This window comes from Lontra canadensis, unplaced genomic scaffold, assembly GCF_010015895.1.
Source record: "Lontra canadensis isolate GAN:19392208 unplaced genomic scaffold, GSC_riverotter_1.0 scaffold163, whole genome shotgun sequence".
In the NCBI taxonomy this organism is placed as follows: domain Eukaryota; kingdom Metazoa; phylum Chordata; class Mammalia; order Carnivora; family Mustelidae; genus Lontra; species Lontra canadensis.
The window spans coordinates 903,620-1,147,412 of NW_022631157.1; the positions used below are offsets into that span (position 1 = coordinate 903,620).

At 51.7% G+C, this 243,793-nt stretch overlaps 3 protein-coding genes across 10 annotated transcripts; 1 reads left to right on the forward strand and 2 right to left on the reverse strand.

Annotated features, from left to right (window-relative positions):
* The first annotated feature begins 36,583 nt into the window (after positions 1-36,583).
* NOS2 (nitric oxide synthase 2) lies at positions 36,584-70,132 on the forward strand. 2 transcript variants are annotated; one of them, XM_032845440.1, is made up of 26 exons: positions 36,584-36,704; positions 40,191-40,275; positions 41,051-41,173; positions 42,641-42,789; positions 46,175-46,337; positions 47,276-47,367; positions 48,298-48,439; positions 48,519-48,658; positions 49,985-50,159; positions 50,252-50,353; positions 53,511-53,705; positions 55,091-55,173; positions 55,541-55,685; positions 56,562-56,666; positions 57,601-57,650; positions 58,026-58,200; positions 59,435-59,567; positions 60,527-60,605; positions 61,398-61,579; positions 63,930-64,093; positions 65,016-65,223; positions 66,778-66,865; positions 67,297-67,418; positions 67,693-67,841; positions 68,774-68,968; positions 69,530-70,132. In XM_032845440.1, exons 1-26 carry the CDS (start codon positions 36,598-36,600, stop codon positions 69,647-69,649), a joined length of 3,471 nt encoding a protein of 1,156 aa, XP_032701331.1. In that variant the 5' UTR covers positions 36,584-36,597; the 3' UTR covers positions 69,650-70,132. The 2 variants fall into 2 exon arrangements, with proteins under 2 accessions (XP_032701331.1, XP_032701332.1); XM_032845441.1 differs by having other exon boundaries at positions 68,774-68,967; positions 69,867-70,132.
* A 4,254-nt stretch (positions 70,133-74,386) lies between these two features.
* Positions 74,387-89,067, reverse strand: LGALS9 (galectin 9). 3 transcript variants are annotated; one of them, XM_032845442.1, is made up of 11 exons: positions 88,936-89,067; positions 84,925-85,016; positions 82,651-82,852; positions 81,128-81,238; positions 79,829-79,924; positions 78,140-78,175; positions 77,512-77,562; positions 76,880-76,921; positions 76,171-76,259; positions 75,868-76,030; positions 74,387-74,760 (listed from the first exon to the last, which is right to left on the reverse strand). In XM_032845442.1, exons 1-11 carry the CDS (start codon positions 88,972-88,974, stop codon positions 74,614-74,616), a joined length of 1,068 nt encoding a protein of 355 aa, XP_032701333.1. In that variant the 5' UTR covers positions 88,975-89,067; the 3' UTR covers positions 74,387-74,613. The 3 variants fall into 3 exon arrangements, with proteins under 3 accessions (XP_032701333.1, XP_032701334.1, XP_032701335.1); XM_032845443.1 differs by lacking the exon at positions 79,829-79,924; XM_032845444.1 differs by lacking the exons at positions 75,868-76,030; positions 79,829-79,924 and having other exon boundaries at positions 74,682-74,760.
* Positions 89,068-102,069: 13,002 nt separating this feature from the next.
* On the reverse strand, positions 102,070-243,174 carry KSR1 (kinase suppressor of ras 1). Of its 5 annotated transcripts, XM_032845360.1 has the most exons (22): positions 242,666-243,174; positions 165,761-165,901; positions 141,849-141,996; positions 137,572-138,031; positions 134,908-134,912; positions 132,147-132,207; positions 128,750-128,833; positions 127,113-127,174; positions 126,908-127,014; positions 125,433-125,601; positions 123,459-123,500; positions 122,583-122,637; positions 121,706-121,754; positions 120,558-120,937; positions 118,649-118,745; positions 115,689-115,822; positions 114,899-115,030; positions 113,717-113,852; positions 108,494-108,627; positions 105,711-105,791; positions 103,500-103,881; positions 102,070-102,535 (listed from the first exon to the last, which is right to left on the reverse strand). In XM_032845360.1, exons 1-21 carry the CDS (start codon positions 242,894-242,896, stop codon positions 103,803-103,805), a joined length of 2,787 nt encoding a protein of 928 aa, XP_032701251.1. In that variant the 5' UTR covers positions 242,897-243,174; the 3' UTR covers positions 102,070-102,535; positions 103,500-103,802. The 5 variants fall into 5 exon arrangements, with proteins under 5 accessions (XP_032701251.1, XP_032701252.1, XP_032701253.1 ...); XM_032845361.1 differs by lacking the exon at positions 105,711-105,791 and having other exon boundaries at positions 242,666-243,171; XM_032845362.1 differs by lacking the exons at positions 105,711-105,791; positions 123,459-123,500 and having other exon boundaries at positions 242,666-243,169.
* Positions 243,175-243,793: the final 619 nt, after the last annotated feature.

Consider the following 243,793-nt stretch of genomic DNA (forward strand, 5'->3'; position numbering starts at 1 on the left):
TATAACAAAAGACACAATATTTGTGTCATTGGAGTCCTAGGAGAGGAGAAAGAGAATGAAGCTTAAAATGAATTTAAAGAAATGGTGGACAAAAATGTCCTAAATTTGGCAAAAGACATAGATTCAAGAAGCTGAAAAAAATATCAGATAAGATAATCCTAAAGAAATCCATGCCAAGATACATTATACTCACACTTGTAAAAAGTTAAGCCAGAGGAAAAAAAATCTTGAAAGTAGCAAGAGAGAATGACACCTTACCTATAGGAAGAAAGCGGTCCGAATGACAGTATATTTCTCAGAAGAAGCCACAGAAGCCAAAAGAAAAGAACTGTCAACCCAGAATTCTATACAAGTGATATAGAAAATATCCCTCAGGATTGAACGGTAAATCAAGACATTTGCAGAGGATGGAAAACTCAGAGGATTTGCCTCAAGAATCTGTCTACCCTAAAAACTGGTTAAAGGAAGTTCTAGAAAAAGAAGGGAAATGGTAAAACAAGGAATCTCAGAACATCAGAAAGGAAGAAAGGGCAACGGAAGGAGTAAAATTATGGATCCATACAATAGTTTCCTTCTCCTTTTGATTTTCCAAATTATGTTTGATGGTTGAATAAAAAATGGCTACCCTGTATGATGTGGTTCTTAACTAATGTAAAGGACATATTTAAGATGATTATACATGGGAGAGAGTAAGAGACTCTGAGAACACAACAGCATGTCTGTATTATTCTTGTCCAAAATGCATAACCTCAATCTAATCCTGAGGAAACATCAGACAGACCTAAATGGAAGAACTGACCTGTACCCTTCCAAAGTATCAAGGTCATGAAAGACAGAAAAACTGTCTTGGATTGAAAGAGTCTCAGAGAGATATCACAACCAAAAGCATCATGGGATCCTAAATTTCTAAAATTCCTCTTCCTTTAAAAAAACGGTTTTAAAAATATTAATAATAACAGAGGGCATAAAGTACACTGATTTGAAGTGTACAGTGTGATGATTCTTTCATACATAGACACAGCTATGTAGCCAACACCCAGATGAAGACATAGGATATTTCTGTAAGGAATGGGAAGACAAACCCATAGATTCCTTTGTGTCCTTTCCCTTTCTGTTCCCCTCTCCAGAGGTAACCGCTATTCTGAGTTCAAATGTCACCAGAGGGTTTGCATGTTCTTGAACTTCTTATAAATGGAATCATTTAGTATGTACTCTCTTGTGTCTGATTGCTTCCATTCAACATATCTGTGAGATTTTTTTTATTTGAGAGAGAGCTAGAACCTGAGGAGGGGAGGAGAGAGAGGGAGCAGCAGGCTCCCCGCTGAGCAGGGAGCCCGATGTGGGACTCGATCCCAGGACGCTGGGATCGTGACCTGAGCTGAAGGCAGACACTTAACCGACTGAGCTACCCAGGTGCCCCTACGAGATTCATTTATGTTGTTTTGCAAACCTGCAGTTAGTTCATTCTTTTTATGCTGTGTCGTATTCCATTATATGAATTTATTTATTTTCCTACTGATGGGCATTTGGCTTGTTTCCAGGGCTTGACTATGAATAAAATCTCCTATAAACATTTTTGTAAGTGTATTTTTATTCCTGCATGAACTCATTTCTTTAGGTAAATATATAGAAATTGCTAGGTCATATTTTTAGCTTTAGAGATGCTGCCAGGCAGTTTCCCAAAGTTGTCCCAATTTATATTCCCACCCGCGACATAATAGAACCTGTTGTTCCATGTCCTTGCTCACACTTGGTATTCCCAGTCCTTTTTTGTTTTAGCTATTCTGGTGGGTGCAACACTCCTTTATTTTCATGCCACTTATTTGTTGAAGAATCTGGGTCAGTTCTCCTGTAAACCTTCTCACAGTCTGGATTTAGCTAATTGTTCTTTGTGGTAGCGTTTAATATGTTTCCTTTATCCCCAATATTTCCTCTCAACTAATAATTATCTCCAGAGACTTGATTATATTAAAGTTTCTTTTTTTCAAGAATACTTCATAGGCATTTCTTCCTATTATCTCTTGCATCAAATTAGAAAGGACATAATGTCTGCGGCCCCTCTTTATGTTAAGAGAGATCATTGGATTCAGGTGATACCAGCATGTTTCATCTGCTGTCAAGTTTCTCATCAACCTTCCACTTGATGATTTTATTTATTTTTTATTTTTTAAAGATTTTATTTATTTATTTGACAGACAGAGATCACAGGTAGGCAGAGAGGCAGGCAGAGAGAGGAAGGGAAGCAGGCTCCCTGCTGAGCAGAGAGCCTGATGCGGGGCTCGATTCCAGGACCCTGGGATCATGACCTGAGCCGAAGGCAGAGGCTTTAGCCCACTGATCCACCTAGGCGCCCCACCACTTGATGATTTTAATGGAGCATTATTGCCTAGACCCATTATTTCCCTGGAGTTACAAAATGATGATTTTCTAATTCTAACATTCTTTTTGCATTCATTACCTCTGATTATTTGTTTTCTTCCTTATCAGTTGTTGGGTTGTCCTTTATACATTTTCCACCAGAAAAGCAAGATAACTGCTTGAAAATCTTTATCAATTAGCAGCATAGTGAGTTGTTGCTCATTATTGTCGTGCTTTCAACCTCCAACATAATGAATGAATTTTTTTGAAATATCATTATCCACTTAAGGATTTATAAAAAATATTGAAAAAGTTTCAATTCATTGTAATAGTTGTTTTTGATGCTCAAATTGTCCCATCTTTGGCCAATGAGAATACCTTCAAGTTCGCTCTGAGTATATGGACATTTTTTGTTTGTTTTTTAGAGAGAGAGAGCGTGTGCACATGAGCTGGATGGTGGGGGGAGGAGCAGAGAGAGAGGGAGAGAAAGACTCTTAAGCAGACTCCTTGCTAAGTGCAGAGCCTGATACAGGGCTCAATCCCACAACCCTGAGATCATGACCTGAGCTGAAATCAAGAGGCAGATGCTTAGCTGACCGAGCCACCCAGGCACCCAGTGTATGGACATTTTTAAGGGATTTGATACATACTACCGAATTGCTCTCCCGGAAAGTTGTATGGTTTTACATACTGACAAGTGGCGTGTGAGAATGTCGTTTTTCTGCTGTCACTTACAATGGGTTCTGTAATATATTTTAAATAAATATCTGCCAGTGTGATAGGTTAAAAATAGTATCACGTTAAAAATTTTTACTGTGAGGGGTGCCTGGGTGGCTCAGTCAGTTAAGTGTCCGACTCTTGGTTTTGGCTCAGGTCATGATCTCAGGGTTGTGAGATCAAGCCCAGTGTGGGGCTCTATGCTGGATACGGAGCCTGTTTAGGATTCTCTCTCTCCCTCTCCCTCTGCCCCTCCTACCTCCACTCATGCACATTGCCCCTTCTCTGAAAAAAAGTTTTTTTATTTTTTATTTAAATTCAATTTACTTAACATATACTGTATTATTAGTTCCAGAGGTAGAATTTAGTGATTCATCAGTTGCATAGAAAAGAATTTTATTGGGATAAAATATACACAACATAGAATTTACATTTTAGCCATTTTATTTTATTTTATTTTTAAGATTTTATTTATTTCTTTGACAGAGGGATCACAAGTAGGCAGAAAATCAGGCAGAGAGAGAGAGAGAGGAGGAAGCAGGCTCCCTGCCGAGCAGAAAGCCTGATGTGGAACTCGCTCCCAGGACCCTGAGATCATGACCTGAGCCGAAGGCAGAGGTTTAACCCACTGAGCCACCCAGGCACCTCATTAGCCATTTTAAAGTATACAATTCAGTTGCATGAAGTACATTTTACTGTTGTATAAACATCACCACTAACCATCTCTAGAAATTTTTCATTCCACACTGAAGCTTTGTACCCACTAAATAATAACTCCCCATTCCTCTCTTCTCCTTACTTCTGGTAATCACTATTCTACTTTCTGTCTCTATGAATTTTTTAAATTTAAATTTTGTTTTTGAAATTATCGTAACATATGCAAGACAAGATTTACCATTTTAATCATGGATAGTTGTACATTTCAATGGCATTAAGTATAAACACATTGCTGTGCAGTCATCACCAACATACATCTTCAGAGGTTTTCATTTTCCCATACTGAAACTCTGTGCCCATTAAACAGTGACACCACCCCATTCCTCCTCCCTCTTGCCCAGCAACTACATTTGACTATTCTAAGTACCCCATATAAGTGAAATCATAAATATTTGTCCTTTTGCAACTGGCTTATTTCACTTGGTCTAATGTCTTCAAGGTTCATCCATGTTGTAAGCATGAGTCAGAATTTCCTTCCTTTTAAAGATTGAATAATAGTCCGGTATAAGTCTATGCCACATTTTATCTATTCATTTGTCCATATGGGCTTGTGAATAAGTTCAACTGTGTTTTCAGTGCTTTGGTGTATATACCCGGAAATAGAATTGCTGGATCATCTGGTAGGTAATTCTCTGTTTAACTTTTTGGGACATTGCCATACTCTCTTCCACAGTGGCTGCTCTGTTCTACATTCCCACCAGTAATATGCAAGGGTCCTCATTTCTCCACATCCTCACCAATACCTAATATTTTCTCTTTGTTTGTAATACTCATCATCTTAAGGGGTGTGTAATGGTATTTCTTTGTGGCTTTGATTTGCGTTTCTCATGATTAGTGATGTTGAGCACCTTTTCAAGTGCTTATTGGCCTTTGTATATCTTCTTTGGATAAATGTAAATTTAGTCCTTTGCCCTTTTTAAAAGTAGGTTGTGTGAGGGTGTCTGGGTGGCTCCGTTGGGTGAGCTTCTGACTCTCGGTTTTGGCTCAGGTCATGATCTCAGGGTCATGATCTCAGGATCACGAGATCAAGCCCCACTGGGGCCCCGTGTTGGGCTTCGTGCTCAGCAGGGAGTCTACTTGAGGATTGTCTCCCTCTCTCCCTGCTTCTGTTCTCTTTTTCTTTCTCTCTCTCCAAAATAAAATAAATAAATAAAATCTTTAAAATTGGGTTGTGTGGGGGCACTTGGGTGGCTCAGTTGGTTAAACATCTGCCTTCATTTCAAGTCATGATCCCAGGGTCCTGGGATGGAGCCCCAGAGCCTGTTTCTCCCTCTCCCTCTGTTCCTCTGCCCACTTGTGCTCACACACTCCCTCCCAAATAAATAAATAAAATCTTTAAAATAATAAAATAAAACAAAGCAAAATAAAATTGGGTTGTGTGTTTTTTGTTGTTGAGTTATTAGAATTATATATATTCTGGATATTAATCTTTTAAAATTGTTCAGGAAAGATTAGGAGGTGCAGGTACCTCTATAATGATCAGACATAGGATTTGCAAATATTTTCTCCCATTCCATAGATTGCCTTTCATTCTGGTTGATAGATTCTTTTGGTGTACAAAATTTTTTAATTTTGATGAATTCCAATTTTTCTCTTTGTTCTTCTGTTGCTTGTGCTTTTGCTGTCACTTCTAAAAAATTATTGTCAAAGGCAATGTCACAGATCTTCCCCCTATCTTTTCTTCTAAGAATTTTAGAGTTTTAGTTCTTTGGTCCATTTTTAGTTGATGTTTAATTATGGCGTAAAGTAGAGCCCAGCTTCAATTTTTTGCATGGGAATATTCAGTTTTACCAACGCCATGTGTTGAAGAGATTGCCCTTTCCCCATTGAATGGTCTTGGCATCCTTATAGAAAATCATCTGACTATTTATGCCTTCCTGGGGTGTCTTGAACCTTTATATCTCCAGGTCCCTTTTCTACACAACAGGTCTTTAAACACTGCACACAGCCAGCATGACCCCCATAAGGATCCTTAGATTCATCAACCATCTTTTGATACAACTCTTCCATTTCACCCACAGTGCCTACGAGGTTGAACTGATGAACTCATAAGTGAATAAATATGCATGGTATAAATCTTCCTGATGATCTTGGTCATTTTTCTCTGGACATACCCCAGTGTCCCAATGTTCTTAAAAAAGGTGGTTTCCTGACCTGGACCCAAGGCTCCATATGAGGTTGAGCCATCTGCAGACCAAAAGTTGTCACCTTCTATTTACAGGACACTCTGCTCTCTTCACATAGCTGAGAGTTGTGTTGGTTTTTTTTGGCAGACATGTCTGTTTCACTGTTGACTCATCCTGGACTTATGAGCAGCAAAAACACCCAAGGATATGTTAAAAGAGTGTTTATTGCCATTTCCCCAACTTGATTATAAAAGAGAGTGAGATTTTGGGAAATCTCAAAGGTAAAAAGAAAGCAACCATTTACATGTTTAGTGTTGAGTCTACCTTCTTGTCTATTTGTATGTTTTAACTTTTTAAAAACAAAATTCAGTTTGGGGAGCCTGGGTGACTCAGTCAGTTAAGCGGATGCCTTCAGCTCAGGTCATGATCCCAGCATCCTGGGATTGAGCCCCATGTTGGGCTCCCTGTGGGAGCCTTCTTCTCTCTCTCCCTCTGCTGCTCTCCCTGCTTGTGCTCTCTCTCTCTCTGTGTCAAATAAAGAAAAAAAATCTTAAACAAAATTTTTTTAAGATTTTTATTTGTTTGACATGGACAGAGAGAGATCACAAGTAGGCAGAGAGGAAGGCAGAGAGAGGGGGAAGCAGGCTCCCCACTGAGCAGAGAGCCCAATGCGGAGCTTGATCCCAGGACCCTGAGACCATGACCTGAGCCGAAGGCAGAGGCTTAGCCCACTGAGCCACTCAGGTGCCCCTAAAACAATTTTTTTAATTTAGATTTTTTAAAATATATGTGTATATATTTTTTTAAAGTAAGCTCCATGCTCAGCGTAGAGCCCAATGTGGGGCTTAAATTCATGACTCTAAGATCAAAATCTGAGCTGAGATCAAGAGTCAGACACTTGGGGCACCTGGGTGGCTCAGTGGTTAAGCGTCTGCCTTCGGTTCATGTCATGATTCCAGGGTTCTGAGATCGAGCCCCGAATCTGGCTCCCTGCTCTGCGGGAAGCCTGCTTCTCCTTCTCCCACTCCCTGTGCTTGTGTTCCCTCTTTCTCTCTCTCTCTCTGTCAAATAAATAAATAAATCTTAAAAAAAAAAAAAGAGAGGGAGAGACACTTAACTGACTGAGCCACCCAGATACCCCTACATCATATATTTTATGACATTATATATTCTTCAAACCCTCACTTCATAATGAGACTATATAGGATCATAATGGCCATATAAAATTCCTTCATTTAGAGTGTATTGTACCCTAATATTCCATTTTATAATTTATTGAACCACTTTGCTATTGTTGAACATTCCAGTTGTTTTCAGTATCTGTTATAAAAAATAGCGTCATGAACACTTTGGTATATAACTCTTCTTTAATTTCTCTGAATTTAAGTTGGACTTCACAATTTATCCACCAGATTGTACCTTTTCCAACATTCAATTTGTTTTTGGTTGGTTTTATTTTATTTTAATTCATCCTTATCAAAGTCTCCATGAACTTCAGTTTTCTTTCCTAACATGTTAGACATTCTTCTCAGGTTTGGGTGAATATAAGCAGGTGTTATGTCTTTACTGGAGTCTTTACTAAAACTGTTGAAGAGGACAAGGTCAAACACAGAGCTGTGTAGTTTCCCATTAGAAAAAAATTTCTCTCTATTGATGATGACCACTTGGGGGAAGAGAGGTTACATTTTATTACTATTGTATTCTTGACACTTTAGAAACTGACATTAAGAGAGATTCTATCACACAAACTGAGTCTGAGTGGAACCAAAGCCCACTTTAGTCATATGCCATATTTAGCTTTATAGTTAGTAAGTTTTGATATCCGGTAAAGTCAGTTTCCAACTTTCTTTTTTATTTTATTCTTCACGATTGTCTTGGCCAGAGGTCAGCAAACTATGACTCACAGGGCAGATTTGGCCCACTGCCTGTGTTTGTTAATAAATCTTTATTGGAACACAGCCATACCTATTTGTCTGTGTATTGTCTATGGTTGCTTTTGTGTTACAATTATAAAAATGAGTAGTTGTGACAAAGATTGAATGGTCTATAAATCTGAAATATCGACTATCTGGCCCTTTATAAAGTTTCCCAATCCCTAGTCTTAGCTATTCTAGATTCTTTGAATATCTTTGTATATTTAGGTCTTCTGAATCAGAATTGCCAGCAGGGCTTGTTGACAGTGCCTTCCAGGACTCAGAAGAACTGGAAAAGTATCTGGGATTTTGATTGAGATTGCATTGAATTTTTAGGTCAATGCTGTCTTGCGGTAGTGAGTTTTCCAATGCATGAACATGGTATTTCTCCCCAGTTGTTAATGTCTTCTTTAATTTCTTTCAGCAGTGTTTTATGATTAGTGTAGCTCTTGTGCATCTTTTAATAGATTTATTCCTAGTATCTGGTGTTTTTTGATACTGTCGTAAATGCTAATGTAAATAAGACCTTTTATTTTTTTTAAGATTTTTAAAAAATGTTTTAAATTTATTTTCAGCATAATAGTATTCATTGTTTTTGCACCACACCCAGTGCTCCATGCAATCCGTGCCCTCCTTAATACCCACCACCTGGCTCCCCCAACCTCCCACCCCCCACCCCTTCAAAACCCTCAGATTGTTTTTCTGAGTCCATAGTCTCTCATGGTTCACCTCCCCTTCCAATTTCCCTCAACTCCCTTCTCTCTAACTCCCCTTGTCCTCCATGCTATTTGTTATGCTCCACAAATAACTGAAACCATATGATAATTGACTCTCTCTGCTTGACTTATTTCACTCAGCATAATCTCTTCCAGTCCCGTCCATGTTGCTACAAAAGTTGGGTATTCATCCTTTCTGAGGGAGGCATAATACTCCATAGTGTATATGGACCACATCTTCCTTATCCATTCGTCCGTTGAAGGGCATCTTGGTTCTTTCCACAGTTTGGTGACCGTGGCCATTGCTGCTATAAACATTGGGGTACAGATGGCCCTTCTTTTCACTACATCTGTATCTTTGGGGTAAATACCCAGTAGTGCAATTGCAGGGCCATAGGGAAGCACTATTTTTAATTTCTTGAGGAATCTCCACACTGTTCTCCAAAGACCTTTTATTTTAAAACCATTTCAGGGGGCACCTGGGTGGCTCAGTGGATTAAAGCCTCTGCCTTCGGCTCAGGTTGTGATCCTGATCCCAGGGTCCTGGGATCAAGCCCTGCATCGGGCTTTCTGCTCAGCAGGGAGCCTGCTTCCTTTCCTCTCTCTGCCTGCCTCTCTACCTACTTGTGATCTCTAGCTGTCAAATAAGTAAATAAAATCTAAAAAAAAAATTTAAAAAAATTAAAAAAATAAAATCATTTCAGACCTAAAGAAATTTTGCAACGTTAGTATAAAAAATTTTATGTACTCTTCTTCCAGACTCCCTAAATGGTAACATTTTTTATTATATTTGCCTTATCGTTCCCCCTCCTCTCTTATATACACACACAGATATATGTATAGATAACACACACATGCACATTGTTGGTAAGCAGTATTTTTAAAATCTTATTTTTCAATGCTGCTAATATATAGAAATAAAATTGATGTTTTATATTAACCTTGTAGCTAGAGGCTTTGCTAAATTCACTTGTTAATTCCAGTAATAATTTTTTGGCTTGTCTACATCCATAATCATGCAATCTGCAAAAAATGACAGCTTTACAGCTTCTTTTCCAATCTTCTTCTTTTTTTTTTTTCTCTTTCTTGACTTATTGCATTGGCTAACACTTCTGGTAAAGTGTTGAATATAAGTGGTGATAGTGGATATTTTTGTCTTGTTCTCAAACCCAAGAAAAGTGTTCAATATTTTACCATTAAATTGGATATTAACCAAAGTATTTTGTTTATATTTTAATAAAGAGTATCAACAAAATACCAACAAAACCCCAAATTCCATCAAATAAATTCATACAGCAATGAAAAAGAATGAATTACTGCTATATTCAACAATACAGTGAATCTCATAGATATAACAATGAACTAAGAAAGCCTGAAATCGGGGGCACCTGGGTGGCTCAGTGGGTTAAGCCTCCGCCTTTGGCTTAGGTAATGTTCTCAGGGTCCTGGGATTGAGCCCTGCATTGGGCTCTCTGCTCAGCAGGGAGCCTGCTTCCCCTTCTTTCTCTGCCTGCTGTTCTGCCTATTTGTGATCTCTCTCTTTCTGTTAAATAAATAAATAAAATCTTTAAAAAAAAAAAAAAAGAAAGCCTGAAATAAAAGAATTCATTCCATATCATTCCACTTACATGAAGTTCAAGAATAGACAAAACTAATCAGAATAGTGGTTTCTGAAGCAGGAAACTGACAAGAAAGGGGCATGGCTTCTTGTGGGGAGCTGGAAGTATTATATCTTGATCTGAGTGATGGGCACATAGGCTTGGTATCAGTGACTCCACTATCCAACCCTTACGAAGTCTATCTAAACTTTGGTTTTTCAAAGTAAAATAGGCCAATAATTTCTTCTACCTTACAGAGTGCTGTTAGAATTCAAATAAGATACATGAGCCATAATAGCTAACATCTGCTGGGTGTTTGTTCTGTGCCAAGCATCACTTAAACACTATATACATTAATTCATATTATTCTCACTATAGGGGCACCTGTGTGGCTCATTGGGTTAAGACTCTGCCTTCTGCTCAGGTTAGTGATCTCAGGGTCCTGGGGTTGAGCCCCGCATCGGGCTCTCTGCTCAATGGGGAGCCTGCTTCCCCCCTCTCTCTGCCTGCCTTTCTGCCTACTTGTGATTTCTCTCTCTCTCTGTCAAATAAATGAATAAAATCTTTTGAAAAATTAAAAAATAATTCTCACTATACTCTAGATGGTAGATTCTGTCGTTGTACATGTGAGAAATGATGCCTTAGAAGGTCCCACAGTCTCTAAGTGGAAAAGCCAGGATTTGATCCCAAGTAGCCTGGGCCCCCAGCTATAACCACTGCCCCAACCCGCCTCTGAGCTCTTCCTCTTTGACAGTGACCAAGAGACCCTTTTCCAACCCTTAGTGTGTTTGCCAAGCTTCTGCTCTTTCTGCTCTCCGGCCTTCCTGCTTCTGCCTTTGAGTCCTCTGAGCTGCTAACCATGCTGGAGATGCTGCTAGAAATTCCATGCTGGCGCAGCACAGTGTTTCCACCAAGGGTGCGGCCACGATCCCAAGACAACACCTTCTTACCACAGCCTGTGAGTGAAGCAGTGGAGAAGGCAGCCCCAGGGATGGTTAACAGACTTGGCTTGTTGCCTGCAGGCATGATGCTACATGATGGTGTAGCCAGCAGGAACCCTCTAGGGCCTGTGTTTGCTTCTTGCTCTGGGATAGCTCTGAACTCAACTGGCTTTTCGAGAACCAATGTCTACCTAGTAAAACTCTGTTCCATCCTCCCTTCCCTCTCTCTGCCTTTCTTTCTTCTTTCCGTTCTTAATTTAAAAATTTTTAATGAATAAACTTTATGCTGGGTTAAAAAAATATATCAAACTGGGCACCTGGGTGGCTCAGTGGGTTAAGCCTCTGCCTTCTTCGGCTCAGGTCATGATCTCAGGGTTCTGGGATCACGTCCTGCATCGGGGGGAAACCCTTCCTTCTCTCTGCCCGCCTCTCTGCCTACTTGTGATCTCTGTCTGTCAAATAAATAAATAAATAAAATCTTTAAAACAAAAAAATCAAACTGTACCAAAGAGTCTAGAATACAAATGGTCTCCCTCTCAACCTTGATTGTCTTCCACACCCACATGCCCCTCCCAGGGGCAACTCTTGTGCCAGTTTCCTATAGTTCTTCCTGAGATACTTCATGCATAAAAGCATATCTGGATGTATCACTGTCCCATTGGCTTTTTACAAGTCATGGGATACTACTACATCTTGCTTTTTACACTTAAAAATCTACCGTGGGGTACAGAGCAGCAATGGCCACAGTCGCCAAACTATGGAAAGAACCAAGATGCCCTTCAACGGACGAATGGATAAGGAAGATGTGGTCCATATACACTATGGAGTATTATGCCTCCCTCAGAAAGGATGAATACCCAACTTTTGTAGCAACATGGACGGGACTGGAAGAGATTATGCTGAGTGAAATAAGTCAAGCAGAGAGAGTCAATTATCATATGGTTTCAGTTATTTGTGGAGCATAACAAATAACATGGAGGACATGGGGAGATGGAGAGGAGAAGGGAGTTGAGGGAAATTGGAAGGGGAGGTGAACCATGAGAGACTATGGACTCAGAAAAACAATCTGAGGGTTTTGAAGGGGTGGGGGGTGGGAGGTTGGGGGAGCCAGGTGGTGGGTATTAAGGAGGGCACGGATTGCATGGAGCACTGGGTGTGGTGCAAAAACAGTGAATACCGGGGCACCTGGGTGGCTCAGTGGGTTAAAGCCTCTGCCTTCGGCTCAGGTCATGGTCTCAGGGTCCTGGGATCGAGCCCCGAATCGGGTTCTCTCTGCTCAGCAGGGAGCCTGCTTCCCCCTCTCTCTCTGCCTGCCTCTCTACTTGTGATCTCTCACTGTCAAATAAATAAATAAAATCTTAAAAAAAAAAAAACAATGAATACCGTTACGCTGAAAAGAAATAAAAAAAAAAAAAAACTACCGTGGGGGTTATTACATGTCAGTATGTGAGGACCTGTTTTGTTCTCTGTAACAGCTGTTACAGGGCTTACGTCATTTCACGTCCTCTATTTAATGCTGACTCTTCTGGCCATATTGTCTGTCTGGTCTTGCCCGTGACAGTCAGGTAGGGGCCAACACAAGGGTCTACGTACACTCTTATGCAGACGTCTACCTGAATATGGGGAGAAGCAGCCTTAAGCCTGGACCCTATGAAAGAAACCAGAGAGTCTAAAGGAAATGTCTGACCCTAGTGCTGGGGAAGGATGGCGATAAACATTTTCCTGTATGGTTATCAAACCTGGGTGTGACCGAGTCTCTCTGGACAGTCTCTTTTCTCATCCTGGAAAACTGGGTTCAACGCTTTAACACACATCACAGCATATTACCAAGAAAGGGGCACTTTACAACACATCAGTGGAGAGATGGGGAAGAGGCTTTCCATTACACACCGCCATAGACAAACTTCATGAAAACCCCCAGACCCTCTTTCCCATGCTGACTGCCTTGTGTCCCTGCTCCCTCAACCTCATTCACCGCCTCTTTGGCTACATCCTCCCCTTGGGCTCTCCTTCCCTGTTCAGCCGGAGGTGCCATTTAGCTCTCTTGTCTTCCTGTTCATATCCTCTCATCCATCCCTTAGATCGTGGTCTCTGGGTCTTATGCACCAGATTCACCAGAAGGGCTTGTTGACAATGCCTTCCAGGACTCAGAAGAACTGGAAACTGGGGGAGGAGGGGTCAGGAATTTGCAGCACTAGCAAGCTCCCAGGTGACTGGTCGGTGTACTGAAGTTTGAGGCCAGGTGTGGAGGCTCCTTTTGGGACCCTCAGTTGGATCCAGGTATTTGGAGTCAGGTTGATGGGAGCAAGTTGTACTAAGCGGTCTGTGGGTAAAAATTCCCTCTTCTTGGCATGCCCCATTCAGAAAGGGGCCATGCTGTGGCCGATCTATGGCCAACTGCAATCTCTGGGATGAAGGTAGAAATACCCCCCACTGGGCTTTGCCAGTGGCAGATCCTATTTGGAGGCCAGCATTTTTTCCCTTTTAAAAATTGAGGTAGAGGGGCGCCTGGGTGGCTCAAGTGTTTGAGCCTCTGACTCTTGATTTCAGCTCAGGGCATGATCCTGGGGTCCTGGAATCCAGCCAGCAGGAAGTCGGCTTCTCTCTCACCTCCTGCCCCTCCCCACTGCTTGTGTACTCTCTCTCTCAAATAAATAAATAAAATCTTTAAAAAATTTTCTCTCCCTCTACCCATCCCCCACCCCTGCTCACACCCACGTACATGCTCTCTCTCTCAAAAAATAAAATAAAAATTGAGGTAGAAGGTATTCGCAGGAAAGTGCACAGAAATCTAATTGAGCAGCTCGATGGGTTTTTGCATGATTACACACCCGTGGAGCACCAACCCCACCAAGAAATAGAGCATGGGCTCCCTCATGCCTCCTTCCTCTTACCTCCCCGCCCAGAAGTAACCGCTATTTTGACCTCCATCGCCATGAACGAATTTTGCCTGTTTTTGCCTAAAACTGAATCGTAAAGGATGCATTCTGTGTTTGGCTTCTTTTGCTCAACATCTTGTCAGTCATATTCATGTTTTTGTGTATAGTAGAGATTCAGTCTTTTTCATTGCCGTGTGCAAGGAGTCAGTAAACTGTTTCTGTAAGGGGCTAAAGATTCTCAGCTCTGCAGACAGCGTAAGCTCTGCTGTAACTACTCAGCTCCACCACTGCCGCTCAAACGCAGCCGTGAGGGACACGCGTGCGCAAAATAGGGCGCAACGTGCGTTGACCCCAGCTGTACAAAATTTCGTTATGTGAATGTGTCACAATGTATTTAGTTTTCCAGCCTCCTGTTATGGGCACTTGAGTGATCCACTTTTGGATACAGTGATTAGTGCTGCCATGTGTTTTGGCCAACATAGGGACTCATTCTGTGGCTCGGAAGGGGTGGAGTTGTTAGATCATAAGATCGGCCTACGTGTGCCCCTAGTGGATACCGCCAACAGAATTCCAGTTTGCACTCACCAGTAAAGTTTCTTCCCACACTTGATAACACTTGGCATCACCGATTTTTTCATTCTAGCCGCTCGCATAGGTGTGCTGTGGATTTTAACTTGTGTTTCCTTGATGACGCCTGACGTTGAGCACCTTCTCAAATAAATGCTTGCTGGCCACTTGGATATTTTCTTTTGTGAGGGAAAAATTGTCTACTGTTTCTAAAAATCGGATTGCTTGTCTTTTTCTTGTTGCTTTGTGGAAGTTCATAATATATTTTGAAGATAAATCCTTTGTTAGATATAAGTATGTCCGGGACCTTCTTTCAGTGTATGGCTTGCCCTTTTACGTTCTTAACAATGTCTTTTGATGAGCAGAAGGCTTTAATTTTTTTTAGAAGGTTTTAATTTCAATGAGGTCCAGTTGTCCCAACTTTTTCTTTTCTGGTTAGTGCTCTTTGTGTCGTGTTTAAGCAATCTCTGTCTGAACCAAGGTCATGTAAGCCTTCTCTTACCTTCCTTCTAGAAGCTTTGTTGTTTTACCTTTCCCAGTGAGGTCTGTGATCCATTTTGAATTAATTTTTGTGTTTGATGTGAGGTAGGGGTCAAAGTTCATAATATTCCATAAAGCTGTCCATTTTTCCAGTACCAGTTAGTAAAAAGACCATCCTTTCCATCCATGATAGGAGGCCTGCTTTAAGATTGGACTCCAGTCTTTAAAAGGGTTCTGGACACCTGTAGTGTGTTCAGAGCTGAGAGGGTCCCTAGACTGTGCTCCAGGAGGAAGAGGTGAAAGATTGAGGGGTTTAGAGACTCTGGGCAACTGTAAGGTGCATAAGGCATGAAGGGAAAGGAGGCTGCTTCTATCTGTGAAATTCCTTGTCTCCGTAGTGCTTAGAAGGATGCCACACCAGGCCAAGACTTTTCAGCTATTGCTGGAAAAAGGAGATTTCCAAGAAACTACCCTTGGAAAAAAAGAACCCAGTTTTGCATGTTTTTAAATGTTTTCACTACTGTTCATATTGCCCAGGGCCAAATTATTGTTCCGGAAGAAAACGGGCTTCACACTATGAACGACTAAGTAAGTTAGTACTGGCAGCGGCAGTAGCCTGGGAAACTCCTGAATATTTTGAGACCAAAAACTATTTACTTCTGTAGTGAAAGAGAAAGTGTCCCAGGCTCAGTTTCTGCAGACGTCAGGCTGTGGACTAACATGTTCCAGGCAGATGACTGCTGTCCAGATCTTTCCTGACCACTCCCCAGGCCCTGCTCTCTGGCTATGTGAACCTGGGCAGCCACTCGGCCATCAGCAAGGGACAAGAAAGTCACTTTTATTTATTTATTTAATAAAAAAAAAGATTTTATTTATTTGAGAGAGAGAGCATTAAGTGGGGTGTGAGGAGGGGCAGAGAGTGAGGAAGGAGCAGACTCCCCACTGAGGAGGGATCCCGACGCGGGGCTCGATCCCAGGACCCCAAGATCATGACCTGAGCCGGAGGCAGACTCTTAACTGACTGAGCCACCCAGGCGCCCCAGGAAAGCCACTTTTATATACATTGCTTTGATACCCTGAGGATGGGGCCGAAGAGTGTTTATTATTTGTCACCATGCTGGAGTATGTGGGGTTCGGCCTTGGCTGGTAGGCACAGAGCTGGGGAGTGGACATGGGGGTGAGGTCCTGGCTCTTGAATTGATGCTAGAAGAGTATTTCATTCCCTGACTTGTGGTTTATTTCTGAGTGCCTGGGGATAAAGCACCCCTCCAGACCAGTGGGCTCCACTCACCCAGGACCATCCTTGAGGCCCAGGCTCCTTGGAAAGTGATAACAGTTGCAATTAACAATTTATTCTCTACCGTATTAATCAGTGCATTCACTCAACAAATTTTTATTGGGGCCAGCACTATGCTAGGCACTGGGTATACATCAATGAGCAAAACAGACAACAATTCCTGCTCTCGTGGGGCCTTCTTTCCAGTGCAGAAAAACAATGAACAGACACTAAATAAATATAGGATGTGAAGTTAAGGTCTAGGGCAGAACAAGGGGGATCAGGAGGGTCAGGGGAAGGAAGGGCTGTCATTTTAAGGAAGGGGAATAGGGTTGGCGTCAATGAGGAGGTGATGTATGAACAAAGTCTTCAAGGGGAAGAAATGAGTCATGGGGTTATCTGGAGGAAAAGTTGTCCATTCAGGCTTTAGCTTGCTCCTATGTTAGGTAAATTGCAATCCAAAGCTTCCTCCCTCCCTCCCTCTTTTCCTCCATCTTCCTCCCTTCCTTCCTTCTTCCCTTCCTACCACACACTAGACACTCTCTCACCTCCTATAGTTCTCCTGTCCCTGAGAAACAAGGGACAGATGTTTTCAGCTGCTGAGAGTCCTCTAGTCCTCTCAAAACAGGACTTGCACATCTTCAGAAATGTCCCAATACCACAGGACAGATGGGAATTTAGTGATGGATTGTGTCTCTAATATTAGAACCTCATAGATGTCCCCAGAATGAAATTAAATTTTAATATGATAACTCCAACTATTTTTATTTCATCCCAACTCATCCCTATCTCCTGAGGCCTTCGATGGGCATTTTAATTAAATTGTGAAGAGCCCTTTGTCCCCTGAGAAGGAGGGTCAAAACCTCCCCCTTTCCTCCCCATCCCTCCATCTCCCACTACCTGCCCCCTGCCCTGACTGCTGAGGAATGTGGCCCATTCCCAGCAGGGTGCTGGGATGGCAGGACCCTGGTGATCTGATTCCTTGTAAGATCCAGTCACTCCTCCCCCACCCCCTGCCCACCAAGCTCCTCTTCAGCAATACGGAACTCCTTAGAATTCCAGCCCCAGCCTGACTTTTCAGGCCTCTATGGCTTTGCACATGCTGTAACCCTTTGCCTTGAACTCCCTTTCTCTCCGTCAGCTCAATGCGTATGTTTTTCCAAACCCAGTCAATGATCCGTAAAAAAAAAAACCCCAAAATTTGATTACGTTAAAATCTAACGCTCAACAGTGTTAGTTAACACTAACATTAAAATCTAACACTTGGCTTTGCAAGAGGCACTTTTTAAAAAAATTTTTTAATTTTTTTTATAAACATATAATGTATTATTAGCCGCAGGGGTACAGGTCTGTGAATCATCAGGCTTATACATTTCACAGCACTCACCATAGCACACACGCTCCGCAATGTCCATAACCCCACCCCCCTCTCCCTCACCCCCCCCTCCCGGCAACCCACAAGAGGCGCTTTTAAGAGCTTTTTGGAAAAGACTGGGAGAACATACTTGCAAATCACATATCTGACCAAGGATTCATACCCAGGGCATATAAAGAATCCACGAACTCAACAGCAAGAAAACAAGTGGCAAATCTAAAAAACGAGACAAAGTCTTGAATAGAAGCTTCGCCAAAGATGTGCGGACGGCAAGTCAATGTACGGAAAGTTACTCAGCCTCGCGGATCGGTAGGCGATATGCAAAACCATGATGAGACGCCCCCACGCCGCTATCAGAATGGCTAAAAAAACCCAAAAACCTGACCATCCCAAGTGCTGGCCAGTATGTGGTGTGAGCCCAGTGCTCATGCGTCCTTGGTGAGACTGTGATGTACTACACCCATTCTGAGAAACAGTTCAGAGGTTCCTCAGACACTTTCCACGTGACAAAGCCATTTCAGTCCTAGGTATTCGATGCAGAGAAATGAAACTTACGTTCACCCAAAACCTGCACGCCAATGTTTAAAGCAGCCCTTCTGGTGATTGTGAAAAAACTGGCACCGCTCAAATGAGTTTTCGGTGGGTGAAGAGACAGATTCATCCACGTGGAATATTCTTTAGCAACAAAACAACAAACTACCCATACTTAACTACGTGCATGGTTCTCAGAGGCGTCATGCTGGGGGAAAGGAATCTGTCCCAAAATGTTACACAGGGCACGATTTCCTTTATATGACAGTTTCGAAAAAGCAGAACTACAGGGACAGAGGATATACCATTGGTTACCAGGGCTTATGCTAGTGATGTTTATAGGAATCTACACAAACGTTAAAACTCATAGACCTGTGGGGCGCCTGGGGGCTCCATCAGTTAAGCGCCTGCCTTCGGCTCTCGGGTCATGATCTCAGGGTCCTGGGATAGAATCCCACATCAGGCTGCCTCCTCTTCCTCTGCTCCTCCCCAATGCTCATGCTCTCTCTCCTGCATTCTCTCTCTCTCGAGTGAATAAGTTAAAAAAAAATTTTTTTTTAAAGATTTTATTTATTTGACAGAGAGATCACAAGCAGGCAGAGAGGCAGGCAGAGAGAGGGGGAAGCAGGCTCCCCGCTGAGCAGAGAGCCCGATGCGGGGCTCGATCCCAGGACCCTGAGATCATGACCTGAGCCGAAGGCAGAGGCTTAGCCCACTGTGCCACCCAGGTGCCCCAAGTTAAAAAAATTTTTTTTTTAAATTTAAAAAGTAAAAAAACCCAACTCATAGACCTGTGCCCCCAAAGGAAAAAAAAAATGTCCGCACTAATCTAAAAAGTAAAAAAAATCCAACCATGTTGGGAAATTACCTGCCCTGGGAATCCTATCCCACCCTCCTGACCCCTGGACTCATCACCCTGAGCGACCACAGGAAGGGTGTTTTCACACAGCCTACAGTGCAGAAAATGGAGTGGAAGCGGAGAAATTTGCTGACCCTTCCAACAGGTCAAGTGGTAAATGCCAGGTAACTTCAAGCACTGGGTGACCTTTCCAGCTTCGAGGTGAGAAAGCCCAGGTCTCCGAATTCCCCATGGGACAGACGGGTGCACCAGAAAACAGGCCATTTGCTCCAGTCCCTTCGAGGCTGCAAAAGGTGGACTGCCTTTTCTTTTTCTTCTTCTTCTTCTCCTCCTCCTCCTCCTCCTCCTTCTTCTTCTTCTTCAAGATTTTATTTATTTGTTTGACAGAGGGACAGAGATCACAACTAGACAGAGCAACAGGCAGAGAAAGGAGGGGAAGCAGGCTCCCTGCCCAGCAGAGAGCCCGATGTGGGACTCAATCCCAGGACCCCAAGATCATGACCTGGGCTGAAGGCAGAGGCTTAACCCACTGAGCCACCCAGGCGCCCCTTCTTTTTTTTTTTTTTTTAAATAAGCAAATGCTCACATTAATCCTAATGCTAAATTACTTGTGTTCGCATTAACATAAATATTTCTGTAAACCAAGAAAAACTGAACTAATATTACCCATTTTATTTATTTATTTATCTTTTCACATTTTTATTTAAATTCTAGGTAGTTAACGGTCAGTGCAATGTTTTTTTAAAAAGAATTTTATTTATTCATTTGAGAGCGGAGAGAAGTTGGGGTGGGGGATGGAGCAGAGGGAGAAGCAGACTCCCCACTGAGCAGGGAGCCCAGACATGGGGTTGGATCCCAGGACCTGGGGATCATGACCTGAGCCGAAGGCAGACGGTAAACCAACTGAGCCCCCACAGATGCCCCCCGTTCAGAGCAATACTGGTTTCAGGAATGGGGTTCAGTGATTCATCCCTTAGATACAAGGTGCTCACAGCGACAAGTGCCCTCCTTTATCACCATCCTTCCACAGGAATTTTGGCCAAGTTCTGCTTCCCCAGCACTCGGGAAAATGCAGTATAGGGATACTTTCTGCTGTGATGCCTTAGCATAGTCTAGCTCCCCTTCTTCCTCAATTGCAGGTGAAAGGGTTGCTTTCTCTTTCTCTCTCTCTCTCTCTCTCTCTCTTTTTTTTTTACCATGGACCAGGAGACTCCCTCAGTAAAGCAGCAGCAGCATCCCCGCTGGGCTCTACTGGGGAGCCAGAGGAGGGCGAGCCCCTCCCACAGGTTTCAGGGAAATAAGAGTTTATTGTAGAATTCTCTGGGCAATAAGGAAGAGGGGAGATGGAATGCAGGTCCAGGTGTCAAGCAGCCTGGGGGGTAGTTCCACACCCCAAGCTCATCTGCCCCAGGGCCTGGGCTCTCCCTGCATTGTCTGGCTGGAGCCATGAGTCTCCCACTCCCTCACCTCTGAGCACAGCTCACTGTGGCTTTGGCCCTTGCCCTGTCCACCCCCAATCTCTCTTCTCTCTGGGGGTCTTTTAGACATCTACCCTGCTATCAACCACTGCTCCTCTGTCTCCAGTTCAAACTCTCTGAGGCAAAAGGCTGTCCCAGGGAGAGGGGCCCACCCTCATCCAGTAACTGGGATGGGTCACCTGATACCTAGCAAGGAGACCCAGGCCCAGAAAACCTTCCAGAAGTGGCCAAGCCAGGGCAGATATCCTGATGCTTCCAGAAGTCTCTCTAGCTCGGGGTTAAGTTCTCACGACACAATAATTATTATGGAATTGTAAATGACACAAGGGCTGGAAGCATAGTGGCCATCACAAAGTTGCCCGTGTTTCTCTGCATTTTCTCTGCCTCTTTCAATACACCGCCCACTCCGGTTTCCCTTCTGATAAAACAGAAAGCATGTATTCTCCTTTCACCCAACACACACACCTTTCCCTTTGCAAGGAGGGTCCCTGAGGTCATCTGGCAGCTTACACAGCAGCATCTTCGGGGCCCTCCATAATTCTCATGCTTCCAGGGGGCAGGCAGCTGTGGCTGCCACCCTCTAGTAGTTTCAGCAATTTATTTTATCCTTCTCCTCTTTTTCTCCTGAACTTTTAATTGCCCCAACTAACAAGTTACTTGGGAGACCCAGAAACCGTCCACGGAGGGCTGGCCTTACAGTGGGATACAACAGTAAATACAGGTCATTGCTCTTATAATGCCCCACTCCTGAGCCCTGGGGTGGATGCAGCTACTTTTTCCTTCTGAGCCTTAAAATCCTCCACACTACAGGGCTCTGAGTAGCCATTACTTGTTGGTCCTGGAATCTGGAAAACTCTTCTGTGAGGTTTGCCCATGGAGCCCTGGCTGAGTTCGATCCAGCGTTTCTCACCGCCACCCACCCGGGTCTCCCCACTCCCTCCCAGGGAGGCCTTAAGCAGGAGGCTCAGGGATCTGGAAAATAGGAGTGCTTGAGGTTACAAGTGGCTGGGAAGAAATCCCCTCCTGAGGCCAGTGCTTAATCCTCCCGGGAATGTCTGCGACTCCCACCCCCTCAGTGACCCACTGGCCCCTGCTGCAGTTTCCAGCCATAGATGAACCTTTCTGCAGGCTTTCTCCCTCCCCCACTTCCACTGCCCCCTCTTCTCCAGCTCTTTTCCAGTAGTTACTGAATGAAGCAATATCGACACACATATTGGACAGACCTCTGAGAAAACAGCCTGGAAACAGGAAACACCCACCGTGGGCTGCTCCCTGTTTGGGCCATTTTATGAGCATTCCCACCAGCTGGGCTCATTATTTCCACTTCACAGAAGAGGAAACTGAGGCCTAGAGGGGTGCCAGAGATTGCCCCATCCGGAGCCTCTCCATGGGCCTTGGGGAGTCCAAGCCCCCTGCATGCTTGGAACCACCCAGAACTGAGGCAGAATGGGTGTCTGGAGCCACAGTGTAGGGCGGGCTGTGGTTTGCTGTGTCTCCACTTGGTGCAGGCCTCAGTGACTGGAGAAGCAGAGCTCATAGCTCAGAAACTGGCATTCACTTCTACATGTCCGTCCATCCATCCTTCGGTCTATCCATCCATCCATCTGTCCACCCATCCATCCAAAAGCCATTGGCAACTGCACACCCACTTGGAAGCTGTGATAAAGAAGACAGACAATGACAAATGTTGGCGAAGATGTGGAGAAATCAGAACCCTCACACACTGCTGGTGGGGTTATACAATGAAGCAGCTGCTTTGGAAAACAGTCTGGCAGTTTTGAGTTAACTCAAAAAGTTAAACATAAAAAAAAAAAAATGCTAAGACCCAGAAGTCCCACTCCTGAGTATATGCCCAAGAGAACTGAAAACATCTATTCCCACAAAAACTTGTACACAAATGTTCATAGCAACATTATTCATAATGTCCACACAGTAGAAGTAATCCAAATGGCCAGCAAATGATGAATGGATTAAAAAAAAGTAGTATGTCCATACGACAGAATATATATCCTACATAATGATGAGTAAACCTTGACAATGTTATGCTAAGTGAAATAAGCCGGACACAAAAGGCTGTATACTGCATGATTCCACTTGTATGCAATGTCCAGAATAAATCCATCGAGACAAAAGGCAGATGAGTGGTTGCCTAGGGCCGGGGAGCAGGAGAAAATGAGCAGTGACTGCTAATGGGTTATGGGGTTTCTTTATGGGGTGATGGAAATGTTCTGGAATTGGATAGTGGTGACAATTGCACATCCTTGTGAATGGACTAAAAACCACTGAATGGCACAGATTTAAAAGGTGACTTTTATGGCATGCGAATTATATCTTAATAAAAGAATTTTATTGAGTACCTACTATATGCCAGGCACAGGACTCCTGCCACAGAGATGTGTGAGTGGCCTTGGCTTTGGAGAGCTTGTGTGGAGTAAAGGAGACAGATGATTGAACCACAATTAAAAGAGTGGGATCCATGTTGGCCTAGATAGGAATCCCAGGAAGCTTGGGGATGGAGGGTCGAGGGAACCTTCTAGAGATGACAGTGCAATGAAGTAAAACAGATTCTGAATGGGATAGAGTTAACCAGGGGCCAGCAGGGGGTGGGAAGGGGGGAGAAAAGTGGGGATGGGGAGCCATTTGGAAGGACAGTCCCGGCAGAGAAAACAGCCACTAATGGGGAGCTCCTGAAGAGGCTGGAAAGGCCCTGAGGTACCAGAATGAGGTAGCAGAGACTCAGGTATTAGATGCTGAAGGCCCTGTTTCCCTCTGACAGTAAAGCAGGTGTCTCCCTTGTAAACTCAAGCAGGAGGAAACAAAGCATTCTTCTATCAGCCTCTTCTAATAGTCTCCTCCATCCCGATCTGTATACACAGCGAACACACTGCCTGCTCCCCCTGCCCCACTCCCCTGCCCCGCTCCCCTGCCCTGCTCCCCTGCCCACATGGAAAGTACAGAGAAGTATGAAGGAGAAAATAACTATTGCTCATATTTCCACCATTGTTAATATTTTAGTATTTTTTTTCTCAAAGTTTTTTTCCCGGTGCCTTTATTTGACGTGGTAGGGATCATTGGGCCTTATCATCTGATGTTTTTCTATTGATACCATAAGTGTTATACCTTGTCATAAAAAATTCTTGGGGGCACCTGGGTGGCTCAGTTGGTTGAGCATCTGCCTTCGGCTCAGGTCATGATCTCAGGGTTCTGGAATCGAGCCCAGCATCAGGCTCTCTGCTCAGTGAGGAGCCTGCTTCCTCCTCTCTCTCTGCTTGCCTCTCTGCCTACTTGTGATCTCTCTCTGGCAAATAAATAAATAAAATCTTTTAAAAAATTCTTAATATGCTTCATGTCTTTGACTATATTTATGGTCCACCCTAAAGCTGGACCCTAAAGCTGGACCAGCATGCTTTTCTTCAGTGATGACCATCTTATATGCAGTGATGCTCTGAACATCTTTGTGGCCAGAGTCCAGAGTGAGAGGTGCTGGTTATTGTCCAGCTTTTTGGTGGGTGGCCTGCTCAGGAAGGGGACTCTCCCAAGAGCACCAGAGACAAGATGTTCATGAAGTGGGCGAGCGTCCAAAAACCCGGCTATCAGAACTGTAAAGGCTCCCGAGAATCACCATTGAAAAAAACAGAGGCCAAGCGGGCTCACACGGCCCAACCGAAAATGGACAACTTTTCAGGGAATGATCTAAGAAGGCATGGGTTGGAAGGCATTTGGAACTTCTTCTTGGATCAGCATCTGACATCCTTAGAGGCTGAAGCTGGGGAGAAAGTGACCAGACATTTCTCTTCCTCCCCCATTTGACCTAGCCCTCCCCCACCTGCAGCACGCCATCTCTCATTCCTGGGCACCCTGTGAATTCTAGCTGCCAGCATCTGCCTCTCTGGGCCCAAGGGCTTTTCCAGAACTGAGGAAGGCCACTTCGCCCACAGCACGGCTTGGGGAGTTAAATCCCCCCTGGGCACAGGTGCAAGCTGTGATGCTCCGGGATTGCTGGGCAAACAGCTAGCAGCCTTGCCCCCTATTCACCCCCCCCCCACCCCATGGCACCATTCTAGGGCTGGGGCTCTACCTTGCATCCTCTGTTTCCCTGGGGGGTTAAACTCCAGTTGCCCATTGTGGGAAGTGGCTTAATAGTGCACCCTTGATGGCCACCAGCCCTTCCCCATTTGCCTATTGATGTCCCTTGCATGTTCCAAATATACTACTAGCAACCAAATCCTTGCCTCTCAAAGTACCATACCTCAAGGGCTTCCTGGATGTCACTGTATGTATTAATCCTCAACTCAGGAAGCAGCATGGAAGGGCAGAGAAAAAAGAATGTTCTGGGGAGCATCAGCAAGGAATCTGACCCTTAGAGAAAATTCCTGGCTGGAACACCTCCGCAAGCTGGTCAGGTCCTGACCCACTGTGCCGGTCGGGCCAGCCGGTATGAGTCACATTCCAGGGACTCAGCGAGCAAAGTCGTCCACCGTCTGGGCCACCTTAGGTCTGTCCATCCCAGGCGACCACCTGGGCATTTCCAACAAAATTCCCTCTGGTTCTGTCATCTCCAAGTCATTCAAGGTGGTACACAGCCACGGCGCCCTCGTCAAAGGCTGGAATTGGTGTGACTCACGCCCTCCAGTGGTCAGTTGACAAATAGCATGGGGCTCTGGGCTGGGGGCCTGTTTGAGACTTGATGCCTTAGGGTATCAAGGCTAGGGGCAGGGAGCTATGCTAGGACACATGACTTGCCGTGAGTCGCGTACGTCGTGTACACACACACACACACACACACACACACAATTGCTGAGAAGTCGAACTTGCATGCCTTCTTGTATATTTTCCTTGTAGTTGTGTTCTACCTTCATCATTCTTGTCACACCTGCATAGCATCTATACTATTCTTTGCTTAAATATTTTTTCTTAAAATGACTCATTTTTTAACTCAAAAAAATGTATTTCTAAAATAACTTTTTATCATATTCCACAAGTAGAAAACCAGTAAATGGTCACAGACAGTAATCACGTCAATAAAAACTGTTAACAGAATAAAGCGTTATTCCAGGTACTACCCCGAACACCCTCTGGATTGCCTTAGGTACCTTGACCACAGTTGGGGAGACCTGTCATTGGACTCAAGTTTACCCAGATGTGGACCTTGCCTTTAACATAATCAGCAAGGACATCTGCTGAGCACCTACTGTGTACAGAGTGCTGAGGTTATAAGACACTCAAGGGAGCTACGTCACCATCTGAAAGGGGGCTGGTACTAGCAAACCTGGTGAGGAGGAGGACAAGGAGAAGGGCCTAGAGGAGAGCAAGGGAGGTCGGGAGGCTTCTGGACTGGAAGAAGGTGTGAGTCAGGACGAACTGCTGTGAGACTCGGGAATGAGATATTCTTGGCCTCAGCTTCCCCATCTGCTAGGAAGGGAACTACATGTCTCTTGGGTGCCTGGCACTTTGAAGACAGGATCTCATTTTATCCTCAGGAAAAACCGTACAAAGAAGCTCTCACTGCAGCCAAAGAACCTGAGGCTGGGGGCTTGGCCGAGTTCACCTTGCTGAGCCAGGAGCGGAACAGAGTCCAGTCTGGCCTCACAGCCACATGTGCACAGCACAGGGACAGGAAGGCCGACTGTCGCAGGGCTGCAGAAACACCATCCCCAGCGCTTGCCCGAGGCAGCCTGGTCCCTCTGAAGCTGGCGGGGGGCTGCTTCCAAATCGTCCTGGCCACCTGGACAGCAGGTGACCTGACCTCCCTTTCAAGCACTCTTCCTCACCATGACAATCACATGCTGACACCCACTACTTGCTTTATTCCTACTGGTGTCCCAGGGAGCTGGAGCTTCCTGGACATGGTAGGCATTGCCTGCGTCTGGAGAGGTCCAGCATCTCCACTGGGGGAACGGCCATCATCACTCCTGCTTAGAAGCAATGGAGGTTGAGGCTTTTCCTCTGGCCTGGGACGCCCTCCTCTGTCCCCTCACCCCATCTCAGGCCCTCGTCCTTCCAGCACCCTCCCATCTGAAGGATGACAGCCCTGTTGAACCCCCACCGCCCCTGGAGGCCCCGTACCCTCAGCATCTGAGCAGCACAGCCCAGCACTCTGTGCAGTACTGGGGTTAGCAGAGCGTCCCCCAAGGGATGGCTCCCTGGCTTCAGCGCACGGAGGACGCAGGACTACATTTCTGGCTGTCCAGTTTGGCGGGAGTGGGGGGTCTGGAGGGGAGGGGCAATAGGAGAGGGAGGGAGAGAGAATCTTAAGCAGGCTCTATGCCCAGTGCGGAGTCTGGCTACCAATTTTGATCCATGGTCCCTGAGACAGTGGGCCACCTCTTTGAGCCTCAATGCCCCACCTGTAAAATGGGAACAATGACATTTTCATTGCCGGGTTGCCACAAGGTTGAGTCGGACACTGTGCACACAGACCACAAATACTCCATGCAAGTCAATGTTGGACCACCTACTATACACCACAGATACTCAGAGATAAGCGTGAGAGTCCTCCTGTCCCAGTAGTGCTTAGGGCACAGAGAAGGAGGGGGAGCCCTCTATCCCTTATTATTACACATATTCTGGGGGAGAGGAGGACAAGGGCCATGTCTTTGGGATCACAGCTTTGCTCACCATCATGCTGAGTCCTACCCAAAGGCACCCCGTAAACGTATGGCATAGGAAGAACCTGACTTCTGACAGTTCCGGGTTCAAATCCCAGCTCTGCCCCTTCCTCCCGGGGTAACTCAGGGCAGTCACTTTCCCTCGTTAAACTGCAAATTCTTCCTTTGTAAATCGGGGATAAAAGTAGCTCCCTCAAAGATCTGTTGGGAGGATTCCCTGGGGCTTCTGTGAAGCAGGGACATGCGGCAGGGACTCCTCCACCCCTTCCTGGGGGCCCCGGCACCTGCCTTGTATTGCACAGAGCTGGAAGCAGACACCGCTATGCGGGGAGAGCACTCAAAGCCAGGTAATCCTCAGTTCTTACCTTGGCCTCAGTTTCCCACTCCCTTCTTGCTACTTGCTCTCCTTGCCCCTGGGGTGGGCCCACAGGCAGCCACGAGAGCAGGTAGAGAGGGGCACACACAAGGTGGGGAGTCATCTGGACTCAGCAAGACCTTGGTCTCAGGCCTAGGCCCAGCCTGAGCTCTGCCTTTTACAAGCTGAGTGACATTGGGCTGGTGGCTCAACCTTTCTGTGCTTCTGTTTCCTTCCTTGTCAGGGAGGCTTGGGGAAAGTATCTTCTTCGCAGAGGGCTGTTAGAGCTGTTGACTGAGATGAGGATGAGTGGAACGCTTGGGGCCTGGCTATAGTTGTATAGTCTGTGGTAGCCAGATGCTTATCCTGGGAGCTCTTATGGGTGTGTGTGTCAGGGGGAGAAGATGCCAAAAGAGGCAGTGGGGTGTGGTGCGGGAGCCTTGCTCCCTTGGAGCTCTGTTTTTCCTGGTTCTGCCCTTTGCAGGGACTCACATCTAGAGAAGATGCAGAGGGGGATCCCGGCCTGCAAGCTGGAACTCCAGGGTTTTAGCCTCACCACTCGCCTACCTGTGCGATCACTCAACTTTGCTGAGCCTCAATTTCCCCATCTACAAAATGGGGCTAGTCTTAAGAGTCACATCTATGGGCTGTGGTCTGGATTAAATGGTTGATGCATGGAAGCACTTTGCTTAGGAAGTGTGCTCTCTGAATATTATTTTTGTAGAAAGAGCTTCAAGGTGGCTGCCTCCCAAGGCCCAGCTGAAGCTAACCCAGCTCCACAACCTGGCCCGGGACCAGACTTCCATGGATGGGAACTCAGTCCCGGGATGATGAGGCCAAGAAATTCCAGGGCTGGTTGCTGTACGCCTGGTGCCTGAGACAATGTGCTGGTAATGAGGGGAGGGGGGTGTTTCTCCACAGGGGCCTCAGGACCTCCACCCCCGCCCTCCTTGGGGCCCACCTGGCCCCACCTGCCCTTCAGGTGCTCTTTGATTTCCCCTCAGCAGCCTTCACCTGCATCGTCCATCATCAGAAGAGGCCCAGGAATGTGGCCTGATGGGTGAACAGGGCCAAGGGCAGGCCCTGAAAGCCATCGGATATGCAGAGAGGGAAATCCATGACACCTTCAGGCTGGGGCCAGCCCTGGATCCCACGTGCAGACGGGAGCTCTGGGGTGGGCATCAGGGCCCACCGTGTGGTCCACCTCAGAGGGCTCTCGCTGTGTGACCCTGCTGAATCTCTTAACCTCTCTGTGTGTCACCAACCTGACTGCTATTTTGACTCCCCTCCTTGCTGTTGGACTAAGAGAGTATTGGGATAGTGGTGATGGTGCATATACGAAGCTTTATGAATATACTACAAACCGCTGACATGTATACGTGAAAATAGTGGAAAGGGTGATTCCCCCAACCCCCAGGGTGAGTTTTATCCCGATAAAAATTAAATGAATTCAACGTTACAGAGAGCAAGAGAACCGGGAATTTATGTTGGGGGCGGGTGCTGACCCTCCGAGGAAGGGCACTCTGGAGGAGAGGCCAGGTCACCTGCTTGCTCTCTGTCAAAAGGCAAATTGTTACTCTCTGACCCACAGATTTTTGCTTGGCTGCCTTTTTGTTCCCTAGCACAGAGCATTTTCTTGGTTCTCATCCCCTCACGTTACTCTTGGCCGCCGTTGGTGGTGTGAGAAGTCAGGCCTGGATAGGCGAGGTGGCTTTTCTGAGGTCACATAGCTGCTCAGTCATGGGGCTGTCACTGGAGCCCAGGACCTTTCAGACCCATCACAGCCACCTCCTCAAAGCCCCTGCTTGGGTCGAACAGTGAGTGACTGCTGGCCCAAGCCCTGCCATGGGCCAAGGACTTCATGGGCTGGCACCTGCTGGATGAGAGCAGGCCCCAAGGTGACATGGTAGCCCCCACGCTCAGGCTGGTAACAGGAGCAGGATGTAAAGGAACGGGGGACAAATGGCTCCTGCTCTCCCCTGCACCAGGATCTCCAGAGGCCACTCAGAGCCTCAGTTTGAGGGAATAGGGCTTAGAGTGAGGCAAACTCCTAGTCATCCCTCAAAACCCTGTCCTGGTGTCCTCTCCCCTGCAAACCTTCTCTCAGCAATGTAGACTCAACTACTTCAACCATGCCATCCCTCTATCACTGCAGGCATCACACTGTACCAGAATTCTCCATCATTCTCTCTAAGCTTTGCATTCCTTGAGCCCAAAGACTTAGGGTCTTTCCTCAAGCAGATTGGTTTCCCTGAACAGAACCAGCTAAAGCGTGAAAGAAAGATGGCTTTGATATGCTAAAACTCACTGCAGTCTAGTCCTATTTTCCATTCACTCACTCACTCATTCATTCATTCATTCAACAAAGATCTTTGAGCTTCTCTTCATGTCTTTTTTGTGACTCAGTTTATCTTACACAAATTCGATCCATTAAAATGCTGCATTTAAGTTGGGATGGGCGGGAAGGAGATGGCTGGCTGGCCACAGTGACATGTTAGGATGGTGAGATCATGGTGAACGATTCATGCCATGCAGGAATACTGTATTTGAAGTACTTTAACAAGTGGAAGTATGAGAAAGGATAATTTTCCCTAGAATGAATTATAAAAGAATTCATTCTACCTGCCGTCCTCCTGTAGCTGAAGGGTGAGACATCAGCGACACCCACATCTGAGCGGTGTCCCTTTGCCAGCAGCTTTCCCTCCCCTCCTCAAACCACAAGCTGAATATTTCAGTGACCTGACTGGAACACTGGCATCACCCAGCCCCACCGGACTTCTGTAACCTGGGCATTTTCCAGCATGTTCCATGCTGTCAGTACTCCCCAGCTTCCTGGACTCCTGCCACCAACTGGAAAACTCAGAGGCCGGACAGGAATTAACCAGAGAATTCCCTGCTGAGGGATAAGAGGACCCAGATGCTGAAAGCCAGGCGAATGTGGCTTGGCTAAATGAAACCTGGCTCCATGACGACTCACTCCTGTATCAGACCCCCACCCTCCACCGCCCCCCCACCCCAAGCTGCTGCCATGAACCTGAGACCAGGAAGCAGTGGGTTTACCGAGGATGCCCTGCACGGAGTGATGTAACCGTGGGGTCAGGTCACCCACAGGCCAGGAGCCCCAGTCATAAATTAGCTAACTGTACACCCAGCCGGGGACACTCCCTTTGGAAACAACAAAAAGGGACCTTTATGCAAAAACGGCTCCCTGGATGACACAGGGTGGGTATAAATACATCTGAGCTGCCGGTGTGCTCATAACTTTGAGTCTGGGACTCTCTGGCCTCAGAGGACTCAGCATCGCTGGTCTGAGACCTCTCAGCCACCGTTGGTAAGAGGACCGGTTTGGAGGTGGTTCCAAAGGCGTCAAGGTCCAAGTCTCCCCCGTGGGCTTGTCCACCGTCTGGTAGAGACAGAGCAGTCAGCTGCGGGGTAAGTTGTCTTCATTTCTGGGGAATCTTCTGCTTCAAGAGGGTTTTGCTTCTTCCTGTTTGGGAAGGCCCTGAAAACCATGGGAATTTTCTGCCTGCAGAGATAAACAGGCGGAAAGTCTAAGAAATGCCCATGGGAGGTTGGGCCGTTTGAAAAGAGCATCTGGGTCAGATATCTTTCCTGCAAACTTCGCTACATTGCAAGGAAAACCTTTTTGGAAAATTCAGATTGGAGAGCGGGGAGGAATCCACTAAGAATTTTTATCTGGATTATCCTTATAAGGGACACCTCTCCTCTGGCAAACAAATTGTGTGAAGGTGAATATTATTAAGTCCATTTTACAGATAAAGGAATGCGTCTCAGATAAATAAGTTGATCCAGGTCATGTAACTAGTAGAGCCAGGACTTGAACCCAGGTTTGGGGGGCCTCTAAGATTCTTCTATGGGCCACATCACACACTGCCTCCCAGGGCAGAGGGTTTTGCCATGGGGAAGGCATGCTGGAGGCAAGCCCAGACCAGCCTGGGCCTTTACTTTGATGTCCCTTTTTCGCCTTGTTTAAAGAAGATGGTCTCAAATGTTGAGAGTTGAGTGCATTTTTTCACAAACAATTCCACAAACAATCTCACAAACAAATACCCTTCTCCCCACCCACCCACCAGATTAAAAAGGCAGCAGACCGTATGGTGGACAACAGTTGTAAAATCTTAAAAGAAAGGCAGCTACAACTTGAGTGTGCTCTCCAATGACAGGTGTAACATGACAGTTGCTAATTAGACTGCTGGGAATGACCTTGCAGGACCAGGCAAAGACATCCACATTTCAACACAAGTGGGCTCCTCTCCAGTTGCCCGGGGTTGAGGAGGGGGGCAACAGGTCTCATTAAGGAGGCTCAAAGTGTACGTGCTTTGTCCTCATTCAGCTATGGGGTTCAGTGTCTTTCCTTTAGATTGTTATGTGGCTTTGTGGAATTAAAAACTATGTCCATGGGCCCCCAAATCCAACCTCCAGATAGGAGCAGAGGTTGTAAGCAGGGATGAAGTGGGTGTGTAAGACTGGTGTATGTCAGCTTTTGTACTGATTCTGTAGTAAACTCCGCATATGGAGGAGGCTGGCTTCTGCAAACTCTTCCCAACCTTCTGATCCATCTTCTTCCCCTTGGTCAGCCCCACCGTGAAGAACCTCAGAGTTTAAATCCAGACAAGTGGCCAGCTTTGCAAAGCCATAGAGATGGCCTGTCCCTGGCAGTTTCTGTTCAAGGCCAAATCCTACCAGTTCAACTGGGCCGAGGAAACAGACATCAACAACAATGTGGGGAAAGCCAGCCGGGCCCCCTCCAGGTAAGCTTTGGCCTCCTGCCACCTGCTGCTTGTCCACCCGCCCCCCCCCTCCGGGCTCCCATTCCCTGCTCTGCGCCGCCCACTCAGAATTCCTCTCCCTGCCTCTGGCTTCTCGCTGGAGATCCGTTCTCACGAGTGACTTCTTGGATGTCCCTCGGAATTTAGTGCAGCCACTGTTTCGTGGACACCTCACTGCACCTGACACTATGTGGAGAAGGAAGGGACATGGCAGAGTCTTGCCCCTCAAGGATTCTGGAGTCTCATTGTGGGGGGAAAGGGGGAGATAGGAAGGGAATACGGACTATCTGACTTGAGAATGGGAGGCAGTGGTGCTCAGTGGTTAGAACCAGGGTGGCCTGGCTGACGTTCGTTCTGATTCACTGGTGTGTATGCCTCACAAATGGTTCGATAATTTGAATATCAATCTGGTATAGAGTACCAGGATGTTAGGCAAGGCTTGTGCCGGGCTGCAGGAGCTGGCCCTGGGCTGTCTTTCACTAGCTGTGTGACCTAAGGCCAGTTAACCCCTCTGATGCTCAGACACATGAGGAGAGCCATGGGACCCTCCTCATAGCATGTTGAGGATGAACCGATAGTGTGTGTAGAGTGTCCTTAGCAGAGTTGCCCACACATAGCATAACTCAGTTAATATGGTCTCTTGTCGTTGACCAGCTGCCCTGAGTTACTGAGTAACTTCGTGCCAAGGTTGTACGGGGCACTTGACCTACATTGCTTCTAACCTGATGCCCACAGCGGCTCTGTGAAGTGCGAGTTATTGTCTCATTTTACACATGTGGAAATAGAAGCTCTAAGAGAGGAGTGACGTCCCTCGGGTCACATGATTGATCATTGATTTCCCACCCACGACCCCACCCCACCCCCAATCAACCGGCAATAACATGATCTTATGAATCAGAACAAAGCCCCAGTCCGCACAGGGCTGCCCCCCAGCCCCACAGCCCCAGAGAAGCTTTCCCGTGGACTCCCGTGGGTAGTAGGGCCACCCTGAGCACACCTGCCAGAAAAGCAGCAAGGTTAAGAGCTCAGGCTTGGAGATAAGTAGGTAGCTTTGCCTCTTATTAGCCCTGTGACCTTTGGCAAGTCCCCTAGCCACCGAGCCTCGGTTTCCTCATCTGCAAGAAACGGGTAGGAATGCCTCTTTCCTAGGGTCATAGCAAGAGTTAAATGAGTTTTCACATGTAAACAACTTTGCCGGTGCCTGGCAGAGAGGAAATGCTTGATGAATGGCATTGGTCGCAGCTGTCGCTGATCTCACTGAGCACAGCTAGGGCGAGGCTGAGCAATGTGAAAGAGGGTCCCCTCTAAGGGCTTCTCAGAAGTGAGATGGGCTCCATGGACTTGAAGAGAGGGTAGAATGTTGGGGGTGGGGGGCGTGAAGACAAGTAGCAAAGACATTCCAGGAAGAGGGCTGGGCAAAGACTCAGACACAGAAGCAAGCGTGACTGTGCTTGGGGGCCCTCCATAGGAGAGACGAGGCAGGGAGCCACTGCAGATTCTTGAGCAAGGCAGTCCCCGTTTCGGGTGTGGCTGGAACTGAAGGAGAGCGTGTTGGAAACCAGGCATTCTGCGCTCTGGTGGCCAAGAGACCAAGAAGCGAGAGGGCAGGGTTGGAGAGCCTCTAGGTGTCCTTCTGGCACTTCAGACAAATGCTGCAGACTCAAAGCAGTTTCATCACTCCTCCCAGGGTCTCAGGAGGTCACCAAATCATGCGTCCTTTCCTTTTCTTCACCTCCTGGCTGCAGCCCTTCACACTGGCTCTGACCTCTCTTACTTCAACTTGACTTCTAGCAAGCAATGCTCCTGCTCTAGAGTCCACAGTGGCTCCCCATGGCCTGTCACCACACTAAGGCTTGACCGTGGCATTCTGTAGGATCACCCCTCCCGGACGGGGAGCCCATCCCACCTGCCCAATTCCCCAGTGCTCATATACATAGCACATTCTTACCTCCACTCATCCAGACCCACTCAACCCACCTCCCCAACTTTTGAGATCACCCTGAATCCCCCCACACCCTTTTCTAGCCCCTGCAGTGTGGTTTACAGCCTTTGGCCCTGAATTCCACACTCCTGATAGCGCTGACATTGATTCCTGACTTGTGGTTTTGGACCCTTCAGGAAATCTGAGCTGTAGGTTGACTTGAGGCAAACAGCTGACTTACCTTCTTAAGCTGGGGGGAGCTGGTGGGAGGACTCACACAGGTATTAGAGGCGATGGAGAGAAAATAGTGCACGTTAATTCATTTATCCCTCCAAATGGATCATGAGGAATGAGTTTTTGTTATCCTCTTACGATAGCCAGGAGGACACTGGAGTCTAGAAGATTTAAGTAATTTTCAGGATCTCACAGTTGGCAAATGACAGAGCCAGGAGCCAAACCCAGCATTCTGGCTCATAACCACTATACCAAGCTGCCACTTCGTGGTCCTGGGCATGTCCCAATCCATGAACAATCACTCGCTGAGGGCTACTTACCTGGCAGGGTGCGGGGGGCTTTTGGAGATGGCTGTGAGCCCTTCTGTTTAGCAATTAAACAAACAATAAGTTGAGTCATTTACTAACAGCATACACAGCAGCTAAAAATAACCAGGCTTCTAAAGTCCTTATTATGGTGTTGGTGTTGAGGCAGGAACTATTATTATCCTTACTTTACAAGTTTGAGTGACTTACTTACTCAAGGTGGGCATCTGGGGAGTGGTAGAGCTGAGGTTTGAACCAAGCCCAAAATTGTAACCTCTACGCTCAGCGGGCTCTCCCTGAGGGCCTACTAAGGGCTGACGAGGGGAACCAAGAAAAGAGACAGAGTTCCTGCAGTCAGGGAGGGGGATGGATGTGGGAAAGGCTGCCTTCCTCTGCTTCCGGCAGGAGTACAGGCAGAATGGGATGTTAAAAGAACTTTCTATATTGGCGCAGAGGAGGGGCAGGCAGAGAGATAGACATGAGGTTAGAGGACAACGTGGGCGCCCCCGAATCTCTTCTGCAGAGACTGTGGGGGGTCTGGCCTGGCGGTAGTGTGGGGAGGAGTCAGGTGGGAGAAGGCCTTGGGGACCAGAGAGGCCCAGCTGGACTGCGATCACACAGTGAGGGGGTGGGGTGGGCTGGGAAGGATGTTCCTGGAAGAGGAAGTAGCAGTACAAAGGGGATTTTATCCTGAAGGCAATGAAGCCAATTAATATATTTTTTTAAGAAGGAATTTTCAAAACTGTTCAGATGTAATAAGACCAAGAACCTATTATATGGGACTCATGATTCTCTATTTTATGTGAACAAATGATTAGGAAGTGAGCATGGGGTGGGTGTGTGTTTTAGAGACAAAGGCAACTGTGAGAACATCAACTTTGCATTCGCAGCAAAGTTGAGCTAAGTGTTGCTAGCTGGGATGCAACTGCCTCTCTCATTCCATTTTAATTTGGGTTTGGGATTAAATATTTTGGAGTCCTTGCAGGAGACCCCCCTGTACTTTGAGGTTGAGGGCTGCTGCTCTGTCCCTGCCTGGACCCTAGAAGTTATCCTAGACCTAACTAGGTCTAGTTATCCTAGACCTAGAAGTTATCCTGGACCCTAGAAGTGTTGGGAACACCTCACAGGTGGAGTAAGGTCAGGAGGAACCGCTCCTTTTAGGTAGCAAAGACCAGGACCCCGGAGGGGTCCACCACCACCAGCAGCACACAATGCCTCCCACTAAACGTCAGCCCCAGCCGCGCTTCCTTTGGCTGCCTTCCTGGAATCACATAGAACACTCAGAAGAGAAATAGCACGCTCTTGGGGCAGCCCTGTGAGATAAGAGAGCTTGAGCTGTGGCCTGGGGGGCTGCTGTGTGGTCTCAGGCAAGATCCTTAACCTCTCTGGGCCCCCAGCTGCCTTCTCAATCAGGAGGAAACAATACAGAACTGCCTTTTGGACTGGAATTCGTAAAGGATGGATGAGATAACAGGAAAGTTTGCTTTCTAAACTCGAAGCGTCGTAGAGTGGGAATCATTATGATAAACCCTGCTGTTGTTTCACGAGGAATTAAGAAAGCCGAGGCTGGCCGCGCAGGCCAGTGATCTTGGCCGAGAGAGGCCAGGGGCGTCCTGAACGCCGACCTCCTTGAGGACGCCGAGGGGTGTAGTGGGCAGGGGACACGGCCAGGAAAGCGGAGGCGCGGGCGGACTATCCGGCCCTGGGCCAAGCGCAAGGTAAAGCCGGGAGTGGCCGCCCCCCGCCCCCGGTTCGCTCCGCCCCAGGGCGGAGGCTGCGGGGTTCCCGCCGTGATAAAGGAGCCGGGGCGGCGTTGGGCGAGGCGCTCTGGGAGCTGCGCTCGTGCGGGGGTCATGCGCGAGGGGCTGGGCGCTGCGTGCGAGGCCGCCCGGCCCCGGCTCTGCCGGCTTCTCCGCCGGATCCTGCGGCCGCAGCCCGCCTGCGGACCCCGCCGAGCCAGGTACTCCCGCCCGGCCGGGTCCGCCCAGGGAGGGTGGCGGGCTGCTCCGCGCCGGGACCTGTCTCGAACCCGGGCGCGCGGCCCAGACCCGCTGCGTGCCTCGGGTTTCCGTCCAAGTATGAGGGTTGGAATGTTCGCCCCCGTAAGATTTCGATGAGGATTTACTTAAATCAAGTGTTTTCCTCGTTTAGAACCGTTTGGAGGTTGCAGTTCAGTAGCCACAAACGACCCAGGGAAGCTCCGCGTGCTCCCCGGAGAGGCGTCTAGTAGGAATTGGGGATGTTTCAGCGTTTGGGAACTTTCTAGATGTTTCAGCACTGGGACTGCTGCACGCTTTAGGACAGATAGGATGAAGAGAGCAAAGAGGTTCTTGTTTTACGAATTAGACCCATTTCCCAGAGTGCCCCACCCCCCACCCCGTGAATGCAGTGGCGGTGGTCAGGAGTGGAAACTCTAAGGGAAGTCAGGACCCCCGTTACCCCAAACGACCCACAGAAGGCAGCGTCGACCTTAACCATCCTCAGTCACTCAGAGGCTTGCGGATAGTTGCTGGGTCTAAGCACCACGCTCCAGCATTCCTGCTGATGGCAGATTCTTAACGGTCCATGGCTCCCTCGAAGGATCTAAGGGGGCTGAGCATGGCTCCCTCGAAGGATCTAAGGGGGCTGAGCATAGCTGCGGGTTTAACCAAATTGCAGGAGCACGTGGATAGACTGCTCAGTAATTGGGCTGCAAGTACTCAGATCCTTAGTACGCTCACCTGGCTTCTAGCTACCCGGTCTCCCAACAGCAAACCCAAAGAAATTAGCTACCTTGGGGGGGGGGGGGGGGTCGGTGACTCCGCATAGCTTTATTAGTTTTGCAAATTAAAAAAAAAAAATTCCTAGTTATGAAGGAATGCATGGTCATAGTTAAAGTTGGAAAATGCAGAAAACTATAAAGGAAAATTCAGATCGATGCTATCATCATTTAATGCTAGTCACTGTTAATTAATATTTACTGGCATCTCCCCCAGGTGTTTTTCTATGCTTGGGCGGGCACAGACACACACACACACACACCCTGAGCATCAGACCATATACACAGTTTGAGGCATTATTTATAATAATGGAGAAGCTGGGTGCAACCTAAATTATGCAGCCATAGGCAATGTGATCAGGTGGACTATGGACCCCTCTGTAGAGTGGATTTTCAGGTAACTTTTCAATATTTGGGAGCAGTAGTTAGGTGAAGTATAGAAAGAGAGCATTTCCCCATCTAAACGTTACTGTGGACCAGTACGCTTCTCAAATTCTCCAGTCCTGTGGCCACAAGTAAGTAGAAGGTAGCAAGAACGAGCACGGGGGAGATGGGGGTGAGGGGTGATGTCAAAAGATCAAGAAGAGCAGGGAGGCATTGCCTCATTGAGGACCCCAGGCTCAAAGCATCTTCTGATTTAAGGAGCCTGGTGACGATCGCTCAGCCGTGGCTTACCTGTTCTGACTGTATAGATTTTTTTTCTGGTGGGGCCCCCAGTTCGGACCAGCGGCTTGATGGTAGTGGGTCGCATGGAAGGCCCTTTATAAGGCTGTTGAATCAATCACTCCATTCAGGTAGAAGTTGCTTTCTGTTACATACTTACATTCTCTTAAAGAGACTCTCTCCTTATAGCTATAAATCACGTGGTGCTACTACTATCTAATGTATGTAGTTAATTATATAATGTTAATTGAAATATACAGTCATTACTTTTCCCAATAATTAAAGTAATACTCATTCTTCATATTCCAACACATTACAAATAGGTATAAAGTGGAAAAATGAGAGGGCGCCTGGGCGGCTCAGTGGGTTAAGCTGTCTTTAGCTCAGGTCATGATCCCGGGGTCCTGGGATCAAGCCCCGCATCCAGCTCCTTGCTCGACAGGGAGCCTGCTTCTCCCTCTGCCTGCTTCTCCCCCATGCTTGTGCTATCTCTCTCTCTCTCACTCACTTTCTGACATAATTTTTAAAAGTGGAAAATGAGAGATCCTTATAATACTTTCTGACTTCCTTTCCCCTTGGACGTGTGCACACACACATGCCCACCCCGGAAAATAGCCAAAAGGACACAGAACACAATAAGATTTCATCCTGTGCCCCCAGAGTGTGATTCACCCCAGGAGGAGGCGTGTGTGGGGTGCGACTCTTGGGTGCTCACGTGTAAGGGGCCCAGAGAGGTCACATGCCTTCTATTCCCTGCAGCATTTGCCAGGAGAACAAACCTGGAATTCCAAACCAGAGACAGTGGTTTCTGAGTGATTTCAGACTCCTAGGGCCTTTTCGTCTTCCAAGAACAGCCAAAGTTCTTTGTATTCGTCATTTTAAGGGGCGCCTGGGTGGCTCAGTTGGTTAAGTGTCTGCCTTTGGCTCAGGTCATGATCCCAGGGATCAAACCCCACGTTGGGCTCCTCAGTGGGAAGCCTGCTTCTCCCTCTGCTGCCCCCCCTGCTTGTGTTCTCTCTTCTTTGTCAAATAAATAAAATCTTTAAAAAAGAAAAGAAAAGAAAAGAAACATTTTTTAAAAGAGTCCTTGACTTCCAGATACCCTTACTGAGACATCTTTGGATGACATGACGTCTCAGATTTGCTTTGAAATGATAGCAGACACGGGGAGAGTAGAGTTCAAACAAGACTGACAGTTGGGTGGGGTTGAATCTGGGTGAAGGGCCCCTGGGGATTTATTACAGCATTTTTTTGTCTACTTGTGTATGCTTAACATTTACCATAAATGCTTAACATTTACCATAAAATAAAATTATGTTACCATAATAACAACTTAGAATAAATAAATAAACCCAGATAAATCAGGGGCTTTATTTTTTTTTAATTTTTTAATTTAAAAAAAAATTTTTTTAAAGATTTTATTTATTTGACAGAGAGAAATCACAAGTAGGCAGAGAGGCAGGCAAAGAGAGAGAGGAAGGGAAGCAGGCTCCCTGCTGAGCAGAGAGCCCGATGCGGGGCTCGATCCCAGGATCCTGAGATCATGACCTGAGCCGAAGGTAGAGGCTTAACCCACTGAGCCACCCAGACACCCCAATCAGGGGTTTTACATAAAAAAAGCCCAAGTCCCCCCAGACAACTAGGTAGTGGCAGTGCTGCTGGCCTGGGAGGACAGGGTGGAAAGGAGCCATTCCCTGGACACTCAGTGTCATCCCACATTTTTACTCAGAGCTTCTGTGGGTCACCATTCGGACAGGCAGCTTTGGCTTAGCTCCCTGCTTTGTATCGGGAAGGCAAGAGAAGAGGAGGGGGAGGGAGGTTGATGATGACAGGGAGATTGGGTCTGACCAGCTGCCTCCCCCACCACATGCTCTCCTCTTCCTGACCAGCAGCTGAGAAATTCACTCCCACCCTCTGAGCCTCGGGTCCCCCATCCATCAAATGAGGGCTTAGCAGTGGGGGGGCTCCAAGATCCCTCTCTGCCCTTAGATATCCCTATCTCATGCTGGCTGTTTCCTTTTACAGTCTAGTGACACAGGATGACCCCAAGTGTCACAGCCTCGGCAAGCACCGGAATGAGTCCCCCCAGTCCCTCACAGGGACAGTAAAGGTCAGTGAGTCACACGGGTGTGGGAAGCCTCTTCCTCCCTCACCCAGACGGATGCAGGTTGAGCAGCCTGGTGGAGGCTGGGGTCTGGACAGTGAGTGGGGACCCACAGGGGCACGGGTAGGGGTGAGGAAGGGCCTTGGGAGAGTGGGATGATCCCTGGTGGGCAGGAATAGTGACCCCCATGGTGCTCTGGCCCCTGGATCACTTGCCAATGTGGGCCGACAGGCATGGATGAAAGGCAACCATTCATGGAGCCAGCAGTGGGACACCCCAGTGTGATTCCAGACTCAGTGGCGGAGCCCCAGTCCCAGCCTCTGGCCACAGGGTCCATCTTTCCAAAGCGCTTTGGACCTTAACGTAACAGACAGGTGGGCAGAGAAATGGGTGAAGATATTTTCCATATTCTTAAATAACTCCGGGGAAGGCAGTGGTATATTCTTCCTTGCCCCAGTTTCTGTTCTCTGCAGTACTGGCTGTGACAGTCGTCTCCCTTGTATCTAACCTCAGTCCCTCCTGTTGCAATTCCACCGAGGGAGCATTTGGCAGGGTCTTGGGTGAGGAGAGAAGCCTGGCCCGCAGCCCAGACACCTGGAACTCTTAGCAGGCACTGGCCCAGATGGCCAGGCTGCCGGGAAGGAGGAGGGACACAGACCCACATCCTGACCCGGGTCCTCACCCATAGGCCCCCTCCCCAAGCCAAAGTAGGGCCCAGGGGAGACCTGTGGGGCCCCGGGGTGAAGGCACTTGTAAATTGTTGGTGTTTTCTCCCTCTTAGACGTCTCCAGAAACCCTGGTCAAGCTGGATGGGCCCCCGTCGGCCTGCCCTCGGCATGTGAGGATCAAAAACTGGGGCAGCGGGATGACTTTCCAAGACACACTCCACCACAAGGCTAAAGGGGTGAGAAGTCCGGGGCTCAGGGAGAACCACCCTTGTCCCAAGGTGGGGAAGCCATTTGGGCCTTTAGTAGATCAAATGGATGTTCCCCTGGGCAAACCAGACAATTATCTGGTTGATCATAGGTGTTGGGAACAGAGGCCAGTGGTCTGTACAAATAACAGGACATAGATGATGCCAGCCCCTTGGTAGTTCCCTGATGGATGCTGGATTGTCCAGGAGATGGGATAAAGGATCACAGGAAGAAATTCAGTCTTTTGTAGAGATACCGCATAGTAACAGGGAGGATTTGTCCTTCCTTCCTCTCTCTTCTTTCTTTCTTTCTTAAGATTTTATATATTCATTTGACAGAGAGAGCAAGCGCACAAACAGGGGGTGCAACAGAGGGAGAGGGAGAAGCAGACCCCCACTGAGCAGGGAGCCCCACGCTGGGCTCCATCCCAGGACCCTGGGATCATGACCTGCGCTGAAGGCAGATGCCTAACCGACTGAGTCACCTGGGCACCCGCCGGGGAGAATTTTCTAACAGAACTGCCCAGGGGTTCCTGGGTGTCTCAATGGGTTAAAGCCTCTGCCTTCAGCTCAGGTCATGATCTCGGTGTCCTGGGATTGAACCCCGCATCGGGCTCTCTGCTCGGCAGGGAGCCTGCTTCCCCCTCTTTCTGCCTGCCTCTCTACCTATTTGTGATCTCTTTCTGTCAAATAAATAAATAAAATCTTTAAAAAAAAAAAAAAAAGAGAACTGCCCAAAGCTGGACTGAGCTACATCAAGAGACAGTGAGTTCCCTGTCATTAGAAGGATTCAAGTGCTTTTTGATAGGGAGACTGGAGAAGAATTCAAGCAGTTAGTGAGTACTTGGAGTAAGTGTTCAAGGCTCCTTCTCCTAAGTTTCTTATTCTAACTATAGAATGCATTCTGATTGTAAAATAGAAAGTCATTGAAAATTTCAACACCTTGTAAGTGGAAAGATTTCCCATACCTTCCAGAAATTACCAGAGTTAACATTAGGGTGTACTTCCTTCCAGCATTTTTTCTGTGCCCTCCTCTGACTTCAGGATTTGTATCCTCTCCTTTTGGTTCATGTTGGCTGAATACCAAGTGTGTTTCCAGGAGCCACATCAGCCTCTCTAAATGAGAAGATAGTTGAGATATTCCCAGGGATCAAGCTGTTGACTTGGCCCTGGGTCTGAGTCTGGCCGGGGAGCGGGCCCAGAGACTGAGCCCAAGGTGGTAGGAATCACCCCGGCTTACACCTACTTGGGTCAGCCAGTAGAGGAAAGGAGATGTGTGTGGCGAGAAAGCTTGGTGGACCCCAAGGAGGAGGTGCCACCGGGGTGGAGAAGGGCAGCAGGAAACTGGAGAGGCTGGAGTGGGAGGTGGCCAGGAGAGTTGGCCTGGAAGGAGGACCCCTGTCAACACCTTCCTGAGGGGCCAAGCAGCCCCCTCACCACCTACCTCTCTCTTTCCAGGAGCTTGCATGCAAGTCCAAGTCTTGTCTGGGAGCCATCATGAACCCCAAAAGTTTAACGAGAGGATCCAGGGACAAGCCTACCCCCCCAGATGAGCTTCTACCTCAAGCTATTGAATTTGTCAACCAGTATTACGACTCCTTCAAAGAGTAAGTCTCACTTGGGCTGGATCGTTACAGACCTCTTTCCCCAAGCTCTCCTGTGTTCAGTCATTTCCCTCTGACCCCAGGCCCTTTCCCTTTCCAGAGTCACAGGGGAGCCAGGGCTCAAGCACAGTTTTCCAAGGGGAAAGACCCCAGAGTCAGTTCTTGTAATCATAAGCAAGAGAGGCATAGCAATGATGGTTAAAAGTGGGGGCCAGGAGTGTAGCTATTTGACCTTGAATCCTGGCTGTGCCGGTAACCAGCGCTGGATTCTTGAGGAAATCAGTTCACCCTCTCTGCACATCAACTTCCTCATCTGTAAAAATGGGGTAAGAATAGAACCCAGCTTTGAACAGGGTAACTTTGATGATGAGCTGATACGTGCTCTTTTAATAGGAAATGTTGGAGAGAGAAAGGACTTTTAGGACCACCTGGTCAGACCTCCACCAGGGGTGAACAGGGAAGCCCAGTCCCAGCTAGAAGCCATGCCATCTGACCTGGAGAGGGCAAGTCATACTCTTTGCACTGAACTCTGTGGGGTTCCATATTCCTAGGTTTCATAGAATACATGATTATTAATGTAAAGCCCACTTAAAACTTTAGTATAAAAATACACAAAGGGATTGTAAGACAGAATGGCTGAGGGAATGCATTTGCTGTTTTATGGGCCAGGAGGGGAGTATGGTTTTTACGGTGTAGGCCACATAGCTCTTTACTGCATGAAATGAATCACAGAAATGCACCTGGGACCACCCCCACCCCATGGTGGAAAGAGTGGCTCCTCGTAATACCATGTCTCCTCTTCTATGATCCTGCAATGTCTGAGTGGGTAAGGGGCCTTGAGCTTCTGAAAAGTGCCCTAATCTGCCAGGGTCGCTGATTTCAACCCTGGCTGTGCCTGGAGTCACCTGAGGACTTTGCCAAATGCTCATGCAGGGTACCCTGGGCCAAGGACATCAGGATCTCAAGAATCGTGGACAAAGCAGAGCTCTGTGTTTTCTAAAAGCTCGTTTGGCGACTCACCTACAGAGCTGGGTTGAGTAACCCATTGGGGGTTGGCTGCCATGTGTGCTGAGAAGCCACAAACTCTATAGGAGTGCTTTGTGGCTTGGAGGTTCAAGATCCTCGGGCTGTCAGCTCTGCCAATGACCAATGAGCCTCTCAGGGTCTAGGAGGTCTCCTGATGGGCCTCACTGGGCCACCCTATCAGCACTGACATTCACTGGTCACTGTTCCCTGCGGAAGTGTTTTACAAGCAATGCTCACCACAACTCTGAAAGGAGTACCCCCCCCCATTTTATAGACACCAGTAGGAATTCCCATTTTACAGAAACGAAAGCCCACAGAAGAAATAATTTGCTTGAAGTCAGATGTTTCAGAGTCCCACAGCTGGGATGTGAACCCAGGCAATTTGGCACCAGAGCCCCTGCTTTTAACCTGGGTTCTGGCATCCAGCTCTTTGACCTTCAAGGTTCCAACTTCATGCTGGACCTGGGAGGTCCTGCTGGTGTTTAGAAGGCACTGGGTAGGTGTTAGCCCTGGGAAGCCACCGGGTTGCTCCTGGAGGTTTCAAAGAAACCCACTTGTTTCTCACAGACGGAAGGTCTGTTTCTCAGTCTCAAGTCCATACCTCGAACCTGTCAAGAGGTCCTGGGGGTGTGACTGACAAATGGCGGTCCATCCCCACGATCACACAAGCAGCCAGAGTCTGCTGGCAGGTTCGGTCTTTAGTGAATGAAGGATTGTATAGTTAGAAACTGTAATTTGCTCAATGTTCTGTTCAGATCCATTCACTGATGTCAAAAGCTACACTCTTTTTTTTTTTTTTTCAGAACTCCTAGGCATAGCATCTGAAGTGCAACTCTGTTGAAAACAGTAGTAAAATGCAAAATTCTAAAGGAATAGCAGGGAAAATGTAAAAAAGAACCCTTTCTTACATAGTCACATACTAACACCAGGGAGTGGGCTCAAGGTATCCGTGATTTGGTGATTGCTACGCTCTCCGTGCTCAGACACCGAGCGGGGAGTCTTGCTAGAAGCTTTGTGTGGGGAGGGGGGCTCCCAGTGTGACCACCTCAACCTCACCCAGCAGGTCCTGATGCCAGGGGTGTCCTTGCCGATAAGGAACCCCGAATGTTTTGTCTCTGAGCTTTTTTCTTTGATCAAGGAAGAGCTGTCAAGACACTCTTCATCCACAGAAAAGGCCATTCTGTTCTGAGTTGTCCTCTCTCCTTAATCATGAGTTCATTCCTTAAATCATTCTGTTTGTTGCCATTTCAAATTGTCTTTGGTGTTGATTGGAAATTTCAAAGTTGCTCTGTGTGTGTGTGTGTGTGTGTGTGTGTGTGTGTGTGTGTGTGTGTTTTAAAGCCTTTCTGACTGAATCCCTCCCTGAGGGATATTTTGGCCACCTGGGAGGGGTGAGCAGGAACAGTTTAGAACAGTTTAGAAATCGCCCCCAGGAGTGCTGGCTGAGCAGACCGGAGGTTGAGAAACAGTACATTCAAGGGGTGCCTCGAGGTTGGACCATGCGGTGGAGGGCTCCTGCCTGAGTCGGCCCTGGGGCCCTGCAGGCTGGGTCCTGAGCGCCCGTCCCTGTTCAGAGAAGCGTGGGCAGGCCCTCAACTTCTCCACGCTTGCAATCCCCCCAGGGGCAGAAGGTGGAAGGTTAAGAGCCGGGGCTTGGCATCAGGGCAATGGGAACCTGAGCCCTACCTGCTCTTTATCATACTTACGTTCCTGGGCTGGTCCTTCACCTGCCCTACAGGGCCTACCTACCCCCGACTATAAAGTGGACAGAAAAACCACCTCCCTCACAGACTCAGTGAGACCCTGACTGTGAGCCACTTCGCTCAGTACCTGGCTCGGAATGAGTTCTCGGTACACGGGAGCCAACATGGGAGGGAGGGACAGCTCATCTCTGGACCATGGGAGGTGGCCAGGAGGCAGGACGTGGCTGTGACTTGACTTGATGGGTCCTTCTCCAGTCTTTCAAGTGTCTGAGGATTGTACTCCTTGCTGATGCTTGCCAAGCTGAGATGAATGGGATTGGAGGAAAAGCGCCCGACAACAAGGGTGTCAGTGGGATCAAGAGCATTGGGTAACCAGCAGGAGCCAGTGGAGAAATGAAAATGACGCTCCCTGTTCCAAAATGAGAGAGAATCTCAAGACAGGGACAGCAGAGCATTAAGCCAAGCCTGGGGCCCTTCTGAGCCCAGGTTCCGGGGTCCCATACCTGTGAAGCTGGCCCCAGAGGGGGATGGTCTCCCTGAGGGACATCTTGCCCTCCTGGTCCCCAAGCTCAGTTCCTGCTTCTGTGGAGTGAATGAACCCCCCACCCCCATCTAAGGCATCTCATTGTTGATCTTCCTGCTGTCTTCCTGTCCCCCAGGGCAAAAATAGAGGAACATCTGGCCAGAGTGGAAGCAGTAACAAAGGAGATAGAAACAACAGGAACCTATCAGCTGACGGGGGATGAGCTCATCTTCGCGGCCAAGCAGGCCTGGCGCAACGCTCCCCGCTGCATTGGGAGAATCCAGTGGTCCAACCTGCAGGTGGGCTTGCCCAGGCCCAGGCAGGGGCGGAAACTGGGAGGCGGGCAGGCCTTGTGCACAGGGCCCTGAGCAGCCGGGCGGGGCTCCCCGGTTCTCTCTTCACGTTGGTGAACATGAAATGGGGACTCACTCATAGGGCTCCCCCTGGAAGTCTAGGATCTGATTGCAGGACAGGATTTCTAGCGGGTCTTTGGTCTCCCGTTAAACCCAGACATAAAACTGAATGAGCTGTTGAGACCCTGGTGCTGCGAGAGAGGGCCATTTGAGTCCTCGGCTCCCAGGAGACTGTCTTTATCCTGGCCTCCTTCATTGCTGGATAATATGGAAATTGCTTGCACAGGGAAATGGATGAGAAATGCCAGTGAGGGGCGCCTGGGCGGCTCAGTGGGTTAAGCCTCTGCCTTCGGCTCAGGTCATGATCCCGGGGTCCTGGGATCGAGCCCCGCATCGGGCTCTCTCTCTGCAGGGAGCCTGCCTCCACCTCTCTCTCTGCCTGCCTCTCTGCCTACTTGTGATCTCTGTCAAATAAATAAATAAAATCTTTAAAAAAAAAAAAATGCCAGTGAAACCAGCACAGGTTGAAAGAAAATGCTGAGAGCCCAGTGTGCTGATGTTCTAAAGGGAGTAGGCTTGGGCTGTGGGAGTCCCCATTCACATGCCCAAAAGTCAGGTTTTCTTGGGATTTGGGTTTTGATGGGGTCTTCCAAGAGGGGTTGCCTGGGCTCCCCCAGGAGAGCAGGAGAAAGGAGGGACGGGCAGCCCTGAGATGGAAGGTGTTGATGCAGAGAAAGAAGAGAACGTTCTTCTTTGCTTGGTGCTTGGGTGGTGGTGGGGCGTGCGGGCCACTTCCCCTGTTCCCTCATAACTTCGCTTCTGATCAACCCCGGACCTCTGTCCTCATGGTCCTTGATGGTGTGGGCTGGGTGGGCCGTGTGCAGGTCTTCGACGCCCGGAGCTGTTCCACTGCCAAGGAAATGTTCGAGCACATCTGCAGACACCTGCGTTATGCAACCAACAATGGCAACATCAGGTGAGTTCCCCTTTCCTGGGGCTGCAGCTGGGGCCCACCCTGCCCCGGAGTCTGAGCCAAAGGATGCAGACAGGTTTAGGGAAGGCTTCTCCAGGAGAAGCCAGGGAGAAAGAGAAAGGAGCAAGACGCAGGCTTCTTGGGCAAGCCTCCGTGAGCTTAACCACTCTTCCTAGCCCATGCGCTTGACTTCCTTCTGACTTGGAACCATTTGGAGGGGGCGGGGGATCTTTGACAAGCAACATCGTCACTGCTCAAGGTCAGGCTCCCCGCTTTTTAGAAGGGATGAGAGGTTGGTGTTGCAGCTCAAGGCTCCAATGTGTCATTTTTTGTAGGACTGGGAGTCACTCTTCATCAGTGCGTGTCCCCCTCTCCTAAGCTTACCTTCTCCTACCCTCAGCCAAAGAGGTCCAGGCTGATGGACTGAACAGCCTGTTCGGCCATTCATTCATTTTTCTGTTCAGCAAACGGTGCCCCTATAATGGGGACCTAACCCGTGACTAGGCATGGCAGTGGGGTGAGGACAATGCAGAGGTGACTAAGGCCGAGGACCCTGCCCCAGCCCACTGTGCACCTGTTCCCGGCGCTAGACAAGCGTCCCACTCACCGGACTGCGCCAGAGAAAGATGCAGTGAGGGCAAAGTCTGGGATGGCTGACCCCACCTGAGGGATGGCGAATATCCTGGAGGGGGTGGCCCCTGTATTGGTCTTAAAGGAAGGGGAGGTGCTGGAAGCAGAAGAAGGAGAGGGAAGGCATGTCAGGAAGGGGGCTGTCAGACCAGTGAGTGGAATGTTGTGTTGCTGCAAGAGTTTAGCGTAGGTGCAGAGGGATGGGGAGCCGGAAGACAGGAGGCAGAGGGAGACCTGGGGAGGCTGGCTGGGAGCCCCCACCAAAGCCGAGGAGTCAATGGCACTGTCCTTGTCTTGGGGAAGGTCGGCCATCACCGTGTTCCCGCAGCGGAGCGATGGGAAGCATGACTTCCGGGTCTGGAACGCTCAACTTATCCGGTATGCGGGCTACCAGATGCCTGACGGCACCATCCTGGGGGACCCCGCCAGCGTGGAGTTCACCCAGGTATGGGGTCCAGCCTTGGTGGCTGACAGAGGGAACCAGAGGGGTCAAGGGGCCTCATTTGGGCCCGTCTTGCCCCCAGCTGTGCATCGACCTTGGCTGGGAGCCCAAGTACGGCCGCTTCGATGTGGTGCCTCTGGTGCTGCAGGCGGATGGCTGTGACCCTGAGTTCTTTGAAATCCCGCCCGACCTTGTGCTCGAGGTGCCCATGGAACATCCCAGGTAAGCAGGTGGGGCTGCTGGGGTGTGCCTGCTCCATCCCTTCCTTGGGGAGATCTCTGGCCTCGGGCCCCTCCTTGCCCCCAAAGCCCAGCCAGCAGCAGGCAGTGGCACAAGGGCTGGCTCTCGATCTTGCCTTGTCAGCACTTGTGCAGCAACCCCAGACTTGGGACGTAGGCCTTAGACTTGGAAGGATATGTTGATGATGAGGGAGAGGCAGGGGCTTTGACAGGTGGGGCCCTAGGAACTTGGAAAACAGTGACTTTGGGGGAGAAACCCTCAAATGGCTTTATCATTCTCACACTGAGCATCCTAGCCCTCTTGTCTTCCTGCCAACTCTCTCAGCTGCCCCCTTCTGACTGTGGTGAAAGTATAAGGCCATAGTGACTTCTGGAGCTCACCTGGTTCAGACCCTGGGCAGCAATCATCCTCACAAAAATACTTCCATATATAGAGACTCACTGTGTAGCAGGTATTGAGCTGGACTCTTCTTTTTGTCCCTTGCATACACTGAACTCACTCACAACACAGGGCCTTTGCACTTGCTGTTCCCTCTGCCTGACATGCTTTTTCCTCAGAAATTTAAAGGATTCATTTCTTCTCTACAATGAGGTATTTCCTGAATGTCACCCCCTCTGAGAAGCCTATCCTGATCACTCAGTCTAGAGCAGATACTCTTATCTACTACTACATCACCTTATTTTTCTATTCATCTGTTTACTTGTTTAGAGTCTAGACTCTAGTCCATAAGCTCCTTCAGTATAGGGATCTTGGCTTTCTTGTTCAGCTATATATAGCTACCACCTGAAGAGTACCTGGCACATAGTAGGTGCTCAATTATAAGCATATAAATTATATGAATTTACAAACAAGTGACACCGTCAACTTTATTAGTAACCCTATGAGTTTGATGCTAGTATCTGTATTTTACTGGTGGGGTTACTAAGGCTCAGAGAGGCTGACTCACATGCCAAGGTCACACAGCTGGTAAGTGGTAAGGCAGAACTTGAACCTGGGCTTTCTGACACTAGAGTCCTTAACTGCTATGTTGTGTTGGGTTCTCTGCATTTGGTACGGCGCCTGTCACATGCTTGTTGCTTAACGTATGTTTGCATGAACAAGCAGGTAAATGAATACATAATTAATGATACCTACTGTGCCCAGTTCACTTCTCCAGGCTGGATGAATTTAGAGAATAACACTTGGAAAGAAGTCTTCTTGGTTGATTCTTTTTCTGAAGACTTTTTTGTCTTTTTGTCGGTGGGGATGGGGGATGAGGGTGGGCAATAGTACAGGTCCCGTTGAGCACTGGCTCTGCTTCCCTGCCAGGTATGAGTGGTTCCGTGAGCTGCAGCTGAAGTGGTATGCCCTGCCCGCAGTGGCCAACATGCTCCTTGAAGTGGGTGGCCTTGAGTTCCCAGGGTGCCCCTTCAATGGCTGGTACATGGGAACGGAGATCGGGGTCCGGGACTTCTGTGACGTTCAGCGCTACAACATTCTAGAGGTAATAGGGCCCATCTGACGGGGCTGGCTGCAAGTGTGGGTCTGTCTGGGGGGGCTCTCAGGGACCAACTCACCCCATCACCGCCTCTGCAGGAAGTGGGCAGAAGGATGGGCCTGGAAACACACAAGCTGGCCTCACTCTGGAAAGACCGGGCTGTCATTGAGATCAATGTCGCTGTGCTCCACAGTTTCCAGGTACGTTGTGTTCTGTGGATCCGGAGACTTTCTGGTCAGAAGGTTCTCTGGTCTAGTCACTCATATCATGCTTGGTTCTCCCCTGACAATGTTGTCCATTTTTTCATGTATCACACCAGTACTGAGCATCTTGTTTGTGCTAGGTGCTGGGGATGCGGACAGATAAGCCCTCCTACCCACACTGGGTCTTCTAGTGTAAACTTGAATGCTTCTAGCAACAGGCAACTCCTTACCTTTCAAGACTTGTCCGTCCCCGAGCTTGAGCACAGAATCCTCTTCCCTCTCCATTTCTCAAGGACTTTATTCCTAAAAATGCCTCCCTACTTCTTCTGTCTCATCAGTGTCTTCCTCTCTGCTGGATCAATTTCAGCAGTGACTAATAGGCTGTAACGTTTCCTATTTCCAAGAAATAAACAACCAGCTAACCAAATAAGAACCACAGCTACTACCTTGTTTTCCTGTTTCCCTTTGCAGCTAACCCACTGCAAGATCTCATACACCTCCTCCTCCTCCAGCCACTCCAGTCAGACTTCTGTCCTCTACCACTCTTCCGGTCACTTCTGGAATTCTTGCTGTTTTCTAGGCTCACCTAGATGGTCCCACCTCAGGGCCTTTGCACTTGCTTTCCCCCTCTGCCTAGAACACCCTTCCCACAAATCATCCCATGACCCCCTCATTCCCTTCATTCAGTCTCTACTGTCACCTCCTTACAGTCGTCTTCCTGACCACACCATGGAAGATGGCACCCTTACCCTGACTCCATCCCAGCCCTCTCTCTTCTTCCTTTAACTCTGTCTTTATTTTTCCTTTTAGTTCTCACTAGCTCCCACATCACATAGTACATCTACTTCTTGCCTTTCCTTTAGGGCTGGACCTTGTCTCTCTTGTTCATTACTCCAGGGAGTAGGAGAATGTCTGGCCATACCGAATGAATGAATGAGAGCCCATGTTGCCACGAGCAGGGGCTGCTCATTCCTTCCCTCTGCTGAGCGAATGTACCCACCCCATGGGTCCACACACGGTTTAGTGCTTGTGTGGGACTGAGCCTTCTCCTCTGTGTGCCTGTCTTACTCGTAGGAACGCCCCCTTTCCTTTTAGGAAGGAGGGAGCGGATGTGTGAAGATACTACTTTAGAGGCTGAAACCATTTCCCTAAAGCCATCAGAGGCCCTGGAGGCCAGACTGCTAGGAAGACAGTCCTTTATACATTCAGCAAAATACACTGAGTGTTTTGCATGTACCGAGCACTAGGCTTGGCCAAGGATGTGAGTGGTGAACAAAGTAGACAAAAACCCTTTCCTTGCGGAGTGGAATGGGGAGTTGACATGAAACAAACATCCAATAAATATTTACAATCACACAGTTTCCCAAGGCTGCTCACCCAAAGATAGCTAAAGCCTGTCCTTGATTGTTGGGGCAGGGGGGTGATCTGAGGCGGAACAGGAAGAGCCCCCTGGGGCTGGCCCGGCTCAGAAGGACCTTACTACCAGTGGACCACACATCCTGACTTCCGTGGGTTCAGTGCACCAGCCCTGTCACTACAGGATGCAGATATGTCCCAGAAAATCTGATCTTCAACTGTCTCCTGATCGCTAAGGACTGTATCCCCTCATGGCTAGAGTGTCTCCAGGACTTCCTCGTCACCCTCCTTCAGGATAAACTTCCTCATCTCTAAAACGGGAATAAATCGTAGGACCTCCCTCGCTTGGTTATTGTAGGAATTAAAATGTATGCAAAACACTCAACTGTGCTATCTGGCCCCTAGCAAACCCTCAGTAGGCCTTAGTTTTATGGTTCTTACTATCACCATAATCAGCTTTTGAGCTTACAGCTGGCCCAGCACCTGGGACCTGCTCGTACAAGTGTAAGATGGCAGAAGACCCCTGAGCCCGCCCTCAGTGGGCTGCTCTGGTACTTCTGCCCTTGACTCGGGCAGTGTCCTCCTCTAGGAAGGCCCCTTCCCTAACTGTGCCCATCCCTTAGGACTTGCCTCTGCTTAGGGGACCCCTGGGTGGCTCATTCAGCTAAGCATCTGCCTTTAGCTCAGGTCATGATCTCGGGGGTCCTGAGATTGAGCCCCATGTTGGGCTCTCAGCTCAGGGAGGAGCCCATTTCTCTCTCTCCCTCTGCATGCCCCCGACCCAGCCCCCACCTGCTTGTGCTTTCTCTCTGTCAAATAAATAAATAAAATTAAAAATATATATACTTGCTTCCTCTTAGAAGCAGCTTCTGGAATTCCTTCCTCCTCCAGGTCTGTGTCTGCGCTCAGCATGCCACGTCTCCCAGCAGCCCCTGCACTCTCCTCTGTTCTGTCTCATAGCAGACCACATGGGCAGCCAACTTCCTCTGTGTCCCCACCTTAGAATATAATCTAATGCAGAAAAAGGGCCTCGCATTCACCTCTGTAATATCCGTGCCTGATGTGCTGCCCAGCAGACGCGAGTAAGGATGGCAGCAAATGCTTACCGCGCATGTTCTGTTCTTCAAAGGCTTAGTGAGTTTCAGCAGCTAATAGCTCAAGGTCACATGGCCAGTAAGAGGCCACGGTTTGAATCATGACATTAAACAGATGTCTTGACTCAATGAGGCGCCCCAGATAGATAAGGGTGTGGCTGCCTCTGTTGGATCATTCCAGGAAGGCTCAGACCCCTTGGCTTCCAATTTTAGGATGTGGGACATTGTGGTGACTTGTCTTCCATAGGCTACGGTTCCCCCCAACACTCAGTCCTCTCCGGACAGGTCCAGTTCCTTCTTGGCTGAAGGAACTCCCGGAACTCTCTACTAACCAGTGGCAAGAAGGCTCCGTGGTTGGATTTATCAGCATCCAGAGGGAGCCATTTGTTGGGAGTTGGGGGAGACTTGTAGGTGTGGCCTGAGAATGGGATATTGCCCCTAGAGGGCCAAGGTGGGGGGCCACCACATGACCTGTAGGCCCACCATGACTATGGTGATTTCTGGGGCTCCTTGATGCTCCAAAAGTGTCTTCGACTTGAGTATTTATTTTTAGCTGCAACGAAGTAGCCACGGGCAATGGCTGTCCCATTTTGCTGATTACCCGGCCTTTCCACAGTCCATCTTGGGAGCTCCGCAGCCGACTGACCACACTCGTGACTCCATCCCTCTCCTCAATGCCCCCTCTTTGCCTCCTTCTCATTCAGAAGCAGAATGTGACCATCATGGACCACCACTCAGCTGCAGAGTCCTTCATGAAGTACATGCAGAGCGAGTACCGCTCCCGAGGGGGCTGCCCGGCTGACTGGATTTGGCTGGTTCCCCCGATTTCTGGGAGTATCACTCCTGTGTTCCACCAGGAGATGTTAAACTATGTCCTGTCCCCTTTCTACTACTACCAGGTAAAGGAGGGCTTTCCTCTCCTCTGTGTCTTGGGAGCTCAGGGGTGGAGTGTGTGTGTGTGTGTGTGCATGTGCGTGTGTGCACGCACTCACCTGTGGGGGACCCATGGGGGAGGGTCGGGGACCCAGAGACCTGTGCTTTTCAGGCTGCACTCACAGGAGGCTGAGCAGCGTTTGTCCATTTCCACAGAGAGTGAGACTTCAGGAAATAACTTTTTTTTTTAAAGATTTTATTTATTTATTTGACAGATCACAAGTAGGCAGAGAGGCAGGCAGAGAGAGAGGGGGAAGCAGGCTCCCCACTGAGCAGAGAGCCCAATGCGGGGCTCGATCCCAGGACCCTGAGATCATGACCTGAGCCGAAGGCAGAGGTTTAACCCACTGAGCCACCCAGGTGCCCCACAGGAAATAACTTTTATTCTACCTTCAGGGGCCCATTGCTCCACCGGGGCTTACGCTTCTGAGGCTGACCGCCATTACCCTTCTACCCCCACCCCCCATAGACAGTTGTAGCCCATGATGCTGAAGAGCTTGGCTCCTGGGTCAGACGTGGCTGTGGGCAACTCTGCTGCCTCCTGGCTGTAGGATCTTGGGTGGGTCTTTGCACCCACGTAAGCCCTGCTGTTCTCCTCTCTAAAAGTGATGGGCGTTAGCTCCGCAAACGAACTGGTGGATGCCCAGCCCAGAACGCATTCTATCACTGCTACCTGTTGAAACCAGTTCGTATTTTAAAAAGTCCAAAAGCGGGGCGCCTGGGTGGCTCAGTGGGTTAAAGCCTCTGCCTTCGGCTCAGGTCATGATTCCAGGGTCTTGGGATCGAGCCCTGCATTGGACTCTTTGCTTGGCAGGGAGCCTGCTTCCCTTCCTCTCTCTCTGCCTGCCTCTCTGCCTACTTGTGATCTCTGTCTGTCAAATAAATAAAATCTTAAAAAATATATATATATATATTTAAAAAAAATAATAAAAAGTCCAAAAGCACTTTGGTTAGAAGAGCTTCCTTACATTCAGATGCTAACTAGCAAATCAGGGTGACTGATGGCTACGGTAGTTTGTACCTGCTGTCCTAACACCTTCCTTTACTCTCAGAAGAGGTACCTGGTTTGAACTCTACACTGTAGGACCTGCCTAGTGATTAGACATTAAAGATGAAAGCGAAGTGGGGCCTCTTCCTTCTGGGGAGAAACTAATGGAGAATAAGCCAGAGGACCCCACAGTGTGGGCAGGAGCTGCAGCTCTGAGGGAGACAGAACCCCCGTCCTCCCCAGTGTGGGCTTCAGGGACCCCCACCTCACAAAGGGCATGACAAGTCCTCTGTCTCCCTCGTGCCCCGACACCAAAGAGGAGTCAGGCCCCACCTGCCCTCATATGTGCTTTCTTTTCTGAAGGTGGAGGCCTGGAAAACCCACGCCTGGCAAGATGAGAAGAAGAGACCCCGGAGGAGAAAGATTCCATTCAAAGTCTTGGTTCAGTAAGTGCAAGCAGCCAGTGCTGAGATCTGAGCCGTAGCCGTTCCTCCCAGGTGGCTGCCCTTCTTGGCCTCAACAGGCAGGGAACAGAGAGACATGATGATCTTTATGGAGGGGTCCAGACGCCAAGGGGGAATCACCTACCACCATTGGCCTAACCCTCCCCGTCCTCCATTTCCCCCAGGGGCTGAGTAGTGGGTTGAGCGGGTAAAGGGAAGAGAAGGGCCATGGATCAGGGTCAGTAGCTGGTAAGAAATGTGCATTCCTTTCCCTCGTCCTGCCACACTTTAAACACCAGCCCTCCCCTGTTCTCCTGGGCCCCCCGTGTTCCTCTGGAGGGCTGAGTCAGCACAGTGTCTGTCCACACAGGGCTGTGCTCTTCACCTCCATGCTGATGCGCAAGACCATGGCGTCCCGAGTCAGAGCTACCATCCTCTTTGCGACAGAGACGGGAAAGTCGGAAACACTGGCCCAGGACCTGGGGACCTTGTTCAGCTATGCCTTCAACCCCAAGGTAACCAGCTCAGCAGGACACAGGCCTTTTTCTCTGCCTGTGTACAGACAAATTGGCAAAAGTTCAAATGGTTGCCCTGTTCCTGAATGTCCCAGGGCCTTGGATATGCTGACTCTATGTTGTAAATCTGTGACAGAAGGATAGGTGTGTGTCCAGGGATTCCCAAAGTTACACAGAACGTAAGTTTGTAAGTTTGTGCCAGGGAACACAGTTTGAGAAATGCTTTCCTAATCCAAGTCTCAATATCTGTGAGTTCCTGTAGATACATTTTATTCCTATTTACTCAACATCTTCACTATAGGGTACCATGATAAAAGTGAAGGGGGCAAAGGACTGAATAGGAGAATGAAACCCCAGAGGGGGACCCATTCATGCCATCAGTGTTGAATTTCCTCCTGTGTTGGGAGACGTCCCATTTCACGTGGGTGTGGGTTGAACAGGGAGGCGGTGACAGGTGTCACCTGAGATTGCTTCAGGCAAAGCATTCGGGTTCCTGAGGGGTGAAAGAATGGTGGTTTTTGTAACCTCACCTCATTTTTGTGGAAAATACATCTGCACACTAAGAATTCAAAATGGCTGCAGGAGTGTTTTGATTTGGGGCCTGCAGTGTTTGGGAGGTGATCCCTCCCCGGCTTGTGGAAGGATTGGCAGTGGGGCTTGCTTGGGGCAGAAGGATGGGGAGCAATGTGTTCATGTGGGTCTGTTCAACAGGGATTCAGGAAGCACCTGCCTCTGTGCCCGTTTGGGCTTGGTGTGGGCGGGGCCTGGTGGAAAGAGATGATTGGGAGGGAGGTTCCTGGCCTGGGTGGGGAAAGGGAAGCACAGGGTGTCTGGGGACGGTGTGGAGGGCTGATGTCCACCCTCGGGGCTCTGCAGGTTCTGTGCATGGACGAGTACAGGCTGAGCCATCTGGAGGAGGAGAAGCTGCTGGTGGTGGTGACCAGCACGTTTGGGAACGGAGACTCCCCCAGCAACGGAGAGGTGTGTGGCCTGGGTCGCAGTGTTCTGGGGTGGGTGGTGCCAGGGCCCGAGGGGGCCAAGGAAAGGATCTGGGCGATTCAGCATGTCCTATGGAAGACATTTGGAAGTGAGTGCTCAGATTGCTCTGGGCTGCCTTAGCTTTAGCATTTGGCTACCTTCTTTGTAATTATCACCATATGTAGGCGACCCCTTTCCTAGGACATACTTATATTTTCAAGTAAGTTGACTTACCTTTTTTAACTAAAAAATTCATGTGTAAAGGAAACTTTGTATCATTCCCACAGATGGAAGGCCAACAAAAAATTAATCCAATGAGAGCCTAAGTTCTTGAATTTTCGCTAGATACCGTTGCCTGACCACGGCTTGCTTTGTTTTTTAAAATGAGCAATGGTCTGGTATTAGAGGTCTTTGGGCTCCAGTAGCTTCAGCTGAGACTCTCCCTAGTTTCCATAAAGATGATAATAATAATAGAAACAGGAATAACAAAAAAAATTACAGAAAAGAGAATACTCTTACCAGGTGATTTGACAGTATTTTACATTGCACCTAAAATTATCTTGAGATCCTTGGAAATGAGGGTTTTCTTAGAGAGTATAGGACCAGTTGTCATTCTTACCAGGTTCCAAACAGGAAAAAAGGCTCATGCCCCATGAGGAGACCATCTGGAGATGCCAGGCCCTCTCTCTACCAGAAGTGGATGGGGCTGGGCTATTCAGGGCTACACCAGGGGTCAGGCCCACATGAGTTACTAAAGCTAACCTTGTCATCAAGCCCTGGCCAGTTAGCCCCACACATAAACTGACTTCCATTTATGAATCTTGAACCTTCTTCTGCCAGATATGGCCAGTTTTGAAGTGGGCCACCAGAAGAAAAGTAAAAAGCAGTGCTTTTATGAATCTTGTCCTGAGAACTCAGTGGTTCTCTCTCTTTCTAGAAACTGAAAAAATCTCTCTTCATGCTGAAAAAGCTTACCAACAAGTTCAGGTAAGGCTTTTCCCTACTCCCACTCGTCTAAGCCCTGCCTTGTGGACCTAAGTGTCAGGGACCCGGGTTCCGGGGAGGGTACTGGTTGTGTATAAGGGGGTCTCATCCAAGATGTCCAGGCAGAGAGAATGTGTCAAGGGTCAAGCCAGGAAAACCAAGTCCTTCCCACAGGTCTGCAGGCTGAGCATGCATTGGTCACGGGAGTTGGTGACAAGGCTTGGGAGCTGGAGAGGACCCAAAGATGGCATGCACTGGCTGGCTCTGTGCCCAGCTGGAGTAGGAGTGTCTGAGGCTGGTTTACGGGCAGGTTGTGCTATGTGTTGCTTGCATGGGTGGGGTCACTCCAGTCTCCGTGTGTGTGTCCTCCTCTGGCAGGTATGCTGTGTTCGGCCTTGGCTCCAGCATGTACCCGCAGTTCTGTGCCTTTGCTCATGACATCGACCAGAAGTTGTCCCATCTGGGGGCCTCCCAGCTCGTCCTTACAGGGGAAGGGGATGAGCTCAGTGGACAGGAGGAAGCCTTCCGCAGCTGGGCTGTGCAAACCTTCAAGGTCAGTTCTTAGCCAGAGTTACCCCCATAGCAGTGACAGGGAGGCCACAGCCCCCTCCTGCCCAGGACATCTGTGTCGGGTTGCCTGGGTGGCATGACCCCTGCCTGGTCCTACAGGTGTGGCCCGAGGGCTCAGGTCCCTGCTGCCTTCCCTCAGCCCCCCAAGAACTCCACTTGAAGCATGTGTCTCTGGGTGGGAAAAGAAGGCTGAGACACTTCCCGTCCTCTGGGAGCTTCGGTTTAAGATCTTTCCCCCTCTAATTATCCAGACCACCTCTTGATGAATTAGCCTTATTTTAGTCTCCCAGCCACAGAGAGCCTGGGGACAGAGACCATGCAGTGGAGTCTTTCAGACCTGTGTCAGAATCTTAGCAAGGCTTTGCTGCCCGTGGCCTGACATCCCTGACACCCCTGACATCACTGGGGTGCCTGGGTGACTCTGTTGGTTAGATGTCCGACTCTTGGTGTCAGCTAAGGTCATGATCTCAGGGTCATGAGATCAAGCCCCGTGTTGTACTCTGTGCTCAGTAGGGAATCTTTTTTTTTTTTAAGATTTTATTTATTTATTTGACAGATAGAGATCACAAGTAGGCAGAGAGGCAGGGAGAGAGAGAGAGAGGAGGAAGCAGGCTCCCCGCTGAGCAGAGAGCCCGATTCGGGGCTTGATCCCAGCACCTGGGATCATGACCTGAGCCAAAGGCAGAGGCTTTAACCCACTGAGCTACCCAGGTGCCCTATGTGCTCATTAGGGAATCTTCTTGGGATTCTCTCCGTCCCTCCCTTACTCCCTCCCTGCACTTGCTCTCTCTCAAATAAGTAAATAAATCTTAAAAACACAGCTCCTCGTGTAAGCAGAGCATTTTAGCCAGCCATGGTACTTAGAGCACCAGCTTGAGTCGGGGCTGACCTTGTTCCCAGGCCCTCACTGCCTCCACGTGACTCCACACCAGGAGCATGGGAGTCACCCACTCTCAGGGGGTGGGCACGTGGGTAAAGTGAGATATTAACTAGTGCAGTATTAGCATCCACTTGGAGAGCGGTAGCGACTGTGTGCCAAGCCTGGTCACCTCTCTGAGTCCTCGCAGTGGTCCGATCTAATCCATGTGCTGAGTAATGATCGGAAGCACTTAACCGATCTGTAAGCACCTACAAAGTGATGGCCCCGTTGTTGGCGATGATGTCATTGAAGATGACGGCGACCATGGTTAACACCGGTCCACTCCACCTTCTTGCAGGCAGCCTGCGAGGCATTCGATGTGCGAGGCAAACATGGGATTCAGATCCCTAAGCACTACACCTGCAGTATGACCTGGGACCCACAGCACTACCGGCTTGTGCAGGACTTGCGGCCTCTGGACCTCAACAAAGGTACCTGCTGCGTCGCCCAGCATGGGGCTCATTGCCCTGCCTGCCAGGGTGGGGGGATCTGCACCCGGAGTTGGTGATCAAGGAGATCACAGGACTCTCTGAACAGCAGCTGGCTTCAGGCTGCCAAGCCTTGGTCTCTTGTTGGACCTGAGAGACTGCTGGGGGGTGAGGCTGGAGAGCTTGCTTCGTTTCCGAAGGCTGTTTCAGGAGGAAGCCCCAGGCAGGTGGTGGAAAGGAAAGGGGAGCCAGCATGGAGCGAGGGCCTCCTGTGTGCCAGGCACTGTGCTGGGCTCCTTGCCTGCCCACGCTGAGTGAGTCCTGACATTCATCTTGCAAGAAGGGCCCAAGGACCAGGGTGCCTGGCTGGCTTAGTTGATAAGGGCATCCAACTCTTGATCTCTGGGTCGTGAGTTCGAGCCCCATGTTGGGTGCAGAGATTACATTAAAAAAAAGCAGGGGTGGGGGTGGCATAAAGAAGCTAAAGTTCAGGGAGGTGAAGCAGGTTGCTAGCATGTGGCCTGGTTGGGATTTGAGCAGGCTGACGGCCGTGAACTCTCGATGGTAGCTTCTAGATGCTGGGCCCCCTTGATTCCTCTTTTCTTATACCTCGAATGCAGTAGTCTGTCAGTTTCTGCATGTTGAGGATAGCCCCAATGTCAACTATGCTCTCCCGCAGGTGCCAGGCCATGGGGATGGCCTAGAAATGCACCTATTTGGGCACCTCATGCATCCCCTCCCCCACACCTAGCAACAGCACAAACACCCTTGTCTGAACAAGCATCTTTATTTGTGATTCAGAAACATGGCAGGGAAAGAGAAGAAGAAAACCCCACCCCCGTCACAGTGGGATGCCCCAGGGGTAGTGTCTAGGCGTAACTGACTTAGACCTGGGAGCCTCCCCGCCCCCCAGCCAATGCTAAAGAGCCACTGTGCCACATCATCCTCTCTGTTCCCCACAGCCCTCAGCAGTATGCACGCCAAGAACGTGTTCACCCTGCGGCTCAAATCACAGCGGAATCTACAGAGTCCCCAGTCCAGGTAGGGGAGACTACAGGGCTGCTCGGGTGACATTACATAGGTTTAATATAATGGAAGAAAGACCAGAGTGAGTCCATCTTTGAAAGGAGAGAAGTGTGCCCTGGCATTAGCCACAATGCCATGGGTAGGACCAGTAGGACAAGCTTGGCCAGTAACCCCTGTGACCTCCGGTGCCTTTAGCTCTGGCCTCCATTAACCGTGGGCCGGTTTTCCAGCTTGAGAACTAGGCACCTGTTTTACCACGGGTCCTTTGTCACTAAACCCTTTCACCAAAGGTGGAGGGCAAGAGGAACTCAAGCCATTTGACTCTGTCTTAAGAACTTTCAGGAAAATTTTTGGCAGAGAAGGACGTTTCCCTGTCAGGAAAAACAGGTGTTATGGATTCCCTGAAGCTTTTGTTCATCTGCGCTATCTTCCACCATTTGTTAGGAAAACTGGGCTTTGTTCTAATAAGAGCCAGATTTGGGCTGGGGACAAGGAAGGGTTTGTCCTAATGCCCACAGATCTCCTGGGTGAGGGGATGCTTTCTTTAGGCAGAGGGTGTATAGTCAAGCCCGGTCAAGAAGGGGCTGCCCACCCTCTCCCCACAGAGAAGCCCCAGACCTGGTAGACCCCAGGCCCTCTTGAGCACCCAGCTCCAGGGGATGCCGGCAACCCAACCCCGCCTGTGCTCACCGAGCTGAGCAGGAAAATGAAAGAGGGCCCATTTCCTGGGGAAACTGGCCCACCCGTCAGGGAGCACTGGAGGAAATCCTGGTGGCGTCACCAGAGGCTTCTTTTTCCCTTCTCCAGCCGCACCACCCTCCTGGTGGAGCTCTCCTGTGAGGACAGCCACGGGCTGAGCTACCTGCCTGGAGAGCACCTCGGGATTTGCCCGAGCAACCAGCCGGCCCTGGTGCAAGGCATTTTGGAGCAAGTCGTAGACAGCCCTGCGCCCCACCAGCCTGTGCACCTGGAGACCCTCAGCGAGAGCGGTGAGACTTTTATACAGTGGCCCCAGCATCCCCCCCCAGCAGCCCCCCAACTCTGCTGATGGGTTGGTCCTGCACCTGGGCTGTGGGCACCTAACCCTGCCCTTCCTGCTGAGTGGGTGGGCCAGCCAAGCCCACACTAATGCAGCTTTGGAACAGAAGGGATACTTCTTTGGAGCTCTCTGCCCAATCCCAGAGGCTGAGTCTCTCTCCATTCTTTTGCTCACGCAGCCACTTCTTTGTTAATGGATGGATTCACTTGTTTTTGCATCAAAATTTTTTTTTAAAGATTTTATTTATTTATCTGAGAGCAAGACAGTGAGAGAGAGCATGAGCGAGGAGAAGGTCAGAGGGAGAAGCAGACTCCCCATGGAGCTGGGAGCCCGATGTGGGACTCGATCCCGGGACTCCAGGATCATGACCTGAGCTGAAGGCAGTCGTCCAACCAACTGAGCCACCCAGGCGACCCTTTGCATCAAAATTTTAACCAGTTGATTGCATCTATATGCTAGGCAGGTCCTGGGCTACTAAAATGAATGAGACTCAGTGTCCACACTCAGAAAGCTCACTACCTCCTACAAGAGGCAGATAGGCGAGAATAATCTTCTTCTTCATCATCATCATCATCTCAGTAGCAACTGGCATTATTTGAGTAATTACCAGCATTTTCTATGCCTTGACTCTTCAGGCCCCACAATAAACATGTGTGTGCAGTTTGCCTGATGACATGATGGAAAAATGTGGGAACATTGCAAAAAGGCTGAGCCTTGGAAGTTCAAGTCCCTGAGCCATCGCTTACTAGCTACATGACCTTGGGCCTGCGTGTCAACCTCTCTAGGCTTTCTTTGTCTCTATGGAGACAAAGAGATAAATGGAGATAAGAAATCTCTATTTCTGTGTCTCTATGGAGATAATAAATGGAGATAAGAGATCCTTCCTCATGAGATTGTAGTAAAGACCAAAAGAGCAGTCTTGACCACAGTTCCTGGCACCAGATAAACACAGGAATGGAGTGTGGAAACACTCCTTTTTTCCTACAGGCTTGGAAACATTTGTCCAGAAGCTCAGAGAGGGGGTTTAATATGCCCCGAGAGTCTCCTTGGATCCCAAAGTGTGTAACCCACTTGCATGCTGACGGTATTCTAATCTTCTACTGCTTACCCACCGAGGTCTCATTTGTCCCCTCACTTGGCCTGTGGGCAGGGGCAGACTGTGGGTGACCAGGAGAGTGAGACTCCTCTCTCCATTTTCACCTGGGAGAAGACACTGTCCTAGGGAGGACCTGGAGCGCCCGCTTCCCATGCTATGGTGAGGCCTCGTCTATGTGGGGAGCACAGCACAGGGGCAACAGGTACTAGGAGAGATAAGCTAAAGAAATCAACCATCACGAGCCTCCCAGCCCATAGGAATAGCTCTCTGGCCTTAATGGTAGTCTTGCCTCTAAAGAATGTGTACCCCTAAAGAGAGTGGCCACAATAGGAAAGTGGGGGTCAGAGAAGCAAAGGGTGGTATTGTCTCCCACTGTCCAGGAGAAATATGAGCAAGAAGACAGAGATGTCCTTGTGATTGTAGGAAAACTGATGTGGCACATTCAGGCCTTGGGTCTGAATGAAATAACGTAATACTGATATTTTTACCTAATATTTGTTGAGCAGGTATATGCCAGATGCTGTACTATTATACATACACCATTCTGTTCAGTGCTCATACAAACCTAGTGAGACAAGTTTTGTTATCACATCCATATTACAGAGCTAGAACCCAAGGCTCAGAGGGTTTAATCACTTAGCTAATGGTGAGGAGCCAGAGTTCAAACCCATCTGCTGGCTCCAGGGTCAGCACTGTGACTACCCTGCCTACAGCCTCTTGGGACTCCTTGGGACTTGACACTTTGGGCTGACTTGCTGCTCACTCAGTACTTCTTGGTATAGCCCCAGGGGATGGTAGTCCAGGGCTTTTCTCTAAATGAACATAACTGGCCTCTGGGGTATACATCAGTCTTTAGAGAATTTAGTCATTGTGAGTCTATAGTTCACCTATGTATATTTTGCTGAAGTTCAGGTCTGAACCAGAGAGACACTGAACTCTGGTGCAGACTTGACTTTTCAGGATCATGTCATCTTGGGTGCCCTTTGCAGGGCTGTTGGTCAGCCTTCCCTGGCAGCCGTGACTCTGGGCTCCACTTTCCTGCATGTGAATTGGGCACGTGAACACTTTTGCAGTTCCTGGGACCAGAAATTCAGTGTCTCCCCTGCAGCTGTAGGATGGAGTGTGTCTCCAGAGGTCTCATCACCCTTCAGGAAACCTAACTGGGGCCCTTTTGCCATTCTGACTCCTCCTTTTCCCTGTCCAGGAAGCTACTGGGTCAGAGACAAGCGGCTGCCCCCATGCTCACTCAGCCAGGCCCTCACCTACTTCCTGGACATCACCACCCCCCCAACCCAGCTGCTGCTCCGAAAGCTGGCCCAGCTGGCCACAGAAGAAGCTGAGAGGCAGAGGCTGGAGATCCTGTGCCAGGTAAAGGTTGGGCCAGTGGGTGAGGGAAGGGCAGGGTCCCAGAATCACGGGGAGCCAGAACCCAGAGCTGGCCTTTAACTGCCAAGGGGGAATCTGACCCAGCTTCCCAAAGTGAGACTTGTCAAAAGCTGGTGGGAAGTCAGCATCTTCTCCCATCCTATCTCTAGGACACAGTTGTGTTGAGTGAACTGAACTTCTCTGAGCATCTTCAGGAAGTTACCAAAGGATACTTTGTTAGAAATTAGCTAGAAAAGGAGAGCCACTGCGTCTTGTCTTTGTATGTTCCTCAAACCTGGCATCAGCCTGGAACTCGGGAAGTGTTGGAGGATGGATGGTGAGGATGAATGGAGAAGTGGACATGAGAGGTTGCATTAACTCACTTGCAACTTTCTGGGCCCATACCTTTGTAAAAGGCACAAGATGGCACTATTGCCATTGTTTTTCTCACTAATTATCTTGATTCCAGCCATTATCCTGTGTCTGTAGTGTACTAACTCAGCACACATGTTCTTATTTCATTCTCACAATGTTCCCATGAGAGAGGTGATGCTATCCTCATGTCACAAAGGTTAAGTGGTTGGGACAAGATCCCACAACAAGCAGGGGCACCCAGTCAAGATGGAACCCAGGTCTTTATGATTCCAAAGCCCTGTCCAAAATTAGATTATAATAAAGATTTGACTCCTGATCCCCAGTGGCTGATGGTGGAGTTCTAAGCACACGAATCAGAGAAATGCTTTCACTGACCTGAGTGCCTCCAGGAAAGGCACTATCTTCTCTCCAGCACCCTGGACAGCGCCTGGTGCTTGGAAGTATCCACTGAGGAAACGAAGGAGTGAATAAACAAATGTGGGATTGTGACAGCCTCCTGCCTCCGTGTGAGCAGAGGCCCCGAGTCACTCACATTGCCCTTGGCTTTCAGTCCTCAGAATACAACAAGTGGAAGTTCACCAACAGCCCCACATTCCTGGAGGTGCTGCAGGAGTTCCCGTCCCTGCGGGTGTCTGCTGGCTTCCTGCTCTCCCAGCTCCCGATTCTGAAACCCCGGTACTACTCCATCAGCTCCTCCAGGGACTGCACACCCATGGAGGTCCACCTCACCGTGGCTGTGCTCACGTACCGCACCCGAGGTAAGGCTGGGCAGAGGCTTTGGACCAGAGTCCAGCTCTGCTCCTGACAGTGCGGTGGTTCAGCAGCTCTGGGCTGTGTGGTCTGCTCGTCAGTTAAATACCCACTTCCCAGAGAGTTAATAGCCGTAGCAGGTACGGTATGCGGCAGAGATTGCTAGAAACCAGGCACCAAGCAAACCCTCTTTATGTATGTATTAGTGGTAAGTACATGAGATGGGTACTGTTTGCATTTTATAGGTGAGGAAACTGAGGCACAAAGAGGTTGCACTGTGAGCAAGCAGAGAACCGGGATTCAAACCCACACATTCTGACTGCTGGGTCCACCCTGCTTCACTCTGCGGTCTCGCTACTGCTGGGACAATGTAATGAGACCCCATGGAAAAAGCACCCAGTACTTAGTGGGAACCCAGCGATTCTTAGTATTCCTGATCGTCTGTCCTGGGTGCGGGGCTGATGAGGTCTTGATTGCTCACTCACTCGATAATGGTTTGTTTCATATCTCTCTGTTGCCACAGTGGTGGGCGTGGAAACACGGGGCATGTAGCTTCTGCCCTCATGGAGCTTCCTGTCTAGAGGCGGCAGCGAAGAGAGACTCATCAAAATAGATGGTTGTCATGATATGGGTGCGAAGAAGCATAGGATGCTCTGAGGGCAGAGGATAGGGCATGGGCTAACAGAGACTGGGAGATCCAAAACCTTGTCTCCTTGGACTTGGCTCCTGCAGCGGTTGAACCGTGCCCTTGCCCTGCCCTGCCCTCTGTAACTGAGCATTGCGTGGGTTGGCAAAGCTGGGTGAACAGCACACTCTTGCAGTTTCGAAACACTGGGCAGAGACTCTGCCTGCTGGAGAACATCCGCCAGGTCGAGTCTCAGTGCTCAGACAGAGGGGCGGTGGGCACATCTTGTGAGAGCCAGATCCCATTCAGAGAGACAAAGGGACTTCTTCTCAGGTTGGTTGGGATAGATTTAAATGCTGGGCCCTTGGGAAAGGGAGGTAACCCGGAGAAAGCGGGGATTCCCCCAGGCCCGGGAGGGGCCTTTAGGGAGGCAGAGGTGTCAGAGCAGACCAGAACGCTTAGGAGGCTGTCCGTCACTCAAGAGTTCCTGCCAGCAAGGGCTTTATCTCGTGAAGATGATGGCACGGTGACCGTGGCCACCCTACAGGCCGCTTTGGGTTGCTGCCGTCGGAGCTGAGTGGTGGGCTGGAAAGGTCCCTGGGGGAACTCTTGGAAGGAGCATGGGAGTAGGAGTCGGGGAAATTGAGCTGTCATCTGATTTTACTGCTACTTGAGTGATCTTGTACATGTTCCTTCTCTGAGACTGTTCCTGGAGGGGCAGAAGGAGAGGCTGGCATGCTCTCGACATGCAGCTTGGGCTGCACAGAGGGTGGACTGCAGAACCGGGAGAATTGCCCCCTCCCTAAAGCCCATAGAGTGCCTGAGCGGACACTCCCAGGAGGCTCATTGGTCCGGGGGGAGCCTCTGGGACAATTCACCCCTGGGGGTGTGGGGGGGGTAGAGGGCGATGTTGGTCAAGTCTGTGTTGTCCTTGCAGATGGCCAAGGTCCCTTGCACCATGGTGTCTGTAGCACGTGGCTCAGCAGCCTGAAGCCCCAAGACCGAGTACCCTGCTTCGTGAGAAGGCAAGCACCCCTTCCACTCTGTCCATTGTGGCACCACTGGCTCCTGGGAGCTCTGGTTTGAAAGGGAGGGATCTGGGCCCTTGATGAAGGCATTGGAGTCACACTGGGCCTCTCCATTCTATCCTGTGGCAATAGAGCATGGCCAGGTCTCCAATAGGGACAGAGAGGACACAGTGTAGGGGGGCCCAGAGTACAGTGAGGTTCAGCCTTTTTTCAGAAGGCCAGGACGAGGTGAGGGTGTGCCTGGACAGGGGAAATGAAGCGGCCTCCAGGACTTGGAAAATCAAATTTGAGCTGGTTGTCTTCTCCACTCCTACCACACTACCACCCCCCACCAGCTCTGCTGTACCCTCAGCTCCCCAGCCCCTGTCCAGCATGTGCATCCATCCCTGGGTGTCTGAGGACTGAGCCTCTCCATCTGTTCCCTTTAGTGCTGGCAACTTCCAGCTCCCCGAGGACCCCTCCCATCCTTGCATCCTCATCGGACCTGGCACAGGCATCGCCCCCTTCCGTGGTTTCTGGCAGCAGCGGCTATATGACACCAAGCACAAAGGTACAGCCAGGGGGTTCCCAACAGGCAGGGAGTGGACACCAGGTGTCCTGGCGTCTCCCGGGACCTCCCTGGCCCACTCTCCCATTTGCCTCAGCCTGTGTGGACAAGTGATCTGAATGCCCTGGGCCTCGGTTTCCTCATCTGTGAAGAGGGGACAGGAGACTTGTGGGCATGAAATGATAATTCAAGTTGACTTTCCGGCTGAATGGGCCTTGAGCCATGGCCCGCCCCCTGGTGGCCACCCTGGTAACTGCATCCAGCTGGGTCTTAACAGGGCTCCAGGCCGGCCGCATGACCCTGGTGTTTGGGTGCCGCCGCCCAGATGAGGACCACCTGTATCGAGAGGAAATGTTGGAGATGGCCCAGAATGGGGTGCTGCACGAGGTGCACACAGCCTATTCTCGTCTGCCTGGCCAGCCCAAGGTAAATGCGGCGGCTGCCCAGGCCGTGGGTGGGGCACTACAGCGCAGACTCGGGGGCGGCCTTGTTCCCCACAAGCCGCTTGCTCTCTGAGCCTTCATCTGAGCTCTGAACCGGAGGCAGTTACACACTCGTCAGAGCAGTGCACTCACTGCTGGGAGGAGAGACGGGCCCGACACACTGAGGACTAACCAGGATCACATGGTGGGTTAGTCCCCGTGCCCAACTGGCTAAAAGCCCTCCCCTGGGATACACACCTGCCCGGGATGATGGGATGATGGGATGACGTGGGCCAGGCTGGCTTTATGCTTAAACACCACGCCCCCCGCTGATGGTCCCTGCTGCCCTGGGGAGCTGGGACAGACCCTCGCCTCAGGCCTTGTGAATTTGTTCCATCTGGGCTCCTCCCAGGCCCAGTGTTTTGTGTCAGTGCTGGGATTGTGGGGCATCTCATGCGGAACGAGAGCAGAGGCTCCTAGACTTTTGTGTAACCGGGGACCCCGGTGTTCTGTGTCCTGCTCTGAATTACACTGGAGGTTCTGTGGATGGTCTACACAGAGGGGCTCCGGTTCTGGGGTGTCTACAGGCGGGGCCTCAGAGCCCCGGGCAGGGGAAGCGGCTTGACTGATGCCTCTTTGAAGCATGGTGAATCCATTGTCGATGCAGGAGCCTCACTGAACGGTCAGCTCCTTGAGGGCAGTGCATGGCCAACGTTCCTCTTTGGAGCACCAACCCTAGGCCTGAGCTGGGCGGGATGCCAGTGCCCCTCCTTATCCTGAGCCTGATCCCGGGGCAAGGTCCTGGCTGGGAGGGTCCTCACCCTCCAGCCGGTCGTGCCCCTCACTGCCTCCTCCTAGCCAGCAGGCCTGACTTTGGGCTTCACCCCTGGCAGCAGGGATCTGGACCCACCATCTCCCCATCTCCTCTGGTTTCAGGTCTATGTTCAAGACCTCCTGCGGCAGCAGCTGGCCAGCGAGGTGCTCCGTGTGCTCCACAAGGAGCATGGCCACCTTTACGTCTGTGGGGACGTGCGTATGGCCCGGGATGTGGCCCGTACGCTGAAGGGCTTGGTGGCTGCTGAGCTGAGCCTGAGTGAGGAGCAGGTGGAGGACTATTTCTTCCAGCTGAAGGTAGGGCAGCCGGTGGGTGGGCTAGGGATACAGCTCAAGGGCACAGGCAGGGGGGCACAAGGACCAGGAGAGTCCTGAAACCCAAAGGAACCCTGGCAGTGGCTGGAGGTCTGAGCTCGGTGGGCTCTTAGAAGGCCTGCCTGTCCCTTCTGGTCTGATTGCTTGGTTACACAAAGGCAACACGTTGCTTGATAACAAGACTCCTCAGAGCCTCTAACACACTACCATCCAACGTGACTCCTCAAGACAAGGAGAAAGTATGTGGCATTTGCCAAACGTATTTCTCTCAGAGCCCCCTGTCTTAGAGCGTTTTGGGGGACAGATACGAAGCAGGCTTGGGGAGCTGTTCGGGCGGTTCACGGCAGGCTGGGTGCTGATGGGAGTTAGTCTGTTGGCACTCAGGTACACTCTCAGCGTGACAGTTGTGAAGGCAGTTGGCTCATGAGTGTACATGGGACAGGGAAGCTGGGGGAGGCCCAGGGGCTCGTCCTGCCTGGACCTGATGAATGAGAGGTGGCTGGACCAGCAGAGCTGACACCCTGGTTCTGCTTTCCCTTAAAGAGCCAGAAGCGCTATCATGAAGATATCTTTGGTGCTGTGTTCACTTACGAGGTGAAAAAAGATGGGGCAGCAAGGCAACCCAGCGATCCCAGAGTTCCAGCAGCCCACGGGAGAAGTTGAAGTTGCTGCCACAGAACTTACTGGTGGAGCCAACTCTCGATTATCTGCGGTCACAGGGCCTGGGGAGATGGAAGGAAATTATATCGCCGAGCCTCACAGCTCGTTCTCCACCAAGCCTCATACTTGACCTGCTACTGAGTAGCAGCCTGGACTGAGTAGAACCTCTTATCTCCCTTGAGCCCACCCTTCCTGGATAATGGAGAGTTGGGCTTTCCCCGGTCCCTTGAAGACTAAATCCGCAGTGCCAGGCCCCTCAGCTGGTGGGCGAGAAGGGTGAGAACCTTCCTCTGACTACACCACTTGGAGTGACCAGCAGGGAGCGCTGTCGTGCTACACTGTATTTAGGGGCCCCGTGTACAGTTATTTATAACTCTGTATTTAAAAAAAACGAACCCCAAGTCTTCTCTCAAGGGCCACTTGGGACTTCCCCGTATGACTCCTTGATGGAGATATTTATATGAAATGCATTTTATTTTAACCACATTGTATGTGTGTGGGAGTGTTTTGTAGGGAAAGCAACTCCGTTCTACAGAGTTGGGGACTGGTGGGTGGCACAACCTGGACCCAAATCCTCCACAGAGGGACATACTAGCTTGGCCACACTGCTTCTCTAAAATAGCCACCAGGAGTGGGGCAGCCTGCGGAGTTTTGTGCAGACCTGCAGACCTGTAGTGGAGGTTAAGGAAACCAGGCTTGCCTATGGGGCCTGGGCTGTGCCTCACACAGGTTTGCCTCAAACGAGTTTACCTCACATGAGACTCACCACACACTGGGCTCACCACACATGGACTCTGGACACAAGGGGTGCACCTACAAGGTCTAAACTCACAGGGAAGACCTCATACAGGGCTCACCACACACGGGCCTCATCTCACATGGGGCGCACCTCACATGTGGCTCACCTCACAAAGGGCTAACCTCACAAGCGCTCATCTCACACAGGCTCACCACACATGGGGCACACCTACAAGGTCTCACCTCTCATGGGAGACCTCACTTGGGGCTCACCTCACATGGGGCTCACCTCACACGGGCTCACCACACATGGGGCGAAACTCACACGGGCTCTCAACACATGGGGCGCACCTATTAGGTCTGACCTCACATGGGAGACCTCACATGGGAGACCTCACATGGGGCGCACCTCCCATGGGGCTCACCTCACAGGGGGCTCACCTCATGGGGTGCCCCTCATACAGGGCTCACCTCACTTGGGGCGCACATCACGGGGGCACACCTCATTTGGGGCTCACCTGACACGGGGCTCACCTCATAGGGGGTGCTTCTCACACGGGACTCACCTCACATGGGGCTCACCACATGGGGCGCCCCTCACATGGGGATCACCTCACAGGACACTAACCTCACAGGGGATGCCCCTCACACGGGGCTTACCACACACGGGGCTCACCACACACGGGGCTCACCACACATGGGGCTTACCTCACAACATGGGGCTCACCACATGGGGTGCCCCTCACATGGGGCTAAACTCACATGGGGCTCACTCATGGGGGCACCCCTCACACGGGGCTCACCTCACACGGGTGCACAACACATGGGGCACACCTACAGAGTCTCACCGCTCACAGGGGACCTCAGGGCTCACCTCACACGGGGCTCACCTCACAAGGAACTAACCTCACAAGGGACTAAACTCACATGGTAGCACCTCACAGGTGCACCCTTCACACGGGCTTACCACGCACAGGGGTCACCACACAAGGGGCTCATCTCACACAGGTGAACCACATATGGGGCACACCTACAAGGTCTCACTTCTCATGGGAGACCTCACTCGGGGCTCACCTGACATGGGGCTCATCTCACACGGGTGCCCCCACACGGGGCTCACCTCACACGGGGTGCACCTCACACAGGGGCTTACCCCTCACACCAGGCGCCCCTGAGGGGTGCCCCTCACACGGGTCTCACCCCACACGGGCTCACCACACACGGGGCGCCCCCACATGGGGCTCACCTCACACGGGCCTCACCCCACACGGGACTCACCATACATGGGGCACTCCTCACAAGGGGCTCATCTCACAGGGGGTGCACCTCATAGGGGGTACACTTCACATGGAGCTCACCCCACATGGGCTCACCACACATGGGGCTCACCTCATACAGGAGCACCTCACAGGGGGTTCACCTCACGGGGGGGTCACCTCACATGGGGTACACCTCACACGGGGCTCACCACACATGGGGCTCACCTCTCACAGAGCTCACCTCACACAGGACTCAAATCACAGGGGACTCACCTCAAATGTGGCTCACCTCATGTGGGATCACCTCACATGGACTCACTACACATGAGGCACACCTCACACAGGCTCTAGACACGTGGCGTGCACCTACAAGGTGTCACCTCACACAGGAGACCTCACACGGGTTCACCTCACATGGGGCTAACGTCACAGGGAGTGCCCCTCACACACGGGGCACACCTCACAGGGGGCTCACTACAAACAGGGCACCCCTCACACGGGGCTCACCTCACAGGGGGCTCACCTCACACGGGGCTCACCCCACACGGGGCTCACCCACCCAGCGCTAATCTCACACGGGGCTCACCTCTCAGGGCACTAACCTCGCAGGGGGCACCCCTCACACAGGGCTCACCACACACGGGGCTCACCTCACATGGGGCACCCCTCACTGTGGGCTCACCTCACATGGGTTTACCTCACACAGGGCTCAAATCACAGGGGGCTCACATTCCACAGGGCTCACCTCACAGGGCGGTAACCTCACAGGGGCCTCATCTCACAGGGGGCACCCCTCACATGTGCTCACTACACATGGGGCGCAACTACAAGGTCTCACCTCACACAGGGCTCACCTCACTCAGGGCGCTAACCTCACAGGGGGCTCACCTCACAGGGGCTCCAGTCACATGGGCTCACCTCACATGGGGCTCACCACATACGGGGCACACCTCCCACGTGGCGCACCAACCACGCGGTGCACCTCATACTGCCTGTGATGCCAGCTCCTCAGGAAAGCCTTGACCAACAATCCCCTCGTAGTAAGTTGCCATGTTTGGCTCTGGGGCTTCCTGTTTCCTGAGAGTTGGGCCAATAATAATTTGGCACCTGGGTTTCAAAGCAGGTGAGGTTGGACCTTGTGTCAAAGACTTGGCAGTGAGTGAAGGACATATATCTTCCATGGGGAAGACTTCTTAAGGGGCTGAGCCATGTTTCCTTCTCTTAGAATAAGGAAGGAACTCAGCCAGAAGCTAAGTGAGGGGTTTGGGAAAATTGGGCTCCCAGCTTGGGTTTGGCCTATAATTCACTGGCTCCCTGGCCCACTTCTTCCCTATGTAGATGGGGTGACAGGGGAGAAAGAAGTATCCCGGCCACCAGTGCTCCAGCTCTGCATCCGAACAATGTGGTCAAGATCATGGTCACCTAGGCCAGCGCCTCTCGCCTCTGAGATGCACATAAGCCCCCTGGGATCTTGCCAGAAGGCAAATTGATTCAGGAGGCCTGCAGCAAGGCCTGGGATTCTGCCTTCCTGACAAGCTCCCAGGGGCTGCTGGTCCGAGGACGAGGCTCAGAGCCACAGCCTGGTTCCCGAGGCGCTGGATTCTTGGTGGAGGTAGCAGGATGGGTTGGCATCATGTGGACACAGGACCGGCCCCCCTGCGCTGGCCCAGGGGCTGGTAGAAGCCCACATGCTGAGTCACTCTCCCCACCACACCCGGACCCCAAACGCCAAGACCCCCAGTGAAACAACACAAATGGGTCAGCTTGAGTCACTTCTCCTGACACCACACCTGCCACCTCCTCCCACTGGGACACAGGGTTCTGATAAGCCAGCCTTGTCATTTGGCCTTGTGGCCCGGACCCTGGCCCGTCTCAGAAGCGTGAGGCTATTTGCTGGGCTCACCTGTTACCACTCTTCGTGCATCACAGAGGCCCGCCCCGGAGGCCCGAGCCCGGCGTGCTTTCTCCCACCCATGTGGGGTTTGTGGGGAACATCAAAGCGAGCCCATGCTCCCTGCCCCTCTGTCCTCACCCAGAACCTCCCCAATTCCAGAGACTCCAAAATGTTCCAAACACATTCAGTGACCACAATGACCCTGAACTTACGTGCCAACAAATACCTGTTTTCTTTCTCTGAAAGACCCTAGGAAAGAGCAGAGCCCCCTGTCGAGACACATCCGGTTAGTTGGTGGAGACCCGTGGAGTATCAGGCTGACTTCCGTGGAGCAGGGAGGGTGGGACCCGGTGTAAGGAAAGGTGGAAAGTAGGACAGAGGGGGAGGGCCCCGGAGATCGCCTCCCATGTGGAATGAACAGCTGGTGGCGTGGGGCTGAGATGGAGTTGATTGGCGGGGTGGACGTGTGGCTGGGAGGCAGATGGGGTGTAGGCCTGGTCTGGGAGCTTGGGAAGGCCCAGGACCCTCCCTTTCTGCCAAGGGGACTGAACATAGGGCTTAGCCTGCAGGGACCACCCGCCGCTCCTCAGATGAGAGGATGTAGGCAGCTTGAGCCCTGGACGCCGCCCTGACCGAGGAAGGCAGCCCCTGGCCAGCTGCTTCTTCCACGCCAGGCTGGCCACAGCCGGAAGCAGAGCCAGACCAACATGCCTTCTTTTTTTTTTTCTTTTTTCCTTTTTTAAAAGATTTTGTTTATTTATTTGATAGAGACATCGAGAGAGGGAATACAAGCAGGGGGAGTGGGACAGGGAGGAGAAGAAGGCCTCCTGCTGAGCAGAGAGCCCAATGTGGGGCTCCATCCCAGGACCCTGGGATCAGGGCCTGAGCCAAAGGCAGATACCTAATGACTGAGCCACCCAGGCATGACACACCTTCTTTCCAGAAAAGCCCCAGCTGCACATCAGGCTGGGAGAGCCTGAGGGTAGGGACAGGGAGAGGGAAGGGAAGATGGAGGTGAAGAGCCCATGCGGTCAGCAGCACGGCCCCGCCCTCGGCCCCAGGGCCAGGGAGCCCAGCTATGCCTGCACATGGGTCAGCTGGATGTCGCCCCCCACTTCCAGGTTGTTGATGGCGGGCAGGTTCTTCAGGCGGTGGCTGTATTCCAGCAGGTGCTGACCGTCCACAGCCACCTTGAGGCCGTAGCCTTCGCATGTGATCCACACCTGGACAGAGGCCGCACCGTTTGCACTCCCCTCAGGAAGTCCTCCAACCCAAACGCAGGCTCGAGTCTCCCTCCGTGTACCTGCCTTCCTCAAGCATGATTCAAACAAGCCTCACGCCTCAGGCACTCTGGGAGAGTCACTCTCCCCTCCACATGACACCTGTGCCCTTATTGACTCTGTTCCCCCTTCCTCTGTGCCCCCATTCTGCACCCCTTGCCCACATGGGTAACTCTGATCGGCCTTCAGCCTCTCCCCAACCAGCAAGCCTCCCCTGCCTCCCCCTACCCTCCCGAGCCCTCCTTGTCAGGGACCCCCCCACACCCGGTCCTCACTCTCCCACCGACCCTGAGCCTCTAGGAGCAGGAACACAGGCCTGCGCCAGCCATGTCCCCAGTGGCCAGCACACGCCTGCATTCCTGCCGTGCAGCCTCTTAACTTGTTCTTCCCGCCCACCACACTCTCTGGGAGGTGGGGGGCCCATGTCTGTTAAAAACATCACCACGACTGTGGACACTTGCAGCACACTTACTGTGCCCCGGGCCCTGTCCTCAGCCTGTCACAGACATTATTTCATTTCATCCTTATACCTCGATGAGATGGAGATTCTTACTAGCCCCATTTTTTAGATGAGAAAACTGAGACACAGAGCAGTTAAGTCACTTGCTTAAAGTCACACAGCTCTCTCTGAATCAAAGTCTACTCCTCTCCAGCTTGAAACACAGCAACACAGCACACTGAAACCCAAACTTTGTTCCATGGCTCTCAGGGCCCCCCATCAGGAGCTGTCAGTGCTGGCTGAGGAGTATTAAGGTATATGGAAAAATATGGACATTTGGGGTGGGGCCAGATATCACTTTTGCTTTTAGCGGCTCCTCAGGTGATTTGCATGTGGAGTCGGAGTTGAGAACACCTGTTCTGTTATGTCAGACAGCATGAGGACAAGGACAGCCGCAATCTGGGGGGCACTTTCTCTTCTGAACCCAGCCCTCGCCCCAGAGGCATCAGCTCCTCTATGGCTCAAGGGACCCCCTGACACCCTCCACCACCCCCACCCACCTGCTCTGTTTGCCCCTTGATTCCCTCTGAGGTCCAGGCCTCGCCTCTTACCGAGAAGCTCCGGCCTCGGGCAAAAGGCATTTGTCGGGACAGACTTCGCTCCTCAGATCCCCAAGAGCTGTTGATCTGTGTGTTGCGGACCACGACATTCTCATCAAAACGGGGGTTCAGGTGGAAGGCGATGTCACACCCAGAACGCAGGTTGATGTGGAACCTGGGGGGTGGTGGGCAGCTCACGTGGACCCTCCCAGCCCCCTGAGCTCTGAGTCCCTACCCCTCCCAGTCTGCCCAGAGCCAGAGGGAATGACCAGAAGGAACTTGGGTTGTCTCTCCTTCTTGAGCGTCCTGGCTTACCTCTGGGCAGTGGGCAGGACGGTGCCTGACACGAAGATGCTCTTGGAGGGGTACAGCCCACCCGGGATGGAGGTGAAGAAAGGCACTGGCTGTCGGGGGTGGGAGGAAGAGGGGCAGGTCAGTTGTGGAGGGGAGCTTTGTGCCAATTGCCATGAATTTGGACTAATATATTTTCAAGAAAGCCCTCTTTCGTCCGGGTGACCCAGTGGGTTGAGTGCTCAGGTCAACCTCAGGTCCTGGGATCAAGCCCCATGTCAGGCTCTCTGCTCAGCGGGGAGCCTGCTTCTCCCTCTCCCTCTCCCTGCCTCTCTGCCTACTTGTGTGCTCATTTGTTCTCTATCAAATAAATAAATAAAATCTTTTTAAAAAGAGAAAAGAAAAGAAAGAACTCCATGATATCATTACTTGGTCCAGTAAACACCAAAGGGAAACTTTCCAGCATTCCTCGAAGTAACGGGCTTCCACTGTCATGAAAAGAGCTTGGGCCGGACACAAAAGGATACCTGGGCTGAGAGGGGAGGGCCCTCCAATAGGCTCATGGTGAAGGGACAGTTTTAAAGGTGACAGCTTCTTTCAACAGCCTTTTGATTCACTTGGATGTTTCTAGAACTTCAGCTTACTAAAGGATTGCCCTGATGTCAGAACCCCACCACCTCCCACCCTGCCCAAAACAGACCAGGCCTCTGCCCCTCCCAGAGAAACGACTTACGTAGGTCGTGGTGGGGTACACCACAGGTGGGATGACAGGATTCTGTTGAAAGAGACCAGGAAGTTCAGTCTGGGAGAGTGCACACGCACTCAGGCCCCCCACATCCTTGAGGGGATGCCCCATCACAAGGCCTTTGGCCTCTCCCCTTCGCCTTCCTTCCCAAGCTAGCCTCAGTGGAACTTCTGTCCATGCCCCCTGAGCTCATCATGCCTGCCCCTCAACCCTTCCACAGGCAGTCCCACTAGATCTTGGCCTCCGACTGATTCACAGCGGAAGCCTGCAACCAGCAGTGACATCCCAGGGCCTGTCCTCAGGATGCATGGCCTCAGACCTAGACACTCGAACCAATGCACTCCCCTTTCAGGGACAGAAGGACCCATTTTCTTGCTGGTCCCTAGGTGCACCTGCTTCTTAGGCCATTGGGAAAATCCACTCTGATCCAAAATCTCTGTTGGCCCAAGGGGAATTTTACTCACATGTATCTTGAGCAGAGGGCCTAACCCCATACACCCCCATCCTCCTTGCCACACTGCTTTCTGCCTGCCTCTGGGACTACTGAGTTCAGTCCTTGGTGAAGGGGGACGTTGGGGGAGCAGGGCGGGCTGTGATCTGACCAGAGCTTTCAGACTTACAGGGAACGGCTGTCCAGGGGTGCTGTGCACGGTGTGGATGACAGTTTGAGTCTGGAAGAAACAAACCCTGGTTTGAACCGGCGCTCACCAGCGTGAAGACCACCTCCCGCCACCAGATGGCACCCTTGTGAGGTGCGGCCATCCTGAGCGTGTAACCAGCCCAACCACCTCCCACCCCACCAGCACCCCCTCACCCCCCCACCCCCGCCCAAAGCTTGTGGGCAGAGGTGTTTCTTCTCTGGAGGGGATGAGGTAGGGGCAAAAGTTTCTTCTGCTTGGAGAAGAAACAGGCTGCCTTTGTGGCCTGTGGCCCATCTTTCTTCTCAGGGGACTTTTTCTAGCACAGCCTTGCTTTCCAGGAGGGAGTGAGAGAGTGTGGGGCCTCCGTCTCCCGTGGCTGCTCCCAGAAGGGCAGAAAGCGGCAATTCAAGCTGTTTCCCAATCCATGAGGGCCAGGCAGTCCCCCCCGACCCCAGCCCCACTTCCTCCCACCACCATGCAGATGTCCAGGGTTGGCCTTGGCAGCAGCCCCCTCTGGGAGAGGCCCGGTGCGCAACCCTGCCTCCTCCTCCCAGCCCACAGGAAGAAGCAAAATGAAGACAATCCCGGGAGGACTCAAGAGACTTACAATGGGAGCCGAGTTGACTGGCCAAACGCCTGTAGACTGACGGGGATAAAAAGATCAAAACAGTAGTTAACATTAGTGTTACATGCAGGGGAGACACTGGAAGAAACTGTCATAAGAAAGGCCTCCCCAGACTCATGCTCCCCTCCTTCCTGCTCCCAGGCAAGCCTTCCAGAACCTCGGTCCCCCAAACCCATCCCAGGTATACACTGCGCTGGGGCGGGTGTGGGGGTGGGAACAGAGGCAGGGACATCTTCTATTGGCTCCTCCACAGGGAGAGGCCATAGAGCTCCCCTCAGCTCCCAGGGACAAAACCATTACTTCAGGTACCATATTTCGTTCCTAAGGTGGAGCATTTATTGAAGGCCTACTGTGTGCCAGGCTCTAGCTTCAGGACATTCACAAGGGATGCAGCTTCAGCTCTTGTTTTGCTAGCGAGGCAACGAGGCTCAGAAAGGCTCATCAGCTTGCCCAAGCCCCTCTGGGTACCAAGGGATAAAATCCAAAACACTACCCAGTTCTGGCTGATTCTATCTACGACACAACACCCTGTCCTCCCCCAGCACAGAGTCAAAGTCGGGCTGCCCTACAAAGACTCCCCAGAGCTTGCCCTGTCCTGAAGTCAGCACAGCAGGAGGCATAGGCCCTGTCAGGACCTCGAGAGGCCACAGAAAGGCTGGGCAGAGAGGCACCGGTCCTTTAGCCAACCCCCTGCTCCAGTAGCCAAAGGAAGGGCGAGGCCCTGCCTTCCTTGTCCTAGACCCTGTTCTCAAGCAGCAAATTCTTCTTGCCCTGACCGTTCTCCCATTCCGTGGTCTGTGCAAGCCACACTCCACATTCCTGGAGCCCCTAGGGCTCAATTAGGTGCCATGTGAAGTGCTGGAGGTCCGCAAATTAACAAGCCACAAGCCCCGCCCACAAGGGGCTTGCGAGTCAGAGGGTGGACACAGTGTCAGGGACAGACATGGAAGTACAGTTATAACAGGACATGGTGACTGGGATAGCACAGATATATACGAAGCCCACGGGGACACAGGGGGCATCCTGTGATGTTCCAAGCAGTGAAGATGTCCCCTCAAAGTGACATTTAAGCCGAGCATTGAAGGACTGGTAAAAGGTCAGCTTCAAGGGGTGGGGGGTGGCACAGGGTGCTGTCAGCAAGGGGCTGGCAGATGCCAAAAGCCTGGTGGCCCAAGAAAGCCTCAAGTGAGCAGTGGAGGCCACCTGAGCATCCTGGGTGAGGGGGTATGGCCAGGAGGTGGGCTGGGGCAAGACTGCGGGGGTGAAGCCGGCTTCTGCACTCCCTGCTGGGGAATCCAGGCTTTATTTAGAAGGACTTGGAACCTTTGGGATATTGAAGTAGGGAGAGGATGCGGATGCGATCAGATTTGGGTAGAGGAGGGCTCAAGGCCAAGGTGGGCGGGGTGAGCTGGGAACTAGACCTCGGTCCTTGTCGTCAGGTATCAGATGGCCTGGCCCAAGGAAGGCTGTGGCTTTGGGAGGGAGAGGTGTGGGAGCACTGCAGGGAGACTAAGGAGGTAAAGGAAGAGCTAAGGCCAACTCCCAGGTCCCCAGCTTGGGCCAGGGAAGCTTTGGGTGGGCGTGATGGGGCCTGGCTGCTGGAACCAGCCTCTAGGACCCTCTGTCCTTCCTGCTAGTGCTCAGCTTCCAAGGCCTCCACATTGAACTCACTTTTGGGTTTCGGCCCTTGGGCTTGGGTGGGACACGGGCAGTCTGGGAGAATTGCACCGTGGAGAAGGCAGGCTGGGTAAGGCTTACTCGGGTATTCTGTTAAAACAAAAGGAACCGGGATGTGAAGAGAAGCATTAATGGAGTTAAGGAAGCACAGAAAGGTGCAGGGGGAGGGGATGGGCCAGAGGGAGGAAGCCAGGCAGGGAGGGAAGGGGAGGGGTGTTCAGGATCTTGTGCAGGGACAGAGGGGAGGACCAGGCTCCAGTGAGAGACAGCAGCCAGAGAGCTCTCTCCCCACCCACCCCCGACTCCCCTCAATATCTCTCCCCTTCCCCACCCTCTCTTCCCCCCTGCCCTGCTCTCTCCCCCAGGTCCGCATGGGAGAAAGTTGGGTCCGAAGAAAATATGAGAGATTAGAACAAAAAAGATAAGAGCTTGTATCTGTTGTGGGCCTACTGTGTGCTTGTCTCCTCTCTGGGAGCACGAAGACTGGAAGTGGTAACAGCAGCTCCAACCCAGCATCCTGGGGCTCTGGGGGACCGTGGGCCCAGCATACCCCATCCTCCCAATTCTCAAAAAAGCCAGAAATCCAGATTCCCATATGATACCGCCTGATCTTTTTTTTTTTAATTGCAGTCATAATAACATTAATATCATTTATTTACAATAATATTTACTATCTCAACCAATTTTCAGCAGATGGCTCAGTGGCCTGAAATACATTCACACTGTCACACAGCCAGCACCACCGCCCATCTCCAGGCTGCAAAACTTCTTTTATTTTCGATGTGGGCAACGCATTCGAAAATGTTAAAACACAGAGAGGGTCCAACAGAGCCCAGCATGGGCCCATGCAGGCCATGTCGTGACCTCTGACATGTGTTACCTCCTTGAATTCACATCATAACTCACGGGGCAGCAGTGACTATGCCCCTTCCACAGATGGGGATACTGAGGACGGGGGAGGCCAAGTGGCTTGTCTAAGATCCCACAGCTGATGACAATGTGCAGAGCTGAGCTAGATTCCGTTTGATTCCCAAGTTCTTTCTGGAGCCACATGGTCTCCTAAGCATGATAGAAGTAGAGAATGACAGAGAGGAGTGGCCCGGGAGACTGAAGGAAGCGTTTTGGACAAAGACAGGAACACAGAAGGACAGGATGGGGGAGCTCGAGGGGTGTCCCCAGGATCACCTGGGGAGGAGATTGGCTACTACCACTGGGGCCACTCAACAGGGCCCAGTGCAGCTAGGCGGGGCCCCGCACTCAGCCCCCGAGACAGATACCGGGGGCCAGTCTGACCTGGAAGCCGATGAAGGACAGCTGCACAGCCCCGGTGATGGACAGGGTGTCCACACGGTGGAAAGGCACGCGGTGTGAGTACTGCACAAAATGGCTCCCGTTCACCGTCACCTGCCAAGATGAGGGGAAAGGGCTCTCAGGCCAAGGCGGGGGACCTGAGCCCCTGCTCCCAGGAATCAAGTCCCAAGTCTGGTTTTCACGTCTGTCCCCTGGGGAGCAGGCACACCACACTTCAGAGCTGTGCCAGCTGTAAGATCCAAACTACATCCGAACCCTGGCTCCACTTGGCTCTTTGGTTTTCACTGTTCTTTATTATAGTCAGTTGGTCTGGCTAACCTTAGCTCCCCTGAGGTGTTCTTTAAATATGCACAGACACGTTTTGTTGGGGGGAGAGGAGAGGCGACCCTGGGTTGTACACGGAAGGGCTGGGCACATTCAGGCTGACACAAAGAAGGACAGACATGGGGATACTCACCGCTACCCCATCTCCCAGGCCCACAGACACTACTTTGCTTACTAATGCAATTTGCAACACCATGTAACATTAAGCCATTAGTAGAACCTGGATAAAGGCTGCGACAGAATTAGCAGAAAATCAATGTTATCAGGGACCTAGGCTGGAGGAACGGCTACAGCAAAGGAATGGAATTAACTAGAACTTTAAAGACCCACAGGGCCAAAAAGCACCATGGTGATGTATCTAGTTCTTATTTTCCAAGTAAAAGATGTACCAGGTGAGCCTGCAGACACAGGGAAAGGAGTGTGAGGACACTGTAGCCACCAGAGTGCGCCTACTGTAAGGTTTTGTAGGCGAGATAAACACAACACCAGGCGAGGTAGGCGCAAGGCAAGATTTATTAAAGGCACTCTCCGGAGAAGTTTCAGGGCTCAGGAGAAGGTGGGCACCCTCGGCTCTGGAAAGCAGAGTGGGGGAAGTCGCACTGGGAGGGAGTTGGGGGGGGGAGGTGTGTGTCTTTTATCTGTTTCCTGCATAGGTATCCGGTTACCTATGGAGAGGTGACCTGGGCATACATCCGTTTGGCAGGATAGTCAAGGGTGAAGGAAAAGAGGGGGAGGAGGCTGGAAGACCCCGGGGACCGGCTGTCATTTCTATTGTTCCTCCTGCACTCCCGGAGCCCACCAACCTAACACCTACGAGGGAAAGGTCCCGCTCTCTGCCTAATGGTGTTGCACATGTGATAATTTAAACATTCATATGCTTTACAGGAGTACCTGGGTGGCTCAGTCGGTTAAGCATCCAACTCTTGATTTCGGCTCAGGTCATGGTCTCAAGGGCCTGGGATTGAGCCCTGAGTCAGGTCCCGTGCTTAGCGCAGAATGGGCTTGGGGTTCTTCTCTCCCTCTGCCCCTCCTCCTGCTTACTCTCTCAATACAGACACATACACATACATACAATCTTAAAAAACAAATGGCTCATGTGATTTATAAAGGCCATTTATGCCTCACCTGGTGGGGCTGGGAGGTAGGCCATGGGAAGGGGGCCGCAGAGAGTTGCTGCTCACCTTGAAATCGCCGCTGTCCACCAGGAAGCAGAGTTCAAAGGGATGTCCCATCTGGAAGGGCATATGCATCTTCCTCTCCTCCGGCCCCCAGGTTCCATTCTGCTTCGTGTTGCAGACCACATAGCCACCCTCCTCGAACCGAGGGTTGAAGTGGAGGGCAATGTCTTTGTCACTGTAGCCACTGTGAAAGTTCACAGCAAACCTAGGCAGAGGGAAATCAGATGGCGATCTGTAGCCTGGCTGACTGCCGGTGGAGGGGGAGGGGGAGAGGGAGGCTGGTGTCTTTGACTGGCGGCCGTGAACTTGCTCACAGCTTGCATGGCGGGTCTGGACCCATCCTTAGCTGGTGGCTATCCTTTCTGTTCATGGCGTCTGTACTTCGTGTGTTTTTGCGCAAGGATGGCATTTTGCCCTTACCGTGTGGTTTTCTAAAAACATGTACAAAACGGATAAAGAAAAATTTTGACTTGAGCAACGAGAAGCACAGGGCTTGAAAACGGATTTGGATCTGTGTCCGAGAGGGAAGCCAAGAAATGTGCCTGGAAGCTAAAGCCAGTCCCCATCAGCTCGATTGGGAAAGAAGGAAACAAATTTAAAGAATGTCTGACATAGATAGACCAAACTTACCTAACTAGCACTGGCCAAGAGCTAGTTACTATTAGAAAAGCATTGAATAAATAAAGGTAGCTCCCCAGGCATGAGAGCTTTCTATATGTACATCTGTCTCTCACAGGAGGTTGGCGTGTGTCCCCCGCGTGACGTGCGGAGTGGTGACCCTGAAGTCAGCAGGCCTGGACCCGGACTCCAGCTCTGTCCTACTGGTCATTTGTGATGATCCTGGACAACACGCTGTCCTCGGGTCACCATACCCCTAAGAGCTGAGTGACTTCCTTCCTCTGCGGATGCTTAGTGAGGAGGTGCTCAGGAAACCCCCACCTGAGTAAATGTCCGTTCCTGTCTCTGTCCTCGGAGGAAACCCCTCACCCCCTAAACTGCCTTTGGGTACAGCTATGGCTCTAAGGTGAGGAATTAAAACCAAGAACCTTCCAAAGGGCCTGGCTCACAAAAGGGCACAATAAATATTTGTTCTGCCTTTTTCCAGACAGAGCAACCTCAGGTCCTAAAACCAAGTTCTGGTCTGAGGTTCTCCTCCAAGGTTCCTCTGTCTATCCCAGCCTTCCCTGAACTCAGCACGAGCCTGGTTCACCGCCTGCTTCTTGGGGTCGTTCTGGTCTCCCCAGCTACACACAGTGCTCTCGGGTCATCCACAGACCCCAGAGGGTCAGGCCCTGCTCCCAGCCCAGAGGCGACCCTTGAGAGATATTCTAGTCAATTCCTGCAGAGCCTGCTTGACTTCTTACTGATGGAGCATGAGTTCTGGATGTTGTCCTCAACCCCAGGTCATTTCCAGAACCCTCAGTCAGCAAGGCCCATTGGAAACTGTCACGGCCCTGAGCCCAGCCAGCCCTCCCCCTGGGAAAGGAGGCTCCCAGGAACTCTGGAAGCAGCAAATCTAAGTCTGTATTCCTCTTAAAACGTAGAATATTTTTCTGAAATGTCTCTGGGTGTATTTTTCCCTTTGTGCCTTTGTGGTTGTCCAGCTTCATTCCTAGAGTCTTAGAAAATCCTGCCCCGGGGAAGGATGAGTGCACAAGCTTTGCAGGAAGGCGGGGTGGGGGTGGGGTGGGGAGGACAGGATGGGAGTAGAAAGCCATTGACGCCAGAGGAGGGGCAGGCAGAGGGAGAAGGAGAAAGGAGAAAAGTTCTGAGGGGAGATCCCAGAGCCCCCTGCTGGCAGGGTTGAGGGGGGATCCTGGTGCCTGGCTTCTCTCAGAGTCTCCTGGGGGCACTTGGGGCTCTCAGTGTTTCCCAGAAAAGACCTCAAAACTGAAAATGACCAAAATGTGTTCGATGATAAGTTTAGAATATTTCTAGATCAGTGAAATGAGGGCTCTGGGCAGTGATGAGAAATGAAGCAATTGAGACTTTTGTAGCTGTGGGTTAGAGAGTGGAAAGCTTAATCCCAAAACATTATCTGCCTTAGGGCTGGCCCACTTCCCCCCTTAGACAGTGAGCTCCTGTGATCCCTAATTTGGGGGGTGGGGCATCTATGTTCATGGCACCCGGATGCTCCTGGCAGACGGTAGTAGGGTTGCACGGACCACCCAGGATCCCCCAGGCCAGGAGTGGGTGTCTCAGGGGGCGTTGGGTGAGTGGACAGGTGCCATTGTTGGCTGGGGGCTGAGTCTGGAGAGAAGAAACAGTTCCAGATACCTGGTTCCATTGCAGTAAAGAACGGTCCCATTGATTGTGATCTTCAGTCCGTCCTGGAGACCCCCCTGGATTTTCCCCGAGAAGGGGATGCCCTGCAGGGAGAAAATGCTGGTCGGTCAGTGGGCCCACCTCCTTCTGCATGGGCCCCTCAGCACTGGCCAGCGGCGGCCTGGGGGTGGGGGCGCCGTGCTGCGGTGTCTCAGCCTCACGGATCTTCCAGACCCAAGTCCAGCTAGTTCCACAGACATTCTGTGACTGCGCTAGGGACACTTGTGGGCTGAGAGGATGCAGTGAGGCACTGGTCACCCTCGAGTGTCTAAGAGGAAGGGCCAGCTTCTAAGAGGAGGAAGTCATGTATGCATGGCCACTTGGAACCCAAGGAAGCCCATCCTCGCCCAGGGGAGCGACGGGCACCGGGACAGCGCCCGTGCTGCCTGCCGGCACCTCATTCAGACTGACCATGACAGGGCCTCTGGGAGAAGGGTCTTCTGTCGCTGCTCAGGTAAGTCCTGTGCTCGGCCATTAAATACCTTGGTGAACTTGAGCAAACCACAGTGTCTCTGCCTCTCTGAGTTCCCTCTGTTGTCTCCGCCACACCAGTGGTTTGGAGAAGTAGCTTAAGGCCCCGCGTGGCCTACTTCTCTGAAAACATAACTCCCCTCATTTATCTGCTGAGGCCTAAAAATCTCTTAAGGGCCTTTCCTCCTGTCGCAAGACAGAATGCTTCAAAGGCTGGTACTCCCGGCAAGCATGCCACCCTCCCCGAAGCCTATTCGCCCTGAGGTGTGTGTTGCGATCTACAGTCAGAGTGTGGATGGGGGTGGGGTCCGTAAGCTCCTGGTGGGAAGGCAAGGATGGTGGGGGGAAGTATGCGGATCATGGGCACGGGCCGCACAGGTTACTTTCAAGCAACGATTTCCCCAGAAAGGTTTTGAGATTTCAGTATGTCTTAAACAGTGGGTGTCCTCAAACTGTGAAAAACAACATTATTTTAAATGGATTTTTAAATTATTTTAAATGGATTATTATAATCTGGACAGCCTGGGTGGCTCAGTTGTTAAGCTTCTGCCTTCAGCTCAGGTCATGATCCCAGGGTCCTGGGATCAAGCCCCACATCTGGCTCCCTGCTTAGTGGGAGGCCCGCTTCTCCCTCTTCCACTTCCCCTGCTTGGGTTCCCTCTCTTGCTGTCTCTCTCTCTCTCTCTCTCTCTCTCTCTGTCAAATAAATAAAATCTTTAAAAAGAAAGGAAGAAAGAAAGAAAGATGGAGGGTGGGACTTCTGGCTGAGGGAGGCCAGTGTCCTCTGGAAGCTGGAACAGGCAAGGAAAGATTCCCCCCTGAAACCTTATTGATACTTTTAGATTTCCGACCTCTGGAACTGTAAGAAAACAAATTTGTGTTGTTTTAAGCCTGGCAGGCAAGGCTGCTGCGGAATTGGACCTCTGTGCACTCGCTCTTGCGTGTGTGTGTGTGTGTGTGTGTGTGTGTGTGTGTGCGTGCACATGTGCAGGCGCGTGTCTGAGAGAGAGAGAACTTTTGCATTTATGGTCCCCCGGAGTGGGGTCGCCTCCCAGCTCCTTGTGCTAACAGCTCTCCCACTGGGCAAGTCACTTGACCTGTCAGCACCCCAGATCCCTTCTCACAGCAGTGGCCTGACAGTGTTCCTGAGAGGGTTCAATGAGAGGCCCCATAGCTACCCAGAAAGCCCTGTGTTCCCAGGTCTTTGACAATGGCAATGCTTTGCATCAGGATGAATTAATGAGAACTTGCTCTCAACTCCCGCCTGTTTCGGGAGGCTGAGGACCTTTTCCTCCTCTTCCTGTCCGGAAAAGCCAGGCTTTACAGGCGGGAGGCTGGGCAGCCTCCTCCTGGAGGCCCAGTGTGGGGTGGGGGTGGGGGAGCGCTGGGCAGCTGGCTGGAGGGGGCTCACCAGCAGGAGGCAGCAGCAGACTTTCAGCCGAAGGGTACGGCTGCCCCAGAGGTTCCGAGGCCCTTCTGGTGGCTAACCTGCCCTGTCTGTGACCTCATCACCCAACATTAGCACCATTTTTACAGAGGAAACTGAGGCACAGAAGATATGGTAGTTTGCCCAAAGCCAATTAGCTGGTCCGTGATAGAACGGGGCTTGAACCCCAGCACCCATGCTTTTAACTAACACATAGGTGGCTTCTCACATCGAAGTACAGAAATCCTCGTTCTTGGCTCTTCCCCAGACCCAACATGGAGTCTTGTTCAGACTGTGGTTCCAGATTCCGTCCTGGACCTCTGAAAGGGCTGCCTGGGTGAGACGGGAGGCGCGTGGGCAAGGAAGAGGGGCCAGACTCCCAAGGCAGCCCGGCTGTGTGACCTTCTCATCGCACTTGGAGGAAGCAAGGTTCCCATGGCTGGATGTCAGTGGGCTGCCAGGGAAAGGGCACCCACGGTGTTCCCGAAGCCTGGGGCGGGGGCTGCACCCTTCCGCTCTCTTGTCTGGACTCCAAGGCCCTGTTTTAACTCACTGTAGCCCATAGGAGGATTTTTCTTGTGATTTGAACATTCTGAAGGCAAGGACTGGAAAGTAAAAACTAGGGAGCAGAATAATGAAGTGTCAGAGCCTAGAAGAATCTCGGATCCCCCATCTGATGGAGAATGAGCGTAAGGTGACATATTTTGACCCCGAGAGTCCCATGGAGGTCCAACAAACAGGGTCTGGTCCAGCTTCCTCCAGTGACCTGTCCCCACCCCCATCCCCAACCTCGCTGGCACTGGGGAGGAAACAGGCCAAGCCAGGCCCTCTGCTGAGTATGCAATGTCCCCACACCCCACCCACCGAAGGGCTCTGTCAGCCCTTCGGCCTAGGCCCCTTGGGAAGCTCTTTGCCAAGGCCCAGAGGGGCTCCTGCTAGAGGGCAGGGCCCAGGACACAAGCCTTCTGGGCCTGGGGCTGCTGCTTGCCTAGCTGCTGTTATCATAGCTCTCTCTGTGGGCACCTCACTCTCCTAGGGGTAAGGCAAGGCACCTCTCTTATCTGCCACCTACCATCTGGGCACATCAGGTAAGTAACTTCAGCCTCACTGAGACTCATGAAACATGAAACATGAAATCATGAAACATGAGTTTCCCATGGATGAAGTGGGGATAGTAAGGGTTTAGACAGGGTTTAGTCAAGGCCATCAGTGGACGGAGCCTACACGGATGTGGCCAAAGGTACAACAGGCAGTCTTTGAGCTCCACGCTGCAGGGATAACCCAATTCCTTCTCCCTCTGGAGATGGCCCCTCTGGAGACACCCTTGGCCTGCCTCTGCCTGTCTACTCACCCCTCAGGGAGCAGACACCACCTCAGGAGAGCTTCCTTGTTGCCTCCAGACTCCTAATAATCCAAAACACTTCAAAAGCACCCCCTACCCCGCAGCCTGCCAGACACTGTTCGGACACTCAAGATATGCCGCCTCACACATCCTTACCACCCCTGGGAGGTGCGCTCGAGGATGATCCCCATGTTACAGATGTGGAAACTGAGGCCCAGAGAGATAAAAGTAACTTGCCTGAGGCCACCCGGCTCGAAAATGGCTGGACCCAGGAAGGCCGTCTCCAAAGTAAGTCCCCTCAAGTGCCATGCTAGCCTCCCTGGGAAACCCCGTTTACTTCTCCATGCATACAAACAAGCCATCACTCACCTAGTTATTCCTAATGCCCGTCTCCCCTTCCCCCTCCACTGCCCTCCCCCCTCTCCACTTCCCACACCGAGAACAGGCTCCCGGGGTGGGGGGGGAGCTCAGTGAACAGCAGGCAAAGGCACAATGATAGTGAGATCACCCCGCCAGCCCTGAGAGGCAGGGGAGAGAGTTGAGTCAGGAGTCCCCCACTTGGCTTTCTGTCCTCCCTCCTGTGTCCTCTTTGGGACACTTGCCCTCTTCCCCTGCTGCTACCTAGGGGTCATCTCCCCAGAGACCCAGAGCTGCCTCCTCCTGGCAGAGGCTGCCAGCACAGCCCTGGACCAGCACCACCACTGCCCGCCACCCCGGAACTCACTGGGTTCAGGTAGGGAGGCTGGGAGCTGCAGAAGGCCATCTCTCCACCGCCTCTGGGGCCACCGTGGCTTGTCACCGCAGCCAGGCAGTCCTCTGAACAGGGAGGAGCTAGCCAGGAAATAGAAACCAAAGTGAACTGGCAATTACTCGATGGAGATGGGGCTGGGGAGGAGCCAGCAGCAAGAGGAAGTAGTTCTAGAGAAAAAGAGAGAGTAGGGTATTGAGGGAGGGCTTGGGGGTATGACCCAGGGATAAGGAAGTAGACACTTCCCAACCCAGTGACCTTTTCCCCTCTTTTCTCCTTCTGGGCTCCACCCCTGAGACAGAATTATGTTTGGTTCATATAGATTCAAAGAGCCTGACCCCACAGGCTCAACATCAGGTTTCTGGATGATAGCGTCTGTAAGCGTGTAGCTGTGTCCCTGGAGTGGGCTTGCTCCCAGGGCCCAGAAAACAGTGGGGCAGTGTGATGGGCATCGCCTGTGTGCGGGTTGGTGGTGGGAAGGCCCGCTCTTACCTGTTTACACACAGAGAAACTGAGGCTTAGCGTCTAAAGGACATGCCCACGGTCACCCAGGTCACTGGTTCTCAACAAAAGCATTTCTCCCTTTCAAAATTCTGTTCCTCGTATGAAGACCCAATCGTGTGGAAACAAACGTTTTCCAACTAGAAAACACGGTAATGGGAATTGTTCTCCAAGAGGAGAGTGCTGCCCTGAGACTTTCAGATCCCCTCTCTAAGGATGGATCTCCTTCTTCTCTTCTCCCCTGTCCCTTTTTTCCCGGGCTTTAGAATGAGGAGAGGGGAAGTCTCAGATATGATAGAACATGTCAAGTGACCTGGGGTCAGGGGGGACATATGAAACAAACAGCATCGAAGTGGCTTCAGCGTCTAGTTAAGGGAGGTGACAGGATGGGCTGTGTCAAGGGAGCGGCGACAAGCAACCTACCTGAAGTCAAGGTGGGGGGGGGTCCCTGCAGTGTGCTGGGGAGAGAGCCTATGGCCAGGCCAAGTGAGAGGAGAAGGGAAAGGTCTTCCAGGCACTGAGTGGGGAGAAGTTGCCCCGGAGCCATTCACGGCTCTGCACCTGCCTTCCACCTTGTGCCTTGCCTAGATGCCCCTGAATTTGCAAAGACTGATGTCTCTGAGAGGCCCCCGTAGACTGAGACCACGGGTCCCCTCTGCCCACCCTCCACCCCCACTATATCTGGATCAATCAGAATTCGACTGAATTTAAGGGGCAGACAGTAGTTGGAGCAGAAAGGAGGGAAAAGAAAGGAAAGGAAGGTCTTTGGAGTCCTCGCAGGGACTCCATGGACCCTGGGACAATTTCACTGGGGATCATTGCACAGGGAACAACTGTAACTCTCGTCCGTGCAGACTGGAATGTAAACTAAGATAACTTTGGACAAGTGTTTGCTGGATGATCCTAAAGTCAAATATCTACCTCTCCTCTGTCCTGGTTAGTCTTCTCCTGATATTTATGGCAAAGAAGTGAAAACACACGACGGCTTTCCTCACCCTCGCCCCAAACCGGAAACAACACAAATGTACACTGACTCGGAAGAGAAAAAACACATTGTGGACCAGCTCTCAGCAACAAAAGGGAGCCACGGATCCAGGAAACAATCTCACTGAACCCCGGGGCTGAGTGGAAGAAACCAGGTGCACGGGGACTGTTCCATTTACATCAAGTTCAGAGACAGGTCAGAAAAGCAATGACCCTGGGGATAGCACTGACTGGGAGGAACATGGAGGAATCTTCTGGGTGCTGGAAGCCTTCTGGAACTTGGGATGGTTTACAGATGTAAAAAGCTCCGATGCAGGGCTTGATCCCAGGACGCCGGGATCACGACCGGAGCCGAAGGCAGACACTTAACTGACTGACCCAGGTGCTCCCTGCCCAGGCATTTCAAGGGGGAAGCATAGACATGGTGTGTGGAGAACAGCCTCGCCAGCAGGCCTCCTACGGCCACAGGGAAGTGCCTCCTCCAGCTTGGGCTTTTCCCCTTAGGCTCTTCTCAGTGAAGTCTCAATGACTCAAATGGGCTCTCCTGGCAGGGTTCCACAGGGGGCAAATGAAAGGCCACCAGGCTTCCTTGGAGTGACTCTGGGACATCCTGGTGGTGATCTCCACCTGGACCCTGGGCCTGACCTTTCTCCACAGGGGGTGCTGAGTCACTCCTCCCCAGAGCAGGAACCAAAACTGAACACTGATTTAGAAGAAATGGGGGAGAAGGGGGAAGGCTTATCTTGGAAGCGGAAGGGGAAGAGGAAGGGGACAGGGGCCCGTTCGTGAGGCAGGGTCACGATGGTGGCAGGACAGGGTTGCAAGCTTCCCCTGGCTTGGCTCCCTTCCCACCTCTGCCCCCAGCTTAACGCTCAGGGACAGATCCCAGGTCTCAGGCTGATAAAATGGAATCGAAACTTCTCAGAACTCAGGAAACTCCTCCTACTGGAATCCACCGCTTTCCAGGAAAAGGAGGGGAGAACTACACCACAACAGGGACTCTCCTGGGAGCTCCGAATCCAATCCCCCAGCACCGGGGTAGGGTGGGAACCTGGAGCATAGCCATACTCAAATTTTGGTGAGCTGGGAATGTCTCCCAGGGCCTGGGATTGGGTAGTTTGGAGGTGAGTCTGTATATCTGCATTTCCAATAGGCACCTCATGCAGATCTGGGTTTTGCGGGACCCACATTACAAACCTGGGGGGCATGTTAAAGGAAAAGAATACGGGGGCGCCTGGGTGGCTCAGTCAGTTAAGCATCTGCCTTTGGCTCCAGTCTTGATCCCAGAGTTCCAGGATTGAGTCCTGTGTCTGGCTTCCCTGTGTCTGGGTGGAAAGCCTGCTTCTTCTCCCTCTCCCTCTGCCCCACTCGTTGCTCTCTCTCTCTCCCTCTCTCAAATAAATAAATTAAAAAATCTAAAAAAAAAAAAAAAAAAGAATACTTAGTTAACTAAAACAGATGACCAAATAAACACACTGTAGGGCCCAGCCCACAAGCCTGCACGAGCAATGGGTCCTGTGGTCAGAGCCTCTTATGCTAATAATGGTGGGTCCACCGCTGAGCCCAGAGGATGTCAGGGGAAGGTAGAACTCCGTTGAAGAAGCACAGACGAGCACTTCCTTTACAAGCATTTACTGAGCTCCTGTGGCACGCCCAGCAGCGCGCTTGGCTCTGGGGGCCATAGACCAAGAGGACATCGTGCCTTCCCTCCAGTGGCTCGCAAGTCATCAGGGTTGGTGGGGATGCAAGTTATGAAATACACTAATGGGCTATAAAGGAAGTGAGATCAGCGTTCAGTGGGGGCGCAGCAGCTGAGCGAGGCTGGGCAGGTTACTGGAACTCCATGAGCCTCGGTTTCCTCGTCTGTAAGATGGAGCCCATCACGGGCCTTATTCAGTAGGTTGTTGTGAGGGCTAAGGGAGATAGTGCTTGGAAGGCACTGAGGTCCACCCTGGCACAGAGCAGCCACGCCCCGGATTAGATCTGTTTGTTTGCAATTCCTACCTGTGGGTGGGGAGGCCACGTGGCCCCTGGGCTGAGTCTTGAAGGAGTGGTGATGTCCCTTCCCTGGACGGCGGGGATAAGGAGTGAAAAAAAGCCTGCCACAACCCTAGCCTGCCACAACCTTGGAGTCAAGCACATTCAAAGTCAGTGGGGAACCCATGTGAGCAGCCATGTAGCCCCAGATGTACAAAAGCTAGTGTCCTATCCATTAATTAGCCAGACACACCTCTGCCTTTAGTCCTTGCATGACTAGCTTGGGACTAGTCTTCCCAATTTCCTCTAAATGAACTTATATGCATTTATTTTAAAAGCAAGCTTCGGGGCACCTGGGTGGCTCAGTGGGTTAAGCCTCTGCTTTCAGCTCAGGTTGTGATCCCAGGGTCTGGGGATCGAACCCTGCGTCCCGCTCTCTGCTCAGCAGGGACGCTGCTTCCCCCGCCTCTCTGTCTGCCTCTCTGCCTACTTGTGATCTCTCTCTCCCTCTGTCAAATAATTAAATAAAATTAAAAAAAAAAAAAAGCAAACTTCAGGGGCGCCTGGGTGGCTCAGACAGTTAAGCGTCTGCCTTCGGCTCAGGTCATGATCCCGGGGTCCTGGGATTGAGCCCCACATTGGGCTCCCTGCTCAGCGGGGAGTCTGCTTCCCCCTCTCTCTCTGCCCCTTGCCCCTGCCATGTTCTCTCTCTCCCAAATATTTTTTTAAAAAATTAATTTAAAAAATAAATAAAAGCAAACTTCATGTCATCACCATAAATGAAAACCACCACCATCTCCCTAAATAAAAACTCCTGGTGGGCAAAATGGGTGAAGGTGGTCATGCAAATTTGGGGGGGAGCACATTCAAACCACTGCAGTTAATACCCCAAAAAACATCATAAGTTCTATAAAAATAACTTTTTTTTTTTTTATTAACTCCTGGCACTATAATACTTTCCTACTTTTTTTTTGGCTACACACTCTTCGCTTCTTTGTGTGAAGATTTGACGCATTTTCCATAAAAGAAGTAGAAAGGTCATTCTGTCTTTCCAATGACCTGCTTCTTGAACTCAACTGTGTATGCACCCTGGGGACCAGGCAACGTGGGACACATTCCTTTGGGATGCACTTCTGGCCCTGAATCTTTGTATCTGGACCCAGGTGAGTTGGCACAATGGGTGGGAAGAGGGTTCCAGAAGCCATTCCTAAACTGGGACGGTTGGGAATAACTGAATTATCCATGGAAATGGCTGTGAACCACATGAATATATCCCACTAAACCTAGAAGAAACATATGCCCAGCTCAACAACTCTCTTAGTCCGATCCCCAAAACACATACGGCCTCAATACTACCTAACTCAAGAAGCCATATGACAGAGAGGACGTCTGGGGGAAGGAGACAGTAGTGTTCATCAGTTCATTCATGGGGCACTTGGCTGGCCCAGTCGGTTGGGCCGAAGGTGTCTGCCTTCAGCTGAGGTCATGATCTCGGGGGTCCTGGGATCGAACCCCCTGTCGGGTTCTCTGCTCAGTGGGAAGCCTGCTTTTCCCTTTGCCTTTCCCTCTGCCCCTCTTCTCCTCCCCCTCCCCTTGCTTGTATTCTTTCACTCTCTCCAATAAATAAGATTCTAAAAATTACCAAAAACAGTTCATTTAATACATCTTAGCTCTTCCAGATATTATGAACACCTTGTGGCCATGAAAACCCATTGCCTATGCAGAGAAGCATCCTGAAGAATGAGCTTCTTGGCGACCTCTGGGTTCTGTTCCTAAACCTGTGGGAAAGACAGATGATAGCCAGGCTGGTAGCCTTGCCACAGGGAGATGAAACCAGCTTTGGCTATAGCTCCTGGCCCCAGCCCAGCCCTTTCCCTTCTCTGCTCCCTCTGCCTCCTTCCTTCCCTACTCTGCTTTTAGGAGCTAAGCCCCTAAAAGACCAGGAACACTCCCCAGGAAAGGAAGCAGTGTCTATGGACACCAGCATGCTGTCTGCCTGGCAGGGGGCCGAGGAGTTTACATGGTCACCTCTGCCCCAGCTGGCAGGCCCGGACCTGCTGAATCATTGAGGAATCGACTAATCGAAGAAGTGCCTCACTCCACACATGTCACAAGCAGCCAAACCCAATAGAAACCAGGTCAGCCTGGCTCGTAGGTCTGGGTGCCGCCCCCAGCCGCCCCAGCAACCCCTCCCTCCATTTTGGGGCCAGGTGAGGAGATGGCCTGAGCAGCCAGCCCCCAGCCGCTGACCCGCTGAGCCTTGATGTCCCTCCCCCCCACCCCGGGCTGCTTCATCTAGTGGGTGACCTACGGCTGCAGGACATGACACAGAAACTTAGTAGCTACAGACAATGACAACATTTATCTGGCCCACAAAGATGAACTCCAGCAGGGCTGGGTTGGGAGAGCTCAGCTCTGCCCGAGAATGGGAGTGAAGTTGTGTCTGTCAATAACCTAGCCGCAGAGTGCCATTTCCACCACATTCTACAGGTCGAGGCAACAACCCCCGAGTCCCACCCAGGTTCAGGGAGTGGGGAGATGGCAAGCAGCAAGATTCTGGAAGAGCTTGGGGGCCAGAAATGTTTAGAAGATATAACCGCCACAGTCCATAAATGAGGGCTGGGCCCCTCCTGGGCACTGGGGTACAGGGAGGACTAGAGAGGCACAGAGAAGGGAGCACTCAGATGATTTTTAAGGAAACACTTGTATAGTGTTGATTATGTGCTAAGCATTATGCTAGGTACCTCACATTTAATCCTCCATCAGCTTTATGAAGTAGGCACAATTAGTGAGGTCTGTTCTATGTGGGAAGAAATGAAGGCACAGAGAGGTGAAGCAACTTGCCCAAGGTCACACAGCTAGAAAGTATCACAGCTGGGATTCAGCCTGGGCAGTGCAGCAATGAAGCCTGGGCCGCTAACTGCTGTTCCACCCTGCCTCACTTTTCAGATGCCTTTTCCTAGGATGGGCTTTCCTTCATGGGACCCAAAATCTGTTGTGGGGACACGGGCCCACGTGCCTCTCATTTTGTGCCCCCAGGGGAGAGGAGAGCACTAGAACCTATCTACTGGTTTCATTTTTTAAGATTTGAGAGAGAGAGAGAGCAAGCAAGTGTGGGAGCGGAGAGAGGGAGAGAATCTCAAACAGACTTCTTGCTGAGCATGGAGCCCAACACGGGGCTAAACCCAGGACCCCGAGATCATGACCCCAGCCAAAATCGAGTTGTCCCACCCAACCGAGCCACCCAGGTGCCTCTCCTGGTTTCATTTTTGATAAGGATTTTTTGCGCCCGGGGAGTAGGAAGCCCAGAGCATGAGCCGCCGCTTTGTGTCCTGTTGGCACCCTCTCACCCCGGGCTTATTCCAGAGGGGCGGCAGGGAATGGGGGTGTGGAGACTGCTCTGCTGAACAGGAAGGAACAATGGATCCATTCTCTTTTGTATCTGGGGACACAGAACGTGATGTGGAATGAAGTGGTATTTCCCACGCAGTGGAACATCATTTATAGGGGGACCCCAGGTGTTGAAGCAAGAGCCAGAAACTTTTGAGAATCAGCCAGACTTGCCTTCAAATCCAAGCTTCCTCCTTTGCTGGTTGGGTGACCCTGAGCAGGACTGTGTCTCCTCGGTGGCCCTCAGTTACTCCTGTGGATGGGGGTAACGCTTGATTCGTAAACTTTGCCTGCTATGGAAGGAGAGGACACGTGCCACATGACAGGAAGCCAGTGATGTTCTCTGGCTTTGCCCCAGCCTCCCGATGTGTGTCCAGACCTGCACCCCACACCACAAATCTCTGACCCCAAATCTTCACCTCTCTTGTTCCTAGACACTCTATTTTTAGTAATATGGCCTCACACAATTTTATTATTTTTGGCAGCCCTGACACTCAAGGGTTCTCACCAACTAAAATCCTACAGTTCTTTCCAGATGTAACAGCTGCCCCTCAGCCCCCTCCAGCAACCATCATAATGCACCCGGTGCAGACAGTGATGGTGGTTGTGCTCCAGAAATAAGGCAAACTCCAGGCTCCTTCCTCCATGACTCAGGCTTTTCTTCTACAGTCATGGAAGGCTCATCCAGTCCACCCAACAAAGGAGGGATGGGGTAAGATTCAGAAGCCAGGCCCCCTATACTGACCATCCTCCTCCCAGTGCCCAGGGGGAAGGAGAGTTCCTTCTCAGTTCCTACTTGGTGAGAAGGTGAACGAGCTTGTGTGGGTACTCCTCCAATGCTGCTCTGCCTCCCAGCCTCGAAATTTAGTGAAATGACTGACAATTTTTTAAATTTTTATTTAAAGGTGGGATGGGGGTGGGAGAAGGAAAGCTGAGAGGTCCCTGGGCCAGCCCCATACACAAACATCGAAGCCATCTGACCTCCTGCTGGCGTCCACTTGGACTGGAGAGGAGTCCTGGCTGGGGTGGATGCGGGAGGCTCCCCTGCCGAGGGACAGGCCTGGTGTTCTGGGAAGTGGGGGTGCAGAACCGACAGATGAGGGGCAGCCACTGCACTGAGCATTCACTGGGAGCTAAGAACCTCAAGGCTTCATTTACTGGGTCTTCCCAATAAGTACGACAGGTGGCAAGATCCTATGTTCTCTACCCCCAACGGTACCGATGTTTCGGGAGGTGCGGATACTCGTGCTGGGTCCCACAGCCAGCAGTGGGGGGGAGTGGAATCCTGCTCAGCGTCCCCAGATGTCTAGTCTCCCTTTCCCAGAGCGCTAGAAGCCCGAGTTCTAGCTGGGCACAGGGTCCCAATGAAAGACTGCACCTGCCACCTAAATGCCCTTTGACCCACAAATTACCCTTCAGTGTCTGTCTCTGGCCTCATTTGTAAGCCTGGGATGGTACTAGTTGCCTTCTAGGTAGAGCAGGAGGAAGATTAAAGGAGTTAGTCATGTGCAGTGCTCAGAACAGGGCCTGGTACCGAACACCTGCTCAGGGACAGCTGTGGACAGGCGCCATGGATTTTTGGACCAGAAGGACAATAGAGGCTTTGTGTGTGGTCACGGGACTACCCTCACCAATCCCCTCCCATTCCAGGCAGCTCTGGGGAGAAACAGAGAGGGCCTGACTTTTCCTTCCCAGAATTAATCCACACAGGAGACCTTGTTCCCACTGAAAGCTTCCATTCTAAGGGCTAGAGCACAAAGGATCTTTCAAGATTACTTCTCTTCTGATGGCCTGTGATAATAATGGCCCCCCAAAACTCACGCTTCCTGGTGTCCATGTGGCTCCCAATGTGACTCTGCTCTTCCTTCCATCAAGAGATGGGAGTCACGGGGTGCCTGGGTGGCTCCGTCAGTGGGGCGTCTGCCTTCAACCCAGGTCATGGTCCCAGAGTCCTGGGATCGAGTCCCGCACCGGGCACCCTGCTCAGCGGGGAGTCTGCTTCTCCCTCTGCCCCTACCCCTTGCTGTGCTCTCACTCTCTCTCTCAAAATAAGTAAGTAAAATCTTAAAAAAAAAAAAAAAAAAAGAGCAATGGAGTCTCCCTTCCTGCTCCTTGCTGTAGCTAGCAGAATGCAGAAATGACATTGGGTAACTTCTAGGGTTGGGCCTTAAGGTACCATACAGTTAAATGGCTAAAATGATAATGTCAGGCTCCCACCAACGACCCTGGGGTCTTGGGGAGGTGGGCTGTGGTTTACGGTGAGTCAGAGCACGTCCCCAGAGCCCACTGTGTGTAGCAGCAGGGAGAAGGCTGAGCGTGTGGCATCCCCCCACGCTGGACATGGTGGCGCTCGCCGGTCCTCTGCCCCACCTGCCTCCTGCCAGCAGCCAGAGCTGGGCCAGAATGTGCAAACGTGTGTCTGCAAACTGGTTTTGTCCGTCCTATGCACAGAATTAAAAAAAAAAAAAAAAAAAAGGCAAGCCAACTTTTGGAAATTGGGGAAGTTCACATAAAAAGCCTGACTTCTAGCTCCTCTTAAAGATAAACCCATGAGAAAAATGACAAACAGAAAGGAAGGTCAGGCAACACCGGGCTCTCTCATTCCCAGGAGGCAACAAGTCCGCAGAGCTGGGAAGCCACTGTCACAGAAAGCACACTCTCTGGTTCCCCACAACCCTCACCACCCTCCCGAGAGCAAGCATGAATTCCCGGTGGGCCTGGGCCCCAGGCCACATTCTCCTCCCCAGGCAGGCTGCTCTCGAGCCCCCCCTGTCATAGGCTGCCTGCCGCGCCCTCTTTTCTCCTGCAAACCCCTTGGTACTTGGCCCTTAGAGCATGTTTTAGCTACTCTCCTCAACCACTGCTTTCAACTGGCCCCTTGGGGCTTCTGGCACATGACGGAGTTCCCTTTTGGGGTCACGCATGCTGAGGGTCTCGCTGAAGACACAAAGCTCCTGTCCAAATTTTGAGATAGGCACTCTGAAAGACTGGATTATACTTGCATTCTTTTCCAGGTAGCAGTAGGGGGTGGGAAAGAGAGCTCATTCTTCCAATTACAAAGTCTCCTCCAAGGAAACAACTTAAAACTTAATTCCCGAGGACCCAGAGGCACTGCCACCTTCTGTCATTATGGCAGCTGGCGGTACCCTTCTGCCCTCCTCCATCCACAAGCCTCTAGGGCCAGCCAGCGCTGCCCCTAACCCCCACTATGTCCCAGGGAAGTCCTCTCTCTCTTGTGCCCAAACCCAGAACCCTTCGAGGCCTGCTTGACTGGAATAGCATACAAAAATCCGCTTTCAGGGTACAAAGGTAAATAATGTTAGATACTGAACGATGTGCCAAAGAGCCACTGTGTGCAAATGCTCCCTCCCCCTTTCCCAGTCAACCAGGGCTCTTAAAGGGACTCCCACCAGAGCCTCACTGCCCTGGCTAACTTCTACCCTCACCCCTCCGAGGCCCTAGGGAAAACAGATTTCCATTGCTTTTATTTTGCACTTCCTCAAAACAAAAACAAAACAAAACAAAAAACCAAAAAAACAAACAACAAAAAAAAACGGCCTATCAAGAAAGAAAAAGAAACCTAGCAGCTGGGTGTCATCTCAAAAATCACTAGGGAAAGCATGCTGGGTATGGCAGTTATAAAAAAGCACCTTCCCCAAGTCTCCGTAACTGGGGACCCTCCCTCAGTTTTACCACTAAGTCCTCAAGAATGAGGTCACATTTTTAGTTTTCCTAATCTGCACCCTTACATTCATTTCCTCAGCAAGGTGTGTTGCTGGGCAACGTCCCTCTGCCTATGCGGACCTCACCCGGATGCTCCTGAGCTTGACCCTCCCCTGATCCTCAGCCACAGACTCACCTTTTCGGTGACTGACTCTACCAGCAGGAAAGCAGACATTTGGGGAGTTAACCCGGACGCTCACCTCTCCCCCCACATCCAATCAAAGCTCAGGTCACCAACCCTTTGCTTCTAGTTTGGCCCCGCTCCAGTCCCTCCTAGGTATCTAAGACATAAATATAATTAGGACCCTCTCCTGCTCAAGAATCTTCCATGGCTCCCCAGGGCTGCTGTGTTTAAGCCTTAACTCCTTGGCTTAGCACCTACAGGATCCTCTCTGGCCCCAACCTAACCGCCCCTCCCCCACCAGTTCCATTGTACAACAGCTTGAATACTCATGATTTCCCCAAGCACACCATGTGTTCCCAGACCCCTGAGCCTTTGCATAAGCTGTTCCTCCAGGGGACAATGCCTTGCTCTTGTTTCTTTGCACCAGGCGTATTACTCACCATCCAAGTCAGCTCCAAGGCCACTTCCTCCACGAAGCCTGCCAGGCAGACTGCGGGACCCCTTCGTTGGGCCACTCAGGGGCTCATAGCTGAAGGCAAGGGCACCACCACCTTTTTACATGTTCCAATGCTTAGTGCCACCTTCAGAGCACAGATGCTCAGTAAATGTCCAACTGGTCAGTTCCTTGACTTTTGTGGAGAGGAAGTTCTGGAGTCAAAGCCTTGGGCCGCGTCCTGGACTAACCACCTTCCAGCTGTGTCCTCTTGGGTATTTTAACCTCTCATGCCCCAATTTCTTTGGCGGAAACATCACAATTCCTGCCTCATGGTGTGCTTGTGACGGATACACTGAGGTGGGGGACGGTGGATAGAAAGCCCTCCCTGGCTGAGGAGGGGCTTGCGAGTGTCAGCTCTCCTTCTCCTCCATCTGTACCGCCTACTTCAACCTTCAAAGCCTCTCTACAGGACTGGCAAGGAGAAACTCCGAGAAGTAAGCATCAGATAAATGAGCACTCCACTCCCTACGCCGACAGCTTCCATGAGGCGAAGACAACTCTAGCCCGGGTCTGGGTCTGCTCATGAGCTGTTAGTGCTGGAGGCTGGATGACCATTCTCTTGTCCATCTGATGCCATTCTGTCTCCACTCCTCCGTCTGAATTCCAGGTCCACGGACACCTTCTCTGGAAGGAGCTCCTAGAGGGGATCCGATTCCCCAGCCCCGTTCCTGTTCCCTCATGCCATCCATCCGAGCAGCTCCCCATGCCCATCTGGAACTGACCCAAGGAGACACAAGCCCCAGACACCTTGGTACAATTTTATTCACCAACTCCAGACACCCAGGCTAGGCCTGGCACAAAGGATGTGTTCTTGCCAGTGGCAAAAAAACCGATACAGCGCGTTCATTAATACTAACCATTTTAATTTAAATTAATAGCATTTCTGGAAGACAAATGCAGTTGATAGAAAATATAAAAACTTTTACTGTACAAATTTTACATCACATTCAAAAAAGCAAGTGTGTGCCTGTGGCCACGGAAGACGCTGGTTTTACACACACACGTGAATGACATCCGGGCTAACACTGTAGCATCACACGAGCTCCAGAAACGGCTTCACATTGATGTCTCCACCCAGCCCCCTAATCAACATGGAACAAGAGCAATGCAGGCTTACAGGGCACATGGCTGCTCCCTGTGATGACAAGGAGAATGCCATGAGAGGACAGGATTCCAGCACTCTGAACTGATCTGGTGACATAGAGAGGTCAACGTTGCTACACTGCTCACGACCAACAGGGAACTTGCTAGGATTGAAGACCTCGAGTTGAATGGAGAGCCAGCGGCTGTGGCTCTGGGGGTTAAAGGCAGCAGGGACACGGGCCCTAGGGTTTTGGAGGGGATGCCTGGGACTGGAGGTGTGCTGCAAAGGACCAAAGCTTGGGCTCCATTCTCAGACCTCAGTGGGGACCTCTACAGCCCCCAGAGCTCTCACTGGGGACGCTGTCCCAGCTTCTGCCATCCCCTTCACAGTCGGCTGTGAGCACTGAATTCACAGTATCTGGCCGTCCTTCATGTGTTTCCACGGCAGACGGGAGAGCACACAGAAGAGCAAGCATGTCTTCCCAACCTCAATTCACAGTCACTTTGAGAGGGAGTAGGGGACCAAGTCTCTCTTAAATGGCAGGCAGCGCAGAGGCTAAGCCAAGAGCTGGCTGGCTGTCCAGGGTCCTGAAGATGAAGGGACTGTCCTCCACACCTTCAGCTCCCCCTCAGGGTTCTTGGCAGTGTTAGTTCCTTAAGGGCAGGGGCTGTCACTGCTCCCATCACAGCGTCCCCTGCACTTGGGCAAGACACCGTCGGTGTTCGATGAAAGCTTCTTGAACTGACCTGCAGGCGTGACGCTCATCGGGGAGGCCAAGAGACGAGGGGATGAAGCAAGCAGCCCCAAAGAAGATGGAACACCTACCAGGAGCTGAATCCGCCTGGCTTACAGCTCTCGTTTTGCCCACACCCTCACTGGGAAAGGTTAAGGAGCTCAGGTCTGGGGTGCTGATAGGCAGCGGGAGCCTGGATACCTCGCACTGCTGCACAGCTGTGCTCTCCAGGCGAGGGTCAGCCGAGGGCCGTCGGACCTGGAGTCAGGAAGGCAGCCCCACCACTTCTGGTCAGTGGCCTGCTTCGTATGACCTTTTGGCCAGACTCAGAGAAGGCTCTGAAAATTGGGAGCTCTGCTAGGTAGGTCTAAATGATAGGGATGGGAGGGCCACATGCCCCCCCCCCCATCTTGGCTCAGAGCATGGTCACACGTTCTGGGTCTGAATCCAACTACATCTCCACCCTCATCACCCTTGGTCGGTTCTGGTTTGAGGCCTACCATGGCCTAACACCCACTGAAGGCTTCTTTGTCATCTGGAACTGTTCTCTTGAGGTGACAGCTTCTAATGAAGATAGGCAGAATATGTTCATTTCACGGACTTTCCCCAGTCAAGCCCCTCCTTCTGGTGCAAATATACACACGTAGATGTCCTGACACGGTTCAGGGGAGGCTCTGAGGACTGGTGGACTAGGTGGGTCTGCATGAACAGTGTGGAGGGGCACAGGCCTCCCGTCTTAGCTAAGGGCTCAGAATAAGGACAGTGGAAGAGTCAGGAGTGGCTCCGGGCCTTCAACAGGACTGGAGGAGAAGGGGTGGGCAATTCCAGAACCTTGGCATGACTAATGGAGTTTCTGAAGAGCCAGGTCACCCTGTGGCTGGGAGGGTGAGCTCAGGAACCCGCTGCCTGCCACTTCTCCCTCCTGCTCCCCTTTTTGTTCTCCTGGGTGCAAGCCCTCATGGTACGTGCAGCTGCGGGGCTGGGCCTTAGCTCTGGGGTCAAATCTCAGCCAGGACTGGGATGTGTCTAAAAAGCTGAAGCCCTGAGTACCATCTCCTTGGGGTCTTCCTGGAAGCTGTGTGAGAGAAAGTTGTCTACAGGTGCTGGAAATCCTGGCCAGCAGCCCCTGGATCAATCCAGACATTATTTGGGTTTAATCTGTCTTCACTTTTCCAGCAGGGACAGGCTGGATAATTGGGGTCAAAAGGGAACCCACGCACTCTGGGAACTCCTGACCCTCAAAATCCCACTTGGTTCCTAGCCAGGGTTTCCTCTGCCAGAAGAAAAAGGGACAGTGTCCCTTTGTTAGGATAGGGGGAGAACCCTACAGAGGGACATTCTGGGGTTTGGGGCCAAAGCAGAGTCCAGGTCAAACCTTGTGGTCCCCATCCGACCCCAAGAACAGCCACAAGGATGGTGTTTTTCTTCCTTTTCCTCACCACCACCATGGTCCTCCAGAGGTGAAGGCCACTCCCACCATCCTGGCCAGTGGTGCCAGTGTGCCCCTGTGGCCACCATTTATTATTACCTATTGTGAAGCATTGAGTTCACGCCCCAGAAACATCCATGTAAACTTTCGCTGCCTTTCGGGGCAGGTCTGGTTGGTGGTGATATCACTTGAAGAAGAAACAGCAGGTGTGGCTCTAACGCCGGCCGGATGTTTCCCTGGATGGACGGGTCGGAGTCAAGGACTCACACTCCTGGTCTGCACCACTTAGGAGGGTGGACTGACGTTTCGAAGAGTGTTTTCATTTGTGGCATGGTGGTTGTTTGGAGGCTTTAGAAACACATTTAAGAAGAAAAGAAATCGGCAGAAAAACCACACGGCTGGCTACATCTTTGGATTACTGGACTCCAGGACACCCAAGCCAAACCTTTCAAACCGGGGTACAACTTTGCTGCTGTTAATGCTGCAAAGAGGAACAAAAACATGGGTTACGGCCCCACTGGCCTTGATCGGAAGTAGGATAATGTTAGCCAAGGAGCGGGCCTGTTTCACAAGCTCCACAGAGGACCTGCCCCCAGCGAGAAGCAAGCCTTAGCAGAGCTGCTCCTGGTCAGACTTGGTCTCAGGGCTAAGACTTGGTCACATACCCTCCCGGGGGGGGCGGGGACTTCTCAGTCTCGGAGTGCCTGGCGCCTGGCCTGCTCTCACTGCCATGGCCTCGACTGAGCTACTGTCTCACTTGTGGCCCAGGAGAGCTCTGCTCCGAGAGCAACTGGGGGAAGAAAGAAACCGGACCCCAAGTACCGAGAGAGTAGCCTCACACAATCCTTTCAGAAATGGTCCCCAAACATTGGGGGGTAATGTAGAAATGCAGACTCTTAGAGCCCGCCTCCAGGGACCTGGATTCAGTTTGGGGGAACCCCAGGAACCTGCATCTGGGAAGCAGCCCAGTGACTGCGTGTAGCCTCTCAGCCACCCTCTTGATGAACGCTCACTGGGGTCTGGTACTTTCTGTCTGTGGGGATCAGCAGCAGAAACTTTGCTCTCATCAGTGAAACTGTTTGGCAACAGGCCCCCTTTATTTTTAAGACCACTTTCCGGAGGGCACTGCTGGGGACAAAGCCCTTCCCAGCCAGTGTCTTTCACAGCAATGGGACCCAATGCCCCCAGATGGGACTGGCCTTGGGCAGCTCTGAAATCATCCCACTCCTTGCCAGACAAGACCTTGCAGGTTAACAGCCAAGCAAAAGCCCTCCCCTGCACTGTGGACCCAGCCAGGTTCCGGGGTCGGAGACAGTCGACCTCACGGAGGTGTTAGTGGGGAGACAGGACCGCCCAAACACACCGGCGCCACCCCACAGAGGCAGAGTTAGAGGATAAAGTCCTGGACAGGGGAGGCAGCTCTGCTGGGTGGGGTGGGGGGGCTGTTAGGGGGTCCTCGTGGATGGCAGTTATTCTGGGACACACGGGCCATGGAGAGGGGGAGGACGCTGGTTTTAAAAAACAAACAAAGCAAAAGAAGAAGTCTCGGGAGAGAGGCCTGGAGCGGCAGAGATCGCATCCCCTGGGTTAGTGCGCGCACGTCAGTTGGCACTTGAGCGGAAGTCACGGTGCCGAGTGTCGATTAGGAGGAGGAAAGCCCCAGGTGCATGCAAGGCAGCCAGGCCTACAACCTACGGGGAGAGAGAGAAGAGAGGAGAACAGAGTCAGAAGCCGAGCCCATGGAGCGGCAGAGGCCTGGCTGGGGCAGAGGGCAGGGGGCCCACTTTCCCTGCAGAGAGGGAGAAAGGCATCCCCGCTCCATCTCAGGCTTGGCAGTGCAGAGGGCTCAGAAGGGACCCGGCACAGAGTGCCTGTCCCATGCTCCCTGGGACAGTCACAGGATGCTTAGACAGAGGTTGGCCGATGGACCCGTGGCCCCTCAGCCCTTGACTATCAAACCAGACTTCCTGAAAGTTCACTCCTTCCGCTTACTGTGTTCCCTTCTTTAAGCTCTGGTTGAAGGGTGCCCTGGCCTTGGACCAAGGCTCCCGAGTTCGCTTCCACCCTGGGACAAGCCGACATCCGCCACAGTGGGTGGACGGAGGCCCTGCCACGTGCTGTGGGCCTCCTCTCAGCCCTGCGAGACACATACAAGCCTGTAGGACCCCTTGTGTGGGGCCATTTTGCCTACAGGAACATCACTTTGGCTTAGGAGAACAGAACAGAGGAAACTGGGGAAGCGGACGCAGACAGAGAACAGGAAGCGGGGTGCAAACAGGCAGAGAACGAGCGGAATAACGGAAGACACACTATTCCTCCAGAGCCGGACAGGAGTTCTGAAAGTCCAGGCGACTGTCACGCCCTTTCCCGTAGTAGCGGCTCCGCCAGCGACTGGGGTGCCCGGCGACCGTGTGGCCAAGTGCGGGAAGAGCGCCGTCCCGCGGGTGATGGAGTCGGGCGCCGGAAGCAGACAGGTGGAGGGAGACGATGGAGTGGGGAGAGGACAGCACAGGCCAGCATGTCCACCACCCCCCCAAAATAAAAAAGCAACAAGACAGATGGGAAAGAAAAGAGAAAATGAGAATTAGAGGTGGAACGTGTTGAAGTAGAAATCATGAACGGGAAGGAAGCGGTGAGAGGCTCATTCAGGTAGGCTGGCATTTTCCCCCTTAGCAGCTAACACAAATGGCTTTGGGCAGGGGACACCACCCAACTGTGGCTTTGTCTTCCACCTGTGAAATGAGAAGCTGGGGCTCTACAGTCTTTAGGGATTCTGGAATCATCTCCTGAATGCTAGACCCGCCCAGTGCAGCCTTCTCTACTGTCGATGACCAAACTCGGGCCCAGGATGTTAAACAAGCTGCCCTGAGTCCAGGGGAACCCCACTCTTCTCGTCTCTACCACGATAGCTCCTGCTGGAAAGCCAGTTCCAATGGCCCCTCTTCTGGAGAACCCTTCCTCAAGCTCCCTAGGTGGGCAGAGAGGGCACTGAGGGTGGCTGAGCACCCCACGAAGGCTGTTCTTTGGCACAACACTTAGCATGTTGGCATCATTCCCTCATCCATTCACCGATTATACTGCAAGCTCCCGGCTGGCCGAGGCCTGGCCTTGGCCTTCTGTTTCCCCAGGGGTGTGGCAGGTACTCAGCAATGGCTGGGAAGTACCCACACCTCCAGTGGCAACATTCTGTTGCCCCCCATTTGCACTAGACTCTGACCCATCTTCAGAGCAAAATATGGACACTAACGTGGCATTCTAAGAGAAAGGGTTCCCAACCTCAAACTGTCATTCCTCTAGGCCATCCCTGCACATGGCCTAAGTCAGCGGTTTATCACGTTTCTTCAGGGAGTTCTCTTACTGGCATCCCCTGGTCGGGTGACTCATGCTGGGCTCCCCCCTTGCCTATAGCTTCAAACCCAGTTTGGTTTGTTTTCAAGATGGGCCAGCCAACCGTACCTAAGCCAAATCCAGCCACAAAAAGATGGATCGTTTTAAAGGTGAAAAACAAAACAGAAAAAACCAAGAACATATGATAGAGATCATATGAGCCACAAGCCTAAAATATTTACTAACTGGCCCTTTCTAGACTAGGATGGATGCTGTTGCCACCACACACCTGGGCAGCAGGTAGGAAATCCAGGAGCAGCTTCTCCAGGGGTCAGTGATGGGATGGCAGGTGCCCCAGCAGCCACCTTGGGGGTGTGGACAGGCTCCTGCCCCTGCAACTAGCAAGAGCAGCTCCACTTTTTCTGGTTTATATACTGGGAGTCTGGGGGAGATCGCACTTTTAGAAGGTGCCCTTTGCCTTAAAAAAGCTTAAAACCATTCCTATCGTTCAGGGGTCTTTTCACATATGGACTGCTCAACACGTTTCTGCACAATACACAAACTAAGAATGATTTTTGCCTTTCTAAATGGGTTGGGGGGATCAAAAGAAGATTTCATAATATGTGTAAGTTGCATGAGAGACTCCTGGGTGGCTCAGTCGGTTAAGCGCCTGCCTTCAGCTCAGGTCACGACCACAGGGTTCCGGGATCGAGTGCCAATGGGGAATCGGCTCAGTGGGGTGTCTGCTTCTCCCTCTCCCTCTGCTGCTCCCCCTGCTGGTGTGCCCCCCCTCTCGGTCAAATGAAATAAAAATCTTAAAAAAAGAAAGTTGTATGAAATTCCAGTTGCTGCATCCATAAATAAAGCTTTCTTAGCGCCCAGCCAGCCCCCTGGTTTATGCGCTGTCCCTGGTTACTCCTGCATCAAATGGCAGAGCTGAGTCCTTGCCATAGAGACCGTGCTCAGGACTGTGAGAGCCTTGCGCGGCTGCTGGTCACACTACAAATCCTAGGGATGGGAGCTGTGGCTCCAATTTCCCTTCGTGCCTGCAAAGTCTAACACACTCCCCATGCTACGAGGCCACGCCCCGATCCCGCCCCAGCCTACTTTTTAAAGCTGTGGAAGCTGAGGCCTAGAATGATGGACTTCCTCGGATTCCCACAAAGGGTTTGCAGCAGGGCAGAGGCCCACTTCTGAGGGTCAGGCAGAGCCAGAGCCAGAGGGACAGAGCGAAAGGGGAATGAGGCAGAATGGATAGGAGGAGCAAAGGCCACCTGGTACCAAGGGGCACGAAGGACTGTGTGATTAAACAGAAGGGGGGTGGCCTTCCTGCCTCAAAGTGGCACAGAAACTCGGGCCATGTGGTCCCCAACCCAGGTGGCTGGTCTGGGGGGCTCCAAAGCCATCTCGAGTCTACATCCTTTTAAGTCAGAGCAGCTCTGCTGATGTTGGTGTTGTTCTAATACCCACACTGCTCTGGCCTCCAACGGGCCCTGTCTGGCCCCTTCTGAGGCAGATTCCTCTCGTCCGGGCCTGTCTGGGCCCAGCATCAGCACTGCTCTGGTAACAGGGATATGTAGGTTTTCACAGAAAAGGACCAGAGACGCTCGTGTCTCAAAAGGAATCTCCGAGATAAGCAAGATCCTAGTATCACTTGGGCAAGGGGGCGATCTGGTTTGTGTATCCCCCAGATCTAAGTCTTAGCGTGGACAGTGCCCTTTCAGACACCAGGAGAGGCTGCAAAGGCCCACCGAGGGGCTACTTACTCAGCAGACTTCCAGAAGTGGCCGGGGTGGGAAAGCCGCCGGTTCAACTTGGGCAGCTTCTCCAGCATGTCCATGAGCAGGGGGAAGCTGGGCCTCTCCTGCAGGTCGAAAGCCCAGCAGGCAGACAGGATCTCCTGTGAACAGAGCCGGCAGGGGTGGGGGTGAGAGCTGGTGGGGATGGAGAGAGGAGGGCGCAGCTCGGGTACTCTGCACAGGGTCCCTTCGATGCTCTTGAGCCCCCCGCCTCCATGTGGTGGTCCCCCAACATCCTGCCCATGTTAAGAAGATTGGCCATGAATCTCAGAAGAGCGTTCAAGCTTTCCAGGGGAAAACAAAGTGCACGAGCTTGTCTCCCCTCTTTCCTTCTTACACCGCCCTGGAATAACAGGAACAAAGCTGAACAAATAGCTAATAGGAAAGAGATCAGAAATGGGGCTATAGGGGCGCCTGGGTGACTCAGTTGGTCAAGCGTCTGATTTCAGCTTAGGTCATGATCCCAGAGTCCTGGGATCGAGCCCCGCGTTGGGCTCTCTGCTCAGCAGGACCCTGTTTCTCCTTCTCCCTCTGCCTCTCTCCCTCTCTCTCTAATAAATAAAATCTTTAAAAAAAAAGAAAGAAATGGGGTTATAGAATTTTCAAACAGAAAGCAGAAGAAATGCAAGATGCTCAGAATATATGTGGGGTAGAGCTGCGACAGGCGTGGGAGCCTCAGGGATACAGCAATGGAGGCTGGGAGTGGCCAGAAGAATGAAACAGAGGGGAGCGCTTGAGAGCCAGCAGAACACCTGTCCTGACTGCCCCCCAAGGGGCACCAGGGTGGCTCAGGTGGTTAAGTGTCCAATTCTTGATCTCAGCTCAGGTCTTGATCTCAGGGTCATGAGTTCAAGCCCTACGCTAGGTGTGGAGCCTACTTAGGGAAAAAAGAAAAGAGAGAGTAAAGCTCCTCTCACTTTGGCAGTTTGCTGCCTGCTTTCCGGATCTAAGTGTTTACCGCACACTTTTCAGCCTTTCGGTTCAGGAGAGCCCCGGCAAGAAGATGGGCCTGCCTACCCAGCCAGGCAGAAAGTGCTCACCCATGTATGCTCAGATTTTTGTTCTTGAGGACAACTACACTTCGTGGGATTGCCCACCAGGTTAGGAAAACAAGAAAGACCAAAGATTCACTGACCAAAACACCAACTCTGGAGTAAAGTAAGTGTGTGTGTGTGTGTGTGTGTGTGTAGAAGCATAAAACAAGATCAATAAAAACATACCAAAAACAAGGAAGATCTTGAGATTAATTAGACTTCTGCAATCCGATGTTCTACCCCTGAGCTATACCCCCTAATCACAGAAGCTCTGAAACAAAACATTAGGTAGGAATACTGGCAGATAAAATCCAGGAAGCTCCCCAGATTGTGCCCCCGATTTTAGGTAGGAAGAAAAAACATCAAAGAAGGTAAAAGACACAGAAGCTCACTAAGGACCAAATTCTGTCCAATGGGAGTTTCCACAAGAGAAAACAAAGGAACTATAGGGCAGGAAACTACGTAATACAGACATAATGAAAGAAAATTTCCCAGAAACTTTTAAGAGAAGCTGGAATCTTTACCTGAAAAGGCCCAGTGAAGGGACCTCACTGAAAAAAAGAGTATCAAACCAAGAAAAATAAACTTATTCTAAGGCATATTTTAATGACATTTCAATGCAACAAGGATAAAGAGAAGATCCTACATGTTCCCAGAGAGAATAAAATAGGGCATCTACAAAAGATTGAGAATTTTAAGATTAATATCTGATTTTTCAGCAATGCCCTGGACACGTGCTGTATACTGACAGCACAGCTAAAATTTCATGCTCTTAGGGAAGATTATTGTGAACCTCTTGGTGTGAGAACAAAATCAGGACTTGCTCAGGTGCATATAAGGATTCAAAGATTATCTCCTATGCAACCACTGGGAGGGAGTTCTTTTAGGGTTCTCTCGCATTTTACTGGAAAGCAAATAAAGATATGGGGAGACCTGCGATACATGAAATTCTAGTACTGAGCCAGGGATGATCAAAAAGAAATGGAAGGATGACAGCACTACAGCAGGCCTAAAATTCCATTATCCAGATCATGAGAAACCAATGGGCCCTAAGAAGAATGGAACAAATTCCATTCCATAAGCAGTATGTAGGAGCTGCAAAACCTCAGGAATACAGCAAAGGTGGTGCTTGTGACCATTCTCAGCAAGAAAAAAAGAAGACAATCAGAAACTACAGGAAAAACCTAAAACTGCACAAGAAAACCATGGTCCACGTGTGAAGCCAACAAAATTGTGGTGAGCCTTTGAGTAACTGACAGAATGGAAGAAAAGAGAGAGACGCATGGAGGAAAATGTCGTGAGCTGCTTAATCAGCAGCTCATGGCAACTAGAATCTATTACAATGGCGCACCCATATTTATTTTCTTTTTACTTTTGACCTCCATCTGCAGACATAGCATGGACAATTCAATTATACTGACACAGAATCAGTCTTAATAAAAGGATAGAGGGAAAGCTGACGGGAGGCTGAGCAGAGAAGCGGCAGAGGGACAGGGAGTGGAAAGCTGCTAGAACAAGAACTAGTCTTTTGGAGCGTGACCTGAGGTGGGGGACTGCTGGTTTTCATTAAGAAGCGTTCTGGCCTTTTGACGTCAGCCTAGGCGCACTACTCACTGTGGCTGCTGTGGCTAGAAACTTGGTGGTGAACTTACAGCACTGGCTGGAAGGGCAGAGAAAGGTGCTCTGCAGAGGGGGCACTCCCTGCTTCTGACTATGATTCAAAAATCACTTTTTATTGCCCCTGACTTATGCCCCCCTCTACCCACCAATGGTAATGTGTTTAAAAAAAAAAAAAAAAAACAAAAACAGAACAAAACAAACAAACAAAAAAACCCCAAAAACCAAACAGGAAAGTCAACTTTCATGAACCAGGAGCTGACTGCTGGAACATTTTCTCTTTTCCCCACTTCCCTGCTCCCTAATCTATTCTTAAGGGGCTTCAAAGGACCCGCAACCCCACACTGTAAGAAATCCTTCCAGAACGGAACATGAAAGATAAAATTAATTATGATCTTAGCCCCAACCCAGGCCAATTAAATCCTTCTCTCTGGTCGAGGCCCTGGGGTCCTGATATTTTCAAAAGCTCCCAGGTGATGCTGACTTGTAGTCAGGGTTGCACTCTGACTCACTTGCCTCTGATGGGCTTTACGCTCTGCTCCGGGCCTTCCCCCTCCTGAAGACCGCACCCACCACTCTGTGCGCCAAGACTGCAAGTGCGCAGGGAGAGACTGGAGATTGCTACCTGGAAAGCAACTCGCTATTTTTTCTTTCACATAAAACAAACATACAGGCACATTCTGGTTTATACAAAAGTGTCCTTCATGACTTTATTTTAACAGGTAAAAACTTGAAATAACCTAAATGTCCAACAACAGAGAAGTAGCCATATTAGGGTGTATGCCAGGGCATACAGGGCAGACAGGTGTAAAAACAAGGCTCTGTTCATGATTTGAGTTAATAAGCACATCAAAACACCATGAGGAAAAAATGTCATGATTTTAAAAAATGAGCTACATGTTATGATCCTGATTTTGTCAGATACGTATTTTAAAAAATTAAGGGGCACCTGGGTGGCTCAGCCAGTTAAGCATCCGGCTCTTGATTTCGGCCCTGGTCGTGATCTAGGGGTCCTGGGATTGAGCCCCGTGTTGGAGCTCTGCACTGAGCGGGGAATCTGTTTGGGATTCTCTCTCCCTCTGAATCCCCACCCCACCCCCCAACCCCTTGCCACATTCACACTCTCTTCCCTCAAATAAAAATCTAAAAAAAAAAAAGATGGGGTGCACCTGGGTGGCTCAGTGAGTTAAGCCTCTGCCTTCGGGAATCGAGCCCTGCATTGGGCTCTCTGCTCAGCAGGGAACCTGCTTCCTCCCTCTCTCTGCCTACTTGTAATCTCTCTCTCTGTCAAATACATAAACAAAATCTTTGGGGAAAAAAAAAAAGAAGAAGAAGATTAGAAGGTACCAGCTGCTTAAGTTGCAGTCTGAATGACTCAGTAGCCTGGAGCCTGAACCTCTCCTACCTCTAGGCCCCAGGGGCCTGGGGCTATGCCAGGGAAAGGTGGGTCTGCCCGGGAAGGAGTCCAAGAGCATCGGGGAGGCACTCATGGCCCACCTGCCCTGCTCAACAGCCCAGAAGAGGTGTTATCAAGTGGCCAAAGAGCCTGGTGTTGGGGCTACAGATTAGCCTTTTGGTGTCCCTCTTGGAGGAGCACACGTGTACAGAAAGAGTCTGCTGAAGGGAGACCAGATGGCTGGTCCCCCCTTGGAATAAAGCACCCCAGGCACCATGTCCTAAATGAGCGTTCCAAAGATGCCCTAACAGCTAGCCACCAGTCAAAGGAGGAAAATATGAAGATCTGGTCAGGTTCCAAAGGAAAATCAGGAGCCTTTCTCCCTGGGCGGGTCTCCACTTGCAGACGGTGACTCTGCCAGCACCGTCCCTGGTGTCAGCAAGCAGCTCACAGCCCAGTTAGAGCTCAACTGGACCCGCACTGGGGATTCCTCCAGGCAGGCACCCCCAGGGCTAGGCCCCCCAGATACCTCCTGGAGTGTGTTCACATCCGGGCCAGCACCTGCTTCCGCCTGATTAGAATGGGGATGGTAACAGCCAGCCCTGGCTTCCTTACACCACTGTGCTGGGGCCGGGACACTTAGAAACCGCCATGCAGAGAAACCACTGGCGGTGTCCAGCAGCAGGAGATGCGCACCTGTGTTATGATCTGGCTTTTTGACAAATACGCTGCGGAAACTTCGACTGGTTCTTGGGTGTTTGAGAAGAACATTCGGGGCGAGATTCATGTGATGCCACAGGAAAACCCTGTCTGTGTTCAGTGAGGGGAGGATTTGATCATCTTCCTCCATGTAAGGAACATACAGGGCTCTACTATCTTTTCCAACTCACGAGTCAATTAAAACCAGGACCTTTCTTTCTGGTCCGTTTTTTCCTTTTTTTAAGACAATGGTTTTTCTAAAGAAACACAGTTGGGCAATAAAGGACACGGTTGTTTTGGCGGGCAAGCAAAGAGGCCCGCTTAGGACACTTCTGCCTCCATGCCCCATTTCTCAGGTGAGTGAATGCAGAAGGGCGCACCTGTCGTGTGCCCCGTCCCCCGCCCCAGCCCTTCCTCCCTTTCTGAGAACAGGTGGCTACTCACAGTGACTTCCTTCCCCAGGCTGATGGAGGCCAGGACACGCTTCATACCCTCTCCACTTCCAATCTGCCAGATCAAGGCCTCTGCCGCTTGGTTCTTAAAGGGCCAGTCTCTTGCTTGCAGTTCATACCAAACAGTCCTGTGGGGACCGCCCGGGCAGCGTGAGTGGCTGAACCGTCCAGCCCAGCTCACGCGCCCAGGACCTCCTGCTGCCATAGTGCCATGAAGCCAGCCAGCGCACCCAGGATCCTCCTCCCGCTTTCCCCACCCACCACGCTTCCAGAAATACTGTGACGGCATCCTGGTGGCCTTCCCGTGGCCCAAAGGCCCTGCGGTGGGAAGTGCGAAGCTGGGCAGGCTTCGAACAGAGTTCCTGATACAGAGATCTTCATCGGGGCTCATGCCTACATCCCAGGTCAGGACAGGAAGAGACTACCTCCCACAAGAAGGTACCCTGAGATTCCAGAGTGAGGCTCTCACCCAGCCTCTCCAAGCTGCCTTGCCTTTCTTGACTCATCTTGGCCTTCTCCCTCAGCCGCCCATGATCCAAGGCGGGGCCACTAGCCACGTGGGACTACTGAGCAACGGACACGTAGAGAGTGAACCTGAGGGGTGCCGTAGGGGGGTAACATCCTCATCAAAATCCTAGAAAACTTTGTGGGAGTAAAATAACTCCTTAAACTTTTGTTTTGATGACACGTTGCAATGACATTTTGGATCTAGAGTTAGATGCATGATTACAACGGATTTCATCCGTTTTTCTTTTTTTAGTGTAGCTGGGAGCAACTTTAAATTCTGTATCTGGCTCACATTGTATTCCTATTCTGTTTTTCTTTTGGTCACCTTTGTGGGGCACTAGAGATGGGCTGGCGGAACCCCCTGGTTCTCCCAGAGGGACAGTGTTGAGCTCTGGTCAGCATCCTCACGGGGCACTGGGTGAGACTGACGCCCAGAAATCACCTTAGTCCTCCTGAAGCAACCTCATAGGAGGCACCGTAATTCTCTGCATTTCACAGCAGGGGAAGAGATCCAGGATGTGGACCCTTAGCCAACAAGTGGCAGAACCAGGACTCAGCACACCACCGCCCCTGCCTCCTTGCCGTCCCCTTGCCAGCCAGCGGGCCCCTTCTTTTGGCCACACTTGGCCTCAGAGCCCCAGGATGGGGAAATCAGGGGCCTCCTCACCCAAAGGCATAGACGTCAGCAGCTTTGGAGAACGGCAGTTGGTCCTCATCCTTCCCAGGGGTCATCTCGCGCACAATCTCCGGGGCCAGGTAGCATAGCCAGTCATGGGACAGCTTCAGCTGGTTCTCACGCCTGGAGGCCAAGAAGCCAGGGCAAGGGCATGGGGCCTTTCAGCCAGCAGCGAAGAGGCTGCCCAGCACACCTATGCCCCAGGACGAGCACACCCCCCGTGCACATCCCAGAAAACAGTCTGCAGATCTGCACCTGCCGAGGCACCTGGAGAAGGGTGATAACCAGCTTTTCCAGGAAAGCCGGCTGGTAACCAGTATCAGCAGGGAGCAGATTCTCCGGCCCAGGAGACAATCAGTCTGCCCGTGTATCTTACAACCTGGCCCAGGGCTCAGTCTCCAGCCAGACTGCCACCCTCCTTCCCGGAGGTCCCCCAGATTCTTGAGAGAGCCTTTCTCCCCAATCACCACCCTTCAAGATTTGGGGGAAATAAAACCTGATGCTCTTCCTCATCGTGTCTCCCTCCCTGGGGTCGTGAACCCTGGGGACGCAGCCTGCTATGGGCGTCAGCCTGAGAATGAAGTACTATGTACAAGGGACCCAAACGTCACCCAAGCCTGATTCTGGACCAGAACTACAGGACAGGACCGCAGTAGAACTTAGCCTTTCCTGCAGGGAGGGCTGCCCCTCTCACCAACGGACAGCAAGAACTGCATGTCGAGGCCTGGCTGGTACAGCCCAGGTCCTCCCTGTCCTGTACAGACACCCGAAGTCAACTCACCGGCCCTCTCGGACCACACCCGAGATCCCAAACAGCCCAAAGTCAGTGATGACCACTTTGCCGTTGTCATAGAAGACGTTCTTGGATTTGAGATCTTTGTGCACGATGCCCTTGGCGTGGAGATAGCCCATACCCTGGGAGACAGAGAGCTTCATGTCAGCGGGGCAGGACCCAGGCTGGGCTGGCAGCTGGAGGCCCTTCCCAAGTCAGCTCAAGCCATCTTCAGAACCCTAGACGGCAGAATGGTCTCCATGGTACCGATGAGGAAACCAAGCCTCAGAGAGGGAAAGTCACTGGCTCCAGGCCACATAGCAGTTAAGGAGCATGGCTGAGGTTTGGTCCCAGGCTGGTCCACGTCACCATGGTGTCAAACAGATACCATATACTTGGCTCAGGTGTGAAGTGTAGAGAGGGTGTGGGTCGGGAGCTGGGGGGATGGCCAGGAAGTATATAAAGAGTGACGATAACTACCCCCCTAGCCCCATGTTAGGTCATATGAGAATCAAGTGATCTATAGGGTCTCTATCAGGCTTTGTACAATGTGCCTCCCCCTCAGGCTAGGCAAGGGCTCAGGGTGGGGAGCAGAGAGGAACTCCCACAAAGGGAGCCCCTGAATACAGGTAGTCCCAGTAACCGTGCTGGGGTAGAGGGAGACCTTGACTACCACCCATGTCCCTATGTTCCGTCTCGGCTCAGGTTCTAGGTCACCGTGTAGCCTTGGACGCTGCACTTCTGAGCCTGTTTCCTCGTCTACCCAGGGAAAGGACAGGGCTGGGGGACTTGCAACCACCGCTTGATCTGGAGGTGAACACTGGCCAGGTGTATGGGATACAGGTGACCTAACACAGGCACCATCTCATCCAAGGTCAAGCTGTCATCTGACATGAAACCCAAGACTCTCATGTACCCTGATGCCCTTGGGATTGGGGGCGAGAGGCTACTGCTGGAACAGCCATCCCCACCCACTCAGAAAGAGGCCCATGTAAGGCCACCTCCCAGCCTCCTGACCTCCCACACTGAGGTCACTTCCCACACTATGAAGAGTCCTTTGGCGGCTTTCAAACTCTCTCGGGGTGAGAAGTAAAACAGTAAACAAGAAACCACATTTAAGAAATAGAAAGAATGAACCATGAGGCAGAATCAGACAGAAATCAGCTGAGGCCAGAGCTCAGTTTGAGGGGGTCTGAAGAGTGTCGGAGATGAATTAACACAAGGCACGCGATGGCGACGGTGTGGGGTCCGCTGTCCCCATGCAGTGGAAGCAGAGAGTTCTAGGAGAGAGTGACTTACTCCTTGCCAATATTCCATCCTGAACATAAGAAGGTCATTCCTAGAATATCTACCATTTCCCAAACCAAACCAAGGCACAAGCCTTCCTCAGTGGCCTAAGACCACTCCCGCCCCCCAAACATGGGCTGAACAGGGACCAGCTGTATGATGGAGGACAAACTGCTGTCCCCCTCTGAGCTTTGTTTGCAAGAGAGCTGCCTCAAAAAGCCAGCTTCAACAGACAAGATATCAAATGCCCAGGTCTGGAGCATGGACTCCCTGCCCTTCCCACAATTTCCCAGTGTTCCCAGAGTGGCCCCTACCTCACAAAGCCAGCTCAAGTTCAGGACCCTGCTATTGTATTTTGAACCTCAAAACCACAGATGAGTATAAAAGGAAGTGGCTTAGAAGGTTCCAGCGGAAGGGGACAGGTGACCACTTCTCAGCAAGAGGAAAACCAAACAAGCCAACAAGCCAGCTTCAGGATCTGCATCTCTGAAGTCTCTGAGTAGCTTTTCTTGTCTGCCCCTAGAATCTTCCAGAGAGCTCATCCATCCGACCTCAGCAACAGACACAGATTCCCCAGTGTTCTGACCATAAGGACAGAAGACAGTTTAGAGGAGGAGGACAGAGCAGGGGAGCCGGAAGGGACCAGGGCCCAGCAAGTTTGAGGGAACAGGTGTGACACCCAGCAGCTCCCTCCAACTCCTCTGAAATGTGGCTTACTGCGCATGAAGGCGTAAATGTGCTATTTTAATTTTGAGGCTTTAAAAGTTTAATTTGTTAATTCAGCCACATGGTTACGTGTCACGTGGAAATCTTGGTTTGCTCATGAAGGTCACTATGACTTTGGGATTTCTTTGGTAAAGACACACACAGGCGCGTGCGTGCACCAGAAAGAGGGAGGTGGGAGGGAGAAAAAGGAAAGGACACACACACACACACACACACACACAAACACATGCCAGGAAGAGAGAGGGAGAAAAAGGAAAGGCAGGGATGGAGGCAAGAGAGGAGGCAGGGGACAGGGAGTTGGGGCGAGTTGGTCAGAGCAAGCGTTTCAACAGAAAGCAAGCAAGGAGGAACTCTGACCCAGCAGTAGTCTGGCTTTTATCTAGGCCTGCTTGGTGCTAAAGCCAGCAACTTACAAAGAAGCTTTTCTTTCATTTGTGTTTTATTACTTTTAAAAAAAGATGAAAGAAAGAAAAAAGGCTGCCTGAGGGCCAGTCCTCATGCAGCTTGGATCTGGACACTTGAAGGCAGAAAGCCTGGGCCCACCCTTAATCCAGTTCTGGCAGATTCTCCCTCTGTGCCAGGGCCTGGGCCCAATGTGCTCTGAGCAGATGACCCCATCCTCCTCTTGCCCCAATCCAATGGGGGAGGTTACAATGGAATTCCCATCTTACGGGGGGAGGAAGCTAAGGCTCAGGGAGGCTAAATAACCTGTCCAAAGTCACATAACTGGAGGGACCAGGAGTCGAACTTAGGCCACGTGTCTTTAAACCCTACTGTGTTCCTCCCTGACCAATCCATCCATCGTCACAGACTGGGCGTCCAGCTCCTGGCTTTAAGTGGGTGAGACACGGACCGAGGGAAGGCGCTGGGGTCCCACCCTTGAGGAAGCCCAGCTCAGAGAAGAGACAGAGCAGGGGGTGGCCAGGAACCCTGGAGCCAGCTGGATAGTCCTTTACCTTGATGATCTCCTGAGCAATCTGTCTGGTCTTGTTGATGTCCAGAGATGTCTTGGGGTCCCTCACAAATGAGTGCAACGTCCGCCCCTTGCAGAAGCTGTCGAGAGTGGTGGGGTCAGGCTGAGGGGTGGGGCCAGTGTAGCCGAACCCCAGCCTCCGGGAAGCCTGAGAGTAGCCGTGGAGAGAGCTGTGACCCCAACCGCCAGAGGTCTCTCTCTGTCCCCTCGCCCGTGGGCACTGGAATCCTCGTTCTCCACCAAGCCCCTGACACCCATTCCTTCTTGGGCCTGGCCTGAGTGTGCAAAATCACACACACACACACACACACACACACACACACACACACACACACACGTACCCCGTTCCCTGTGGCTCAGCCTGTGCACCCCAGAACAGGAAACCCAGCTCAGCAAGGCTCCTGGCAACCCAGAGCAACCCAGCCTTGGAGGATTTGAGGCAGAAACTTGTCCCTCAAACTTGGGGAAGAACCTGGTCTTTTAGGACTATAAGCAGGCAACATCTGGGGCTCTCCGGAATGATGCTCATGATCATTTTTACTGTTCTCTGATCACAGAGATTTCATTACAGTAAAGCCCTGTGTAGGAGGGGGGTGGCATCACGGGGGTCAGACAGATTCCTGGACAATGGGTTCAAGTTTTTGGGCCACTCCTTGCATGGACTCCTAAAGCCCGGGGTGGGCAAGGACCCAGAGAGAACGTATGGCTCACTCCCCTGTTCCCAAAAGAAGTTCACGAAGGCATCTCATGAAGGGGCTAGTTTTAGGCAACCCCTCCAAAGAGACAGGATCCTTGGAGCCTCAGCAACTTTGAGAACCGGCTGAGGGGGTGTGGGATATCGGCTGATGATTCCTTGTCTGCATTCGAATCCCCTCAGCATATCCTAAAATGTGAATTTTGGGGGTAATGAACATCTTGCTATTTATTCCCTTTAAGCAGACTCAGGTTCTCACAGCCCCGGCTGGGTGAAGAGAGAACGGACGGATGCATGGACGGACAGAGCTGGGGGCTGGGGCCCTGGGTGCTGTTGAGATGGTGTAAGCTAAAGCATCACGTCGTTGTGCTTTGGGCTGGCATTCTGTCCCCTGGGTTACGTGGGCGGTACCACCCTGCTCAGGAATTCTAGTGGGTCTGCTTTATGTCTCTGATAAACAGGCAAATGGGAAATTAATTTTTACTTAGTAAATATAGTCTGTTTGAGAGGAGAAAAAAGGTTCTTACAAACCATAGGGTCCAAAATGTTTCAACCTCACACTCTGGGTGCTGCAGGGGGGCGGGGGGGGGATGAACAGTCACGCACCCAAGTTGCAGGGTGGGGGAGGGAGGACGGGTGGGGACTTTCTGCAGTAAAACAGACAGCTTAGGTCAGAACATCACATACGTATACTCTTGCCTAGCATGTGCCCTCCCAGAAGGTCTCGGACACAGGGAACCAAATCGTTCATTACGGCAAAGTGCCCAGCCCGAGAGGACCGGCTAAATAAACTGGGGGTGACCAGTGATCAGACCGAGAGAGAACCCAGACCCAGGCCACTCTCAGTGATTTGTGCTGGTAGCCTGAAATCAGCCATGGGGAGGGTATTTACACCACAGGAATGGAGAGATACCACAACTAGGGCTGAAACCACGCTGGCTCCACAGTTACGAGCACACCGCTGGGGTCGCTGACGTGCCAGGAATGCTGGGTGAGTGGTAAAGACCGAGACTGGCCTCAGACCCGCGCTCAGCCTGGGGAAAGCAGGTGCGAGCCCAGAAGACAGGTTCTTATAAAGGAATAGTTTTAAAAATGTGAGTATACACAAACCCTTTTAGTTTAACAACAGGCATGATAATGGGGCTGACAATGCGGCCGGTGGGGCGGGGGGCACGGAGAGGTGGGGCGGCTCGGTTACCTGGTGATGATGGCCAGGTGGGGCGGGTTCATACAGGCTCCCATGAAGAGCACGACATTCTCGTGCCGTGTCTGCCGGTAGTTCATCACCTCCTTCTTGAACAGCTTCAGGTGGTCCTGGTTATGGCCGTCCATCTCCAGCAGGCGGATGGCCACCTCACCGTGCCAGCGGCCGCGGTGTACCCGGCCCCAGCGGCCCTGCCCGATGGGCTCGCCCAGCTCCACCTGCTCAAAGGGGATGTCCCACTCCTGCAGGTACACGCTGGTCTGGCTGGCCTTGCGAGAGATCGGGCCCCGCCAGGGCCGGCGGGAGCTGGGCAAGTCGTCCACCTCATCCTCATCATCCTCTGCCTCTGACTTGCCGGCCTCTGGCTCCTCAGCCTGGAAGGAGGGGGAAGGCATAGAGATGGGTGGCGGACCTGGGCTCAGACGACTCGCCCTACCCACAGGCCCGGGAGAGACTCATGGGGGCTGGAAGCCCGGGGTCTCGTCGCAGTTCTGCACTGGCCTGCTGTGGACAGTGGCCAGGTCACTTGGCACCACAGGGTGTTGATGTCGTCACTCACAAAATATGGCGTCTGGCTCAGGTGGGCCCTGAGCCCTTCTTTCTGAGAGGGCTCCAAGGCCTACAGAGGACACCATCTAATCGCTAGGAAAGAACGTTAACAACCCCCAGCATAGACGAATTTAACCCATTTATCCTTTCTGGGCATTCCTTTGTTTAAACCAAGTGTCTAACTGTCCTCCAGGCAGAAGTCAGTTAGTCTAAGCCACACTGCGTGGCTGGGTTAAGACAGCGGTTCTTGGGCCTGGCTAAGCATTTGGGGGCTCTGACATCATACAGATGCCTGGCCGCACCCCAGACAGATGGAACCAGAGCTTCCCACGCTAGGCCCCGGGCCTCAGGGTAGGGTTGGGAACCCTGAGAGCTTACTTTAGCTTCAAAGATTTAAAAAAAAAAAAAAAAAGAAGAAGAAGAAGAAGAAGCCTGCTTCATTGTTCCTCATCATTCTTCCCCACTATGTACATGCCTCAGTGGGTTCCTGAGGTGGTGGCACCCATGGACTCCCTACACCCCTGGGAGTGCTGAGACGAGGTGGAGAGGAGAGAGAAGGCAGGGTCTCTGGGCTGCGTGTCACCCTCACTCACCTCTGCTTCGTGATCCTCCAACACGTCTGCTTTGGGCTGGTTGTCAAGCCTAAGAGTCAAACAGTTCGTCAGGGAGACCCTGAGGGCAGGCCACTCTGCTCTCGGCTGGGCAGAGGACTCCCATGGGAGGTCTGACAGAGGGCTCCTGGGCCCGCATCCTTACTGTGACCCACCTGCCTGTGGGAAAGGCAGTCTGGATGCCGCAGAAACAGACAGGAAGCCAAAGACCAAACCCCGTTTCCCTTCTTTGGCCTCGGCCTTCTTCAGCCTAACCTGAGGGCGGTGGGGGATGAGGGGAGGGCAGGAACCACCAAGGCCCATTCAAATCTGATGCCCGGTGCATGGGGTTCTGAACATACACACACGGGACCTGAACTTCGCCTTGAGAACCGGCTGTCACCTCCTAGCTGTGTGACTTCATATAATTTCTTAACTTCTCTGTGGGGGCTTTCGCCTTTAAGGACGCCACCTACTTCGATACCTGCCTTCACCAGATGGGACTGTGTGAGGAGATGGGAATCAAGGGCTCAGCAGAGCTGGACACTGGGAATGGGGCTCCCTAAACAGGAGCTGTTTGTGGTAGGCATCTCTAACTCTAAGTGGCCTTTGCCCACCTCTCCTGGGTCATGAGACTGCCCCAGATTCGAAAATAGCCCTCCCCACATGGACTGCATACGCTGGAGGCTAATAAAACCCTCTGGCCGAGTTCACTGGTCCAGGGAGTGAATGAGTCCACGGAAAACCCCAGCCGGCCAGCTCAGCATCCAGAGCAGGCAGTCAGACACGCAAAGGCGGGGTGGGAGGTGGCCAGGGGTGCGGGTCTAGCTTTAACAAATCCCCACAGAAGAGAAAGAGGACACAGCATTGGGAGGCCTACCGGGTGCTGTCCGCCGCATCAGGGGATGGGACTGCCTGTGGAAATGCCGAAATGTCTGGAGGAAACAAAAAGCCAATGCAAGGCCTGAGACAGAAAATCCTGGACTGACCTAAATACTGTGACTTCAAGACAGGTCTGTTTAACCCAGGAGAAAAACAATTAGCTACAGTCTTTGTCTAAACACACTGAGACTTCATTTGGCTAAATTAAGAATTAAGGTTGCTGATTAAGTACACGAACGCCTGTCACCCTCAGCTGGAGAAATAAGTACTAACCACATAAACTCCTTGAGGGCAGGAATACAGCCAAATGCAAAAGCAGTGCACGTAGTGGGTGTGCAAAACAATTTTTGTGGAAGAGAATCAATGAGATTGAAAGTTAAAGCTGCATTTCATCTCATCGCCAGCAGATGGCGCCAGGCAGCAATGCTCAGGAGGGTGAGACCACAGACTATTCTAAACTGGCTTCCCCTTCTAAGACAGCTTCTGTAAGTAGCTTCCTTGTCAGGATGTAAGGGAAGACATCCTAACAGATGCTTATAAGGCATCGGCAGAAAGGTCTCTCCCTTCGCTCTGCAAAATGGATTTCCGCCACCTCCCCAGCTGTGTGACCCTGGGTAAGCTGCCTGTAGTCTCTGGGTAAGAGGCTGAAGATGACGGATGTCATGGTCCCTCCCAGCAGATCACTACCCCTGTGAAGGGCCCACTCTCAAGGTGACCCACCCTGCTCCCTTCCCAGCTGTTATACACAGTCAGCTCTCAAATAGGTGTATGTGAGACTCAGGCACTCAGAGGTGCCCTGGGAGAGGGTACCCAGGTGGGCGGGACGGAGGGCTCGCGGCATGGGGCAGTTAGTGGGACCATGCAGAGGACTCACCTGGAAAGATAAACTGCTGTCTATGATGAATGAAGTAGGCAGCTTTAAACAGAAGAGGAGGTGAGTCACACACACAGAACAGCAAATGCAGGGGCTTGGCGAGGAGGGGCTGGTTATAGGGTGGGGCTGAGCAGGGTGATCCATGCAGGAAGGAGAAAGGGAGCTGGAAGGAAGCAGGAGCCCGCGGAGCCCCCAGGAGGGAAAGGGCTGGGCCTGGAGGACTTGCCCAATCCATTCGCCTCCCAGGCTTGCTTCTCTGTGAAGTGTGCGTGAGCCCAGGAGGGCGAGATACAAGGGTGAGGAAATAGCGCTTGTGAAAGAGAAGCGGCCCCCACTCCGGCCCCACATCATTCACCTCCAGAGGTGCTGAGGCCTCAGCGACCCGACCTCACCATCCAAAAGAGAACAAAAAACGACCTCTCTTCAGGGGGACAGAAGGGGACGTGCTGGGGGTCTGGATTCGGACACAGTTGTCCTAGGGTAAAACCAGGGGTAGAGACAGCCTTTCCCCAGGTTTATTCTTCGTGATAAACAGAAATGCTCCCCCATGGTACAGAGTAGGTGCACGATAGGCATCATTCCTTCCCCAGGTTCACCAGGTTGGGCCCCAGGCACAGCCATGACCAGCGAGATCACAGATCCTGGCCAGAGTGAGGGCTCTGGGCACAGGACAATGAGGGCCCAGCCCACGGATGTCAGAGAAAGCTGAGAGACTCTGGCTGACATCACAAAATGGACCTTTTCTGTGGCTGTTGTTTTTCAAATAAGGCCTTCCTTTTAGAAAAACCCAAACTAGAAGTTCAGCAAAAGATCCAGTTTCGGAAATTAATGACAGAGCAGAATGTGAAGAGGGAGGTTACTCCAATGGGCTCCAGCTCTGCTGTGGGGAGGGGATGGGTGTGCTCGGGACGGTGCAGGAGAGCCCCAGCCAGGTGCACGTTAAGGCGAAGGGACAGGTGAAAGAAAAGATTCCTACAAAATCTCAGTCTCCCAGCATCCCTGAAAGAAATCCCTGGCACTCTGGTAAAACGGGTCCAGAGAGGCTGCCTGGCCTCCTGCTGGCCACATGTGGCCCCAGCTGAGGGTTGCCCAGCACAGGAAAAGCTATGGCTCTGTCCTCTGAGGCCTGGAGCCCCAAGGGCTGGTGACAGATGGGTCCTGACTTGTCCGGGCCCAGAGTAAACCGGAGGGTCCCAGCGGCTGTGCCTGTCTCCTGGCCACCAACCGAAATACTTGGAGGGCTGAGACCAGCTACAAGGAGCTGCCAGGGAAGCCAAGGCCTGGGCTCATCCCGAAATAGGCAAGCCTTGGAGAGGTGGGACACCCCCAGCCTGGCCGAGAGATGGGGGACCCTGGTCCTACAGAGCATGCTGAGACTCTGTGTCCTCATCTACACAGTGGGAATAACCTAATCCCAACCTCACGGGGTCTCCTGTTTTATGGGAACAAAAGCTCCCCCTTAAGCAGTTTATTCGGATCACCTGAGCAGGTAAGCAACGGAGCAGGTAAGCAGCCGAGCCCCAGAGTCCCTCTCCCAGGCCTTCTGGGCCTGCCCCAGCTCCCTGTGCTACTGGCCATGCTTCCCAAGTGCTCAGAAGCCCTGAGTGAGTGATGCCCGTGACAAGCCGCCCCACACACAGGACAGCAGTTCAGGGATTGTGTCAAGAATCAAGGCTTTATGTCAGACAGAGTTGGCTTTGATCCTGGCTCTGTCCCTTCCATGTTATACAGCTCAGGACAAGGCACTCCCCTTGAACCTCAGTGTCCCCATCTGTAAAATGGGTGTGATAATGTCGTCTACCACAGAGCTCACATCAGGTATAAATACGGTACTGTATTTGGGCTTGGCACAGCACTTGGCCACCAGCAAAGGCTCTTACTGGCCGCAGGGTTTCACCTTGAGCCTGCTGGAGCATGCAGAGAAGGGGCATCCCACCCTATCCTGAAGGCACACAGAAGCCCCGAGGGTGGTACCTGGGAAGTTGAACCTGCTGTCCCGTTGGCCCGGAGAGGGGTTGGGGGGCGTGGTGGCACTGGATGGATTGGATGATGTTGGGAAGGGTGCCGGCGAGGAGGGCGTGGAGGACGTGGTGGAGGACGGGTTGCTGCTGGAGTCCAGGTGGTTCATGGCCGGGGGGTGCTCCTGTGGGACCAGAGACTCCAGAAGTGGGCAGGGTCTGTCACGGCCCTGCCCAGCCTGCCCCTTCCATACCCCAGTGCTTAGACCCCTCCCCTCCCTGCTTGAAAACCGGGAAGTCCGCCCCGGGTCTAATATTCAAGGGGAGGATGGACAGAAAGACCCTCCCCTCAGTGCCCATCCCCTAAAGACTCCTGCTCAGCTTTCTTTAGCGGACTTCCCTGCCGAGGAAGTGTGTCTCGATCTGTGACAGGCTGGACAACGCTGGTCCTGACAAGCAAGTTCAAGAACGTCCCTTCATTAGCCCTCCGACACCCTGTCAACAAAGCCTGATTATCCCCACTTTACACACCAGGGAGCTGAGGCTCAGAGAGGTAAAGGAATTCACCCAAGGTCACAGAGGCAAGAAAGGGGACTAGTTGGGATGGGAGCTCAGCTGTGGTCCTACACCTCTCCACCCCACCTTTCTTCCTGGATGGATGGAATGCCACCATCAGGGGCAATGCAATGACAGGTGGAGAGAGGCTGAGAGAGGACACAGGCAGGCCCATAAGCGCGGACAGCTCTGAAGGCCTCCCCTGTCGGGCAGTAAGACATGCAGCAGCCTTCCAGACTGCACTTTCTGGGTCCCTGGTGTTAATGAGCAGAGCCACTTGCCTCTCTCTTCTCCCTGCCCCAACCTCTACCCAGCCTGGCCCATGCCACAGAGAAGCCAGCAGCATGCCCCTCCGTAGTGAGGCAAGGGTGTGCTAAGCCCCGGTCTGGGGCTGCGGGGAGGCCACTGGCTGCGCAGTCACCAGAGGCTGTCATCCGAGGCCACCACGAGCACAGGCACCTTGCAGACCCCACCATGCACACCTGTGCCTGGGGGCTGCAACAGGCCTCTTAGACTCTCCTTTCAAAAATCTGTGCGGTGGCAGAGGACCCCCGCTCTGGGCCTGACTTTCACTCACGGGGGACCCTGTAAGTTCTTGCTTAGGTCCTCACCTAAAATGGAGCTAACAGCAATATGTGATTTTTAGAACTATTGTAAGGATCAAAAGGATCAATGGGAAAAGTTCCCGACTCAGAGTAAGCGCTCAGGAAACATCCAGCTGCACCGGGGAAGGAGGCCACAGGCACATTAACTACGATTTGGACAAAATGTAAAGTCTACAAAAATGACAAGACCCCTGAGGGCCACCCTCTCTGGCCTTGGGCTGCATGTCCCACCTCCCTGCTGACTGCTGCATTGCAGGAGGAGCCCCAGGGCAGGGGTGGTGGGGGCTTCTCCCGGCACAAGCAGCAGATGGGCAGGCAGCTGTCTGTGTACCTTCTTTGTCAGTGCTTTGGGGAGGGTTCCGAAGTGGGGCTCAGCTGCTCTGTCCACCGGGTTGTTGATGTCTGAGGGGACAGATTCCGTCCTCCGAAGCCTAGGTTCTGTTTCAAAAGGAAAAGGGGGAACCATCAGCAGGGAGCAGATCAAGCTACAGAGAGGTCCACCCGGCCCCAGAGAGCAGAGAAGAGCGAACACTCACGTGGAAGGAAGGATATTCTACAGGCAGGGGCTTCCTTTGTACACTTGTTATGACACTTCAATCTGGGAAAGAAGGCGGCAGGGTCAGTGCACGGAGGGCCACTGGGGTCTCCCGAGGCACGCGTCGGGGGCTCCAGGCACCACCCGAAGCTCCGGGCAGCACTCACTCGCGACTGCCTCGATCTCCACGCATTCCTCAATAAACATTAGCCCCAAAGTCTGGAATATTCCACACCGATCATCCTAGCAGCTGCCGTCTGTAGAGCGGGACATGGTCCCGTGGTGTCTGCCTGACTTCACGGCAAAGCAGTTTTAATTGTACCCATTTTATCTTGCTGGGGGTCACACATCTATTTCTCTTCTCTAAAGAAAAGGACACCCTCCACTCACATTCAGAAAACTGGAGACAAAACCCTGAACTTACAAGAAAGATGAATCAGAAGGAGAGTGTCAATGACCAAGGGATCCCAGGGGTACAAGGAGTGGCCCTTCCCACCATGTTCCAACACGGGACACATGGTCTGATCTGAGGGTCAGCACAAGCCCAAATGGAAAGACCTGGGCCCTCTGTTTGGTCCCGTCTGCTGCACCCTGTCTTGGGGTCCTTGACAATCAAATGGGTTGACACTGGGGCCCTACAACTCTCATACCACGATCGTCAGAGAGCATGGGGCTCAGGGGTCATTCTATGGTCTCCATGTGAAATGCATTGCTCGAAAGGGAGCGGGAGGTCCCCAATTTAAAACCGGGAGCCACAACAGATCTAGACTGGTGGAAAGCTCTGGCATCTCCCTGGTGGTCAGGGGAACTGTCAGGAAAACACAATTTATCCAAAAACATGCACAAGACTGTCACTTCTGGTCTGGTGGGAGCCTAAATGCTTTTCCTACACACACTAGCTCAGAATCTGGCAGCCTCGTAGAGAGAGGACCTGGAATCACCTGCCTAATTGTGAAAATGAGGCCCAGGAAAGAGCAAGCAGCTTGCCCAAGGTCACAAAGCAATGGAGGGGCAGCGATCTGGGAGCAGAAATTCCAGGTTCACCCTCTATGAGCAACAGAGGATGCTCTGCCCCCACGCTGTCCCCTTCCTCGTCCTTCTGCCCCACCAGAAAGCACCATGGCACAAAACAAGAAAGCTACGTTTGTAGAGAAGCAACATTCTCCCTCAACCCTCCTCTTCTGTGAACACCAAGAGCTATCTCTGTTTTCACCTCCACCTGACCCTTCTCCCCATCTCTGTGCTAACATATGAGGCTAAACTTCAGAACTCTGTATAGTTTCCAGAATGGTTCTCCCATTCCTCTCAGACTCTGTACAAGGCACAACACCTAGAACGCTCTTTCTTCCTTGGTCTCTCTGGTAAACTTCTACTCATCCCTCAAAGCCCACCTCTAATTTCCTCTTCTTCAGGAAGTGCCTGGCTCAATGATGCTTCCTTCATCTCCCTAGAGAGGGCTGTACATACCATGGGATGCCAAATGGGATTATAAATAGTAGCTTCAAGAACTCTCAAAGCGGTTCCCATGAACTCTGACTTAACCTAAGGCCAAGGTGAATCACGTAGTAGGACTCTTGCTAAACTACACATTTGGTATTCACTTGCCTCTCCCGTCCCTTCCACCCCTCCATGCGTCACCTGCAGTGCTTGCATTTCACTCCAAACATCATGCTCTTCTGGCACACATGGCAGACCTGGGACAGCCAAGATTTGGTGGAGAACCTGTGGGAGGTGGACACAGGAAAACGCTCGTGTGGCTGGGAGACCAGAGCCTGGACAGGGGATGGCCCCTGGGAAACCGGGGAACTAGGTCCCATCCCAGAGCCACTGGTGCCCTCTCCCAGAGCAGGGGAGGGACACCCAGGCCCACGGCCTGCCCCTGGGCATTCTGAGTTCCCAGCCACAATGTCATCTTTGCCAAAATCCCCAACTCAGTGTGGTCACAGATGCCAGCCCTCTGGCAGTTGCCATCGAGATTACAAGTGCGCATACCGAGCAATTCCCAACATAGGAATCGATCCAACCAACACTCCCACGGGTGGCAAATGAGGTACAGACAAGGTTACCCCCTGCCGTGTGCCTGCAGCAGCAAAAGACTGAACAGCCCATGGTACTGAGATGTGCTGGTGGCTGACGATGCGAAGTACCGTTCAACTACACCACTGGACACCATGAGGCCAGAGAATAAAATAAGAAGGCTCATTCTGTGCAAATACGGGACAACCTCCAAGTTACATTATCGGGGGAAAAGTACAACAAGACTCCTTTTATATGAAGTTCAAATACAGGAAAAAGTAACCAATGAGGACAGAAGTGAACAGGATCCCCTGGGTGGTAGTGCTATGCTCCCAGAGGGCCCGAAGATCAATTTTTTGGAGGGCTGGAATGTTCTGGAGCTTCATCTGGGTGGAACACAGGGGTGTATCCACATGTGAAAATGCACTGGTGCCCTCAGCTCTAAGTAATGATGCCTCCATCTTTACAAGAAAAGAAGCAAAGGATAGGACAGTGTGTATAATACATACCTGTATTTGCTTGGACAGAAATAACTCAAGAAACTGCCAAGACCTGCCTACAGGGGGACCCAGAGGGCTGGGGCAGCAGCAGGAAGGGACCACACAGACACCCTCTATACCTCCTGAATTCTGAACATCTTTCAATCCAAACTAAATCAAAATTTTTAAAAAAACAAAACAAAAACAAAACAAAACAAAAAAAACCCCCACAAAAGATAGATTGGAAGGAAGGACAGGGGTTGAGTGAGTGGTGCCCGGCAGAGATAGTCTAAGGCAGTCCACAGGGTGGGGAGGCCAAAGGGCAGAAAGAACTCACATTTTTTTGGAGGAACAGTTCTTTGAAAGCGGAGTCTATCATAGTAACAATAGAACAAATAGCAACAATATTTGGGGAAGGGTTGGTAATGCATCCATGAGCATGAGCTCACGTGATGCTTACAAGCCCCAGAGAGTTAGGCAGCTCTGAGATTCTTAGTACACAGGCAAGGGAACCAGAGAGGTTAGGGGACTTTCCTGAGGTCACACAGCTGGGATGCTGCATAGGGGGTCCAGACCCCAGGTCCCTGAACTCAGAGCTGCACACCTTCTTGGGGAAACCACTGAGGCAAAGCACAGAGAAAGAGCATGGGCTTTGGGGTCAGACCGCTCCACTGTGAACCCTACCAGCTCCTCTTGGCTGTGGGATGCCTCAGAGCCTCTACAAACAAGGCCCACATGCTCCCCTCGCAGAGACCTGGAGAGCTCACGTGTGCGAATGTGTAGTGCACACGAGCGCTGTCTCTACCCGCCCAACACAGGTGTCCAGGGACTAGGACACAGGCACCCATGTCGCCAGCGTGCCTTGTAAGGAGCCCTAATCCTGTCTCTCTGGGATACACAGCACTCTCTGGGCTTTCATCTCCTCGTGCAAATGGTGGGGATAAGGGGAGCAGTGCTGAGGTGTCTGACACAACCCCCCCTTGGAAATCTTGAAAACAGGGCAAAACAGAAGTCAGGTCTGGGCCTGAGAAGGGCCAGCCAGGGCTGTGGGGTGTGGGGTAAAAGCATCCCCAGACCAGGGAAGGACCATGATTAGACTAAAACGCTAGGCCTTCCTGTTGAGAGAGAGAGAGAGAGAGGCCTGGAACCTGGGTTTAAAAAACCCAGCAGGTATGACTGTGAGCCCAGGACCTGGGTGGGGCAAGGCAGGGCAGCCTGGCAACACTGGACAAGAGGGGTGCTGCTTCCCTGCTTGGGGGCAGCCTCTGGACCTCGCTGCTGCAGGGGGAAGGGAGCAGTGATCTGGGAAGCACATGGGGGCGAGCTGCCACGGCCCCCCAGCCTCTGTGAAACCAGATGCACCCAAGACAGAACAGTGGCCAGCCCATCCTGGTGTCCCTCACACACTGGATCTGGGGCTGGAGTCTGTGCTCACACACCAACACGCCCCAGGGCCTGGAAGGTGAAGCTCGGCTGCGTGACACCCCTTTTCATCCTCAGCACTGGACTGGAAGTCTCATTTGCAGAGGGGAAAATGGAGTCTCCAAGACTAAGATTCCTGTCTGCAGCCGGGCAAACCCAGGCTTCCCTCTTGTGCCCTACGACGATCCCACTGGGGGTGCTGCATACGGAGGGAGGCCCTTGGACCTTCCTGTAAAGGGCCGGTCCCCACAGTGGTGTCACAGTCTCTCTTTCACGAGATTCCGGGGGACGGGGATCAGCCCTGACCAGGCTGCCGAGGGGCCTGGGTGCTGGCCACAGGACTCAACCACTATCTTCCCAGCAGTGTGACCTCAGGCAAATTCCTCAAGTCCTCAGAGCCCCAGCTGGGTCTCCACCTCTGGGCGAGAATTCCAGGCCAGCCTCCCAGGATCCCTGCAGCTGCAGCTCACGGGCTCAGGGGGAGACCAAAGGTCCCGGCAAGTCGCAAAGCTCCAGGCAATAGTGCCCTGTTGTGTTCCCAATGGCCTCTAGCAGGGACAGCCAGGACACAGGCGTCCCGAGGTGCCGTTCTGTGGGCTGTCCAGCGTGACAGACCTGCTGTTTGTGGTTCACACCAGTCTCACAGGTGCTGAGGCCCAGCCCTGGGGCTGGTCCATGTCATGGGCCCACGTCAGCCCATGCCAACACGCACCAGCCACCAGAGTCCCCAGAAGCTGCTGGAAATACAGACTGCCAAGCCGAGAACTTTAGGGACGGGCCACAGGAGTCATGGGCCTAGGTGGTCTCCCACGGGACCTGCAGGAAGCTCCTAGCTCCTTTTCCCCAAGACTTTGATGGTGTTTCTCCTGAGACCCGTGTTTTCCCTCAGCAGATGGAGGGGCAGGGAGGGTCCGGCAAGCCCACACAGCCACTGGTGATGGGCAGGGGCTCCAGGTGGCTGCAGGGCTGTGTTCACAGAGGTGATGGACAGACCGGAGACAAAGAGCTCTGAGAACAGGGATCAGGACAGACGCTCCCCCCTCAATGAAGAGCGACCCCTCAGTGCGGGGCCCCGGCCCATACAGGCCCCCTTCCCATCCCAGCCTTGCTGGACCTACCTGTGAGTCACCGACAGCCCGATATCCCTTCGTACCATCTGTGGGGATCCGTGTGGAAGATCTGCAGGGAAAGAGGCCAGGTCCGGCAGGCTGAGGAGGCCTGTGTCTGTGGCCTTCTAGGTCCCAGATCACAGGCTGTGTGGGGGACAGGACCTACTGATCAGTAAAGGTGTCCCTGAACAGGGACAGGCCAGGTAGACCAATGGGGCGGCCTAGTTACCCTCATGCCTGGCCCTGCTTCTCCTGGTAACATCACTGTCTGGTCTCTACACATGGTATGGAGACCGTCCCCGTGTGGCTCCTAGCTGCTGGGGGAGGCAGCCTTGAGAGGCAAGAGGCAAAGCAATGGTGAGGACAGGAGTCCCCACCAATATCCACCTCCTGTACTCCCGCACAGATGCATCCACAGATCACAGGTTTGCGACGGGTTAATGTGAGTCTCTCGTTTAGTGGGTCAGAGGTCTCTGGCCCTTAGCAGCAGAGGGTTTGAGGCTGGTTAGCCCATCCCGTACCTTTACAGCTGCAAGCACCTTAAGAACTTTGCTCTGAGCACCTCCAGTGCCAGGTCTCGCCAGGCAGAGAGCAAGGTCAAGGTAAAGCTTTCCCACACCCCTACCTGGGCCCATCCCACTGGCTTCTGGAGGGGTCGCACTCACGCCACGAGCTTTGGGGTAAGCATCCTGTCTTCCTGGAGGGCACCCTAGGTCTCCCTGCCCTAATCCTGGGTTCCCCATAAAAACAGCACCCTCTGGGGTTCTGGGTGGCTCAGTGGGTTAAGCCTCTGCCTTCAGCTTGGGTTGTGATCTCGGGGTCCTGGGATTGAGCCCCACATCGGGCTCTCTGCTCGGCAAGGAGCCTGCTTCCCCCTCTCTCTCTGCCTGCTGCTCTGCCTACTTGTGATCTCTCTCCCGAATAAATAAATAAAATCTTTTTAAAAAAGACAAAACAGCACCCTCAGTGTTCAGGCCTTACAGGTCAGGAAGGGGAAGAGTGGTTGGGGGCAACCCCTCCATCTACCAGCAGCCCCCATGTCCCACTGCCTCCTGCCCTGGCCTCCCCACCCTCCTCCGTCCTGCTTCTGCCCTGATTTAGCACTGCCTAGCTCCCCCTGGAGGAGGAGGGGTTCTCAACTGAGTTCTGGTGGGCTTCAGGGGTTCTGAGAAATCCTCTGGATTGCTAAATTTCGTGGGCTTTTCCCTGGAAGGAGGGTTTAAACTTTTATCCAGTTATCGAAAGGAACCATAACCCAGAAAAATCAGGAACTTGGTGCCTGAGGGATCTGTGGCTGTCTCGGGTCCTCGGAGTCAGCAACAACCCCGCCCCCCACTCTGCACCTGTCCCCATATGCTGGCCAGGCATACACTCAGAGCTCATTAAGTGCTGGGTCACTTAATGCCAAGGATCCTATACCTGAGCACATAGAGAAGGGCCAGCTGGAGGTGCTGACTCCTTCTCCCCCACCAAGGGGAGTCTGATCAGGACCAAAGTGCCCCCCGCTACCCGGTGATGATTCAGAAATCCACCAGCACACCACCCTAGCTCTCTCTGGCACATCTGACCTGAGGCTGACCTGTCCCAGTTCCCTCCTGGGACTCACGTCACTGTGAGCAGCCAAGGCCAGCAAAGCACATGGGTCCAGAAGGGCTCAGGCTGCCGGTCTAAGAATCGGACTATGGAAGAATGAGATTTCAACCATATATACCACCTACGGTTGACCTGCAATGTCTGCAGTGTCCGTACAATCGGGGAAGGGAAATAACACATGGGCCAGACACCAAGTACCCTGGATCTAGAGGAAATCCTCACCCTGAAGACCTTGTCTTGCCACTAAGCAAGTAGTCCCACTGCTGCGGTCCCTGCTGTTACAGGGCGGTGGATGGGATGGGTTGTCCTAGGGATATGGGCGCTGGATTCTCCCCCGAGGCTCTGAGGAGGGCCCTGAGGTTTGTGCCTGTGCCCCAGGGAAGGGGCTGTACAGCCTCCCTCCTTGCTTACCCTATGCCCCCGTTGGGGGCCGGCAGCCAACTTCATTTCGGCAGAGCTCCGGACTCCTATCCTGTCCCCACCGCCCCCCCCGCCCCTCACCCACAGCTCCGTCACTGCGCTCAGCCAGCTCAGGATAGGACAAAAATAAATGGCTCTTTCACTCAGGCCCAAACCAGACGTCTCTGTATTTGCACAGAGATGATCCAAAGCAGACCCCAGAGCCAAGGTCTTTGCCCTCTGCTCTGACTCAAGAAAGAAAAGGCCCACAGCGCAGCCCAGTGCAAGACCTGCATCCAGCCTCGAGGTGGACAGGTAGAGAAAGGCACCCCCCCATCTCTTGGGGCCTCGTGTAGAGTCAAGCCACATTCCTGTCTCTGGGTTGCCTCTCTCCTGAGAAGAGGGGTGCCCATACATCAGCTAATATCCACCTACACCAGACTGATGGCCGCGTGCCTCCACATGACCGCAAAAGCCCAGCATACAAGGCTCCCTGCCAGAGGTCACCTGTGGGGATGGCCAGGGACAGAGAGGGCCTGAGTGGGAACTGTCCACAGCCCATGATGCTCTCCAGGCCCCTGGTTCACAGACAGAGGCTCCTGGCTGGGCGGAGGCCACCTGTCCTAGAGCTACTTCCTGAGGCGATCCCAGCACCTCCGCTTCTAGACAGTGGAAAGGCTGGAGTGGGCTGAGGGTCAAGGAAATCCACCCCTGACGGGGACGGCGACATAAACACGATTCCCGGGTGGCAGAAGGGATGAAAATGAATCACTCTTACCAAACCTGCAGGAGACAAAAAAGAGAGAAAGTGGCATGACATCACTATGCTGTCTCAGCATGTTCCCCAGAACCTTCCCCCTTGGGAGGGAGCAGGCGACATGCTCAGGTAAGGGCTTCAAGCCCCTGGTGCATGGGGCCAGGCCGGCTGTGTGATTGTAAGGACGGTTCCTCAATGGAAAGGGCTAGAAGTTCCCGCCAGGGGCACTGGAACTACCCCTGTGCTGCGTGCTTCCTATGTCAGCTTGTCCAAGTCTCACCAGCCATGCCAACTGGTAGGGTTCACTCTGCTTCGCCACTGAGCAAACAGCCTCACAGTCTCCTGAGGTCAAACGCCCACAAGCAGGGACACACTGCCCAGACTATGGGGGCATAGTCTGCGGGGAGGGGGAGGGGTGCTCAGGGTCCAGGCAGGAGAAGGGGATGTGGATGGAGCAGGAGGATGAGGAGAACAGTCCTGAGAAGAGCGAGGGGGCCCTCAAGAAGGGCCAGGTGGGGACATGCCCCAAGCAAGCCTCCCCAGGGGGTGCTGCTATCCCAGCGACAAAGAAAATGAGGGGAGCCCCAGACCACTTGGTCTGCCCTCTGGGCTCACTGAGAGCAGCAAGATAGCCTGAGTGTCCATGTCAGTGCTAGCCCAAGTGGCTCTGTGTGGACCTGACTCAGAATCCCAGGGTGAGGCCCAGCTCACCAGCTATGGGGTCACTTGCCTGAGGGTCTGTTCTCCACCCAGAGCCCAGAATGAGACCACAGCCCTTCTGACGCTCTTCTCAGGGGAAAACGAGAAACAGACGCACCGGCTTTACTCACTAAGATGACCTCTGATTACCCATGTCCTGTGTCCTCACAGTAGTTACACTGTGCTCTCTGGGACAGGAGGACCCAGAAGGGGAAGAAGGCTGCGGCCCCTTCTGGAGGACTGGGGGAGACGACCAGGCCCCGGCAGGACAGGCTGATGAGGAGGGGCACGGCACGTCACAGCACAGATTTCTCTCCTTGGGTGATGTATACTTAAAACCATCAGAGATGTCCAGCGCCCATCCCATAGGGGACCCAGGACAGCCTGTACTGGGACATGGGGAGCAAGCCTACTCAAGACCAGAAAAGGAGAGCCCATGTCAGAAGAAAAGCCAAGTCCCCGACCCTCAGAGGTACAAGAAGGTAGGAGGCACCCAGAGAGGACTCCCTGCTTCCCCTCTGCCCTGCCCACGAGAGTACACTGGTGAGGGCAATTCTTATAAAAGCAAAACCAATAGTGACCTGAAGGTCTGTCAGAAGGGGAGGAGATAGTTAAACTACAGATGCAATGAGATGAAGAAGTTAAAAAAATGAGGTAGTTTGAATAATTATAGGTATATACAAAATTGATAATCCGGCTGGCTCTGCGAGGGGAATGGGGTGACTGAGGAAAAATGGTGGGGAAACTGCACACTGTCGGCCCCTCCAAGCTACAAGAGCTATGAAGCTTCTGCGTCTTGGACCATGTCACCATTAGTACCTGTTTAAGTACCTAGGTTAAGAATGTTTTTTATGGGGGCGCCTCGGTGGCTCAGTGAGTTAAAGCCTCTGTCTTCAGCTCGGGTCATGATTCCAGGGTCCTGGGATCGAGCCCCGCACTGGGCTCTCTGCTTAGTGGGGAGCCTGCTTTCCACCCCCCTCTCTCTGCCTACTTGTGATCTCTGTCTGTCAAATAAATAAAATCTTAAAAAAAAAAAAAAAAGAATTTTTTTAATGTAAAAGAGTAAGATATTTTAAGATGTAAAGTCATTAAGTTCTTAGATATCAAGGTAAGTGGAAAAAAAGCCACCCAGGTTGGGGCACCTGGGTGGCTCAGTCGGTTGGGCGTCCAACTCTTGGTTTCAGCTCGGGTCGTGATTTCAGGGTCGTGAGATCGAGTCCCGCGTCAGACTGTGCTCAGTGGGGAGTCTGCTGGGGATTCTCTCTCCCTCTCCCTTTGGCCTACCCTAGCTTGTGTTTGTGTGCCTTCTCTCTCTCTCAAATAAATGAATAAATCTTCAGAGGAAAAGAGACAGGTTCTAGAACAGAGTACATGATATCTGATAATCATGAGACGTTCCAGCCAGATATTCTAGTTCTCCCCATCTGGGTACACAGGAGAATGACATTTCTTGGTTCCTTTGTTTGGGTGGAGCCGTGCATCGTGAATGGAACTTGCAGGAAAAAGCACGTGATTACCAGCATGTAACGTTGAAATTCTTTTTTCCTCTGCAGAAGGTTCCAGACAATGTTCCACAAAGTGGCTGTTCTGTCAGCCTGGGACCTGGAGTGAGGCCCACCCACAGTGGGCAAGTTGCATGAGCAAGAAATCAATCTTTCTTGTTTTAAGACCCGGAGAGCTAGGGGTTGTTACCGCCGCGTGACCCAGTCTATCCTGACTGATGCATGGTACCAGTCCGAGTGCGCGCGCGCACACAGAAAGAACCTAGCAGGCAGGATTCAGCCCAAAGTGCTAAAGAAGCCCGGAGTGTGGTCTGAGACACCGAGGCACTGTTCACTTCGCACCCTTCTAGGTTGACTGATTTTTTTTTTTTTTTTTTTTTTGGTCCTTTGAAAATAAAGCCCGCACTCCCTTTATGATGAGAAAACTGTGAACAGAACTTCCGTGGGGCAGCACACTGAGCACCAGCCTGGCAGGAACACTCACCTCATCGGGGAGACCTCGTCGATGCGGTTCCCCAGCTGAGACTCATGGGACTTGCTCCGGGTGAGCGTGGGGAAGCTGGGCAGCAGCTGAAAGACCTTGCGGCTGGGCGGCGGCGGCGTCCGCGGCGGCTTCAGCTTGGTGTGCCTTCGCAGCTGGGGTGTGGTCGGGGGCGTGATGAAGCTGTGCAGGGCCCGGGGGGTCAGCCGGCCGCTGGTGTGCAGGAGGACACAGGTGTCCGAGAGGCCCTCGCAGGAGCCCGGGACCGGGGAGTCCGAGGTGGGCAAAGCGGACACAGACACGGAGCGTGGGCCCTGGGTGCTGCCGCCCATTCTGCCCGGCGGAGCGCCCCCTGGCGGCCAGGGCAGGCCAGCTGGCAAGACGGTGTCCGCAGAAGGCCCTGAGCCGCTTTCCCGCCGGGCATCCAATGAACTCCAGCCTGAGTCCTCTTTGTGCTCCCCTCCTGTGGGCCAAGAAGTCGAGTCACCGAGGGTCAGAGCTAGAGGGACTTACTAGCTAGCGGTGAGGTGGCCAGGGCCCCAAGACGGTAACACCTTGCCCAGGGCTGCCACAGCCCCCTCCCAGTCTTTATACGGGCCTCTCGTGCACACACATCACCTCCCATGTCATCTGTGACTCTGAGGCCATGGGCTCAGATACTACTGTGCCCATTTTATAGGAAACAGAATGGCTCATCCAGAGTTCTTGCTGGCAGGTCTGTGGGGAGCAAGCCGGGGAACCCAACCCCAAAACGGGTGACCTTAGAGAGGGAAGTAGTAACTGATCTTGAAGAGGCAGGAAGGGGAAGCTGGGGTGCTCAAAGGGGATAACTCCGTATCAAGAAAATTCAAACACCGGGAAAGGGGGCGTAGTAACCTTTCCCGTAGCCCCAGGAATTTGCTAGGAAAGAGATCCAGTTCGAAGACCATCAACAGCCAATTCCTTCAGAGAGGAGCCCGGGACTTACGGCTGCCCACACAGTGGACCCCTTGAGGCTCTGGGCAGTTCCAACTCAACGGCTCAGTCTGTCCATTCATTCGAGCTTATGCTGGAGGCCGGGTGTCAGGCCATGAAAAAAGGCATCCACTGTGCTCAAAAGTCCAAAGAAGAGGACAGCAGTGTGCTGAGACAGAGATGCCCAGGTCCTGAGGGAGCACGGAGGAGGGGGACCCTAACTAGCCTGGAGGTCGGGGGCTTCCTAGAGGAGGCAGCACCTGGCCTGCACTGCATGGAGAAGGTGAAGCAGGGACACGAGGCAGAGGAAATAGCACATGCAAAGGCACGGAGCACACGGCGGCTTCTGGTGACTACGGTGAGTTCCTCATGCCTGGAGAGGTCAGGATGAGCCAGAGAGATGCAAGAGGCCTCCTCAGGAGGTCTCGGAGGCCTCACAAAGGACTTTAGGTTGAAGCTTATAAAGAATGGGGAGATACCAAAGGTCAGGGGGCAGGGAGAAAGCAGCCCATCTACAGGGACCCCTTGGTGCGAAAGGAAAAGACACCGTCCTTATTTCACCAGTGAGGGGAAAGTACGCGAAGGTAGGTGTTGACTCAAGACAAAACAGACTTCTGCAGTGGAGTTATTCCACGTCGTGCTTTCTCCCCTGTCTCACTCAGTCTTCCCAGCACGTCAGGGAGGCCAGGAACACTGACGAGGTCAGGCGGCTAAGCATGAGTGGGACGGGAACAGCGCCCTTGGTCCCGACCGCTGCGCTAGGCCTCCTTCCTCAAGGCTGTCTATCCTAAACATCCCACAAATATGGCCCGGCCTGCTGAGCTACAGAGCTCTCTGTCATCAGAGGTGCTCCGGCCCAGCCCGGACAGCCATTTATCCGGGACGGTGGAGAGACAATGGCCTTCACAATGCTCAGGGGCTCTGCACATGTCCTCCCTCCTCGAGGACCCTTCTCCCTATCTCACTGCCTCGGACTTTCTCCTCAGGAATCAGCTCCATGGAGGGAGTGACTCAGTCCATGTGTTCCTTGTGTTTGCTCTTGTAGAACCTGCAGCCACAACTGTGACTTAGAGACTGGCCTCCTAGAGGCTCTGGCCTGGCTCTCACTGAGGGCACGGAAGAGCGAGTTCCACCTTCCCTGTGCAAATGTGCCCCCCAATGAAACGAGTCCCAGGCTCTTCCCATTGCCCACTGGAAATCTGCTGCTCTGAGCCGCCCAGGGACGGCACATGGGTCTTGATGCACATGCCAACACCAGTTAAACGGCAGTGGCTCTCGAGAAGGACGGGAGTCCCTTAGTAGGAAGGGCTGGGTAGTGATGAGACATGTGCTATGGACGAGGGACATGAAACATCAGCAGAGATCATCGTCTTTGTTCACCAGCCATCAGCGAACCATTCCTCACTTGCCTTCCTGAAGACCAGGGGCCTCAAAAGGCAAATGTGTTCAACATTTTCCATGACCCCGCAAGCCCAATTCTGAAAAGAGCTCTAATATATGTCAGGCTCTGGTCAAAGCGCTTGACCTTCGCTCATTTCATCCTCACAACAACATGATGAGAGAATGCTATTATGACCTCCACTGTACAGATGAGGAAACTGAGGCACAGTGGGGGTGAAGTCACAGACCAAGGTCCCGTGAGAGTGTTGGGCCCAGGCACATGGATTCCGTGGTCCATCTTTAACCACCACTAGACTGCCCTCCCCAAGGCCTGTTAGTTGCAATAAAGACTTTGACCACGTGACCTAAGAGGCAAGGTGATGGCAGTACCCAGCTGGTCCCCAGAAGGCCCCCGCTGGGCAGACTCATTTGGGTAGAGTGTGGCCAGGACCCTCTTGTGGACACAGGGTCCATAAGCTAAGACCAGATGAGAAGGATGTGGAAAAGACCTTATCTTCCCCCAGAGGCCTCTTCCAGGGCAGAGCAGAAAAGTTCCCTCTGAGGAAGAAACCCAGCTCTGGGGCACGCCCGGTGTGGGACCCCATGCCTCTGATGCTTTAGCCACAAGAGGCGCTCCCCACCACCACTGAGAAAGGTGTTACCATACACAGGCCAAGTGCCTGGCTTCATAAATTAGCACTTAATGAGTTGGTGATCCCCCTAGCTTGGCACCCAGGACGGGCCGTCACCCTCCCAACACAAACAGGTCACCACCCTTCCGAGTGCTGGCTCCTTCACCGTTCTTTTACCACTCAGGCTTAAGGAGGGAAGGCCGACAAGTTACCCACCCTGGTCCAGCTTGGGTGGCAAGTACTTCTGAATTTCCCCAATGTGAAAACAAGCTAGTCAATCACAGAGACTGGGGCTGGAACCCCAGCTCTGCCACCCAGTGCTGTGTGTCCTCGGCAAAGCCCTTTCCTGAATCCAGGCTCAGTCCCCTCTGTAAAATGTGGGCATGAGAATGCGGACTAGGTCCCTCAAATGTTTATTCTTGGACCCCTGCTGGGAGGCCTGGCCTATTGAGGTCTTCGGAACTAAGCGGAGCACTCCATACGGGGCTCTGCGTTCAGAGGAGAACTTGGGACAGTGGGGTCCGGGGGGGGAAAAAAAATCAAGCCCAATCCTCTGTGGGGGGAAAAATCAAGCAGAATATAAAGTTCAGTAGCTTCCTTAAGCCTCAGGCAGCCAGAAATAAGACAGGTGGCTCAGATCATTAAAAAATGGGACTAATTCCTTTCATCAGGTTCACTGTAAAGTCTTCTCGGTGTGGTGGCAACCTGAAATCATGACATTTAAAGCTTCCAAGGCAAGATTTAAAAACCCTGGAAATAATTCCCAAGGAACTCCTTGTAAATCCAGGATGACACACTTTGCCTGGGGCAGCCATGCACACACTCACAGCTGAAACATCACACAATTTCTCTCATCGTACTTCTGCCTTCTGAGCACACAACCAGCAGCTGGTGGAGACAGGAGAAAGCAGGGAGCAGGCTGGGGGTGAGGTGAGCCCAGGTGGGGAGGGGGCTAGAATGCAGGGAGCCGAGGGAGGGTTCAGAGCCCCACGCATGTGCTCAAAAGAGGGGAAATCACACAGGGCCCACCCAGTGGACCAGACTAAGGTCTCTGATGATAGTAAACGCTTCCCTGGGTCCTTCCTAGCCAGAGCAGTCGGGAGGCAAAGCCTCTATCTCAGATCAGACCAATCACACACACTCTGGCCTTTCCAAGCTGCCCCAGAAACCCGGGGTCACACTCACCCCACCCCCGTCAGTGGCCCCAGGGAATCAGGATAGGCCTGGAGAGGGCAGCCTGGTGTTCTAAACTGGGTGGAGGAAGAGGGAGCTGACGGGGCTGGCCTCCACACTGGGGAGGCCGGTCCTACCTACCCAGACCTGTCACTTTCCGCAGGCAGGCAAGGGCGTACTGCAGACGGCCACACTCCTCGGCACTGGCCCCGTAGCGCCGAAGCGTCTCCTTCACCTTGACCTCGTTCATGTCCAGCAGGGCATCCAGCGTGAGCTCGCTGAGGATCTCCTGAGGGAGCACAGAAGGGACAGACGGAGAGCTGGTGAGCACTCAGGCCGGCCCTGGCGCCCTCCTCAGCCTCTCTGTGGCCTGGGCTGGGCTCCTCCGCTGAGTGGCAGGGACCAGGTGCTGGCAGGCCGGCCTGCGGACCAGAAGCCACCACTTGCGAGAGGACATAGGCAGCCAGCTCTCGCCCCCACCCCCAGCGCTCCCAGAGACAGCAGCTGAGCTTGGACGCTGGAACTCCAGGGCTGGGGTGGGGGAAGGACAGAAAAAACAGCCAAGTTACGATGAGGGCACGTTGCCTGCTTGTTTCTTTTTGTGCCTCTGGACAGAAAAATGACGAATCACGACAACTTTTGAGAATGACAAACTTCAGACAGAGATAGCCCTTTGAAATTCTGCTGTATCTGAATTAGACAAGATAGATTCCAAATAAAACTGGCTTAAGGAGAGAAGGATTAAAAAGAATGAACCCTCACCAAGCACCGTCCAGGACCTTGCAACCTCGCCTTATTTAATACCCAGTCAAAACCTTTCCAGGGTTCAAAGCAGCAGAGAGGAAGGGAGAGACAGAGGTGTGACAAGGACTCTATGTGACTTCAAGGATGGAGGCCCCACATGAGAAAGGACGCAGGGGGCCTCCAGAACAGAGTGGCCCCTGGCTGACCTGCAAGGGAAAGGGAGCCTCAGACCTACAGGCAGAAGGGACTGGCTTCTGCCAACAACCTGTACGCACCTAGACGCGGCTCCTTCCCAAAGCTTCCAGATAAAAGGCCAGCCTTGCTGACACCTTAAAATCTTGGGCCCGATGAGATCCTACACTGGGAAGCTAGCTGAGCTGGCCTGAGCCCCTCTATCTCCTTCTCCTCCTACAGAACTGTGAGCTAAGAAATGGGGATGTTTTAAGATGCTGTGTTTGTGGTTATTTGTTATACAGCAACAGAAAACTAATACAGAGAGGGAATATTTGAATCAAGGCCTGACTTCAAAGCTTGTGCTCTTTCTTCTCTCATCAAGGAGGAAGGAAATCCTTCCAGCTCTGACCACTCTGAGGCACGTGGGATACCCAGGCTGGAGCAAACACACGGAAAGATGGCATGCGTCTCTGTCCTCCAGTGACTGACATTAAAAAACAAAAAACAAAAAACAAAAAACAAAACAAGTCATTGCAAAGCAATATAATATGGCTTAGCGCCATAAAGAAAGCTCCAAGAGCTACCTGATGGGTGGCAGGGAAGGGAGGGTGGGATTGGGGATCAGGATTTTTCTTCTTCTTTTTCAGCCCCTTTCTAGATTTTCTAGATATTCTATGTCAGGGAAGGCCACACATCCCACCTCAAATGATTCACATAAACTTGTAGTTCTTCAGAATCTAAGCTCATTTTCATTGATGTCAGCAAGCGGTGTGATTTTCTTCTACAAGAGGTATTGTCCATTCATGCTGCTGTAAATCGTAGACTCAGGCATCGACACTGAAGCTGACAGGAGATACTGGCTGTGAGTCCTTAGAGCAATAGTCTGGGGGGTTTTTGCGATGCTGGTGGTGGGGGACCCCGCTGGGGCCTGGGGTCTTGCCATATTTCACACCCCCGCCCCGTGTCTTGTCTGTATATTCTTCGATCTCCAGGACCGTGGACAAGAATCTCCTAGCTGTTTAGAGCATTCACATTGAAATTTGGAAAAATAGATACGAAATATGCACCAAACAGCTCATCATTGACTGGACAAGCCCTTGGTTGTCAGAAATTCTTCCAGATGATAAAACAAGAACATCACAGGAAACCGCTGGTAACAGCACAGACAGGAGACTGGTCAGATAAATGTCCCCAGCAAGCAGCTTTGTTTAATCCATGTGGTTCCCTTTATTGGCCTCTGAGGCACTCTTCATCAAAATGCAGTTTTGACATCTTTCCCCTTCCCTCTACTGTGAAAACCGATTTGGCAATATTGTCCCAAACCAATGGCGGTGACGTTGACCTTTACACACCTGCACGAAACGACCCACCACCCTGCCCTGGAGTGTCCTCCATGCTCACCAAATGTGTATCCCCCCAACCGCCGCCCCCCCCGTGATGACTCAGCAGTTCTCCAGAACAGAGATTCAGAGACAAGCCTAGAAACCCAAATCCCCAAATTATCATGCAAATAGGGATTTTCTTCCTTCCATTCGGTCTTTCTATTCCTCTCCTCCCCACCCACACCAAGTTTCCACTTCTCAAACAAAGTAAGTTCGTTTATTATGACAAACCACCTGCCAGGACAACGTGCCCAGTACCCTGCATACTCTCGCAGCTCAACACAATTCAGCCAAGGACGGGTGAGGTGCACCTGCCGGAGTCCCAGGGACCTCAGGCAGGGCAATCTAAGGAACTCCACTCCTACCTGTGTGGGATCCCAAGCTCCTTCAATTATTCCCCCCCTCCCCCCACTGCCATTCCTCAACCTGTCACAGGCTTGGGAGGCAACAGCTACCCTGAGGGAAAACAATTTTTTTCAAAGTAAATTAAAGGAATTAATTTCTATCTGCCTTCTGGAAAAAAAGTAAAACCCCAACTACACTATGAAATGGAAATTCTTTGTTCTTTATTGAAGTAAAGTAACCACCTAGGAAAGAGAAAGAATACATTCAAATTCATTCCTTTAAAAAAAAAAAAAAAAAAGGAAGAAAAAAGATACTCCCTTCAAGCTTCGAATTAGTGGAAAGTTTCTCCCATTGCCAGGAGGCTTCATGGATCAGCCCACAGCACAGGAAGGAGGCAGCAGAGGCCACCTTCCTTCTCCTCTGCTCTCTTTATGCTCCATTTTCAAACCAGGGGTCAGCGAAGACAAAACTGGGGGGGGAGGTGGGGGGACTGGGACAGAAGAGCCAATCCAGGGTCCCACTTACAGTTGAAGCTGCTGCCCCCTCTCCCAGGACAGGCCTTCTCGAGGTGTGAAGAGCACACGTCCGTCTAGGACATGAGAGTGCTAGCACACGGTCACGGTCGTCATTTCTGACTGCTCCTTCCATCTCCGAACCCCTACCCCCTGCTACAGAGTTGGATCACTGCAGTGGGGAGAAGGACCACTCCACTCTACCTAAAAGCTGCAGCCAAAAAAGCTATCTACACGTCAGCCCGTCAGCCCGTTACCTGGAGGAGTAGGGTTTCAAATACACAAGCTTCAGGGCGGGGCCATGGGAAGACTCGAGACCAGTGAGGATGTGGCCCTCCCATCTGTCTTTTATTAGAGACAAAAGTAGTAAAGACACTTCTTTACTGGACAGAAAGCCAACAGCAGCCAGGTCAATGCTAATCAGAAACCCACCCTCTGCCTTCGCTCAGTGTTGGGGTCTGAGGGGAGGCAATGGGAGGGTTGTCAGATCTCACTATAAGGAAATCTGGGGGTGCCTGGGTGGCTCAGTGGATTTGGTACCTGGCTCTTGATTTTGGCTCAGGTCTTGATCTCAGGGGTTGTGAGTCCAAGCCCTGCGTTGGGCTCAGTGCTGGGTATGGAGCTGGCTTAAGACTCTCTCCCTCCCTCTGCCCCTCCCCCTCACTGCTCTCTCCCCCTCTTTCGAGAAAAGAAATAGAAAATAATGGAAAAAAAAAATCTGGATCTTTATCTTAAAATAGCTAATTTGGGGCACCCAGGTGGCTCAGTCAGTTAAACGTCTGACTTTTTAGCTCAGGTCATGATCTTGGGGTCCTAGGATAGAGCCCCACACTGGGCTCTCTGCTCAGCGGTGAGTCTCCCTCTCCCTCTCCCCTTGCTCGTGTTCAATCTCTCTCTCTCTCAAATAAATAAGTAAATAAAATCTTAAATAAATAAACAAAATAGCTGATTTTCAAATGGTAGCAACCAATGCAAAGCTGTGCACACCGACCACACCTCTGAGTCCCACGGACCCCTGAGCCAGGAGACCCTGTGAGAAGAATGGGACACCTTCCCAGGTTCTGTCTGATTAGCAACTTCTAAAGTTTCATTTCTGTAGGCAAATGGGGAAGGAAAGCAGCCCTGCGGCAGATGCCCTGGGCACCACGGCTGGGGTGGCCTGGCCTTCTCAGTGAGGTGTCGCATGCTGGCCCTGGGACCCCACCATGAAAACAAAGTACCTGGGCTTTTCAATGCCTACAAGTGATCTCGGACCTGAAGCTAGTTCAGTCAAGGTGGGGGAAGTGCCTGCGGGGTAGGGTTTGCAAGCGTGCTGGAACCAGGGGAACCCATATACAAAGAAAAGGCAGCCCCCCTCCCCCACTTCTCAGCAGGACCTCCAGCTAGACGATGGTCCGGCTGGGTGAGTGGCTGGGCAGGCCTGCTATCTCCTCCAGCCGAGGCCTTATGCAGCTCAGCAACCCCGACCTCACACACGGATGTCATCTGCCACCCACAGTGACAGGCCCGGCTGAGGTCAAGTTAGAAAGTTCTTTCAGACCACCTGCAACTTCTCCGGAGCATCTCCACCTGGAAAGCACTTTAGGGAATGAGCCCCACTGGCTGCTGCGGGTTACCTCACACGGCCACCGACGAGCAGGAAGTCGAAGCTGCTCTGAAGCCCCCCTCAAGCCCAAGAGGCCCCCATGGTCCCAGGAGGGCCTCCTGAGAGGGGGTGAAGACTGAGAGTCCATACTGCTTCGAGAAGAATTCCCACCCCGCCCATCCCAGCTTCTGTCAAAAAAGAAACCGTGAACTAGAAACCAAGAAGGGAAGACAGGGCTGCCCAGCCAGTGCAGGGGACCCCAAGCCCTGGTTCTAGCAAGGTTCTGGCTCACACCTGAACACAGCAGTGGGGTGGCAAGAACCAGGGACAGAGCCAAGAACTCTGGAGAACACTGGCTCCCGGCCAGTTCCTTCAGGTCCTAGTTTATGTCCTCCAGTAGGTGACAGGCGGCTCGTCTTCCTGATGACCATCAGACAGGAGGGTTGGTGGAGGGCCGAGGTCACTCCCGGTCTATGGTGATTCACCTGCCGGTTCCGTTCTCTAGAGCAGGAGTCTGGGATGGGCCACGCCAAACACAGCTATACCCTCCCCTCAGCAACTGGCTGCAGGTCACGTCAGGGGCCAGGCTAAGGATCAGATGGCATCCTGGGACTTACCAGCAGCCACGGGGCTGCCTGGCATCTATACTTAGAAACCTGTGCCGGTGGACACGGAGAGCCATCCACACTCGCCATGATCAGTCAGGAAGGGGGATGCCAGGGGCTCCAACACCTGTGCGCGGGCCATGTACAAAAACCCGGGCAGCTCCAGGCAGAATTCCAGTGAAGGCTGGGATTAAAGGAAGGCCAAGAGGCAAACCCACACCTTTTGTTTCTAGTTAGCCTTCTGGTCCCAGAGCAAGGGATGGGTCTGTGCTTCCAGCTCTCCAGGTCCGTTTGCAGAACCCAAATTTCTTGGGTGCAGGCTGTCCCCCAACCCCCCACTTCCATGGCTGCGGGTTAATGAGAGGGCCGGAATTATTCACCACAGATGCTCCCCTGGGACTGGTCACACCAGAGAGGCCAGAGGTGGACCCCCAGAGCCCTGTGGATGGGGACACAGACTGCTACACTCCTCTGAGGCCAGGAGGGCAGCTGGGGAAAGAGAGGGGAAGAGCAAGGTTGCTGTTCTGGCAGCCCAGGTGGGGAGCCTACATGCCTACAGCTGGGAAGGCAACACCTGCCAGATGTTCCTCCCTGCCCTCTGTCCATGGCTGGGGCTGAGAGAGAGGGACAGTGAGACTTGGGAGATAACAGTTGGAAATTCTGGGAGGCACAGGTGGGGCTGAGGCAGTGAGGGCCTGGATTGGGCAGCCTTCCAGGGTTTCCATGGCAATCAACAGACAACTTTGTCACAGGGTACTGGCTCGGTCTATAACCAGTCCTGGGTCCAGTCTCCTCCTATCTCAGTGCTAGGAAATGAGAAATACCCACTCCCCGGAGAAGCCAGCCACATTGTGGAACACTTCTCTCCACTACCTCCAGCCGGACAACATAGTAAAGGAAGGGCCAGATCTGCTCACTGGAACCCCCATGATCTTGGGCCAGTCCCTACCCCTCTCTTGGGGTCTGGTCTCATCATTTGTAAAATGAGTGGGTTTGGCTGAATTAGATTGGTGGCTGTCAACCTGGCTACACCCTGGTATTACTGGCAGGGTTGGGGGAGAGGGGTTGGGGGGGTATGCTTTTAAAAAGGATCCTGATGCTCACATTTCACCTCAGACCAATCAAATCAGAATTGCTCAGGTGGGGACCATGAGAAGAGATAGGCTGCAGGGCCTTAAGTCTGGCTAAAGTAGCCCACGGCAGAAGGTGTCTGAGAATGCCCAGAAGGCAGGTCTGGCCAGGGGGAGGGGAGGGCTGGGCCCTGGGGTTGACAGCTGCCTGTCTTCTCATGAGGCCCACACTCCTTCAACTCAACCCCAGCCTAGCCCAAGCTCCCAGATGTCCCAGAGGAGGTCTGTGCCTGCCTGCCTCCCCTCTATAAGACCGGGTGGGGGCTTGGAGACTGGGGAGCCAGGCTGGAATCCTCAGGGAGTGGCTGTCTCTGGCCTATGCATTTGTACATCTGGGCTTAAAAGCCTCAGAAAGCTGGGGCAGCGGTGGGGTAAGGTGTGGAAGAGGAGGGATGCAAGTCAAAGGAGAGAAGCCAAGGAGGAGGTGGAAAAGGGCAAGTGATGAGCATTTATTATGCATCTCCTAGGGGCCAGGTGCCCTGCTAGATGAGTTACAGAAGGCAACACTCACAGTCCTCCTAATATTCTGAGATGGGGGATAAGGTTCAGAGAGGGCAGGTAACTTGCCCGAGATCACACAGCCTGACTGGGAAGACTGAGGCATGGCCACCTCTTCCTATTCCCAGCCAACTGGCCCTGTCTGCGCTGGTGCCCTCTGATCCGCTCTATCAAGTGAGCTCTTTTGCCCAGGGCAGAGTACACTCGGCATCATAGGTCACAGCCGGTTTGCCTGGCTCCATACCCACCCCTACCCCTGTGCCGAGCTTAGTTGACCTCTGGCTGTGGGGTTAAAAGGACCTGCTGGTGGCCTCCCATGGTCTTCTCCCCCACATTCCCTTCCAAGGCCCTATGTTCTCCTCATGCCCTCTGGAGGACACCCGTGCTTCCTAACGCCACCTGGGACAGGATTTCCAGTTTCTGGTGGTGTGGGCTATCACCCCAGGGGCTGGCCCCACCTTCCTGGAGAGCCTGTCTTATGTCTCCCGTGAGCCCCAACGTACCTAGAACAGGGATTGGCAAGCTTTTCCTGAACAGAGAGGGAATGATCTTCAGCCTTGCAGGCCATATGGTCTCTGTCAGAACCATCCAACCTTGCCGTTAGATCCCAAAACAGCCAGGGACAAGATGTCAACAAATGGGTGAGGCCACATTCCAGTAAAACTCTGGACGCTGAAGCCTGAGTGTCCTATCATTCTCAGGTGTCACCCAACAGTCCTCTTCGCTTTTTTCCTAGCACTTTAAAATATGAAAACTATACAAAAACCAGTGGTGGGCCGGACTTGGCCCACGGGGCACAGTGTGGCAATTCCAGATCCCAGGGGGTCATCCAGCCACTCAACAAACACACATCAACTCTGCAGGGTTCCATCAACTCGTGGCCCTGTGCCTCAATGCTCCTTCCTTCCTGCCGCCCTCTGTGCCAACAGGGCTTCTCCCCGTCCAGCCCCCCAACACACAGTGTGCAGAAGGGGACACAGAGGAGAGGCCCCCAGGGAGGTCCCCACCTGCCATTCAGGCCACCTGCATTTTGTCACCTTTCTCTGTGTCACTGACACACATTCCCAAAACTGCTCCTCCTGGTTGTGGTTTGAAAACAGCCAGACGCGTCCCACATTAAAAAAAACCATCCCTTCCCCAACACACACACACACACATACACACACACGCACACGCACACACACCCGCTTCGGGGCTACATGCTTACCCCTCTGCACACGCTACTCCCAAAACAGAGACAGGAGACACGTCGGCTTCTCCAAGGCCAGTTCTCTACACCCAGGATGTTTGCTGATTATGGGGGAAAAAAAGCCCTATTGTCCACTAGACTCCAGAGTAAACCTCAAGTCAGAAAAGGAATACTCTAAAACAAATAAACAAAAATGAGCACATTCAAAGATAAGATTAGGGTCAGAGTGGGGCAGGGGGACAGCTTGCCAGCAGCCAGAGGGCTCCACGAACGCTGGGGTGATGCTTGACTTCTGGGGAACTGGCAAACAGGAAAGTCCCTTCCTGCACAAGTAGGGCAGGAGGCGGGGTGGGGGGTACAACTTCCCCAGAGCAGCAGGCCCTCCCTGCCATCCCCAGTTGACACAGCTGGTGAGAGCTAGACAAGCAGGGGGCAATGAGGATGCGAGCCAGGCCAGCAGCTGTGTGACGAGAGGCTACTGAGTAAGGGGGGGGGTGTATGAGGGACCCTCCCCACAAGGACACCTCAGAGCGGGAGGGGGAGCTCTAACTGCCCAGGGACAAGGGCCCTAAACTGAGATTGTACCTGGCAAACTGGGATGCCTGCTAATCCCACACAGAGGGTGCAAGGGAGCAGGGTCTGGTTTGAGATGGATCTCCCCATGGGAAACCCCAGCTCTCCTGAGGGCAAAGGCACAGACAGGGGCTCCTGGGCACCGCCATACCCGTGGCCATCTTTACTCCTGGCTGGGAGGAGCCCCCTGTGGCTCTCCTGATCCAAACACACCATTAAAAAGAGGGTTCCCAGACAGGTCTACAGTCTCTTACTTCCTCCTCCATACCCGTGGGCGGGAGCTGAGTTCAGCCACCGAGGCCCCCTGCACCAGAGAGTGCCCAGGCCTGGTATGTGCCTGGCCCCACCTTGGGGCCAAGAGCCCAATCACAGACCCCTCCACCAGAATGGCACGTGCTAGTGTCCAGTTATGCAGTCTGTCCTTTGAGGTTGGTTGTCTGTCTATCTGGGTAGGGGATATGCAGAGCCACACAAAGGGCGCCCAGGCCAGAGACCTGAGAACCAGGCCATTCCACCTGAAAACAGGGACCGCATTGTTTTCACGCCACCCCCAAGGGCATCCACCCAGGAGACCAAGATCTTTCAGGAGATCTCTGTAGTTTTCCAGAAACTCTGTAAACAACTCCTGCTCCACAGCAAGAATGGGCCTCAAAGTAGGGGAACCCAGTGGAGCCCAAGAGGATGGCCAAGACTCGAGCCAAGGAGGGCCTCCCTGGTGCTGTCAAGGTGTGAGGGCATGAAAGGGGCTAATGGATACTCATGAGGTTGGATACTCAGATGGAATGGAAGGATAGATCCTTCCTCTGCCACGGTCAAAGGGCAGGGTTTAAAAGGGACCTTAGAAACAGGTTAGTCCAACACTCACTTTATAGAGGAGAAAACAGAGGACCACAGAGGTGAGAAGACCTTGCTGAGTCACCTTGAACAACAGCACCAAGACCAGGGCCCAGATTTCCCAACACCCCTGCCGGTGTCTGGCACCAGGCTATCCCGGGCCTCTGAGAGAGCTCACCGTTGTTCATTATGGGCGTTCCTCACCCAGATGTAAAGGTTTCATTCCTGCCAGAGTCTCTAAGCTGCTCTAAGAGGTAAGCCAAGGGTATGGACTACCCTGAAATCTTCCCTGAGAATCACCTCCAAAGGTGCTAGCCTGAGGGACGCCAAGCCAGGTGCCTGCCTTGTGGGCCCAGAGCCCTAAGGAACCCAGAAGCAACAGACTTCCGGGCTCATGGCCTCACCCAGAGCCCAGCAAGTCTCTTATGTCTTGGTGGCTTAAAAGATAGCAAGTGGGCAGAAACTCTCAATTCCATGTTCTTGCCCACCCCAACCCATGCCCACCGATGATAGTGCAGCCTTTCCTTCTTTTTGATAAGTAGCAGCAAACCCCATGTCACCAGCTACACCCAAACACCCAGGTCCTGCAACACGGCCTAAGACCTGCCCTGGGCCGAGGCACGCTGATTCTTACTCAGCTTCTCTATGTGCTTCCTCTTTCCACAAACAGTCTAGTCATAAAAATAACCACTACGGCTCCTGTCGCTGCTCGTGTAGTGGGCCTGCACACAGCTGCTCGGTAGCTAAGGAAAGGGAGGCTCAGAGAGATTAAGTGACTCACTGAAGACACGGCCAGGGAGTGCCGGAGCCGGGAGGGGACCCTGACCCTCGTAACTCCACGCTAGCACTCACAGCCTCTACACGCTTTGGCCTCGTTGGCCTGGGTGACCAGAAGCCCTGACAGGCAGGGCTGGGGCTACCTGCACAAGTCTCATTTCTTAAGCTCCCTACGGAAGGAGTAGGCTCAGAACAAGGATGTATCCTGTTCAAACCCAAAGCATGAACAAGCCAAAAGTCATTCATTCACTGGAAGAATGGGGAAGACCTGTTCCAATAAGATTCTGATGGTTCTCCAGCCTATACCACAAGAGACTCAGGGAATGAAACAATGAAATGGAAATCATAATCTAGATCTTTCCAGACACTGTTCTACAGACAATGAGCAATGCAAGAACTCGGGGCCCAGCCTGAACGTACTGGTTCTGGGGACTCGCAGAAGGGCCACCGGATCCCGGACCCCAGCGCCTACCTTGCAACCCTCCAGCCTGCTCTGGTCCAGGCTTCCTGTTTCTCGCAGGACCACAGGCGGTGGGGTCCCCGTGCCCCTTGCAGCCTTGGCCATCACCCAGCTCCACAGGCAATGCATGGTGAGGGGCCCAAGCCCAGGGTCCCCGGCAGCTGGAGCCCTGGGTGCGGTGTCTCAGAGAAGGACAAGGCAGGGAGAGGAGTTTCTGTTTTCACGACAGTAGTGAACAGTCACTGTAGCCAAAAATAGTTTGTGCCTGGGAGCTGGGGAGTCAGCACATACCTCCCGGAGCAGGTGCTGGTTGTGAGACACTCAGGCTCTGGTGGGCCTCACTGCAGGGTCCGAGACCCGGGGACCCAGACACCCAGGAGACCCGGGATACCAGGCCATGGACAGAGAAGTGTTCTCTGCCTTGCTTCCGCTGCTCACCTCCAGAAAGTTTGACCTGAGTCAACAAGGAACATGACCATCTCCCCCCTCCCAGTGAATCATCATCTGGGGAAACCCCACCCCCCACATGAACTCCAATTACCCCCAACCCTCCTGGAGCTCTCAGACATTTGGGGCTGGCTGGTTTGGATGCCCTAGATGGCACCCAAGACAACCATGAAAAATGAGGCTCGGCTGTCAAAGCTCTTAGAACGATACGTTGGGAACAGTGAACTTTACTTGATGCACATGAAAAAGAAAAATGTAAAAGAAGTTAAGGGGCTGCCTATCAGTGGCTGGTGGAGTCGTGTATGGGGGGGATTTTGTTGTCTTTCCTGAGCTATTTTTTTAATTTTCAAATTTTCTTGCAATGAACACTTGTAATTACTAGATTTAGTAATTTCTAAATTAGAATTTCTAATTTCTAGAATTTCTAATAATTTCTAGATTTAGAAAATGTTGCTTCAAAATAAAATCTTGAAAAAGGAGAAATGTTCAGGGATCACAGAAGGAATGTATCACGTGGTTCTATCTACAAGAATTTAAAATGCGTGTGTATTTTGTGACCCCTGCTTTGGAGCCGGGTATGAATCCTGGCCACGACACGTACCATCTAGGTGACCTTAGGTAAGTGACAACATCAGTTTCTCTAGTTCAGTCGCATATTGGGCATAAAAGCATTGCCCCCTGCTGTAGGACTAAATATTCGTGCCCCCACCTCAAAACCTAATCCCCAGGGTGATGGTATGAGGGGGCAGGGCCTTTGGGAAGTGATCAGGTTATAAGGCTGGAGCCCTCAGGACAGGATCAGTGCCCTTCTATAAAGGAGACCCCAGAGAGTTGTCCGGTCTCTCCCACCATGTGAAGACAAAGCAGAAAGACCACAGTCTCTGAATCAGGAAGTGGGCTCTCACCAGACACTGAACCTGCCGGCACCCTGGTCTTGGACTTCCCAGCCTCCAGAACTATGAGAAATAAACTTCTGTTGCTTATAAGCCCCCAGCAAGCCCCCAGTCTATGGTATTTTGTTAAGAGTGGCCCAGGTGGATTAAGATGAGACACTCCATGTAAAGCTCATAGCTCAGCCCCAGGCAGGATGGGAACAATCACTGAAGAATTAACAACACAGGGGCGCCTGGCTGGCTCAGTCAGTGGAGCGTGCAACCCTGTGTCTCAGGGTTGTGGGTTCAAGCCCCATGCTGGGTATAGGGATTACTTAAAAATAAAACAATCTTAAAAAAAAAAAATTAGAGCATAAATTCAAGAATAAACTTCATTTTAAAAAAGGAAGAAAGAAAAAGAAAAGCCAACAACAAAGGCTGACTGGAAGGAAATGCACTAAAATGTTTATAGCATTTCCTCAGAGTAGTAAGATGATGGTGTAAACCATCAACAAATGGTAGAATTATTTTAATTTCTATACTTTACACATTTTGAAAGTGAACATCCAGGTAAATTACTGGATATTAAGAAAAAAAGAAAAGTAAAAAGCCAAGAAGAAATGATTGGCTCTGTGAAGGATTACAGGTAACTCATTTCTTTTGCTTCTCTACATTTTCTAATCTAAAATAAATCTTTCTTTCACAGTGAAGAAAATGAGAAATGTCATTAAAAACAAAAAACAAGGGGCTAGGCTCACCGATTACATTCTAGAAATGAGATCTCTGCTGCTCCCCTCCCACCCCAAGGTGTAGGCCTCACGCACCATCTCGAGCCTGAGGCCCTGGGTCTCCTGCAGACACAGGAGTCCTGCTCACTGAAGGAAACAGGGCACAGCGGCTACCTCTGTGACTCTCAGGGGAAAGCCAGGTGACCCAGCCCCACGGAGAGCCGCTGGTGATGGCGGGGACCCCAGCAGCTGCAGTAGAACCAGCCACTCTTGTCATCTGGGAGTGTGAGTGTTAATACACGTCTTTTGCCGTCCACAGGAGGCTTCGCTGCTGGTGGCCTTGGTGCCTGCCACGTGGTGTGGGTCTGGCCGAGAAGTACACTCTAACAGCATCATGTGAGCTTCCACATCCAGACCTCGCTGAACCTCTATTACTTAAGCTGACAAAAGTCTTTGGTGTAAGCCAGTCAGCACTGGAACTTGCTATGGAAACGTTCTAACTAGGAGGAGAATAGCTTGTACTAAGTAAGTAATTACTACGTACCCTCGGACCATCTATTTAACCCCCCCAATCCATCTCATCGACAGACAGCCACTATGAACACTAACTCTGTGCCAGGCACTTTATTCCAGGCTAGGAATAGCAAATGAAGTAAGCAGTTCTTTTCTTTAGGGAGCTTACATCCTAATAGGAAACACAGAATAGAAAACATAAACTAAAACATGTAACTGAAATTTATGAATAAATGCTAAAAAGGAGAGAGCATGTTGAGACATGGGGGGGGGGCATCTAATTTTAGACAGGGTGGCCTCTCTGAAGATCACACTTCTAAAGATCCTAGCCGTGAGAGTATAGAAATTTCCAGGCAAAGGAAACAGAACATACAAAGGCCCTGAACTATGACAGGAAACCTGACGTGTTCTAACGCAAGGCAAAGAGTAAGGAGGGGCAGGAGATGGTGTGGAAGAAGGAGGCAGATGCCAAATACTTCAGGGCCTTACAGGTAATAGTGAAGGGGTTTGGATTTCATGCTGAGGGCAAGACACTGAATGAAGGACTGTACTCAGAAAAGTGAGATGATCAGATTTGGGTTTTAAGAAAAATCACTCTTGGCTTATAAAAATGAGATGAAATGAAGAAGAGGGCAAGAGTAGATAGAGAGATGTAGGTGCTACTGCACAAGTCCGTGTAGTAGCTAGGCCTAGGGTAGCAGGGGGCATAGTAAAAAAGAGACGTAAGTGGGTTTGGGATATACGTTTGGAAATAGAGCCAGCAGGCTTTGCTAGTTAATCCAACGTGGAAGTAAGGAAGCAGAAGGAATGAGAAGTGACTGCTTAGTTTCTAGGTGGACAACCGACAGACGAGTAAACAAGCTGAGAGGTAAGAGACTTGTCCATGAACAAGTAGCAAAATCAAGTTTCTCTCTGCCTTCCAACACCAGGTTCTGGGCTGCCTATTTCTAATCTTGCTACCTCCCCAAAAGCATATGGATGAGAACCAAGCCACCAAAATGCCTATGTTGATTTTCTTTTAAAAGAAGGGTAGTAAGAGAGGGGGCTTTTGTTTACAATAATTAAAACAGGGTGGTATTGACACAAGAATTTCCCAGTGATATATCTAGGCTGGTTAGGTGTGTTCTAGAGCAATCTTGCCTTTAAGGCCAGTCCCGGAGGAAGGGACAAGCAATAGAAACTGACAGCCCAGGAGCTGGGTGGCCCCAGAGGTGGCTCAGGCACACTCTAAGTCATCCCACAGTAGGGCTACAGGCACACAGCTAGACCAAGTCCAGCCCCTCACCGAACACAGAAGAGCCAGCTCAGGAACCCCGAGCTCAGCCGCCTTCAGCAGCCCCCAGACACCAATCCCCAGAGGCTCCCAAAATTCAACCTTCACGAGCCCAGAGGAGAACACTCCTGAGACCCCTAAGCCCAAGGGACCAATACTCTTTGAATGATCTGATCTGAAATCATTCATTAAACAAGACATCTTCAATGTGCCAGGCGGCAGAGACACAGCAGCAAAGGAAACAGCCAGATTCCTGCCCGAATGGCACAGGATCGCCGGTCTAGTCCATTTTCACTGGGCTCGGCAGCCCAGAAATCCAGAGGATTGAGGAGATGGGCTCACCGTTCATAAATGCCAACCAGAACAGTCACGCTCTGGTTTTTTCAGGGTTCTAAAAACCAGGAGCGACCTTACACTCAAAGCTTAAAACAGAGCATTCTGGCTCAGATTCAGAAAATAAACCACTTCATCAACTGGAGAGAGGGATGGATGTATGCCAGCTCAGTAAGGACGGCAACTCAGGCCCAACGCCTAGAACAGGGCCTGGCACCTAACGGGAGCTAAGTATAAACCGAATGAGTGCATGGCTGGGTGGACAGGAGACAACGCACAAAGGCCCTCAGCTCTGTACCAGGCCCCATCTCAGCCCTTCTTCCCTTGGGGCCCATCAGCTTGCTTCCATGGTGGCTATTTGTAGCTGTGTACATCCCACCACCTGATACGCCCCCAGGGAAGACTGTATTTTGAGCATCAATTAATCTGCAGTGGTAATTAATCAGAGTAAGTGATCAATGGATATAGAATGAGTGGGTATTACGGAAAAGGTGGAGGAGGAGAGGAAGAAAAGAAGGTCAGAGGGAGGGAGGAAGGAAGGCAGAGGGAGAGAAGGAGGGAGACAGAAAGAGATCAAGTTATTTTCTGGTTGAAGATTTTATTTTTTTGCCAGAGAGAAAAAGAGAGAAAGCCCAACCAGGGGGAGTGGCAGACAGAGGCAGAGGGAGAAGCAGGCTCTCCGCTGAGCAGGGAGCCTGATGTGGGGCTCGATCCCAGGACCCTGGGATCACGACCTGAGCTGAAGGCAGATGCTTAACCAACTGAGCCACCCAGGCATCCTGAAAGAGTTCAATTCAATCATACAATGGCATACAGTAACCGCAGGCTGGGCTAATCTAAGTAAGAAGCTGAGTCAAGAAAGGGAGACTGGCTTTAGAATCCTGACCCAGCTATCATCTCACTGTATGACCCTGACAGGTCCCTCGACTTCTCTGAATCTCAGTTTGCTCAGCCATAGAATGGGGACCAGGGGTCTCTCCCACCCCTCCCCCGGGTATAAGGATTAAATAGGATGGTAAGTGCACAAAATGCCACCTTCCTTCCATATCCCATCTCCATCTTTTGTTCTGACTGCCTGGGTGACACGGGCACAGCAGCCCTCTCCCCAGGCCTCCATCTCCCCATCCCGCTGGGCTGGTCCTGATGCCTTAAATCCCTAGTGGCAAGCAGCCCCAGGCCACTGAGGCCGACAAGCTGGCCTGGGTCTCCCCACACAGCCTGGAGAGAGTGTATGCTGCATTCAGAGGCGGCTCCCAGCTGCCAAGAGCAAGGCCGTTGAACAGTGTGGCCTCTGGCTCCCTGGGGAGAGGGTAGGGATGACCAGAAGACTGACAGCAAGATTCATGTGCATTAAAGCTGAACCCAGGAGCCAAACACCAGCTCACTTTCCTGGTTTATTCTTCCACAGCCTCTATCATCACACAGCCCACCCACCGGGGCCCACACAGGGCCACGCTCACTCCCAGCCAATGAGAAACCAAGATGGCGGCAGACCCCAGGGAGCTCGCTTCCCATCCCCAAGAGAAGGCCTGATTTCAAACATGGGAACATGAGAGTAGTAGAGGAGAAGGGATAGAGAAACTTGCCCTGTCAGGGCTTTAACAAAAGCCCCTTACCGGACTTGCCTGCATCTTCAGTTCAGAAAATGCCACCAGTAAGAGCTTCCTCAGGGGAGTCCATGGCCTCTGGCTTGGGCCCTGGGGTCCTGGCCTCTGCAGCGCCCACCTCTCACGGCTAGGATGGATCCCAGCCAGTGCTCACCACTTCCTCTAGCAACTTCCAACAGGGAAATTGCTGAACAACAACAACAAAAAAAATGGCTTCACGCCAGCAGGCTCTGAAATCATTTCCCCCATGAGCTGCAGCCAGAACATGAAGCTGTGATGTTGAGCCTGTGGAAGGTCTGGCAGGGGAGGGTGGAATCACAGTGTGTGACTCTAGGTATCTGGGGAGGGTGGAGGCACCTTGCTCTGAATCAGTCTCGTGCTCAGTGCTAGGCCTGAGAGCCCCTCCTCCATGCAGTGCTCCAGGTTCCCACACCAGCACGGGCTCACCTTTCCCTGTCCTCATGATGAACCCAGCCTTCTCACCAGCAGGGATTTTAGTCTCCCTAAAATAATTCTAGTGTTCTCTCACACACACACACACACACACACACACACACACACACACACAGGCATGGTGCTGGTCTCCAGATAAATGCCCCTACACAAAGGTTTCCACGAAGTGACCATCTGCTCACCGGTCTCTTCCCAGGGCAAGCCCTTTGCAAACACTTCCTGGGAGGCCCAAAGAGCACACTCAGTCCTCAGGGGCTCTGCTGGTACTGTTCCTGCCCTCTTGCCCTTCCTAGCTCAGCCTAGCTCCCAGCTCTGAGGGAAACCCTCCCCTGGTGTTGGTCTTTCTCCAGCCTCCCAGGGTGGGTTTGCCAGCTTCCTCCCCCAGACCCCAGACTGCCTTCCATCAGGGCACTTGATATCAGCTTTCAGCAAGTCTCACGGTAGCCTGTGAGCTCCTGGGGTGGGGGGAGTGTCTCTAACACCTTGGCTGCGAGCAAGGGGTCCCTCCAGGGCAGGCTCCAGATCAGCACTGTCCGACACAGCGAGGGTTGTATGTCTCTTTAAGTGAAAATTAATTACAATAAAACAAAATCTAAATTTTGGCTTCCCCGTCACTCATCATATTCCATGGTCACACGTGGTTGGTGGCTACCACGTTGGGTAGGGCGGTAAAGAATCCTGCTATCATACCAAAAGTTCTACTGGACAGTGTCACTCTAGAGGAAGATCTAGTGTACGTGGGGTCAACGTATGAAGGTGTCTCCTGAGCTGCTGGTTGCCAAAGGAGTTACAATCAAAGATCACATATGTCAGAAGCACCCACTGTGGGCTCTGGAGCAGCAGGGGGTGAGATCTAACTCAGAAAGGAAAGGAGGGGAGGAGAGGCCCTGCCTCCACACCAGAAACTAGGAAGGGCCACTACCAGCCTGGGGCCACGTCTGCATCCAGCCCCCTCTTCATGCAGCAGAAAGGCACTATTTTCCTGGGGGGAGGGCAAGACACACAGAACACAGAGGCTGAAGGGACAGCTCCCACCATCTGGGGCCCTTTAGCATGGATGGCTCAGCAAAGGAAACTGCCAGACTTCATGATTCAGACCTCTTCTCCTAAAAACCAACCAACCAACCAACCAAAAAAAAAAAAAAAAGGAAAGAAAGGCCACATAACAGGACCCTGTTTTAAAGTCTCCATTTCCATCTCTAGCTGGAGATGGACACTTGTGGACGCAGGCTGAGGCTTTCTGTGTGCGCCTCTACGTGTGCCCATGGGCACCCCTCACCCAGTCACTGCTAGGCTGGCTCGAGGAAATCTTCCCTCTTAACGATTCTACTATTAAAGAGGAATGAGATGGATTTGTATGACTCACGCAGAGATGAGATTCAGACTGAAAAAATACTGTACAAGCCCATTTTTAGCAACTATCAAAAATAAAAAGGAAACAAATTTGTATGTAAATAAGAACAATGTGCTATCCCGGATTGGCTCCTAGAACTGAAGGAAGCTTCTAATGGAAAAACTGATGAAATCCAAAGAGAGTCTGGAATTTAGTCAACGGTGATGTACCAACATTGTGTTCTTAGTTTTGACAAATGTGTGCTGCAGGAACGTATAATGATAATGATGGCAGGAAACTGGGTGAAGGCCATATATGGGAATTCTGTACAATCACAGCAATTTTTCCGTAAATCTCAAACTATTCCAAAATAAAACATTTATTTGAGAAAATAAACAATGTTCAATTGACATTCAGAAGTTATAAGTGTTCTGGGGCACCTGGGTGGCTCAGTCATTAAGCGTCTGCCTTCAGCTCAGGTCATGATTCCAGGGTCCTGGGTTTGAGCCCCACATCAGGCTCCCTGCTTAGCAGGAAGCCTGCTTCTCCCTCTCCCACTCCCCCTGCTTGTGTTCCCCCACTCACTGTGTTTCTATCAAATAAATAAAATCTTAAAAAAAAAAAAAAAAGTTGAAGGGTTCTATCTCTGAGGTCACTTTTTGTGGGGGATGGCAAAACATGGGATTTTATGGTGTTTGGAGCTTCAGTTTCTTGAGATCTGCACCTATCTTTGGTGAGTGGCAGTTTTAGAACCAATTCCAGCTACAAGTCCACAAGACCCATCAGCGTCTAGGGTGAGCAAGGGAGGGTGGGTGTCAGAGTACAAACTATCTGAGTGAAAAGTAAGACCCACAACCCCCAGACCCACCATGAGGCCTGTGCCGGGATGCTAATCTAACTCCGGGCCCCCATCACTGTGCACACCCCCCCCCACAGGTACAAGGATAGACTCCAGCAGCAGAGCCAAGGCGAGGCAGCCCCCTCCCCCGATGAGCAGAGGCTAGGATTACTAATGAGAACTTCCTTTCCAACCTTCCTTTCTAACCTTCAGCATACTCTGGCCTGTGCCTAAGAACCAACCTGAGATCTGAGAGGAAGAAATAGAGTAAGATTGAGAAAAGGGGTCTGGAGGGCTCAGGGAAGATATACAGATACCGGGCCAATGGTTCCTTGTGATTCTTAAAACCCAAGCAGAAAACCGCTGGCCCACACCCCAGGTACTCTCAGGCAGCCTGGCCCACCCTCTTCCTGCTCCCACCCCCTCGGCCTCAATTCCTCCAACCTCTGGGTAAGGATGCCCATGAGTGAGCTCTGGAGCCGGCAAGGGCGTGGGAGGCAGCCCGGGGCCCAGCATTTGTCCTCCTGCTGCCCTTCTTAGGCCTTGAACTGACTCCCACTGCCTCTTGACTCAGAACACTGCCTCCAGCCAGCCCCTGCTCTCCTGGCCTTCCTTGACTCCCCCCTGCTTTTCGCTCCCCAGATGGCTGTCTTGAGCTACCTGTGCACAAACCTCCAGCAATCTCTGTGGGGCTGGTTCTCACTCAGGAATTAACAGCAGCCGAGGATGAAACGTGAGGAAAGTGCCAGAATTTTCTCTCCTCCAACCCACTGAACACCACTGTGCCTTTAAGCACTTGACCCCACAAGCACTTCAGAGTGCAAGAGGCATGTAGGTCCCAGTGCAGCCTGTAACCAGACTACAGAGGCCTCGCAGAGGAAGGCCAGTCGGGCTCCCAGAACCACAACCCCTTAATGAGTGAAACATGTTGATATGGTCAGAAGAGGAGTGCCAAAGAGACCCAAGGACTCCTTGGGGCGTCAGCCTATCTCAGCCTTCTCAAGGGCACCAACTTCCCCAGGGTTCTTCCCGGAGGCTGAGTTGTGGGTAGCTGCGCAGAGCTGGGAAGGTGGATCTTTGGGGCTATGATTCTAGAGTGGCTTCTCTTGCAGGGTATGAAAAGCCAGACCTAGGAGTAACCTGTGTCACCACCCACTCAGGACCAAACCCTCAACTCCTGGGACACCTACCATGTAACCGTGAGATTCACCCTTTCTGCCTCTTGACAGTCACGTTGAGCCCAACACTCGCTGGGTTGTTACGGAGCTTGTATTCCAGTGGGAGACAGCAGACAGACCACAAACAACAAATAAGTCAGATATACTCCAAAAAGTGGTTGGTGTCATTGAGAAAAATCAGCAAAGATGCACTGGTAGAAAACAAAGGGTAGGAGTGACCTTTAGATCAGGTTATCAGGGAAGACTGAAGAGGAGGGGACAATGGACCTGCTGCTACAGGGACATCCACAGGACAAGCCAAGGAGAAAGCATTCCAAGGAGAGGAAGAGGGAGTGCAAAGGTCAGACCAAAGGGATCAAAGAGGAGGGTGAGAAAGATAAGGTCAGATAGGCCAGTAGAGGCCCAAGTGGGTGAGGAATCTGGCATTTATTCAGAAAGAAATGGGAAGCACTGGAAAATGACATGACCTGTATTATGTTTCTTAGTGGGCACTCTGGCTGCTGTGTGGAAGTGGAACGGAGTGGATGAAAGTAGGGAGACAGTTAAGAGGCTGCTGCAGGAGTCCGGGCAAGAGAGGTGCTGGCACTGGGGATGGAGAGAGGGGGGCAGGTCTGCAGATCTGGGGGGTAGAGCCCACAAGGCTCGCTAAAGCCTCGCACATGTGAGGGAGGGCAAGGAAGACTTAGGGATGGCCTCTTGGGCTGTGGCTTGAGCAACTCCGTGGGTGACGCTACCATTCTCCGAGATGGGCAGAGGTGGGAAGAAAACATGTCTCTGAATGGAAAGGGGAGAACAAGAGCTCCGCCTGAAACAGTTGTTTCTGAGCCGCCTCATGGTCTCCAGGTCACCAGGGAGGTTACCAGGCAGCTGGAGATGCTCTTGCTCTCTTGCCCTGACCCCGTCATTCCCACCGAGATGTCTGCTCAGACGCTACCTCAGTCCCCGAGGCTGGGTAGCAGCCTGGTTCCCAAACCACATGAGGCACCTGGGCTCTCCCGCCCACCTGACGCCTCCCTACAGACAAGACTGCCCCTCATTCAGTGCTGGCTTTGACGCACTCATGACCTCATGACTCAAACACCACCTCACTCAGTGTCTGCTATGCCTCTGGGCCTGCCTGGAAGACCCCTGTGCCAGCTGCCCCCCACAGGGCTCTCCAGGGGCTTAAATGGCCCTGCAGCTGGCTTCCCTGGGACCAGCCTCTGCACTGGGCACACCTGGCTCCTCTCTCACAGACAGACACGGCTGCAACGGGGTGTCTGGCACACTCCAGATCTCAGCAGCCCCAAGAAAAATGTCATGAGCAGCTAAGCCATCTGCCAGAGGTGGCTCGGCCTCTAGAAAGGAAGTGAGAATGCAGTGTGGAGTCCACCAGTCCCCTGTCTGAACCTCGAGAGCATCCCAGCTCCAGACCATCCCAGAGCCCTTCAGCTTCTCCAAACCTGCGGTCTCTGCCTGTCAAATTAGGGACGACACCGGTGAGATGCCGGGCAAGTCACTACCTCTGTGGGGCCCTAGCACCCTCCACGGTGTTATAGACGTGGTGTGAGAAGCTGCTTCCCATCTCTACAACTGGGGGTGGGGAGGGGTAAAGGCTGGGCTTGGCTGGGGGGCAGGGGCGACCATTCAACGCTCCCCAGCTCCCAAGTCCATGACTTTCAACATGTCACCACGGACAACCATTCCATGTTGTTGAGATACCCTTCCTGGGCAGCAGGAGGCTGTGAGACCGGAGGGCCTGATGTGTGCGTTTGAATGTTAAATAAAGTCCTAGGACACTCCATGTCACAGAGGAGCTGCTCTCAACCTTCACAAAGACCAGCTCCTTCCTGCCAACTTTGGTTTTTTTTTTTTTGTAGTTTTTTTTTTTAAGATTTTATTTATTTGAAAGAGAGAGAAAGAAGGGGGAGTAGGAGAGGGAGAAGCAGGCCTCCCACTGAGCAGGGGGCCCGACACAGGGCTCGATCCCAGGACCCTGGGATCATGACCTGAGCCCAAAGCAGACGCTTAACCCCTGAGCCACCCAGGCGTCCCTTCCTGCCAGCTTTGTTAACTGTGGGCGTGCACCAGGTCAGGTCAGACACGTGTGACATGTTAAGAGCCCTCCGGGGTCCCCTCATTCACCCCCATGCACTCCCACTCCTCCTCCCCATGACAGGACCTTTTACGATCACGCCACTTCCTGTCCAGGAAATCTCTCCCAGGGAAAATTCCTAAATATACAAAGAGCTGCAGAAATCATATTAACCCTGTGTTATAGATAATAGCCAAGGATGGGATGAACCTCCCACCTGACACGCCACACCCCCTACATACAATCAAACATTACGCAGCTACTTTAAAAGGGGGAGGGGTGTTATTAAGTGTGAAGCTACAAAGAAAATATGCTGGCTAGCAATAGCATATGGTAAGAGCAAAACAAAACTGTTTATTCAGGATCGTTTGAACCAGTGCTGCCCAAGAGAAATACAATGCAAGCCACACACTTCCGTTTTTGAGTCACCACATTTTAAAAAGTGAGTGTATTTCACGAAATTAATTTTAACATTTTATTTAGCTTAATAGACCCCAATTATATATACTCAACGTATACAAAACATGAAAAGTTATTCGTGTTACTTTTTTTCTATATGAAGTCTTCAGAATTCAGCACCTCTTTGAACTTCTAGCCTTGAAATGACGGCACATCTCAACATGGATTTGCCACGTTCCAAGGACGGAGTAGCCACGTTGGCTCGTAACTACCTTACAGCACGGGTCTGACCCATTAGAAATTTTTAGAAGACTTAACTATTAGCGGGGGGAAGAAAATCAGAAGGAAATACCAAAATCTTAATGATTGTGGACTTTTGCTGAGTCGTGGGAATATATGTGAGACTTTTTTTCCCCTCCTCCGTTTTCCAAGCTGTGTCTAAATAATAAATCCCTATTGCTTTTAAAATAATAGCAAGAGCCAACAACTTTTTAATTTTATAATCAAAAGGGGTTGAAAGACCTGGCTGGGTGAACTGCACCTGCTAGGCACTAACTTACTGATGCCTCACGCGGGGCACGGGGGAGGACCCTGTGCCCCTGACACTCGGCATAGGATATGTTCTCCAGGCTCACTGGCCGATCAGTTACTTGGTTGAGGTGGGGAGGGGTAGGTAGGCGGGCTGGATGGGAAGAGGGAACTGAGCGGCGAAAATACTACATTACAGCAGATACAAGAGAAAACTAAACTCAGGCTCTTGTTTCCAAATCCCAAAGCGGCTCACTTGCTATCTGCGTGACTTCAAACAAGTCATGTACCCATTCTGTGCTTTAATTTCCTCAAGTATGAAGCAGCAACAGAGAGTAATTCCTTCACAGGGTTTTGCGAGAATTAAGTGAGATTATCTAGACAAAGTGTTGATAGCACGGTGCCTGTCACACAGCCAACGTTTCCACAGGGTGTTCTTAGGGGGAAATCAATGAACCATCAGTGTGGTCAGGTTGTCCAGCTCGTTTGGCAGTGGCCCCGGGACACAGGCTAGAGACACACTTGCCTTGGGTCCCTCCCACAGCCACTGTCCTCCCAGTCACACTCATACAGGAGCCAGTCCGTGGATTTGTGTGTGGTCCCCCATGCCCGACAACCCCCCACCCAACCATTCCCCCTCTCCAGACCCCAGCCCCACAACCCGCTTACCTGCACTACCTCTGGCCTCACATTGAAGGTGCACAGCCAGTCACTGAAGCGAGGGTAGCTGTTGAGCTCCGAGGTCCTCTCACTGGGAGCCACGCTGAGCTTGCACTGTTGCTGCTTGCAAATGTAGCGGACCAGCTTCGCCTGTGGGAGCCCAGGAAAGAGCAGGCCATTTTGTATGGGGTTCATACATGCGCTCTACACCCCAAGCACTATGCACAAGAGCCTGCAGGGTGCCCCCCACCACCATCACTCAAACACCAGTGAGGTAGGAAATGGAGGGAGGAGGAGAGAAGGGTCCAAGAAAGCCAGCAGAAGACCTAGAGAGCCCCCCAAGACCCTCTCCTCACTCCAGGGCTGGCTGACAACTGCCTCACGCCCAGGACTATGATCCTTAAGGACAATGGGCAACACTGGTCAGGAGAGAGAATGGGGTAGAGACCTAAGAAGGGCTTCCTGAGGGCACCTGGGTGGCTCAGCAGATTGTCTGCCTTCAACTCAGGTCATGATCCCAGGGTCCTGGGATCAAGCCCCACATTGAGCTTCCTGCTCAGTGGAGAGCACTAAGCTTCTCTCTCTCCTTCTCGCTCTCCTTCTGCCTGATGCTCCCCTGCTTGCACTCACTCACTCTCTCTCTCTCTCGCTATCTCTCTCAGTCCGATAAATAAAAATCTCTACTGAAAAAAAGAAGGGCTTCCTGCCCTGGGAGGGTTGGAGGGTGGGTAAGAACGTGAGGCTATGGAAGATGTGGGGGTTTGGGGAGAATGAGTCACCTCCCACTTAGAAGGCTTCCAGCCTAGAATCAGACTGCCTGGGCTGGGATCCAGGGGCTCAGGCACCCCCTAGCCCTGTGACCCTGGGCGAGTTACTAAACCCCCATGCCCAGAAAAGCCTGTTTCCCTGTCCAGAAAATGGGATAACAACAGAATCTCCTTCTCAGGGAGGTGGGGAAGAAATGAAGCACTCGGAGCACACACCAAGTACCGGCCATGCCTGCTGGCATGCGGCATGACTGGCCACAGTCCTCCACTTGGGCTCACCAGTAGCCTCTCAGGAAGCACACCCGGATATGTATGCAAATTTCAGATGTACGAGTCTGTGTATTTTCCAAGGGAAACGCGTCCACAGTTTTCAAAGGCCTCTCAAAAGGCTAAAACCTCAAGAAGATAAGTTTTTTTTAAAGATTTTATTCATTTGACAGAGAGAGAGAGCACAAGCAGAGGGAGCAGTAGGCAGAGGGAGAGGGAGAAGCAGGCTCCCCGCTAAGCAGGGACTCCCAGGACCCTGGGATCATGACCTGAGCCAAAGGCAGACGCTTAACCAACTGAGCCACCCAGGTGTCCCAAGAGGTTAAGTTTAAGTAAGGACAGCCTGGTTTTGGTCAGCCTCGTCCTCTCTCTGACAAACCCTGGGCTCCAACCAGGTGCCCCTGCACAGTACTGATGAATGCAGAGGTGGGTGGGATGTGTGGGGGAGCCCCCCTCCAACCTCGGTCATGGTCCAGGACTGATTAAAAGGAGGATGAGCAGAACAGATAGCAATGAGCTCACAGCCCCAAGAGGAGAACCAGGGAGCTGCCAGGCTCGACTGAGACCAGAGACCCAGGGACCCTATGAGGGCTCTTGTCACATTGACAAGACTCTAGTGACTTCCTCCTGGTGACTTTCAAGCTTCCCCAGAAGGTGTGCACAACCTTCCAAAGTCCTGTTGGACCCTGCCGAGAGGAGCCACTTCCGGGTCTCCTAAAGGGTTTTCATTTTTAATTCATTCCTTTCTTCCTCATCTGCAAATATCTCAGTATATTTCTCTAAAGGATTCTTTTTATTACTCCCAATACTAAAAAGTAGTAATAATTAGGGATGTAATATTTCAAATATCTAGAAAGGCTCCCAAATTCCTAGCAGGAGCACTTGAGCATGTGGGGACCACAGACCCCTCCAGCAGTCTAGAAAGGTCCTCAGTCCCTTTCTAAGAATAATGCTTCAAATTAAACACAGCATTACAAAGGAAATCAATTTTATTTAAATACAGTTCTCAAAATAGTATTTAGAATGGTGACAGAGTACTAAGAGCCCATCTTTATTTCTTGCTTTGAAGATTTACTTATTTATTTGAGGGAGGGAGAGAGAGAGAGAGAGCACAGAGCACACGTGCGTGTATGCACGAGTGGGGGAGGGGCAGAGGGAGAGGGCCCCGGGGTAAACTCCTCACGGAGCACAGAGCCTGATGTGGGGCTCGAACCCAGGACCCTGAGATCACGACCTGAGCCAAAATCAAGAGCTGGATGCCTAACCAACTGCGCCACCCAGGTGCCCCTCATAGCCCTTCTTTATTACCCCATGAAACAACAGCTGACCATGGGTTTCATAACTATGACAGCTTTGAAGCTGTGACAAGCGCAAACTACTTTTTTAGATATCATCACAACTGTAAGGTAATATGCAAACAGCTGTGCTTTTTGCTGGAGACCAAGTGACACACATGTCCTTGTTGCCTACATCCAAACTGAGTAACATTAAATTCCAGTTAAGGCAAGTGACACGAAAGATTCCTTTTGTTCCACTCCAAACTCATGGACCACCTGATTTCCATCCACAGACCCCAGGCAAAGAATCCCTGTGGGGCATCTGGATGGCTCAGTCAGTTAAGTGTCTGCCTTTGGCTCAGGTCATGATCCTAGGGTCCTGGAACCCAGGCCCATGCGGGGCTCCCTTGTTAGCTGGGAATCTACTTCTCCCTCTGCTCCCCCCTACCCCCATGCTCTTTTTCTCTCTTAAATAAATAAAATCTAAAAAAAAAAAAAAATCCTTGCGAGGAGTCAAAGGAGACCCACACTGACAACAAAACCATTGCTTCTCCACCAGCCTTTCTGAAGTTTCCCTAGAAACTGTGGTCCTGGGCTCACAGGCTGCTAGCCTGAAGGGCACCGGGCCCTCGTGTGGTCCTGAGCCCCGTTAAGTCCTGCCACCTTCTAAGGACTCAGTGGAAAGCGGGCACAATTTGCCAAAGAGGGAACACCGAGTCGGAACAAAGATAATTCCACCCAATTCCCAGTTTTGATAATTAGAGAAACCTCCCCGGAGGCAAAGCCCAGCCTTCCTGCACCACGTGCCTCGCAGATACCCCAAGATGACGCTGCTAATCAAACATTCTTTGCACCTCTCAGTGTCGCTGCTAATGGAACAGTCTTGGCAGAGGCTGGCAACCCTGGGTTGCCGCAGAAGGGCATCCGCTGTGCCATCGTGGAACTAAATCCCCGGGAACATCTTCAGAGCGTGGGTAAAAAACAAGATGTGAGTGCCGTGTTTATGCTGTAGGGTAAAGCAAAGGCACTTGTGTCCCTTGTCCAGACTCCCCCGTCCAATGACCCATCCCTCCCAGGGTGACCACAGGCCAGTTCCAAAATCAATGGCCCCAACCTTCCTTCCCAGGCTCTTCACCACTCCACTCTAGCCCTGACCCACCCTGCCCTGTAGGTGGTACACTCACCTGCAAGTGACTTCTCAAAGACTTCTAGTACTTTCCTACCCCCAGGGCCTCTGCTCCAACTGCCTGCAGTAGCTTCGAGTCCCCTCCTCCTCTGGCCACAGTGTACTCGGGCTGGGCAAGACCCCCACCCCAGACCTACTCACAAGCCCTGCCTCTCATTGCGTACACGGGGTCTACACCGTGCCGGCAGCCCGTATCACAGTGGCCTCATTATTCACTCTTCTGACCCAGTCGCCCCCGACAGATTCAAGTTCCCAGGGCAGCAGACATAGTACCAGGCTTCGGAGTTGAACCTCACTGGGGTTCAAGTGTAGGTTCTGCCACTTAACAGTTATGTGACCTTGGGGAAGTCGGCTCATTTTCCTGAGTCGTGGTTCTCTCCTCTGTACAACAGGAGTGGTGACATGGAGCCCGTGGTCTGTTGGGGGGATTGAACTATGGTACAGAAAACCCCACGACTACTTAAGTCCCCAGATGAGTACCCATCGGGGCAGGGACTGTGCCCACCTCATTCAGGACTGTACCCACACGCCTATTATGGCACACAACATGTGCTCTCAACAGCCCGAGGAAGGAAGGAGGCAAGGACACACGTGGGCCTCATCCCCGAGTTGAAGAGCTTCTCATAGCCCGATCTTTCCCTCTCCAACCTCAGCTTCAAAGAGACAGGGCCAAGCATCAAATAACCGGATAGAGTCACAGAGGTCGGGATGCAGGCAGCGGCAGGGAAGGCCGCCCACCACTGGCGTGAGAACGGAGGACCAGACCCCCGGGAGCCGATTAAGAACGCGTCCACTCTACAGACGACTTTGACCGTCACAGGTCAACATCAAGACTCGCCAGCCCGGGGGCGCCTGGGTGGCCCAGTGGGTTAAAGCCTCTGCCTTCGGCTCAGGTCATGATCTCAGGGTCCTGGGATCAAGCCCCGCATTGGGCTCTCTGCTCGGTGGGGAGCCTGCTTCTCCCTCTCTATCTGCCTGTCCCTCTGCCTACTTGTGATCTCCGCCTGTCAAATAAATAAATAAAAATATATTAAAAAAAAAAAAAAAAGACTGGCCAGCCCAGCCTCAGCAATGAGCCAGGATTGGGCTTTCTCGAATTCAGTCCCCTCCCACATATCCGGCCCCTTTTGGCCTCAAAGCCCTCTGCCCAGAAGGCTCTTTCCCAAGACCTCTGGGCCACAGCTCGGCTTAGAACTCCACTCCTGCAGGGAGCCCTGCTCATCAGCCCCCCATCCTCCTCCCCGACCAGAGCACACATCCAAGTTCTAATATTTAACTTGTCTGTTTCCCTCCTTAGACTGTCCTCTCCACGAGGTCAGGTGCCTGGTCTGTGTTCTGGGCCCCACTAGGAACCAGCAGAGCTCCTGTGGCACAAGGTTTGCCCCGTAAAACCTCTCGCTGGATGAATGGACACACGAACACAATGGCTACATCTCGCAGATCTGACAGGCACACGCAAATGGACCAGAACAATCGCGGAAACCAAGGCCAACAGCACAAACAGCCACTCAGGAGTCTGAGAGTCTCAAAAAGCAAGGCAAGTTCCCCAGAAGAGGGACGAGTGGCTTTTCTTGAAGGCTGCTAGAGATCCCTGCAAGATGGCACACAGCAGCCCCCCAGGAAGGACGATGCTGAACTTGAAGGGACTCCTCCCTACACCCAGTTAGCCATCCATTCGCCTGGCCGTGCTGACACAAGGCAAGAAGACACCCAGGGGCGCATGGTGACCCACTTGCCAGCAGGTCTGACGTCGCGGCAGCTGCTTTCCCCCCGGAGCTCCTAAAGAAAACCACACCTACACGTTTGGTTTCTGCCACGTTGCCAAGCTATTCTCATTCACAAAGGATTCACCCCGGGTGCAGCAGCTTCCAGCTGAGCGAGACAAGCCTGCCTCACTTTTTAGGAAAGCTGGTCACAGTCGCAGAAGCACCCGGGGGGCTTCTTTGCCAGACAAACCACAGTGGGGGGCCTGTCAGTCCAGGGGCCAACAAGGGGACGGTTCAGGGACAGTGTCATTTTTTGTTAACCACGAAACCACAAGATACAAACTTTCCGGAATAGAAAAGCACCTGGGGTTTCAGCGAAGGGACCAGCAGCAAGAGGAAAGAGTCATTGGCTCTCTGGCCACCACGGAGGACAGTGGGCTGGAGGTCACGTCTCACACCCTGCCCCCAGTATTTTTTTGCTTCACTGAATGTGTGTCACACTTCTGTCCCGACATTCAGCCTGGCTTAGCAGCTGGTAGGTAGTACCAGCCGCAAATGTACACAGGAGGTGCTCACTAAGTGTTCCCCCACCCCAATCAAAGACCTTGGGAAATCCCCCTTCGTTCAGCTTCAACCTCACCACCTATAAAAAGGGTATCATTTTATACAAATGGGGGTCAAAAGAGTCGCCATATATAATACTACTTGGAGTAAGAAAAAAAAAAGACAGGTCCTACAACATTACTGTTGGTTACTCCAACCATATCTAAGAGGTAGCACTCTGCCTCAGGACAGACGGTCCTGGCCTCTCAGCCCCTTGTCACCACACTCCCTCTGCGAGTGGACACAAATCTAGCCGGTCGGCCTTAGTTTCACCACCTGTAAAATGGGACTGATCTACCTCAGGAGGCTATTGTGGAGATTTATAGGAGAAAACAGGGAGGTAAACGTTCAGCAAAGCGCCTAGAAGAAGGAAAGCCTGCACTCAGTGGGGCGCCCTCACCAAGCCACACCTTCCGGTCCTCCTAAAACCTCTCTGGGCAACAGGGCAGTGTGGGTGGGACTGTACCCATTTCAGAGACTGGGGGGTTAAAGAAGACCCTGATGGCTGGCACTAGTCCTCAGGACAATGCTGGCGGAACCCAGAGATCGGGCACATTCATTTAAAGGCATGAGGGCCAGGACCTGGCTCCCATGTTGACTCCAGCTCACACAGGCCCTGCCTCTCCTCGGAGGGCTCACAGGTTCACATGACAGCACCAGAGAGCATGGCCGGGGCGCAGCAGCATCAACTCGGGTGCCCCTTGCCTCACCTGGCATACCAATCAAAGGCAAATATAACAGACTGCCCCCTGTAGCTGCTCTAGCGTGACTCTCACACAGATCTCCTAAACGGAGGTTGCCGTAAGCATGGCTTCGAGGTGGGGTTGGGGTGGAGGGAGGCTGTCAGATATCCCCGGAGAGCAGACACCTGTCAGAGCTCCCAAAGCACAGGAGAGAGAAACTTCCACAGAACAGGAAGCCGCTCCCAGAACTCAAGGGGAACCTGAGAGGCCTTCCACATGGGCTCTGCTCAAAGTTCATCCAACGTGCCTCTGTTTAGGCATCCACAGCTCCCAAGTCCACCCTCCAGAGAGAGAGCATCCCAGCTGTCGCAGGCAACCCTGAGCCATGCACTCTGCTACAGCCAGAATCCTGACATCCTTTGGAAGCAGCCACAGCGGGGTGGGCTAGTGCGCCTTCAACAATGGCGAAATGGGGGTCCCAGCAGAAAACTCTCGCAGGCTCCCACCAGGCAGTGGGATGAGGGCTGGCTATTGGGCCCAGCTGGCTGGGCAATGCAGTGGTCATGACCGGGCAGACACCCTACCCAGGCTCACACACATGCCCATGCCTCCTGTGTACCACTGGCACCTGCTCCAGCCAATCAGGGGCCATGCCTCCCGTTGTTAACAGCTCCATCACCCAGAGAGGGAGGCACAGACGGAGCAGCCAGGCAGATGGAAGGTCCAGCCCTGGTATTCTCACTCACCAGTGGAGTGGACATGACTAGTTACCCCATCTTAGTCTCCTCACCTATAGACTAGAGGGAATGGCGCATGCTCCACAGCTCCGCTGAAAACTCACGGTGGGATTCACCTGTGCAAGGTGCTCAGGCCGAAGGCTAGAACACACGAAGGGCTCACTACCTAGGGTGCTCTTAGCATCCGTGGCTTTGCAGACAACTGGTTTTGTGAAATAAGTCAGCAACCCCCAACCCTACAGCACCCGGGATGGGGAGGTCCAATTTGGTTCACCCCCAATCTGTGATCCAGGCTATGGAAGCAGCCAGATGTAAGACATCTGTAACCGTAACTCGACCTCAGGCATTGACCACTGGAGCAGACGTCTGCCCTTCTCGGTGTCGCAGGTTTTCAGGGGTCAAGCAGGGCAGACGGTTCAGTCTATGGGAACAGATGTGAAAGGTTGAAAGGTAAATGGACACATGAATCCTGGACACAGACAGGGATGGTCACCAGATTCCGATGTACGGCAATGGGCTCTCTCAATTATGAATGTCCTGTCACTATTCAGTTATCAGCCTTTGAGTTAGAATGACCTCTTCTATTTATGTAGTAACTTATCACTTTCTCTCCCTGGATCCTCAACGAAAATCCCAGGAGGTGGGAATTGCAGTAGACCCGTGAACACACGGGACTCATGTCCCAACCTTTGCGTAACCCCAAAGCTGGCAAGGTCCCTCTCAGCCTCTATCATTCTCCCCACAAAACACAGTCCGGCATAAATGAAGACACCACAGACCTTTCTGGACCGTTGGTGGAAGCACTGTGTGCTCGACATCAAGTCAAAAACAACAGAGCCGTGTCGCGAGGAGGATGCTGGGCAGCCTGCTTGGCTCACTCACTAAGGGATGCCCGCCCTCCCCACAAGCAGCAGTGTGCGGTTCTAAGCCCAGCCTCAGCTCACTGGCAAGTACAGCCCATCGCTTAGGGTCACTCACAAAGAGTCAAACCACAAATGCTAAACCCAGAAGCCTTGCAGATGTATTTCATTATTCCCATCTTACAGCTGAGGAACTGGGGTACCGAGAGCTTTGTAACTTTCCTGAATCCCGTGGTTAAGGAAGGTATTCAGACCTCGACCCAGCGCTATAACCTATCATCTCCCCAAATAATGACTCCCACCGCCCACCCCACAGCCCTGGCCAGCAGAAGTGAGATGCCAGTGGGCAGGGTCTACCTCTCCTGTGGTCAGCAGCCCCAAATCCAGCATTGCCCAGCCTGCTGTAGGCACCAAATCTTCTGAATAAAAGGCCCAGACTTCCCCACTCTCCAAATGTGTCCACTCACCCAAGTGAGCCACCACCTCCAATCCTAATTTGCAAAACCTATCTTCTGAGCTACACCTGATCCCCGGCTCCAAACCAGCTCTGAATTCATCAAAACTAGCCACCATCCTACCCAATACCTAGAGCCACCCCTTTCAAGGCTATCCCAGCATCTTTGCAGAGTGAGGTAAGAGGCACCTGGATGGCTACTTTGGTCCAGCCTCTAGCTCACCAACACCTACGGGACCCTGACTCCCTCCTCCAGGTGGGCAACACCGTACTCTTTAAGAAGATGCTGACAGGAGGTTTTGCTAGTGCCCAGCCCCCGTCCACCCTGTCCCAAACTCCAAGGAGTTGCTAAAGCTCTTGAGACTTACTCCAATCTTCCCTAGATAGTTCCTGAAAACAGCCGCTCCTTCCCAGGCATCTCTGGCCCTACCCAGGCCTTTGGGCTGTTCCTCTCACTTTTCCCACCCCCTCCCCAAAGCCACAGTGCACTTCTGGGGACTTCCTGCCAGCCCAGCCAGCGAAGCCGTCTGCTCTGGCTGCCACGGCCAACGTGTTGCAAAATGATTTCTGAGAACGTAAGGAAGCCTCTGGAGGTCGTGACGCAGCTGCCAGCTCCACACATGGGCACAGGCTGCCCACAGCCCACAGTTCCAAGAGCACCAGAGGCAGCCCTGGGTTCCCCACACTGCTGAGCCCCCCAGAGCCCTCAAGGGGACCCAGAAGGGCTGTTTTTGGCAAGCAAAGGGCCGAGGAAACAAGACTGCCAAGCCAGCAGGGCCAGGAGAAGAACAAGTGACCTCAATCCCCAGGCTGGGTGTTCTGCAACCAGTCGTCCTCTACCCAGCTCTGTCCTGCGTCCATGCTCTCCCGGAGACACTGACAGCCATGTGCATTTGTGCGGAGACAATCTCCCTGCCAAGCCTCCCACTAGCAACCCTGCCCTGACGTCAAACTCAGAGTCGGGGAACTTCAAATACAAACAAACAAGTCTGCCCCAGGCCACAAGTGAAGCCTTTCCCAAGGAGGCCAGAGAGGACGTGGCCACAGCTGGGAACTTAGGGCTCCCTGCCCTCCCTTGACTCCCCTGGAGCTGCGGACTCCCAAGGCCTGACAACAGGCTGCAGATGGGAGCCTCAGGCCCAGGCTGAGACCAAATGGGCTCCACCTCTGGCATCGGTGACAGATGTGAGTGCCTGCCTGGGGGCTGGTGACCCCATCCAGAAGCATGTGCGATCAGCAGCCCCCGTTAGATAACAGCACCGGCTGTTACTGCCCCTGCACTAGGTATGAGTATGCAGGGAAGGGAGAGCCGGCTGTGACCAGGAGGCATGCACAAAGCTTCCTGGGAAAGAGAGCTGGAGCCGGGCCATGGATGGCTCCAGACGGGGCTTTGCTAGGCAACACCCCCTCTTCCATCGCAGGCTCCACAGCGGTCATGACACTTGACAGGGAAGATTTGGAAGAGGAAGGCAGTTCCCTGACCTCGATATCCTCAGACAGTCTCCACCTGAGAAGCCATGGGTGAGTCAAAAGCATGTGCTCTTCAGAAAGCAACTTTTAACTTGGCAAGCTGCTGGAGCAAGTGTCTCGGGGTTACCTTTCCCGTTTTGTTTCATGCCCCAGTTTAATCCTAGAAGCTCCCAGGACTCTGTGTTTTTGAACCAGCAGTCCTAGGCGGGGACTGTGGGACAAACTGGACTAAATCATGAGAAAGCAAGACACCTGCTTCATCCCTTAACTGCCCTGGGCCTCACGTGATTGCACAGGGAAGGGAAGAACTTCTCTATCTATAATCCTACAATCCTACCTATAATATAATATAAACCTCTATCTATAATCATGCGACAAGCGGTCAGGAAATGTGTTCCCAAGGCCAGCACCACAACACAGTCCTAAGCCACCGAGGGCAAGGCGACAGACTTATCGTGAACAGGCCTCACGGGAGAGTTGTGGGAGGCAAAGCAGGCCATCCCCAACACAGTCTCAATGCTTGGTGGGAAATCCAGGGGAGGGCAGACACTGGTGCTATCCACAAACCAGATTCCAAAATGACACCACCTTTGTCTCCATTCACTCACTCACTCCATCTGCCTGCCTGAAGCTCACCAGGCCCAGAGCATGGCTTGGTCTGTAACCCGTCAAGTGCAAAAGGTAATACCAGAGATGTCCTGACATTAGTAATACTGGAGAGGACATAGGTGCGAATTACTAAATGGAGGCCTAGAAAAAAAAGCAGAGGGCACAACCTAATGCAAAGGTGAAATCCAGCCGACAGGACCACCCCCTTAACTATTCTAAAAACCTCGTCACCTGGAAGCTTCTAGAAGGATGGGATGGGAGAGGAGGAGGCACTTCAAATTCTGATCTGAGAGCACAGTTTGTAGGATACTGTGCTGTATGCCAGGGATACAAAAGGTTTTCTTTTCCAGGAGCAGGACTGTTTGCCTAGCAACCACAGACAAGGAGAAAGGGCTATGGAGGGAGCAGGGGTCAAGAGCAAGTGAATGCCACAACTGTCAATCAGTTGACAGAAGTCAACTGATGTGATTGCAAACGCCCCCAAATGATGACGGCCTCGGCCTCTGTGTTGCTCATGACCTACCTAATGTCCATTCCTGACTTGCTTCTCACTCCCAGGCTGATTTTGTTTTGTCACCGTGCCCAGTGATAAACCGGTCTGAGTCAGTGTTTATCTACGCCGACTTCACACCACACTAACACGAGGCCCAGCCTAGACTCCCGTGGGATGGGTGGGGGGTTCCCCAGCATGGCTGTGGTGTAGCTCTATGTGTGACAGTTCCGGTCAGTGGGACGCAAGGACCCATCCACTGGACTGCTGGGAAGGGTCTGCTTTCCTCACAAGGGGGGCAAGCTCTGGGGCTGTCCACCACCTCCTTCCTGCTTTAAAGATCTGATTGCCCAGAATGATCCAGAGAATGAGACAGCAGCACTGCTCAGCTGCTGTCAACATGTAAGCCATTTAACCCCCAACTTCTCACTACAGAAGAAACCTAATAGCCTATTTGTTGAAGTCACATTTTCTGTTACTTGCAAAGGAGAGTGGTCCTTTCTGCTAACGCTAATTATGCCCACGCGATCTCAAACCTCTTTCTAAAGCTTTTATTTAATTTAATGTTTTTAAGCCGAAGGCTTCCCGTTGGCTTTCAGAAAACCTGCAAAAGGAAGAAGTATCCCTTCAGTCTTCTTGGGACCACATGCTATCCAAAGGTACCCCTCCAAAAGTCCTTCCAAATTTCAAAGAGCAGCTATGTTTTCATGAAGTCCAATTTGCCTGTTTTTTTTTTTTTTTCTTTTTTGGTTTGTGCTTTTCATTTCCTAAGCAATTTTTGCCAAGCCCACATTCACAAAGATGCCCCCCCCATGCTCTGTTAAGTTTTACAGTTTAATCTTTGTTTAGGTCGGTCTATGATCCATAAAATTGGAAGTCATTTTTGTATTCCAAGACTGTTTTTACCATAAGCCTGGACTGATTTTTAAATTGGATATTCCTACATGCCAGGCACAGTGCTCTGCATTTTAAGTGTATTGTCTCATCCACAGTGACATGAAACCTCTGACTGGGACTATGATAGGGGCTTCTTGGACCCACCAGTCAGGGACAGCTGATGTCACGTGGAGCATGTCACTTCTGCCACAACAGAGGTTTAAGTACCTGCTGTGGGATCCCAAGGAGACTGGGTCTAATTGTGGGGTGTACTGCTACAGTCCTGGGAAGGCAGCAACAGGCTGGGATGAGCTGTAAGGTATGGCACATAGGGTAAGGGACAGAGAAGGCACTTCGGGTAGGGGCACGTTGTGAACAAAACTAGAGTAATGACAAGTTTTTTTTTGTTTTGTTTTGCTTTGTTTGAGAGAGAGAGAGTGGGGGTGGGAGAGAGAATTCTAAGCAGGCTCCACGCCCAGTGCCAAGCCTGATGGCAGGGCTCAATCTCATGACCCTGAGACCATGACCTGAACCCAAATCAAGAGTCGGATGCTTAACCAAATGAACCACCCAGGTGCCCCTGGCAGAAACTTAAATATATATATATGGCCAATAGCCGAAGAGTAGAGAGTAGAGAGGATGGGAAAGGGCAGGAGAGCAAAGTCACCCAGGGGTCAGGGCCCACACATGTAGATCCAGGAAGGTTCTGGAAGGTCCCGGAAGGTCACGCTGAAGCATCTACACTCGGTCTCACAGCATGGAGAGGAAAGCAAAGGAAAACACCTGATCAGATTTGCATTTTTGAACCATCATCATTCTGGAAACCATGAGGAGGATAGACTGAAATGCGTGTGGAGAAACCAGAGAGACAGGAAAATCAATTAAAAAGCCACCGCCATTCCGCAAGTGATGAGAACAAAAGGAAATTTCATTAGTGACAATGTGGGTGTAGAGGAAGGAGCAAATTCTAGAGATGTTTTATTAGCAGTGTGACTATAAAGACAAGACTTCCCTGACTGCTTGTCCAGGGAACGCTTGGCATGCCAACCCCGTGGAATGCAGGAAACTGAAGAGCTGACCGGCTCGGCAAAGCCACCTCAGGCCGCACGCAGCTCCCATCCCAGCTATCTCCCCACTCCTGAGCTCTGTCCCTTCGCCTTCTCCCAGGCAGAGGGAAACCCCGGACCTGCTGAGAACAAGGGCCCACCCCTCTGACAGTTCATCTCCAGCTTCCCTGAAGCCCCCTGGGGTGGGTCAGACAGGGGCTAGGGAGGGGCGGCACTCGCCAGGTCAGCCAGACCCAGGAGGAGCCTTCACCAGCCAGCTTAGGGCTGCTGGCGCCATCTGGCCCCCTCCAACCTGTCTGTGCAGGAAACTTGCCACCCTATTAAGGAGAGAGGGCCCAGAAGATCATGGGGATTAGCGTCAGACAGATCCAAGTTCAAATCTCAAATCCCCCACGCTAAGCTAAGGGACCTACCAGTTCAGGGACCATGAGCAACTGACACAATGTCTCTGAGCCTTTATTTCCTGTTGTAAATGAGGCGGTGGGATTGGAGGTGCCGGTGGCGGGTGGGGCTCAAAACATGGCTGTAAAGACAAAAAAAAGATATAGTACCTGCCAGCAGCTGACGTGCTGTAAGCGACCAGCAAATATTTGTCCCCATCTCCCTTCTCCACAACCTCGATTGTGGGAAAGGCTGGGCTCTGACAGCTGACAGGCAGACCGGGACAGGGCGTGGGGGGAACCTGGAAAGGCAAATGTCCCATTGCAGGTGTCGATTCCTGAACTACTGCACATCTGCAGGCTCCCCGTGGAGCAAGGAGAATGAGCAGCTACAGAACCAAATAGTTCCAACCGTGAGGTAGTCTCCTCCTACCCCCACCCCCGGAGGGTGATGTTAAGTCCATAGATTAAAACCGAGCACTCCTAAAACAGTCAGTTTTGCCAAAGTCACTCCTCAGATGCCTCAGAAGGAGGGGAGTCTGGGGTGGTGGGGAGGGCAGCTGGACCACGCCACCCATACCTTTTTTCATAAGGGATCTGTAATGGTCATTCAATTACCTACGACATTCCTCATTATAACATCTTCATCGCTCTCATTTTTTCTGGGCAGAGTTAGTTAAAACAAAGTTTGGGATGGAACGGACATGGGGCTGAGGTGACGTCAGCTCTGGGAGATGGGAGCAGCTGAAGACGAGCCTCTCCAACAAACAACAGCCAAAGACTACCAGATTTCTCCCCTGAGCCCTGCACACCTCAACGGACACAGCGCTGACTGGGCTCATGTCATCCACAAGCTCACTAGCAGAGAGAAAGGGCTCAGATAACAGAAAGTCACTATGGAGTCATCTCAGGAATGCGAGCCAGAGACAGTATGAGGGATGGTCAAGGGCTTGGGCTTAGAGCCTGGCAGACCTGAGATCAAATTCCACCTTTACCTGCTGTCCAGTTGCCTCAACACGGACAATTTAAATGACCCTTGCTATGCCTCAGTTCTCTTATCTGTAAAATGTGGGGAGTAATAGTACTACCTTCCTGGGAGGGAAATGTAAAGCAGTTAGCCCTAGGTCCCGGGGACGGTAACACTCACCTCCTATCATCTTTATCATAAAAATTCCAGTACTTGGGGGCACCTGGGTGGCTCAGTCGGTTAAGCGTCTGCCTCCTGGGGTCCCGGGATCGAGCCGGGTGTCAGGCTCTCTGCTCAGCGGGACGCCGGCTTCTCCCTTTCCTTCTGCCTCTCCCCCTGCTCATGCGCACGCTCACTCTCTCTCTCCCAAATAAATAAAATCTTTTTTAAAAATTCCAGTATCTTACTATCTTTGAAGGCTGTTAAATTCTGACATGTTTATTGCTTTAAGAATCTTAAACATGTTCCTGAATGAGTCCATTTACATGGCAAATCCCAAGCTACTCCCATGTGTGCCTTGAAAGGGGCAGATGAAGACAAGGCCAGGTGAGGCTAGAATCCACTCAGGACAGAGGATGGCCTTCCTGACCCTCACTTGATTTCCAGGAGGTCAAGAGCAGGTCAACACACAGGCCAGAATGTGCTACGTAAACCTCTGCAAGCAGATTGAGCAGAAAAGCAAGGTAAACCAGAACGCCATTAAGACACACATAACCCTGGGGTGCCTGGGTGGCTCAGTGGGTTAAGCGTTTGCTTTTGGCTCAAATCATGACCCTGAAGTCGCATTAGTGGTTCAGTGGTAAAATTCTCGCCTGCCATGACCCTGAGGTCCTGGGATTGAGTCCCACAATGGGCTCCCTGCCCAGAATGGAGTCTGCTTCTCCCTCTCCTGCAAGCTGTGTCAGATAAATCAATAAAATCTTAAAAAAAAAAAAAAAAAAAGCACATAACCAGGGGCATCTGGCTGGCTTAGTTGGTGGAGCATGCAACTTCTGATTGTGGGGTCATGGGTTCAAGCCCCACAGTGGGTGCAGAGATTACTTTTAAAAATTCAATAATTAAGTCTCTTAAAAAAAGAGAGAGAGAGAGAGATGCATACAAGCTGAGGAAGCAAGCTGAGGAGAGCACGGGGGGCGGTGGGCAGAGCAGCCACCAGGCCTGGCACACGGGCTGTTATCAGGAGATGTCCTCTGACACCGTTCGGAGACAACGACAAGCAAGAATGCACACACGCGTACCCACCACCCTGGACAAGCTCCAGCTGAACAGAGAGAGGACCTATTTCCAAACAGAGTGGGCTTGCTGCCGAATTCCTTAAAATCAACTGACCACGACGTAGTGAAGAAATCAGATTGTAACACTGACAAGGTGTTTACTGGGACCCGGGTACCACCTTAAGGACTTCATATATATTAAGTCAATGATGCCTCTCTCACAAACCTGTGAGAGGCCCTAATGCTTTCCCCATTTCACATAGGGGTAAACTGAGGCCAAGGAGCAGTCCCAAGTCACAAGGCTATTGAGCGGCAGAATGAAAATCTGAGCCCAGGCAGTTTACTTGCTGAGTCCGTGCTCTAAGCACAGACTAGATCACCTCCTTGATCGACAGGTGTTTGGGGCACCTACTGTGAGCCAGGCCAGGGCTGGGCATCTCGGTGGGAGGATCCTCATTTATCAGTAAGGACTCAGAGCTTCAAGAACCAACCACTTAAACCCAGGTGGACCTAAAGCCCCAGGCCGCCCCTTCTGACTCCATGGACTATTTCATCTTATTTTAGGCCACCCCACACCAAACCCTACCCACTGTGCCCCACCAGCATCAGGCAGACATATTACATAGAGCACCAACCCAGGCGAGGCTCTGCCACCTGGCCAGTAGGAGGCCAGAAACTTCTAGAAGGCCTGGAGGACCAGCAGAGCCCAGAAGAGCACACAGTCCTTCCCTCCTCGGAGGTGTGCAATCCACATCCTCCTCCTTCCTACCTGTCCGGAGAAGGAGGCAGATCAAGAACCTCCTGCTGGCTCCCCAACTGGGAGAGCTCCGCTAAGAGCTCTGCAGATGAGCCATCTGACAGCACAGCTCGAAGCACAGAGATACACACCAGCTCTTGCACAAGACCCAATTTCGCTCACATGCAGACCTGAGGGCAAGTGGTGAGCTCTGCAGGCACGGGCACAGTGCAGCCCCACAGAGCAGGCAGTCCACACCTCGGCCCCACTCCCCATGTGGGACAGCATCTGCCCCACATCCCAAAGGATGTCGGCTCTCCCACGACACCTGCCCCAAATACTTGAATTCACCCTCCAGATGGAGGCGAGCTGGCCTATGCAGAGAAAACTCCAGGCAAACCCCAAAGGGTTCTGGATCTCCTCCTGGCCACTGGTCTTTGCAGTTGGGCCTGACTTGAGGACACCACGCCAACCAAGAGGGGCTGTTGGCAGGACTGGCCCCTTCTTGAGATAGCTGAAATACCTTTCAAGCACAAAATCCTCGAGTGTTCTAAGATGAGAAAGGCCTTGAAGGTCATCTCTTACATGTAATGCACAACCAGCGAGGAAACGAAGGCCCAGGACAAGGCAGTGACTTAGTCACGTAGGAAGTCAAAAGGCAGGTGCCAAGACAGACTCCCCCCTGGTCTCCTGGCTCCTGCCCAGTGCTCTTCCCTCACTGCTGGAAGGCAGAGGGCACGGGTTCCACCTGCTACTGGAGCAAGAAGCTTAGCTGGGCCTGTGGTGCCCTATTTTTACTTGGCAAATGACGGACTATTTAAAGAAGTTTCTAAGTGCTAACTGATTTCATTGGAGGAGGTGTTATTATTCCCATGTGGGGATGAAAGTACGCCACAGAGATAGAGTAACTGTCAGGTGGGGTGTGAACCCAGTCCGTGGTCCTCCACAGCCCCAGCCCTGGACTTCGGAGACACATCACCTTTATAACTGCGTCAGGGGCCCTGAGGCATGCCCTGAGCAGCTCTTCAGAGAAGCAGGGCTCAAGATCATTCCAGAACTGCTCCCATCTCAGCAGCTCCCTAGGACTCACCCAGGACAGATATGCCACACACAGGATCCAAGTCTGGGACCAGCCGGAAAATGGACCCAGATGTTCACTATAAACTCCTATGGGGACCTGGGAGAGGGACCAGAGCTTACTACGGGGGAGAGCAGCTATGCCAGGCCTGAGGCCTACGGCCCCTCCAAAAGCTAGGCCTTCCATTCCCTGCATCCCTGTGCACCCCCAGGCCTCGGTGGGCAGGAGGGGGCTGGCTGGCGAGGCGACACCAAGCCCTGACACCCACAGGCCATGATTCTGCTTTCCTGTGTGGCCTCCTTGAGGCTCAAGCACTCGAGTTTTCCTCCTGAAAAGGAAGCCATTTCTCAATACATTGCTACACACGGATACTGAGAAACACAAACCGAGAGGCACATGGGGCACTGGCCACAAAGGGAGGAGAGTGAGGGGAAGGGCTGGTACAGGTCTGTCCCCCCCACCAGGTGGCTAAAGCAGCAACGAGGCACCCTGTTCACGAGGGGAAACAGTGGGAACAACTCACAGATCCACCAACAGAAGCAGGGCCTGAGGAGGCGATGGGAAAACCACTTACAATAGTACAAAACTGCTGAACAATTTTACAGAAACATGGGGAAGTTTCCTTGGGTGATTCTCCTGCCTGACAGGCGGTTAACAACCCGTGCGTCTGGAAACTGCAGCTCCCAAAAAACATGGCGGAGATGTCAACCACGGGCCTGCCGAGTCTGGGCAGGAAGGCCGCAGGTAATCACTTCCTTACTTCTACTCTTCCGTCCTCCAAATGTTCTAGAAGTACTACGTATGGATGGTGTAAGATGATTTGTGAGAATATTACCTTGCAAATTGCCAAAAGAGGAAAACGGAAGCTGATGGGGAGAAAAGTCCGGGTGGGCAGCTGACCGTCGGCATTCCACTTGACGCAGGGCCCTCCGGGGTCCGCCATGCCCGGCCTCCCCTCGAAAGCCCTGACAGGTTATCAGATGACAGGTTATCAGTTTCAGAAAGCAAAGAGGAAGAAAGGAAGAAACCAATGTGACAAGACGGCATTAGTTTGATTTTGCTGACTTTTTTTTAAAAGATTTTTTTAAGTCCTCTCTACACCCAACATGGGGCTTAAACTCACAACCCCAAGATCAAGAGTCACATGCTCTGGGGCGCCTGGGTGGTTCAGTCAGTTGAGCGTCTGCCTTTGGCTCAGGTCATGATTCTCGATCCTGGGATCAAGTGCTGCATCCGGCTCCCTGCTCAGTAGGAAGTCTATTCTCTCTCGGCCCTCACTCTACTCTTGTGCTCTCTCTCAATCTCACTCTCAAATAAATAAATAAATACTTAAAAAAAAAAAAAAGAAAAGAAAAAGAGTCACATGCTCTACTGACAGAGCCAGCACCCCCTTTTTTTAGTTTTTAAGAACTGTGTGTATCCATCCACCCATCCATTTAAGAATATCGAGCACGTGCTAGTTACCTAGCACTGTGCCAGGCCCCCCAAGTAGTACAGAAATGAGTAAGACCCATTTCCCCATCCTTGAGTAGGGACCAAAGGTATCTAGTCGGGGCCAAAGATATGAAGTTACAATACAAAGGGGTATTTGACAAGTTGTTTTAAGATACAAGCTGCTATGAGAATTCCGAGTTGAAATTAAAAATAACTTCCAAGGGTGCCTGGGTGGCACAGCCGGCTGAGCGTCTGACTCTTGGTTTCCACTCAGGTCGTGATCTCAGGGTCGGGGGATGGGAGTCCTGCATCAGGCTCTGCACTCAGCTTGAGATGCTCTCTCCCTCTGCCCCTCCAGGTTGTGCTCGTTCTCTCTCTCTCTCTCTCTCTCATAAATAAACAAATAATCTTAAAAAAAAGAAAAAGAAGTTCCAGTTTCAGAGCAATAACAGGGAGCAAGAAAGGGGTCGTGAAAAAGGTGGGCTTTGAACTAGGTCTCGAAGAACGAGGAGCAGCCCGGGACAGGGTCAGTAAAACAGGCTAAGCAAACATACATGTGCATCTCAAAGGAAATTCAGGACCGTGCCACTGTAACAAACCCTTCCACCTTAATCATAAGCTGGCAAATGCAAAAGGAAAGCAAACACCGCAGAGCCACTCCAAAGGGTCCCGGGGTGGGAGCGCCGAGCAGCCCCGCCAGCCTTCCTGGGGGGCGGGGGTGGTCTCTGAGAACCAGGCAGCAGCCTTACTCAGAGACACACCCACTTTGTGCCACCATTTCCACTTCTAGGAATATATCCCACAGAAACAATTAAGCACGCGCCTAGGGCTATTCACAGAAGTGTAACTTAAAATAGCCAACCATGGGGAAGTGGGTAACTACGCTTCGGTGTGTTTAGATAGCAGAAAGCGGCAGCAGCTAAAATATAAATTCCATTTTCAAAGAATATTTAATGACACAGCCGACGCCCAGAATATGACAGCAAGGTAACGACTCAAGAAACTACATTTACAATATAATCCCAATTGATCCTTAAGCAATTTTTAAAGCATGATTTTTCTTTTTTCAGCTTCACTGAGGTCAAGGTATGGTTTATAGCAAAATAAGCACATCAACATGTAAACGCTGGAAGTAAAGAATCTTATTTTGAGGCTTTTTGTGATTTCTCTAAGAACATGTGTTCTCCTTATAAACACATAATGTGATTCAAAATGAAAGAGTGATAGGTGGGATTTCAGTGGGAGAAGGGGAGAAGGGGACCCTGCAGAAAGCAGCAGAAGGCAGAAGTAAAGAACAGGTTGTGTCCAGAGAGGAGACAGGGCCACACATTAGGTCCAATAGAGGGGGACTCAAATCCTGGACCCATTCTTATCTAGCTTGTGACCTTTATTTAACAAATAACTGAAACACTCTGGAGCTTCAGGTCCCTTCAAAGACTAACTGTGTTCACTTACACTGAGGACCTACTTGACACACTGGCGGGTGGCAGGGGGTGGCCCCCATCAGCTCCCTCTCACAAGTCGACAAAGTCAGATCCCTCTTTAGGGACAAAACAAAATTCATTCTGGATGCACACGGGTGAGGCAGGAATTTACAAAACACACCATTGATATAATAAGAGAATTTGCAGAGAACAAAAAGTTTCCCATTAGACCAGTGTATAATGCATCTCAGTTCCAGAAAGATGACACCCTGAAAAGGTATCTGGCCTAAAAACCTAGAAAAGATGAAAATTTCTTCTGAAGATGGTGATGACCAGGATTAGGCTGTTAGTCACAGCCCAAGACATTAATGTTGTTCTCATGCATCTTGTGTGATCTGACTTGTGTCCAAAATGGGGAAATGGACCAGAAATGAGCTTCCAGTTCCAAAGCAGTCCTGGATGGGGTAGGGGTGAGGACCCGCCCTCCGCAGAACAGTTTTGCATCGGACAGCGCTGCTTTTACTCTCGCTGGAACCTGCCTCTGGCTCTCTAGTCTTACCTTTATGAAGAGAATTTAGGCAATTTTTAGGTCCACCTGTGGGTTAAAGCCTCTGCCTTTGGCTCAGGTCATGATCCCAGGATCCTGGGATCGAGCCCTGCATAGGGCTCTCTGCTCAACAGGGAGCCTGCTTCCCCCTCTCTCTTTGCCTGCCTCTCTGCCTACTTGTGAGCTGTCAAATGAATAAATAAAACCTTAAAAAAAAAAAAAAGAATTTAGGCAAAATTCAGGACAGCAAGTTCCACCAGCCTCCCTGGGGTGTGTCCTTGGCCACAACTGCGCTATCACCTTTCAGATGGAGAAGGTGCCAGCAACGCTGGTCAGCTGCCTTAAGAGTAAGCAGATGCACTCTGGGAAAGCTTAAGGTTTGGAAAGAATCCTTGGAGGGAAATGCAAGCTCGGTGACCAAACTGTAAGCCATCGAGAGCCCCAAACCTTTTCTAAATGCCAGGTTTTCAGAACCCCAACAAGATAAGCCTTCAGAAAAGGAGACCGAGGAAGCTCAAATCACTCCCCAATTAAATATAATCACAGCAGCCAATCCTTACGTGGTGCCTAACAAGTGCCAGGCACAGTTCTGGGCACTTACCCTGTGGTAACTCAGTTATCCTTGCCACAGAAGAAGAAACATGCATGAAGAGGTTAGGTAACCCAAGGTCAGGGCCAGAACTAGATAGTATAGTTGTGTGACTAACGTCAGGTCAATGACATGTCAATGTAAGAGTCCTGTGGCAATCTGAAAAAGAATATTTAAAGAACATCCTTGCCCCAGTCCCTCATTCATTCCACTGCCTGGAAAGATGATGTGATAGCTGGAGCTCTAGCAGCTATCTTGGAACATGAGGATGAGGAATGACAGCGCAGGTGAAGGGGAAGGAATGGACTTCCCTATGTCTTTGCAGATCCACTATAGCAACCCAGGGCTCCCTACCTCCAGACCCCTTTTATGTGTAAGAAAAATTAACTTATTTGAACCACTGTTTATTTTACTTTGCTGATGTCACTGGCCTCCATGTCCATCCCCCGGCCAGCATGCACATGCCCCCGAATACTCTGAATTAGCTAGACAGACGCAGAGGAATAGCCTCAGCCTGAGCTCCTCTCCCCAGAAGGCTGCCTAGCTACCATGTTGGGGATGGGCCACCCTGCAAAAGGGAGGCAGGCAGGGGGAGTCCTCTGCATCCACATCCCCTCAAGCCTCCCCAGAAACCAACATGAACACAGAAGAGCTCAGTTTGTGGGGTACTGGACCCATCACGAGCCCTCCTTGTTTTCCCCAGAGTCTTCCCTCCCAGCTGCTGGAAAGAAACCTCGCATCTCGGGTGGTGACTTGTGAGTATCTCCTGATAAAGTCCCAGACAGAGAGAGGGGCCAACTTGTTTATTTCCAAACAACCAGCCAGGGATTCCAGCTGCGACACTTACACTGGATCTGCCCGCTGTAAAAGGGCACTGGGCAGGAGGGCCCAGGGAGGGAGGGCCAGAGAGGAGCCACAGTTGTTATTTTAGGTAAGCCAGTCTTCCCTAGATTGAGTACACAGCCCCTTCCCAGTCTTGTTTTTCCCGACTCTGCCTGGCCGTGCATTTTTCATCTGGACTTGATTCAGATACAGAAGGGTAAATACCTTGACCCACTTAACCCGGGGGCTCAGAAGAGCGATGGAACGCTCCTGGATAGGTACCCACCCTCCCACCCCACCAACGCTTCCTGGATGCCTGCCCTGTCCAGGCAAGGGTTTATAACGACCGCTAGACCCCTGGGAGGCTCACAGCCCACAAAGTAAGTAAGAGCAATGCTACGTGGAAGGATACAATGTCAACAATATACGAGATAAAGGGAGAGGGAGGACAGGAAGACTAAACACAAGCTGGGAGCTGCTGGCGAGCTTTCCCGGACAACGTGACGCTGAGCCCGGTCTCTCTACCAGCATGGGTGACAAATGGACAATTTATTGTCAACATGATGCCAAACAACTGCTCTCCGTTCCCATAACCAGGAGCACGAGGAGTAATGAGGCAGCAGTCAGCGCTTGGGGGAAAGCCTGAGTCCCATAGTGGAGACCCAGTTCTACCCCAGTCTGCCCCTACCAATGTAGCCTTCGCCAGCTCATCGTCCTTCTTGTGGGTAAACCCGGGGGAGGGACAAGGGGCTGGAACGGTCTTTTCAGCTCTAGCACATTAACAGATGTTCCAGCCCCTCCCTGTGTATAGGCTCACGAGGAGAGAGGATAGGGATAGGGGTGCCCGGGACCCACCCCAGTGGTATGAAGTCAACTAGGGAAATATCAGTATGTTTTAAAACATCCCAGGCGGGACACCTGGGTGGCTCTGTGGGTTAAGCATCCGACTCTTGATTTTGGTTCTGGTCATGATCTCTGGGTTGTGAGATCAAGTCCCCATGTCTGACTCCACACTGAGTGCAGTCTGCCTGGGTTTCCCTCTCTCTTTTCCTCTGCCCTCCTCCCCGCCTAAAATAAATGGAAATCTTAAAAAAAAAATAAAATAAAATAAAATAAAAGCTGCCCAGGTGATGTGCAGACACCGTTAAGAACCACTATTCCGGGCGGTGGCAGCCACTGGGCCCGGAACACTAGGAATCCCATTTCACAAGACTGACTTGTCCGTGGAACTTCCCAAGTCACACAGACGACAGGCCAACAGCACCTCTGCACCAGCTCCCTTCTCACGGGGATGTTATGATTTAAGGCCCAGTTCTCCAAGAGCCCATTTAGGCAGACAGGCAAACGGAAAACATCCCACTGTCTCCAAAGCTCACCTTCTCTCTACCTGCTCTCAGCCAGCTGGACGTCCCCTAGTGGGGGTGGGTCTCACCCTCTCCTTCTGTCTGCTGGGGAAACAGGCAACCACAGGCTGAAGGCGGCATCCCCTGCCGTCCACGGCTCTGAGGGTCACCTCCCTGTCCGGGAGCCCCTGGAGGAAAACAGCAGGAGCTGGAGGCGGCCGGGCCGGGGGCCTGGGAAACTCGGGCAAGCACAGCCTGGCCTCCTGCCTGTGAGTCAGCCATGCAGAGGCCTCCTGCAGACAAAAGGGGCAGAAGAACAAAGCTCCATTGTGCCCGCTCTGCATGGAGAAGCCTGCTGGCCGAGACAAGGCTGAGACAAGGAGACTTCGGGGCCAACGGGGGTGGTGTTATTAGCATTTTATTTACTTATTTATTTACCTTCATTTTATTTAACAAACCCTTGGTGGGCACAGCCCTCAGCATGTGCCAGGCTCAGCCTGAACAAAGCCCTTCCAAATATTAACTCGTTCCATTTCCAGACAGCAAACTTGCCGAAGTTCCTGCTCTGGGAGGGGAGAAACAACCCTCCCTCCTGCGGAGGCACCCGAACCTCTGCCCAGCTGGTGGAAAGCTCCAGAAACCACCCGGATCTAGGACTGCAACCCAAATAGGACGGGCATCTTGTCTTGGTAAGGTAGGAAGAACCTGGGAGTCAAACTCCACATGCTACATGAAACTGGGCAAGGTCCGGAACTTCCCAGAACCTTGTCTCCACGAATGCAACACGGGGACAGTGCTGCCCACCTCAGGGTAGCACTGGGGTGACATGGAATAATTAGGTACAGGGAGCTCCGCAGAGCACTGACATCGCCTGTGGGTTCATCCCCTTCCCCATCGCCCCACTCCTAAGACCTCCGTCTACGCAGTATCTGGTGGCAGCCCCAAGAGGTTGCACCATCTCTGGGGCCGGGGTTCAAAGCCTGTGCCATGGGCTTCCCTGCAGTGCTGGCCCCCACTCTGTGGCACCCGCCCCTCACCCACGTCCAGGGTTTTCACGTAAAGCTCAGGAGCCCTTCTGCTCTTTCATTTGGTCTAACCGTCCCCCAAGTCCCCACACAACAACCTGGCCGCACAAGGTGCTCACACTGCCGACCCCGCAGAGCAGGGTCCTCCGTTCTGGCCAAAGTCGGGCGCCCGAGGGAAGGCTGTACACTGAGGGGGCATCTCACTCCGGGACAGCCGGAATCTCGTGGCTTTTAGCGCGGCACAGAATATAGCCAGCACCATCTGGCTCCTCGTTCCTGGCATCAAACCTTCCTTGGCCAGTAAAGTCAGAGCGAGAACCGTGCTGACGCCCCAGAAGCACCAAAGGCTGAGGGTGAAGCAGCTGTAAAATGGGTACAGTGAAGAGCTTTGCTGAACTAAACAAACTTGAGGCGATTTCCCGGCCTCCTGCCTCTGGAAGCCAACCCCAACAGGGCCCCACATTTGAGCCACAGACTGGCTGGGACCTGTGTCTGGAGAGTGGGCAACCAAAGCCCAGAGACAGGCAGAGGCTCCCAGATCTCCTGCATCTGGGTGCTGTGGAGTCCCTGGGGGCTTGTTAAGGGGTGGGGGCCATCCAGGTAATTTACTATTTTGCTTAGTCCAAAGCCTCATTTCCCACCAGCAGGACCGCCCCCTGCATGGGAACCACAGCCAAGCTTTCCATCTCCTGACCACAAGCCACTGTTTGTGTAGGCCTCTGGTCAGCTGTTACCCTGCCCACCAGCACCAGCAGCAGCAGCAGCCTGCAAGGCCCCGCAGGGAGTTCTGCAGCCTGAGGCTTCAGGGTCAAGCCAGCTGGGGGCTAAGGCCAGCCTTGCTACGTCGGGGCAGCATGACCTCGATGGGCTCACCCAACGTCTGAGCCATAATATCTAAAGCTCTGAAACAGGATGCAGGTTACCAATACATGTGTCCTAGCACAGCGGCCGGCCAGGGCAGGCACCAGCAAATGTCTGCTCCCTTAACGGCTCTCTATGGTCTCTGGCCACTGAAGCCACAACTGAGGGGTGTGGAACCTTCCCGGCAATAATGAGACCATGTCCTTGGTCCCGGGCCGGGGGCCTGATATACCTTCTCTCCTGTTTGAACATCACAGCCTTAAGCCCTCCCCACTCTTGCCAACGGATGCCCCGCCCACTTCGCTTTCCACAGAACTTGTCAGCACAGAACATCAGTGATTGACCCAGATGTCCACCTCCCTCGACACACCGTGAGGGCCCCGCGTATAGCTCCCAGCACAGGGCCTGGTAAACAGTGGACTCTCGGAAGGCAGATGGACAGGTGGATGGACTGCAAACACCAGGATGCCTAGAAACTACTTCTATACTATTCCAGGTAACATCTACACTTCCCAGAGAAAGTACTTTCAAAGCAAACACCTTCAGCCTTTTCTTCTCACTTTAAGAATATTAAAGTCCATGCCAAATTTCACAAGGACAGCCTCCCCGCCCAGCATGAAATGCTTTAGAAACAAAAAGGTGAGGGCCATTGCCTCACCTTGCTTCTAAGCTAATCCATTCAAGCTGTCCACACCTGGAGAACCTTGCTGGGCAGGCCCCTCCCTGCAAGACCCTTCCCTGTGCAAAGCCTTTGTTGTGGCACACAGCAGGTCCTCAGTCAGGACTGAATGATACACAGCTTGAATCATCTGACTCCTTTAGCCTACAAGGGTCCCTCCGCTTGAATCATCTGACTCCTGTAGCCTACAACGGTCCCTCTGCTGTAGCCGTAATTACACGCCTGCCTGCACCTGGCTGCATCTGAAATCATTCCAGACCCCCAATCTTCTGTTCACAACCTCAGCTTACAACATCCCTAGTAACAGAACCCAGGGACAACCGCAATCCACTCGGTGCCATAGCTGGACAAAAGCAGCTTCTACAATACGGACGGGGGCCAAGGGAAAGGTTCCCGACAACCACCCAGGAAAGCAAGTCAGTCTGAATCCTCCGTGTTCTCTCCCTGTTCTGGGTAAAAACCCACCCAAGAGAATGCTGCGCAAAACAACACACAGAAAGCTGTACTTAACACAACGGGCACTGTTCACCGTGCCATGAAAACGGAGGGCACAGAGCAGAAAGCACAGGGTGGCCCCGCTTTTTTAAAGTTCTGTCCCAGGGACCTGAATAGCTCAGTTGGTTAAGCGACTGCCTTCGGCTCAGGTCATGACCCTGGAGTCCCAGGATCGAGCTCAGCATCAGGCTCCCTGTTCAGCGAGGAGTCTGCTTCTCCTTTCCCTCTGCCCCTCCCACTGCTTGTGCTCCCTCTGTCAAATAAGCAAATAAAATCTTTTTAAAAATTAATAAAATTCTTTTTCTCTCTCCACACACACAGGTACATGTATGTTTTTTTATTTATTTGTTTTGTAAGGTACATGTGTTTTTTAAGAGTGATTTTAAAATTCTCTTTATGTTTTTACACTTCTCCAATTCTCCACGAGGAACACATACCTAGTTTTATAATCAGATATAAAATTACTGGAGGGAAGGAAGAAAAAGAAACTCCACTCTGCACTGTCACGGGAAGGGAGCAAGGGCAAAGACACACTAATATATCTCTTCTTGGTTCCCTAGTGTTGTCCAAACAATGGATTTATCACTCTCATCAGGTAAATAGAGCTCAGACTGCTGTCTGTCCAAATACTTTCCCAGGTGGCCTGGTCCCACACTGCACATGCTCCTTCTTTAATAACCACGACAATATCAATAATAGTTTATATTGTGCACTTACTATGTGCTAGGCTACCATCCCATTTTTTTAACTCATTCTAATTTACTTCTTTAAATGACACCCAAGCCATTAATATTTATCCTCCTTTTACAGATAAGGAAATAGACCCAGAGGGACTGGGTCACTTGTCCAAAGTCACGCAGCCACATCTTCTTGATTTTCTCCTTTATTTATTGCCTGAATGTGATAGGTCTCTCAATCAGGGGGGAGAAAATAGGTTTTACAGTTGTTGCGCTTATAAAATGGGGTTTTACATTCTGAGGGACAGCTGAGGCAAGGAGGAAGTTATCTGAGTGGTGATGGGAAAATCCGCCTGAAGTGAGCCACAAAAAAATGATTATCTAGTCTCACCCTGCTGGGAGGACAGGACTGCAAACTGCCCTTGGTTTGTTTTTGTTTTTGTTTTGAAGTATAATCATTAATTCTCTTATCTGGGAGGCCTCAAGAAAGCGAAGGCCTCAGAGAGGACAAAACAGTCTCCAAAGGAAGATTCAAGCTAAAATGCCCTCCCGGCTCTCCCCAGAGCCAAGGCCTCCATGCCCATGTGCTTACTGTCAAACTTGACACCCGGGGTCTCCCATCCACAGAATGTAGAAAGCAGACAGTCTGATGTGAGAAGAACTATGGCATCTAGAGGCAAGTGCACGGAGACCACAAGATGTGACAGCAATGACGGAACAAGCAGGAGAAGCCACAAAGCAGCCCCAATAGTCAAAAAAGCAGTCTTGTCTCAGAACAAGCAGCCCCACAGACCATACCCCATAGGGACTGAGGCTCCCCAGCCATGGTGCAAAATCCGATGCCATTAGATTGTTTCAAAAAACCATGTCTGCGCCCAAATGGTGCCATGTAAAATGATTGACATACATTTTGGTGCTCACAAGAATAAGTGTGTTACCAAGGAAATGGACTTTCTGTAACGTGCATACGTTCCCTATGCTATCCAGCATGTAGTGGCCCCTGCTGTTAGCGGCCTTCCCCCATCCATTCTCCCCTCTTCTGGAACCTCGGGGACCCTTGATTTTGTAAAGAGCGTGTAGCTCCCGGGCTCCCTTGCTGCCGGTGGTTGCCCCGTGACCCAGTTCTAGCCACTGAAACGTTAAGGGAAGCCTACTGCTTAGTACTTCTGAGAAGCTCATTTTCCTCATTCAAATGGGTAAGAGTCAGTTGGCAAAAACCAGCTTCCAGCCTCTCTTTCGCCTTCTTCCTGCCGGGAATGCAGATGTTAAGTCCAGAGCTGCAGCAGGCATCTTGAGCCTGAGGGAAAAGTTTATGCACCAAGGATGGTACAGCAAAGAGACACAAGGAGTCAACAAGAAGCCCTAGGACTGCCTGCCTTTGAACTTCTTGTTTCATGAGAAAACCAACCCCTTTACTTATTTAACCCAATGTCATCTGGATTTTCCAAACACAGATCCAAGAGAACCCTGACACATTCATACAGACTGTAATTCCAGGATGATCAAAACGACTCCTAACTATCTTACTGTGTTCCTCCAGGTGGCCTGCAAAGTATCTTGGCATCTTTGGGGTATCTCAATAAACCAGAGGCTGGCCCCCCGTGATTTACCAGGAGATTTGCCTAGCTGCTGCAAGTGGCAAGTGGCCATTCATTAGCATTGTGTCTATGCTAAGCTGACTCACTTTTGCAACTTGGAATTTTGCTAGGAAACAAAAAGCGCTTTATGGCAAAGGCGTTAGTTCCACAATGGGACCTTTCTGCTTTGATTATGAAAACACATTAAGAGCTTAGCTGCACCGCAAGCAGTGGCTGGGAGACTCGGTTGAGGCCTGGGCCTTCCTGACCATTCTGCACTGGGGATGCTGGAGGAGAGCCAACACCACTCAGGAGGAAATGCTGTGGGCAAACACCAAAGCTTCGAGGGGCTGGGCATTCAGGCCCACCTGGAGGACTGTGACGGACAGGCCGCACCCGACACTGTTCATCTGCCCTCCTGAGCAATCTGCCACATGATACGCGGTCCACCTGCAGAGTTACCCAAGCACCAAACACAGGACTTACCTTGTGGGAACTCCCACAAGGCCTAGAAAGGTGATGTGGCCCTGCTAGGTGCTCAGAGGCAACCCAAGGAGTACAGAGGCAGGCCAGTAGCCAAGATTCCCACCTGCTGAGCCAAGCCAACCCTCCCCAATCTGCTGACCGGGGCTGACGTAAAGAAGGAATAAGAGGACACGGTTACACCACCAGGTACATCCCACAGAAAGTAAGAGGACGGGCGTGCGCGAGTGTGTGCACACACACACAGGTGTGTCCCAAAGGTCTGTCCTACAGTGATCACAGCGGGAGTCTGGGTAACATTCCCAAACTGTAAACAAACCAAATGTCCATCAACAGGAGAACAGAAACTGTGCTGATCGCTTGCTGGAACAGTACGCTGCAGTGAAAATGAGTAACAGCCACATGAGCCAAAAATGCCTATATTTCACAAACACAACACCAAGCGTAAAAAGCAAAATACTATAGAACACCTACAGTCTGATTCTCCCTATAGAAAATCCAAAAAAACAGGGGCACCTGGGTGGCTCAGTGGGTTAAAGCCTCTGCCTTCGGCTCAGGTCATGGTCTCAGGGTCCTGGGATCGAGCCCCGCATCAGGCTCTCTGCTCAGCAGGAGCCTGTTTCCCTCTCTCTCTCTCTCTCTGCCTGCTTCTCTGCCTACTTGTGATCTCTGTCTGTCAAATAAATAAACAGATTCTTAAAAAAAAAAATTATAAAAAAGAAAATCCAAAAAACAGGACAACCTAAAGGACGGTGCTTAGTATGGTAAAATAATCGTTTTTCAGAAGTAGGGCAGTGACGACTGTAAAAGGCTCCCCTGTCCTGGGTGGCTCAGTCGTTAGGCATCTACCCCCAGCTCAGGTCATGATTCCAGGGTCCTGGTATGGAGCCCCACATCCGGCTCCCTGCTCAGCGGGAAGCCTGCTTCTCCCTCTCCCATTCCCCCTAATTGTGTTCCCTCTCTATGTCTCTCTCTCTCTCTGTCAAATAAATAAATAAAATCTTTTTTTTTTTTAAGTCAGGCCAATGTTACTTTGGGGAGTAGGGGGAAGGGATTGTGATCGGGGAGACCTCTGGGGTGCTGGGAAGGTTCCAGTTCTCAATCTGAAAGCAGTTCTAAGGTTGCTCACTCTGTGGTCATTCACTGAGCTGCACTGTTACGTTCTGGGAACTTCTTTGACTCTATTTTATAATAGAAACAGTTAAAAATTAAAAAAGAAGAATGATGTCCGGATAGCAAACCCAGCCCACTGTGGGTACTCAACACATCTGAACTGAACTTGAATCTCCTGCTACCTTATTACCACCCCCACCCCAGCCAGGGTGCCCCCCACCCTTCTCTTTAGTCAGCTCCCTACAGGTGGCTGGTGATTTAGCAATGGCAAGTGTCCAGCCCGCCAGCTGCCCCCACAACACATTTGTCTTCAGCCAGAAACTGGCCGAGGTAATGCATTACATTCTTCCTTAGGTGCTTCTAGTACATTCGTCTCTATCTCCCACAACCAGAGCAACTCTAAGTTGCTGGGAGGAAGGAAATAGTTTGGGACATACACATTTACTCCACAGATTAGTGACAAAGACCTGAAATAGGAGAAGCTCAGAAAGTACTAGAAAGGACACCGAAAAGAGGTGGATGTTTTGCTGAGCCATCTGAGCAAAAGCTAGGGGCCCTGTCCATGGCCAGGACTTCAGTGGGGAGACAGTGGGTCTGGAGTCTAGCTCGCTCCCAGCCCTGAAGATGGGCCCAAGCTAACCAAACATACACAAGACGGCAAGAGGCTGCACAGAGCCACTTTATTGTTTTATGCCGAAAAATTGATGTCTCAGGTTCTGCTCTCCTACAAAGGCTGTATGACTCTGTATATTCCATGGTGAGTGGGTTTACACTTAAGCGGATGTCTGCTTAGTGAGCTTGTCCTCACCTGACACCTAGCTTGAAAACTGCCACGTTTGGGGGCACTGAAGGGGGAAAAACACACACATGCACACAAAAAAAACCTGGAAGCTTGCAGCTAGCCACAGTGATGGAAGGCATGGGTTAATGGCTACTGCCAAAGCTCACTTGGGACCTGTCCCCTTTCCTAAGCTTTCGTGGTTGACCAAAGCTGCCCTTAAAGCACACAATCTTTCTATAGAGATGCCTCAACCAAGCCACAGCCAATTCTTCCCAGCCTAGCACTCCACCAGAGTCCTGCAGGAAACCGCCCAACCGTCCACAGGTCCCACATGAGTAGAACCTGACAGATTGGGACGGCAGGCTGTTGTCCTTCCATTTTGAGCTCTAGTCCCCAAGTGCCCACCGATGCCCCCACCCATTCATGGGTGTTAAAAAACCTCTTCCCAGCAGACTAAAGGCAGCCCGCACACACGCACAAACTCTCACCCCCAGGCGAGCAAAATTACTCCCAGGGGCTCACTTCACCAGCTTGGAATCCCCAGACCAGGAGGGAAGTAAAAGCAGAGACGCTTCCTGGCTCTAAGCCATCATGATGGTGTCTACACCCAACAGTCAGCTCCCTACAGGTGGCTGGTGATTTAGCAATGGCAAGTGTCCAGCCTGCCAGCTGCCCCCACAACACACTTTTCGTCGACCTCTTCCCAGACAACCATTCTGCAAGAGCCACGCATCCTGTAAAATCTCTATCCCACCCTCCTAACTTCTTCCCCAAGAACGTGAACACCAAAGAATCTGATAGCAAAGGTTTCTTTGGGAATTTCCAGATTGTTCTTCCAAGGACTGTGTGCACAGGTATGCTCACCCCACCTTCTGAGAACCTGTCTTCTACGATGGGACGATGGCCGTCCAACCCACTGCCAGGAGAGCTGTGAGGACGGGGGACAGGAAGGCACTCCAGGATCTGCTAAGATGCCATGGGGTTTCTGGAGAGGAACAGCGGCCAGTACGGAGATAATGCCAGGGCCCTGAAGCAGGCCTGGTAGGCTGATGGATGCTCAAAGGATGAAAACTCTTCCACTGCTGAGAACCAAGCCAGGAAGTGGTATTTGTACACTTTAAAAAGGAGCTAGACAAGCAGTCCCCTGACAGCCTTCAGCTCAGACCATAGCCCAGCCTGAATGTTCGAGAAAAGAGAGGCAACTAAGCACTGCTAAGCACAAGCCAGGCATACACAGTCTCCTTTAAACCCTTCTGAGCAACCTACTTCGCAGACCAGGCCACCAAGGCTTGGGGGGCACGTTTTTACCTGGGTTACCCCAATCTCAGTCCACTCAGCTCTTCAGTGTTAGGGCTCCAAATTCTCCAGCTCTGGTTTTTTGTTTTGTTTTGTTTTAAGATTTTATTAATTTATTTGTCAGAGAAAGTGAGTGAGCACAAGCAGGGGGAGCAGCAGGCAGAGGGAGAGGGAGAAGCAGGCTCCCCCTCTGAGCAGGGAGCCTGATGCAGGACTCAATCCCAGGAACCTGGGATCATGACCAAAGGCAGACGCTTAATCAACTTGAGCCACCCAGGCACCCCTCTAGCTTTGGTGTTCTTTCCAATTCCTTTGTGTCTGCAAAACAGCCATCGAACGATACAAATGACCCCTCATAGTGGTACCATACGCTTCATCAAGCCCTCCTACAGGTTCTCAACTCTTACCTCTCTTCAGGGTGTGTTTTCTCATGACAACATTCCCCTTCTACGGATGAGGAAATGGAGGCTCAGGGAGGCAAAGTTGAATGAGGTCACTGAGATCCTGTGAGCACAGGTAGAGGACAACCCCTGCCACCTCCATTGTCTAGTCATGGACGGCGGCTCCCGGGTCAGTTCCCGGCTTGGCTCTGCCATGACTCACCGCCCTCAGAAGGAACGCATGGAAGTCCTTCCATGGAAAAAAAGAAAACCACGGTGTTATCTCAGGTCAGGGGGGAGCAAGCAGTGAGGAAGTGGCCCAGGTGGATCTGGGTGGAGATAGGGACCAGCCAGTGCCCTGGACACTTGGGGTGGGGGTGGGGAGGGGTGTTGTACCTCAAGCTCCGAAGCTAAGATTATACAGTGACCCCCCCCCCCAACAACTACCTGTAAACTAAATCCCCCTGCCCTGACCCTGGTCCCTGGACAAGGGCGTGGAGCCCAAGGCCTTCCCAACACACACCTAATAAAGGGCTCTGGCCTCTTCCCCCAATATTTATCCAATGATTGGGGGGGTGCCCAGGTGGGTTTCACTTCTCCCCTCCCAGCCAAGTCAGCCCCTCGTGGGGCAGGACAGCAGCTGCAGCCTACACTCTTAGGACAGAGCTGCCCAGCAAAAGTATAATGTTAGCGCCCAGGGATCTTTATTATTTTCTAGTGGCCACGTTATAAGAAGAAACAGAAGATATCAATTGCAATGATATCTGTTTCACCAATCATATCCCCCAAGTCACTTCAAAGTGTAATAAAAAAACATACAAAATATTAAAAAGGAAGGAGATCTTTTACATTCTTTGGTTCCCAATGTCTTCTAAATCTGCATGCATTTCTACCCAGGATGGACAGCCACATTTTTAGGGGCTCAAGAGCCACGTGTGCTGAATGGCAGCCATTCAGGAAAGAGCAGAATGAACATTTCCACTATTACATAAAGTTCCATTGGGCAGTGCAGCTGTCCCCTGTTCACTGAATCCTGGTAGTTTCTGACCCTGGCGGGTGGGGAGCGGTATGGGTGGGGCTCCCCTTTCTGAATTACCAAGGGGGCTGATTTCTCTGACAGCTCGGGCTGACAGGAAATACCTGTTTGTGAGCCGTGACAAAGTTTTCCCCTCCTTCCTCCTCGGGCTTGGGCCCAGCTGGGGGGTTTCCATGACACCTGCAGAACCCAAAGCCTGCAGCACCACCATCCCCCAGGGAGCTGAACCTACACCCAGACCACATCAGAGAAAAATCCAGCTTCGAGGAACCCCTTACCTTTCCCTCCCTCCTGCCCCCCCCCCCCCCCCCCGCACCCCAAACCCTTCCCCCCCCCCCCCCCCCCCCCCCCCCACCAAGAGATAAAAGCTGACCCCCCCCCCCCCCCACCACAGCAAGGCTCTGGGCAGCCTCTCAGCTAAGCAAAACCCTGAAGAACACCAAGTTACCAATGTAAAGGGTAAAGTTCGACTTCAGGGTCTAGCAGCTGCTTCCAGAAAAATACAATCAAAAGAGAAATAATGTCCAACCCCACACACGGGTTGGAAAAATCTGGCTAGATGCGTACAACCAAGTATCAGGCAGCCAGTAAAAGCTCTACAGTAAACGTGCACAGCTTTTCTAGTAAAGAGTATGATTTCAAGGCACCTGGGTGGCTTTAACAATTAAGTGTCCAACTCCTGATCTCAGCTCAGGTCTTGATCGCAGGGTTGTGAGCTCAAATCCCAGGCTGGGCTCCACACTGGTAATGGAGCCTACTTAAAAAAAAAAAAAAAAAAGAGAGAGAGAGTATGCTTTGTTCAACAACCACACTATGCTAGAACATTTATTTATACTACTTCTTTTTTTATTATTATAAAGTCAGAAGTCATGATAGTCTTCTTCCCATGCTTCATAAGGGAGAGAGCAAGGCTCCCCTGAGACCAATGAACTTCTCCAAGATGGCCCGGCCAGCAAGGGTCAAGGCCAACCTGAGCCAAAACCCACCAGACCCCAGACTTCAAATTTACTACTCCTCTACCAACTTCCAGTGTGTTATATTTGGGGTGGCGGGGAAAGGGGGATAGCATCCGAACATGTGTCTGCTCCTTCCTTACTGGATGCATATCTGCTTGCAGAGGAGGACAGAGAGGAGGCGTGGAGATAATCGAAGCTTAAGTTAGGTACGGGGCAGTCAGACAATTTTTTTTAACATCATCAGACTGTTTAAGCAATGCATCATTTTTTAAAGGTGGCTATCTTCCGGGAAGAGAAAAAAAATGAGAGAAATACCAAGAAAACCAAGCATACAAAAAGCTGTCCCCAAGGTCTGGAGTCCCACACCCCCCGCAGCCTCGGGGCTAAGACCTGAACTATGTTTTGCTTGGTGCTTCCAGGGACAGCAAGGACACTACGGTTACAGCGAGAAGAACTGGGGAAAAGCCCGGCTGACGGCAACCTGTTGGTCACGCCATGACCTGGCCCAAAACGAGGAAAAAAGCAATAAAAAAATATGAACAGTTGCCATGTTTATGGTCTACTGGCACGGATGAAAGCACTCTGCCCACACCAAACACACCGGCTCATTCAAACCGCACTGTATCGCTAGGGAGGCAGGTACTGGGATCACTCCCATTCTGCTGATTAGGCAACTGAGTCACGGGCAGATCAGTCACTCACTCAAGATCACACAGCTAGGGCATGGCAAGGCTGGGATTCATGCCCAGGCTGTCTGGCTTTACAGCACGGCTTTTGGCCTCTATGCCATGTTACCTGTCATAACAATACCAAACCCCCGTGGTCTGAATCTGAATGAGTCACCCAGCAGAGGTGGACACCACTGGCACCTTCTGGAATGAAGAACCAATCCCTCCTTCATTAGTGAAGGCAGCTCAAGGGGAAAGGAGCAGACTTACAGGAAGCACCCCACGCACCCTGAGGATTTAAACAGCCCCAGACAGACACACTGACCAGTATTCCCAGCTCAGACCTGTCCCCAGCCAGCAGGTGCCCGTTCGGTGGCACAGTCAAAGCCGTTCCAAGGCTCCCACCCTGTCCCGTTTGGTAAGAGTTCCTCTGAAGCCACGAACAGAGCGGCAAGAAAGCCCATACATCGTTCCTCCCTTTCTGACTTGTGCGGGCATCCATCCCTAGCTTTACAGGAACACTCCGGTGGAAGGCAGATGTGGCAAGGCTCTCCTGATTAGGCCCCTTCTCTTGGTGGAAACACTGAGGCACCTGGGAGCGTGAGTCAAGCTGACTTTGTTCTGCGAGGCTGGGAAGGGCACTGGCTCTGCTCCAGGAAAAGCCTGCTCCTGACACGACGTGATCATTGCCCAAGCCTCCGAGGGAGAGGAGCACCCCCAGTGAGCCTCTGGAGCAGTTCCCATGCACTGACACCCTCTCCAAGGCCACGGGTGCCATTCAGGTAAGGGAGCACCAGCTTGGGCAACACCAGGGGGCCAGAGGTTCTCTCCAGGGCCTGCTGCTGCGGGACACCCCACCCTGCAGTATCCCTATTTCATGGAGACCCTGGGGTTGAGGTGCTTTGTGCATTTCTGAACCCCAGAAAAAGTGAGAAACACCCAGCCCATGCCCCACCCCTGAAAGCAGGCCCTGCGGGGCCTCGGGACATCTCCTCCCTCAGAGCCCTCCAGGCCCTCCAGCTGCACACCATCTGGCACTTTCTACCCTGTCCCCCCCACCCAGCTCACTAGACAAACAATACCCTTCCAGACGCTGCAAGAAGCCCTAGGCAGGTAAAGATGGACTTTGCCCTTGGGTCATTCTCAGGCCAGGAACAGAGAGATCCTTCCCTAGGTTGGGGGTGCATCCCAGCCAGGGACTCACAGATGGTTGGCAATGACACCTGACCTCTTTAGATCTCAGAGAGGTCTGGATGAGCCTGACAGATCTTCTAAGCTCCCATTTCTTCTGCGAAGCAACTCACCAGCATCCTTAACCCTCCCACGGGCTGCACACATCTTCGGACTGTGTAATCTTCCAATACTGGGTACTTGAGCCTTTGTCCGCAGTATCCAGATAGACAGAAAACACATGCCACCAGTCTAATCCAAATCCTAGCTTCTTCTTGTTCTATCGAGAATACACCAGTCAGCTTTGGAGAGACCCCGAAATGTCAGCGGTGTAAATGACAAAGGTTGGCCCTCATTCACACTGTAGGGGTACAAGAGCTGACCCAGAGCTCTGCCGCGGTCCTCCTTACTCCAGGATGCAGGCTGCTGGTGCCTCCACCATCCAGGAGCTCTGACGGTTGCCACAGTAAGGAGGAAACAATGCGGTAAATTGTACCTGAGCTCTTAAAAGTTTCCACTTTGCAACGTCAGGTTACTTCCTGCTCACGTGTTACTGGCCGACACAAGTCACATCTCCACCTAGCTCTGCGAAGGGAGCAGGTGCAATCCTACCTCATGGTCAGTGGGAGAACCAGAAGTAGACGGTGAACTGTAGCAATGACCGCAAGCAGGGTTCAAGCAGAAATTAATGCTGTCAGGGACGCCTGGGGTGGCTCAGTCTGCTGAGCGGCTGCCTTTGGCTCAGGTCACGATCCTAGGGTCCTCGGTTTGAGCCCTGCATTGGGCTCCCTGCTCAGCGGGAGCCTGCTTTTCCCTCTCCCCCTGCCTGCTGCTCTCCCTGCTTGTGCTCTCTCCTTCTCTCTGACAAATCCATTAGTTACTTTTAAAAAAAGAAGTTAATGATATCAAACTGGGTGAAAGTCTGAATACTGCTGTTTCTCACTCTCTAGAGATCCGTTTCCCAACCTCCCACTGCTGACGCTTGGTTTGGACCCTTCTGTGTTTACGGGGCTGGCCCATGCACTGCCGGTGCTCAGCAGCACTCCTGGCCTCTCCCCACAAGAGGACAGTGGCAAACCCGAACTGTGGCAACCAACGAACGTCCCCTCCAAGTAAGGAGGATGAGATGGTCCCAGGTGAGGACCTCTGCTTTAGATTTAGAAGAAAGCATAATTTCTCCTAAACAAAGTAACAACATCCTCCTCCCTCCAGATATCCTACTCAGAACTACCTCAAGAGACAGTTTCTCTCATTTGCGATACAGGAATAACCATCGATGCCCACCTCAAAGGGTCGGTGTGAGGATGAAACCAGTGAATGCTTGTGAAGCGATCAGCACGGGGCCTGGCACCCAGGGAGGGTGACGCCGCCTCCATGTAATATGGACTCATTGTTAAGGTCCCCACCAGAGCTGTGCTGGCAGTGCAGGCACAGAGAAGACACAGGAAGGCACAGATCTCTCCCTGAGACAGCAACACAGCCCCTCCCTCAGCCCAAGGTCACTGCTGCCCCCGCCTCCAAGTTCAAGGCTGGGCGGCAGGGCATTCTTGCCATTGGCTCTCCAGCCCCCAAGGCCTAGAGCCAGACATCTCTGTCATCATCATGCCGATGGACAGTCGGGTAGAATGTGCAGGCGCTCCAGTGAGGGCAAGCAATGGATGATAAACGAGCGTCTGCCCAGAAGAAAGCCCTGACCTGTGACATTGTCATACTGCCAGCTACTATGATCATCTGTGAGATAGTCCTCCTCCCAAGGCTGGGGGCCAGCCAGCCCCTCCTAGCAACTACACCCCAGCCCCCATGAGTCAAGCAGCCCTTTTCCCCAGGGTTGGAGGGCAGGGGAGGGGGAGCAAGGGTGCAGCTGACTTTAAATCAGCAAAAGGAAAAGTGAAGGAACGTGGAGGCAAAATGTCAGAGCCTAAGACATTAAGTTTCCACTGATGCCTTACTTGGGTCACAGGCTCTCAGAATCGGCAGAGAGGCCTTTCAACGACTGCTACCTTGTCTCACAGGACCTCTTCCAAGGGCCAGCCCTGGGACAGTCCAGGCCACACTGGAAGGCTTTGATGGGCCCACGGTTCTCCCACGTTGGAGCTGGTTAGGAGCAACAGCCCCAAATCAGCAGACCAGGCTTGGAATTCCAACTCTGCCATTTACTTGCTGTCAGCTTTGACAAGCTCCTGAGCCTTGCTCATCTTCAGGGCCCTCACCTACCATGGTGGGGTCTGCACCCTGCACTAAGGTGCCAGCCAGGCCAGGAGGCAGGCATGGCGGTGGGAATCCAGCCCACAACCCGGACCCCTGGACTACTCCAACCCCACGGATACCCTTTAGGAATCTGCATGAAATTTGCATGCATAATCACATACACCTGTCAGAATAGCTCCAACGCAAGAAACAACAGGTGTTGACGAGGATGTGGAGAGAAGAGAGTCCTGGGGCACTGTTGGTGGGAATGCAAGCTGCTGCAGCCACTCTGGAAAACAGCATGGAGGTTCCTCAAAAAGTTAAAAATAGAGCTACCCTACGACTCAGCCATCACACTACTGGGTATTTACCCAACAAATACAAGAACACGAATTTGAAGGGACACATGCTCCCCTCTGTTTATAGCAGCATTATCTATAACAGTCAAGATAGGGAAGAAGACCAAGTGTCCACCGACTGATGAATGGATAAAGAATGCATGGTAGATATAGACACTGGAATATTACTCAGCCATTAAAAAGGATGAAATCTTGCCATTTGCACTGACACGGCTGGAACTAGAGTAGAATGCCAAGTGAAATAAGTCAGTCAAAGACACACGCCGTACGATTTCATTCATTTGTGAAATTAAAGAAACAAATGAGCAAAGGGGGAAAAAAAGAGTGGGGGACAAACCAAGAAACAGATAGTTACTAGAGGAGAGTGGGGGAAAGGGGAAAATAGGCAATGGGGACAGGTGATGGGGATTAAGGAGCACACCTGTTGTGATGAGCACGGGGTGACGTATGGAAGCATCAAATCACTATACTGTATGCCTGAAACTAGTATGACACTGTATGTTAACTAACGGAAATTAAAATAAAAACTTAAAAAAAAAAGAGAGAGAGAGATCTGCAGGCCCAGGCCACAGCAGCCCAGCCAATCCTCAGTGCCTCCACCTCCAAGTAAGGAGAATCATCCCAGATCTCCATAAGGTCATTATGAGGACTGATGGCAATGCATGCAAGTGTTCAGTGGTGGCTGGCACTCAGGATGGGCTCGGTGATCACTGCGATGATAATTATGATAAATCCCAATGATGATGACGACTTAATTTATAGCCTTGGCCAATGTCCTGCTGCCAAAACAACCAGAACAAACTGAATGCTGCCTTATGGGGCTGCCACGAGGACTGAAGGAGATAATGTAGGAGAGCAGCATAGAACAGGAAGGGGTTACTAAGTCCCAACAGTTATTATTACAGACTTGCACAGCCTTTGGTCTAAATTCTGCATCCCAGGGGCGTGGGATCCCTAAATTCTGCATCCCTGGGTGGCTCAGTCGTTAGGCATCTGCCATCAGCTCAGGTCATGCTCCCAGGGTCCTGGGATCGAGCCCCACATTGTGCTCCCTGCTCAGCGGGAAGCCTGCTTCTCCCTCTCCCACTCCCCCCACTTGTGTTCCCTCTCAGACTTTCTCTGTCAAATATATAAATTAAAAAATAAAATAAATAAATAAATTCTGCATCCTGGAGTCTCACCCAAGCATGATCTCCTGGTAAGGTTATGTCCAGGATGCAGAGGGGACACTCATGAAGGGGCTGGTGCCAGGCCTGGCGGGGTCAGAGGGTTGAGGCGGCACACACAGAGCAAAGGACTTCAGCCCCTGTGAGCTCCCCTCTCCCCTTCCGGGCTCCCCAGGCTGTGTGGACTTCTGCCAAACCGTCAAACCCCCTTTGCCCCCCCTTACAAGCAGAAAGCCTCACCAGATGCCTTCAACATCACGTTTCAGGGGACTCCTCCGCTTTGGGGGGCTGATGAATTTACCCCAAAGCCACACAGCAGTATCCCATCCAGTCCCTACTTCTGAATCTTGGCCCGAGGATTTTCAGATGTATTACTAAGCGCCTACCTGAGCCAGACCAGTCTTCACTCGGGGGGGGGGGTTCCTGAAAGAAGGCTTCACAGGTGCTTTGCCAAATACTTTGCTGAGAGGCCTGGGTCCCACCTCCCTCCCCTTAGCATTCCTGGAAACTTAACCCTCCTGACCTTGGTACCACTATCCCTCTCCCCCAGGCTGCTCCCAGAAGTCCTCCAGAAACTGAATGAACTCAGACCAGATATTTCTTCGGCAGCCACACTAATTTTTTTTTTAAACGCCGCATGGGTCCCTCTGCTCCGTCGTGAACACTCCCAGTGTTCACAGCTTCCCCAGGACCCAACAGCGGATTTTAAGTCCCTGTGCCAGGCCCCACACCAGAGATTCTGGATAGGCTTCAGGCCTCAAAATCCTCCACAGCTGATTCTAATGGTCAGCCAGAGAGGGGACCCGCAACCTAGCCCGGGACCCACAACCTAGCCCGGGACCCGCTCGCTGGTGTGAATGGAGATCACCTTGGGGCACACAGAGGCCCGGCGGGGCAGGGCCAAGCAGGGCAGGTCCCAGGCCTCTGTCCCCATCAAAGGTCCCCATGCAATTCTGGGAATGACTCAAGTTTGGGAGCCCTGGAAAACAGGACCTCAGACACAGTTTTTTTAAAAAAGGGATATGGCCAGTGGGGCTTTGCCCTTGGAAACTCCTGGGCTGCTTCCCTCAGATTAAAATCACCCGAACAGGATTGTCCCACAAGGCTGGGTGTAAGTAGAGTCGGTCAAGAGGCACCTGTAAGGGCCAAGTGCCACAGCTGCGGAGAAAAAAAACATGAAACGCTTGCACGCAAACACACATGCACGCACACGTTCCTAGGACACCTGTACATACATGTACCCACACGTACGTGTACCCACATGTACACACTCTCCCCAGCTTTGTGACAACACCTGTTCAAACCTGCCTGCCCATCCCAGAAAGAAAGTGAGGTGCGTGCCGGCACGAGCGGGCGGACGCTTCCCAGAAGGAAGTCTTTCCCTCTCGGGCACCTGCTGAGCCTCAGCCGAGCAGTTTCACTAACAGCGGTTTTCTCGTGGGAAGATGCCACCGCTGCTAGGATTTATTGTTGTTTCTTAAATCTACTCACTTCTAAAAAAATTAACATAACCGCTACAAAGGGGACACTCATCCGTGCCACACAGAGATTTCCAGAAAAACAAGAATAACTAAAACAAAACAATGTTATTAAACCTGGCGGACCCTGTTCTCAGCGGAACTCGGGGACCCTGAGGCTCATTTCTTCCTAGTCGTGCTCCTTGCTTCTTCAAAAGGGAGATGGCTTCAGACCCTCTCCTCAAAGCCACTGAAGGGCTTCTCATGGGACTTAAGGTAACTAATGCCACATCTGGGCATCCCCTAAAATCGTCTGGGGTGCCCACCCTGCCTTTTGTCCCTAGCTGAGTCTTCCAGAAAGGATGGCAATACAGAGAAGTGAAAGATACCAGGATTGCTCGCCCCATGTTGCAAAGAGGTCAAATCCCACCCAAGGCCACAGCAGCCCACGGCCCAACCCCTCTGTACAGACTACTCAATTGACCCCAGCTTCAGAGTCTGCCCAGGGGCTCGCCATTCCGTCACTTTCATGCAGATGGGTAGGGATGAAGAAGGCCCACGACGAACTGAGGTATGGCCGCTGTCCCCCACGTCGAAATGAAGGGGCAACTGAGAGTACCATGAGCCCACCAGCCCACCACGGTGAGCAGCTCCTCGTCCCCCTCTGCCAGCATCCCCTTCTCCCGCACCAGAGGGAGGAAAAGACCACTTACTGCTGGCCCCAGAGAAAATACCAGAACAGCGAGGATCTGACACTTCCTGTTTACATAACAATGAAAACAAATATGGGCTTTTAAAACTATCAGGACAGAAGCAGAACTTACAGGGTAGGTCTGGGGTGCTCAAGCATCCTCACCCCAAGAGGACAGGGCAGGGCTGTGCCTTCCAGCAGATTCACCAGCACCCCCCATGGTCTCCTCTTGAATTAACACACAGACACAAACACAGGCACACACAGCTGCTTCCCCCAACTCTACACCGCTAGCTCCTCCAACACATTTTTCATCCACCCTCAGCTGGAAAGACTAAGAGGAGGAAAACGCCCCTACATTTGGCTGGGGGCTGGGAATACCGAGGGCCGCGACCTCACGGCAAAAGGCATGAAGGACTTAATCATTAACCTGAGGTCCCCAGGCCTCGCTTGCTGGTTACCATGGCACCCAGGAAGTCCCAATCTGCATTCCTGCGTTCAGGCCGGGTCCACCTCAGCCCCAGCACAGGCCCAGCAGGACAGGCCCTGCTGGACAGGCCCTTGCAGTGCCAGGGCCTCCCTTGGGCCCAGGGGTGTGAGGAGAGGGGACCAGGAAGTCTGACTGGGACAAATTTCAAAAAAACTTAGAATCAGCTGCAAGGCTGGACAAAACAGAGAAAAGAGGGCAGCAAATTATTTGGGTTTTTCTACTCAACTCACGGGTTTTAAAGTTTCTAAGGGAAACTGGGGTTTCGTTATACTAGCTCTTCTTTTGTGTACGCCCTCCTCCCCCCTGCCTATCTTATTAAACATAATTAGAGACAAACAAAAGATGCGTCATGGCTGTCTCTTTCTGGTCACATTTGGGTGGTTGGAGATAAGACAGTCCCTCCGGCAAACATTAACCACCACCCGAGGGCCTCAATCTCTTACCAGAATAAGGCCGCAGTTACTGAAGGAGAGACAGGCCTATCCTGGGAGCTTGGCCAAAGTGGATTCAAACTGCCAAGAATGACCACTGGTCTGAGAGGTCCCAACAAGCCAAAGCCTGGGGGTCCTCATGGGACAGCGGCAGGGCCTAGAAGGTTCCAGAAACATTTACTATCTGTTCACACAGGACCCAGCCATTAAATTAGGCTTCCAGGCAATGGCATCCCATCCCAAAAATGATGGATTTTCCAAACTGTTTCCTCCAAGCTCCCAGGGGCAACACTGGGCAGCAAAGTTTATAACCATAACGGGAAAATAGAATCTCACAAAACATAACCCAAAAAAAAACCCAAAACGTGATTTTAAGCTTTGAAGAGAATGTCTGTGCCTGATCAGAGACAGATCGCTCCAAGAAAACTGAACCACTACAGACCTGCCATCGACTCAGGTTCCGTCCGAGGTACTACAGGACTGATGAACCAAGGAACCGTTGGTGAAAACTGGCTCCAGTATTCTGAAATTGCACTGATTAAAACACCCACACTTGGTAGTCATGTGTCACCTGGTAGACACAGTCTTACCAGTCACCGTTCAGAGAATGTCAGGGCTGGAGGTGGCATTAGAAATGATCACCGAGGGGCGCCTGGGTGGCTCAGTGGGTTAAAGCCTCTGCCTTCGGCTCAGGTCATGATCCCAGGGTCCTGGGATCGAGCCCCACATCGGTCTCTCTGCTTGGCAGGCAGCCTGCTTCCTCCTTTCTCTCTCTGCCTGCCTCTCTGCCTACTTGTGATCTCTGTCTGTCAAATAAATAAATAAAATCTTTAAAAAAAAAAAAAAAGAAAGAAAGAAAGAAATGATCACCGAGCCTGTCTCATTACCCACCTCCACCCCTGTGGCCGGAGGAGGGGGGCCGTGTGCCAGGGAGACGCAGGAAATAGGTCGAAGTCATCATCCAGGCAGACGCAAGGACCCATGTCCTGGAACCCAGGGTCCAGGCTGTCGGCTGCACCTCACCTCCTCTGTGTTGAGGGGGCCGCTGTGGTCTCCTCTTGAATTAACACACAGACACAAACGCAGGCACACACAGCCACACCAGGGCAAATGCACAGATAAACTGCTTTTCTGCCAAGACACCAGATTGGGCCAAAGGAATGAGAGATCAGGAATAGAGACCTGAGCAGGGTGGGCGTGGGGTTGTGGGGAGCGCGGGGTGAGGCGGGAGGTAAGGAAGGGGGAGCTGCTCCTGAAACACCCCTGGATCCCCTCTGCCCCAAAGGCACCCCTTCTCGAAAACCTATAAGCTCCTTCCCTACGAAGACCAAGCTTCTCCAAAACCAGGCTCAGCTTTTCCAACTGCTTTCTCCACCCAACGGATACAGGAGACAGCCAGAAAACAACCCGGGCCCCCGGCTTGGCAGACCTCAGAGCTGCTCTGCACACCTGAGGCCTCCAGCCAGAGGAAGCCCGCCGTCCCTTCACACGTGTTCCACACCGCCCCCCAACCGCCCTGACAGACTGCACCCACCTTGAACCTGTGCTGCCCTGGAGCCCCTTCCCTGTGTCTCTCCGGCCGCAGACTCAGAGTCAGAGCAGGATCACCTGGGGCACCTGCTCCTGGGCTGGGCCAAGGGACACTGCCAGGGCCGCCTCCCAGGCTCAGGGAGCCACCCAGCAGGCCACACTGAGTCAGAGGCCAGGGTCCAAAATCGGCTTCCTGGAGGACTCGGAAGGGACGCGCCCAAGAGCGCTCTCAGAGGAGCTCCCTTTACCAGGACATCTACACGGAGGGGCTGCCCACCGAGATGGATCTCCATCGGGGAAGATCGGGGAAACGGCTCCTTAAGAGCCATTTTACGTCGTTGGTTTTTTAAAAAATGCAAATGCCAGAAATCTCCTTCCTACTCTTTATTGCTTTTCAATGTAAATTAAAAGACCTGTTCCTTCATGTCTATGGAATCCAAAATATCAGTCCCTCGACTGGTCTCCACGGAAACATTAACCCTGTGGAGTCATGGCAGGCTGGCGTCTGATTAAGGCCCTGACCAGGCCCAGGACCCCAGGCAGGTGAAATCCAACCTTTTCACTTGCTTTCCACACCTGGGATGGCTGCATTCTCACTCAGAGGTGGGGCTTCCGAATTACCGCCACCTGCGGACGGACGCCTTCCCGCCTTCCCTTCCTCGCTTCCGACAGACCCACGTGCTCAAATGAACCTCCTACAACACACCCTGGCACATACCCACCTCTCCGGGAAGAATCCTGTACGTTCCCTGCCCAAAACCCCACGGCAATTTCACTCTTGGATTTCCAGTCTTTGTTTAAAGAGCCTTAAAAAAAAAAAAAAAAAAAAAAAACAACCTCTACTTGTTCCTGGAAGCTTGTTTTACTTCTTTCCCCGGCTGTCCAACAGGGAAGTGGAAGAGGAGCCCGGTTTCTAGTTCACAGCGACCAGTGAGCATTTCCAGGCCTCTGCTCTGTCTCTCTCCGGCCAGGCGGAGGTAGAGGCGGCGAGGATCCAGCCAGCCACTCACACCACAGAATGGGAACCTCGGGGACCCCAAATTAAAGGCAGTAAACAGCCAAACCTCCTGGCTGAAGCAGGGGCTGTTTTGCTTTGTGATTTTTTCAGCAGCAGGCACAAGCCTTTGACCCTGCCACCAAATATAACCAGCACAACTGAGAACGCTCTGGAGGTCGCATTATTCCCCATTCAGCGGCCCTCCCTCTCCACTCTACCCCGTAATTACAGTGAGTCTGGGGTTGGGATTTTTTATGATGCTGCTTTTTCAGCGTGTGACAACCCAGAAGGGTTATTTACATCTGAGCCGGAGGGGGGAGATCAGCATTGTTAAAAGGGCAAAATGAAGAACACATTTCCCTGGGTCTTAGGTAATTCAAGGTCATTTGCAATAAACAAGACAGAAAACTGAATCATCTGAATAAAAAGTACCACGGGGCTCCACCACCTCGCAGGGTCTAACAAACCCTAGGCACGGAACAAAGCTGACCGTTAATGTCTCTTAGAAAATCTACCACACTAAGAAATTCAAGTGCATGACTTCCTGTCTGACTCAGGTGTTTTACCACTTTTCTTGGGTCCCCGAATGCACCCCACCCCCCAGTTCTGAAAAGCGCACATTGATAGTCACGGACGAGGACTCTAAAGAAAGACTGCTCCAGTCCTGCCCTCACCAACCATTACTGGCTGTGTGATCTTGGGCACAGCGCTTAATTCCCCAGAGCCTCATTCCTGCTTTATAAAACAGGGACGATATCGCTATCCCTTCATAGGGTTTCCTGAGGAGGAAAGGAGATCAGAGCTGTCACGCGGCACCACACAGTAAACGTTTAGCGAATGCCAAGCTTAATCAGAATGATGATGAAGGAACACATGTTGCTTTGGGAAAGGTCAGTGAGGCCCCCCAGTTAATGCTTTCTATGAAGCAGCATCTCCAAAGCAAGGTAATCCCACTTCCCTCCCTACATGGTGTACGTTTTCCAGCTAAGACAAAAAGCAGGGCTGGGAATGCCAGCTACCAAGTTGATTTGATGAGCACCCAGCATGGGCCAGGAATTGAATCATATATTCACAAATCTTTGTCATCCTGCAAGGCCAGTCGTGTTAGTTCCATTTCACAGGTGGGGAGCTCAGTCTGGAAACACCGCCCACCCCCTCGAGTCTCCATGACCATGTGACATGTCAGGATCGGGGTCCAGTGCTTGAAGGGGGCAAGCACTGAAGTACAGTGCCTCAACCTCTGGGCCTCTGTCTAGCTCCTACCCTTGCCCTGCAACAGCGTGTCGTGTGAGTGTATTACTCACAGAATGTTCCAGAGTTGAGACACCGCGCGGCTTGCCTCTTCAATCCCTTGATTTAGGAGTGTTAGAAATTCAGCCCAAGATGGGGGAAGTGGCCTGTCCAAGGTCACAGGATGGTCCAGAGGGTGTGCTGGTATTTGGCCACAGGTTTATGGACTCTGGAGAAGGATCTTGCCCTTGGAGGCCCCTGCAGCCCCCAGAGGAGAGGGGTCAGCACTGGGAAGAAGCAGGTGTACCTCTGAACAGATCTCAAAGCCATGCAAAGGGGGCCTAAGGAGACCCCTCTCTCCCCCAGACTGCCAGGAAAGCAAACCAGGTCCATGTGCGCTAGGCTGGCTGTCTTGAGCTTGGTTCACCCCTAAACCACAACCTCGAGATCATCAGTATGTAAAACTACCTTCCTAGATACTTCAAGAATTTCTGTTGTGAGGTCATCTGCTCCTAGCTGTGGCCCGCACCCTCCTGCTCCCACCTCTCCCAACAGGCAACTCATCTGCCTGTCGGTACAGTCTGCCTGCCATCAGGTGGCTGACCCCTGTAAATAATTAAAGGGTGATCCCATCACCTCGGGGAGGCCTACTGAGAGGGAGGCATGGCTAACAGCCTCACACCTGCTTACTCAACAGATGGTGAGCAGAGTGTATCAGGAACACAGCCCACAGAGCCAGCCTGCCCAGGGGCCAAACGAGGCCGGAAACTCCGTTCTCGCAGGCTAGCTTAAAGAGCATCGGAGCCTGCACCCAGAGCCCAGCTTTCCTGCAAAAAGACCTGTGCAACCCTGGGCAAATCCAGCCTTAGCTCTAGGATGGCCTCTTTCTTCTTAATTTGCAGGAAAACGCCAATTAGAAAGCAAAATGACCCAAAGGACTCATCTTTCGTGGGCAGGGAAGAACTCCTTAGTGTAAGAAATGCCCACTTCCCCTCCATCCCCCAAAAGTTGAGCCCTGAGAGCAGTGTGGGAGGCACTGGTGAGAGATGGAGTGCTCTCTGGGTCTGTGCCCATCTGTATGCAGAGGTACGGACACACACACACATTAGCTTTTAGAAAAACACGAATGAACCATATATATATCATTCTGCCTCTGATTTTTTTTTACACTTAACAGATCATGAGCATAATTCCAAGACAGTCCATAGATCTCTCTTGTCTGTTTCACAGTCACAGAGTACTTCATAAGTGACCCAATCTTTCTCTTCCTGCTGGACACTTAGGGGTCTCTAACCTTTTGCTTCTATGGACAAAGCTACAATGAACATATGCCCGTGTGTATGCGGGCATGGTTTGTGTCACATGTCAGATTCCCAGGCAGTGGCTTGCTGAATCCTAAGCAATATACAGTTTCAGTTTTAATAAGAACTGTCCAAGTACCTGGCACAAAGGTGGTACCAACTGGCACAACTCAATTTCGCCTAAGAGTTGCAAAGTGCGTCCTAGAGCACTTCCACACGATTCACTAGCAGGGGGAAAAAAAGGACTGCTCTGCCTGAAATGTTCGGAAACCACCTAAAAGACAGTAGTAACTGCTAACATTTATATAGCATTATAGCATAAACTACGTGCTTAACACTATAAGGATGACCTCATTTCGTGCTTCAACAGCCCCATTTCACGGAGCCGGAAACTGAGATGCAGTAGTTTTTATAAGGTCCCTCCAGTGCGCTGACAAAGGGTAAAACCTGGATAGATCCAGGCGGCCCGATTCAGGAGCCCACACACTCGCTGAGCGCTTTCTGGCCTTCTGAGCACACAGGTTCAGGCAGACTCCCAAATCCAAAAATGCTGGCCTCTCCAAAACAACCCTGACAAGCTTCTAGGTCATCACCTTTCTGCCCAGACTGGTGAGCCCAAGGACCAAGGTCACTTTGAAAAGGTGCCTGTGCCTCCCCTTCCCCTTGAGAACTCCACCACTTCCCAGCCCCTTGCCCTTCCAGATCCGGACGCTGTCATCTCCATTGTTGCCTGCTCGTGACCTCCTGGGCAGGTCTGTCCTCCCCATGTCACAGCCACAGACCCTGAAGGAGGAAGTAAAGAGACCAGCGGCAGAAGATCCGCTCAAAAGGAGAAAGAAGAAGCAAGAACAACCACCAAGACCCAGATGCCGCCCATTCACTGGCCTCGGTCCTCAGCGCACACCACCCCACAATTTCTATGCCAAGGGCTGTTCTAATTCATCTCTCTCTCTCTTTTTTTTTTTAAAGCGAGGGATGGGTGAGAAGAGGGAGAGAGAGAGAGAACTTTAAGCAGGTTCCACGCCCAGCACAGAGCCTGACGCCCGGCTCCATCTCATGACCCTGAGTTCATCTCTGCCCTGAGCGGAGATCAAGAGTCGGACGCTCAACCAACTGAGTCACCCAGGTGCCCCAGGACTGTCCACATTAAGAACCAGGAGAGAAAGGAGGGAACAGCCAGAACTTTTGCACACAGGAATGCAAGAATCAGCCAGCTTCCTGTGGATTTGAGTTCAAAGCGGGTCAGTATGGGGATGAAGAAAGAAAAAAGGAAGGACAAAAAGGAAAAGAGGACATGAGGAAGGGGCAGATAAAGCAGGATAGGAAACATGAGGAGGAGCAGTTCAAAAACACACTGGCCTGGGCTGGAGCACCCGATCCAGCCCCCCTGCCTCATTCCTGTCTGCAGAACGATGAAGAAAAGCAGAAGAGCAGACCCAGGCCCCTGGCTGGAACATTGCATAATCAAAAGAAAAAGAACTTTTCTGCCTGGAGGGAAGCCTGCAGCTGTGTTCCCATCCATGCTTCTCCCCAGCCACTGCAGCACACACCCAACTGGAGATCCACTCCCCAAGACCTGGCCCTGAGGGGCGCTGGGGGAAAGGGCGGCACAGGACAGGCAGCGCTGGTTCCAGGTGAGTGGCCCAGGACATCCATGCACGAGGACCCCAGAGCCATGCAGGGCTTCCGGCTAGAGTGATTCCATGTTTGTTCTAGAAATGACTGGCAGGTCAGGGAGGCTGATGCAATAAGGCCTCTTACAGCATATTTTAACTAATGGCAGTTCCTGGAAGCCAGAAAAATGACTGCAGAATTGTTGGCAATGACAAAAGAGTGGAAACACCCTGATTATGCAGCAAGATAGGATTGTTAACATAAATGTATAAATAATAATAATAATAGTAATGGCACATCCGTAGAGAGGAAATGTTATGTGGCTATTAAGAAGAACAAGACCACTAGCTCCACGTGTCCTGATGTAAGCGGATCTCCCAGGTCGAACGGGAGCAGAAGGAAGTACAGAAGAGCACAAACGGCCTTGCAAATAAACAGCATGAGGAACACAGTGAAGGGGATGATTCCTGCCTAAGGTGCTGGGAATCCTCTTACTTCTCAACCTGACTTGTAAGTGCACAGGTGTTCAATTTATCAAACTGAACATATATTTTATACATGCTTTTGAGTACATGATATTCCACAAATAAAAATTTTAAGGATGGGTGCATATGCACAGAAAATCTCTAAAACTTCAAAGTAGATGCCTCCGATAAAGGAAACCGGGATGGGGGTGCAGGGGGGTGCAGTATGAGGGAGGTTTGCTTTGACCCTATATCCTTTTATAACTTTCAGTATCTTTTACCGCATGCACGAATTGCCGATCTTAAAAAAAAAAAAAAAAAAAAAAAAAAGAAAAAAAAGAACAGTCCCTGGCAATCCTCCAGGGTGTTTTGGCATCATAGATCGGGAAAGTACCCAGGGGGCCAGTTTCCCCATTTTGCAGCTGAAGAAGCTGCAGCCCAGAGGATCTGAGTGGCCCATCTGTGGTCACACAGCAAGTGAGTAGCAGACAGGAAGAGAAGCCAAGCCTCCAGGTGCAGGCCAGCGTTCTCCAACTTTAACTCTCTCAACCAGGGGAGCCCGGGCTGCTCAAAGCCAAGGACCACCTGCCCGGCCTGGTCAAACCCTCCTGCAGCCCTTCCCCAACCTGGTCACAGCTGGGACAGGGAGAATGGAGTAGGGGTCTCCTTAAGTCCCCGTGGTGGGAGTCAAACACATAGTCAAGGTTGGAGCCCCCATGTCTGGAGCCTCCCTGCCCCCACATCCCCTAGGCTGCTGCCTCCAGCCTGTGGGCACCAGGAGCGTACCTCACAGAAGGACAGATAAGACAGGCAGGCGGGTTCCAGGGCTCCCATTCTGACCCTCCAGGCACCATCTGCTGCGTGGCCGGCCATCCTGCATCCTCGGTAGGCATCCTCCCCGCTAACCACCGCCCAGCAAACCCACGGGACGAGTTCCACATTCTGGCCGCTCTGCAGTCATAGCCACATCTGGGGGAAGAAAGCACTTACCCTAGTGTCTCCATGCCAGCGGCCAGGCTCCACACCTACCTGCTCGACAGCCTTAGATCCCAGACCCAGGCCAGCGGCTAGGCACCAGGAGCCAAACCAGACTCGGGTTGGAAACCACCACCCTCGTCGGTGTGTTTACGTGGAAGAAAATTCTCAAGGGCTGTGCAGGAGCATCATAAAACCTCAGAGCCACAGGGAGTCTAAGAAAACTGGACACTTTCTTAAACTGCGCTGGTTTCATTTCTTGGAAGCCAGAAACAACTCAATCCAGATTTTAATACTTCCTTATTTAATAGATGCTAACGAACCCGAGTTCATGTACTCTTTTCAACACACAGCATCCCAGCGTGAGCCGGGCACACTGGGAGCATGGAAGGTAAAGACGACAGCTAGTACGTGGATAATGTGGAGAACGTTTACCAGACGGCTCAATTTAACCCACCAGGCACCTTGAAGCCTCTTGGCCGTCCTACGGAGAAAGTCGGCTGGTATCCCATTTTACAGAGGAGGAAGTCAAGGCTTTGGGGGCAACCTGTCCAAAGTTACAGGGCTAGCAAGTGGCAGAGTGTTCTGGCCCATTGAGCAAGACACAGCCCCATCCACAGGAACTTGCCCTCTAGCAAGGGTCTAGACTTCCTCTAAATCTACTCTGCCCGCAAGGGGCCAATCAGGCCTGTGACTTCCCACTCCTTCCCACACCCTGAAGGGTGGAGCATTTCCAAAGGAGTCTCAAATCAAGAGCCCAGTATTCACCCAGGATCTTGTCCTCTCTGCTGCGGCTCCAGACCAAGGGCCCTGGTGACCTCCATGCTGACGCCAAGCCAGGATGACAGCCTGGGTGGAAAGGCCTTGTGTCCCCAGGGGACCTGGCACCCTCACCCCCCTGATAGAGAGCCATCTCTGCAAAGGCCCAAGGGAGCAGCGGACCCTCTCTCACTTCCCTTCCTGTGAAAGCCAAGCCAGTCCCTCTGGCAGACAGGGAGGAGGCTGCAGGGCTAGGGAGGTGGGCTGGGCAGGGGGAGGGGTTCTGATGGAGGCCCAGCCACTCGCCCTCCTGAACCTCTCTGGGATGTGTCCACATCTGTAAGAGTGGGGATAAATCCTTAAGTCCCACAGGGAGGGGAGTGCTGGTACGGGGCCTCGGTCACATGAACTCCTCCAAAGATCTTGAGAATGAGAGACTTTTTTTTTTTTTTTTTTACAGATGTGAGGTATGTTCCTGGTGCCCTACCACAGCCATCCACCACACACAGCTCCCGTGATACTCACCCTCTGCCTGGGCCTGGAATATTCTCAGTGCCCTTCTGACTAGGAAGGTTCAAGGCTCAGTCAAGAACCACCTCCTCGGAGAAGTCACCTTTGACCTCCAACCCCCTCACACTCACAGCTACCCCACGTACCTTTGGGTGCCTCCCCATCTCGCTGGACAGGAACTGGGAACCTCCTGGTCGAGGTGATATCTTTCTCTACACCACTAATTCATGCTACAGCCGTCTGGCATACATTAGGTACTCAGTAAATGTTTGCCAAATAAATGAAAGTGTTAGTGGCGTTATTACCACCCTCTGAAAGTTGTGAACAGGATATAAACCTCCTGGGGGGGGTGGCTCCCCACGGGCCCCCCACAATGAGACTGACCCAGACCATCAGAACACCCACACCTCCCTGAGCCATCTGCTTCCTGGCAAATGTTTCTCATACCCGAACACGAACTTCCCTCCAAGAAGCTAAGTCCACCTGATCTGTACCAGGCACTGAGAGGGCAAAGGGAAATAGGATCCCTGACACTCCCCCAGCTAGTTCTCAATTCAGGAATTCTAGTTCAGAGGGCACCCCCCGCCCCCGCAAAAGGAAAAGAGAACTTCCCTTATCTCCTCCTCTCAAAAAGCCTATTTGTAGGGACGTAGGTATTATTTTATGTACATGATACAGCAGGCACAACAGTATGTGTGCATAATTTATAGGTGAAAATACCCACGCTGGGAACACATGCTCAAAATGTCTTTCCTGATAGGTTTGCAAGAGCAAGTCTGGAGGTCAGAGGGGTGGCTAGAAAATGTGCCAAGCCAACACTGAGGAAAGGGCAGGAGAGAAGTTTCCAGCATTTATAGGGCAGGGGGCCACAAAGGAACAAAGACAAGGGAAGTCTTAAGAAAAAAAAAAAAAACCCAAGATGCTCAGGGCCCAGGGCCCAGCACATTCCCCGCTGGGGAGATAGGCCAGGAAAGAGAAAGGAAACAGATGAGAAAGGCCATCCAGTGAGACAAGGGGGAATTCCAGGCATTCCAGGGAGAGGAAGCTTGAAGGCCTGACACAGCATCGAGGCCCAGGGGAGATCACAGTTCCATGTGGCTACTCGCTGAGATTCAAAGGATGGGGAGAAGCCGCCAGGGAAGAGCTTGGCTCCACGAGACTCACTGGACAGGCAGGCAAGGTGTGACACTAGAGAAATGCAGCTCTGTCTGTCCTGCAGGCACGAGGAGTGACTCCCAAGCAAACACTAAGGAGCTACGACCGCCCTCCGCTTGTCCAACCACTTATCAACAAAAGGTCACCCGGTTTGGTACTATTTCAAGAGTTTGTTAGAGTTGCGGTAAAACCTGGAGCTCAGACAGCAGCAAGCAAAGTGCCACCGAAGTTTCTGGCCTCAGGAGAATGACAGATCTGCCTGGGCACAGGCGAAAGACCTTTCAGGTCCAGTCCCACAAACCCTTGTGGCAGGTAGCCTGTCCCCAATGGTCAGGGCCAGTCTCTGGGAGCAGCCATAGCCAGTGCAAGTCGTGGGGAGATGGGGGCAGACACAGCTGGAGGGAGGCAGGCAGGCCAGCATCTGCAGCCTTTGGGTTTTACTGAGGACCCCAAGAATCAGAGCCACTTAGGGGCACCTGGGCGGCTCTGTCCCACGACTCAGGCCCTGCACTGGGCTCTGCGCTCAGCGTGGAGTCTGCTTGTCCCTCTCCCTCTGCTCCTCCTCCTCCTTGTGCTGGCTCTCTGCCTGTCTCTCTCTCTCTCTCCATCTCTAAAATAAAATCTTAAAAAAAAAAAAAGGGAATCAAAGCCACTCTTTCTGAATGGAGTAAGAGGACAAGGAGACACCAGACTGCAACTCTGACAGCCAAGCTCCCTTCTTTCTCATGTCAGTCAGGAGAGCCAGACTTGGGAAGGCGGTCCCACTTTCTTCTCCACAACCTCCTCCCTGGAAAATCAGGGTCTGAGGGAGGGTTTCCCTAGAAGCAGACTCTGATGTGGAGGTTGGCCTGAAGAAGCAGTCCACACCAGTGAGGTAAGCAGGCCTGGGCAGAGGGGCAGCTGGGCTAGAACTCACATGGAACTCCGAGCTGGGACAGCCCCTTGAGGTGTCCCAAACAGAGGCAAGGGGTCAGCCTCGGTACCCCATCGAAAGAGAGGAACCTTCCTTTAGCTGAGGGCCAATCCCAGGAGGGACGCAGCTGTCAGCTGTCAGCAGCCATCACTCCTAGCAGCTGGGATGGGGGAGTAAACTCTGAAAGGGGTTTGGGCAGCACACCATAGCCTTTCCAAAGCGCCTCAGGCTTTTAAATGGTTCCTCAACAACAGTTTCATCTAGAAGCTCAGTCGAATAATCTCAGAATGAAATGGCACAGAGAGTCACAGAGGAAAAGCACTTGCCTGTTATTTCTATGTCACTCGTAAGTGAGCTGATAGGATCTAACGTTCTCTTTCCTGGGCTTAGATAATTTTTAAGAACACATAATTTTACTTCAAAGAACCCGTAACGGGTTGCTCTGTGAATTTTCCATTTTATCCCTCCCCATTCTCAAGCTCCTAGTTCACACATTTGAAAAAAAAAATCTATTTTTTTGATCTGTAGACTCAAGCCACATCATATGAGCGAGCAGATATTCACAGTAAGGTGGGGACAAGGTCTGGGTAATCATATGGTTAAAACATTACAATAGGCAGGGGTGCCTGGGTGGCTCAGTGGGTTAAACCTCTGCCTTCAGCTCAGGTCATGGTCTCAGGGTCCTCGAATCAAGCCCTGCATTGGGCTCTCTGCTCAGCAGGGAGGTTGCTTCCCTCCCCCAACCCCCACCTGCCTCTCTGCCTACTTGTGATTGCACTCTGTCAAATAAAAAAAAAAAAATCTTTAAAAAAATTTAAAAAAAAATTACAATAGGTATAAAAATAAAACACGAGAAATGTTTGTCACGTTTTAAAATACATGAAAACCCAGCCAAAATATTTTTACATCTATAACACGACCTTTTTTCCTAATTCATGAGAAATGCATATTTATGGAAGAAAAATTGGGAAAGAAAAGCACCAAGAAGAAAGTAAGTTAACTATTATTCTCAACTTAGGGACAAGCCACCCACCACTAACAAGCATTATGCATGACCTTCTCTTTTTCCTCCACGTATTTCATTTTTAATAATTAACTGATGTCATCCCATTTAGTAACCCATTTTTTTTCTATTAACGGTATATTAAGAACACTTTAATAAGTAGTAACATTTCTGGCAAGTTTCTGGCATTTTTTTTTTTTTAAGATTTATTTGACAGAGAGACATAGTTAAAGAGGGAACACAAGCAGGGGGAGTGGGAGCCCGAAGCCAGGCTCGATCCTAGGATCCCGGGATCATGACTCGAGCCAAAGGCAGATGCCCATGACTGAGCCACCCAGGCACCTCAGTTTCCGGCATTTTTAAAGGCCAACAGATCTATGTGCTTACGGTGTAAGCTATGTAACATCCTAAGGTTGTATGTTTAGGATACTGGATATTTAGGTTACTTGCAATCTTTGTCAGTATAAATAACACTGCAATTAACATCTTTGGGGCCAATTTCTTTTTAAATCCTCATTGGTCAACCCAAATTCCCAGTGCCTACACACACAGAACTATATTGAACTTACATGCTGAGAACCTAAGTAAAGGGGCTCCTTATGTCTGCAGCATAGAATCACAGCCTTAGTCTCCAAAGCCTGGGACGTGCCCAGAACCATCCCCGCAGACACAGAAGAGCACGCGCACACACATATATACACACACACATCTAAGAGAAGGTTCTCACCCAGACCCACTGGAGGCTTGACTGGGGTCCTAATGACTCCAATTTTCCAAAACCAGAAGATTACTCAGTGGGTCCCATGGGGTTCCGACAGCCAAACCGCACCAGGCATTGGCCATTTGACCACTGACTTTCTTCTTTCTTCTATTCATTTGAATTTTACTGAAGAGTCTGCTCTGTTGAGGTACCAAGGATCAATGAATGACTAAAACAGATATAAACCCCTTCCCTTCTAGAGCTCTCATTCTAGTGAGGAAAGAGACAGTACACGCAAGTAACACCACAGGCGCGTATGGGTGGCAGAACGCTTGGGGGGCGGGGGTCCGAAGCCCAAGGGGGTGAGACAACAGGGCGGGTGGGCTTTCATCCAGACAAAGTCAGAGAAGACCTCACTCATTCAGGAGGGGCAGCAGGCCTTGTGGGTACCTGGGGGAAGAACATTCCAAGAGGGGCTAAGGCTCCAAGGTGGGATGCCTGGTATATTCAAGAAAGAGGAAGGAGGCCAGTGGGGTTGGGGCAGAATGGAAAAGAGGAGAAACCCTCTCCTTAGCTTTGGCTTTTACGCCAAGTGGACTGGGAGTCACTGAACAGATCTCGGCTGCAGGCTGACGTGAGCTGACTTACATTTTTAAAGGAACTCTTCCACATTAGCTCTCTCTCTCTCAGCTTCACCAAGATCCTTCTTTTTTTTTTTGAAGATTTTATTTAATTATTTCACAGAGGGAGACACGGTGAGAGGGAACACGAATGTGGGGGGTGGGAGAAGGAGAAGCAGGCCTCCTGGCAAGCAGAGAGCCTGATGTGGGACTTGATCCTAGGACCCCGGGATCATGACCCCAGACAAAGGCAGACACTTAACGACTGGGCCACCCAGGTGCCCCTGAAATCCTCTTTACATTCAGACTTACCCACACACAGGCACGCATGTGCACACACACACCAAAGAATTCTCCGGATTCCTCTCCACGACGCCCACCACCCTTGCTGGCAGGGGTAGCTGTCCTGGAGAGAAAGGCCTTGGGTCGCAATGCCCATGGCAGCACCGGTAGCCCCTAACCAGGCCAGCAGTCGCCCCAACCATCAGCCCCACTAGGAGTCGGTGATCCTCACACCCCAAATGAGTAGGGCTCTCACCGACCTGGGGGACTGGGGAACAAGGCTCCTTTCAACAATAGTCTGCATCCACGTTTGCACTCTCTCCTGTGCCGGCCTGCAGCTCATGGCCCTCTGAAGCCCTTCCTCTTTACGGCCAGAACCCACCATCCCCCACCCAGGAAACCCAGCAGGAGAAACGGCCTCTGCTGGCCAGGGGGGCGGGGGGTGGGGGAACCACCTCTGAAGGGAAGCCTGCTTCCCTGAACCACGATCAAAGTGTCTGCCACCCCCAAGCAGCCAATGGTGCTTGATGGGGAAGGAGGGGCCTGGGGTCTGAGCAGGGAGAGCAGGGAGAGGGCCAGGGAGGCTCCCAGTGCCCCATCTGTCACCTCACTGGGGGGACACCTTCCTTACCTTGCTGCACCTGCCTCAGAAGGAACAAAAAGAAGAGCAGAGACAAGGCAGCAGGGTGAGGGGGAAAGGTGGGCTCAGATTCAGTGCTGTACCTACAACCCACATGCCTGTCCATTCTCTCTTCATTTGCTGGCACAGAGTCTGGGGGACGCACGCATGGTCTCCTCATTGGTACAGGCCTCAGGGGACTCACACAGGTTTGAGGGTGGCCCTCCAGGATGAGAGAAGGACACAGGCTGAGTGCCTGCAACGCCCCGAGTCTTATGGCGCAGATCCTATTCTCAACATCCCAATGACGACCCCATAAAGTAGTGATGACTGTCCTCACCTCCCAGGTTAGGAACGGGGATCCCTGAAGCTGAGCAGGCCTAACCAGGCTCAGGGTGACACAGCTACGACTAAGGCCTGGCTCGGGCCCAGCCTTCCCCACCCCTCACCCCCACGTGCAGTGAATAAGCTTCACACCCAGTTCCACCAGCAGAGCCCTGGGACTGCGGCGGAGAACCACGGGGCGGGGGGGGTCCGAGGCATTCTCTCCGCAGCCACAGGTGGGATATGGCTTCTTACCCCATACCTGGGATGTGGGGAGTCTCCCCAGAAGTCCAGCTCTCCTTAACCTTGGGTGGGACAATAATAACAGGAAGGGCAAAGAACGATAATTCGTGTTCATCAAGTGCTTACTGTGGCAAAGCTCTGCTCTACATGCTTCCCACATTTACGCACTGGAGCGTCACAGCAGCCCAAACCGGACCATGATTGCCCCCGTTGTACAGATGGGGAAACTGACACCCAAAGAAATAACAGCTTCACCAAGATTAGAAGCAGGCAGAGGCATAGGCATGATTCAAACCCAGGCTGTCTGGATCTGATTCCAGAGGCCATTTTCCCAACTTCTGCACTGGAGGGCATTCTGCATTGATGCACATGATGATGATGATGATGATGATTTTGAGGCACATTATTTCTTTGGGAATGTGGTGAAAGTTAATCTAGCACGGATTATAATACATCCTCATTTAATTACTCAGCACTTAAACGATGTGCCAAGTGCTATACTAGGCCCTCAAACTCCTGGATGAAGAGGTCACACACAGTCTTTGTCCTTAAGACAAAGGAAATCCTTCCTGTATCGCAGAAGGGCTCTAATCACACTTCTTACAGAAGGCTGTCCCGGAAGCATGCGGTGTAACGAGTGGAGGGGCCACCAAGGGGAAAGGCAATGGCATTCTGGGAGGCATGGACAGAGACTGGAAGTGGGAGGCAGAGTGGGGTCCACTGGGTGACACCTGTCTCTGTGGAGCCAAAGTGTGCAGTGACACAGAAAATGCAAAGGTGTGGGCTCTGCTGTCAGCCAGATCCTAACGCAGTTCTCCCCTTTTTCCCCATCCGTGTGGCATCAGGAGGCTAACCCACCTCTCTGGGCCTCTGTTCCCTCCCGTGCAATGGTGGTGAGAACTCACCAGGCTCCCAGGGCGGCTGGAAAGACTGGTGGGGTGTGGCATTCTGGGTCCCAGGCAAGAATCCAGAATCGAGAGCATTCAATCAGTGTTTGCTTTTGTCATGAACGTCATCCTCATCACCTCCATCCACCATCCAAACACAGAGCACTTTACTCAGACTGTGGGCAGTAAGCACTGTTAAGTGGTTGTCCAACCTTTCCAAATACAAGAGTCTCTCTGAACCAAGCACCAGCTTCCCCGCACCTTGTCTCACAGGCAAGGTCCACCGCGTGAGTGTCTGGCTCCTAGAGACAGAGCCCACAGCAGCAGTTCTCCTTTCTAGAACAGCCCCTCACACAGACGGCCTCACAGTCACAAGAACAGGGGCACTGCCTGGGGACCCCCAGCATGGCTCAGGCCGGGCAGCCAAAACCCAGGAAGCCTTCTCGGTGCCAGGCAGGCTCTGCTCCCACAGGACGGGTGGCGGCTCTGGAAACTTCTCCGCTTCTCAGCTGAATCCAGGACCGGCTCAACAAAGGCTTGAACAGCCTGGGGAAATGCTTGAGGACCAAGACTCATTTTATTCCCGCAGGTTTGAGCTCTGCTCTGCTTTGCTCACGTTGCTAGCCTCGCATCCTCGGGCACTGAGAAGGGAAGGTGTATGAGCCAAGTGGGACCAGGGGGTTCAGGTCAGGTCCGCCACCGTGTCTGAGCCCAAGCTCACACCTCAATGGCGGCAGGACCCAGAACATTCACTACCCTAATAAATGAGTGAACAAAAATAGCAACGATAATAAAGGAATTCTTCCAAGAGCAGTTCCCCCCCACACACAATGCTCCTCTAGATTCTTCCACGGGCAGATATATTTTTATGTATTTATATAACTACAAATGCTGCGCACATGCAATTCTGCATTCTGTATATTTCCACTTAATGTGATATCATAAATACAGTCGTGCCGCCACCCCGTCTTCCTAAGAACAGCTGCACATGTAATAACCCATCGCGTGCTCTACTGGGGTATGTCTAACTATCGCCTTGGCGCAACACATGGTTTTGCTGGTTTTTTTTTTGTGTGTGTTACAGATAATGCACATAAACTCCCTTGGAGGGATCTCTATTGTCCTGGTGTTACCGAAAAGCAGCACGATCCACTCTCCTGGGGGCTCTGTGGAGGCTCGTGGGATGAACACAGGCGACCGCCACTTGACCACCCTCATGGTCAGAAACTGGACCTGCTTCCCAGTACCCTTCCAGAAGGTCAGCAACAGAGCTCTGGGGAACAGGCTTAGTGCATATACTATACCCAAATTCCATTTTGTAGTAAAAAATGAGGACTAGTTTCAAAATCCCTAGAGGATTTACAGGACAGACGCAAGGCCGCTAAAGGGCCATCTGTGGTTCTGGCACCCCTCACGGCCTTCCGTTCTCATCCCTCCTTCCTCCTCGCTGCCGGGGCCCCAGGCTCCCACCGAGCACGGCACCTCACTGAGAGTCGCCCAACTCACTCTCCTGGGCCTCTGCCCTGGCACTCAGCTTCCAAAGCTCTTTCCCAGCTGTAGTATCTCTCTCTACCCTTCTGAGGTCTTTATTCAAATATTACCTTCTCTACAAAGCCATCCTGACCTGTTGCTGAAATTATACCACCCCCTGGGGCACCTGGATGGTCCCGCTGGTTAAGCGTCAGACTCATGGTTTCAGCTCAGGTCATGATCTTGGGGTCGTGGGATCAAGCCCTGAGTCAGGCTTGATTGGACTCTGGCTGGCTTGATCGACTCTGCACAGAGTTGGCTTATCCCTCTCCCTCAGCTCCTTCCCTCCATGCTCACTCTAAGTAGATAAAATCTCAAAAAGGAAAAAAAAATTACACCACCCCTTGCCCCTGGCGTTCTTCCCTGCCCTGTTTCCACAGCACAATCACAATTTACCAATCTATTTTACTTACTACCTTACCATCTTCCAACACCAAAACCAGAGTTCTACAAAGCTGATGTTTGGTCCATTTTGTTAACTGTTATTCCAAGTTTAGAACAGTGCCACAGTGGGGGAACCACACACTAATTAAATGCTTGTTGAAAAAACAAATATAAAAAGATTCTTACTCTGCGCCTGGCATCCTACCTTCTACCACTCATCTCACTTACTAGGAGGAACAATCCTATTACAATCCCCATTTTACAGATGAGGAAACCCTTGCTCAGACAGGTTACGCAACTTGCCCAAAGATGCACAGCTAGCCAGGCAGGGAGTGGGGCTTGGACCTACAAGAAGCTGCTCACACTCCTGGCTTTTTATCTAAATACAGGAGCAGCACCATATGGGCCAGCAGAGCTTTCCAGAACAAGACGAAGAATCTCCCTCTGGGGGCACCTGGCTGGCTCAGTCGGTAGAGCATGCGAGTCTTGATCTTGGGGTCATGAGCTCGAACACCATGTCAGGGGCAGAATTTACTTAAAAAAAAAAAAAAAAAAAGGAGAGAGAGAGAATCCACCCCATTATCAAAATGGGGAAGAGGAGGCAGGAGTGCCCAGCCCAAAAGTGGACCCCAGGAGCCCACTCCCACTCCACTTCCTCAGGAGAACAGCAAGTGTGACTTTCAGAACACAAGTCCAGCCTAGTCTGGCAGCCACAGGGTGATGGAGGCCAGTTAGCTGTGACAAGTGGGAGTGGGGCTTTTGACGAGCAGGGTGCTAAGAAAACAGATCCTTCCAGACCAGGAAACTGCTTAAACCCAAACAGGGCCAGAGAGGAAGTTTAGTTTAAGCTGTAAGATGCCCAAGACAAGGTCTGTCATCTGAGGCCACCTAAGTCTCTTTCTCAGAATGGTCAGAAGCCCCCTCTGGTTTAGGGACCAAAGGTGGGGAAGGATAAAAACGAACCCGGTTCCACTAGTCACGTGGCAAATCGCAGCCCACGTGGCTGGCCGCTCACAGGTATGGGGACGAGACGACATCTTTGGTCTTTGGTTTCTTTTTACTTTTTTTTTTTTTTAACTACTTCCTAAACCTCTCAAAATTGTCAAAGATGCTGTTGCAAGACTGGCCCAGAGCTTTGTCTCTACTGCTCACCTCTCTTTGTAAACCACCAGACCAACCACACACAAAAAGTTTCCTGTCCCCTGAAGAGACAAGTTTCCATTCACTGATGGATTCTTCCTCGCTGTTCTGTCCCCTGGGCCAGGTTGCGTCAGGGCTGCCAAAGGGAATCTCCCTAGGTACTTACCTTCTTTCTCCTAAAATTCACCACCAGCATGAGATACAACTGTGCCAGCTCCAGGCCCAAGTGAAACCACTATGTCGCCTTTCTAACACGAATGCTTTGAAACAAAAGTCAAGTTCTTTGAGATGGAGTCAGATAAGAGCCTTAGCTCTGAACCAGCTCTCTCCCCACCCTCCCCCACACAAGGATGCTTCCCTCCCCATCCCCCCCACCAGGAGCCATCCACCTCCCACTGGGCCTTCTTTCTGTGGCAAATGGTCACCTGCTAATCTGGACTCCCAACACCTGGGTCATCTCTTCTTCTTTTCAAACAGGTGTGGGAAAGGAGAGATTTTTTCAAACCTTTTTCCACCTAGCACTAGTTCTTCCAAAACACCTAGCATTACCAAAGCCTTCTGTCCTCTCTGCTCAGACACTACCCAAAGCCAAGCAGATTTCTGAGGAGTGCAGAGAAATGAATAGGAATGTGAACTCAGACAATTCTAGATTTCAACGCCAGCTCCACCAAGTACTGTGTGACTTTGGGCCTAATTTCCTCGTCCACAAAGTGGGCTAGTAAAGTTATCATTACTGCAGAGTTAACCAAGAGAACGTCTGTAAAAAGCCTGATTTGTTAAAGTCAGGCAAGTCTACCTCTGGTTAGCTATCACAGAGGGAGGAGGCCACAGGGAGCCCAAGATACCATATTCCTAAGATCTGGCCTTCCCTTCCCATTTGACAATAAACTTATAGACTAGAAACCCAAGGGGCTGGTTAACGCTGACCCCCAACTCAATGCTATCAGAACACCCTACAGCTTTCGAGTCATCTAAAACAAAATGGCAGCCAACAGCTTCCACAGGCCCAGGTCCTAGAACTGCCACAGGGTCAAAGCCTTGGGCTGCCCGGTGGCTGAGTGTCTCCGACTATCTGCTCAGACCTCACTGCCCCCTCCACCCGGATCTCTTTGCTCTACCCTAAGGGAAGAAAACCTTAAAAAGCAGTGTTCTCTAGTCTATATTCCCAAAAAGGCTCACAAGTCAGAGTCCCTGGTCTGGGCAGGATGGGGCCAGGCAGAGCCGTTCAGCAAGAAGGGGGTTTCCCATGTCTATTTCTCAGCCTCGTTTCCCATAAGTGGCACCTAGATATTCATACCTGGTATCAGCAGCCCCACTTCTTCCACAACTGAGTTGGCAACCTCAGTTCTCAGGGCCCCTCCCCTACAAGAGGCCCAGGGCCCCCCCCACCAACTTGGCAGGCTGTGGCTGCCAGGCCTTACAGGAGATCACGGAGTTTCAGTGAGCACGGTGAAGGCTGGTGGCACAGAGCACAGCTTGGTTCAAATCAAGAAACACTTCCCAAGTCCCTGCACACCTCAGGATGTACAGATGAGTCACTGTGCAGCCCAACCGGCTTTCATTCACACCCTCACCAGCACCTTCTAGCGGTTTACTCATCTACAAACTCATCTGCGAAGCCGACTTTCTTACTTACTCTGATATCCCAGAACCGGCCCTGGCACGTAACTGGGGGGCGACACCCACCCGCTGAGTTAGTACAGGACTTCTTTACGATGGCCCAACTCTAGGGAAATGGTCCCAAACTCTTGCTTACATCCTTGACTGCATGACGCATCACTCATAGCCAACCAGGGTCCTCATGGGCCACCACATCCCATGGACCTCTCTAGGCACACTGGCCCCCTTTCCCATCTTTGAAAACACCAGGCTCATTTCTGCCTCAGGGCTCTTGCACAAGATGGTCCCTCCCCATGGAATACTTCACCCAGGTTTTCACAAGGCTGCTGCTTTCTCATCTGCCAAGACTCGGCTCAAAACGTCACCTCTGGGAAGGTGGCCTTTTCTGGCCACCCAAGTTAAAGCAGTAACCTTCTCTCCACCCCTATCACTCTCACCCACTTCCAGGTTGCTTTCTCCCAGTCCCCCTTCCCTGTCTGCTGGCTTTGATCTTTTTCTTTGCCCTGAAGGAAACCGCTCCGTCTTCTCGCTGCTTCTTTTTAGGGCCTAAAACAGTGCCTGGCACATGGGAGATGCTCAACAGTCACTGAATGAATCGGCAGAAGAGAGCAATAAACAGCAAATTCAGGATGGGGAAAGAGTTCCACAACTTAAATACCTTACAATTTTACTTGTCAATTATACCTGGGTTGTTTTGTTTGGTTTGGTTTTGTTTTAAATAAAAGACAGAAAGGGGGGGGATGATTTAACAAGGCCAAAAAATAAAAATAAGGAAAAAGTGGGGGAGAAGAACAGAAGCCAAGAAGATTGAAAAAAAGAAAAAAACAATATATTTACCCAGGAGCACAATTTTTAAGAGAGCTATCATTCAAAAAGCATAAAATGGAGAAGAGTTCAGCAACTCCCATCATGAAAAAGATCCATGCTCTTTGACCCTTGGGAATTATTCCAAGGAAATGAATTCAGAACTGGAACAAAAATAAAGAGATGCCTGTACAAAGATGATTACAGTCACATTGTTTATAATAGCAGAAATCTGGAAACAACCGAAATGTCCAATAATAGGGGAAATGCTTTGGCAAATTACGGCATGTCCGCTGGATGGAATATCATGCAGCAATTAAAACGACGGAAAGGAGGAGAGAGAATCATGGAAAAGTGTTTTAGAACAGTGCTGAGAGGAGTTTAAAAAGTATTGAGTCCAGGGGCGCCTGGGTGGCTCAGTCAGTTAAGCGTCTGCCTTTGGCTCAGGTCATGATCCAGAGGTCCTGGGATCGAGTCCCACATCGGGATCCCTGCTCTGTGGGGAGTCTGCTTCTCCCTCTCCCTCTGCCCCTCACTCCCTCGGTCAAATAAATTAAAAGGAAAGTACTGAATCCCTTCTAAGTACCAGGCACTGTCCAACACACCTTCCGTACGTATCCCAGCAACACTTCACACAAGTCCGAAAGAAAGCTATTCCTATTTCCCTTTAACTAACAAGGAAACGCAGGTTCAGAAAGCTAAAGAACTTTGCCCCAATCACAGAGGAAGCAAGGAGTAGAGTCCTGACACGTATTGACTTTCTGCCCCCAGAGCCCATGCCTACCCTGAGGTCCTCAATGTACCACTCAATATCCTCCTTAGTGCTCAAGACCATTCTTTTTCTGATCATGACTGTGTTTGGGAGGCCAATCCAGATCAGAAGCAGCTAGCAAAAAGTGTCAGGGCACCTGAGAAAGGCTTGTGAGTATATAGCAAGAGGCAAAGAAAACAAAATGTCAAAGGAAACTACCTTTTTTGGGGGCAAGGAAACACAGAGGAAAGAAGTCAGAGGGTAGTCAGGAAGACCAGACATCAGGAAGGACTGAGTAGAACCATGAGACATGGAGCCCGAAGGGCAAGCAAGCTGGGAGCTCCTGGAAACGGGGTCTGCCCATCCTCACCCACTCCCCTTCCCGGGCCTGCACTCAGTGGTGCTCAATAAATGTGGGCTGAAATACACACATCTCATGGTATGTGAATAAAGCAAGAGAAAAGACAGAAGAGGAGAAGAGCCAGGAAGATGGGTGGACTGGAAATGGGGACCGCCCCAGTGAGACTGGGCTCCGGTGGCCCACAGCAGGGAGGTGGGACTAAGGAAGCCAATATAGCAGTCCTGGACGTCACTATCTGCGAACAGGTATCAAGTGCAGGCGGGAGATTTGGCTTAGCTGGTGGCATGGCCTCCCAGCACCATGTGGGCTGCCAGAAGCCAGGGAAAGCTTCCGGAGGAAATGGAGATGGTCATGTCATAGGAAAAAATTTATATAGACTCCGCCCGCCCGCTGGGATACGTACTGCTCTGCTCGGAGGCAGAGGGCTGGGCTAGAAGACTTCACTAGGTCACTCTGCTTCCTTAAGGCTAACCACCCAGCACCACCACTCCCCAAAACCAGGCTTACTCAGAGGGCAAACACCACAGATGACCCAAGACTGGCTAGAGCTGGTTATTACCAAAAAAGGGGGGATCGCTATGTGGGGGTTCATCCTATCATTCTCTCTACTCTTGTACATGTTGAACATTTCCATAATAGAGTTTTCAAAACACGTGAACTCAAACCCAGGCATTTTATCTAAAACTCACCAGCACCCAGCCCAGGCTTTGGGGCTGCCCTCTGGATCCCAGACAAAGGCCACCAGAGTCTTAAAAAATTATTCTATCCCAACAGATTTTTCAGGGGGAAGAGAAAGAAATTTGCAAATGCAAGGCAGACAGGATAAGCAGGTCAGTAAGACTGTCTGGCTTTAAGTCGCAGCTTGGTCGCTCCTTAGTTGTGTGCCTCCAGGCAAAACACTTAACCTCACTGCACCTCAGTTTCTTCCTCTGCAAAATGGGGATAACAATACGATCTTCCTCACAAGGTTGCTGGGGGGCGTAAATGGCACCTCAAACTCCTAAGAGTGGGGCCAGGCATGGAGTAAGCTCGCAGTAAAAGTCAGCTTGTGATATCCCCATATCCCCACGGATAGTCATTTCAGAAACCATGCATCCATGTGATCAGTAATCTGGAGAAAAGGAACAAGGGTGAAACTAGCCCTCTAGTTCCTGACCTCAGGCAGTTGCATGAGAGCAGCATGGCCAGCGGCCCCAGAGTGGGCCCCAGTGGACCCAAGCCTCCATCGGCCAAGGGGCTAGAAAGAGCTCCTCCTTTCAAAAAGCCAGCACAAGAAACAGGAAGCTGCTTCCTTTCCTTTCCATTCTGAGCCAGCATTTCCTTTTTTGTTTTAAAAAGCATTCCTTGTCTGCAGCCCAGCCCTTCCCCTGCCCTCAGCAGCCCCAGGCTCAAACACACCCACAGTTATCTGCATTTCTCTTGGATAGTTTTCTGCCCACCAGCAAGGTCATGAGGTTCCTGGTAGACCCTGAGTAAGCAGTGCCCTTGACACCAGGCTAACTGGCATGTGGGAGCAAGAGCAGGAGCAACGACTCCAGACACCCAGATCTCTCTGGACCTGCTTTCCTCACCTAGTTGAGAGGATTAAGAGAAATAGGTCTTTAAGTGCTAGTATGATGCCCACAACACACTCTGTCTCCCTTTGGAAAGCACCTCCCTTGACAAAGGCAACCCCACACAGCTTGGTATGTCTAGGGAGTCACCAACCTCTCCTTAACCCACCTGATATAAACTGGAATCTCAAAGGGGACCCCAGCAACATAAAAACATAAAGCTAAGCCGACACTTTCTTGCCTCTTTCCCTGTTCATGGCTTAAGTAAGTATTTCCCCAACGACGTTCAGTGGAACAAAGAGCCCTGGATAAATAATAAGTTTGGGAATACTTGCTGCAGAACTTCTCAGAGCCTTTAAAATACAAATCATCTTCAGGAATCTCCAGGAGGGAGGGGGCTGATGTGGCGCATTCTCAACCACAAGAAGGCCTCTTTCACAGATACAGTATGGGAAAAACTGCACTAAGCCCTTTCAGGGGCCCCTGAAATGGGGGGGGGGGGCTCTCAAGATAATGCCCAATGACGGAGAACACTCAAGTAACTTTTTAAACATGCCTGTAACTTTTTTCCCCGGCCAACAAAAACTCTGAATGCCCCATGAATAAGCTGGTCCTGCTCATCCATGCCCAAACCAAACCCAAACTAACTGGCTAACCAGGGACTCAAAACCTCCAGGTGTCATGCTGAAGAAAGACCTGCCACTCTATATGCAGTCTATCCCACCAGGAAAGCAGAAACCTCACCAATGTTACAGATTGGAGTCTGTAGTGCATTCTGTGCAAAAAGTTACTCTTCCTAACAATAGCTGGTCTTTCCATGGACGGCAGTGTGCTTTCTTTCCCAATCTTTTTTTTTTTTTTTTTAATTTTAAACACAAGTCTTAATTCATTCTTGCAATTATTCTGTGGGTGGAAAAATGAAAAGGGGGAGAAAAATGGCAAGCAAACAGGATACTTTAGCTCCATTATTTTGAAAGGCAATCTGCCCAGTTAAAACACACGGCTGCCCACCAAGGCCAGAATGGCAGAGAATGAGAGAAGTATATAAATATATAGATTTTATAAGCAGCCGCAGCTCGAATTGAGGCTTTATCAATGAAGATGAGAAACAGTCATGCCGAGGAACAAATGACATAGCGTTTCTGATCCCAGCATCTGTTCCCAGTGTACCTCTCTATAGCTCTACCTGGGGTCTGGGATAGGGCAGAAGGCCAAGATGGACACAAAGGCATTGGATCAAAAGGTTGTATCTTCCAGAAGTATTAGCAAGTAACTTACAATGTTACCTTGACATTAAAACCAACAACAATATATCATGGCAGATAATGCAACATCTGCACCCATTTAATACGGTGCAGGCCCTACAGGAGTAAAAGTTCATGTACCCAAGTCCCAGAGGACCTTTCAGTGGAAGGATGAGAAGCCCTTGAAAGTAGAATCAGGTGCCAGCCCATTGGCTAGACTGGTTTTCAAAAGAGGGCACACCCACAGGATACCCAAAGCTGCTCCCCAAGGATCTCTCCACTGCCCAGGGTCCCCAAGATACTGAGATTGGGGCTGGGAAGACAAACCCAATTGCTTGCTTTTGCAGGAAACTCCTGGAGGCGGAGGACCCCGGCAGCCTAGAAGGATGAGACAGCAGCTGCTGCCCTCTGTCTAGATGGCCCCTGTGGTCTGAATCCCATCCCAGTGCTCACTCCCTCCTCCACCCTTTAACAAGGTTAATTCTCTCACAGGGATTCCTGCCGAGTCACTTCCCCCCCTCAGGCCTTCAGTCACCTGCCTCGCCTGCATGATGACAGGGGCCGGACTAGACAGAAAGCCCAAGATCCTTTGAAACCCTCTTGCCAAGACACCCCAAAGAGCTAGCTGATCAATATCTGTGGTCGGTGAGGAAAATGAAGCTCCAGTTCAATGAGGTGCCTTTCGTGAGCTCCCGGGGATAAAGACCTCACCGCACGGAAGCACCCAGTCCCTGGACACAGAAAGACTTGACACCCAGCACCCACTCTTGCTGTCTTGGGTCAAAGAACATTCCCTCTTCTAACTGGCCAGCCCGAGTCCCCTCCCAACTTTGCTGCAGGCAACTACAAAACTAGAATCCACAGTCCATGACAAGTACCCCAGAGCCTCAGCCACGGCAGCTGCAAAACTAGAAGCCATAATTCCTGCCACAGAACCCAGTACCTCAGTGTCAGGGACCCAGTCCTTCCTGTCTCCCGGTTACGGTCCTTGCCCTCACAGTAGATGCTGATGCAAGGAGAAAAGAGGTAAATGCATAAAGGCCGATATTTTATAAATCCTGGTATTCATGCTGGGGGAAGGGGCGAAATATTGTGCCCCAGAGATTTTATTTTGTTTATTTTTATTTGAGGGAGGGAGAGCATGAGAGAGAGAGAGACAGAGAAAGAAGGAGAGAATGCATGTATGCACAAGCAGGGGGCAGGAGCAGAGGGAGACACAGACTCTCTGCTGGGCAGGGAGCTCCATGCAGGCCTCGATCACAGGACCCTGGGGATCATGACCTGAGCCGAAGACAGATGCTTAACCAACAGGGCCACCCAGGCGTCCCCTATGCCCTAAAGATTTTAAAGAATAGGATCAGGATTGCATGTGTTTCTGTACTTTGAGCAGCAAATTCCACTTCTGGGAAGAGACTCTCTGCAGCACGATTTACACTACCAAGACTTCAAAACAGCCTGAATGGCCAACACCAGGAGGACTGGTTGGATGAATTGATGGTATAACCACACCATGCAGCCACCGAAAGAGATGATATGTATCTGCATGTACTGATGCAGAGATAAGATACTGCATTATAAAGCAATGCACATGGGGCACCTGGATGGCTCAGCTGGTTAAGCGTCTGCCCTCGGCTCAGGTCATGATCCCAGAGTCCTAGGATTGAGCCCCGAGTCAGGCTTCCTGCTAGGCAGGAGGCCTGCTTCTCCTTCACCCACTCCCCGCTGCTTGTGTTCCCTCTCTTGCTGTGTCTCTCTCTGTCATATAAATAAATCAAATCTTAAAAACAAAAACAAATAAAGCAATGCACATGGTATACTCCACAAATATATACGTGTATGTCTGTATATAAATGAGGACAGAAACACTGGAAGAATATACAGCAAAATGTTAATAAGAATTAACCAGATCGGGGCACCTGGGTGGCTCAGTGGGTTAAAGCCTCTGCCTTCGGCTCAGGTCATGGTCCCAGGATCCTGGGATCAAGTCCCACATCGGGCTCTCTGCTCCGTGGGGAGCCTGCTTCTCCCTCTCTCTCTGCCTACCTCTCTGCCTACTTGTGATCTCTGTCAAGTAAATAAATAGAATCTTTAAAAAAAGAATTAAACAGATTTGGGGCGCCTGGGTGGCTCAGTGGGTTAAGCCTCTGCCTTCGGCTCAGGTCACGATCTCAGGGTCCTGGGATCAAGCCCCGCATCGGGCTCTCTGCTCAGAGGGGAGCCTGCTTCCCCCTCTCTCTCTGCCTGCTGCTTTGCCTACTTGTGATATCTCTCTCTCTCTGTCAAATAAATAAAATCTTAAAAAAAAAAATTTTTTTAACCAGATCTGAGAGGTGGCATTCTGGGTGTTTTTACTTTTCTTTTGTTCATCCGTACTTTTTTTTTTTTTACACTGAACACAGACCATTATGTGTATTTCTAAAATATTTCTGTAAAAAGTAGAAAGCTAAAGAATATGCCGTGCATCCGAGGGATTACTCAGAAAGTATAAGGCAGGGGCGCCTGGGTGGCTCAGTGGGTTAAAGCTTCTGCCTTCGGCCCAGGTCATGAACTCAGAGTCCTGGGATCAAGCCCCACATCGGGCTCTCTGCTCAGCAGAGAGCCTGCTTCCTCCTCTCTCTCTGCCTGCCTCTCTGCCTACTTGTAATCTCTGTCTGTCAAATAAATAAATAAAACCTTTAAAAAAAAAAAAAAAAAAGAAAGTATAAGGCAGGTATCCATTAAAAAAATTATGAGCAAGCTGATCTCCAGGCAGCTTCTCGTTTCTCAGCGACACCAGCAGCACAGGGCTCATTGCATCACAGACCTGTCTTTGAACTAGAGGGAAGCAGCCCCAAGCCCAGCTCAGAGGCTGCACAGCCTGCAGCGGCCACCAGTAGACCCAGTCACTGGGAACGGAGCCACCCAGCAAACGCCCCTGGACTGCCCGTGTTACTGGCCACTTCCTGGGGCTCAGCAGCCACGATTCTGAACAGAATAGCCAGCGTGGCCGCTAGAGGCAGTTGCAAGGTTCAGAATGTAGGTTCTGAAGACAAGGCAACCCGGGTCTGGTCCAGGTCTGGTCCATCTACTCACTCAGGCCTCTGAGCCCACGATGTCTTCATTTGCAAATGAGACGAAACCCTCCTACGGCAAAATATGCCGAGGGCCTGGCAGAGTGCTCGACCCAGAACAGGTGATCAAGACTGTTTCTGTTCCATGTCCACCCTCACTGAGCAGGCAGGCCCATTTCCATATCCTCAAAGGTACCTGCACAACTTTTTTTCCCCTGAATATGAGGGAAGATTCTGATCCATCTCTTCTGAAAAGACACAGACTTTCTAAAAAGCACAGCTTAGAGAGACATGGTCGCAGGTGTTGCTACATCTCCCCATGACTGCAGGCACTGCCACCATGGACCAGGCCCTCTGCAGTCCCTCTTCAGACCACAGCCAGCAGGCAGGGCTAGAATCTTTGTGGTGGGGAATGCAGCTCCCCAGAATGTGGGGCGGCCCAGAGGGGAAGGAGGCCTTCCCATTATTGTCCCCAGGCAGCAAGCCAGCGGCCTCCTGGCACTCACAACTGGCCTCCCGAACTTGGGCTACAGACGTGGTGAGGCCTTCCTCCAGCACCACCCAGCCCTCCCCAGCCTTGGCAAACGGTAGCACCCTCTCCGGGCCACTGCTGCGAACGCCAGGGACGAGTTCCACCAGCGGAAAAGCTACCAAGACGAAAGGAGACACCGAAGGGGACAGCACCCCATCTCCGCACCCCTCCAGCAGGAGGCTGCTACTCTGGCAATGGAGCAGGAGAGAAATGGTCCACTCCAGAGCAACAGCTGGTAGGGGAAAGGGAAACCTGATTTTGCTTGAATTTCTGCAGGGGACGTGACCTGGGACACCAGGACTCTGCGAATACGTCCCGTGACAACAGAAGGCTAGCCTGGCCAACCATTTGGTCATATTCCCGATTCCTAAGCAGTCAGCAAGCCATGTTACTTGGAGGCACTGTGGTTCACCTGCCTGGCTCCCCGGATTCCAAGTGTCCCCCAAAGACCAGGAGAGCAACCTCCCTACCACTGAATCCTTCCCAGGGTGGCTGCCCCTAGCTCAGCAGGCAAACCAATAATAACTAAAGGTGTGTCAAGTTTATGCAAGGCCCAAGGGCCTGATCTGTGAGGACGAACAGCATCCCCTCTCCTTTCCAGAAGTTCGGGGTGGGGTAGGGGGACCATGGGGAGAGCTTGGGTACTCCACACAGCAGGGTTCTGACCTGGGTCACCCATAATCAAGCTGGGTGAAAGGCAAGCCCCACTGACCTTCTGAGTAGCAGCAGGGTCTTCCCCGGGGGGCCTCCTGGCTCCTGGGCAATTCCTCAGGGAAGGGGCCCCAACGCAGACTATACCCACCATACCTCCCCACTGTTGCCTTCCCAGCAGGCCCATGGGCAAGATCCTTCGGGAACTCCCTTCTCCAAGTCACTTGCATTGGAGGGGTTTCTCTCTAAAAGAGCATAAGGTAGGGAGACTTGGTATGCCATAGCCTCTTCTGGAAAGTGCTAGCAGGGAGGCAGAAAAGGGCAAAGTTACCACGCCTCTAAATGTGAATCTTCATGAGGCACAGTTATCTCCACAGAGCCCAGCAGAGACTTAGCCCACAAAGGATGAATACATGAGGGAATGAACTGGCATGGGGGTTCCAGGCCCAGATGTGAGGCCAGCCAGGTGTTCCTCTGTGAGCACATCTGGGAATGAGAACATTCTATCCCTCCTCCATGGAGTTCTCAGACCCCCTGGGAGGGTCTGATGGAGACAGGGCCCCAGCCTCCGCTACAATGAAGCGGCCTCACGGCACTGTTTACAGGTTCTGACTCTGAGTGCAGACTTTGTCTCCCCTTCCTCCCCACCTAGAGAGAAACAACTGTGTGGTGAAGGTTGGTGGATTTCTAGGAAATATCAGGAGGCTGAGAAGGACCCAGCAGCACCGGCTGGCAGATAGGAGGCAAACATTAAGCCCCAGCTCCTTCCACTCTTTTGAATCCCAAACAAGACCGCTATGCCGAATCTCGGACACCAGCAGGTGCGCCCGAGTCCAAGACTTCCAGGGGCCTCCCACATGCTGTTTCTGCCAGGGAATGCTTCCTCAACGAAGGCCAGAGTGGGCTGGGGTTCATTTCTCCATTCTGGGAAAAGTCGGATAAGCCAAGCCCTCTGGTCAGTCCCTTTCTTTAAAAGCCAGGAATCCAACGTTGCAAGCACGATCTCTGGGGGCCCTGGCCTGGCATATGATGAGAGAGGAGCCCACAGAACAGAAAAGAAAGCCAGAGCAGACATTGCCACTGCCCTGTCTACCTCACTGCACACTGGTGGGATTGTCTCCTAGCCTGGGTCAGCCATCTCCAGGAAACAAGAGCCAGCTCTGTCGAAGTACCTTCCCCTGAAGGTGGCGTGGGTTATGAATGCCACTGGACTCTCCCCAGGGAAAGCTGATAGGCAGAATCTTTTGGTAGTAAGACACGGACTTACAGGCTCGCAACACTGCAGGTTTCTGCCGTCTCATCCCCATTTTACAGATGGGAAAGCTTGAGGTTCAGAAGTCATGGGACTTGCCCAAGGTCGCACAGTGAGTCCCCAAACCTGAATCCAAAGCTGTCCACCACACTGTCCCTATCAGCAAAACTCTATGACTAATACACTTCTCCCCCTATTTCATCACTTTGGTAGATCTATTAGAACTATTTTTAAATGCGGACATGTTAACAAACGTTGGATTCAACCCAACTGAGGCCCCTTCATGAAACCACCAAATTTAGAGCCACAAGAGCCTGAAAAGATCCACTCCAGCCTCCCTGTTCAGGTTAGGAGGCTAAGGCCTCCAGGGTGAACTAGCTGGAGGCAGCCCCAGGGAACCAGTTTCTGAGATCTAAATTCCCATCCCAAAAAACAAAGCAGATCCTCCCTTTTGAGGGAATGGGATGGACCCAAACCCACATCACAATGGAAAGAACAGGGACCTGGGTATTCCCCTTTGGGACTTTGGATGGGTTTCTGGCTACCAGAGCCCATCCTCCAATAAACCCTCGGGAGGAAAACCACTGAATAAACATAGCCCAGAGACCTAAAGAATTGGATGCTTTGGGGTGTCCTGATGCCATACCTTTGCCAAAACAAATGACTCTGGAAGTCAGGGTACCCAGAGGGCAAGGCGCGGTTTCCAGAGAATGAACAGGAACTGGTTCTCCTGTATCCACTCTGTGAACCAGGAGCTTCTCTGAGTGATATGGGGACAATCCGAGAGAGGCCCACACAGAGAACTTTCTCTCGTCTCAGTAACACAGCAGTCCAACCAGACACATGCTGCCGGACAACGATCCCTCCTCCCACATCGAAGCCACACAGGCCCCCTATTGTGTCAGTTTAAAAACTGAACTTTGCTGGGCAAACACATTCGGCTGTGTTCAAGAAACCAGTTTCTCTCACCACTTGGGAAACAGCAGCATGCATGCAAGAAGGGACAGCTGGGGGGGTGGGGGGTGTTGTTGGTTGGTTTGTTTTTTAAGCAAAGCCCTGGTCATCACTGCTATAGCAACTAGAACAGAAAGGAGACTAGCCAGCACCGATTAGATAGATGCTTCCAATGTTCCTGGTTTTGTAGCTCTTAAGAAAACAGAACTGCAGGAGAGAAGTCATTTTGGATCAAACAGGGATTCCAGCTTCTGGTGTGCTCAAATCACGGGCTGGCCCTCTGACAGCTGGCGAAGGCAATCAGCAATTGGGTGGGAGGGTGGGGTTGAGAAACTAAGGTTCTAATAAAACAAAACATCCCCAGATTTGCAGAAGGCCAGATGTGCCAGTGCAAGGTGGAAAGAAGATGGGGTAGCAATTAAGTGGTGCCTGGCATTTCACAGCCTTTCCAGTCTCTGGACAAAAGCTAGTTGGGAATGCACTAGTTTCCCTCTATTGTGTATGGGGGAGGGTGAGTCTCCCCCACCCCACCCCTTCTGAGAACCCAACCACCCTTCTGACTGGTTCTTCCAAACCCTTTAAATACTGCACTTCCCGGCTATAATTTGAGGGAGGAGGGCCTGCAGATCTGATTTCTTCTTTACACCGGAGACCGGCTCCTCCAAAACCCCTTAAATAGTGTCATCTTCCCACCAAAGGCGTCGTGCCCCAGAACAGTCCTCCCTAAAGCAAAATCCAGTGTGTGAGGAGGAGTGGGGGAGTCGCTGGGTAATTATATTTCGAGCAGTGAAATGCTGTGGCTGTGCGAAAGGAAAGCACCAAATGCCTGAACGGTAAAAATGCAGTTTCAGCAAACACGTTTCTGAAAAGCGGCAGACAAAAATCCTGGGAGGAGAGGAAAGGAAGGAACAAGCCGGAGTCTGGGGCGTGAGGGGAAGACACACAGAGAGAGAGAGAGAGAGAAAGAGAGAATGGCGGGCGTGTGGTCACACTTTAGGGGGACCCCCCACGCCTCGTCACCCCGGCCCACGGCTGCTCGTCACAGTCACAGAGAGAAAAGTCCAGGGTGTGACTCAGTGGGAGAATGAGTCCTGCAGCCCCGCAAAATGGAAATGGGGTGGGGGCAGAGATGGGGAAGCACGGGATGCCCGCGGGCAGCCCACCCCGCCCACGGGCGCCTCCAGCCTCCACCCCAGTTCCCACTCCGCCCCTCCCCCTCCAAATCCCGCCCAAGGTGAGGAGCTGGTCGTGGGTCCCCAAGCCGCCTCATCAGCGAGTGGAGGAAGGAGAGGAAGCCTCAAAGGGGCGACCCGAGCTCCAGGATGCATCTGGAAACGAGTGCACATGGGCAGCGAGGGAGGTGCTGGGGGCCGCTTCCCGGGCGCGCGGCCCCCTTACCTCCAGAGTCCGGATCTCCTGCTGGGTGAGGTCGTTGGACACCGCGCACTTGGTACGCAGCCCGCGCAGGCTGCCGATGGAGATGTCGATGAGCTTCTGGAGCTGCCCGCACTGCTGCAGCGCCCGGCTGGCTGCGGCCCCGGGGCCCCCGTCGGCCGCCGCCGCGTCCCCCCCGCCGCGGCCCTCCTTCTTCTCCCCCATCGCCGCCGCGCGCAGCGCTGCTCTATCCATGCCTCGGCATCGGGGCCGCGGGGTGGCCGAGGCGGAGAGCCCGGGGGGCGCGGGCGCCTCGGGAGGGAATCCGCGAGCGGGGAGGGCTGGACCAGGAGCGCCCCTCGGCGCAGCCGGAGCCCGGACGCTGGGACGACCGGCCGCAGAACCCGCTGCTCACGCCGACCGAGCCGCGGCGGCAAAGCGAAAGCCGCGGCGACCCGACGGCTGCGGCTCGCGAAGCTTTTAAGTGGCCGCGGGGGCCGGGTCAGGGGAGCTGGGCATGCTGGGACTTGTAGTCCGCGCCGCGCACCTGCCGCCCCGCCCGCGCCCTCGGGGCGGGGATCCGCTTCCAGAGCCCTGAGCCCCTCACCCTGTGGTCGAGACTTTCCCCCTCCGCTGCGGGCTCTGGCTGTGCGAGACCGCCCCGCCTCTGCGCCCCGGGAGTGGCTGCAGCAGCCAGCTCCTCCCCCGGGCTCCCAGAGCCGGGGGAAACCTAGTCTCCCCGCCCTCCCCGCCCCTCCCCACCGCACTCCCGCCTCCAGCCTGGGGGCTTCCCACGACCCCCGGATGGGGCGGGGCAGGGGCAGGAGGGTCCGCTTCCTGCAATTCTGCAGCCGCAGCTCTACCCTTGGAAGATGGAGACAGTGGAGGTTCCAGGATTTCTATGTGGGCTTAGGGGCCGCCATCTAGTGGGAAGGGGCCTAAAGTACTCGTTCTCCGGCTGGTTCACAGAGCATTGGACTCTCAATTGTCTACACCAACCGGAATGCTCAGACCTGGAGAAGGACAGCAAGGGCTTTCTTCAGGAGCCTATTTTCCCACCAAAATAAGTATCCCATCCCTCCGCCACCCCAACCCAGCAGGCGAGTCCAGAGGCATGGGATGGCACATTGATTTGTCATGGGCTTGGTGCGC

Excerpts from the sequence above, each read along its gene's own strand:
- NOS2 (XM_032845440.1), top strand. The coding sequence starts at position 36,598 with ATGCGCGAGGGGCTGGGCGCTGCGTGCGAGGCCGCCCGGCCCCGGCTC. Across the intron at positions 48,659-49,984 it reads GTGCCCATGGAACATCCCAG|GTATGAGTGGTTCCGTGAGC; the intron begins GTAAGCAGGTGG and ends CTTCCCTGCCAG. Across the intron at positions 56,667-57,600 it reads ACTCCCCCAGCAACGGAGAG|AAACTGAAAAAATCTCTCTT; the intron begins GTGTGTGGCCTG and ends CTCTCTTTCTAG.
- LGALS9 (XM_032845442.1), bottom strand. The coding sequence starts at position 88,974 with ATGGCCTTCTGCAGCTCCCAGCCTCCCTACCTGAACCCA. Across the intron at positions 76,031-76,170 it reads GTCCTGCCCACTGCCCAGAG|GTTCCACATCAACCTGCGTT; the intron begins GTAAGCCAGGAC and ends ACCACCCCCCAG. Across the intron at positions 74,761-75,867 it reads CCCGAGGCCGGAGCTTCTCG|GTGTGGATCACATGCGAAGG; the intron begins GTAAGAGGCGAG and ends GCCTCTGTCCAG.
- KSR1 (XM_032845360.1), bottom strand. The coding sequence starts at position 242,896 with ATGGATAGAGCAGCGCTGCGCGCGGCGGCGATGGGGGAGAAGAAGGAG. Across the intron at positions 127,175-128,749 it reads GTGAAATGCAAGCACTGCAG|ATTGAAGTGTCATAACAAGT; the intron begins GTGACGCATGGA and ends CTTCTTTCCCAG. Across the intron at positions 122,638-123,458 it reads ACAGCAGTTTATCTTTCCAG|ACATTTCGGCATTTCCACAG; the intron begins GTGAGTCCTCTG and ends TGTTTCCTCCAG.